Here is a 284,880-nt window from a genome sequence, read left to right on the forward strand (position 1 = left end):
AGATCAACCACTTTTAATTCTGTTATTTCTCCTTGTATTTATCTTTATACTTCTATTGCTACTTCTTTAATTTTTCTATGTCTAAATGTTATCTGTAGGTTTCCTGCTATGGAATTAAAGATTTCACTTTCCTACCATCCTCCTCCGCACATATATTCAAGTACACAAACACAGTCTTTCCATCTTCCTGAAGAGCTAAGTCACTGAAGTCCATATTCAGTGCTTATATTATGACCATGTAAATACTATTGTTCAACTTTTTGTGTTCCCTGGAGTTAGCAATTTTTTTTTTTAAGATTTTATTTATTTGGGGCAGCCCCGGTGGCCCAGCGGTTTAGCGCTGGCTTCAGCCCAGGGTGTGATTCTGGAGACCCGGGATTGAGTCCCACGTCAGGCTCCCTGCATGGAGCCTGCTTCTTCCTCTATCTCTCTCTCTCTCTCTCTCTCTCTCTCTCTTCCTCTCTCTCTCTCTCACCCTGTCAAAGATTTTATTATTTGTTCATGAGAGACAGAGAGAGAGAGAGAGGCAGAGACACAGGCAAAGGGAGAAGCAGGCTCCACGCAAGGAGCCTGATGTGGGACTCGATCCCAGGGCTCCAGGATCACGACCTGGGCCGAAGGCAAGCACCCAACTGCTGAGCCACCTAGGCGTCCCTGGAGTTAGCAATTACTTTGTTTTAGCATTTGCTTGGTTTTCTACACATCAATTACTAATTTAATCCCAAAGCAACCAACAGAACTGAACATTTATTTTGAACATATCTAAAAACTGCAGACAATCTCATTTTCTTCTGGAGACATCCCTCCTGGAGCATCTTGCTTTTGATTCCACTTTAGGTTGTTTTCTTTCTTCACTTGGAAGCACAGCTGACATCTTGAGCCTTTCTCATCATTGCTTTCCTGTGTTTAGCCTCATTTCTTTTTTTCTTTTTTTTTTTTTTAAGATTTTATTTATTCATGAGAGACACACACAGAGAGAGAGGCAGAGTCACAGGCAGAGGGAGAAGCAGGCTCCTCACAGGGAGCCTGACATGGGACTCCATCCTAGGTCTCCAGGATCAGGCCCTGGGCTAAAGGCGGCGCTAAACCGCTGAGCCACCTGGGCTGCCCTAGCCTCATTTCTTGACTCCCATATTGTCCTCTTAGTTTAATGCCTTGTTTTGCTGAAGCACATCCTCCAGTAGCTTTCTAGGAAAGAGTGTATGTGAGGTCAAATTTTTAAGAACTTGCATGGCTTAAAATGTCTTTCTTCTACTTTCATACTTGATCATCATGTGGACAAATACATGTTCTTAGGTTGGAAATAATTTTCTCAGAATTCTGCAGGCATTGCTTTTTACTCTGGCAAGAGCCAGAGCAAAAGTGATCAATGAATGATCCCAAGGGCCAGGGGTATGGGTTCTATGCCAGTGATGTCAAGTCCACCAGCCTTGAGTCTTTGGACAGTGCCTACTAGAGACAGATATGCTGCCTAATTCTTGCTGTCTCTTCTCCTTGGGGCTGTATGACCACAGTTCCCTTCCCCCACCCCCATTAGTTTTCTTCAATGTATGATAAGTGGACAAGGACTCTGTTGTTAGTTATGATCCATTTCCATTCTTGCCTCTCAAGTCACTAAAGTGAGATGTGCTGGAACCTCCGTAGGTTCAGATTACCATGGAGATAGGTTTCCTTTTCAGATGATCAATCCCTTCCTTTTATGTTCATTTTCCTTACTTTCATCATCAGAGTTACTTTAACTTCCAGATTGTGAGTTACTATGTCACCGCCCTTCATATTCACATTATATATGCCATTTCTGTAATTCCAGTATCTGGAACACTTCCCACAAACCACAGGGCTTAGAAACAGCCCCCTCCTGCCCCACCCTGTAGCAGTCCCCTGGGAGCCCAGCTCCAGAAAGTCTCAGGGTGCTTCCTGGCAGAGCCTGTCTCTGCATTTCAGGGCTGCAGTCCTGAAAATTCCCCCCCAAGGCATCATCCAGCTCTCAGGGGAGAGACAGCTGCCGACAGGAAGATTGAATAATTGTTCCTGGACACAGAGCTCTGGGAACCCGCAGGAGAAAGAGAGCGGCCCTTCCTCTCTTACCCACGTGGTGATGGGGTTAGAATGCCTTCCTGGTAACTCAGATCCTCTTGGGGGGTCCTGGGGGCAGAGAATTCACCAAGGCAAGAGGATGAGTCTTAGTTCTCAGAAATCATGACTTCCTTCTGGCTAAGCCCCACCTAAGATACCAGCTGCTTAAGAGGTCAAAACCAGCCACAGCTCCCTCTGTACCCCAGAGCCCCACCTGGCAATAGGTCACAATGTCCCAGCTGCCCAGTCCCATAACAGCTGACCGAAGTAGAAGGTGAGGAGGGTGTGGTGAGTGTGTGGGGAGGGGGAGATTCCCACGCAGTTTACTCTCAAGTGTCTGTCAGGGTCCCACACCGTCCCATATACCTACCCACCCCAACTCCCTCCCAGCACTAGTCCTTCCTGTCATCTCCACCTCCCTCTATGACCCAGCTTTGCTTGCCCAGGCCCAAAGGTCCTGCTTATCCTATCCCAGTCCCTCCCAGGGGCCTGAGTGCTGGGGAGGGGTAAAATAGTCCAGTAAGTCCATGTATGTCTCCCTGGGGCCTTAGCCCGGCCCAGCTCTGGGACAGTGTCCTAGGGCTGGGGGCACTGGGGCTGACAGTTCGGGCAGTCTTTTCCACGGCTGTCCCAGTCTTTCTGCTGCTGCTGCTGCTACTGGTCAGCTTCCTGACCTTCGACCTGTTCCATTGGTAAGTGTGCAGCAGCCTGGCAGGTGACAGGAATAAGCAGGCAAACAAATAGTCAATTTCCGGAAGCCCAGCTGTCACCCTGTCTCTCCACAGCCCCGCAGGCCCGGTCCAACCACAGCACATACTTCTCACAGCCAGAGTCAGGGGGCCGGTGAGGGCCCAGGACTGCAGGAGGCTGTACTCCTGCCTCCGGTGGCAGTCACGGGACAACTCAGCCCCCAGAAGGCTCTGCTACTGCTGCTCCTGAGCCTGGGGCTGCTCCTGGGAGCCTGCAGCATGCCCTTGGCCCTGCTTGGCCTGGCTTTCTACCTCCATCCTTGGATCTGAATGCCCTCCAGAAATACACTGGCAGTGTTGCTTCCCCAGATCGCCTTTCCTCTGTTGTGGGTGGAGCAGGCAGGAGGGTACCCCTTTATCTCCAGTCTGAACCACAGGGGACCTTCAGCTCCACAATGTGGACAGTGGATACCTGGGTCTGAGTCTGAGCACAGCAACAGAAGGTGAGCTAAGGGACAGGGGTCCCAGGGCAGGATGTGGCAGCCATCTCCGAGTTTGTGGGTTGGGAGGTGGCCATTCTGGCCTCTTCTGTGGTTCTAGAGTATCAGTGTTCAGAAAGACTCACAGGAGAGCAGAGTAGGACTGGATATCAGTTAGTGGGGTAGGAACCAGGATCCGGAGAGGGCTTCCCACAAGAAAGCATGACAATCTGCATCAGTGGGCTCATCAGCACCCCCTGGCAGCCTGGAGGGTCCGTGGAAAGGGATTCAGGTGAACCTCACATCCTGCAGTGACTCCTCTCTTGGTTGGACCCCACCCCCACCCGGGTCACAATAGGGATCTGGTTGGGGGGAAGGGGGGACAGAGGGACAGCAGGGGCTCCACTCTGGCCACTAGGCCGTCCTAGGTGCTGCAGGAAGCAACATGACTTAGGTGGTTCTGCCCAGAGGTAAGCCCCAGGCCCCAGCTCAAAGCCTCACCCCGCCCGTGCTGGTACCCTCCTGCCCCTGCCTCCTGCCCCCCACCTGCCCTGAGGTCCCAGGCATCTCGGGGCTGCTCCTGCAGCTGGCCTGGCCCTCTCCCCAGGTGTACCAGCCAGGATGCAGCAGCCCCAAGTGGAGACAGGTGCCATCGGGGCCGGCGAGGGGCCGCAGCAGGCAATGCCCTGGTCGGCCTGGGTCATGCGGCAGGCCTGGGTGCGCTGGTGCATGTGCCACATGCCTCGGAGCTGGGCCCAGTGGTGGACCGCATCGGGCTGGCGGCAGCCACTCCAGCGTGTGCTATGGGGGCTGGAGGGGATCCTCTACCTGCTGCTGGCGCTGATGCTATGCCACGCGCTCTTCACCACCGGCTCCTACCTGCTGAGCTCCTTGTGGCCTGTCGTGACTGCAGCGTGGCGCCATCTGCTGCCAGCTGTCCTGCTGCTGGTGCTCAGCGCCCTCCCTGCCCTGCTCTTCACCGCCTCCTTCCTGCTGCTTTTCTCCATGCTGTTGAGCCTCGTGGGCCTCCTCACCTCCATGTCTCACCCAGACTACACTCAGGACTTGGACCAATAGAAGGGCAACCCCATCCCGCTGCCTGTGTCTGTTGAGCCCTGGGGAGGGGGAGGCCCCAGACCTCCCATCCCTAGCACTGCTCGGGCCATGTGTGATGTTGCTAAAGCTGGCAGGGTAGACTGGCCTGACCTCTGGGCACCTTCCCCAAGCCAATGCTACAGGTACTTGGTGTGGGGCATTGGAGGCTTTGAGAAGGGACAGGGCAGAAGGGTTAGCCAGGGGCAGAGCTCGGCCAAGCCACTGAGAGTTCCCACAAGGCTGTAGTGACACCACTAGGGCTCCCTTAGCAACTGGCAGCAGCTTTTTCTTGCAGCTGCTCAGCTGTCTCAGCTACGGACTCAGTTGAGAATTTCTAGTTCGGTAGCCCTGACTGGCCATTCCTTTCACTAACCCCCCAACCCCCGCTCTTTCCCCAGGCTCTAGAAAGAGCCCACTGACAGAAACCTACCTGGGAGAAGGCCGTCCAGAAGTCCCATGAGACCTCAACTAACACCTCTCGCTCCTTTCTGCTCAGGCATCCCCCACTCCCTAGACTTCTTCCCTTCTGCCTTGGTGAGCATCCCTGAGTCTGGGAGGTGGGCCACTACTAGGGTAGTGAGGATCCCAGAAGAGACCTACTCTAAGTTTCCTAAGGTCTGTTATGGAAAAATGAACAAGAAGTCCCATTTCCTCACTTAAACAATGTGCGGCCATGGCCAACCAATTCTTTTGAATCTCCATGATAAGTGAGTCTCAACCCTGTCATGGGGTCATTGTGAGTCAAAGGCAATACCTATGAGTGAAGTACTTCGTAAAGACCAGAGAGCTGTAAGATATGATACTGAAGCCTAAGAATTAATGTGTAGGCTCAAAAGGCCTTTTGACCCTGAAGGTGGTTGGAAGAGCAGGAAGCTTCCCCAGGCCTTCAGAGAAATGCTCTGTCATGCACAGTTTCAGCCCTCCGATGGCAAACAGGGGCCAGTGGGTGTGGACGAGATGTAAGAGGTCATGTGACATGAAATCTCAAAACGTGCACATGTTGAGCTCTTCTGATTGTGAAATGCTTGGGGCTGGGGCCTGGCGCCTGGAAACGCTTGGACAGATGTGCATGTGGAGAAAGCAGAGCCCATGGGTTTGTGAATCTGAACTGATTAGCCGCTCACAGCTCAGGAAGGTCTTAGAAGGTGGCATCCCTTCATGTCCAGCATCCTGGCTCTTCACATATCCGCTAACTCTCCAAACAAAACAACGACCTGTTATTACTGAGTAAGGCACATGGTAGATAGCTTTACCCACAGCTGAGACCCACCTAACAGACCCCACCCAGATCCTGACCCCTCTGGATATATCTAACCTTAAAACTTCTGCTCCCGAAGCCCTAGAACCAAAGTTTCTTTTTCCTGCTAAACATTCAGGCCATGAGGACCAACTCCTAGAACCGAAGTTTATTTTTGCTAAAACCTACTTGCTGTGGAGTTGCACAAGTATTCAGGCCACTGGTCAGATGCCTTCAGCATCGGTGCCTGAAAACCCCAGGCCCGGTCCTTCCATCCCGTTTTCTTGTGGTTCTCCCTCAGATGTGGCCTAGTAATAAAGGTAAGGCAGGACGTGGAGATGGTGGAGCCTCATGGTTAGCATGGGCTCTGGGGCATTGGCTGAGGATGGGCTTGAATCCCAGCACTGTTACCTTTTAGCTCCATGGCCTTGGTCTTGAACTTCATTTTCCTCAAGGATAAAACCAAGGCAAGAACACCTGTTTATTTTATTTTTTTTAATTTTTATTTATTTATGATAGTCACAGAGAGAGAAAGAGAGAGAGGCAGAGACACAGGCAGAGGGAATAGCAGGCTCCATGCACCGGGAGCCCGACATGGGACTCGATCCCGGGTCTCCGGGATCGCGCCCTGGGCCAAAGGCAGGCGCCAAACCGCTGCACCACCCAGGGATCCCCCAAGAACACCTGTTTAAAGCCAGGATGCCAATCTTGGGTCTCTCATTGACTTGGCTGGGCATTGCGAGCCAGGGACATCACTTCAGAGCCTTGGGGCCACTCTGATTAAGGGAAACAGGAGGTTTGGCCCAGACCAGGCACACCGCAGGGGTCAGGGGAGGAAGCAAGGAGAAGGCCTTCTTCCCATCCCCAGATAAATACAGGCCTTCCAACCTCCTGATCTGCTGGTAGAGGTTGTACAGCCAGACTGGAGAGGTGAGGGCAATATTTATCTAATTAGATCAGTGCATACCCTATGACCCAGCAATCCAGAATGAATTCTCATAGAAGCCCATAAGGGCCTTGTTCCCCAGAGTGGTTCCACCAGGACCAGAAGTATAGGTATCACCTGGGAGCTGGCTAGAAATGCAGTCTCAGGCCCCACCCAGGCCTGTTGAATCAGAGCCCACATTTTAACAAGATCCCAGGTAATACACATGCACACAAATGTTTGAGAAGCACTGCATAAAGGGATATATTCGAGAGTGATGATTGTACTCTTGGTGGTGGCAGGAGATGGGAAAGGTAAAATAAGGTGGATGAGCACAGCAGTTAGAAGGAGAGGAAGATATTAATATTGATTTCGAAATCCTAGCACTGAGTGAAAAGAAACTTGAATGGGAAATAATCCAATTCCTTTTACACAAATTTAAAATGCATGCCAGCAAAACATTTTTTAGTTTTGTTTTTCCAATAACACGTGAAAACAAAAGATAAACAATGGAATGACCAACTCTAGGGGCAAGGCAAGAAGGAGTGGAGTGTGCAGATCAAAGGGAAGTGAGGGGCCTTGGTATCAGGAACGGAATTCCTGAAATTCCTTTAAATGTAGATAAAGTCATTCATTCAGAGTTAAAAGTCTTAAAAATGCAAGGCTGGGGCAAATGAACAGGCCGGAATGAAGGAGTTCTAAACCTTTCCGATTTGGGCCTAGAAGGCAGAGCTGCCCCTCCGGCCTGAGTGACCCGGGGGCGGAGTCGTGCCCTTGTCTGGCCTCCCCACCGCTGCGCGGCGCGGCCTGCTCTGCTGGGGTGGGGGAGGGGTGGGGGTGGGGGTGGGACCCAGTTACTCGCGTGACCCGACCAGAAAGATAATCAGATCAGGCGGGACGGGAGGGACAGCAGAGGCGGCGTCACCCGCGAGGGCGGCGGCGGCTGAGAGCATCGAGGGAGCCCCGGGGCCTCCGCACCTGCCGGGGGGCGCCTGGGAGCGGGAGCGCGGGTAGGACTCTCGGCCTCGCGTTCGGAGGGTCCGGGAGGGCGGCGTCCAGGGGGCTCGGAGCAGGGGCAGCACTTGAGCCCGCCCGGGGAAGCTGAGGGGTCCCTGGAAGGAGGTGCGCGGCGCGGGATCCTCTCAGAGCCAGCGGCGCGAAGCCGAGAGGGGGCGCGCGCTCTCGGACTCGCGTGTGCCGGGGAAGCGTGTCCCGCTCCGGCGCGTGGGGAGCGGCTGCCTCCGCGCGAGGCCCCGGAGCGGGAGGGGGGAGGCCCGCTCCTGCCCGGAGGAGTCGTTCGCTCGGGGGCGCGGGGGAGCGGCCAAGGCCACGGCTGGAGGGCATCGGATGGGCGCGTTGACTGTGGCGGCAGAGCGAGGCGGGCTGGGAAGGAAATGATACGCCAAGCCGGGGACCGGAGGGCTGTGGGCACCCACAAAAGGGAGGTGCTAGCCACCCCCGGAAAGGCGACACCCCAGGGAATCGCAGCTGGCTGAGCCGGCGACCGACGAGGCGAGGCGCGCCCCCTGGCGGCGATCTCCCGCCCTGGCAATGAAGAGTCCAGGAGCCGGGTGTGGGGAGGCAGGGAAGGGAGGCTCTCAGCGGCGGGCACGCTAGCCCCGAGGGCGAGGGTAGATCCTGGCGCCACTGCCGTCAGGGTAGGGGCCTCGTTGATGCCTCACCCCCTTCCTTAATCTCCAACCTGGGTCCCCCAACCAGAAACCCAGAGGCATCCAGGGCAGAGCTCGTGGGAAGCCTGGAGAAAGAAGGGTCCAATCTAGCCGTCTTCACTGTGTCACCAACTCCTGGCTCACCCCTCGTCTATGATCCTATTCCTCCTGGGGTAAAAGAGCGGTCTTTGGGCAGCCCTGGTGGCGCAGCGGTTTAGCGCCGCCTGCAGCCTGGGGCGTGATCCTGGAGACCTGGGATGAGTCCCACGTCGGGCTCCCGGCATGGAGCCTGCTTCTCCCTCTGCCTCTCTCTCTCTCTCTCTCTCTCTCTCTCTCTCTCTCTCTCTGTGTGTGTGTGCCTCTCATGAATAAATAAATAAAATCTTAAAAAAAAAGAACTTGGGGCATGGCATCGGGGTGGCTCAGTGTTTGAGCATCTGCCTTTGGCTCAGGTCGTGATAAGGTCCCACATCGGACTCCCCACAGGGAGGGAGCCTGCTTCTTCTTCTGCCTCTCTCTCTGTCTCTCATAAATAAATAAATAAATAAATAAATAAATAAATAAATAAATAAATAAATAAAAGAACTTGATTTAAGACCATATTTTCTGGCTCATTCTTTAAATGCCTGACAAAAAAACCTACAATAGTTAAAATTGATATGTGATACATGCAAAATATTTGTTGTAACATATGAAAGTCATAAAGTTCTCTAAACTGAAGGATGCTACATCCATCTAAAAGCCAGATGTTATCAGGCCTCTCCCTGTGCATTCAACACCTAACTGGATGAGCTGGGACTCCCAGACAATGGCGTATGGAAATGCTATTCATAGGCACCTTTGACTTGATCTTGATTTAAAAGGAACTTTTAAGGTGCCGCCATTAAGAATTGTGTAGATTACTGTAGAATTTTGATAGTTAACCTTTATCCTGTTAAGGAAATTCCTTTCCCTTCCTGATTGTGAGTGGATATTGAATGATAAAATTGTTTTTGTTTTTTTTTCCTGCATCTATTACGAGGACGACTTGGTTATTTTCCCTTATTTTTTATATGGTGAATTAAATTTTTAAGGTGCCTTAATATTAAACTATTCCTAGAAAAAAAAACCCATCCTAGTTCCTCTTTAACTGATATATAATTCACACACACATTTTATGTGCAAGTAAAATGCACAAATCTTGGAGGTATAGCTCAATGAATTTTTACATACTTGTACATGTGTTCATGTAACTACCATCCAGATTAAGATACAGAACTTTTCTATCATCCCAGAAAGTTCCATTACGCCCTTTCCCAATCAATACCTCCCCCCCAAGGTAAGCTGTATTGTGACTTCTACCACAGATTAGCCTATCCTTGAAATCATACAGAACAAAATCATGCAAAATTTGTTGGTGTCTGGATTCTTTCAATGTTACAGCTGTGAGATGCATCCATGTTGTTGCATCTCTCAGTAGTTTGCTCTCCACTGTAAGGGAAGAAACAATTAATCTACTCTTGTTGAAGGACATTTGGCTTGTTTCCAAGTTTTGGCTACTATGAATAAAACATAGGAATATCCTTGTACCAGAGTCATTAAAAAAAAAGATTTTATTTATTTATTCATGAGACACGTACACACACACACACACACACACACACACACAGAGTCACAGACACAGAGGGAGGGGCAGGCTACACGCCTGAACTGATGCGGGGCTCAATTCCGGGTCTCCAGGATCAGGCCCTGGGCTGAAGGTGGCGCTAAACTGCTGAGCCACCCAGGCTGCCCCTTGTACAAGTCTTTTGGTAGTTGGATTGCAGAGTATGTAAACGTTCAACTTTAGTAAATGCTGCCCAATAATTTTCAAAGTGATTTGTACCAAGCAGTGATTCCACTGCTTTTTTTCAGTCTATCCACCTAATTTATTGTGTGGGGTTTTTGTTCCCTCAGATGGTATTTTCATTTGTTTCTCATTTTCACTTTCGCTTGGGTAATTTCTAAGAAGGAAATACCACATTTATTCTATCACTGTCAAACTGCACAACCTCTTTCCTTTTTATTTGTTTCAAAGATTCATTTATTTATTTTAGGGGGGAGGGGCAGGAGAGAGAGAGAGAATCTCAAGCAGACTCCCTACTGAGCAGGGAGCCGGGATGCGGGGCCTGATCCCATGACCTTGAGATTGTGACCTGAGCTGAAGCCAAGAGTCAGACACTCAACTGTGCCACCCAGGTGCCCTGAATTGCTTTCCCTTTTATTTCTAAAGATTTTATTTATTTGTTCACAAGAGACACACACAGAGAGAGGCAGAGACACAGGCAGAGAGACAAGCAGGCTCCATACAGGGAGCCCAACATGGGACTTGATCCCAGGACTTCAGGATCATGCCCTGGGCCAAAGGCAGTACTAACCGCTGAGCCACCTGGGCTGCCCACTGCTTTCCCTCTTATTTTATTTTTAAAGATTTTATTTATTTATTCATGAGAGACACAGAGAGAGGCAGAGACACAGGCAGAGGAAGGAGAAACAGGCTCCATGCAGGAAGCCCGATGTGGGATTTGATCCCAGGACCCTGGGATCATTCCCTGAGCCAAAGGCAGATGCTCACCTGCTGAGCCACCCAGGGATCCCCCCTGCTTTCCCTTTTATTTTAATTAATTTATTTATAAATTTTTAAAAGATTTTATTTATTTATTCATAGAGACAGAGAGAGAGAGAGAGGCAGAGACACAGGCAGAGGGAGAAGCAGGCTCCATGCAGAGAGCCTGACGAGGGACTCGATCCAGGGTCTCCAGGATCACGCCCTGGGCTGCAGGCGGCGCTAAATCGCTGCGCCACCAGGGCTGCCCTGTAAAAAATTTTTAAAAGATCTTATTTATTTATGAGACACACACACACACACACACACACACACAGAGATTGGCAGAGACACAGGCAGAGGAAGAAGCAGGCTCCATGCGGGGAGCCCTATGTGGGACTCCATCCTGGCACCCCAGGACCACGCCCTGGGCTGAAGACAGGTGCCAAACCGCTGAGCCACCCAGGGATCCCCCCTGCTTTCCCTTTTAAATGCAAGGGAGGTTTAACATTAAAACACACACACACATAATAATTAATGTAATTCACCATATTATCAAACTAATAACTAAAAACTATGTGTGATCATTTCAACAGATGCAGAAAAGGCATTTCACAAAATCCAACATTCATTCCCCATTAAAAATAGGACAAAACTCTCAGCAACCTAGAAATAGAAGGAAACTTCCTCAACTGTATAGAGGGCATCTGTGACAAATAGGAGCACCTTGCTGGCTTTGTTAGTGGAGCATACGACTCTTGATCTCAGCGTTGTCAGTTTGAGCCTCACATTGGGTATAGAGATTACTTAAAAATCAGATCTTAGGGGATCCCTGGGTGGCGCAGCGGTTTGGCGCCTGCCTTTGGCCCAGGGCGCGATCCTGGAGACCCGGGATCGATTCCCACGTCGGGCTCCTAGTGCATGGAGCCTGTTTCTCCCTCTGCCTGTGTCTCTGCCTCTCTCTCTAGCTCTCTCTCTGTGTGACTATCGTAAATAAATTAAAAAAAAAAATTTAAAAAAAAAATCAGATCTTAAAAAAGAAAAATAGCTAATCTCACACTTGGTGAAAAAACTGAATATTTTCCCCTTAAGATTAGGAAAAAAGTATGTCTGTTCTTACCACTTCCATTCAACATTGTATTAGATGTCTTAGCCAGTGCAATAAGGCAAGAAATATAAATAGAAAGCATAGAGATTGGAAAGCAAGAAGCAAAGCTATCTTTATTTGTAAACAACAAGACTGCCTATGTAGAGAATCCAATGGAACCTGTAAAAAAGCTACTAGAATAAGAGAATTTAGCAAAGTAACTAATAAGTACGTGATCACCATTATGATACACAATCCATACAAATAAATCAACTGTATTTCTCTGTATTAGCAATGAATGATCAGAAATAGAAATTTTAAAAAGCAGCATCATTTAAAAAAATAGCACTTCGAGGTAAATCTGGCAAAAGATGTGAAAGATTTATACATTGATAACTACAAAATGTTGCTCTTGAGAGATATTAAGAAGACCTAAATAATGGAGAGATATATTTTGTTCATGAGATGGATGACTCAGTATTGCTAAGATGTTAATTTTTCCCAAAATTTAATCTATGTATTCAATACAATCACAATAAAAATCCAAGCATTTCTGTAGAAATAAGCTGATTTAAAAGTTCATACAGAAGGGGTGGCTGGGTGGGACAGTCAGTTAAGTGTCCAGCTCTTGGGATCCCTGGGTGGCTCAGTGGTTTAGCACCTGCCTTCAGCCCAGGGTGTGATCCTGAGTCCCAGGATTGAGTCCCACATTAGGCTCCCTGCATAGAGCCTGCTTCTCCCTCTGCCTGTGTCTTTGCCTCTCTCTCTCTCTCTGTGTCTCTCATGAATAAATAGATAAAATCTTAAAAAAAAAAAAAGTGTCCAGCTCTAGGCTTCAGCTCAGACTGTGATCTCAGGGTAGTAGGATCTAGCCTGTGTCAGGCTCCATGCTCAGGGTGGAGTCGGCTTAAGACTCTCTGCCTGAAAGGAGAAAAAAGGCGGGGAGGGCAGCCCTGGTGGCTCAGCGGTTTAGCGCCACCTTCAGCCCAGGGTGTGATCCTGGAGACCTGGGATTGAGTCCCATGTCCGGCTCCCTGGAGGGAGCCTGCTTCTCCCTCTGCCTGTGTCTGTGCCTCTCTCTGTCTCTCATGAATAAATAAATAAAATATTTTTAAAAAGACTCTCTCCGCCTGTGCCCGCTGCTCATGTGCTCTTTCTCCCAAATAAATAACCTTAAAAAAATACAGAAATGTAAAGGATCTAGAATAGCCAAAATAATTTTGATAAAGAAGAACAAAGAAGACAAACACTACATGATTTCCAGACTTATAAAGCTGTAATAATCAAAGGAGTGATACTGGCAGAAAGATAGACAAATAGCTCAATGGAACAGAATATGGAGACCAGAAATAGATCTATATATATATGTACAAGAGATTTTCAACAAAGGTACAAACACAATTTAGTGAAGAAATGATAGTCTTCAACAAATAGTGTTGGAATCACTGGATGTTCATATGCAAAAAAAAATTAATCACCTTGAACTATATATAAAAATTAATTCAAAATAGATCACAGACCTAAATGTAAAACCCCAAACCATAAACCTTATAGAAGAAAACATACAGGAAAATAGTTGTGACTCTGAGTTAGGCAAAGAGTCCATTAAAGAAAAAGTAAACTACCCCTGATCAAAATTAAATTGTCTATTCTTCAAAAGACACTGCTAAGAAAAAGACAAGCCATGGAAGGCAAAAGTATTGGCAAACTATACACCTCATAAAGTATTTGAGTCCGGAATAAAAAGTTTTCAAAGCCCAATAATAAGGGTTTTTTGTTTTTGTTTTTGTTTTTTTTTAATAAAAGGGATGGGGAGAGAGGAAAAACAAACAATTTGAAAAGAAACAAAACAAAGAAGATAAATAGATCACTAATTAGCACAGAGGAAAAGATGTTCAACTTCATTGGTCATTATGCAAATGCAAAGTAAACTACCCACCTATTGTAATAGCTAGTATTAGAGTAGTATCAAGTGTTGATGAGGACATGGAGGAACAGATCCCTCATACCCTGCTAGCATGAATATAAAATGGGACAACCACTGTGGAAGAATGCTTGTCAGTTTCTTTAAAAGTTAAATATACATCCAACATATGATCTAGCCATTTTTTCTAAATATGGGAAATGAAAACATATGTCCATACAAAGATTTACAAATAAATGTTCGTACCAATTTTATTTGCAATGGGCAAAAACTAAAAATACCTCAAATGTCCATCAACAGGTGGACAAATATTGGTACGGCCACACAACAGACTACTACTTAGCTGTAAAAAAGAACGAGCTATGATACACATAACATGCATTTCCACATTCTAATCCACTAATTCGGCTGAAAAGAAGTCTAATTTTTTAGGCTGTGAAAGAAGCCAGGTTAAAAAAAAAAAAAGTACCTATTGAGGGGCACCTGAGAGGCTCAGTCAGCTAAGCATCAGCCTTTGGCTCATGCATGATCTCAGAGTCCTGAGATCAAGCCCTATGTTGGACTCTCTGCTCAATGGGGAGCCTGCTTCTGCTTCTCCCTCTTGCTCTTCCTCTGTGCTCTCTCTCAAATAAATTAAAAAAAAAAAAGAGGACCTATCAAATGGTTCTACGTAGAATTCTGGAAAATGCAAACTGGTCTATAGTAACAGAAAGCAGACCAGTATCAATGGTTCCTTAATGTTGGAAGCAGACAGATGTGAGGATGTTGTGGGGAGAGAACAAGGGGAGGGTCTACAAGGAGGTAGAAAAATAAGTTTCATTGTCTTGACTGTGATGGTTTCATGAATGTATGTATGTCAACATTTATTAAATTGTACATTTGAAATAGATGCAGTTTATTGAGTTACATCTCAATAAAGCAGGTTGTTGTTTTTTTTTTTTAAAGCATAGGTCCACTTTCTTGTAGTCAGTTTCTTTCACCAACATACATTGTGGAGGTACTTAAACACTAAAATGAACTCAACAGAACCTATGCAAGAAACTGTACAACGTAACAGAAGGCAAGTTATCTGCTTTTGTTGGGAAACTTCCAGTTTGGTTAAAATGTTTTGAAAAATTTTTCCACTAATTTTTCTCTTCTCAAAAGACTTATTTTCCTTGGAAAATAAAGGCTGGCATTACACCTGAAGTGCTCATGCATCTTTTCATACTTTCAGGACTATCTTGGTATGGGAAAGGAAAGGATATGGGACCAAGATTCCAGGGGCTCCTGCGTGGCTCAGCTGATCAAGCATCTGATTTATTTATTTATTCATGAGAGACACAGACTGAGAGAGAGAGGCAGGGACACAGGCAGAGAAAGGGAGGGAGCCTGACGCGGGACCCGATCCTAGGATCATGACCTGAGCTGACAGCAAGCGCCCAACCGCTGAGCCACCCAGGCATCTGACTCTTTTTTTTTTTATTTTTTAAGATTTATTTATTTATTCAGTCAGAGAGAGCGAGAGAGAGGCAGAGACACAGGCAGAGAGAGAAGTAGGCTCCATGCAGGAAGCCCGATGCGGACTCGATCCCGGGTCTCCAGGACCACACCCCTTGCTGCAGGCGGCGCTAAACCGCTGCGCCACCAGGGCTGCCCCCAAGCATCTGGCTCTTGATGTTAGCTTGGGTCATGATCTCAGGGTGGTGGGATCCAGCACTGTTGGGCTCTGCGCTCAGCAGAGATTCTCTCCCTCTCCCTCTGCCCCTCCCCCTGCTCTCTTTCTAAATATATAAAAGCTTTACAAAACAAAACAAAACAAAAAGAATATCCCATAAAAAACACACACCAAGATTCCATGAATGAGAGAGAGAGTCTAGGGGTGCCTGGGTGGCTCAGCTGTTGAGGGTCTGCCTTTGGCTCAGGGCATCATCCTGGATTCCCGGGATTGGGTCCCGCATCGGGCTCCTTGCATGGAGCCTTTTTCTCCTCCTGTGTCTCTGACTCTGTGTCTCTAATAAATAAATAAATAAATAAATAAATAAATAAATAAACAAATAAATAAATAGAGGGAGTCTATGTAGATTGTCTTATTAAACGATTGTCTTATTAACGATCTTAAAAAAAAGAGGGAGTCTATGTAGATTGTCTTATTAAACGATTTGTCACTGGTCAAATATGAACGGTTTTTGAGACAATAAGGTTTGAGTTCTGTCATGCATAACTAGCAAGTAGTGTGCCTTCATACTGGGGAAACGTAAGATTCTTACCATTTTTATTTTTTATTTTATTATTTTTAAAAAAGATTTTATTTATTTATTCATGAGACACACACAGAGAGAGGCAGAGACACAGGCAGAGGGAGAAGCAGGCTCCATGCAGGGAGCCCAATGTGGGACTCGATCCCAGGACTCCAGGATCATGCCCTGAGCTGAAGGCAGGTGCTAAACTGCTGAGCCACCCAGGGATCCCCAATTCTTACCATTTTTACATCTCAAAACAAAGACCAGAGAACAATGTAAATGTATATAACGATAAGTATGGCTATTTATTTTTCCCAGTCATAACCAAATAAAATCTATGAGAGAGAAGTCAAGTGTCTTGTACTATACGCTTATATGACCAAGTGAAAAGAAAATAACTTGGGGTGCTTGGGTGGCTTGGTTGGTTAAGTGTCTGCCTTTGGCTCAGGTCAGGATCCTGGAGTCCCAGGACTGAGCTGCACATTGGGCTCCCCGCTCAGTGGGGAGTCTGCTTCTCCCTCTGCCCCTCACCCCACTCATGCCTGCTCACTCTCTCACTTGTTCTTTCTCTGTCAAATAAACAAAACCTTTTTTAAAAAAAGAAAAAAGAAAATTTATCTCCATTCTGCCCTTGTAATAGATTTCAAATCGATGTTGGGAAACTGGAGAAAAGGTTAGGAAACCCCACATGGGCAATAGGAGCCACATAGCCACATAGTGCTGGCAAGTGCAGAAGTAGAATGATGAGGATACGGAGCACACTCAACAGTCTCAAGGCTTCTTACAGACTGAGAGTTCCAGAACTAGGATGGGTCTTGAAGCGGGTAGAAAAGACTAAGGAAGGGCTGGTAGAGGAGGTAAGAGGAATTTTTACAGAGCATGATGGTCAGCAACGGAGAGGGCTGGGTGAGGTTGGGTAACTCATATTACTTTCTTCTGTCAATCAGTCCAGGTGGACAGTTTTCTCCAGCAACAATGAGAAGCTCCAGAGTCAGAGATGCAAAAGTGTTCAGACAGAAAAGAGTTTTGAGGAAAGGCAGAAAAGAGTGAACAAGGGGTGGGCAAACTGATGCGCTGAAGAGGGCTGGTCCAAGGCTGGGTTTTTGCTAACAAAAAGAAATAATTATTTGCAACAACAAATCTAAAGTCTTAACTCCTTAACAAAAGGCTTTACTTTTTTTCATTTTTGTATGTTCGCTTTCACTTTTTGTCTATATGAAAGAAAACCAAGCTTGTCTCTTGATTTTCAACTACTCTGTCAAGGTTGCTCTCTAAAGGGTTTTATTAACTCACAATGTCTGTACCAGTTTCCCCAGCACTAGTGTGTCAATTTAATAGCTTCCTTTCATTTACACTTGGTTGATTGCTAGCAACGATCAACACTTTTCTGATCTGCTATTTCACCTCCTTTTGCATGAGACATGATATCCCTTGCCAAGTTAAAATTTTAATAACAATTATGGAAACTCAATACAAGAAATCTGCATCCCTCTTTTCCCTCCAATTCTACTTCAAGATGATTTATTGAGTCTCACGTTCCCCCATTTTTCTGCCCCACACCTACCAGCCTACTGCCATGTTCCATCCCCCACTCCATGCCATGGTCAGGCCCACACTCTACCTGAGGCTAAATAAGTAGAGTCACAAACCTACGGCCAACACCCTTTGCCAAAGCTGAAACCTTGTACTCTCTTAACAGAGTTTGGCACGGCCTCTTACCCGCCCCACCTTAGAATTCTCCCTCAGCTCCCCCTCTACTCCCACCCCACGCCCTAACCAAAGAAGTTGGTCTATGTTCAGTTTGCTCCCATTGCACATTACGTCTGTTAAATAATGGATTTCTAATTAGTCTTCCACTTGAGTTTGGAAGCTTGTTTACTTCCAACCACTTAATGACTGTCCATCACGTGCTAAGAGTTGTGCAAATAACTAAAGTACATGTATATGTCCAGAAATACATGGATGTTGAATGTATACCTACATGCATGGGGCTGGGAAACAGAAATGAGAAATAGCCAGATCCAAAACTCCAAATGAAATACTAACAGTTTCGGGAACCCTGGGTGGCTCAGCGGTTTAGTGCTGCGCCTTCTGCTCAGGGCATGATCCTGGAGTCCTGGGATCGAGTCCTGCATCGGGCTCCCTGCATGGAGCCTGCTTCTCCTTCTGCCTATGTCTCTGCCCCCCCCCCCCGTGTCTCTCATGAATAAATAAATCTTTTTTTAAAAAATTTTTATTTATTTATGATAGTCACACAGAGAGAGAGAGAGAAAGAGAGAGAGAGAGGGGGAGAGAGAGAGAGAGAGAGAGAGAGAGAGAGAGAGAGAGGCAGAGACACAGGCAGAGGGAGAAGCAGGCTCCATGCACCGGGAGCCCGACGTGGGATTCGATCCCGGGTCTCCAGGATCGCGCCCTGGGCCAAAGGCAGGCGCCAAACCGCTGCGCCACCCAGGGATCCCTGAATAAATAAATCTTAAAAAAAAAAAAATACTAACAGTTTCAACTCAGCCCCTGCTATTTTCCAATCCCAAAGAGCAGTAGACAACATGGGACACACCTGTGTTCTGGTAAGGGTGGAAATGAGGGTGTGAGACAGCAAAAGGACAAATTCAGTGATTTTTAAATAGTGTGACGTGAAAGGGTCAAGGCTGGAGAGGGCCCAGAGGCAACTCCCCAGCTCTTCAGATCATGGTTTGGGAGACCCATCCCCGCACACAGGAAGATGCCACTCTGTTCTTCCATGCCTTTATTAGTGACAGCAATGGACAAGAACAATGCCAGGCATAACAGACACCCTGACCCAGTGCTGAGGGTGACAAGCAGGCCCTGTAGGGCCAATGGCACATCTAGCCCCAGTCCAAGATCCAGTCTACCCAGGCCAGGTCCCCGAATGGGCAGGAGGCTGTCTGTCCAGTTTGTTTGTGTGGATCAGTCTGTCTGAGTGTCTAAGCCGCTGCCTGCAGGGCCCCCCCATCCTCGGCACGTGGTACGGGCTGTTGGGAGCACAGCGTGGCATCCCCCGGTGGACCACTGGGCCCCGGTGCTGACCGTGGGGGATAGGGCCAGGGACTGGAGGTGGCAGGGGGCCAGGCACAAAGTTCACTCCAGGGCCACATCCTACAAAAGAACCAGCCATTATCAGAAAGTGGGCTTGTGGACAGGTGGGCCCAGCTCTGTTTCTGGGCAGCTTTAGTCTTCCAGGGTGAGCTTTTCTGGGCTTGATTTCCCATCTACAAAATGGCAATACCACCTCCCCTGCCTCCAAACCAGCAGACTGGGACAGTGAGTTGACTAACAAGTCTCAGATGCTGTTCTACATCCAGTGGCAAGTGAACCCAATCATGAGGGCACAGGGAGCTATCCAACTCCTCTCAGTTCACCTGGGCACAGGAGGGTAGGCTGGGAGAGGTGGGAGAGGAGGCTGCGGAGGCACCTACCTAAGTGAGATGACATCGAGAAGTCTTCTGTTGAATTATAATTGAAGAATTCGTGGGGTGGGAAGGGCTGGCCTGGGAAAAAAGGGGTGTCCTGGGGCAGGGGTGGAAACAGGGGAGGTGGCGAGGGCTGAGGAATCGGGTAGGGGAAAGGCATGGGAGGGGGCAAAGGAGAGGGCTGGGGTGGGGGCAAGGCCAGCGGCTCCCCGAAGTCTGGGGGCTGCCCATGGTTCCCCTGGAACGGATGATCCAGCTCTGGCCAGTCCTCAATCCAGGGGTCTAAGAATGGGATGGTTGGTTGTTTTAGGACTGAGAGCCAGGCTGCCCATAATCCTGGTTGTCCAACTCCTAAACCTCTCTTCCCTCCTCTCAGAGAAGAGGGCCACTGGGCAGGGGCACCCTCTGTTTCCTACCGTCTTCCTCATTCGCTCATTGCAGGCCAAGCCCAGGGTACATTCCTTCTTCCTTGCCTTTCTCAAAGTCACAGATTTGTCTTTGCTCTGACCTCATTCTCCCCTCTAGAGTCTTCTTCCTTTGTATGCCCAGCTCCTGTATCTGTAGCTTTTTTCCTCTCCCTGCTCCTCCCCACCGACCAACAAATGAGCCTAAGAAGTCTTCTCTGGACAACATGAGACCCTGCCACTCTCTTCTCCCAGCAGTTCATGCCTTCTAAGCTTCCACAAGAAATAGTTCTCATTCCCTCATCAACTGCTCCTGCCTCTAAACCCTAATCCGATTCTTCAGTACTTTTCCGATTAAATGTAACCACTTCCTCTCTTCCGGACAGTCTCATGAAATGGCCAATAACCTCTGCCCTCCCTGAAAGTGCCTCTGCCCTAAAGTCCTTTTGTTTCCTCCATCAGCCCCTCTTCCCTTCCAGCTCCACCACACAGCCCGGGTTCTGCTCTCTCCTTCACAGTTCACACTCCTACCTTCAGCGGGGCCCTGCGGACTCCAAATCCATTGCACATTTCCACACCTTAGAGGTCTGCTTGGACCTAATTCACCAGTCACATCCTCCTACCCAACTCTTCCTTTTCACATTCCTATTTCTGGACCTCCAAACTAGGTTCAGAAGACCTAAGCTATCCTTATAACCATTAACCCACAACCTATCCTTATAACCATTAGAGCATCCCTCCCTTTGCTGGGGACTGGTTCTCAACTAAAAAACAAGGAAACTGAATCATTACATAATCAAAGCCCTAAAGCACCTTCCCAATGCTCCAACTCTTGGCTACCAAATCCTAGTTTACCTCTATAGCATTCCTGGTCTTTCTGTGCCCTCATACCCTCTACTGCTGTTACAAACAGCCTTCTAATACGACTTGTGTCCCCAACTCAACAAACACTATCCTGGAGGTACGATGGACACGGCAATTGTGCTAGACACCAGGGCCAAAAGAGATGAGCTGGGAACAAGGTAAGAACCTTGCCCAATGAGGACATGATCCAGGGGGAAAGCAGACATGGAGACAATCAGCTACCATGCTCCTTTTGAGAGCAGGCAGAAACTGAGAGGCTTGATAGCACCAGCTGAGGAGCTTCTTTGCTTCTGCAACATGCATGATTGTCCTCCATTTGTCTTTCCACCCCCCACCTCCATCCCTAGCTAGAAGTCCCCCTATTTCTTTCCTATTCATCTGTGGGATAGGGATCTTTTGACACACTGCCTATGTGCTCAAAACTTACATAAATTCATTCACATACAAGAACAACCACATGCTAGACCATACAGAACCAGAACCTGGATAAAAATGTTGCTCCTATGATCTCACTCTCCCCAGGCGATGAGAAAGGCACACTCAGGGGTCACAGGCATCCTTCAAGAGGCCTCTACTCCCCGAGTACCTCTGTCCCATTCTGAGCCCTATGCTCTAAGAACCCCCTCTGCATCATTAGCCTACACCCTTGTGGGAGGGCTCACCAGAGGGACAGTCACGCTTGGGCAACTCCACGCCCCAGGCATCAGCCACATGAGTCAGAAGCAAGTGTGAGAGGTGGCGGTGGGCATGCTGGTCCCAGTGGACACCGTCCCGGTGACGGTGCTGTACCGCATGCCGAAAATGAAAGTGGAGGTCCAGGACATCGAAGCAGTGGTCTCCGGCCAGCGTTGCACTGTAGAAGTTCCCTTCAACCACATCCCGGCGCAGAGACCCTGCCAGGGGCTGGAGCTGAGTTAAGAAAGTGCAGCATCTAAGAGCCACAAAATGAAGCACGGCCCGGAGGGAAGGCCCTCTATCTACCAGTCAGCTGCCTCCTCCCCCATCCTCAACCATCTCAGTCACTTGCCTCTGGCAGAAGGAAACCCCCAGTGACGCGCTCCCCCAAGGGCATGGCCATGTTCCACACCAGCAGGCAAGAGTCTGGCAACACCTGGTCCATGCGCACAAACACCCGCTCCAGGTTCTCTCGGTAACTCTCCATTGAGCAACGGCCATACCTATTGGATGGTACACAAGGTGGGCAAAAGCACAGGGCGGATAGCCTCTGAGCCACACCTCCACCCCCAACCAGTATTTCCCTCTCCCCCCGCCCCAACCTGGAGAGATCCCAGAGGCAGGAGTTGATGATCACCAGGTCCGGGGCAGGCCCATATGTCAGCTCCTCCAGGACGCCCTCGAGGTACTCGGAGTAAACGCGGGTGAGGAAGTAGAAGCGCACAAGGTGGTGGCCAGAACCCGAGCAGAACTGCCGGACCTCCCGGTACTGCGTCCCGTTGTGTAGCTCGCCCAGCTGACCCCCAGCCACCAGCTGGTCCTGTTCAAAGCTCAGCTCCCCCTGCCCCCCCCCCAGCTGGTCAGACCCATGCCAGGGAGGAAGACCCTGCCAGGACAGGGTCTTTGCCCCACCCACCACTGGCATGACTACCAAACTTCCCTCACCTTGGCTTTCAGCTGGGCAGCCGTGAGCAGTGAGTCCCTTTGGAGCAAGAGCACCAGGTCCTTGTACACAGCCCGCTGGACTGCAGGGAGATAGAGATCCTGAGGCTAAAACAGACCTCAACCCCCTCCCCCCCAGCTCCTCCCAAGTCCAGGCCTCCCATCTTCCCAAAGCTAGGGCTGCTCAACACCACCTCTGTGGAGCTCATCACAGAGGCTGGAAAAAAAGGTGAGCTAAAAAATACCCCAGGACTACCTCTGCTTCTGGCCCTGCACCATCCCCAACTGGTACCAAAGGGGCCCAAGATCACCTGGCAGAATAAGTCGCCCAAGTCACCCAGGAGACAGAGAACAGAATCCATTGCTCCCATGAAGGAAAGCATGGGAAACTGTCAGGGAGAAAAATGCTGAGCAAGGATGGGGTGAAAAATGTGACAGACTACATCTGTCAAGACACCTGTGGAAGGCGCATGGGGAAATAAACAGAAAACCTACTGGACTGGAACAGACTAGGGGTGAGAAAGGAGATTTGGGATGGTGAAAACAGACTGAAGGTGGTGCGGGGCCAGGTGCTGTGATCCTAGAGGAGCACTCACTTGAGTCCCCTAAGATGACCACGAACTTGTTGTGTAGCAGCTGCTGGACTTCCGAGGCCTGGAAGTGGACCATGGCGCTTCGCAGGCGGAGGCGCGGCTCCTCTTTCTCCAGACAGAAGACCATGCCTCCGCCGCCAAAGACAGGCTGCGGGAAAAGGCTACTAAGCCGCGCGCGGGCGGGGACTCAGGACAGGTCGGCCCCAGGGCCCGCCCCGGGATAAATGAGAGGTGCACCGGCCCCTCCGTGGCTGCTCAGGGCTACGGAGGCGAGGTGGCGGCGGCACAGTACGACCCATGGTGGCGCCTGCCTCGGTCCCATTTGGTGCCGGAGGCGGGGGGTCGCCGGCCCCGAGGCACTTCCCGCGCGGCACCGCCCTGCGTCCCGCCACGTGCCGGCCGCCGCCCCGCGCATGCGCGCCCGCCCGCTCGCGCCAATTACCGAGTCCCGGGGCTCCGCGCGGTTCACTCGTGCCCGGGGCAGGCCCGCGCAACGCGCGCCTCGCCCGCGGAGGGCTTCAGGCCTAGCCTCATGTTCCCGCGCCCCGGGAGGCCAGTCGGTTCTGCGCAGCCCGCGCCCAGCAGAACCCGTGCGTCCCGGTTAGCCGTCGGTGCGCAGCCCAGAGCCCAACGCTCTCCATGCGTGCGTCGCAGCGGCCCCGACGGCGCCTCGAGCCTCGGCGCCCCGGGCGGCGACGCTCACAGCTTCCACTTCCGGTCACCCATGTCCCGCCCTGCGCGACCCCCGGCGCCGGAGGCGACAGGAAGGCGGCGGGGGAGGCCGCGGCGGGGTACCGGAGCCGGAGCCGGGGCCCGGCCCACCCCGGCGGGCACCGGGCCCGGGTGTGGGCGGGGGGGCGGCGACGGCCGAGTACAGTTGCCCACAGTGGTGATGGCCGTGGCGGCAGCCTCGCCACGTGACCCGGACGGGCGGAAGCGGAAGTGCCGGCCCGGAGCCCGTGCTAGGCGGGTGTCCCCTCGGCGCTGCTCAGCCGCCGCCTGCACCAGCCATGGACTGCTACACGGCAAACTGGAACCCGCTCGGGGACTCTGCCTTTTACCGGTGAGCTGTCCCCGCCTCCCGCCCACGGCCCGTCTTACCTCTCTGGCCCACCGGCTCGAGTCTCCGGGCGGAGCCGGCGGCGCGCGCCCCCGACACTGTGGGCGCTGGGGTCCGCCCCTCGCCGGCTCTTCCCCGGCGTCTACCACTTAACGTACAGCCGCCTAATGCCCAGGGGCCGGGCCTTCCCCGGCTCCAGGAAGGAAACTGAGGCAAGCACCGGGGTCACACGAGTAGGGGCAGAGCCCGAGACTGAAACCCAGATCTGTCAGCCTCCGAAAGGATGCTCAGATCACGTTGAGGGAGAAGGCCTGCGGGTGACAGCGAGTGTCCAGTCTTCTGTGGGGAAGTGCTGCCAAAGTCGGACTACAGGGGCGCTCCGCGGGGGGCGGGATCGCGCGGCGGGCGGGGTAACAGCAAACCAAGGCTGAGAGAAGGGGGGCGAATCCAGGGGCAGCGCAAGTGAGGACCCTCAGCCAGGGGTAGGCCTCTCACGGGAGTCGTAGGGTCTATTGATCCGAAGTGTAAACCGATCACGTCATTATCCTGATAAGGATTTTTCAGTGGCGTCGCTTCTTTGTAGGATAAAATACAAATTCCTTCTGTTGGAACACCTGTAAAGGGGCACCTGGGTGGCTCAGTGGTTGAGCGTCTGCCTTTGGCCCAGGGCATGATCCTGGAGTCCTGGGATCGAGTCCCACATCAGGCTCCCTGCATGGAGCCTGCTTCTCCCTCTGCCTGTGTCTCTGCCTCTCTGTCTCTCATGAATAAATAAATAAAATCTTTTAAAAAAAAAAAAAAAGGAACACCTGTAAGTCAGCCTCTGTTTGCACCTCCGTCTGCCCCTCTCCTACCGAAGTCTTATATTCCAGTTGCACAGAATTACAGGACCCCAGTCAATACACCATGGTATTTAATGGCTCCTCATGTTTGCAGCCAGTCTTGCCCACTTTTTCTCACTGGAGAATTTTTTGTTCCTCTTTCAGGGCTTAGTTCAAGAGTTCTTTCTGAAACCTTCCCTGATTCAATCACAGTAAAGTCGGCTGGCTTTGGGCCTCACATGGCCCAGTATTACCGTCTGTTATGAATGGCACAGTAGATCAGTATTTGCATAGGTTTCTTCTGCTAAATTAAGTTCCTCGAGGGCCAAGATTGTGTTTATCTCTCTATGTCCAATGCATCTTTAGAACAGTGCCTGTTCCATAGTAGTTGCCCAGTAAAGTTTGGACATACTAGGTACTTTAGAAACATCCCTTATAAAAAAAAAAAGAAAAAAGAAAAAAAAATCCCTTATAAGAGAAAGGAGACAAGATATATTATGTATTTCTGAAACTCTTCTTAGAAAAGAGATTCACTTTTTTTTTTAAAGATTTTTATTTATTCATGAGAGACACAGAGAGCGAGGCAGAGACACAGGCAGAAGGAGAAGCAGGCCCCATGCAGGGAGCCTGATGTGGGACTTGATCCTGGGACTCTGGGATCATGCCTTGGGCTGAAGGCAGATGCTCAACTGCTGAGCCACCCAGGCATTCTGAGATTGACTATTTTAGTAGGGGTTGGGCCAGGTAACATATAAACACAAACATTTTTTTAAGATTTATTTTTAAGTAATTTTTAAAAAAGATTTTATTTATTTATTCATGAGAAACATAGAGAGAGAGAGAGAGAGAGAGGCAGAGACACAGACAGAGGGAGAAGCAGGCCCCATGCAGGGAGGCTGATGTGGGACTCAATCCCGGGACTCCAGGATCATGCCCTGGGCCGTAGGCAGGTGCTCAACCACTGAATCACTGAGCCATTCCTTTTTAAGTAGTTTCTGTACTCAATGTGGAGCTTGAACTTAACACCCTTGAAGGCAAGAGTTGCGTGTTCTACCAACTGAGCCAGTCAGGTGTCCCTAAACATGAGCATTTTATTATTATTATTATTATTATTATTATTATTATTTTATTTATCATGAACATTTTTTATTTTTTTATTTTTTAAAGATTTATTTATTTATTTATTCATTCATTCATTCATTCATTCATTCATTCATTCAGAGAGAGCGAAAGAGAGGCAGAGACACAGGCAGAGAGAGAAGCAGGCTCCATGCAGGGAGCCCGACGTGGGACTCCATCCCGGGTCTCCAGGATCACACCCCGGGCTGCAGGGGGCGCTAAACCGCTCGGCGCCACCGGGGCTGCCCTATCATGAACATTTTAAAATATTGTGATGAGAGGCGCCTGGATGGCTCAGTCCGTTGGGCATCTGACTTTTGATTTCAGCTCAGGTCGTGACCTTAGGGTTGTGAGGCCAAGCCCTGAGTTGGGCTCCCCACTCAGTGGGACGTCTGCCTGAGATTCTCTCCCTCTGCCCCTCTCCCCCTAAAATAAAAACTAAAAATACATCCTTAAAAAATTGTGGTTGAAAAAAATTGTGGTTAAATATATGTAACATAAAATTTACTACCTTAATCATTCTAACAGTTCAGTAGTGTTAAGTATATTCATGTTGTGCAATGAAATCTCCAGAATTTTTTCATCTCACAAAATTGAAACTCTATATCCATTAAATAATAGGCTCCCCACTTTCCCCCCTCCTCTAGCCCTGGTAGCTACCATCCTGTTTTCTGTTTGTATGAGTCTGACTACTATAGATAGCCCATGTAAGTGGAATCATTCAGTATTTGCCTTTTTGTGACTGGCTTATTTAACTTAGCATACTGTCCTCAAGGCTTGTCCATATTGTAGCCTGTGTCAAAATTTCATACCTTCTTAAGGCTGAATAATATTTTATTGTATGTATATAACACTATTTATGCATTCATCTATCAATGGATACTTGGGTTACTTTTACTTCATGACTGTTGTGAATAATGCTGCTTTGAACATGGGTGTACAAATGTCCCTTTGAGAACATTTTCAGTCCTTTTGGATATATACCCTGAATAGAATTGCTGGATCACATGTAATTCTGTGTTTATTTTTTCGAAGAACCGTCAGGCTATTTTCCATGGCAGCTACACCATTTTACATTTCTAGCAACAAGGTACAGAAGTTCGTCAGTAGTACTTATTTTTATTTTTTAAAGATTTTATTTTTAAGTAATGTCTACATCCAACGTGGGGCTCAAACTCACGACTCTGAGATCAAGAGTTGCATGTTTCGGGCAGCCCAGGTGGCTCAGCAGTTTAGCGCTGCCTTCAGCCCAGGGCCGGATCCTGGAGATTCAGGATCGAGTCCCACGTCGGGCTTCCTGCGTGGAGCCTGCTTCTCCCTCAGCCTGTGTCTCTGCCTCTCTCTCTCCCTCTCTGTGTATATGTCATGAATAAATAAATAAAACCTTTAAAAAAAAAAAGAGTTGCATGTTTCACCAGCTGAGCCAGCAGGAGCCCCAGGAGTATTTATTTTTGAGGCAAATTGGGAGTCAATTTCAGGGGTGAATTGATTTCAGGGGATTTCAGGGGTGACCATGGGCTTTCCTGGGCCTGAGGATATTGGAATAGATTATTTCCCAAGGCTAGATCTGATGTGCCTCTTCCTCCCCAGTGGTCCAGTAGTTCAGCCTGGACCATAGAGGCAAAGGCTGGAGATCAATTTTCACACAGGTGTTCTGACACTGTGGTGGGGCATACTGTTCCACAAGCTGAGCTGCATAGCCACAGGGATTTCTTTATTGTTTCCTGGAGGGGGCTGGAACTGAGGCTATGAGAGGTGCAAGGTTTAGTTGCAAGTGGTTTCCTGGTATTAGAATCCAGGGTCCTGTTTACTGCTGCTGAGATTTCCACTTCTCAGACCTGGGTGTAGAGGAGATAGGTGTGACTGGCCTTCTCATTGAAGGTATGACTGTTCTTACAAAAGTCCAGACCCCTAGGCTCTTCTGAGAAGCTTCCCTCCCTGCTGCCCTTCACTCTGCCTATCTGTATGCCACGCCACCCTCTAGGCACAGCTTGAGTCCCCCAACTGTCCCTGAGACACTTTCTTTACTTCAAAGGCCTGGGGAGGCAATCTGTGTTTTGTTGCTCTTCACTCCCTGACCCTTACTCCTATCCCCCTTAGAGGGGCTCTGCTTCCTTCCCAGCCAGGTCTGTGTTGCTGCCAACCTCCTCAACCACATCCCTCACTGGCTATTTGATTGGACAGCCTTCTGGGCATCCCAGCTCTTTCCGCTTTCCATACTGACTTAAGTGGCAACCTGGTTTCATGGTTCTATGAGCTCTCTTCAAGTGATTTTATCTACATCAGCCACCCTTCTTCACTCTGCACTTGTGCTCTTTCAGAACTGCTTTGCCTCTGAAAAATTGAATTCAGGCAGCCCCCTATCTGACCATAAGCTACTGTCCTCACTGATACTCTGATACCTCTGGATATACCTGTCCTTCAACCTCGGTGGGATCCCCACCCCTGGAATGCTTTGTTCTCTCATATATGTGTGCAGAGTCCCCTTCTATTTTTTTTTTTTTTTTTAGAGTCCCCTTCTATAAATGTGTCCTTTCCTGTCCAGCTTGGAATACAGGCATAGTCATTTCAGTTTTTTGCCTTTTCCCTGACAACCTTGTTCCTTTGTCTTTGGTTTCCCTGCCTGGCACAGAGCCACCTCCCAGTGTACCAACCACTCACAATCTCTACCTGTGCCTAGGCTACTGCTAAGTGCTGCCAGGCAGGTTGGGACTGCAGCAAATCGATGCCCACCAGACTCAACTGGGCCCTCCTAGTCCTTTTATGGCGGGGTCGGGGGGTCAGCCTACATGTATCACAAGGACTCTTCCTTTTAAAAGATTACACAAAGAAACAATTAAAATAATCATAATATCCTTGGCTCCTCCTCCCAACAGCTGACATCATCTTGTGCTCCTGTGAGAACTGGAAGTCTTTGAGGGCCTAGGCTCCCCCCTACCAAACCTGGTCCGATGAGAGATATCCCCCCGTTTCCCTGTCCTCCATAGAAGCTATATGCCACCCACCCATATCCTTCCTCAGCCAGTGTTTCTCCAGCTGCTGTTCAGGACCCCTTGCATCAGGATCACCTGAGATGCTGGCTAAGTCATGGTCGTCCTGGTCTTAGCATCCTGCTGGAGCGCCGATGGTCAGACCTGCCACTGCATTATCTCTGGGATGGGTCCTAGAAATTTGATCTGTATCTCCCCATCCTAACAAAAAATAAACTTCCCTCATTCCACAGGTCCCTCCTTCTCACCATATCTTTCTCCACTGCACTCTAGCCAAAGGTCCAAAGGCCACCATCTATATTTGCTTCTGTTTTCTCTCTTCCTGAAGACCATTCACTCTGGTCTGACAACCCTATTTTTCATGACAATCTGACACTTCAGTGGACAGATCTTAGGCCTCATCTGAGGCCTTCCTAGAACACTTGATAGAGATGAGTCCTCACTTCTTTCTTGAGAATTGAATTTAACCTTTTACCAGGAACATTTTCAGGTATACAACAAAGTAGAAGAGTAGAATGAATACACAGCATCATCACTTGGGCTTAAAAATTGTTGTTATATTGGAATATTTGCTTCAACACTCTGGAAGTTAAAATATTTTATTAAGAAAAAGTTCAAATATACATAAACAGTAAGAGCAATTTAGTGGACACCCGTGTACTCCTCGCCTAGTTGAATAAAGAGCAACACTAATTTTCTTTTCATCTTTCTCTTCCCTCTGTTATACACGCTTTTTTGGGACTATTTAATTTTTATTTATTTATGATAGTCACACAGTGAGAGAGAGAGAGAGAGGCAGAGACACAGGCAGAGGGAGAAGCAGGTTCCATGCACCGGGAGCCTGACGTGGGATTCGATCCCGGGTCTCCAGGATCGCGCCCTGGGCCAAAGGCAAGCGCCAAACCGCTGTGCCACCAAGGGATCCCCTTTTTGGGACTATTTAAAAACTGACTCCGGACACATCTTTTTATTTATTTTTTTCGGACACATCTTTTGAATCAAATACTTTTTCCGTTGTATTTTGCTTTTTTAAAAGATTTTATTTATTTGAGAGAGAGCCAGGGGTGGGGTGGGGGGCAGGCAAAAGAGGAAGGAGAGAGACAAGCAGACTCTGCATTGACTACGACACGGGGATCCCGAGACTGAGATCGTGACCTGAGCCAAAACCAAAAGTTGGACGCCCAAGAGAGCCACCCAGGCGTCCCTTTCTGTTGTATTTTAAAGTAAATTATAGGGGTGCCTGGCTGGCTCAAGTCTATAGAGCATGCAGCTCTTGATCTCAGGGTCCTAAGTTCCAGCCCCATGTTGCGTGTGGAGATTACTTAAAAGAAAAAGGTATGTTACAGGTATAATGTCAATATGTATCACTTTTAAAAAATGACATTTTTTCCTATAAAAAGGTAGTCTTGGGTAGCCCGGGTGGCTCAATGGTTTAGCACCGCCTTCAGCCCAGGACATGATCCTGGAGACCCGGGATCGAGTCCCACATCAGGCTCCCTACATGGAGCCTGTTTCTCCCTCTGCCTGTGTCTCTGCCTCTCTCTCTCTCTCTCTCTCTCTCTCTCTCTCTCTGTCGCTTATGAATAAATAAAATCTTTTAAAAAATAAAATGAATAAAAAGGTAGTCTTTCCTATAAAACTACAATACTATTTCTTTCTTTCTTTTTTTTTTTACAGTACTATTTCATACCTAACAAAATTAACATTTAAAATCGTCTAACAACCAGTCCTTATTCAGGCTTCTCCAGTTGTCTTCAAAGGGTCTTTTTATAACCAGTTTGTTCAAATCAAGACCCAAACTAGAATTACTCGTTTGCTTACCTCTCTTAAGTCTTTTGTAAACTTTTTTTTTTTAAGATTTTTATTTATTTGTTCATGAGAGACAGAGAGAGATGCAGAGACCTAGGCAGAGGAAGAAGCAGGTTTCCACAGAGAGCCCGCATGTGGGACTCAATCTCAGGACCCTGGGAATACAACCTGAGCCAAAGACAGATGGCCAATCACTGAGCCACCCAGGTGCCGAGTGTTTTGTAAATTTGAATATTATTATCCCCACTCCCACCCTTACCTTTTATTTTCATGACATTGACTTGTGTGGTTTTTTGTGTTGTTTTTTGTTTTGATTTCTGTGGGTTTTTTTAGATTTTATTCATTTATTCGTTTTTTTTTTTTTTTAAAGATTTTATTTATTTATTCATGAAAGACACAGGCAGAGGGAGAAGCAGGCTCCATGCCAGGAGCCTGACGTGGGACTCGATCCTGGGTCTCCAGGATTACGCCCTGGACCGAAGGCATGAGCCAAACCACTGAGCCACCCAGGGATTCCCTTATTTATTTATTCGTGAGAGACACAGAGAGAGGCAGAGACTTAGGCAGAGGGATAGGCAGGCTCCATGCAGGGAGCCCGATACAGGACTTGATCCCAGGACCCCGGGATCATACCCTGAGCCACCCAGGCGTTCCAACATTGACTTGTTTAAGACACCAAATCACTTTCTGGATTTGTCCCATTGTTTCCCTGTGATGCCTTTGAACTTTATTCTCTGTCATATCCTGTATTTCCTGAAACTGTGTTTTAGATCTAGAGGCTTGAATAGATTCAGGGTTGAACTTTTTGGCAGAACCATTTCATAGGTGATGCTGTGGTATTTATGCAGCATCACATCTTGAAGCATCTTTTAAAAAAAAAAGATTTTATTTATGCATGAGATACACAGAGAGAGAGGCAGAGACACAGACAGAGGGAGAAGCAGGCTTCCTGTGGGGAGTCCAATGCGGGACTCGATCCCAGGACCCCAGGATCATGACCTGAGCCCAAGGCAGACGCTCAACCACTGAGACACCCAGGTGCCCACATCATGAAGCATCTTATATCAGATTGTCCACTATGAGCAAAGTTGAGATTGACCAGTGGGTTAGAATGCTAATGGCCACATCCTTCCTTGTCAAGTTATATGTAATCAGCTTGCAGGCTGGTACCCCCAGGAATGGTGCCATATTGGGACCAGATACTAGTCTTTACTGTTGCCAGATTAGCTATTCAGCAGTAGTGTTAGCCAGGCCAGCCTCCCCAGAAGGGAGGCTCCCAAGACATGAGATTATCACAGGGTTTTCAAGCAGCGGAAGGCTAGTTTCCGTGGACACAGCAAGGCAAGCTACTTCCACTGTTGCCAATTTTCAGGTTCCAGTTCTTTTCCTGATCAATGCTGTTAACTTTCACATGAAAAATCGTGTGTTGGTGAATTCAACTATTATAATTTAACAACCCATGCAATTACTTTTGTGTTTGATTTTTAGCAGTAGCAGCTGTGTGGCTATAAGAACTAAGAGATTCTCTTAGGGCTGTTATGGAAGCTTTCTACTTCTTAGAGCCATGTCTTGAGCTGAAAGTTAATGGACCCAAGCTTGTCATTTTCTCTTTGTAAATGTCCAAGTGCACTCACAATAACCAAGCCCATCCCCCAGCCCTTATAATCATCATTACTACCATATGGTCAGGCACAGAAGTCACTCCAAAGGTGCATGTTTGACTTGGCATTTCACCACAGTAAACTGCAGGCTTGATTAACTGTGATGCCATTGCATGCAGTAGGTGACTAGCATTAGTTTCTCATGACAGGGAGCTCAGTACTGCACTCAGGCCCAAACACACAATCAAACCAATCCCCGAATCACATCTTTAGGGGGCTGTCTTCTGGACCATTCCCTGCCCCCAATTTATATCAGTTTGGGTTCAGTTGGGAGACTTAACCTGAGAAAGTTTGGTAAATATAAAGAATTATTAAATTGTGATAAGAGAATAGCTAGGGATGCCTGGGTGGCTCAGTGGTGGAATGTCTGCCTTTGGCTCAGGTTGGGATCCTGGGATCCTGGGATTGAGTCCCACATCAGGCTCCTCACAGGGAACCTGCTACTCCCTTTGCCTATTCTCTGCCCCTCTCTCTGTGTCTCTCATGAATAAATAAATAAATATTTTTAAAAGAGTAAGACATATGAAAATTTTGTATAATCACCTAGGGCTGAGGGAGTGTGCCCAAGGAATGACAAACTTGGAAGGGAAGCCCCCTTCCCACATTGGGGTTCAGATCTTGATGGAGAAAATAAAATTGTAGCTCACTAGAAAGCAAGTTTTGTGCCAGAGCTGTCCATAGTTGCTGGGCAAGCAAGAAGCAACTCTCTCTAGTTCAGAGGTAGGGGGGACACAGGTGAGCTGCAGCTGGTGGCCAAGCATATGGGCAAAGGACGGAATGGGGCCGCTGGTGCAGACAGGCAGCCTAGAGCATGTGGTGTCTGTAGCCTGAGCCCCACAGACAAAAACTGGATGCCCAAGTGTGCCAGGGGGGTCAGTGGAAATGCAAGGGCTCAGGCAGGGTGGCCAGCGGACAGGCATCTTGGCAGCCCAAGAAGTAGTGTGGGCAGGAGACTAGGAGTGTGGTGTCTGTCCAGGGAGCGGTGGGAAGGTGATCTCCATTCCGGGCGAACCTCTGAGGTTGCTGCTGCTGCGTAACTGAGGTGGAGCACCATGAGATGTCCTCATACCCTGGCTACTGGCCAGCTCTGCCTGGACTGGAAGCAGTCAGAGAGCTCCTTCCTCGGGCAGGATTCCTCCAAGTGCCCTCTACTGAGGAAGATTAAGATCACACGGTGAAGGAGAAAGGCCTAAAGAAATGCTGTCTGCTATCACGGAAAGGTCAAAAACTACATATGTGTTATCAAAAATTCAAGTAATGCAAAAATCTGAAAATTGACAGTCTTCCAACATCCCTGCATTCACCACTTTCCCCACAGGTAACCACTGTCTCTGGCTCAGTGCAGCTTCCTGTCTCTGTTTTTCTATGTATGTACACACATACATGTAGTTATATGTAAATATGCTGGTCAAAAATACGTGCTCAGTTTTTGTATAAAATAAATGCGTTCATATGGTTCCTACTGAGCTGCAGCTTACTTTTTTTTTTTTTTTCTTACTTAACAGGACATCTAGAGATCATTTCATGTCAGTACACAGGCTCACCTTACTAGTGGCCACATAATATTCCCCAGAACGGGCATCCCATAGTTTATTTAACCAGCCCCACTTTTTTTTTCCTAAGATTTTATTTATTTATTCATGAGAGACACAGAGAGGGAGAGGCAGAGACATAGGCAGAGGGAGAAGCAGGCTTCATGCAGGGAGTCCAATGTGGGAATCAATCCCGGGACTCCAGGATCATGCCGTGAGTCACAGGCAGACACCAACCGCTGAGCCACCCAGGCATCCCTAACTAGCCCCATTTTGAAGGAAGCTTTTCTATGATTTGGGGGAGAACTTCTAAAATTCTAAATAGTGCTACAGTCAGTTCATATGTTTGTATGCTTGTGCAAGTACTTTTGTAAGTTAGAATCTTAGAAGGAAGTTGCTAAGTCAGAGGGTGTGCACATTTAAAATTTGGAGAGATAGCCCTTCATTTTTCTTCCATAAGGCCTGAACCAGTTTATATACCCACTTAATATGTGGGAAAGTGTTCATTTTTCCACATCTTCAGCAATATTGGATGCTCCTATCCCCTTATTTTTTTTTGGCATTCAGATGGCCAAATCATAAAAAATAATTTTTAAAAAGAGATATTTATTTATTTGAAAGAGAGAGTGAGCAAGAGAAAGAGAGAGGAGCAGGAGGTGAGGCAAAGGGAGAGGGAGAAGCAGTGCCCCGCTGAGCAGGGAACCTGATGCAGGGCTTAATTCCAGGACCTTGAGATCATGACCTAAGCCAAAGGTAGACGCCTAACCAACTAAGCCACCCAGGCACCCCATAAAAAATAATTTTAAATTCATATTTACATAGTCTGTAGATATATCTTCATATTCTTTGACTACTTTTCCATTGTGTTGTTTCCATTGGTGTGTAAAGGAGCTCTTTACATGGTCTTCATATTAATCCTTTGTTAGAAACGTTATAAATATCTGATCACAAAGGTTGGTTGACTCTTGTGTATTCATTTTTAATGTACAGAGTTTTAATTTTTATGTAATAAAATCTTTCATTTGATAATTTTGTGTCTTGCTCTGAAAGACTTTCCTAGTTTATATTATAAAAACATTAGCTTATATTTTCTCAAGGGCTTTCTGTTTTTTGTTTTTTAAAGATTTTATTTATTAATTTTTTAAAAAGATTTTATTTATTTATTCATGAGAGACACAGAGAGAGAGAGAGAGGCAGAGACACAGACAGAGGGAGAAGCAGGCTCCACGCAAGGAACCCGACACGGGACTCGATCCCAGGTCTCCAGGATCACACCCCAGGCTGCAGGCAGCGCCAAACTGCTGCGCCACCAGGGCTGCCCTTATTTATTTATTCATGAGACACACACACACACACACACACACACACACACACACACACACACACACACGCAGAGGCAGAGACACAGAGAGAGAAGCAGGCTCCATGCAGGGAGCCTGATGCGGGACTCGATCCTGGGACCCCGAAGGCAGACGTTCAACTGCTGAGCCACCCAGGGATCCCTTGCTGTTGTTGTTGTGGTTGTTGTGCCACCCAGGGATCCCTTGTTGTTTTTGTTGTTGTTTTAAAGATCTTATTTATTTGAGATCCAGCGAGCAAGAGAGAGAACATGAGCAGGGGCAGAGGGAGAGGGAGAGGCAGACTCCCTATCTAATAAGGGGCTTTATCCCCATACCGCAGGATCATGACCCCAGCAGAAGGCAGACGGTTAACCAACTGAGCCACCCAGGTGCCCCTGTTTAGTTCTTAAATATTTTAATGTAAAATAATATGATTATAGACTTTGACCATTTTTCTTTTGGTTTTATATTTATTTTCAAAAATTAATTAGAGTTGGAGCACCTGGGTGGCTCAGTTGGTTAAACATCTACCTTCAGCTCAGGTTATGATTTCAGGGTCCTGGGATCGAGCCCTGAGTCTGGCTCCCTGTTCAGTGGGGAGTCTGCTTCTCCCTCTGCTTCTCCTCCCTGCTCTTGCTCTCTCTCAAATGAATAAATAAAATCTTAAAAAAAAAAATTAGAGCCTTTTGGGTTTTTAAGAAAAGTACCTTTTCTCCATATATATCACAAACATTTTTTCCCTTTTTATTTGTCTTCCTAGTTTGTTTTCCATGAATTTTTTTAATGTATAAGAGTTTTTTTAACATTACTCATTCTAATAATCATTAATGTGATTTAAAAACTCAAAGTCTTATTCCTGTCCATCCCTGTCTTTATTCAGCTGATTCCACCCCTCACCTACCAATAACCAGTTACTAGATTCTTAGAAATCTTTTCAGAATTTCTTGTTTTTCAAATAGAGGCAAATATAAAACATGTATTGTTTTTGCCCTTTTATATAGAGAAGTATACAGAAGTCCTTTTTATTTAGACTTGTTCTTTTTCTGTGACTTCTGGGTTATATATTGTGCTTACAAATTGTTTCTATTTTGAGAGTGTAAAAATAGCCAAGATTTCTTCTGAGATGGCTTTATATGTTTCTTTAACACTTAAATCTTAAATTCCATCTGGAAAATATTTTATTGTAGAGATTAAGTAATGAATTAGTGTTTATTGCAATTCTTCCCATATGGCCCATTGTCTCATTTCAAGGATCAATTTGCAACAATTTGAAATGCCATCTTTATTACATGCTCAGTTCCCAGTTCTTTTTCTGGACTCTTTTTCTCTTCCATCAATCTATTTGCTTCTTCCTGTGCCAAGACAACAGTTTTAAATGGCTTTATTTTTACATAGTGTATTTGATATCTGATATAGATCTGTTTACTTATTTTCAAAATATTTAAAAATATTTTCCAGCATTTTATGTTTAAGATGATACTTGTTTTTTCTGCAAGTGAGTTTTATTTATTTATTTATTTGAAAATTATTTATTTATTTATTCATGAGAGACACACAGAGAGAGAGAGAGAGGCAGAGACACAGATAGAGGGAGAAGCAAGCTCCATGCAGGGAGCCTGATGTGGGACTCAATCCCGATCCCAGGTCTCCAGGATCACACCCTAGGCTGAAGGCGGCGCTGAACCACTGAACCACCTGGGCTGCCCTGCAAGTGAGTTTTAGAATCAGTCTGTGCTGGGGCGCCTGGGTGGTTCAGTCAGTTAAGCCTCTGACTCTTGATCTCAGCTCAGGTCTCTCGATCTCAGGGTCATGACTTCAAGCCCTTCCTTGGGCCCATGCTGGGTATGGAGCCTACTTAAAAAGAAAAGAATCAATTTGTGCTTCCACCCCCCTAAAAAATGTTATTGGAATTCTTATGCATTCATAGATCATTTTGGGATGTTTCTCCATGTCTTTCATATCCTTGAGTAAACTTTGATTTGATTTGATTTTTTAAATTTTTTTTAACTATATTTATTTTTCTTTCACTTTTTTTTAAAGAGTTTATTAAAAAAAAAAAAGTTTATTCATTTGAAAGAGAGAGAGGGATGCCTCCGTGACTCAGTGGTTGAGCATTGTCTGCCTTTGGCTCAGAGCGTGATCCCGGGATTCGGGATCGAGTCCCGCATCAGGCTCCCTGCAAGGAGCCTGCTTCTCTCTCTGGCTTTGTCTCTGCCTCTCTCTCTGTGTATCTCTCATGAATAAATAAATAAAATGTTTTGTTTTTTTTTTAAAAAGAGAGAGCAGGGGGGAAGGGCAGAAGCAGAGGGAAAAGCAGACTTCCCGCTGAGCCGGGAGCCCAACACAGGGCTTGATTCTAGAACCCTGGGATGAGGATCTGAGCCAAAGGCAGACACCCAACTGGTTGAGCCACTCAGGTGCCCCTTCTTTCAAGTTTTTTTTTTAAATTTTATTTATTTATTCATGAGAGACACAGTGAGAGAGAGACAGAGACACAGGCAGAGGGTGAAGCAGGCTCCTTGCAGGGAGCCCAGTGTGGGACTCGATCCTGGAACTCTGGAGTCATGCCCTGAGCCAAAGGCAGATAGATGCTCAACTGCTGAGCCACCCAGGCATCCCTCAAGTTTTTATTTAAATTCCAGTTCATTGACATAGAGTGTAATGTTAGTTTCTTTCTTTTTTTTTTTTCTTTTTTTTTTTTAAGTAATGTTAGTTTCAAGTGTAGAGTTTACACCTGGTATCCATTATAGCAGTGTACTCCTTAATCCCCATCACCTATTTAACCCATTCTCCTCACCTGCTCCCCTCTAGTCATCCTTAGTTTATTCTCTATAGTTAAGTTTCCTGGTTCACCTCTCTTTTCTCCCCCCCATGAATTTATTTTTTAAAAAGATTTTATTTAATATAAGGGAAGGGAGAAGAAATGTGTGGGAAATATCAGAAAGGGAGACAGAACATAAAGACTCCTAACTCTGGGAAACGAACTAGGGGTGGTGGAAGGGGAGGAGGGCGGGGGGTGGGGGTGAATGGGTGACGGGCACTGAGGGGGACACTTGACGGGATGAGCACTGGGTGTTATTCTATATGTTGGTAAATTGAACACCAATAAAAATTAATTTATAAAAAAAAAGATTTTATTTATTTATTCATAGAGACAGAGAGAAGCAGAGACACAGGCACAGGGAGAAGCAGGCTCCTTGAGGGGAGCCCGATGTGGGATTTGATCCTGGGATCTTGGGATCACGACCTGAGCTGAAGGCAGACACTCAACCCCTGAGCCACCCAGGCATCCCCCACCCATGATTTTGTTTTGTAAAAAATTTTTGTTAGGTTTGTTCTTACATATCATAATTTTATTGCTATCATGATTAGGATCTTTTAAAGTTATATTCTAATTGATTTTTGTTATGATATAGAAAATTTATCGTTATAGAAAAGATATAGGTTTTTGTTGACTACCTTCCTGAGCTCTCTTGTTCATTACTCATCACCTGCCTTGGATTTTCTAAGTAGACAATCACGTTATTTGTGAATAGCAGCAAACTCCAAAATATAAACCTTATTTTTTTTTCTTAAATTATTTTGCTAGAACCCTAAGAAGAATGTCAATAGAAGGTAATGGTAAGCATCTGTCTGACTTTTTTTTTTTTATCAGGAAGGCTTCCGAAATGATACTAGAGGAAACACTCCCCTTACCCTTAAATACTGTTTTCTCTTGGCTTCCTGGGATAATGCCCACTCCTTTTCCATCCCCTTTTCCCTACCTCCAGCCATCAAATGATGGCATGCCTCAGGCCTCCTACTTCATCTTCATGATGCACACACTCTTGGTGACCCAAGGCCATCTCAGATTGCAGTCATCTCATGCCAGCTTGTGATTTCTGTTACTTCACATAAGCTGAACATTCAGATATTGACATTCCAGCCCAGGACTCTGTCCCCCCAGCTCTGGACTCACTGACGAGCTCCTCTGGGATTTCTTTCAAGCACTGCTAACTCAGTACCTCTAAAACTGAGTTCAGGGGATCCCTGGGTGGCTCAGCGGTTTGGCGCCTGCCTTTGGCCAAGGGTGCGATCCTGGAGTCCTGGAATCGAGTCCCACGTCAGGCTCCTGGCATGGAGCCTGCTTCTCCCTCTGCCTGTGTCTCTGGCTCTCTCTCTCTCTCTACGTCTATCGTGAACAAATAAATAAAATTTAGGAAAATAAAAAATAAATCAATAAAACTGAGTTCATTATCAGCAAGTGTTGAGGTCTATAATACATTTTTTTAAATTTTTCTTTATTTATGATAGTCACAGAGAGAGAGAGAGTGAGAGGCAGAGACACAGGCAGAGGGAGAAGCAGGCTCTATGCACCGGGAGCCTGACGTGGGATTCGATCCCGGGTCTCCAGGATCGCGCCCTGGGCCAAAGGCAGGCGCCAAACCGCTGCGCCACCCAGGGATCCCTGTTGAGGTCTATAAAGCCTACAACCTGCTTTGGTGTTAAGAACCAGAAATAGAAGAAAAGCTGACTGCCCTGAGAGACCCTGAATGGAGGCCCAAGCCAGCACCCAACCCTAGTCCTACCTTAGTTTGTGCCCTGGATATTGGCCACACAGCCTATCTTTTGTGCCAGAAGCTCCTGCCATCCATGAACCCTTGCCCTAAGAACCACAGCCTGGCCTGCCAACACCCTCTGCTCTGTTGTCTGCCATTCCTAAGCATGCATGTGGTCCATTGCCCGAGCTGTTTCCAGTCATCACCCTCTCCCACCTGTGGGAGGCCTGTTTCACAGACTGTTCTGTGAAGGACAAATAGAGGCTGTAGGGGTTCCTCTGGGCTCACTCCCATTTGGATGCAGGGTCATTTGAAGGCTAATTTCTGCTTGCCTCTATATGGGCAGGAAATATGAGTTGTACAGCATGGACTGGGACCTGAAGGAGGAACTCAGGGACTGCTTGGTAGCTGCTGCACCCTATGGAGGCCCTATTGGTATGTCACCCCTCTACCACAGTGTGTTCTGGGACAATGGGGTGAACTCAATGTCCGTGATTCCTGGGGGCCTTGCTATTGGGTTGTTCTTGCTAATGTATGCCAGCCCTCTTTCCTTCCCACCTCTCACCCCCTGCCAAGATGATTTAAATTTTGGTTCTCATGAAGCTTGCTTCCTTTGGGGTGGACCTGGGGAGCTAGACAGAAAATCTCTGCTTAAATTACAGCTCTATTGAGGAACCCATGGCGGAAGGAGAAGGCTGCCAGCATACGGCCAGTGCTTGAGATCTACTCTGCTTCTGGCCTGCCTCTGGCCAGTCTGCTGGTGAGCACTCCTGACCCATCTTGGGGCTGGGCTGCATCTATGTCCTAAGGACAGCCTCAGGAACCTCCCTTTCCTCTACAGTGGAAGAGTGGGCCCGTGGTGTCCCTCGGCTGGTCAGCTGAGGAGGAGCTGCTCTGCGTGCAGGAAGATGGTGTAGTACTGGTTTATGGACTTCATGGTGACTTCCGGAGACACTTCAGCATGGGCAATGTAGGGGCCTCAGGGGGCTGGGGAAAGGGGTGGAATTTGTGACTCTGGCTCCCTCAACCCACAGCCCCTCTTCCCAGGAGGTGCTCCAGAACCGAGTTCTAGATGCCCGGATCTTCCATACTGAGTTTGGTTCAGGGTTGGCTATCCTCACTGGGGCCCACCGCTTCACCCTCAGTGCCAACGTGGGAGATCTTAAGCTTCGCCGGATGCCAGAGGTGCCAGGTAAGCCCTGACATCCCTAAGATAGCCATTCAGTGCCCACAGAAGGGCATCCAGTCTGTGGGGCCAACAGAGGCAGAAGCTGTGGGCTCTGGTCATTTGGAAGTTGTCCGCCTCCCTGGCCACAGGTCTGCAGAGTGCACCCTCATGCTGGACCACACTGTGCCAGGACCGAGTTGCACACATTCTTCTGGCTGTGGGGCCTGATCTCTACCTCCTCGACCACGCAGCCTGCTCCGCAGTGGTGAGGGCCCTGAGTGGGAGTGAAATGGAAGGGTTGGGGGAGGCGATGGGGGAAGCTCTGAAAAAAGATCTTGTGTCCTCCCTGGCCTGTCTCAGACGCTCCCTGGCCTGGCCCCAGGAGTGAGCAGCTTCCTGCAGATGGCTATCTCCTTCACCTACCGACACCTGGCACTCTTCACAGACACAGGCTACATCTGGATGGGGACAGCATCACTCAAGGTGTGATCCTTGGACAACATGGGGCACCCTGCCTTGTCCAGGAAAGATCTGTTAGTGGTGGCGGAAGGGCTTTTTAACTAGATTGGTGACTCCTGGGACAGGGCCGTGATATTCCCTGCACTCTTTCAGGAGAAGCTGTGTGAGTTCAACTGCAACATTCGGGCCCCCCCGAAGCAGATGGTCTGGTGAGCATGGGGGTCATGCTGGGAGTGAGTGCAGCCTTGTTTCCTAAAACACTTTGATTCAGCCTGTCTACTGGCCAAGCCAGGTGGAGCTTGCATCTTATCATCTCTGCCAGGGCTTACTTGAGGGAAACCCTGGCCCCTCTGTGGGCCCCAGATGCCCCTGGGAGCTGACAGCACAGGGGGAGAAGGAAGCCAATGTCAGAGGAACGGGTTAGGGAGCAGCATGCATTTGCAGGGCTATCTCAAGGTAAAGCAACATAAGCAGTGAAAGGGGACAGCAGGAGACGTGGGTATGGGCCCAATGTCCTGTGTGTGTCATAGATGTGTGTGTGATGCTGTCCACAGGTGCAGCCGTCCTCGCAGCAAAGAGAGGGCTGTCGTGGTGGCGTGGGAGAGGCGTCTAATGGTGGTGGGTGATGCACCCGAGAGCATCCAATATCCTTGGAGGGCTCCTGTGGGGGTGGGAGGGGAAAGGAGAGGAAGGGTCACCTGCCCTGCCCCGTTTCTGCGTGCTCTTGGGAACCTTGACCAAGCTCAGATTTGTGCTGGATGAAGACTCCTACCTGGTGCCTGAGCTGGATGGGGTCCGCATCTTCTCTCGTAGCACCCACGAGTTCCTGCATGAGGTTCCAGGTGAGGCCCTCCCAGAACACAGTGTGACTTGGGGCGGGATCAGGGCCTTGAGGCAGTGCTGAGGTTTCCCTGCCCTCCCGACACTCACCAACTCCCTCCCCTAGTGGCCAGCGAGGAGATCTTCAAAATTGCCTCAATGGCCCCCGGGGCACTGTTGTTGGAGGCCCAGAAAGAGTATGAGGTAAAGCCCTGGTCTTCTTCCTTGGCCCCAGGATGTTCTCCTTTCCCTTCCTAATTGGCTCGCCCCGTGCCTCTGCCTGGGCATGGTAGACTCAGCCAGGAGCTGCTTGTCAAAAGAGGACTCCAGGCAGGACACTGGGCTGGGGAAAGCCAGCTCAGGTAGACTGGAGTGATATGGTGTCCTCCATGTGATAATGGGGACATGCAGGGAACCCCTGCTATTCCCAACCCAGGCACCATTCAGGGCTCCTGTCAAGGTCCCTTCCTGCAATTGTGGGCTGATATGGGTTGGGAGTATATGGGTACCTCGGGTGGACTGTGGGCTGAGGGCTTTGAGCTTTGGCCTCTGCAGTCCCTCCATACCAGCCCATTTGAACCACAGTCAAGGATGGGGGAACCAAACATGGGGGTGTTTTCTATCATGGCACCCCATCCCTGGCACACTTTCTCTGTCCCCCAGAAAGAGAGCCAGAAGGCAGATGAGTACCTACGGGAGATCCAGGAGCTGGGCCAGCTGACCCAGGCCGTGCAGCAGTGCATTGAGGCTGCGGGACATGAGCACCGGCCAGACATGCAGAAGAGTCTGCTCAGGGTTGGCCTGGACAGCAGGGCTGGGGGGAGGGGCTGCTGGGCAGGGAGTGTGCTGGTAGGAGGGATGGGACGGTGGGGGGTGGTGGTAAAGATCTCCTCTGTCATCCTCTGACTCATCTTAGGCGGCCTCCTTTGGAAAGTGTTTCCTCGACAAATTTCCACCTGACAGCTTCGTGCGCATGTGTCAGGACCTGCGTGTGCTCAATGCCATTCGGGACTATCACATCGGAATCCCCCTCACTTATAGCCAGTATCCTCAAGCAAGCTTCAAGGATGTTTATAGCCAGTGGTGGCCGGGGAAGAGGCAGGGATGGGGGCTGAAAATGCTGCCTTTAAGTCCTGGGCAAATAGGGTTCACCCCTCAGCTGGATCCTTAACCAAGTAAAATGCAGATATAAGCAGCTCACCATCCAGGTGCTGCTGGACAGGTACAGCAAGCCCCAGGGTTCTGAGAGGAGGGCTATGTGTGGGTAGGCATTACAGCCTCTGGTGGTTTCTTGTGGTCACTGCTCCTCATCCATTTCTTTGGGGGCTGGGAGGCCTGAGGGCAGGCTGGGGCCACTCTGCCCTCTCCTATCCCACCTCATCCCTGTACCCTTCATCCCCTTGCCTGTCAGACTTGTGTTGCGGAGGCTTTACCCCCTGGCGATTCAGATTTGCGAGTACCTGCGCCTTCCTGAAGTGCAGGGTGTCAGCAGGATCCTGGCCCACTGGGCCTGCTATAAGGTGAGGACGTGGGGGTTCAAGGCATTTAGAGGATTCCAGGCTCTGATGAGATGTAGGAAACACGAAGTGCAGAGCTGAAGGGGGAGGGTGAACGGTGAGATCCAGGTGTGTGTGACAACCCCCCTCCATCTGCAGGTGCAACAGAAAGACGTGTCTGACGAGGATGTTGCTCGGGCCATTAACCAGAAACTGGGGGACACGCCAGGCGTCTCTTACTCTGACATTGCTGCACGGGCCTATGGATGTGGCCGCACAGAGCTGGCCATCAAGGTGTGGGTGCCCAGCCTTCCCCAGATGTTCTGACATTGGTATGGGGCCCCCCGGGCCAGCTCCTTCTCTCTGTGCCTTTCTCCCTGCCCACAGCTGCTGGAGTATGAGCCACGCTCTGGGGAGCAGGTACCCCTTCTCCTAAAGATGAAGAGGAGCAAACTGGCACTGAGCAAGGCTATTGAGAGTGGAGACACTGATCTGGGTGAGCAGGGTTTGGGGGAAACCAAGGCTGGGGCTTCTGAACTAACCAAGGGACCAGGCTGGAGTCTCCACACCACCTATCATTCCTTAGTGTTCACGGTATTGCTGCACCTGAAGAATGAGCTCAACCGAGGAGATTTTTTCATGACTCTTCGGAACCAGCCCATGGCCCTGAGTTTGTACCGACAAGTATGTGCCCTGGGTAGGGGTGGGGATGGAGCCTCACGAGCCCCTGAATTGGCCTTGCTGACTGACTGCCTGTCCATGGCCCCAGTTCTGCAAACATCAGGAGCTAGAGACACTGAAGGACCTTTACAATCAGGATGACAACCACCAGGAGCTGGGCAGCTTCCACATCCGAGCCAGCTATGCTGCAGAGGAGGTCTGAGGTCCACAGAGTGGGTGGGGCCTGTGGACTGAGCTTCGGGTTGGGCTCCTGATCTGGGCCTCCTATTTGGTACACACCCCTATCTGGTCCTCACTGTTGTGGAAGAGTCTAAGAAGATATGTGACCAGGATGGTGGTTGGTCCCAGAGGAGCTAGCCTCCCCACTAGGGGCACTAGAGTGGTACACCCAGTGGGGAAGGCTGGCCCTGGTTCCCGGGGGACCGGGGAGAGCAGTGTAGCCTGAACAGGAAAGGCTAATATCCTTGGTGCCGTGAGCTCAGGCTTCCCTTCTTGCCCCTGTAGCGTATTGAGGGGCGAGTCGCAGCTCTGCAGACAGCAGCCGATGCCTTCTACAAGGCCAAGAACGAGTTTGCAGCCAAGGTTTGCCTCATTCTTTTCTGAGAACCTCCTCTGCGCCTGGTCTTGCCTCCTTGTCCCTGTTGGCCCCATCCAGCCCCATCTGGCCTCATCTCTGCCCCATCTCCGCCCCAGGCCACGGAGGATCAAATGCGGCTCCTGCGGCTGCAGCGGCGCCTGGAAGATGAGCTGGGGGGCCACTTTGTGGACCTGTCTCTGCACGACACAGTCACCACCCTCATCCTGGGCGGCCACAGCAAGCGTGCAGAGCAGCTGGCACGTGACTTCCGCATTCCGGACAAGAGGTAGGTTAGGGCTGGGCCCAGAAGGTATAGTCCTGGGACCACCTGCCTGTCCCACAATCTTGCAAACCCAGCTTCTTTGCAGGCTCTGGTGGCTGAAGCTGACCGCCCTGGCAGATCTGGAAGATTGGGAGGAGCTAGAAAAATTTTCTAAGAGCAAGAAATCGCCCATTGGCTACCTGGTGAGGCAGGGGCCCTGCATCTACCCCACCTCCAGAGAGAGTAGTCCTGGGGAGGGGACCAGGCTCTGGGATAGGCAGATGTCCCATTCCTTCATCTATTCAGCTGTCCCACATAGTTAGCAGGTATTTCCCATGTCCACACATTTATGGGCCAAGTCTGTGGGCAAGTGGGCCCGAGTTAGCCTGCAGATGTTGGCCGGAGAGGGAATGAGCTGCTTTCTCCAAGGAGGCCCATAGCAATACAAGGGAAAAGTCCCTAAGGGAAAGTCTTGTGTGAGTGGTGGGTGGAGGAGCACTGGGAGGGCATGTCCAGGAGGCAGTGGAGACCGAAGGGGTTTGTTTTCTGTGGCAGGTGATTCAGTGGTATGGCAGGTGGGTGGGGTAAGGACAGCTGTGGGAGAAAACACAGGCCCTGAAAAGGCAAGAGACTCCTATTGCGAGAGGGTAGCAGTGTATCATGGAGTGGCCACATGGACATAAACTGGTCTCAAGGCTCTGACAGACCTGTGGTATAGGTGGTTCCTGCCCTGAGACTGTTGAGATCACAATTATCCTACGTGTGTCAGGGCAGGGCTGGAATAGGATTACGGAGGGGTATATGAAATACACAGAGACCATGCATCCATTGGGCTTTTGTTCATAAGAGAGGACAGGAAGGCTCTGCCTTATCTTCTTCTCCACACCTTCTCCTAAGCCCTTTGTCGAGATCTGCATGAAGCAACACAACAAGTATGAGGCCAAGAAGTATGCCTCCCGAGTGGGTCCCGAACAGAAGGTCAAGGCCTTGCTTCTTGTTGGGTGCGTCAGCTGAGAACCCTGTGGGTGCTGGGTGGTCAAGCCAGTGGGCTGATGAGGAGCACAGTTTGTGCCCTCGGGCAGCCTGACACCCTCTCCCGTCCTGCTCAAACCACAGGGATGTGGCTCAGGCTGCAGATGTGGCCATTGAGCATCGGAACGAAGCAGAGCTGAGCCTCGTATTGTCCCACTGCACTGGAGCCACAGATGGGGCTACAGCCGATAAAATTCAGCGGGCTAGGGCACAAGCCCAGAAGAAGTGAGGGACTCCCCCTGCATGTCTCCTTGAGCCCTAGGCTTGGCAGAAGCATCACTGCTCATCCAGCTTCTTCAGAGCCGAGCTGAGCTGAGAAGCTGGGGTGGGGTGGGAGCCAAGGGTCTGGTTGTAAATAAAGTTGGGACATTTTAGAGTCCTTATCTCATGCAGTCCGGCCTAAGCAAAAGTATGCCAGAGGCAGAACCAATCAGATACCTCAGCAGAACTCTGTGTGTTTGATTGTGTTGGGGCTAGAGGGGGAGTTCCTCAGCAATATTTACGGGAGACCTGCTCCTCTCCGCAGTTACCAAAGAAAGCCGCATCAGACTCACAGCCGCTGGGAAGATTACGGGGGAGGTATGCAAAACTCAAGCAGCAGCTCATCAAGAGCCAGTCTGAAAAGCATTACACACGTACACATAAGAACCACGCTAAATGCCTCACCATTGCAATGTCATTTATCCCACAAGACAGTCCTGTGGGATAGGTTACATCACCTCATTTTACAGTAGAGATTGAAGACAGAGGAGATTTGGTAACAGTATATGGCAGAACTGAGATTTGAAACCTGATTGCACTTTTGGGGGTCTTAGAGCTTCTCCTCAGTTGCTGTGGTGAAAAAAGAGGGATGACTGAACTCAGGCCCTCTGAGCAGGGGAGCCTGAGTCAAGGCCCTTGTTCACACTACAGTAAGTAAGGGTTGGAGGAGCGATGCGTACATGGCCAGCATGTTGGAGGGTTAGAGGAGAAGCCTTCACAAACCATGCCCACCTAACCATGGTGAGCAACTCCCATGTGGTCTCGGGGCTGAAGAGGAAAGGAGGATGGAACATCTCAATTCTGCTAAGGAAGAACTACAAGCTAGAGAACCCTGGTTCAACCTTACCCCGAACAGAGGCTCCATACCCCATCAGGAGTAGTGCCTTCTTGGCCCTGCAGACCCCATCTCTGGCCTTCAGTATACACTCCTGTTATGTGAGCTTCATGCCCCAGTGCCCCCACCTACCCTGAGGACATTTCCTTTTCCTCTTATTGAGCCCTTAGTCTAGAAAGAAGATGGGAGGAAACCAAAGCCAGAGGGTGCCAGGCCTCCCTGGAGCTTCTGGCTTGCCCCCTTGATGCCTCTAGAGTTGACTTGAAGAGTGAGTGCTTGAAGAGTGAGAGATTCAGGGCCTGGTAAGGTGTTTCTTTTTCTTCTTCCACCTGGTTTGTAACTGTGACTTTGAATATCTTCCAAGGGGATATACATCACATTAAAAAAACAGCTATTTATTATGCTCACCTCTTACTACATGGGTCAAGAATCTGACAGGACAAAATGGTGGTTTGTTTCTGCTCCACAATATTTGGCACATCAGCTAGAAGACTCAAAGGTGAGGGGTGGACTTGACAGCTGGGGGCCAAAGTCATCTGAAGGAGTGGCAACTCACAAGTCTGGCCGCTGAAGCTTGTTGACTGGAATCTTAGCTGGGGCTGTTGGTCAGGATACCTGCAACCCAGTAGTGTCACAACGTGGTGGCTAGGTTCCAAGGACAGCATCCCAAGAGAGCTGGGCAGAGCTGTACTGCCTTTCCCTAACCTGGCTTTGGAAGTCGCACAGGGCCTCTCAATATCTGCCACATTCTGTTGGTCAGGGCAGTCCCACCCCATTTCAAGGGGAGATTGACTCCATCTCCCCTTTGAAAGGGGAGAGGCAAGGCTCTGGCAGAGTGTGTAGAACTGGTGGTGTGGCCAGTTTTTGGAATCACCGATAAGCACGGCCTATCAGCCTTCTATCTCCGAATCAGCAGACCTCCAGGGAGAGGAAGAGAGATCCTAATACTAGGCTCATGATTTGGGGCTCTTTTCCTCCCCAGCCTTGGCTTCACAATTCCTCATTGCCCTGACAGCTCTGATGCCTTTTAAGAACATTTTCTCCAGTTTTTCCTAGTTGTTCTCAGTGAAAAAGTGTTGGGATTATCCAATCCAATGTGCCCTCTCTGGAAAGGGAGCCCTGAGCCCTGTTTTGAGAATGTACACAATAAAAAGCCTACACCCCCAAAGTCACATGAGTCATATATCCTGCAATGTGCAAATGTTAAGCACTGTACATAGGAAGTTTTAGAAATAATGAGAAATAACAATGATGACATACAAATAGAATGATCCCAACTTCCTAAAAAGTGTGTATGCAGGTGGAGAAACACCAGAATTGTCCAAAGAGAGAGTTGTCTGAAAATGAACGGCAGCTTGGTGTACGTTTTGGTTAAGTGAAAACCTGATTTCACATTTTATTATGAAAACGTTCATACATACAGCTAAATCGAAAGCATTTAACAGTGAACACCTATACATCTACCACCTGGATTTTGCTATTAGAATTTTACTATACTTACTTTATCATAACATCTCTCTGTCCATCTTACCTACCTTATTTTTGATGCACTTCTAAGTTGCAGTCCTTAGGACACTTCCCTCTAAATATTTCAGAATTTCAGTAGAGTTCATTATTTGTTTGCTTTTTTTTCCTTTTTAGATAGAATTTATTTATAATGCTCAGATCTTACGTTTACATTTGTGGGGTTTTGACAAATGCATACACTCACAGTGATATTTTTTAAATAGGTTTTTTTGGGGTATCCCTGGGTGGCTCAGCGGTTTAGCACCTGCCTTTGGCCCAGGGAGCGATCCTGGAGTTCCGGGATCAAGTCCCACATCAGGCTCCCTGCATGGAGCCTGCTTCTCCCTCTGCCTGTGTCTCTACCTCTCTCTCCCCCTATGTCTATCATGAATAAATAAATAAATAATCTTAAAAAAAAGAATATATAAATAGGTTTTTTTTTTCTCCCAAGTCCTCAGTTGCCCAATTAAAATTAATGTAAAAAGCCTACTCTGAATGGTTTGCACAGCCACCCTGGGTCTACTGTCATAGATGGGGCCAAGGCTTGGCCAATGGATGAAGCTAGGCTCATACCTAGGACAAGGATTTTGGGATTGGGGCAGCGGTGGAAGCAGAAAATTTGGGAATCTTTCTTCTAGTTTAGGATATCAACAGCAGCCCTGGAGTGAGAGTCAGTCAAAAGCCTCAAGACAAGGGGGCTATGATCTCTTAGGTACAAAGCTGCAGTAAATAGACCCTTGGAAATAGAACAATGGCCTGGAAAGGCACTTGGCTCTCCTCTACTCCAACCTTCTGTCTTATTGCCTTGCTTTTTTTTAAAAAAAATTTTTTTATTTATTTATGAGAGTCACACAGAGAGAGAGAGAGAGAGAGAGAGGCAGAGACATAGGCAGAGGGAGAAGCAGGCTCCATGCACCGGGAGCCGGACATGGGATTCGATCCTGGGTCTCCAGGATCGCGCCCTGGGCCAAAGGCAGGCGCTAAACTGTTGCGCCACCCAGGGATCCCTGCCTTGCTTTATTTTCATTAGAGCACTTAGGAAATTTTATTTTTACTTGTTTGTTTATTGTCTGTCTCCCTATCCAGAATGTAAATTCCTGAGAGCAGAGACCTTTTCTGTCTTATTCCTGCTGGGCCCAGCACATGGTTTGCACTCAGTATGTGTTGCATGAATGATTTCATCGTTCCATTTATTAGATGGTGAAAGAAGGCCCAGGGAGGGGAAGTGGTTTACCCTAAACGGGAGTCTTTTACCCCCATCCTCCAGCTTTTCTTCAGTCCAGTCCTCTTGTCATGAGCCCTGTGACTCCTTGGGGGCGCCTGTGGTGTGGCCCTCAAGTGCCTATCTGGGGGTGTATGCTCCAATAAGCTGGGCCAAAAGGAGAACTGGGAGCAGGACTTCAGCCTCCCAAGCTGGTGGGCCTGAGTACAGGAAGCCTGCCTCCGCTCCCTCTCTAAGCCTCCTTTATGCTGTCCTCTTCAAAGACAGCCCTTTGTCCTGTGGTGATGGGGCAAAAATGTGGAAACCCTGGGCATCAGATGGGGTGGGGAGGCTGGGCAGCTATCCACACATGACCAGATGGGAATGGGAATGGGACTCTGTCCTTTCCCACTGGAAATGGTCTTTGTGGTTACGGACCTGAACTCTCCTTCCCAGGGTGTCCAGAATGGGGTGCCTAAGCCCCTGCCTCTCCCAGGTCTAAGGTTGTCTCATTCCTTAGGCACCACAAATGCCTTGACCACAGTGCTGCTGTCTCATAAAGAGAGGAACTGCATTTCCTGAGAATGGGTTATCTTCCAAGCTGTATGTGTTTATCAGAGGCTGGGAGGTTCCAGGAAGAGTAGCAGAGGAAGATTCAGGTCATCCAGACAATGCAGAGGGTTGAGCCCCAGGGCTCTCTGACTCCCACACCCACCCTGTGTTTTCCCAAGTGTGGCCACGTGGGGTGTGTGTGTGTGTGTGTGTGTGTGTGTGTGTGTGTATGTGTGTGTGTGAGGGGAGGTCCTATAGATGATGTTGAGGATGAACACTTTTTATTTTATTATTATTTCTTAAGTAAACTCTACCCCCAACAAGGATCTTAAACTCACCACCCTGCGATCAAGTGTCCTATGCTCTACCCACTCAGCAGCCAGATGCCTCAACGCTTTTTATTTTAATAGATACTTTAATATTTGTTAGAACATATAAGTAGCATGTCAAACCTTTTTATGGTAAGATAAGTAAAACTATAAAGAAATACACCAACCAAAAGAAGCATACTAGAAGATAATAGGGTAGATGTATATAAAGCAAAACTAAGCTGGTGGGGTTTGTTCTTAAGGTGCCACTGCTACCCTAGATACCCAGGTACCTCCTGCACATATGGTCTTTATTTTTCAGGCTTCCAAATGCTTTGAGTTCTGGCTTTTCCGTTTTCCTTTTGGTGTGTGGATGGATTGAGTTGGGACTTCCTGGGAAAGGTATGGAAGAACCTGCCCTCATTGGCTGCCCCTGGGGTCTAAGAGACTGGGCATGTGGTCTCTGGGCCTTCCCGCCACTGTGTTTATTGGGCAGAAGCGCCTAGGGTTTGGCCATTTCGTGACCCCTCTGGCCCTGCTGAGAGCAAGAGACAGTTGTAGCTGGAGAAGGAACTTCCCTGCCTGGGAGGGCCTGAGGGCGGCCCACCGCTGCCTGTATTCCCAGGCCTTGGCTCCGGTCAGCATATAGTCACTTATCCCACAAATGAGGAGAGGGGAGTGTAAACAGTCCTAAATTGGCGTCTCAACCTTAGGCAGTGGTGGGGACTGGAGGTGATAGGGGCACCAACCCGAGGAAATAGTTGCCGATATGTGGGCTCCTTCTGCACCAAAATGTACCCCCAGGCACCTCTTGTCAGAAGAGTTGCCGCTGGCCACAGATTCTTCCCCTGGGGCGCTCCTCCACCCACCACCGCAGGCGGCGCGGACTTGGGGTCCGGAATTGAGGGTCGCCCAGCAAGCTCTGCTTGCACACTACTGTGCAATCTGTCTCCAGCCTGCAGATGCCCAACCACTCGCTGTGGAGCGGAGCCCGGAGCGTCTGAGGGCCCTTGTGTGGGGGCCACAATCAGCGGTATGTGTCACCCGCCACCCACGTCGACCATGTCCCCTGGCCTTCAGCCGCGTATGCCCAAGTCCCGTAGCCTGGGAACCACAGCTGCGGGACAAGACGTACGCATAGCTTTGGGGCACCACGCGTGCGGTAGGGTCCCCTGGGAAGGGGTCCGCGCGCGCAATCCCGACCCCGACCGCAACAGCGGGACGCATCTCCGGATCCTCTCTCCCTTTGAACCTCCCCCCACCCCCCAACGGCAGAACACCATGTGTCACATTTCTAGTCGGCTCGGTGTCAAAACAGGCCCCGGTACGCGCAACCAGAAGGCGGGAGTGATTTCCCTGGGGCTTGGGTGGGGATGGTGTGAGCTGACTTGATGTAAGACGACATCTAGGGCGCCAGGTCCATTCCAGGCACTTCGCAGGTTCTTCTCCCCGAGAAAGCCTACGTCCTTTGAATACCTTGCAGCAATGGGGAGGGGCGGGGGAGTAGGAATGGAAAACATTTGGAGAGAGGGATGGAAAGATACCTTTTGAGTCGCAGTCCGTCTTGGTTTCTAGACATTGGCACAATTCGTATTTGGCCTCAGTTTCCTCATCTGTAAACTGGAAGGCCCACGTCTAAGGGGCTGGGACTGTAAAGAGGCGGAAGGCGTGGTGCACCGGCTGTCAGTGCTCCCGGGTCTGGGCTCCCACGCCGCGCAGAAGCGGTTGAGACCGTGAGACCGAGCTCAGCGCCCCAGGCGTGCTTGCAAGCGAGCGCTCGGAGGCGCGCAGGGCGGGGCCTACTAGGGCTGGGAGACGCCCGTTCGGTGTGGGCCAATCAGCGCCTGTCTCTGAACCGCCAATCAGGGCCCACCTTACAGCCAAGGCCGGGTCGGGAGCGAGGCTGCGGCGAGCGCGGCGCTGACAGAGACGCGCGCGCGCCAGCCAGTTCGGACCCCGGGCCGCGGCCGCCATCACCGCCGCCCGCCCAGTCGCCCCTCAGCCGCTTCCCCTCGCCATGGAGGCGAGGCCGCCGCCGCCGCCGCGGAGCTCCGAGCCGCGGGCCGGGCGGCGGCCCTGAGGGCGTGTGGCGGGCCGAGACGCCGCCGCGGAGTCGAGGCGGAGCCGCCGTCCTCGTTCCCAGCGGTCCCGCCCAGCGCTGGACTCGGTGAGTGCTCGCGGCCGCCGCCGCCCGGGTGGGCTCCTCGAGGGGGGGCGGCTCCAGGCTGCGTGTGGGAGGGCTCGCCGGCCGGAGCCCTAGGTCCTCTGTTCCCGGCAGAACCCGTCAGGCAGCTCCAGTGGGAACCCGCGTCCTTGCGCTGTCGGTGCGGGGGGGGGGTGTCCCCGGAAACGTGCGGGACAGGGCGCCGACCCCTCTCGACGGCCCGAGAACTTCGCGTGCGTCCTTCTGGGGCCAGGCCAGGGTGCTGCCGTAGTTCATTATGAAGGGAGAAACTTGGAACAGTGAGGACAGAATTTGCTCCGGTCCATGTAATGGGAAGAAAGGCGAAGACTCCTGGCATGAGAAAATTGGCTCTTGCGGAGACTAACTTTTCTTTGCCTTAACCCCCCTGGCCCCTGGCCCAGGCCCCTTTCTTTTCCGCCCACTCCCAACTGTCGAGGCTGCTTAAGAAGGGAAATAGGGGCTCAGAGCTGCCCAGAATTCAAAATGAGCCAGTCGGGAATGCGGATTCCCCTTCCTTTTTTTTTTTTTTTTTTTACTTTTGGTAAATAAAGAATAACGTGTGTTTTAATTTTAAATTAGTTCTTGATTGTATTTCTTGAAGATGAAAATAATAATGGCAGAGCTGAGGGTACACCCTCCCCCCCCCCCCCCCCCGAGATCAGTGATGATGTTTGTAAGATTGGAAAAGAGGAATGTTCAAAACCTCCCTCGGTGGGTAAAATGCCTTCAGAAACCTGTACCCACGGTAGGGATTTGTGCTCTAGAACCAGTCGCATCTCCCAGGAGATGTCTTCATTTGCCACCTGCTTGCTGTTAAGGCAGCCTAGAACCAGAAGATGGTGGGCGAGGAGAGAGCTGAGGGTGGAAGATGGGCGAACATCTTCCTGCCTGGCCACTCCTGCAAAAAACACGGATCTGATGCTGTCACTTGTTTACTTAAAAACTCCTCGCTCTCCTTTTCCCATGGGATGAATGAAGCCCAAAATGTCTTATCAAGTCATACAAGGCCCTGGACGGTCTTGCCTCTATTTACTCATAGCTTAGTTTTTCGATTCTCCTTTCCCTCTTTCCTAGCCCTTTGGAGCTGCTTGACTGCCTCCTCACATGTTTGGATGCCTTTGCTTGTGTGATCCTCTTTCTTCCCTCTTCTTTAATCTGCCAAGCTCTGCCTCTGTCTTTAAAGATCTTCTGATTTGAGAAGCTTCTTGAGGCCAGGAGCTGTGTCATGTTTACCTTTCCATCCCCCATGCCAAGACGATTCTTCTTCTCAATTGTCTTGTAGGTCCCATTCCAGCTCTTTCCCCATATATCTAGTCTCTGTTTACTTCCAGGTACCCACTTGCTGAGAGAATCTTTTCCTGAGTGTTTCCCAAAGGCCTACTTGGAGTGTATGGCACATCTAGGATATTTAGTATCTCAGATTGCCCATCTCTTGTGTCTGTTCTCATCCAGTCGCCATAAGTAGTCAGCGGGCAGGAACTGGCAGATCTCATATCCCACTGGTTTCCAATCTGCTTGACTGTCTCTGAAAGCCTCAAAGCCCCATGATCTCTTTTCACCTCTGCCTGCCCCAGGTGGCCTGGCTACTATGTGTATTCCAAGGTATGTGGGATCCAGGAGGCAATTCACTGGGTGGGTACCTTTTAGTCACTTACTTACCACCTGGATGAAATTCAGAACCAGAAAAGCCAATCAGCTGACCTAAGTAAAGGTGTTCATGTGCCTTCTCTTTGCCAGGTAAAGAGCTTGGAATACAAAATAGAAGCAAAGAAGTCAAATCTTTACTTTTTAGGAGCTCACAGGACAGGTGGATACAAAAACCTCACAAGTGCTATGAGAATGTAGTAATGATAATAACTGTTGTCTTTTATTTGCCTTGTGACTGTGTAATAAATTCATTCCATGAATTATCTTATTTAATCATTTCAGTGGTCAGTTAGGGGCTTATTCCTATTTGGCAGGGTGGAAACTGAGGCCATATAAGGGGCACATGAGGGAATAGTCAGGATTTGAATCTTGGCAGTCTAGTTCCAGAACATCTGCCAGGCTGTATAGAGAGCATTCCTTTCCTGGGAGGGGACCTTTGGGTCACAAAGGATGCGTACTGAGTTTGTGTGTTGTGGACAGATTGTAGAAAAGAAGAAGCATCATGTGAGGGCTTGGAGGTGGAAAGAGTCCACTGTCCTTGGGGAGCAGAGGTTAAAACAACTGAGTTGGGTAGAGGGGAGAAGGATGGGAGATGAGATTAAAGTGAGCTTGCAGGGCTCTCTGTGCTGTTTTTGAGTTTGGGCAGTGGAGAGCCACTGAAGGATTTTTTTTTTTAAAGATTTTATTTATTCATGAGAGACACGGGGGTGGGGGGAGAGGCAGAGACGCAGGGAGCCTGTTGTGGGACTCGATCCCGGGTCTCCAGGATCATGCCCTGGGCTGAAGGTGGTGCTAAACCGCTGAGCCACCCGGGCTGCCTGAGCCACTGAAGGATTTTAAAGATGGTTAGGGACCTCGGCTGACTGGGCTTTGGAAAGGTCATTTAGGGGCAGTGTGGGGCCAGAAGCTGATGCCCCTCAATTTGGAGGCAATGCTCAGGCCCCACAGAGGTGGAGTTACAGCCTCTTAGACCCAGGGAGGGCTAGAGAGAATCCTCAGTTTCAGGAAAAGATAAATAAATGTGATGAAACACTCCAGCAGAAAAGAGAGGAAAAAAAAACAAAAACAAAAACAAAACACCCCAGCAGTATAAAAGGGAATATAGAGGAAAATAAGTCTCCCTCCTATCTTAACCTCTTCAGAGATGACTGGGCTTTCCAGTTTCTATGGCTTTACATAGACACTGTACTTTTATAAACGTCTGTACCTATCCGTATTCTTCCCCTCATGGTACATACCAGTCACACCTTTTTCCTTAATGTATTTAGGAAATCATTCCATATTGGTAGGTATAAAGCTGTTCATTCTTTCTGTTGACATTTTTTGCTCTTCATTGTGTGGCTGCATCATAATCTGTAACTAGTCTTTAAGTTAAACAACATTTAATTTTCCAGATTTTTCTATTACAGTGTTACAATGAATGTTTTTGTACATAGTAGTTTGTAAGGAGCTCATATGTACGGTTATCTGAACAATGTATTTCTAGAAATGGAATTACTGGGTCAGAGGATATATGCCCATTTAAAATTTTTATTTTTTATTTATTTATTTTTTTCCATTTTTTTTCCATTTAAAATTTTTAGACCTATATCCAAATCACCACTGCTTCAAGGTGTTTGTACTAAATCATTCTCCTCCCAAAATGTGAACGAGACTTAGTAGATCTTCATCAGAGTGTACATCAGGATCCCCTGGGATGCTTTTTCATATATCTGTACCTACTTTTCCCTCAACTAATCTCCCCCCATGTGATTTTAACTGATCTCTTTCAGTTTACAGAGGGAGACATTGAGGTTCAGGAGGATAAATGACTTTTGTGACTTGTCAGTGTGGGTGGTGGTGGTTTTTCAAGCAGTTCTGATATTTGTATTTGCTCAGTTCCTTTCATTGGAGGCACTCAGTTGATTTGTAAACATTGTTGCATTATTTTTCTTCATGGTCATGTGGAAAAAGTGAGATGCAGGTGAAGTTTGAATTTGAGTTATAAGCAGGAAGCTGGCCAAATACAGAATCTTGTCTTTTTACTTCTAGTGCAATAACTAATGTTCCTAAATACCAAAGCTGAAGAAATGACTTTTTAGTGAGCTTGAGTACAACAAAAATAGACTGTATAACACTTATTAAACTGAATAGCAGGGACACCTGTGTGGCTCAGCCGTTGAGCATCTGCCTTTGGCTCAGGGCATGATCCCAGGTCTTGGGATCGAGTCCTGCATCCGGCTCTCTGTGAGGAGCCTGCATCTCCCTCTGCCTATGTCTCTGCCTCTCTCTCTGTTTCTCATGAATACATAAAATCTTAAAAAAAAACCAAAAACAAACTGAACAGCAAATCCATAAATAACCCAATAATAAGATGTGTTTTTACTTATTTATTAAAAAGATTTACTTATTTATCTTAGAGTGAGAGCTTGAGAGAATGTGAACGAGCAGGGGTGCCTGAGCAGGAGAGGGAGGGGAAGAGAGGGAAAGAGAGAATCTCAGGGAGACTCCATGCTGAGAGTAGAGCCTGATGTGGGCCTCGATCTCCCAACCCTGAGATCATGACCTGAGCTGAAACCAAGAGTTGGACACCTAACTGGGTGGAACCACTTGGGTGTGCCAAAATTTGTTTTAATATATTCTTTATAGGGACACCTGGCTGGCTCACTCAGTAGAGCATGCAACTCTTGATCTTGGGGTCCTGAGGTCAAGCCCCACATTGTGTGTTGAGTTCACTTAAAAAAAAATATATATATATATATGTTTGTATATATATGCTCTATAGAAAAGAGATTTTGTTAAGTGTGAAACTGTATTTGCTTTATTTTTTGTTTTAATTTTAATTTCAGTTAATTTATAGTGTTATATTAGTTTTAAGCATACGATATAGTGATTCAACATTTCCATACATCACTTGGTGCTCCTCATGACAAGCACACTCTTTAATCCCCATCACCTATTTAGCCAGCCTGTCCCCCTGGCCAAATTGTATGTATATACGTATTTATTTTTAAGTAGGTTCCACACCCAACATGGGCTTGAACTCGCAGACCTTAAGATTGAGAGTCACATGTTCTACCAACTAAGCCAGCCAGGTGCCCCTATATTGACTTTAAGTTCACATTCATTTGGGTCATTATTTAGGCATGGCTTTTTTTTTTTATACTTGTCAGTGCATACAGAATATGATTGTTGTATTTTTGAATGTCATAAAATATTTCATACTTATCTATGTATCTAATTTATTTTTTTTAATTTTTTTAAGGTTTATTTTATTCAGAGAAAGAGAGAGAGACTGAGAGGCAGAGACACAGGCAGAGGGAGAAGCAGGCTCCATGCAGGGAGCCCGACATGGGACTCGATCCCGGGTCTCCAGGATCACACCCCAGGCTGCAGGCAGCGCCAAACCGCTGTGCCACTGGGGCTGCCCTATGTATCTAATTTAAGTCACAGAATAGTAAACTATGCATTGATAACTAGTGTGTGCAATCTTTTAAATTTTTTCCTTTATCCTTTTTACAATTATACTTTTTAAAAAGATTTGAGAGTGTAAGTGTACTGGTGTGAGCAGGCGGAGTGGTGGGTAGGGAGAAGGGGAGAGAATCTTAAGCAGGCTCCACCTCCCAACTCATGAGATTACCACCTGAGCCAAAACCAAGAGTAGGGCACTTAACCCACTGAGCCTTTCGGATGCCCCCCCCCCCCCCATGAAATCTTAAAATAATCTTGGTTTTGGGTTAGGTCATGATTCTGTGGGTCAGGGGATTGAGCTCCTTGTCAGGCTCACACACTGAGCCTGGAAGCTGCTTGATTCTCTTCCTCTCTCTCTGTACCCGCCTCACCTTGAAAGAAATAATAATTAAATTAAAAAAGGCTTTAAAAAAAAGATTTTATTTTTAAGTGATTTCTGCAATCAGCGTGGGGGTCGAATTCACAACCCCAAGATCAAGAGTTGCACGCTCTGACTGAGCCAGCTAGGCACCCAACAAATGGTACTTTTGAACACCTTTGCTTAAATACTACTTCTGGATTATTTTCTTGGAGTCTTGCTCCTAAAATGGGTTCACTTGAGTCGGGTTACAGTTTCAGTGCCAAATTGCTATCTGGAAAGGTTGAACTAAATTATAACACCATAAAAATTTATGTGGCCCTGTTTCCTGCCAGTCCAGCCAATACTATTACAAACAAAACCTAATATTTGATTTTATTAATTCACTCAAAATGTAATGGTACTTTGAATTAGGCTTAATTTACATTTCTCTAGAAAAAGAGACCAGTAGTTTATTTAGAATTTGAAATAGAGTGCTATGATATGTATCCAAGAGTTATGTACCTAAAGGCAACTTGTTTTTTGAGGAAAAACATGATTAATAGGTCAGAAATATTGTGGAAATTTAGGATAAGATCATACTGGTATGAAATATAAGACTAGATGCTGTTCAACTGAAAATACTAGACATTGTGCCTGGAGTTGATGTCTGTCCTTTCCCACTTGTGGGCTAATGTCAGAGAAGTTCAGTGTTAGTACTTATGAAAAGGCCCTGAGCTGGGAAGGGGTTTGGTACCTTAGGGCATTGCTTCTCTAACTTGAATGTTCACATAACCATCTGGGGACCTTGTTGTAATGCCAAGTCCTGATTCATTATGTCTAGGGTGGGACTTGGGATTCTGCATTACTAACCAGCTCCCTAATGAGGCAGATGCTGCTGGTGGGTGGATCACACTTGGAGTAACAAGGTCTTTTATTTATTAATTTTTATTTATGAGAGAGAGAGAGAGAGAGAGAGAGAGACAGGCAGAGGGAGAAGCAGGCTCCATGCACCGGGAGCCCGACGTGGGATTCGATCCCGGGTCTCCAGGATCGCGCCCTGGGCCAAAGGCAGGCGCTAAACCGCTGCGCCACCCAGGGATCCCAACAAGGTCTAATTGAAACTTTGGTAAGAGGGGTAGCTCTTCACACTGGCTGTACTTTAGATTCACCTGGGGAACTTAAAAAATCAGGGATGCAAATACCCTACCCCCAGGTATTTTGATTTAATTGGTCTAGGGTGGGACCTGAGAATGTATAAATATTTTTAAGTTCCCAGGTGATACCCATATGCAGTGGTTGAGAACCACTTGACTAGAGAGAGGCAGGAGCCAGAGTTGAGGGCCCTATATAACATGCGAGGATTTTGGACTTTATCCTGAAGGCAGAACTAAGCCATTATAGGATGATGAGGAGAGTGAACTGATCTGATTTGCAGTTTTAAAAAGTTCACTGTTGCCTTCAAACTAGTGCAGTAATTTTCAAAGTGATGTAGATAAGATGACTCACTGGGATGCTGGAAGAACATTTTAGAGCTTTTATTATTTTTATCTAAAAAATGGTAAAACATTAAATTCAGGGATTGTTACCGGCATCTTCTTGGGTCTGTAAGTCAGTGTTCCTGTGTTAGCTATAGAACTTTGGGTGTCCTGAAGGAAGAGAAAGGAGTTCTGCGGTGAGCAAGCAGAGCCATAATCATGCATTTCCTTTTAGTGTATTCCAACATTAATAACAGTTTATACATATTTTTTATTAAACCTTCACAAAATGGACAAGTGGCTTAAAACAATTTTTAAAAAAGATTTTATATATTTATTCATGAGAGAGAAAGACAAAGAGGCAAAGACATAGGCAGAGAGAGAAGCAGGCTCCCTGTGGGGAGCCTGATGTGGGACTCGATTCCAGGACCCGGCATCACAAGCTGAGCCAAAGGTAGATGCTCAAGCACTGAGCCACCCAGGGGCCTGCTTAAAACAATTTCTGCAAAGAAACCAGTGATTGAAGAAAATACTAATAATGTAAGCACAAACAATGGCAGAGTTGACCCTTGTTCAACTCCTATTACAAACTGTTGCTGAGCTGTTAAATCAGATTAAATAAGTCAGCTTTTATTACATTAGAAAGTATCAGGAAGTCTTTTTTTCTTTTTTTTTTTTTTAAGATTTTAGGGCAGCCCGGCGTGTCTGCCTCTGTGTGTGTGTGTGTCTCTCATGAATAAATAAATAAAATCTTAAAAAAAAAGATTTTATTTATTTATTTATTGAGAGAGAGCATGAGCTGGAGTGAAGTCAGTGGGAGAGGACAAGCAGACTCCCCTGCTGAGCAAGGAGCCCAATGTAGGGCTCTATCCCAGGACCTTTTTTTTTTTTTTTAAGACTTCCTTCCTTCCTTCCTAACTTCCTTCCTTCCTTCCTTCCTTCCTTCCTTCCTTCCTTCCTTCCTTCCTTCCTTCCTTCCTTCCTTCCGAGATATGAGCTGGAGTGAGGGATGGTGGGAGAGGGACAAGCAGACTCCCCTCCTGAGCAAGAAGCCCAATGTAGGGCTCTATCCCAGGTCCCTGAGATCATAACCTGAGCCGAAGGCAGGCACTTAACTGACTGAGTCACTCATACACCCCTGGAAGCCTCCTTGAAATATGGATTCATATCCTCTGTCATTTTTTTTTTAAGATTTTATTTATTTATTCATAGAGACACACACACAGAGAGAGAGAGAGGCAGAGACACAGTCAGAGGGAGAAGCAGGCTCCATGCAGGGAGCCCGACGTGGGACTCAATCCCGGGTCTCCAGATCACACCCCGGGCTGCAAGCGGCACTAAACCACTAAGCCACCAGGGTTGCCCACATCCTCTGTCATTAATAGGAATCTTGTTTTAAGAGTTTGTAGAATCTTGAGATATAAAATAATAATATACAAGGCTGTCATTAGGACCAAGACCCTTGAAAAACTAAGCATACAGAGCTTAAAGAGAACCTCTGCATTTTTCTCTTCCAATGATGTTTAGTCATAGGCTGTTCTATGCGATTCTTTAACAATTTTACTAACCTAGTGATTAAAGTATATATTTGTTGTTCTTATGAAAGACAAAAAAGCACATAACATTGACAGGTTCTTCCTGTTGTACCCCACCTCCCAAAAAGGCTTGCTTTAAAAAAAGACTGGAAGCTATGTCAAGAAGCCAAAATGCATTCCTTTTTCAGCAAATACTCTTATACAATGAATGGAAAAGGTTGTGAAGATTTGAACAATATTGAGACAAATTTTGCAGTGTGGTAGGTTTGCTATTTATGTAGTTATAAAAGTATAGAAGCTTCTATCATGTCTTAGTATTTGCTAGATTTTCTTTTAATAATTAAATCTCCCCAAAGTCACATCTTTTGTGAGCTATTGGAGGAAAATTGTACTGGAGAAGATGTTTTCTTTTTTTCTTTTTTTTTTTTTTTAAAGATTTTATTTATTTATTCATGATAGAGAGGCAGAGACACAGGCAGAGGGAGAAGCAGGTTCCATGCAGGGGCCGGACGTGGGACTCGATCCCGGGACTCCAGGATCGTGCCCTGAGCCAAAGGCAGGCGCCAAACCACTGAGCCAACCAGGGATCCCTCTTTTTTTCTTTTTAAATTTATTTTATTTATTTTTAAAAGATTTTGTTTATTCATAAGACAGAGAGAGAGAGAGGCACTCAGAGACACAGGCAGAGGGAGAAGCAGGCTCCATGCAGGGAGCCTGATGCGGGACCCCGTCCTGGGACTCCAGGGATCAAGCCCTGGGCCAAAGGCAGACGCTCAACTCCTGAGCCACCCAGGGATCCCGAGAAGATGTATTCTTAGTAGGAAATGACTGCCTTCATAGCATTGCTATATGGAATAATTGTCTAAATGTAAGCTAGTGACAGAACAGTTGTGTTGACTGAATAAAAAGATGAAATTCATTCACTGCCACTTAACGGATTATTGAGGCAGGTTATCCTTTTTTGGCTATTTTGTAGTAGAGTCGATATTTTTTCCTTTTTTTCTTTTTTTGCATTTTTCTTTCCCAAAAACTTGCTGACTTTTCCTGTGTGTGCTACCTGGCAAATACTATTTGAAAAATTAATATCCTTAATCTGTCTTTTCAAGTAAAATTGTTATTTAAACAGTGAAAAGTAATTTTTTTTCTTACAATGAAGTGTGCTATGGAATAGCCTTTCCTAGTAATTAAAAAAAACAGCTTTATTGAAATATAATTTACATACCATAAATTCACCCTTTTAGGGCCACCTGGGTGGCTCAGTCAGTTAAGTGTCTTACTCTTGGTTTCAGCTCAAGTCATGATCTCAGGGTTGTGAGATTGAGTACCGCCCTCCTTGGTGGGGAGTCGGCTTAAATTCTCTCCCTCTGCCCCTCCTCCCACTCATGCATGTGATCTCTTTTCTCTCTCTCTCTTTATTAAGAATAAATTAATCTTAAAAAATAAATTCACCGTTTTAAAACATACAGTTCAGGGACACCTGGGTGGCTCAGTGGTTGAGCATCTGCCTTTGGCTCGGGTGATGATCCTGGGGTCCTGGGATTGAGACTCACATTGGGCTCCCCATGGGGAGGCTGCTTCCCCGTCTGCCTAAGTTTCTGCCTCTCTCCTGTGTCTCTTATAAATAAATAAGTGAAATCTTTTTTTTTAAAATTTTCATTTATTCATGATAATCACACACACAGAGAGAGAGAGAGGCAGAGACACAGGCAGAGGGAGAAGTAGGTTCCATGCACTGGGAGCCCGACGTGGGACCCGATCCCGGATCTCCAGGATCGCGCCCTGAGCCAAAGACAGGCGCTAAACCGCTGTGCCACCCAGGGATCCCAAATAAGTGAAATCTTAAAAAATAAAACATACAAGTTCAGTGGTTTCTAAAGATTTTATTTATTTGAGACAGAGACTGAGAGAGAGAGGCAGAGACACAGGCAGAGGAAGAAGTAGGCTCCATGCAGGAAGCCCGACACGGGACTCGATCCTGGCACTCCGGGATCACTCCCCGAATCAAAGGCAGATGCTCAACTGCTGAGCCACCCAGGCGTCCCAAGTTCAGTGGTTTTTAATATATTCTTGAAGTTGTGCAGTCATCACCACCATCTAATTTCAGAAAGTTTTCATTATTCCAAGAAGAAGTTCTGTACCCACTAGCTTCGTTCCCCATTCAGCCTTTCCCCTAGCTTCTGGCAGTCAAGTTATCTTTCTGTCTCTATGGATGTGCCTGGTCTGGAGGCATCATGTAAATGGAATCATACGGCATGTGGCATAATGTTTTTGGGATTCATCCGTGTTGTAGCATCTATCAGTACTTATTGCTTTTTGTAGCTGAATAATGCATTCCATTCCATTCCACTGTATGAGTATACCACATTTTGTTATCCATTAATCAGTGAACATTTGAGTTGTTTCCATTTTTTGTCTATTATGAATAGACATATGCTGTCATGAACATGTATAAGTCTCTGTGTGAACATGTTTTCATTTCTTTTGGGTATATACCTAGGAGTGGAATTGCTGGATTAAGTGGTAATACTGTTTAACTTTTAGAGGAGCTGCCAAAACTGTTTTCTAAAGCAGCTACACCATTTTACGGTTTCCAGCAGCAATGCACAAGGGTTCCAGTTTCTCCATGTCCTCACCAACACTTATTTTTTTCTTTTCTTTTTTCTCTCTCTCTCTCTCTCTCCTACACCCTAGGATTAAGAATTGCATGCTCCACCGACTAGGCCAGCTAAGCACCCCCTCTGTCATTCATTCATTCATTCATTCATTCATTCATTTATTTATTTATTTATTTATGATAGTCACAGAAAGAGAGGCAGAGACATAGGCAGAGGGAGAAGCAGGCTCCATGCACCGGGAGCCTGATGTGGGATTCGATCCCGGGTCTCCAGGATCGCGCCCTGGGCCAAAGGCAGGCGCCAAACCGCTGCGCCACCCAGGGATCCCTGTCTTTTTGATTATAGCTATCTTAGTGGGTGTGAAGTGGTATCTCGTTGTGGTTTTGACTTGCATTTCCCTGATGACTCATGATCTCATTGTTATTTTGTTACACCTATAAAAACTCTAATAATTTTACAAATGAAAAACTTGGAAACATAAGTTTGTTACCTGATAAAAATCTCCAAATGTGTTTCTAAAAAATTTCCAGGTGATCTAATGAAATAAAAGACCTAGAGATTGATCATCAGTGGTTGTTAAAGCCATTAGGGAATTTTATAATAATAGAAGGATGGGACTGACAATCTTCTGATCAATTATATCATCTTCATAATGGATACCAGTAAACCTTTTGTTCCTCTTGTGTGGTACAATAGGAAAAAATATAATACCATTCATGAAATACTCTCCCTCCTACAAAATTAAACTTGACTTTTTAAAAAATTTTATTTTAAAAATACATTTATTTGAGAGAGCAGAGGAATGGGGAGAAGCAGGCTCCCTGCTAAGCATGGAGCCCAACGTGGGGCTCAATCCCAGGACCTCAGGACCCTGAGATCATGACCTGAGGTGAAGGCAGACACTTAAACTGACTTGAGCCACCCAGGCACCCATCACACCAGACTCTTAACTTCTAGATCTAACTATGAGTTCACAGAATGTGATTAGAATATCATAATATGGGGCAGCCCGGGTGGCTCAGCGGTTGAGCATCTGCCTTCAACCCAGGGCCTGAGCCTGGTGACCTGGGATCGAGTCCCATGTTGGGCTCCCTGCGTGGAGCCTGCTTCTCCCTCTGCCTGTGTCTCTCATGAATACATAAAATCTTAAAAAAAAAAAAAAAGAATATCATAATATGGGAAATTCTGTAGAAGAACCCAGTTACTTCAAATAAATGCAAAAAACCCCAGATAAATTATTACAGATTAGAAAAGACTAGAGACATACTATTTCATTTTTTTAATCCTTTTTTTTAAAAAAATTTATTATTTACGATAGAGAGAGAGAGAGAGGCAGAGACACAGGCAGAGGGAGAAGCAGACTCCATGCCGGGAGCCCGATGTGGGACTCGATCCCAGGTCTCCAGGATAGCGCCCTGGGCCAAAGGCAGGCGCCAAACCGCTGAGCCACCCAGGGATCCCCTAGACATACTATTTCAATATGATTAATGTGTTGACCTTGTTTAGATCCTGTTTCATACAAACCAACAATAAAAATAGATTTATGAGGGGCACCTGGTGGCTCAGTTGGAAAAGTGTCTGAATTTTGATCTTGGGATTGTGAGCTTGAGCCCCACATGGGATGTAGAGATTCCGTAAGTAAAATTTTATTTTATTTTATTTTATTTATTTTATTTTATTAATTTTATTTTACTTTATTTTATTTATTTTTATTTTTTTATTTTTTTTTAAAGTTTTGGGTTTTTTTGTGTGTGTTTTTTTTTAATTTTTTTATTTATTTATGATAGTCACACACAGAGAGAGAGAGAGAGGCAGAGACACAGGCAGAGGGAGAAGCAGGCTCCATGCACCAGGAGCCCGATGTGGGATTCGATCCCGGGTCTCCAGGATCGCGCCCTGGGCCAAAGGCAGGCGCCAAACTGCTGCGCCACCCAGGGATCCCCTATTTTTATTTTTTTTTAAAGATTTTACTTATTTATTAGAAACAGAGAGAGAAAGAGAGAGGCAGAGACACAGGCAGAGAGAGAAGCAGGCTCCATGCAGGGAGCCTGACGTGGGACTTGATTCAGGGCCTCCAGGATCATGCCCTGGGCTGAAGGCGGTGCTAAACCGCTAAGCCATCGAGGCTGCCCCTTAAGTAAAATTTTAAAAAGATGTTTATGAAACCATTGGGAATAATTTGAATATCATTGTATATTAGATGATTTTTAAATAATTGTTTTAGTTATTTTAAAGTATGATAATGGTATTCTATTAAAAGGAAAGATTCTGGGGCAGCCCTGGTGGCCCAGGGCGTCAACCTGGAGACTCAGGATCGAGTCCCACATCGGGCTCCCTGCATGGAGCCTGCTTCTCCCTCTGCCTGTGTCTCTGCCTCTCTGTGTGTCTGTCATGAATAAATAAATAAAACCTTTAAAAAAAATAAAAGGAAAGATTCCTTTCTCTTAGGGATAAATACAGAAGTATCTCTCTCTCCGAAAAAAAATTCATTGTATTTGGACGTTTACCAAACTTTATTTTATTTATTTATTTTTTTAAAAGATTTATTTATTTATGATAGACATAGAGAGAGAGGCAGAGACACAGGCAGAGGGAGAAGCAGGCTCCATGCCGGGAGCCTGATGCGGGACTTGATCCCGGGACTCCAGGATCGCACCCTGGGCCAAAGGCAGGCGTGAAACCGCTGAGCCACCCAGGGATCCCCCTACCAAACTTTAACTTATTACTTTATCATAAGTATTTGAATACTTTACCATTTATTGATAGTTATTGAAGCTGGTTAAAAGACATAAAAGAATTTATTATAGTGGCACCTGGGTGGCTCAGAGGTTGAGCATGTCCCTTTGGCTCTGGTCATGACTCCAGAGTCCTGGGATCAAGTCCTGCAGCAGGCTCCCCAAGGAGAACCTGCTTCTCCCTCTGCCTTGACTCTGCCTGTCTCTCATGAATAAATAAAATCTTAAAAAAAAAAACTTATTATAGAGCTTGCACTTCTTTTGTGTATGTTTTAAATTTCCCATAGTAAAAAGTTAGAAAATACTCCCAATAGTTTTAGTGGGTTTCAAATCCATTTGTTAGAAATGGATTTCTAATCTTCTGATTAGTTTTCAAAAATAATTGCATCAGGGAAGATGGACATTTGCTAGTCAGATTTAAAGGAAAAATGTTTATGAAATGGTTGGGTTTGGAAAATAAATACCATGATTTAGTAAGCACTGCCATAGTGTTTGTTTTCTTTCTTTCTCTTTTCTTTTCTTTTCTTTTCTTTTCTTTTCTTTTCTTTTCTTTTCTTTTCTTTTCTTTTCTTTTCTTTTCTTTTCTTTTCTTTTCTTTTCTTTTTTCTGTTTATTCATGAGAGAGAGAGGCAGAGACATAAGCAGAGGGAGAAGCAGACTACCCCCAGGGAGCCTGATGTGGGACTGGATCCCAAAACCCCAGGATCATGCCCTGAGCCAAAGGCAGACACTCAACCACTGAGCCACCCAGGCATCCAGTATTCTTTTCTTTTTGATCCCATGTTTCTCTTTGGCTATGATAGCCATTAAAACCAAGTATTGACTTGAGACCAACTTTTAGATTGCTCTGTCACAAAGTATTGGAATGAGGTTTTTCAAGCACAGTGAGAAATACGTGATTATATGGTCACACTGATATTTAAAAAATAAGTTTAATACTAATATATTAATAATAGCAATAGTTTTTTATAATTACCATTATACTTACCCATATAAAAACCATTATTGGGATCATTATTTTATTACATTTGAAAATAATGTTTTGTAACATTCACATGTATTAGTACCTTTATCATACTTATGAGTGAACATTTGTTGGGGGTGTGCACATGGGTTGATTGGCTAATGTGTAGTCAGAAGGTTAGTCATTACTGTGGAGAATGAACTGCACAGGACATAAAGACTAATTTGGTGATTGTTAGAGTAGATTTGGTCAGGAATGGTGGTGGTCTGGACTGGTTTGGGGTTGGGGAGTGGGGAGGGAGATAGGTGTATGATTTAAGCAATAAAAATGTTAGTAGGGTTCCAGAACCCAGGCTTTTTAGGAGAGATGTTCGTGAACTGAGCTGCTGTGTGTGGGAAGAACTTGAAATCTGATTGCTGTGAACTGGTGCAAGAAATTCTCAAACACTGATTGACAAGTAACTTAACCAGCAATTAGCTTTCAAACATTGGTTGACCGGTGGCTTAATATAATACTGTAAATACATTAATACTATCCATTAATAAAGATAATGTGTTTCACCACTGATGTATCAGCAGTACTGTTACCAGAGCAATGTGGGATAGTTCCAGGACTTCAACTGTTCTTCTAAAAGGAACTGAGGGAGGGGTGGCAGAGCTTTTACAGGGATGCTTCTGTTCTCCTGGTGGTCCTTTTCGTGTCTCCAGTGATGTGAATGCTTTATTCTCCTTTCAGGGACTGAGGCCAGTTCCTGATTCAGTGCTTCTGCCTGCTTTCTCTGTGAGACCACTGCTCTGCAGTGCTCCTTATTGCCTGCTTAAACCTGCTCATGTTAAGAGGGGCTAAATTCACAGTGACTTTCAGCTGGTGTCTTTCTCTTTTCTCAATCTGAGGTGCTAGCCTGCTCAGGGTTTTGCTATCAGTTGATAGAAGTCATAGAGGATTCTTTTTCTTCTTGTAGTTCATACTCAGCAGTAGTGCTGTTGGCAGCAGTTGTGAACCTCTAAGGCCGTGATTTTCAGTAGTGGCTTGTCTATGGTAGAGAGGAGGCAAGTTTGAAAAAATTTTTTAAAAAGAAAAATTAGTTTTATGTTTTTAAATCAGTGTATTTTTAAAATTAGCTTCATTTAAAATCATGTATGCATTTGAATAATTAATACATGTACCTATTAAAATATTCCAGTATTGGGCAGCCCCTGTGGCACAGTGGTTTAGAGCCGCCTGCAGCCTGGGGTGTGATCATGGAGACCAGGGATCGAGTCACGTCAGGCTCCCTGCATGGAGCCTGCTTCTCCCTCTGCCTGTGTCTCTGCCTCTCTCTCTCACTCTCTCTCTCTCTCTGTGTCTCTATGAATAAATAAGTAAAATCTTTTAAAAAAATAAAATATTCCAGTATTTTTATTGTGTACTAAAAATACAGAATAAAATGTAATTCTCCCCATCTTTTAGGTTCCTCTTTCCAGAGGCATCCCCAGGTACTATGAAACTTGTGCAACTTTCCAGAAATAGTACATGTCCATACGATGTGTATGTTTATTTCTTTTTTAAAATAAGATTTATTTATTTTACAGGGAGGGAGGGGGTGCACCAGCTTGGGGGGCGGTTGTAGTGTGCAGAGGGAGAGAGAATCCTTAAGCAGGCTCCAAGCTCAGACTCTGTGCTGAGCTTGGAGCCTGCGGAGGGTTGGATCCTAGGGCCCCAAGATCATCACCTGAGCCAAATCAAGAGTCAGCTAGCTACTCAACTCACTGAGCTACCCGGATGCCCCTCCTGCTTTTTAAGATTTTATTTATTTGAAAGAGAGTTCATACGCGTGTGTGCCTGAGGAGGGGGGGGGGGGAAAGAACCTTAAGCAGACTCCACACTGAGTGACTACCTGGCATGAGGCCTAATCTTATGACCCTGGGGTCATGACCTGAGCTGAAACCCAGTCCAGTGCCTAACTGACTGAGCCAATCACGTGCTCCACCCCATCCAGTATTTAAGTTTAACATTTCAGCTAACATTAAAGAAGAGTATGAGTGTTTTATGTTTATGAAAAGGGGTGTTAAAAAAAAAAAAGGGGTGTTAAAGCAGATTGATATGTACTGTTCTTCCGTTTGGGCGAGAGGTGGTAGGGGTTATATGGAGTTCAGTTTCTCCAGTGTTAGTGGGAGAGATTGCTTAAACAGTTAATACTTATTCAGTTGTACTTAGTTTTCAAAGATTTTACTTTGAAGAAGGCTCTTGTAGAGCAAGTAGTGGTTAATAGCAGCTAAATTATCTGTGTGTTTTTTAACATCTGAGTGGGGCTTTTGTGCACAGAAAGGACTACTTAAAATTACTTGGGTTTAAATTAATATTCAATTATTTAAGTGCCAAATTAAAAATTTAGTTTTCCTTTAGTCTTGTTATTGTAAGTATTATAATTTTAAGATTTTATTTATTTGAGGGACGCCTAAGTGGCTCAGTGGTTGAGTATCTGCCTTCAGCTCAGGTCATGATGCCGGAGTTCTGGGATCGAGAGAAAGAGGGAGAGAGAGCATGAGTGGAGGGCAGGGCAGGGGGAGAATGACAAACAGACTCCACACTGAGCTGGGAGCTGAGGTGGGGCTCCATCCCAGGACCCCGAGATCATGACCTGACCTGAAATCAGACATTTAACCAGTTGAGCCATCCAGGCGCCCCATAAGCATTGTAATTTTTTTTAAATTTTTTTTATTATTTATTTATGATAGTCATACAGAGAGAGAGAGAGAGGCAGAGACACAGGCAGAGGGAGAAGCAGGCTCCATGCACCGGGAGCCCGACGTGGGACTCGATCCCGGGTCTCCAGGATCGCGCCCTGGGCGAAAGGCAGGCGCCAAACTGCTGCGCCACCCAGGGATCTCAGCATTGTAATTTTTATATGGAAATAAGAGCAATAACTTGTACTCACTCTTTAATTAATGTTAATTCAAGCTTAACAGATTAAATTCCTCCATATTCCTTTGCTAATAAATTAAATTTCCTTAGATGTTTATTTTTATTTATTTTTAAAAATATTTTTTAAAATTTATTTCTTCATGAGAGACAGAGAGGCAGAGACACAGGCAGAGGGAGAAGCAGGCTCCATGCAGGGAGCCCAACGTGGGACTCGATCCCGGGTCCCGAGGATCACGCCCTGGGCTGAAGGCGGCGCTAAACCGCACCACCCGGGCTGCCCAATTTCCTTAGATGTTTAAAAACACTTATATATTTTGTCAACCACAATCAATCCTGATAGTTCAGAGTTTACCACCTTAACAAGCAGAATCTCCTTAAGCACTTGAATAGTACTGAGAAATTAAACTTATACATTTAGTAAAGCACACTCTAAGACTTCCAGTGCTTTTCATTAGCTGAATCTGAATTACTTACATGTAAAAATGACATATCCAAACTTAACCAAAAGTGTTAGTATTGTGTGTTTGATATACCTCTTTGTTGTTCATATCTTTTTCTTCTAGAGTCATAATGTCATTTACCCAACTAAGGAGAAATCAGGGAAATACAGAAGGGATGGGAAAGGGAAGAGCTCCATAAATGTTATAAACTGTACATTTACTCTCTGAACTGTCTTTCTGGGAGTTCTGACACACTGTCCTGGTTTTTCTCTACCTCTGTGGCTCAGTTCCCTTTAGGCCCCTCTTCTCTGATCATTCTTGGACTTAACCAGGTATTTTCATACTCTTCCCTCTTGTGTTTTATCCTACGTAATCTTCCTGGAAGCACATGCCTATGCCCATGGATTCAGCTTCCAGCTCCTTGCTAATTAGAAAATTTGTCCTCAGCACAGACTGGATGATACCCAACAATCTACTGGCTGTCTCTGTTGGACTGTTTCCTAGGCACCAGCAGGCTCAGAATTGCCCTCATCTTCCATTTATCTATCTATCTATCTATCTATCTATCTATCTATCTATTTATTTTTAAAAAGATTTTATTTATTCATGAGAGACACACAGAGAGAGAGGCAGAGACATAAGCAGAGAGAGAAGCAGGCTCCATGTGGGGAGTCTGATGTGGGATGATCCCGGGACTCCAGGATCACGCCCTGGGCAGAAGGCAGGTACTCAACTGCTGAGCCACCTAGGCATCTCTTCATCTTCCCTTTAAATGTGTTATTTTTATTTTCTCTATTTTGATGAATGGCACAACCCAGTAACCCAGACCAGAAACTTGGATGATTATGTTCATCTCATTAGTGATGCATTCCTGTTTTACCTTCAGTTTTTCTCATATTTGCCTAATTTCCTCCATCTCTTCTGTCTCTTAGCTCAGATTTTTTCTCACTTAGATGACTGCTGCAGGTTCCCTAGATGTCTACTCGTTATTGTTTCCTTGTTGCGGGTCATTTATCACATTGCTACCAAGAATACTCTTTTTGACTTCCTTATCTAATCACAGCACTCTCCAGCTTAAAATCCTCTGGGTAAAATCCAAACTCCTTATCAGACTGTGCTTTCATCTGTGTGTTCATCCCCTTTTAGTCTTTTAATCTTACCTTTCTCCTGTGCCCACTGTGCTGTTCTCCTTCAGATCCCTCGTCTTTGGCTTGACTGCCCATTTCCCCTTTATCTGGCATTATAATTTCTTATATGAGGCTCTCCTCTTTTTTTTATTTTTTTTAAAGGCATTTTTTATTTATTTATGATAGTCACAGAGAGAGAGAGAGAGAGAGGCAGAGACATAGGCAGAGGGAGAAGCAGGCTCCATGCACCGGGAGCCCGACGTGGGATTCGATCCTGGGCCTCCAGGATCGCGCCCTGGGCCAAAGGCAGGCGCCAAACCGCTGCGCCACCCAGAGATCCCGAGGCTCTCCTCTTCCAGTCAGCATTATGTGACTGACTGCTCTATGTCTGATCTAGGTATAAATCTTACACTTTTTTTTAAAGATTTTATTTATTTATTTGACAGGGGGAGAGAGAGAGCGCACAAGCAGGGGGAGCAGCAGACAGAGGGAGAGGGAGAAGCAGGCTCCCCACTGAGCAAAGAGCCTGACTGGGGAATCTATCCCAAGATCCTGGGATCATGACCTGAGCCGAAGGCACACTTAACTGACTGAGCCAGCCAAGTGCCCTAAATCCTATGCTTATTTCTGTCAAGTCACTTATATTGTGTGATACATTTATATTGTATAATAATCCACACATTAGCACATGCAGATTAATGATCTTAAAATGATGGTGGTAGTTCAAAATGTGTAGTAATATGTAATTTTGCTGAGGCACAATATCATATAACTTGCACCTTAAATTTGGCAGCAAGTGAGTTTACTTAGCTCTTCAATGAACCTAACCTTGCTCAGGATCTAAAGCTGTCTTTTATTATTTCCTGCTTTTTCCTATTCATCTTTTCTTTTTATAGGTTTCATTTTCTGATTCCAAAACTGGTAAATAGTTTTAAACAAGAAACTTTAAACCCCTAATATGCCCTCAAAACTCAAGGTTTTTGAGGTGCTTTTTTTTCCCTCCTCCCATCCTCATTATCTTTGGCATTTTGTCAGGGGATGCAAACTCAAGTATGTCTTTGAGGGCCATACAGGCAATGTGTATGAGAGAAATAGATCTCCTGGGTCCTGTGCCACACTGGAGGTTCTATGGCCTATCTAAAAGAGTTCACATTCGGGTTGCCTGGGTAGCTCAGTAGGTTAAGCATCTGCCTTTGGCTCAAGTCATGATCTCGGGGTCCTGTGATCAAGCCCTGTGTCAGGCTCCCTGATCAATGAGGAAGTCTGCTTCTCTCTCTGTCCCTGCCCCTCCCCCTTGCTCGTGTGCACGTGCGCGCTCTCTCTCTCTCTCTCTCTCTCTCAAATAAATAAAATCTTTAAAAAAAGTAAGAGTCAAAAAAGTTCACAATTTTTTTAACACACTTTGCTGCTAGTTTGTGACTGTCACTCGAACTGCCAAAGACTGTACATATGTGATTCAATTTATCTTTCTCCTTGAAATTGAATTCATTAAACAAAAACTTAACCAATAATATTACTTACTCTTCTAGGCCCAGTAGTGTATGACCTACTTAGTGAAGTTTCCTGAATTTACCCAGGGATTATATTTTTCTTTTAGGATCAGCGTGACAACTGTAGTGTTGATCACAATGTATTTTTATCCTTGTTTTCATGTCTGATTTCCTGGTAGTTTATTGATGATGATTATTGATGAGCATGTCTTTTTTTTATTTCATTTTATATTTTATTTCTTAAAATACATATTTTTCAATGTATTCATTTGAGGGATGCCAGAGTAGCTCAGCAGGTGAGCGCCTGCCTTTTGCTCAGGGTGTGATCCCAGAGTCCCAGGATCGAGTCCCACATCGGGCTTCCTGCATGGAGCCTGCTTCTCCCTTTGCCTGTGTCTCTGCCTCTCTGTCTCTGTGTCTCTCATGAATAAATAAATAAAATCTTAAAAAAAATGTATTCATTTGAGAGAGAGATAATGCCAGTGAGAGCATGAGCAGGAGAGATAAGGGTCTAAGGGAGAGGGAGAAGCAGACTCCCCACTGAGCAGGGAGCCCCATGTGAGTTGAGGTTCCATCCCAGAACCCTGGAATGATGACCTGAGCTGAAGGCAGATTCTTAACTGACTGAGCCACCCAGGGGCCCTGAGCATGTCTTATTTCTACTAAGAGTTTAGTGCGTTTATGTTGCATTGAGTGAAATGCTAGGCAACAGATACTGATTAAAACCAAAATGCAGAGGTCAAGAATATAATATTTTTTTCTTTTAATGTTTGTAGGGCTATGTCTACACTAAATTTCAGCTTTGTTTCTTGGAAATTACTGAGAATATTAGTGATGATGTATCTCTTGTTGGATTTGAGATCGACAAATCTGTGTTTGTACAGATGGTAACTAAATAACTTACAAATAAACAGTGTTTTGTCTCTCTGAGAAAAGAGCCATTTCAAGGGGGAACTTCCTGCTTCCACTTTCCACTTTTATATGGTTAAGAAAGATTAAACACCTGATGATTATGGAAAATGTGAAGGAATTTGAGTATCCTTGGATGAAGAGGGATTTGGAGTTAGCAGACTTCAACTCTATTTCTGGAGATACTAATTAGCCATCTGACTTAACACAAGTCTCTATGGGTCACAGTTTCTTCATTTGTAAAGTGATAAGAAACTTGATGATTTAAGATCCATCTCTAAAAAAAAAAATCCATCTCTAAAATTACTTAATTCTAAAATACTGTAATTTCTAAAATTTATGGCCAGGGAAGGAAGTACTTATTATGGTCTAGCTTATTCTGAGGAGAATTTGAAGTGATTTGCTGAAGTATATAAAACCAGTGTGTGTGTGTGTGTGTGTGTGTGTGTGTGTGTGTGTGTGTGTGTGTGTAACTCTCTAGAAAGATACCAAAGAAACTGGCAATAATAATAATTACCTCTGGGGGCTGGGGTTGTGGATGGCTGAGGGGAAGGATACCTTCTAGTAAGTGTATTTTCTTTTATATTTTTTGAATTTTATAATGTGTGTCTGACTACTTACTCAATAAGGACAAATAAATTTTAAATATATACACATATACATTAAGAAAGTCAGAGTAAAGGGAAAATAAAGGTCTCATGGTAAGAGAGAGGCAGGCTGGGGATGTTAGTACAGAGAGTACAGTCCATTAGATCCTTAACAATCATTTATTTTTTTAAGGTTTTATTTATTTTAGGGATAGAGTGCATGCACAAAAGCAGGGGGAGGAGCAGAGGGAGATGGACAAGGCGACTCCGTGTTGAGCACAGAGCCTGATACCAATCAAGAGTTGGCTGCTTAATGACTGAACCATCCAGGTGCCCCCTGAGCAGTCATTTGAAAAAGAAGCCTATGTATTGACCTCTCAAGTTAAAATAGTCACGGCAAAGAGGTGCCAAGAGATTGACGGGGCTTCCGTGCTATAAACCATCATCGGTAGTGAAAAATAGTCTTTCCTGGCACTAAGGTTTTGAGGTATTCTCCTCTTAAAAAAGGGCATTGTGTGATATGGTGGAGGATGTTTTCAGTAATACCTCTGCAGTCATACTGTAGTGCAGGATCTCAAATGGGAGTCCTTGGATATATTTTGGAGAGAAGTTTCTCTGAGTAGACTTAGAGTGTTTTAAATTTCAGTATTCAGAAATATTAGAATATGATGATTACCCACCTTGTGACTGAGTATTGCCACACAATGTCAGTACTTGTGTGTTTGTATTTTAGGATCATCGGTTACATCTTTATTTGTAAGTAAGTTATTTGTGGGACCAGTGGAAGGTCAAGTTGTGCTGGGCACATAGGGCAACAACTTCATTGCAGTTGTTTGAGTGAGAAAGTGATGGATTTTTTTTTTTAAAGATTTATTTTAGAGACAAGTAGTGAGAGAGCACAAGCAGGGGGAGCGGCAGGCAGAGGGAGAGGGAGAAGAAGCAGGCGTCCCATAAATAAATCTTTAAAAAACAATAAAGGAGGGACGCCTGGATGGCTCAGCGGTTGAGCGGCTGCCTTCAGCTCGGGGCAGGATACTGGGATCCGAGATTGAGTACCGCATCTAGCTCCTTGCAGGGAGCCTGCTTCTCCCTCTGCCTGTGTCTCTGCCTCTCTCTCTGTGTCTCTCATGAATAAATAAATTTAAGAAAAGATTTATTTATTAGAGGGAGAGTGTGCATGTATGTGCATGCATGGAAGTGACGGTGGGGAGGGGCAGAGGGAGAAGAAGAGAGAGAAAATCCTTGAGCAGACTCCTGATTGAGTGTAGAGACCATCGTGGGGCTTGATCCCAGGACCCTGAGATCATGACCTGAGCTGAAATCAAGAGTCTGCCACCCAACTGAGCTACTCAGATGTTCCTGTTTATAGAGTTTTTTTTTTTTTGAATCATTTGAGAAATAAGTTGCAGATATAATGCTGTTACTTCTAAATCAGTATTTCCTAAAAACAAGTATACTCTCATGTATAACCACAGCATGCTCATTAAAATCAGGAAATATTGATATAATACTGCTATCTAATTCACAGACACCACTCAGATTTCACTTATCTCACAATTATGTTCTTTACAGCAAAAACAACAAAAAAACCCTGAAAGAACAACAAAAAGTCAGGCCTCCCTCCAAAAACAAAAGAAGACAAACCTCTTCCCTTTCTTCTTGTAACTCAGAATCAGAGACCATTTACAGCCATGCCTTTAGTTTTCATCCTCTTTAGCCTCCTTCAATTTTGAATAGTTCCTTGGTCTTGCTTAGTTATCTTGACAGTTTTGAAGAATAGGCCATTTACTTTGTAAAATGTTCCTCAGTTTGGGTTAGTCTGATGTTTCCACATAAATAGGTTTAGGTTTTGCATTTTTGGCAGGAACACCACAGACATGATGTTGTATTCTTTTCACTACATCATGTTAGGAGGCACACATGCCACCTTGTCCTGTTAACTGGTTATGTGCAATTTTATCACTTGGTTAAGATGAGAGGTTTCTATACTGTAAGTTAGTTCAAAGGTATTTTGCATTTACTAATTAATAAGTAAATGATACACATTTTGTAGCATGTTACTTTGAGGCTATATAAGCAGCCCATTTCTCAACAATTTTTTACCCAGTAGTGTTTGACTCCATTGATGATTTGTCCCTGAATCAGTTATTACTAAGTGGTTGGCCAGATGGTGATTTTTAAAAGTTTCATCATTACTTCAGCATTCATAATTTGGCATTTCACTGTAAAGAAAAGCTTTCTCTTCCTGTTTTATTTTTTTTATTTTTAAATTTTTATTTATTCATGACAGTCACACACACAGAGAGAGAGGGAGAGAGAGGCAGAGACACAGGCAGAGGGAGAAGCAGGCTCCACGCACCGGGAGCCCGACGTGGGATTCGATCCCGGGTCTCCAGGATCGCGCCCTGGGCCAAAGGCAGGCGCCAAACCGCTGCGCCACCCAGGGATCCCTCTCTTCCTGTTTTAAAAAAATAATTTAAACATATCAATATAGACTCCTGGATTCCTATTTTATTAATTTTTCATTTGTTTTGATGCTTAAATTACCTCTGATTTGGCCAGTGGAACCCTTTCAAGCTGGCTCCTAAGTCTTTTTTTCATGTCCTCATCATTCTTTGATCACTTCCTTTTCTAACTTTGACACAACAAGGTTTTCCATACCCACTCCTAGAATCAACCATTTCATAAATGAACTCTGGTTTCTTTTGTTAGAGGATATATTTATTTATGTTTGTTTTGCTTTTTAAGATTTTGAGAGAGGATATGTGAGAGAGAGAGAGCACGAGCACTGGGGAGGGGCAGAGGAAGAGGCAAAAGCAGACTCCTTGCTGAATAGGAAGCCCAATGTGGGGTTTGATCCAGGACCCCGAGATCATGACCTGAGCTGAGATCAGATGCTTAACCGACTGAACCACCTAGGCACCCTGAGGATATATTTAGAAAACATGATCAGGACACCAGATGTGTTCCTTGCTACTGGGGTGTCATTGCCCTTAAGCTCTCTTACAGGTCAGAAATAGCATATTGTTTTAAAATGTACCCAGGATTTAATTTATAAGTATGACTGAGTGATGCCATGAAGAGGTCAATGACATTGAAGTTTACTTCTAGTTTCCCAGAAGCAGGAGGGACACCATGCAGGGCTACATGGGGGAAGCACCAGGGTCAGTCAGAAGGCAAAAGGAGCAAGAGGAAAGAAAGCATGGGTGAGAGCCTTTACTATAATGGTGGGAGGTTGTTAGGTGGGAAGTGAAACACAGATGTTGTGTTTGTGATTGGAAGATTTGTAATGTTTTTATACATATACCTATAAAGATATATAAGCATCGGTATCTGCTCAAGAATGTTGAAAGACATGATTTCACTGTGATACCTTCACCGATTCCATTCTAATACCACAGCATTTTTTTTCTAGTCCCCCCCCCCCCTTTTAAAGATATTCTGTTTATTCATGAGAGACAGAGAAAGAGGCAGAGACATAGGCAGAGGGAGAAGCAGGCTCCATGTGCGGATCCTGATACAGGACTTGATCCCAGGACCCTGGGATCACCACCCAAGCTGAAGGCAGATGCTCAACCACTGAGCCACCAGGTACCTCTAGTCTTTCCCCTTTTTGAATTTGTTCCTCCTTTCTCTGACATTGAGAATCTGGGTCTCTGTCCTTTTTGCTCCCTCTTCCTTAGGTAACAACCCCTATGAGGGCCATCTCATTGACCCCAGCCCCATTGAAAGTGCTGGCTGAGTACCCCCATCTAGTTCCATGAGCCATTTTTATATAGAGACAGTTTTCACTTTGCCCTGTTCTCACACATGAATTTCTGTTAACATGGTTTTACATTTTTTTATTTTTAAGTAATCTCTACACCCAGCATGGGACTCAGACTTACAACCCTGAGATCAGGAGTTGCATGCTCCACCAGCTGAGCCAGCCAGATGCCCCTAACATGGTTTAATTAAATGACACTAGTCCACAAATAACTGTTCATGAAATACAAAATATAACCTGTGATCAGGAATAGCTTCTCCAAAGATTTTAAAATTTATTCCAACTCTCTAAGAGCTGATTAATCCTTCCTAGACATCATCCAATTGAAGGTAACCCTCCACCCCCCCCCCCTTTTTTTTAAGGGAAAAAAAAAGTTCTGCTCTCAGCTGAACTTTACACAGCTCTGCATTTCCCTCTGTCAGTTCCTCTTGGAATGGTGGGTGGGTAGCAGAAGAGAGGATATGTACAATAATATATTTTTAGTTCTTTTGAACCGAGGGGTTGCTCCAGCCATTGCTATTGATGACAGGAAGTATATTTATAGCTTCAAGGAAGGATGGCCCTGGTTTAAGAAAACCTGGCAGACTGCTTAATATGTTTCATTAAAGTTCATTTGTACTTCATAGGAAGTTCTTGCCTTAGATGTGTAGTAGTTGAAATGGATGGATTTGTTATGAAGTATAGGTGTTTTTTTTTTTAAGATTTTATTTATTCATGAGAGAGAGAGGCAGAGACATAGGCAGAGGAAGAAGCAGGCTTCCTGCAGGGAGCCTGATGTGGGACTCATCCAGGACTCTGGGATCACACCAAAGCCAAAGGCAGATGCTCAACCACTGAGCCACTCAGGCATTCCAGTATAGGTATTTTCATAAGTATAATTCAGTCTGCTTCTGAATTTGGAAAAATCTTCCATTTTGAAATTTCACTATTCACAGTGCCTAAAACAAAGGATGCTACAGGATGTGTGCAGAGAATCAGATGGTAGCATAGTTGTATAGTAGTAAGGATATTAAGGGAGTACTAAATATTGTCACAAGTAGATATTATTCATAAATCTCTTACTGGTACAGCTTCTGTTATGATTTTCTTCAAAGATTGAAATCAAATATTGTATATGGATCATAAGATAGTCTCTGTAAAATCATTTTGGGGTTCTCCACTGGGCATCACATAACTTTCTTACAAGTTTGATTGGGACAGGGCTTTTGCCCATGAGTATCGTGTGCAATGGGCACGTTAAATACAAGTTGAATTATTCTGAAGCTTTTTCTCTTTTTCCTACTCCTTTCTTAATTGAGGGAAGCAAAGAGTTGGTTTCCAAGGATACATCTTCTCTCTTATGCTGGTTTCAGATTGATGCAGTCATGGAAACCAGGCAGTAAACTCATTCTTGGCAGCTGCTAGCACTGGTCTGATCTTTTCTTTTAAAAGCATGAGATTCTTTAATAATACATTTTGAGAAGGTTGCTATTAAATGATTCTAGGACATCTCAAAGGGAGTGAGAATTGTGTTGAATAGTCTTAAGTGACTCAGTTAAATATTAACAGGTTGCTAAACAAAACTGCAATTATTACCTAAAGATTTTTATGTTTAGTTTAACCAGAAGGATTATACAGAATTATTAATGTTTAGTCATTGTTTATAATACTTTAAAACATTCCTGATTTGAGGATTTTGTTTTCAACTTTATGAATTCAAAATATTAAGAGTTGTAGAGCTGAACTTTATTTAACATAATGAAGGTTTTCATCTGGCCCACTAAAGTCTGTCTGCTGATGACCTGAAAATGTGAAATAATGACTCTTTTAAAGTCTTCTTATTTATTTTTTAAAAAGGATTATTTATTTATTCATGAAAGGCACACAGAGAGATGCAGAGACATAGGCAGAGGGAGAAGCAGGCTCCCTGCAAGGAGCCGGATGTGGGACTTGATCCCAGGACCACAGGATCATGACCTGAGCTGAAAGCAGATGCTCAATCACTCAGCCACTCTGGCGTCCCGAAAAGTCATTTTAAAGGATGCCTGAGAGGCTTAGTCAGTTAAGCGTCCAACAGTTTTGGCTCAGGTTATGATCTCAGGGTTATGAGATTGAGCCCTGTATTAGGCTCCACAGCGAGCAAGGAGTCTGCTTGAAATTCTCTCTCCCTCCACCCCCTGCTCTCAAGCACACATGTGTGCACATACTCTTAAAAACAAAACAAAACAATATTTTGTGGATTCTGAAGCTGACTGCCTTGATTCAAATCCTGTCTCTACTATTTATTAGGTATGTAACATGGACAAGTTACTTAACCTCTCTGTGCCTTAGTTTTTTTTATCTGCAAAATAGAAGATAATAACGTCCACTTCATAGGGTTGTCATGAAGGGTAAATGAGCCAAATTATGTCACATGCCTAATTGGTTGGGAGCATTCAGCAAATGCTGACTATTCCATTTACACATAAGATTTAAAAGAAGGAAGGCATTTTTGACATGTGTGTTATTTTTTAGGTTAACAAGAGTAGTGGCTGATTGAGGAGTCTCTTCCCTGCTGCAAATGACGAAATCATCTGTTTTCAGATCCTTTGTAAAGATTCAGTATTGGGCTTACATAATTTAGCAAGATATTTGTTGATTTGAGAAATATTGATTGTTTGATTGCTGCATGTTAAGTAGGTGCTGAGATTTCAGAGGTGGATGAGAGACATCCTCTTCCCTGGAGAGCTTCCTGTTTTGGAGGAGTATAGATGGAAAAGGGTGAAGAAGTGAAGATGACCTATTATACAACTTAATTCTTTATACATTGTGTTAAGTGCTACACTAGCAGAATTTTAAGTATAAAAAATGATACGGAAATAGAGAGCACAAATTAACTTAAGAAACTTGCAAAGGGTACTTGAGTGGCTCGGTTGAGTGTTGGACTCTTGGTTTGGACTCTGGGTTTTGGCTTAGGTCATGGTCTCAGGGACAAGGGATTCAGTCCTGTGTCAGGCTCCCTGCTCAGCGGGGAGTCTGCTTGTCTCTCTGTCTCTTGGTCCCCCCCACCCCCCCGCCCCGGCTCATGTTATCTCTCTCTTAAAATAAGTGGGTAAATCTTCAAAAAATAAGAAAAAGGAAATACACAAGACTAATATGAAGAAAACTATAGAGTCTTATGGAAGAATTTTTTAAAAGATAAAATTCAGTATTCATGCTATGTTCCTGAATGTGAAAAGACTTAGATATTTTTTTAAAGATTTTATTTATTTATTCATGAGAGAGAGAGGGGGGGGGGGCAGGTCTCTTAGAGACACAAGCAGAGGGAGAAGCAGGCTCCATACAGGGAGCCTGATGCAGGACTCAATTCTGGGACCCCAGGATCACACCCTGGGCTGAAGGCAGATGCTAAACCACTGAGCCACCCAGGGATCCCCAAAGATATATTATAAAGATATCGTACAGATGTGTAGTAGGGGTATTCCCCAAATTATTCTGCAGATTTAATACATATTGTTTTATAAGCCCAGTGGGGTACATAAAAGCTTGACAGATTGCACAGTACAGTTCATTTGGAAGAATAAATTCAGTAGTTGAGAAAAATTTTGAAAAAGAACAATAGTTGGAGAGCCATAGAAGTGGGAGGAAGGTATGTGACAGTTGACTCTCTGGATAGTAAAATATATCACAGGTTAAAGGAATTAAAGTAAGTGCCTGGCTGGCTCAGTCAGTAGAGCATCCTGTGACTCTTGATCTTGGGGTTCTGAGTTTGAGTCCCACATAGGGTATAGAGATTACTTAAAAAATAAAACCTTAAAAAAAGATATTTAAGACAGTTTGGCATTCATGTTAGAATAGACAAACTAAGTATTTAGAGCAGACTAGGATATGTGTTGGAATTTAGGATGTGATAAAAGTAGCATTTAAAAATCAGGGAGCAAAAAATAAAAAAATAAAAAAATAAAAATCAGAGAGCAAGAGTGGAGTTTTCAATAAATGGTCCTGCAACAGTGGTCTGTTTTTGGACAAAAATATATAAAGATCACTAATTTAGACTGTGCTCAAGTAATCGCCAGATTACAGGGTATGCTTAACCGAATTACTGAATTAACCACATTCTTCATTCTTTCTCTGGAGTGTACTGAATGATTCTTAAAATAAGCTCAACACTTATGGCTAGTAAACTACTTGCTTCTTGCTTCTATACCTTGCCTTTTACAATCACAAGTTGAATTTTATACTTTCAGGGGTCAGTATGTTCTAAATCTGCTTATGCCAGTTATGCTTACTGTAATTTTGCAATCTAATATTATATGAGTATAATGAAATATGAGTATAAAAGTAGTTGTTTTTAATAAAGTTAAGTTGAAGGATGCCTGGAGGACTCAGTCAGTTAAGCGTCTGCCTTCTGCTCAGGTTGTGATCCTGGGGTCCTGAGATCAAGCCCCACGTCAGGCTCTCTGCTTAGTCTCTCCCTTTATCCCTCCCCCTCACTGTACTCTTTCACATGTGCTCTCCCTCTCTCTCTCAAATAAATAAAATCTTAAAAAAAAAAAGTTGAAGATCTTGAGATCTTAAGTTAGTGAAATATAAGTAAGTTCCCTTCTCCCCAAAATTACTGTCTTTTTAAAAAAGTTTATTTTTAGTAATCTTTACACCCAACATGGGGCTTGAACTCACTACCCCAAGATATCAAGAGTTGCGTGCTCTTCTGACTGAGCCAGCCAGGCAGTGCTCTCCCCCATTACTATCTTTTTAGTTGTGGAAAAATCATAAAAATCTTGTTAAAGATTCTATACTCAGTTGTCTCACAGTTGTCTGAATTCTTGTTCCATCTTAAATTGAAATTTGAAATCATGGATATGATACATGTAAAACATAAATTAGTAGATCTGTATCACAGAGACGGATTCTTTACCAATATGTTGGCATTCAAATGTGCATATATTTTTTTAAGTAAAAATCAGATATTTACATTATATATATATATATATTTTTTTTTTGATTACCTGATTTACTGCATTTTTTCATGTAACCAACTAACCCCAAGACCTGTTTGTATTTGGTAAAAAAATTTTACCAATCCCTGAAGGAAATAGAGGAGATGCTTTTATATGCTTAGGCTAAAGAAAACCTTTTTCCAAAGCAGGGATCATCAAACATTTTCTGTAAAGAGCCAAAGAGTAAACATTTTATTTTATTTTATTTTATTTATTTTATTTATTTTTTATTTATTTATTTTTAATTAATTAATTTATTTATAGTAAATATTTTAGGATTTGCGAGCCACAAAGCAAAATCATTCTATAATCATACCTATTATATAGGTACTTTAAAAAAATCCACAGATTTCTTATTGATGAAATTAAAATATAATTATTGAATACAGCTTTTTGTAATAAGAGGTATACTAATGAGAAAAGTGGAATTCTTTTTTAAGGTGATACATTTTGCTTAATTGGGTTTCAGAATTGGTGTTTCCTATCATCAAAACTGATTGCAAATGTTAATGATGATCTATAATGAGATTTTATATTTCATCTTTGAAAATGTCTTTACACAGATGGATAGCCAGATATTTTTTTTTAAGTTTTATTTATTTATTTTAAAGAGAGAGAGCACACACTCGTGTCCACAGATGAGGGGAAGGGAAGAGGGAGAGAAAGAATCTCAAGCAGACTCCCTACCCAGCGGGGAGTTGGACATGGGGCTCAGTCCTAGGATCCTGAGATAATGACACGAGCTTGAACCAAGAGTTGGATGCTTAACTGAGTCACCCAGGTACCGTGGCCAAATATTGGTATAGCTCCCAAGCATGTGATCTTAATTGAGCATATTAATCACTTGGCATGCCTTTATAGAATTAGATTTATCTTTTAATATTTGCCTTTTAGTATGTCATTACATAGCAGATTAGTTACTTCCAATTGAAGGTTAGATTGAAGCTCTGTAATTTCACTATGAAATACACTTTGAAATATGGAAATTTTCTTTGTACGAATGTTGAAATCTTAAAAATGCTTCTGGAACTGTAGATTTTGGTTTTGTTGTTTAAATATTTAAATATTTACATATTTATTTATGAATGACACAGAGAGGCAGAGACACAGGTAGTGGGAGAAGCAGGCTTCCTGCTGGGAGCTCAACGCAGGGACTTGAACCCAGGACTCTGGAATCATGCCCTAAGCTGAAGGCAGATGCTCAACCACTGAGCCACCCAGGTGTCCCTGGAACTGTAGTTTTGAGCTAAGAAAATAAATCCACTGCAAATTTGTTTGGGAATGGAGATCTCACTTCTTGTTTATTTATTTTTTAAGATTTTATTTATTCATGAGAGACACAGAGAGAGAGACAGAGACATAGGCAGAGGGAGAAAGCAGGCTCCATGCAGGGAGCCTGATGTGGGACTTGATCCTGGGACCACGGGATCACGCCCTGAGCCAAAGACAGGTGCCCAACTGCTGAGCCACTCAGGAGTTCCTCACTTCTTGTTTTAAATTTGACAGCATGGGAAGTGTATAAAGCAACTTGACATTTGTGATGATTCAAATATTAGTTTTTGTCTGAATGACTTAATTGCAGTTTGTTTCACATGTAAGTGCTAATCTGCCTTGGATATTTATTTAATTTTTGAAGATTTATTTGAGAGAGAGAGTGAGGGAGAAAGAAATCGTGCATACGCGCATGAGCAGGGGGAAGGGCAGAGGGAGAAGCCGACTTCCTGCTGAGCAGGGAGCCTAACTCTGGGATCATGACCTGAGCCTAAGGCAGATGGTTAACCGACTGAACCACCCAGGCAACCCTAATTTTATTTGTTTAAACAAATCTTTTAAGATTTTATTTTTAAGTAATCTCTGTATCCAACATGGGGCTTGAACCCACATCCCTGAGATCAGGAGTCTCATGCTTTACCGACGGATCCAGCCAGGTACCCCTTGCCCTGGTTATTTTAGATTTAATTTATTAAATACTGTAAATCTGCAACAAAAGCTAAGTTTTAGAGCCATTCGTTATTTGATAATAGTATCAGCAAGAGGTTATTGTTCTGAAAACTTTAATTCTCAGCCCCAAGCTTAACAGATTAAAAATCACCAAATTTTAATACAGCAAAATCACCAAACTGCTCTGTGGTCAGGTAAGTCAGGCTATTTAGCTTTTTTTTTTTTTTTTTAAGATTTTATTTATTTATTCATAGAGACACAGAGAGAAAGAGAGAGAGAGATACAGGCAGAGGGAGAAGCAGGCTCCATGCAGAGAGCCTGATGTGGGACTCGATCCAGGGTCTCCAGGATCACGCCCTGGGCTGCAGGCGGTGCTAAACCGCTGCACCACTGGGGTTGCCCGGTTATTTAGCTTTTATTTTGGCAGTAATTAAGTGCATGACAGCAAATGAAGTTCACCATCAACACGTTGTTTAATAACACATCATAAATTAAAATATTTTTCAGAGTACTTGCTGATGAAAAATATAATGAATTAAGTGCCATATGTCTTAACAAACTTTTAGATTATCCAACTAAGCTTTTATTTACTCCACACATAATTTTACCATCATTAGTTATAACACATTTTAGCAGATTCCACTTCAAGTTATACTGAATTAGTATCTTCTCAACTTCTGACCTGTAGTTAAACTACAGGTGTTCAACAGACTTTTTTCGTGGAAGCTAAATCTTCATTCATTTTATTGGTTCTAAAGTTTCTTTCTTTTTTTTTTCAAGATTTATTTATTTATGATAGAGAGAGAGAGAGGCAGAGACACAGGAGGAGGGAGAAGCAGGCTCCATGCCGGGAGCCTGACGTGGGACTCGATCTCGGGACTGCAGGATTGTGCCCTGGGCCAAAGGCAGGCGCTAAACCGCTGAGCAACCCAGGGATTCCCGGTTCTAAAGTTTCTTTTTAAAAATTTTTTTAAAGTAATCTCTATAGTCAATGTGGGGCTTGCACTCAAAACCCTGAGATCAAGAATTGCATGCTCCACCAACTGAGCTCCAGGCACCCTTACTCGTTCATTGACTCTGAGTAAACAACTGAGCAGTATTGGTAACATCTGTCAACCTGCAGAGAAACAGGGAATCTACATGAATTAATTTGCCTTTTTAATATAATAGATTATTAATCTTATTCTTTGTCCTCAGCTTTTAGCAAGTGGTCTTGCTAATAAGCTAATATTTTTATTTTTTTTAAAGATTTTATTTATTTATTCATGACACAGAGAGATGCAGAGAGAGAGAGAGAGAGGCAGAGACACAGGCAGAGGGAGAAGCAGGCTCCATGCAGGGAGCCTGATGTGGGACCCGATCCTGGGCCTCCAGGATCACACCCTGGGCCAAAGGCAGTGCTAAACCGCTGAGCCACCTGGGCTGCCCTAAGCTAGTAATCTTAAGTTTATTATCTCTGAATATATTTCTTCAGTGCCTAGAGCTGAGTGTGGTTTAACCATTTCACCATTGGCAAATTACTTGCTTTGTGCTTGGCTAATAGACCTGCCTCTTGGATTTTTCGGACCATGGCTTTCCTGTGAATTGAGAATATTGGGTAACTACTTACTGTGCTAATATTGGTGTATATTGACTTCTAACATAGCTATAGGGTCATTGCATAATAAACACGAACCCTTCTTGTGTTACTTCATAGCAGAATAATCCACATTCTCCTCTGTGCCTTAAATCATGACACTGTACACTTTCTCTTCTTATTTTGACATGATGGCCTTGCAGTGGTAATACAAAGAAAGAAACTCACAGTGGAGTGTGCCAATATGCATATGTAGCGGTGAAAATGCTGTTGAGTTATAGCTCTCTCACTGTGATTCATAGTGCAGTGAGCAGCAGTGAAAAACTCTGTGAGCATCACATATACAAGTAGCCACTCAATTCTGCCAGTGTAGTGTTGATGCCATCGGTAGGCAAAATGTAAATGAGTGAGTGCAGCTGTGTTTGATGTTATTTTTGGACACTGGAATTTGAATTTCACATAATTTTCATGTCATGAAATAATATTCTTCTGATTTTTTTCAACTATTAAAAAGTGTAAAATCATTCTTAGCTTGCAGTCCTTACTAAAACAGATGGTGTGCTCATCTCCATTTAGCGTAAAGCATTACACCAAGGCCAAAATCAAGAAGGAAAAGATAGCATAAGATTTGACTGCTTAAAAAGATAATATAAGCTGCACATTGGGAAAACATATTTGGAACTGTGTGTCAGGATAAGGTTAATGTCATCCTAGTATGAAACAATACCTGCAAATAAGAAACAGACTGAAACATTATTAGAAAAATGGGCAAAGGGCGCAAAATGACAGTTCACCAACTAGAACTTAATGTTGGTAACTATATCAACTGTTGATCCAGTACTGAACCACAAAAGTAGAAAGAAACCATGGGAGACTTTCACTTTATGCTTTATACGCTTTGGTATTGCCTGAGATTTTTTTAAGCTGCTTATTTAAAAATATTTCCTTTTTTTATTTTTTTAAGTAAACTTATGCCTAATGTGAGGGTTGAACTCAAGACCCTGAAATTGAGAGTCCTGTGCCTGCCAACTGAGCCAGCAAGGTGCCCCATTGTTTGAGATTTTTACAGCAAGCAGATACTGTATTTATTAGTATTTAAAAAGCCAAAAAAGGGATCCCTGGGTGGCGCAGCGGTTTGGCGCCTGCCTTTGGCCCAGGGCGTGATCCTGGAGACCCGGGATCGAATCCCATGTCGGGCTCCCGGTGCAGGGAGCCTGCCTCTCCCTCTGCCTATGTCTCTGCCTCTCTCTCTCTCTCTCTCTCTCTCTCTCTCTCTCTCTCTATCATAAATAAATAAAAAATTAAAAAAAATAAAAAATAAAAAGCCAAAAAAAAGCCTTATAAAATTTTTGAATTGTTGGTTGGCTTCCTGGTCCCTAAATTTTCTATTTTCAAAGGAGGCAGAGAAAAGAGAGTAAGTGGGACGCCTGGGTGGCTCAGTGGTTGGGTTCCTGCCTTTGGCTCAGGTCGTGATCCCGAGGTTCGGGATCGAGACCCACGTTGGGCTTCCTGTGAGGAGCCTGCTTCTCCCTCTGCCTGTGTCTCTGCCTCTCTCTCTGTGTCTCTCATGAATAAATTAATAAAATCTTTAAAAAGAAAAAAAAAGAAATTAAGAGACAGGAATTTTGAAAAATATAGGCCATTAGTCTATCTGCAAGTATATAAAAAGTAACTCAATTTGTTTTAAAATTTAATTAATATTAAAGCTATTTTTTTAGGGATGCCTGGGTAGCTCAGCAGTTGAGCCTGTCCGGTTCAGTGCATGATCCTGGAGTCCCTTTAAAATCTTTAAAAAACAAACAAACAATTTTTTTAATATTTTTTTTAAATTTTATTTATTTGTGATAGGCACACAGTGAGAGAGAGAGAGAGAGAGGCAGAGACACAGGCAGAGGGAGAAGCAGGCTCCATGCACCGAGAGCCCGACGTGGGACTCGATCCCGGGTCTCCAGGATCGCGCCCTGGGCCAAAGGCAGGCGCCAAACCGCTGCGCCACCCAGGGATCCCCCAAACAATTTTTTTTAATGAAAAATTCCTTAATCTTTTATGGGTTTTACTGCTGTTCTCTAGTCCTGTACTTTTTTTAAAAACTATTTTCCTTTTTTTTTTTTAAGATTTTATTTATTTATTCATGACAGAGAGAGAGAGAGAGAGAGAGAGAGAGAGAGGCAGAGACATAGGCAGAGGGAGAAGCAGGCTCCATGCGGGAAGCCTGATGTGGGACCTGATCCCGGATCCCAGGATCATGCTGTGGGCGGAAGGCAGATGCCCAACCACTGAGTGATCCAGGCGTCCTTAGTCCTGTACTTTAAATATGATAGTCCTCAGCGCTGTGTGCTAGTGTATTGGACAGCATGTATGTAGAACATTTCCACCATCACAGAAATTTCTGTTTGGAAGTACTGTGAAAATGAGACATGTTATTAGAAAAGCTAGTAAAAGTAAGTGAGGATAATGGGGTGTTTTTCCATTTATTTATTTGTTTGTTTGTTTATTTTTATTTTTAAAGATTTTATTTATTCATGACACAGAGAGAGGCAGAGACACAGGCAGAGGGAGAAGTGGGCTTCATGCAAGGACCCCGATGTGGGACTCGATCCTGGGACTCCAGGATCACACCCCAGGCCGAAGGCGGCGCTAATCCACTGGGCCACTGGGGCTGCCCCATGGGGTATTTTTTTATCCAGAAATTTTGCTGAAGCAGAATTATGTTTTTATAATCCTGAGACATTAATGTGTGCTTTTTTTGTTAATATTTGCATTTTGTCTTTTATTTTAAAGTAAGTTTACAGAGAAGTTGCAGTAATAATACAAAGAGCCTTTTCCTTCCTTGAGCCATTAGAGTAAGTTGCTCACTTGATGCTCCATTAGCTTTGAATACTTCAGTGTGTATTTCCTACAAACGGGGACATTCTGCCATGGAACCACAATACATCCATTAAAATCCGGAGCTTAGCAGTGATACAGTAGTACCAGCTAATCCTCAGATCCCATTCAAGTTTTACCAGTTGTCCCAATAATAACCTGTAGAGCAGAAGAATTCAGTTGAGAATCGCACATTAAATTTTGTTGTCCTGTCTTTGACTTGATCATCTTGATATTTTTGAAGAGTATAGGCTAATTATTTTGAAGATTGTTTCTCAGTTTGGGTCTGATTAGATTCAGAATATGCATATTGTCCTGAAAACCACATATATTGTGCTGTATTCTTATTTTGTTCTGTCATGAGGTACACAGTTTCTGTTTGTCTCATTTTTATGATGTTAATTGGGATCATGTGATTAAGATAAAGTCTGCTGGTTTTCCTTACTGTAAATTTACGTATTTTTTCCTTGGTGTAATCAGTAAGTATTTTGTGAGGAGGAAGCACTTTGAGACCATGTAAACATCTTATTCTTATCAAGCTTTTCCCCACTGGTTTTAGCATCATTGGTATTTCTTGGTTACCAGTGGTTACCAAATGGTGATTTTTCTATTTTAAACAATTTTTAAAAAATATTTTATTTATTTATTCATGAGAGACAGAGAGAGAGAGGCAGAGACACAGGCAGAGGGAGAAGCAGGCTCCATGCAGGGAGCTGGATGTTAGACTCGATCCTGGGACTCCAGGATCACAACCAGAACTGAGCTGCCCTGATTTTTCTGTTTTTATCATTTCTTTCACATTTATCAATTGACATAAGGAAAAGCCTCTTCTCTCCTTTTATGTATTAACTTATATTAATGTGTATTTATGCATTTCTAGTTTATTCAGTGAGTTATTGTCTATTAATGTTACTTTGATGCTAAATTTGTCCCAGATTTGGCTAGGGTGCTCCTGGCTTCAAGCTGGCTTCTGTATCCTTTTGACACATTCTATCATTCTTTGATAACTTCCCTTCCTGACTTCGTGGTACGAGATGTTCCAGTCTCTTCCTGTACTTTTCCCGCCCCAGCCCTGAAATCAGTCATTTCACCAAGAAGTGAAATGATTCCTTTTATTGAAGAATAGAACGTATTTAGAAACCAAATCTAGATGCTAGATATGATTGTTCTCCTGGGGAATCAGTGCACCTAGGCCCTCTCAGTGGACAGAGCTACTAGCTAATATATGCATATGTATGCATACATAAACATGTATGTATACTTAAACATACATACATCTATATGTATGTGTGCACACATGCATGTACATTAGATAAGCTTTGTTCAATCATAAGTTAAAGTGCTGTTGGCTGTTAGTTCAGTGTTACTGAATCAACAATAAGAAATATCCAGAAAAATGAAGGGAATATTTGCTGGTTTGTACATGAGGTCACTTCAGAAAGAGCTAAGGTAACATATGTAGTACATGAGGAGTCTATGGAAAGGTGAGTAAATTTGTGGATTTGTGAGATGACAAAAAAGGTGTAGTGGACAGTGTTGTGCACTGTGAGTATTGTGAAGCATTTTTGTGATGAAGTGATTTTGTTAAATGCTTTTTCTGCATTGAGATGATCATGTGTTTTGCTTCTTTATTAATGTGATGGATAACACTGATACATGGACTTTTAAATAGCGATTAATTAGCTGTTAGCTTCTGTTTAATTTCATTTTTTTGCCTTGTATTTGAGTTTGTTATGAATGACTGTTGGGTAAGATTGTATTGCAAGCACATCTTCAGGATATCAAATATTGAGATTATCTTTTAAAATCAACTTCATTGAGGTATAATAAATTTTCTTACAATAAAATGTACCCATTTTCCATACACAATTGGATGAGTTTTGCCAAATTTATCAAAGTGACCATCCCACCAAATGAAGATACATAGCATTTCTTTAACCCCAAAATGTTCCCTTCTGCCCTTGACAGTTATTCCTCTCCATCCCTTTCTTGGGCCCCTAGCCTTTAGGGATATGCTCTCTGTCACTATAGACTACATTTACCTTTTCCTTTTTCTTTTTTTAAGAATTTGTGTTTGTTTGCTTTAGAGGGTGTGCGTATGAGCAGGGAGAGGGCCATAGGGAGAGGGAGGGGGAGAGAATCACAAGCAGCTCCATGCTTAGTGCAGGGCCCAACGTGGGGCTTGATGTCATGACCAGAGCTGAAACCGAGAGTTGGACACAACCTACTGAGCCACCCAGGCACCCCTACATTTGTCTTTTCTAGAGTATTATGTATAATATGTACCCTTTTGTCGAGCATGGTATTTTTTTTAATTATTATTAAGATTTTATTTATTCGAGAGAGAGAGGCAGAGACACAGGCAGAGGGAGAAGCAGGCTCCACGCAGGGAGCCTGATGTGGGACTCGATCCCGGGACTCCAGGACCATGCCCTGGGCCAAAGGCAGGCACTAAACTGCTGAGCCATCCAGGGATCCCCCCCCCCCTTTTTTGCTTGTATTTGCATTTATGCAGAATTTACTCTTGCGCCATAAGTTTTTGTTTCTTCAGTCTCTTTTGGAATATCTTTTACTTCTCTGCAGCCTTCTCTGGTTTAAACAAGTCTGCTCTTTTTCAGCAAGGATCATCTCAGTGTGTCAGAGCTCATGAATGGGTCAATCCAACTATGAGCCCTGTAAGTTCTACCCCGCAGCTTGGAGGCTTTATTCACCTCACTGCACTCAGTGACCAGAGAATCAACATCTAAACCCTTCAGTTCAGCATTACTCTCTGCATTTTTAAGCATGTGCAGTAAAAATTCAGCACTCTTTTTGGGCCACTGACCCTGTGTGCAGCCCCACTATTTGGCCTGGGCACATCTACCAACTCCACCAGTGTAGCCATGGAATGGCACACTTGATTTCTGCAGAGTGGTACTTCGTGGCTTTTCGGATATGCATACCCTTGAGGGCCTGGACGAAGATTTGAACTTTTTTTTTTTAAAGATTTTATTTTTGTATTCATGAGACACAGAGAGAGGCTGAGACATAGGCAGAGCAAGGAACAGGCTCCCTGAGGGAGGAGCCGAGCCCGGGGTGGGATTTGATCCCAGGACTCTGGGATCATGACCTGAGCCAAAGACAGACATTCAATCACCGAGCCACTCAGGTGCCCCTCGAACTTCTTGATTGCATGATTTTGTAGGGTTTTCTGGGTCTAGTGAATAGCAAACCGTTTTCAGAGATCACCTCAGGCCACTTAGTGAGCATGATGTTTTTGACATTCATCCATGTTGCTAGGTGTCAGTTTCTTTGTTTCTTTTTTCTGATTAGTATTCCATTGTGTGAATATACTATAGTTTATCTTCCATATGTTAATAAGCATTTAGGGTTTTTTTTAGTTTGATTCCCTTATGCATAAAGCTGCTAGGAGCATATGTGTTCAAGTCTTTGTTTAGATATAGGTCTTTGTTTCTGTTGGGTAAATCTTAGAAGTAGAATTGCTGCTGGGTTTTATGGTTTTAAGTGTGTGTTTAATTTTATAAGAACCTGCCAAACTGTTTTTTTGTTTGTTTGTTTTTTTCCAAACTGTTTTATATCTGTAGTTTTTTTTTTATATCTGTAGTTTTATACTTTACGTTCTCATCAGTGGTGTGCAAGAGTTTCATTTCTTCCACATCCTCACCAACACTTGGTATTGTCAGTCTTTTACTTTTTAGCCATTATGGGTGTCTCATGGTTTTCATTTTCCTAGTGACTAGTGATGTTGGATATCTGTTTATGTCCTTATTGGCCCATTTGTGTATTTACTTTTGTAAAGTGTCACCTTAAATCCTTTGCCCATTTGTTGGATTTTTTTGTTAATAGTATCTTATGCTTGAGTTGTAAGGTTGTTCTTTTGTTTTTTTTTAAGATTTTATTTGAAAGAGCGAGAGAGTGTGCAGGAGTAGGGGGAGAGGAGAGAGAAGCAGTCTCCTTACTGAGCAGGGGACCCTGACGCAGGGCTCAATCCCAGGACTCTGGGATCATGACCTAAGCTGAAGGCTGATGCTTAACCTACTGTGCCACCCGGGTGCCCCCAGGGGTTCTTTGTATATTCTGGATACAGTCATTAATTATGTATATGTATACAGATATTCTCTCCCAGCCTGTGGCTTGTTTTTGTTTTTTATTTAAAAAGTTTTATTTATTTAATCTCTACAGCAATCCTGGGGCTTGAACTCATGATCCCAAGATTGAGTCATATGTTCCTCCAACTGAACCAGCCAGGTACCCTTGGGCTTTTTTTTTTTTTTTTTCCAATAAGAGGCACACACAGAGAGAGGCAGAGACACAGGCAAAGGGAGAAGCAGGCTCCATACAGGGGGCCCGACGTGGGACTCTATCCCGGGTCTCCGGGATCACACCCCAAGCTGAAGGTGGCGCTAAACCGCTGAGCCACTGGGGCTGCCTGGGCTTTTGTTTTTTAATGGTGTCTCCCAAAGAGCAGAAATTTGTAGTTTTGATGAAGTCCAAATTACCACTTTTTTTTTTAAGAGTTTTTTTTTTTTTGTGTGTGTGTGTACAATCTATTGTTCAGTCTATCTGTAATAGACTGAATTCTAATAAGACCTCAGGGGTCTTGGGCAGCCCCGGTGGCTCAGCGGTTTGGTGCCGTCTTCAGCCCAGGGCGTGATCCTGGAGACCCGGGATCAAGTCCCACGTCGGGCTCCCTGCATGGAGCCTGCTCCTCCCTCTGCCTGTGTCTCTGCCTCTCTGTGTGTCTCTCATGAATGAATAAATAGAATCTTTGGGAAAAAAAAAAAAAGGCCTTAGGGGTCTTAAGGACCTGCACACTTCTATTATTTCTTTCCTGTGAGTGTGGGCAGGATCAGTGAATATGATGAGATTTTACTCCAGTGATTATATTACATAACAAAAGATGTTAAATATGTAATTAAGTTAAGCATTTGACTGAGTCATTTAAAGGCAGACTAATCACATGAACCCTTAAAATATGGGTCTAGAAACCAGAGCCAGGAGAAATCAAAAGGTTTGAAACATGAGACTTCAGCAAGAGGGAAATTTTTCCATTGCTGGCTTTGATGATGGAGGTCCTCCTATATGGCGAATATTGCAGATGGTCTCTAACACCGGAGAATGGCTCCTGAGTAAGAAGTAGCAAAGAAACAGCGATCTTAGTTCTACAGCTGTAGGGAGCTGAATTCTGCCCCAACTAGGTGAAATGAGATGAGGATCCTGAACACCATGGGAACACAGCCTGGCAGACACCTTGAGTTTATCATTGTGAGATCCTTCACAGAAAATGCAGCCATGGACTTCTCACCTCCAATTTTTTGGTAATTTGTTACTCTGTAATATCAAATTAATACACTGTCTCGAGATTGTGAAGTTTTTTCTTATTGTTCTTATGCTTTTAGCTGTTATATTTAGGTTTAGATCTAATATCCTTTCCAGTTAATGTTAGTGGCGTGAGAATAAGATGCAAAGTTCATTTTCCCCCTGTATGGGTATCCAGTTGTACTAGCCCTACTTGTGGAAAAGATTCTACTGCCCCTGTTGAATTACCTTTGCATCTTCGTAGAAAATCAGATGGTCAAATATGTGTGGTTCTATTTCTGGACTCTGTGGTCTATTCTTTTGATTTATATGTCCGTATACCCATAGCATTGTTTTGCTTACTGCTAGGTAGTTTTCCAAACTTTTTTTTTCTTTATCAATATTTTTTTGGTTATTATAAGATCTTTGGGTTTTCATGTAAATTTTATTTTATTTTATTATTATTTTTTTAAGATTTATTTATTTATGATAGACACACACAGAGAGAGAATGAGAGGCAGAGACACAGGCAGAGGGAGAAGCAGGCTCCATGCCAGGAGCCTGACATGGGATTCGATCCCGGGACTCCAGGATCGCGCCCTGGGCCAAAGGCAGGCGCCAAACTGCTGAGCCACCCAGGGATCCCTCATGTAAATTTTAGAATCGGCTTGTCAGTTTCCATTAAAAAACCTGAGAATCTGTAAATTAGCTTGGGATGCATTGACATCTTTTACATTGAGTCTTTTCATCCATGAACAGATTATATATGTCTATTTAAGTATTATGTAAGTTCAGTAGGGTTTTGTAGTACAGGTGTTGTACATCTTATGTTAATAGTTATCCCTAAGTAATTAGTGTGTTTTTAAAATCCTGTTATAAATGGTATTTTAAGAAATTTCAATTTCCAACTCTTTATTACTAATATCTAAAGATACAATTGATATTTACATATATATTTATTTTATTTTGACCTTACATTCTGCTACTGTTAAACTTATTGTTTCTACTATTTTGTGGACTTAAAGTTTTCTATCTATAAGATCTCTGTGAATACAGTTTTATTACTACTTTCCTAACATGGCTAGTTTTTAATTTATTTTTCTCACTTTGTTACATTAGCTAGGACCTTCCAATATAATGCTGAATAAAAATGGTAAACTAGGGGATCCCTGGGTGGCTCAGCGGTTGAGCATCTGCCTTCGGCTCAGGGCTTGATCCTGGAGTCCTAGGATTGAGTCCCACATCGAGCTCCCTGTGTGGAGCCTGCTCCTCTCTCTACCTGTGTGTCTGCCTCTCATGAATAAATAAATAAAATCTTTTTAAAAAATGGTAAAATAGGTATTCTTGCCTTGTTACTGATTTTAGGGACACATTAAATGTGTCATTAGCTTTAGTTTTTCATAGAGAGTTTCTATCAAGGTAACAGTTTTCTTATGATTCATAATTTGCTGAAAGAAGTTTGTTGGAATGGCTTGGACCATAGGGAAAAGAGTGCAAAGTGGCCTTGTTTTTTGGACTCAGATATTCTTCTCTCTTTAAATCAACAATTGTTTTGGTTATTTTATGTTCTTTGCATTTCTATGTAAATTTTATTTTGTATATTTTAAAGATTTATTTATTTGACAGTGCACAAGCAGAGGGAGCAGCAGGCAGAGGGAGAAGGAGAAACAGGCTCCCCTCTGAGCAGGGAGCCCCATGCAGGGCTTAGGGATCATGACCTGAGCTGAGGGCAGACCCTTAACTGACTGAGCCACCTAGGACCCCTCTGTGTAAATTTTATCATCAGCTTTACAACTTTTAGCTCTGCAGTTATTTGTCTAGGGCAAGGTATTTTTTTTTAACGATTTTATTTATTCATGAGACACAGAGAGAGGGGCAGAGACATAGGCAGAGGGAGAGGCAGGCTTCTCACAGGGAGTCCGATGTGGGACTTGATCCCCTGACCAGGGATCACACCCCGATCCAAAGGCAGACGCTCAACCACTGAGCCACCCAGGCATCCCTAAGGTGCAGGGTATGTTTATCTCTCTGTGAAGAGAGGCTTTAAAAAGTGAAAAGATTTCAGTGAATATTTTTATTCTGGAAGTTCCATTTGGTTGTTCTGTTTTCTTCTTTTTAAAGTGTTTTATGCCTTCCTTATGGTTTTGATGCTTTTATCTTAACCATTTTTTTAAAAGATTTTTATTTATTAATTCACAAGACATGCAGAGAGAGAAGTAGAGACATAGAGAAGGAGGCTTCTGGCAGGAAGCCCGATGTGGCACTTGATCCCCAGATCCTGGAATCACGCCCTGAACCGAAGGCAGACACTCAACCGCTGAGCCACACAGGCATCCCTATCTTAATCATTGTTAAACTAATTTTATAGTCTTTATGAGACTGTTCTGTTTTCTGAATCCTGTGCATTTTATGTTGAGGGCTTGCCTTTTACTTTTTACTTTTTATTTGTTTTATTTACTTTTTATTTGGTTTTACTTTTATTTGTACTAGAGATGTCTAGTGGCATCATTGGCACAGGCCAGTTTTATTAATTTTCCATGGGGGAAGTGGGTCCTGGATCATAAGATACAGTAAATTTAGACCTCAAATCTGGTTTCATTCTCAAAGGGAGCCTTTCCTCCCCTTACCCACAGCTCAAACTGAGGTAGAAGACAAACTTTCTCATCTTGTTTATGCAGGTAGATTTTTTTTCTTGCAGATTTTCACTGAGAATGTAGTCCTTTTAGGGCTACATTTTTTTTTTAAGATTTTATTTATTTATTCATGAGAGACACGCAGAGAGAGAGGCAGAGACACAGGCAGAGGGAGAAACAGGCTCCACGCAGGGAGCCTGACGTGGGACTCGATCCCTGGTCTCCAGTATCACACCCTAGGCTGAAGGCAGCACTAGACTGCTGAGCCACTGGGCCTGCCCTAGGGCTACAACTTTGCAAGAGGTCTTGGATCCAATTTCTCATCTTTCTCAGGAGCCTGCTTCCTGTCTCCTTTCTTCTACTTGCCTAATTTATTCAGATGTCTTCACCGATGCTTCTGGGGCCACTACAGAAGTCAGCTCATACTTCCAGTTCTGTCTTTGTTTTTTGGGGGGTTTTGTTTTGTCTTTTAGTTTTATTTTAAAGTAATCCCTAAACCCAATGTGGGGCTCGAACTCTCAGCCCTGAGATCAAGTATTGTGCTCTCCACTGACTGAGCTGGCTAGGTGCCCTCCAGCTCTGGCTTTTGGTTCACATTTTGTTTCATGCCACTGGCAGTTTTGTTCAGTTTCTTGAGAACTTAGCTAAGCTTCTCAAAGTATGTTAGTATTTATCCAGCACTTCTAGATTAGAGTAGCTAGAGAGTTTTAGTACATTTTCTAGATTGTTGTGTTGCAAGATAAAAAAAGATGACTGTGCTTTAAAGATTGAGCTTAGGGGAGCCTGGGTGGCTCAGTTGGTTAAGCCTCTGCTTTCAGCTCAGGTCATATGCTAGGATCCTGAGATCAAGCCCTGCATTGGGCTACCTGCTCAGCAGGGAGTCTGCTTTTCCCTCTGCCCCTCCCCTCTATTTGTGCTCTCTCTCTTGTTCTTTCTCAAAAAAATAAATAAATAAATAAATAAATAAATAAATAAATAAATAAATAAATAAATAAATAAATCTTAAAAAAGAAAAGATTGACCTTAATTTAAATCTTTTTTTTTAATTTTTATTTATTTATGATAGTCACAGAGAGAGAGAGAGAGGCGCAGAGGGAGAAGCAGGCTCCATGCACCGGGAGCCCGACGTGAGACTCGATCCCGGGTCTCCAGGATCGCGCCCTGGGCCAAAGGCAGGCGCCAAACCGCTGCGCCACCCAGGGATCCCAAGATTGACCTTAATATACACAGATTGGATATCAGCCAAACCACAAAACTACTTTTTACATGTTCATTTATTAATTTCTATTTTTAAATGGCAGCTCTGCTTTAAAAAAGATCAGGAGCCTGATTTTCCTGTCTACTTCCTGAGGAAGTAAAAAGGCAGAGACTTGGTGAACAGTTAGACCAGTTGTTGCTATAGTAAGCATGAGACTTCCTGGCAATGGCTTTATTAACAGTAGGAAATGAAATCATAGCAGTGTCTCTTTAATTTGCTACAAGGTTTGGTTCTATCTTCAGAGTAGGATGTTCTGCTATATCAAGAATTGGCTCTTCCAGTATATTTTATTCAGTTAGACAGTGATTAGACTGGCTTTGTACATTGCATCATACTTAGAGGGGTTTTCTAATTATATGACAGTTATGATACATTTCAAATGGGGCTTCAGAATTTTCCGTTTAGCTCCTTCCGGAGGGAAGCCCTTCTCCTCAAGTGGCTATTGACGTATATTGGTTATAGGCTCTATTCAACTAGGGAGTGAGAACAGATTTTGGAATCAGATATATCTGGATTTGAGTCTCCTCTTTGTAACTTACCAGTTGTTTGCACTGTTTGTACTGCAGTTTACCAGTTGTTTGTAACTGCAGACAGTTTATTTAATAGTTCTATGTCACAGTGTTTTCATCTGCAAAATGAAGCATTTATTTCCTGTGCTTGTTTCAGAGATAATGTTAAATAATGTAGATTAAAAAAATAAATAATGTAGATTATACAGTTTGACACAATGCCTGGCACATAATAAGCACTTAATAAGTGGTTATTATTGTAATCCTTGTTGAGTTGCTACTTTTTCATGTGCCTGGTTATTTCTAACTGATAATCAGCCAAAGAGCTGGCATCTTCCAAGATTTGACCAAGTTGATTATTTCAACGATGCAGGCAATATTTGTTGGCTTTGAAAAGCAGAAAAGCAACCCAGAAAACAGAAAATAAGCAATTATTAATTAAGTCATTGGATATTAATGATCATTATTATTTGTACTTAATAAGGTATATGATCCATGTTTGCCTGGGCCTTTATTTAATGCTTTTTAAAATTTGCTGATTCTCTTTTCTCTTTAAATCTTACTATTACCAAGTTCAAGAATAAGCTAAACTAAAAAAGAAACTGGAGTCTTAGAATAGGAAAGAGTCAGATTTGTAGGATATACCATTAACTATCATGGTCGTGGAATTTTCTTTGTTTTGAACTAGGGGAAAAATTTGGGAACAAAGAGCCTGGGTTGCCTGGCTGGCTTGGTTGGTAGAACATGCCACTCTTGATCTCAGGGTTGTGTGTTCATGCCCCATGTGGAGTATAGAGATTACTTAAAAAAATAAAATCTTCAGGATGCTTGGGTGGCTCAGTGGTTGAGCGTCTGCCTTTGGCTCAAGGCATAATCCCAGGATTCTGGGATCGAGTCCTACATTGGGCTTCCTGCATGGAGCCTGCTTCTCCCTCTGCCTGTGTCTCTGTCTCTCTCTCTGTCTCTCTGTCTCTCATGAATAAATAAATAAAATCTTTAAAAAAAATCTTCAAAAAAGCCTTTTTTTAAAAAGATTTTATTTACTTACTTGAGAAGAGAGTATGAGCAGGGGGAGAGGCAAGTGGAGAGGCAGAGGGAGAAAGACAAGCAGACTCCCTGCAGAGTGGGGAGCCTGACCCGGGGCTCCATCCCAGGATCCTGAGATCATGACTTGAGCCAAAGTCAGACACTTAACTGACTGAGCCACCCAGGCACCCCCTAAAAAGAGCCTTTTTGTAGATTGCTTAATGTGTGTGTTCTAAGAACTCTGCTAGGCTCTATGAATATTATTATTAATTATTATTTTAGAGAGAGTGAGCAGGGAGGGGCAAAGGGAGAGGGAGAGAGAGAATCTTAAGCAGGCTCTACACCCAGCCTGGAGCCTTGCAGAGCTGGATCTCATGACCCTGAGATCATGATTTAAGTCAAAATCAAGAGTTGGGTGCTTAACTAACTGAGCCACCCAGGCATTCCTCTATGAATATTATTAAGACATAGTTCTTAATTAAGGATCTTAATGCCTGTGGAGGCAGGCCATGAACAGTTGCAGTGGTTTGTGACAAGTACTTTGCTGGAGGTAGTGATGGACTCTGGTGACTAAGAGAAAGGACAAAATTGGGACAACTGGGATTTCTGATTTGGGCAAAGGGATAGTTGGCAAACTGTGACCTGCTGATAGCTTTTGCTATCACTTGCAGTACTTAAAAGCAATCAATCAATCAAAAGTATTTTCAGTCATTGCCACATGTTCCCTAGAGGAACAGTGCAGTAGAAGAGTCCTAGTTTGGGGGACAAGAGAGAAGTACTCCTGCCTTCCCTGGAAAGACCTGATTTCCCATTGAATCAAGTTCTCATGAGCTCTTCAGATGGAGCTCTATGAAACATCTTGTTAAAGTGTATTCCTCTCCCTGAGAACAATCCATGGGTTTAAATTGGGCTGTTTTGTCTTTCTAAAGGTTTTTTCCTTTGCTAGTTGCAGGTGGCACCCCCCCCCCAAAAAAAAGGTATTTAATGGAATTCCAATGAGTGGTGATAGATGTGGTTCAAGTAACTAAGATAAGAGAAATTAGAGCTGCAAGGAGGCTTTGTCACCTGAGTTAGTGTCCTCACAAAATAAAGCTAAAATCAGATTCTCTCCCACTCCAGTTTATTTCTAAGCTGTATGAGTAGGTTATTTTTTGCGTTTCAAAACAATGTAATGATTCTCAAACTGCTCATGAATTTGAATTAAAGAGCTTAAAAAAAAAAAAAAACAAAGTCTATGCTCTGTCACCCTGCCCTTGTTGAATTAAAGTTCTGTGGGTAGAGCACAAGTAATTCTGATCTCCATACTTGTTGAAGAACTGATGCATGGAAACAGTCAAAGAGTGCAATACTCTGCCTTATGTGTAGCATTAAGTAACTTGTATTAATAAAGGAAAAATGGATTTTTATTATTCAAGCTTCCCATTGCTCCAGGTTTTAAAGTAGAAGTGTAAATCGGCACTGCAGCTTTGGAAAACTGTTGGATATTTTCTACAATTCCATTCCTGCATATTTACCATTGGGAAGTGAAAATGTAGGTCTACAAAAGTACTCACATATAAAAGTACACTGAAGCTTTATTTGTAATAGCTAAAAAAAAATAGAAATAATCAAATGTCCAAAAATTGGTGAATAGATAAATATAAATTGTGATATATTCATATAATGGAATTTTTTTCAGCAATAGAAAAGACCAGACTACCAGTACACATAATAGCATGGATGAATCTCAGACGTATAATGTTAAGTGAAAGAAGCCAGACACAGTAAAAGTAAATGTAGTTTAGATACTGGAAGATGAGATGTGATGGTAGTCAGACTAGTGGCTCCTTTAGCAGGAGGTGAGAGGTTGTCACTGGATGGATGCATGAGAGCCTCTGTAGCACTGAAGAGGTTTTATAGGTTAATGTGTTTGTATACATATTTTTTGTTATTCTTATACACACCTAAAACTTTTCATTTTCATCATTTTTAAGTGTACAATTCATTGGCATCATGTATGTTTGCATTGATGTACAGCCGTCACCACCATCCATCTCCAGAACTTTTTCATCTTCCCCACCGAAACCAACTCCTTATAAACTAAATCTCATTCTTCCTTTCCTTCAAACCCTGGCAACCACTGTTCATTATACTTTCTTTCTCTATGAATTCAATTACTGTAGGTACCTCATGTAAGTAGAAGTATACAATATTTATCTTTTTGTGTCTGGCTTATTTCAGTTATCACAGTGTTTTCAAGTTTCATCCATATTGTAGCATGTATCAATTTATATCCTTTTTAGGACTGAATAATATTCTGTTGTATGTATATACCACATTTTATTCATTCCTTTATCCTTTGGTGGACATTTGAGTTGTCTCCACCTTTTGTCTGTTGTGAATAATGCCATAATGAATATTGGTGTACAGATATCTCAAGTCCCTGCTTTCATTTCTTTGAGGTATCTACTTAGAAGTGGAATTGCTAGATCAGATAGTCATTAATTCCATGTTCAGGTTTTTTTTTTTTTAACCACCATACTGTTTTCCACAGTGGCTACACTATTTTACAATCCCATCAGCATTGCACAAGATTTCTGATTTTTCTATATCCTTACCAGCACTTACTTTGTATTTTTTTATTCATTCATTTTTTAAAAATTTTAATTCTAATATAGTTAACATATAGTGTTATTAGTTTCAAGGGTACAATAGAAGTGATTCAACATTTCCATACATCATCCAGTGCTCATCCAGTGATGAGCACTTCCTAATCCCCATCACCTATTTCATCCATCCCCTGCCCACCTCCCCTCTGGTGACCGTCAGTTGTTCTGTATAGTTAGGAGAGTCTGTTTCTTGGTTTCTCTCTCTCTTTTTTCTTTTGTTTGCTCATTTGTTTTGTTTCTTAAATTCCACACATGAGTGAGATCATATGGTATTTATTTGTCTTTCTCTGACTGACTTATTTCTCTGACTTATTTCACTTAGCATAATATTCTCTAGCTCCATCCCATGTCATTCCAAGTGGCAGGATATCATTTTATTTTTTTAATATATTTTTTAAAGATTTCATTTATTCATGAGAGACAGAGAGAGAGAGAGAGAGAGAGAGAGAGAGAGAGAGAGGCAGAAACACAGGCAGAGGGATAAGCAGACTCCATACAGAGAGCTTGATGTGGGACTCGATCCCGGGTCTCCAGGGTCATGCCCTGGGCTGAAGGTGGCGCTAAACCACTGGGCCACCGGGGCTGCCCTTCATTTTATTTTTAATGGCTGAATAATATTCCCGTGTGTGTGTGTATGTTTGTGCATGTGTGCATGTGTGTGTATACGTGTGTGTATACATGTGTGTTTACATGGCAAATCTTCTTTATCCATTCATGTATCAATAGACTCTTGGGGTGCTTCCATAATTTGGCTATTGTCAATAATGCTGCTGTAAACATAGGGGTACACATATCCCTTTGAATTAGTGTATTTGTATGTCTTGGGTAAATACCCAGTTAGTGCAATTACTGGATCATAGGGTAACTTTTTTTTTAATTTTTTTTTAAGATTTTATTTATTTATTTATGAGAGACAGAAGCAGAGACATAGGCAGAGGGAGAGGGAGAAGCAGGCTCTACATAGGGAGCCCAATGCAGAACTCAATCCCAGGACCCTGGAATAATAACCTGAGCCAAAGGCAGACACTCAAGCACTGAGCCACCCAGGCACCCCATAGGATAACTTTTTGAGGAACCTCTATAATGTTTTCAACAGTGCCTGTACCAGTTTGGGTTGCCACCAACAATGCTAGAGGGTTCCTCTTTCTCCACATCCTCTCCAACACTTGTTGTTTCTTGTGTTTTTTATTTTAGCCATTCTGACAGGTGTGAGGTGATGATCTCATTTTTTAATAATAACCATATTAATGGGTGTGAAATGGTATCCTGTTGTGGTTTTGGTTTTTATTTCCCTAGTGATTAGTGATGTTGAGAGCATCTTTTCATCTGCTTATTGGCCATTTGGATATCTTCTTTGGAGAAATGTCTATTGAAGTACTTTACCTGTTTTAAAAATTCAGTTGTCAGGATCCCTGGGTGGCGCAGCGGTTTAGTGCCTGCCTTTGGCCCGGGGCACGATCCTGGAGACCCAGGATCGAATCCCACGTCGGGCTCCCTGCATGGAGCCTGCTTCTCCCTCTGCCTGTGTCTCTGCCTCTCTCTCTCTCTCTCTCTCTCTCTCTGTGACTATCATGAATAAATAAAATAAAATCTTAAAAAAAAATTCAGTTGTCATAATTTTTTTGTAAAGATGAGATTATACTATGCATGTTCTATAACTTTAAAAAGTTTTTAATTCTTACTGTAATATGCACACAAGGTTATAAAGAAGATACTGCAAAAGAGCCTGAAATAAACATGTTCTTCAGCTCCCTATCCTATCGGTTGTGATATGCTATAATTGTTTTCTTTAAGACTGGTTTGTTGTTGTTTTTTTATTAAGATTATATTTATTAGAGAGCACAAGCGAGAGAGCACAAGCAGGAGGAGCGGCAGAGGGAGAGGGAGAAGTAGGCTCCTCACTCACTGATCAGGGAGCTGGACATGGGGCTTGATCCCAGGATCCTGATATCATGACCTGAGTCGAAGGCAGATACTTCACCAACTGAGCCACCCCAGGCACCCCGAGTCTGTTTTATTGATGGCCTCCATTTATAAAGCTAAATTATATACTTATATTGCTGTTTGTTTTTTTAACCTTAAAAAAAATCACCTTACCTGATTTTCTACATCAGTATGAATGATGAAGATTTACCACATGCTGCTCTCCCCTCTCCAAATTGTTGTGTGCATGATTTTTTTCTTCTTTTGTGTATTAGTTTCCTGGGGCTGCCATGACAAAGTACCATAAACTGGGTGGTTCAAACAACGGAAATTTTTTATTTCACAGTTCTGGAGGCTAGAAGTCAAAAATTAAGGTGTCAGCTGCGTCCTTTTGAGGGCTGGAGAAGAGAATCTGTTCTTGCCTCTCTTAACTCTTGGTAGCCTCAGACATTCTTGGCCTTATACATGATGTTCTCCCTGTGACTTCACATCATTTTCCTCTATGCGTGTCTTTCTCTGGGTCCAAATGCCCTGTTTTTACATGTATACCATTCGTATTGGATCAGGGCCCATTTTGATGACCTCATTTTAACTTGATCATTTGCAAAGACCCTGTTTCCAAATAAGATCATATTCACAGGTATTGGGGGATTGGGACTTTAACATCTTTTGAAGAGACAAAATTTTAACCCATTACAAGTCAGTTAACTTTCTAGCTACTAGAAATACTCTTGAGCCTCTATCTTTTGTTGTGTTAATTTTCAGTATTTTTTACCTTTCCCACTTTGTAAGATGATATTAACATCCCTTTCTTTCTGTCAGATGCAGTTTTCAGTTTAACCTGTCAAAATTTTAACCTCTCTATACTGTCCTCAAAACACTGCCAAGCTTTTCATGGTCTATCCATAGGTTATCTCTAAAACTGAAAAAGCCAGGGGTGCCTGGGTGGCTCAGTGGTTGAATGTCTCCCTTTGTCTCCTGGAGTCCCTGGATTGAGTCCCTCATCAGGCTCCCTGCACGGACCTGCTTCTCCCTCTGCCTGTGTCTCTACCATTGTCTCTCTGCATCTCTCATGAATGAATGAATGAATGAATGAATGAATGAATAAACAAATAAATAAATAAATAAAATCTTTAAAGATAAATAAATAAAACTGAAAAAGCCCATAAACAGCATTTACATTACTATAGCTAAGTAAGTATTACTCATTCTCAGGCCAAGTATTGTTTTATGGGTTTATATATTTTTTCCTGTAAGTTTAATGTTGTGGACCCTGGGCTATTCAAAGGAGAAAATGAAGAAAAAAAAATTAATTCTTTTTTGAAAGCATCCATTATTTCCAGTCATATATTTTTTTTTAATAATTTTTTTAAATTTTTATTTATTTATGATAGTCACAGAGAGAGAGAGAGAGAGAGGCAGAGACACAGGCAGAGGGAGAAGCAGGCTCCATGCACCGGGAGCCCGACGTGGGATTCGATCCCGGGTCTCCAGGATCGCGCCCTGGGCCAAAGGCAGGCGCCAAACCGCTGCACCACCCAGGAATCCCCCAGTCATATATTTTTAAAGTATTTTATTTATTTACTTGAGAGAGACTCATACACTTTTAAAATATTTTTAATGTATTCATTTGAGAGAGCATGAAGAGTGGGGGGAGGGTCAGAGGGAGAGGGAGAAACAGACTCCCCACTGAGCAAGGAGCCCCACACGGGGCTGGATCCCAGGACCCTGAGATCATGACCTGAACTGAAGGCAGACACTTAATTACTGAGCCACCCAAGTGCCCCCTCATACAGTTTTTTCTTGTTGATTCTAATTTTCTTTTTTTCTTGTCTGACTTTATTATTATCTCATTTTTTCCCCAAGCTCTCAGTCATACACATTCTAATCTATTAAGACCTTGCTCACATTTATACTGATTGTTTTCGGGCCATCTGCACAACTGCATTCTTGAGATTTACCCTACATTTTTGAGTTGGACCCACTCAACTGATCTTTGATCTCAGTCTTTCCTTTTTTTTTTTCCTTTTAAATTTTATTTATTTATTTATTTTAGAGAGAGAATGAGCAGGGAACGGGAGGAGCAGAGGGAGAGGGAGAGAGAGACTCCCAAGCAGACTCTACACTGAGTGTGGAGCCAGCATGGGGCTCATGACCACAGAGATCAGACCCAAGCTGAAATCAAGAGTTGAACATCCAACTGACTGAACCACTCAGGCACCCCATTTTTTTTTCTTTTTTTCTTTTTTTCTTTTTTTAAGTTTTTTTGGAGTTCATTCTCAGGTAACTTCTTGAGAGAAGGGGTACATGGCAAATAAACTTTGATGCCTTCTAATGTCTGTCCTTCCCTTATGTTTATGTGATGGTTTGATTGAGTATAGAATTCTAAGTTGCAGGTTATTTTCCGTCAGAGCTTCAAAGTCCTTGTTCTGCTTTTTCTGATATCCATTGTTGTTTATGAGATGTAGAAATTTATCCTCATTTTTGTTTCCTGTAGGAAATTAATCTTCCATCTCTGGAAGCTTATCTTTTATATTCTATATTTTCCAGAATTCCATAGTGTGCACTGGATGGGCCCTCTTAATCTGAAGATTAATATTTTTCACCTCTAATGAATTTTCTTTATTCTTTTTTAAAAGATTTATTTATTTTGGAGAGAGGGCAAGTAGGGGAAGAGGGAGAGAGAGAATCTCAAGCCAACTCCCCACTGAGTGCAGAGCCTGAGGTGGGGCTCGCTCTCACAACCCTGAGATCATGACCTGAGCCAAAACCAAGAGTTGGATGCTGAACTGACTGAGCCATCCAGGCACCCCTTGTTTTCTGAATTTTAAAAAGTGCATTAATTTTTTATTTCTGAAGATAGTAATTTTTAAAAGTTTGTTTTTCTGAAATGATCCCTATTTCCTCCAGTCATTTTTTTTTCCTATTTATCTTGGTCTGGTGATCCTTGCCTATTCTTTCTTCTTTAAGAATGAAAGATTAAATGGGACTGCCCCAAAATGAAAAGCTTTGCACAGAAAAACAAACCATCCACAATCAAACAATTGAATGGGAGAATATATTTGCAAATGATATATTCAATAAGGGGTTAATATCCTTAATATCCAAGATACATAAAGAACTTTTACAACTCAACACCAGAACAAACCTGATTTAAAAATAGGCAGCGGAGGGGGTCCCTGGCTGGCTCAGTCAGTAGAGTTTTTAGACTCTTTAGATCAGACTCTTGATCTCAGGATTATGAGTTTCAGCCCCACGTAGGGCATGGAGCCTACTTTAGAAAAAATGGGAGGGGGGTGCTGAATAGAACAGCTGAGTCACCCAGGCTGCCCGAGATGTATAATTTGAATGCCAGTCGTCATTTTGGTCATGGTAAAGGATTAGTGAATACAGAGGAAAATTAGGAACACACTTGGGGGAACACTTGGACAGTACCTGCTGTGTATTAGATTCAATGGTAGAGGTTTTACTGTATTACATATAGATATACTTACACATATATATTTTATAGTACAGCAGTCCGCTGATACTAGTGGGGAGAGATTGTTGTTTTTAAGATGAGGAAATAGGGCAGCCTGGGTGGCTCAGGGGTTTAGCACCTCCTTCAGCCCCGGTCGTGATCTTGGAGGCCCAGGATTGAGTCCCATGTCAGGCTCCCTGCATGGAGCCTGCTTCTCCCTCTGTCTGTGTCTGTCTATCTGTCTGTCTCTCTCTGTCTCTTATAAATAAATAAATAAATAAATAGATAGATAAATAAATAAATAACATCTTTTAAAAAAATAAAGATGAGGAAATGAAAACTCAAAAGTTAGATACCAAGCTAAGTGACAGAGCTAAGATTGAAATGAAAGTTTGTGTGACTCTGCCCTGTTGCCTCTCTAAGGAAATAATCGCTTCCTTAATTTTTCACATATGTCTCTAACCTGTGTTAGTCCTTTGGTCTTCACCTGTATTGGGTATTTGCTGAGGGTAAGCACTTTGGGGGATTCAGAGAAGTAGGCTTGAATTCTGCTCTCAAAGAGTATCTAGTGTATGTTGGGTGTACAAGATGTTTGCCTATGGGCCAGGAGCTCATTGAAGACGGGACAGGTCTTAATTGGCTTTCTAAACCCAGCACGTGGCATAGTGTCTGGCTTTCAGTGAAAATTTGTTGGGTCGGGATCCCTGGGTGGCGTAGCGGTTTGGCGCCTGCCTTTGGCCCAGGGCATGATCCTGGAGACCCGGGATCGAATCCCACGTCGGGCTCCCGGTGCATGGAGCCTGCTTCTCCCTCTGCCTCTCTCTCTCTCTCTCTCTCTCTGACTATCATAAATAAATAAAAGGAAAAAAAACATTAAAAAAAAAAAAGAAAATTTGTTGGGTCAGTGGCTAAACTGGAAAATGAATGCAAGACTTTGCCTTTTTCTTTTCTTGCATTCCTAACATTTAATGCAATGCCTGGCCTATAATGGGACTCAAATAAAATGTTGATGTGTGAGTAGTAGAGGAAAAAAAGCTGTGGGAGCTAAAATTTACTTGTAGTTGTGTCCAGAGAACTGGGAACCTGAGAAACTTTTGAGAAGGGAGATAACTATCACACGTCAAATGCAAGTTCAAGAGAATAAAAACTGGGAAAAAATTGGATTTGATGAGAAGGTTATTTGTAGATTTGAGAGTGAAGGCATTAAGAATACAGTGAGGTCCTTAATGTTAGGTAGATAGTGAGGAACTAAAAGCAAAGCATATCTCTTTAAAGATTTTATTTATTAGAGAGCATGTGTGTGTGCACATAGGAAGGTGGGGGAGAGAGAGGGAGAAGTAGAAGCAGATGCCTTGCTGAGCAGGGAGCTCGACATGGGGCTCCATCCCAGGACCGTGGGTCATGACCTAAGCTGAAGGCAGATGCTTAACTTATTGAGCCACCCAGGCACCCCAAAAGCAAAGTACATCTTACCCTAGTTGGTGGTATGAGGAAAGAAGGGAAATGAGGCTGTAAGGTTAAATGGGGGTAGTTGTTTTGTTTGCACTTTAAAAAATCTGTTTGGAACATCTGTGCCTATTTGTAAGCAGAGGAAAATGAGGGCTGGAGAGGAAAATTTGAAGGTACCAGAAGGAAAGGCATACTGTAGGGGAAAGATCTCAAATGGATCAAGGACACAGATTAAAAGGCTTTGAAAGGATGAGGGAATCTCTTCTTCTAGTCTAAACAGAGAGAACAGAGTCTCTGTAGAGTAGAAGGGAGAGGTGATGTCCTCTTGTCACTAAAGCCATCTGTCCAGAGGGAGCTCTGAGCAGCTACTGTGCTAGAAACTGACAAAGAAAGGATGTTTTCTGCATAGCACTGAGACCCTGAGTGTGATACTTGGGAGCTATGGTTGGCAGCCTGAGACAGGAATGGTGAAACCAGATGGTGTGGAAAATACATAAATCAAGATGGCACTTTTTTGTAGATTAGGGAATTATGGGATGGCAATTGTCTTAGTCCACTAAGGCTGCATAACAAAACACTATAGACTGGGTGGCTTAAACAACCGAAATTTATTTCTCACAGTTCTAGAGACTGGTAGTCCAAGATCAAGATGTCAACAGAATTGGTGTCTGGTTAGAACACACTCCTTGGATTGCAGATACCCGATGACTTAGTATGTCCTCACATGGCCCTTCTGTGGTGCATGGGGGGCAAGGGAGGGGTGAGGGGAGAGAGAGGGAGCTCTCTCTCTTTTCTTATAAGGCCACTAATCCTATCAACAGAGCCTCACCCCCATGATCTAATCTAACTCTAATTACCTCCTAAAGGCCCTATCTCCAAATATCATATTGGGGATTAGAGCTTCAGTATGAGGATTTGGGAAGCAAACAAACATTCAGTCTGTAACAGATATATAGTTTTATTTGCTCCTCTCTTATTTTTTTTTTAAGATTTTTTTTTTTATTCATGAGAGACACAGAGAGAGAGAGGCAGAGACATAGGCGGAGGGAGAAGCAGGCTCCATGCAGGGAGCCTGATGTGGGACTTGATCCCAGGACTCCAGGATCACACCCTGAGCCAAAGGCAGGCGCTAAACTGCTAAGCCTCCCTGGTGTCCCTATTTGTTCCTCTCTTAAATGGTTCAGAGTTTTAAAATAATTTTCAGTAATATCATTAACCAACAGTTTGGATACCTGTTATTTGTAGGTTTTTATTTTAGTGCTGGGAAAAACAACAAAGTAAGAAAATTCCTGTATGGAAGTTTCTGGTCGTATTGAGGAGCTAGATCATATATATATAAAGCTAAATTATCATATAACACACAGCATTATAGACTTAAGTGCAAAATGAGTAGAATAGACACATGTCAGATTATAGCAGTATACTTTGAGATTCATTTCCCTGTAGCTTATGAACATTTAAATGTTATCACTTTTATGAATATTGTGCCAGTTTGAGATGTGAAAAAACACCTAGTTGCTTTAATTTGCTTTTTAAAAAAATTGTTAGTAAAGACCACTTTTTAAAATTTATCATTATTATTTCACATTTTTATAAATTGCCTATTCATGCTTTTTGTCCATTCTTCTATGGATGGATGTGTTTGTACTTACTGATTTGTAAACACTTTAGTAAGATTATTTAGTCCTTTGTAAAATTTTGAAAGTGCTTTTCATTGTTTCTTATTTTGATTTAAATTTTATGATGTTTTGTTAACATACAGGAGTTTAAACATTTTTTGTATTTGAAATTATCCAGTTTCTCTTTATGTTTAGAAAGTGCTAATGTACCTCAAGAACAGACAAATATTTACAAATGTTTTCTTCAAGATATTTTATAGCTTGGGCAGCCCCGGTGGCGCACCGGTTTAGTGCCGCCTGCAACCCAGGGCGTGATCCTGGAGACCCGGGATCAAGTCCCACGTCAGGCTCCCTGCATGGAGCCTGCTTCTGCCTCTGCCTGTGTCTCTGCCTCTCTCTCACTTTGTATCTCTCATGAGGAAATAAAATGAAAATTAAAAAAAAAAAACTGGAAACTTAAAAAAAAGATATTTTATAGCTTATTTATACTACATACATCATATTATTTATTGTTATTTCTTTTTTTTTTTATTTATGATAGTCACAGAGAGAGAGAGAGAGAGGCAGAGACACAGGCAGAGGGAGAAGCAGGCTCCATGCACCGGGAGCCTGACGTGGGATTCGATCCCGGGTCTCCAGGATCGCACCCTGGGCCAAAGGCAGGCGCCAAACCGCTGCGCCACCCAGGGATCCCCCTTTATTGTTATTTCTACTTAAAACTTTAAACCATTTGGAATATGTGTTTTTGGAATATTGCACGAAATAAGCTAATTTTTAATTTGCTTTTTGCTCAATTAATTTAGCAATTTTCCTACCACTGTTTATTAAGTAATCCATTCATTTTTCTCCTGATTGGAAATTCTTTATCATTTATGGAATACTTGGGTATACAGATTTTCTGCTTGTTAATTTGTTTCTGCACCATTACAGAAACAAGCTTGGCTTGTTTTAATGAAGTGAATTATGTAATATCTCATAGTATGAATACCTTTTCATTATTTGTTTTATTTATTTCTTAAAGTATTTTATTTATTTATTCATGAGAGACACACACAGAGAGAGGCAGAGACACAGGCAGAGGGAGAAGCCGGCTCCATGGAGGGAGCCTGATGTGGGACTCGATCCCAGGACCCCAGGATCTCGACCTGAGCCAAAGGCAGATGATCAACTGCTGAGCCACTCAGGCTTCCCTCATTATTTGTTTTATTTTTTTATTTTTTATTTTAAAGATTTTATTCATTTATTCATGAGAGACACACAGAGAGAGGCAGAGACACAAGGCAGAGGGAGAAGTAGGCCCCATGCAGGGAGCCCAACATGGGACTCGATTGCAGGTCTCCAGGATCAGGCCCTTGGCTGAAGGCTGCGCTAAACCGCGGAGCCACCTGGGCTGCCCTCATTATTTGTTTTAAAACAATGCCTAGACAGTGCTTAACTGTATACTTACAACTTTTCTTCCTTTCTTTCTTTCTTTTTTTTTTTTTTAAGATTTATTTATTTGAGAGAGAAAGCAAGAGAGTTAGCATGAATGGGAGAGGCAGAGAGAGGGAGAGAGAATTTCAAGTAGACTCTGCGCGGGGCTCAATCCCAGGACCCTGAGATCTTGACTTCAGCCAAAATCAGGAGTTGGACTCTTAATTGGCTGTGCCACCCAGGCAACCCTTTCTTTTTTTCACTTTTTATTTTTAAAATAAAACTCAAAAGCTGTAAAATAGTACAGGGTTCCCATTTACATGTCATCCAGTATGCTCCAATGATAACATCTTACCACAGTACATTTTCAAAAGCAGAAAATTGATATTGGTATAATACTGTTAACTAAAAAACAGACTGTATTTGGATTTTTTGCTGAATTTTACATTTATGTCTGTATGTATTTATGTTTTTGGTGTATACTGCTGTGAAATTTTATTAGATATTTAGATTTGTATAACCACAATAACAATCAGGATACAGAACTCTTCTGTCACCACAAAGAAAAAAAAATCCCTCATGCTACTCCATTATAATTAGATCCTCTTCCCAATTCTCTTAAACCTTTGTAACTTACTGCTATAATTTTTTCATTTCGTGAGTGTCATTGAAACAGAATTATGCAGTATGTAGCCTTCTAAAATTTTTCACTTAGCATAATGCCTTTGAGATTCATCCAAGTTTTTGTAGTATCAATGGTTGGTTCTTTTTTTTTAAATGTCTTAGTATAGTATTCCATTGTATGGATGTACCACAACTGATCCATCTGCTTGTGAAGGACATTTGTATTGCTTCCAGTTTGGAGCTATTAACAAGACTGTTGTAAACATTAATGTACTTGTTTTTGTCTGGACGTATTTTCTATTTTTCTGGGATAAATGTCCAGAAGTGCCATTCCTGGGTCAAATGGTTAGTATAAATTCAGGTTTTGTTTTGTTTTGTTTTGTTTTAATTCATAAGAGAGAGAGAGAGACAGAGGCAGAGACACAGACAGAGGGAAGAAGCAGGCTCCATGCACGGAGCCCGACGTCAGACTTGATCCTGGGACTCCAGGATCACGCCCCAGGCCGAAGGCAGGCACTAAACCACTGAGCCACCCAGGGATCCCTAAGTTTAGTTTTTTAAAGAAACTGCCAAAATGTTTTCCAGACTGGCTGTATATAACATTTTACATTCCCATAACATCATATGAGAGATTCAATTTCTCTGTATCCTTATTAGCATTTGGTATTGTTCTTTTTTTTTTTTTAAAGATTTTATTTATTCATGAGAGAGAGGGAGAGAGAGTCAGAGACACAGGCAGAGGGAGAAGCAGGCACCATGCAGGGAGCCTGATGTGGGATTTGATCCTGGGATTCCAGGATCATGCCCTGGGCCAAAGGCAGGCTCCAAACTGCTGAGCCACCCAGGGATCCCTTGTTGCCATTTTTTAATTTTAGTTGTTCTAGTAGGTAGTAGTATCTCATCCTGGATTTAATTTGTATTTTCCTGATGGCTAATTATGATGAACATCTTATTATGTCCATATTTACCCTCTGAATATATTTTTCAATGAAATGTCTCTTCATTGTTCTCATTTTCTAAAGAGATTCTTTGTCTTCTTACTATCTAGTTTAGAGAATTAATAATACTTTTTGGATAAAAGTTCTTATTTGGATATGTATTTTACTAATATTTTCTCCCAGTTTGTATCTTGTCTCTTTATGCTCCTTTAGCCTTTCATAGATGTGGTTTTAGTTTTGATGGAGTCCAATTTATGAATTTCTTCTTCTATAGGTCTTGGCTTTTAGTGTCATGTCTAAGAACTCTTTGTCTAACTTTAGGTCTCAGATTTTCTTCAAAAATGTTTATAGTTTTACATTTTATATTTACTTCTGGGATCCATTTTGAGTTGATTTTTATATAAGTTACAATATTTTGGTCAAGGTTTCTTTTTGTCTTTGCCTAAATCCAGTTGTTCCAAGCCATTAAATTCCTTCCTCCATTGAAGTGCTTTTGTATCTTTCCAAAAAAAAAAAAAAATCAGACATACTTGTGAGTCTATTTGTGAACTCTCTCTATCCTGTTTTATTGATCTCTGTTTATTCCTTCTTCAGTACATGCAGTCTTGTTTATTGTAGACAAACAGTCTTAAAATTGGATAGTATGATTCCTCTAAGTTTATTTTTCAAAGAATTGTTTTATTCTAATTCCTTTGCCTTTCCATATAAATTTTAGAATCAAATTGTCAGGATCTACCAAAAAAGAAACTGCTGTGATTTTGATAGGTATTATGTTAAACCTATAGATAGATCATTTTGGAGAGAATTGACAGTTGTACTAATGTTGAGTTTTCTAAAACATGAACACAGTATGTATTTCCATTTATTTAAATCTAATTTGACTTCTTTCAGCAGTGTTTTATAATTTTTAGTGTTAAAATCCAAAACATGTTTTGTTAGATTTATATCTATTTCCTATTTTAAGGAATGATTGTAAATGGTATTATGTTTTTAAGTTTGTTTTTATTTTTTCAAGATTTTATTTATTTATTTGAGATAACACAAGCAGGAGGGACACCAGGCAGAGGGAAAGGGAGTTGCAGACTCTCCACTGAGCAAGAAGCCTGTCGTCGGGCCCATCCCAGGGCTCCAGGATCATGACCTGAGCTGAAGGCAGTTGTTCAACCGAGCCACCCAAGCACCCAAGTTTGTTTTTCAGTTAGTCATTGCTAATATATAGAAATACTATTGATTTTTCTATGTTGACCTTTTATCCTGTGACATTGCTAAACTCACTAGTTTCAAGACTTTCTTTTTGTAGATTCCTTGGTATTTTCTATGTAGATTATCATGCCCTCTACAAATAGGGACAGTTTTGGTTCTTACTTTACTGTCTTTGGAAGTTTTTATTTCCTTTTCTTAATTTATTGCACTGGCTGAGACTTTTACTATTTTGAATAGGAGTGATGAGAGCAGACATCCTGGCCTTGTTCATGTTAGGAGGAGACTATTCAGACTTTAGGTTTTTGTTTCGTTTTGTTTTGTTTGTATTTTTATTTTTTTCCTTTTTTTTTCCACTTTGCTTTTAGATGCCTTTTATCAGGTAGAAGATTCCTTCTCTTTCTACCTTACTAAGGGTTTTTCTCGAACTGAGTGTGGGAGTATGTCAAATGCTTTTTTTTACATCAATTGATAGGATCATGTGGGGTTTTTTTTCTTTTAGACTGTTTAAAATTCACATTGATTATGTTTTTTAATTGAACCAGCCTTACATTCCTGGGATAAACCCCATTTGGTCATGGTAGATTATTCTTTTTTTTTTTTTCAACACTTTATTTTTTTAATTTTTTTTAAAGATTTTATTTATTCATGAGAGTCACACAGAGAGAGAGGCAGAGAGAGACACAGGCAGAGGGAGAAGTACGCTCCCTGCAGGAAGCCTGACATGGGACTCCATCCCAGGTCTCCAGGATCACACCCTGGGCTGAAGGCAGGCGCTAAACCGCTGAGCCACCCAGGGATCCCAGATTATTCTTTTTACATATTGCTGCACTTGATTCTTCGTTGAGAATTTTTGTTCCTATGTTCATGAGGGAAATTGGGCTATGGTTTTCTTTTTGTTTACTTTCTGGTTTTATCAGTATAACGCTGGTAAATAAAAATGAAAGAAAATGTTCCCTCCTATTTTTTGGATGAGATTTGTAGAATTGGTGTTATTTCCTTCTTTAAATATTTGGTGGTTTTGACAGTGAAGACTTCTGGGCCTGAAGATATATTTTTCAGAAATTAAACATTTCTTTAATAGTTACAGGAGTTTTGGGAATGTGTGATTTTCAAAGAATTGGTTTATCTTGTTTAAATTGATAAATTTCTGTATCTTCAGTTTTTCATAGTATTCTCTATCCTTTTAATGTCCATGGTAATGTCCGTGGGGTCTATAGTGCTATTCCTTCTTTTCTTAAAGTCTGGAAGATTTGTTATATGAACCAGGATATGGTCTGTCTTGGAGAATGTTCCATGGGAGTTTGAAAAAAAATACCTATCCTGCTAGTGTAGGATGGAGTGTCCTATAAGCTTTAATTAGAACTTGTTGGTTGATAGTATTGTTCAGTACTGTATCCTTGAGGATTTTCCATCCAGTGGTTTTTGTCAATTTACTGAGAGAGGATTATTGAATTCTCAAACTACAGTTGTTGATTTGTCTGTATCTCCTTTCAGTTCTGTCAGTTTTTGAAGCTCTGTTCCTTAATACATACACATTTAGAATTTTTATGTCTTCTTGGGGTATGGGTATTAGCCTTTTATCATTGTATATTGTTTCTCTTTGTCCCTGATAATTTTTCTTGCTCTGAAGAATACTTTATCTGTTATTAATATCACTGCTTCATCAAAAAATATATATAATTCAGTTTTCTTTTGATCAGTATTTATCTTCATTTAAAAAATTAATAGACAAAAATTTAAGCAGTTTCTGTCTTATAGAAAAATTGAGTAGAAAATACATTTCTCATAGTTCCCTTCCCATGTCCCCACCCCCAGTTTTCCCTATTATTATTTTGCATTAGTGTGATTTGTTATAATTGATAAGCCAGTATTGATACATTATTACTAACTGAAGTCCACAGTTTATATTAGGGTTCATTCTTTGTACATTTTATGGATTTTGACAAATGTATAATGACATGTATCTATTACAGTATCATACAGAATAGGTTCACTACTCTAAGAATTCTCTGTGCTCCCCTTACTTGTCCCTCCCTCCCCCAAAACACTGAATCCATTTATTTCTAACCTACTTATACTATTATATCATATTTGAAGTGAATTTCTTATAAACAGCATAAAATTGTCTTCCTTTTTTTAACCAGTCCTGCCCATCTCTCTCTTCTAGTTGGTATGTTTAAACCATTTCATTTAGTATAATTATTGATATTTTACATTTAAGTTTGCAACTTTATTATTTTGTTTCTTTCCTCTTATTTTTGTTCTGTTTTCCCTTTCTTGTTTTCCTGTGAGTTGCTTGAACATCTTTTTTGTATTCTATCTCCGTTTATCTATAGTGTTTCCACTGTATCTCTTTGTATAATTTTATGTAATTGCTCTACAGATTATATGTATAAAATATCACAGTCCATTAATAACTTTTTTTAACTGCTTTAAGTGGAAGGTAGAAACCTTACCACCTTTTAGATCATTCTACCTTCCCCCCACTTTATGCTACAATTGGCTTAAATATTACCTCTATATACATTGAGAACCACAAGGCAAGGTTATAATTTTTACTTTCAACCATCAAACACATTTTTTAAAACTCAAATATTGTTTAGTACATGTGTGCTTAGGTATGCATATAGATGTATAACATATGTACGTGTGTGTATGTGTATACCCCTTACACTCATATTCATTCTTGATGTTAGAGATTTCCTACTGTTATCATTTACTTCCTTTCTGAAGAAATTCCTTTAGCCATTCTTTTAGAGCTGGTCTACTGGTAGCATTCTTAATTTTCTTCATCTGCCAATGTGATTATTTCATCTCCATTCCTGAAGGATATTTTTACTCTATATAGAATTTTGGCTTGGTCCTTTCTTTCAGAATTTGAAAAATATTGTATACTTCCTTGTGGCTTGCATGGTTCCTGATTTAAAAAATATGCTGTCCTTTATTTTTTATTATTTTTTTATGCTGTCCTTTAAATGATTGTTCTTCTATAAGTAATGTTTTGCTTTTCACTAGCTGCTTTCAGGACTTTGTCTTTAGTTTTCAGCAGTTTGAAAGTAAACATCTTTAAATTTGAAAAGTTTTAAGCTATTATTTCTTCAAATATTTTTTCACATGTGCACTCTTTTCTTGTTCTTGTGACTCTGATGACAGAAATGTTCAATCTTTATTGTTGTCCTGTATTACTCTAAGGCTCTCTTCATTTCTTTTTAGTCTATTCTCTTTGTTGTACAGTTTGGATATTTTCTGTTGATTCATTTTTAAGTTAATTGATTGTTTCCTCTGTCATTTCCATTCTGCTGTTGCGCCTGTCCAGTGAGTTTTTTCAGTTTCATACATTAATTAGTTTTAAAATTTCCATTTGGGACTCTATATATTCTCTTGCTGAGAGTTTAAATTTTCTTGTTGGAGAATTTTGATGATAGCTGCTTTAAAATCCTTTTCAGGGTTTCCTGGGTGGCTCAAACAGTTAATCATCTGCATTGTCTGAGGTCGTGATATCGGTCCTGGGATTGAGCCCCGTGTTGGGCATCCTGTTTCAGTAGGGATTCTGCTTCTCCCTCTCCCTTTGACCTCCCCCCCCCACTCATATTCTCTCTCTCTCTCTCTCTCTCTCTCTCTCTCTCTCTCTCTCAAATGAATAAATAAAAAACCTTAAAAAAAACCTTTTCAAATAATTCTAACATCTATATCATCTTGGTGTTGGGATCTACTGGTTGACTTTTCTTCTCAAGTTGAGACTTTCATAAGGTTCTTGGTATGACAAGTAATTTTGGATTGCATTCTAGACTTTTTTAGTATTCTGGTTCCCATTTAAATTGTTATACTTAACAGGGAACTTTTTTGGTTGTGGTTCAAAGATCAGTTTAGTTTTCAAGTCTTGCTGTGCCATTCTGGTCTGCTCTACTTATATGCTACCAAGAGCCCAACCTAAAACACGAGTATTGTTTTAGACCATTGTTTAGTTCTGAAACTTTTTGCTGTGTTATTTCTGGTCATTTTTACACATGAGTCGGGCTCAGAAATATGTCTAGGATTTTGTACATGTATTTAGAGGATTTGTTTCTCTAGCTCCTTCTTCATTATAATCCTCCCCCTACTACCTAGTTGAGCTGGGGTCAGAAATCTGTTTTATTATTCCAGGGTGGTGCTGGAAGACAGGGCTCCCCGCATGTTCTCCACAGCTGCAGTGTGGGGAGAGAAAAGATATTGCCTCATTAATGCAGGACCTTAACACATGATTAGAAGACGGAACTCAGCCCACGGTTTCTGGGCCACAGTGCCTGGTGAGGAGGGAGAGGAGTACCACTTTTGTCATTGTTTGCCTAGAGTAGGACATGTATGGTCAAAATGTTTTTGTCTTGGCTGAGCTGCCACTTTCCCGGTCCTTTGTCTAGAGAAACCAGAAAGTCTTTTCTTGGCACTTTTTTGATTGTGCTCATTACTGTTTTCAGGTTGTGAGCCTCTCCAGAGCTCAGACCAGGACATACTAGAAGTCACACCAAACCAAATCAAAGAGAAACTAGGAAACTGCTTGCTGGGTTAGTCCTTATGTCCATGGTCCCAGTCCATCTTCTTTATTCCACTTTTCAGAATCTTCTGTTATTTGCTTTATGAATTTTGTCTGGGGTGGTTTTTTGTTGTTGAATTACAGTATGTTTATGCTGAAATATGGATAGAATATTCATATTCCATATTGTCCTGGCCTAGAAGACCTTGTTTCAGTTTTAAATTATGAACATTAGTACATTAGTTTAGGAACATTAGTTTTTTACCTACAGTATTTTTTTCTAAGTGTGCAGTGTTTCCCTGGGAGGATTTTCCCTGATGATTACATCTCATTTTGTTTTCTCATCCCATTAGTTACAGCTTCTAGAGCAGAAGTCAGCAAACTGTGGCCTGCCTCCGATATTCAGCCTTCTGCCTTTTGTGTATGATGTATGAGCTCAAAATGGGTTTTATATTTTTAAATGGTTGGGAAAAACCTCAAAAGAGGAATAATATATGAAAATTATATTAAATACAAGTTATATTAAATTCAAATTTCAGTGTTCATATATAAAGTTTAATTGGAACATGGTCATAGTTATACTTTCCATATTGTCCATGGCTGCTTTCATGGTATAGCAGCAGAGTTGAGTGTTGGAACAGAGAGCCTATGCCAGCGTTTTGAAGATAAGTAAACCATAGTGGTGATAGTCAACGTGTTTTCCTTTAGTGATAATTGATTTCAGTGCATACTGCTTTTCAGTATGTTGTTGCCGATTAGGCTAAGATAATATTTTCACCTGAAAGATTATTTGTTTCTGGTTTCTAAAGATTCTTGAGAACTTTCCCTCACAAATATGGTTTATTTCTTCCATTTCCTGATTTGTTGAATGCTACCTGCTAGGTAAGAGAAAAATCTAAGAGCAGTAGCCCTCGACACCTCTCTCTCTGTCACCTCAAGAGCAAATCCACTATCAAGTCCTGTTCAGTTTACCTCCTAAATAGCTCCCTGCTTGTAATGCTTTTACATCTTTGCAAGTAGTCTAACCTTCTTACTGGGCTGCTCACATTCTACCTAGCCAGAGTGCTCATTCCCTCATGCTTCCATTCTCCAAAGGCTTCTAAATGCTTGTAGAACAAAGAAAAATCCTCTTTATATGGTCCTGTTCTGCATCTTCAACCTTCTCTGGCACCATGCTCTTCATGCTCCAGTTACAGCGGCTTCTTTCAGGCCCTGCTCCCTCTATTTCTGAGACTACTAACTAGAATTGTTCCCTCTCCTCCTTTCCTGTTAACTTACAGGGTCTTTGAGTCCTGTAATTCTTCTCCTATCACTTGTCACTATTGTCCATTTGTTTAATGTCTTTTTTTTTTCTTAGACTGTAAGCTTCATGAAGGTAGGGATTTCGTTAGATTTTGCTTGTTACTATTTCATTTCTAGTACCAAGAGCAGGACCTGACATATAGTAAATCCTAAATTTTTTTTTTCTAATGAATGCATGAAAAAAAATCAGTTTTACAAGTAGCTTTTTTGGCATTCATTAGGATAATTAATTGTGTGTTTTTTATTCTGAATTATTTTAATGGTGATTTTTATTACTATGTTCTTTAATAATAGACCACAGCTAGATTTCTGAAGTAAATCTCTAGCAGGGTGGAGACTCAAGAAAAAGTTGCAGTTCAAAGACAGATCAGGAGAATTTTTTTTGGCTTTGGGGAGGAACAGTCTTCTGTACACACCTTCAACTGATTGGATACAACCTGCCCATATGATGAAGGACAATCTGAATTGCTTGAAATCCATTAGTTTAAATGTAAATCTCGTCCAGAAATACCTTCACAGAAACATCAGACTAATGTTTTACCAACTTGCACCCATATGCATCTCCTTAAACCATACTTAATTTCTGAATAAAGACAATAACAAGGTTATGCTTCTACCTAGCATGATAGAGCTACCCTGCATACAACCAAAAACTCACTAATCTTTTCCCTAGCAGAGGATGCAAAGTCCTTGGATGATGTTTACTTTTCTTCTTGATAACCTGTAACTTAACTACTGTTAACACTTAACTACTATGATGTAGTTAACAGTACTTGAGTACGATGATCAGCTATTTAATCTGATATTTTTCCCTGAAGGAAATATTTATATATCTATCTTCTATTGCTGCCCATTTTTTAAAAAAAGATTTATCTATATATTTTTGAGAAAGAGAAAGTATGCATGCCTTCATGCCAGAGAAGGGCAGAGGGGAAGAATTTTAGGCAAACTCCCTGCTGAGTGCACAGCCTGATGCCAAGCTCAGTCTCCCAACCCATGAGATCATGACCTGAGCTGAAATCATGAGTCAGACACTTAACCTACTGAGCTACCCCAGGTGCCCCATTTGCTGTCTATTTTCTATTGCAAAAGACATTACAACTTATTAGGTAAAGCAACAACCATCTAATTAGCTTACCATTCTTTGAATCAGTAAACTGTACTGGGTTAGGTGTCTGGTTCTTCTCTGGTCTTGACTAGAGTCATTTATGCAGCTGTAGTCAGCTCCTGGTTAATCGGGCTGAGATTGTCTCAAGGACATGTCTGGCAGTTGGTGTTGGCTGTTTGCTGGACTTCTCTGTGTAAAAAAGTTAGGGCTTTTTACATAGCCAGGGCTTCATATTATGGCAGCAGTGTTCCCAGAGAACAAATTGGAAGCTGCAGGTTCTTTTGAGGTGATAACTTGGAAGTTAAATCATCACTTCTGCATTTTATTGGCTTAAGTCACAAGGCCAGCTCAAATTCAAGGGATGGGGGACATAGCTCTTCCTTTTGATAGGAGTACTAGATTCTTACTATAAAAGGTATGTGCAGAATTTTTATAGCCATCTTCACAAATAGTCTACCACATTGCCTTCCCCCCCCCCTTCTGACTACTTAAAAAATGTTTTTTAATTCTTTGGTTTTCAGAAATATTCAGTGGTATATAAAGACAGATTTTTCTTCTTTTATCTGTTTGAAGTTCTTAGGATTTCCTGAGTCTGTGGCTTGATGTCTTTTGTCAGTTTTGGAGAATTTTTAGCCTTTTGTTTATTCCTTTCTTCAGTCCATTGCCTAGGATACTGGTTTTGTGTGGGGCACTTTGCTAATGCTGGGTAGATTTTGTTAGATGAGCAGACATGGTCTTTAATCTACATTGGAACACAGAGTCTTGATTAAATGACAGATAAGGGGCATCTGGGTGGCTCATTGGTTGATAGTCTGCCTTCAGCTTGGGGCGTGATCCCAACGTCTGGGATTGAGTCCCATATCAGGCTCCTTGTAGAAGCTCCTGCTTCTCCCTCTGTCTATGTCTCTGCCTCTCTTTCTCTGTGTCCCTCATGAATAAATAAAATCTTTTTAAAAGATAAAATAAATGACAGATAAATATATATACAATCAAGTTCTGTGAAAACAATGAGAAGGTTGCTATGGTAGTGAATATTTGGATTGGGGAGAGTATGAGAATGGTCCTACCATAACTAACTTATCAGGTTTCAATTAAGCTGAGACCTGGCTGATGGGAGAGAACTGAGACTGGAAGCTTCCAAACAGAAGCAGTTGCCAATATAAATACTGAATGACACCAAAAAAGTAGGGGTAGAGGTAGGGGGAGTAGTGGAGGGAGAATTGAGGTTAATTTGAAGAACTATATTGATGAGTTCTGGGAGATGTCCCCCATCCCCCATCATTTTTCTCCCAATTTCTTCAGAAGATTAGTGAATTAGGAGTTGATGAATCTAGGCGCTAGATCTAGCTCTGTGATCTTGGACTAGTTATTTGATTCTTCATTCAAAGCAAAACTTGGAGGGAAGGGAGGAAAGCGAGGACACTACATGGAAGTGGGATGGAAAGTAATGAAAGGAGTATGTGAGGAGAGAGACGATGTCCAGTTTCTTCATATTCCTCACAAGTGTTCACAGTTTAGCACATACAGTAGGCATTCTGTAAGTGCCTGTTAATTTAACAAAATTAGAACAGATCAGAGAAATTTTTTAATGGGAAATTAATCATAGAAGAGAAGAGTAAGATAAGAATTTTCCATCTTAGTCTTCTGTTTAAAGGAAAGAGAGTAAATGCATCAAAATGAAGAAAAAGAAAGACTGTATTTATCTACCTCCTGGATGATATGAGTTCTGCTGACTAACCTGAACTGTTTTTGGTAACATAAAAAAGGTAGGTAAGAAAACACTTGAGATGTGAGCTTCTTCAGGGCAGGAGTTTCTCTCTCTGCATCCTTGTGTGGCACAAGACAGGGAACTTAGTTGAACAAATGAGTAAATGATTGGTTCCCCCACTTTGAAGATCTTGGGCTTATAGGAGAGATTTACCATCCATTTGCTTTGTATAAGGTCCAGGAAGAGATTAAGATTTTCCCTCATATTACTATTAGCCTGATCTGATCAATGGATCGTGGAACTTAAATTTCCTCAAAACCCAGCAGTCAGAGAACACATTGTTACTCTGAGGTAAACAAGAGCATACCTCTCAGAGCCTTATGAAGTATATTGTTTCTGGTCACAGACTCTAGGTCTTGAGCTGATATTTGAGAGGGAAAGATTGGAACTTAGTGGAGTTATACTCCCTGTATCTTAACTTTCCAACAATTATGTAAGGCTTTCTTTTTCTAGAAAGAGACTAATGTGGAATGAGAATTAATTCTCATCAGTAAATGCAAAGCTTTAAGTAGGTCATCTGACTTTGCTTTTGTGCACCACATTCACCCCAGTTATAAAAGGGCCTTTCATGAGTTTTCTAGGCTTTCATCACTCCCAGACTCTCCACAGGCATTGTGAAAGAATTAAACTACCCTCCCCCTGCAATGACAGTCTCAGGACTCTTTCGTAGAGTACACACTGCTCTGTGTGTAGCTCAGCAGGGACTCTGTGCAGACACTGAGTATATGAACAGCCCTCCTTCCAGATAAGAGATTTTAGTATTGATTAATGTTGCAGCACAGAAGTTAGTGTCTGCCAGTATCTGATATACTGACTTGGCAGTGTAATTTTTGCCAAGTTTGTTAAGCCAAAATTTAAATGTCTGTATTAAAATTATTTTTATATAAAATTTGCCTCTAGATAATTCTGTTTAATCATTTGGCTAGGAGGCTGATGAATGCTTCAGATAACCTTCCCCCTTTTTTTTTGAAGGAGAGAATCAGCACTGCAGGTTTATTTTATTTTATTTTATTTTATTTTATTTTATTTTATTTTATTTTATTTTATTTTATTTTATTTTATTTTATTTTATTTTATTTTATTTTATTTTATTTTATTTTTTTAAAGATTTTATTTATTTATTCATGAGAGAAACAGAAAGAGAGGCAGAGACACAGGTAGAGGGTGAAGCAGGCTCCATGCAGGAAGACCGACATGGGACTCCATCCCAGGTCTCCAGGATCACGCCCTGAACTGAAGGCGGTGCTAAACCGCTGAGCCACCGGGGCTGCCCAGCACTGCAGGTTTAAATAAGTTTTGCCTACAGGAAGAAAGGAAAAAAGTAAACATGGAATTATGGAGGGGTATTTTTTTTTTAAGATTTTATTTATTCATGAGAGACACAAAGAGGCAGAGAGACACAGGCAGAGGGAGAAGCAGACTCCTCGCAGGGAGCCCAATGTGGGACTCCATCTCAGATCCTAGCATCATGACCTGAGCCTAAGGCAATTGCTCAACTGCTGAGCCACCCAGGCATCTCAGTGGAGGGGTATTTAGCAAGCTGCTTATGGTACAATCTGGAGGTAGTAAAGCATTTGTGTTGTACTGGTATTGAGATCTGTACATCTTCAGGAAATTATTTTATAAATAAATAAATAAATAAATAAATAAATAAATAAATAAATAAATATAAATATAAATAAATAAATAAATATATATATATATATATATATATATATATAACTTGATTTTTTCAAGGACTCTAGCTTGTCAGTTATAACAGATACCAAATGATTCTGGTGAAATTAGTCTCTTGGGGCCTTCTAGTTTACCTACCCTGTTTTTGCCCCTGTAAAATATTCTCTGATATCTTCTGAATCTTTAGTCACTTAGGCCCTTTATTTTCTCGAATCGTTTTTTAATATCTACCATCCATTCCTATGAAAGATAGGCTCTGGTTCAGCAATTCTCTTGCTAGTACTCAACCCTGTTGCTTATAGTTCTATTACATTCACCCAGCAAATCTTAATTCTGTGTTTTCCAAACCATTACTGCTTAGAGAATTTTTCCAGAAAAGAATTCTTGAAAAGTGTATCTCATCTCAACTGGGCCCTTTTCTTTTTTTTCCTGCTTTTTTTCTGCAGGAGCACTGTTAGTCTTATCACTTGTTACAACTTAATCCCACAGTCTCTCCCTCTTTTTTATTTAGCCTTTGACTTTGCTACATACTTCACAGGAAATCTCAACGATGACAGATTGACTCTCCTTCACTTTTTCACTCTTTCTCTCATCTCTTCCTACCTTCCTTTTTTCTCACTGAGTCCTTCTCAGCATTTACATTTGATTAATTCTTTCTTAGCCTAACAACTGCCCCTCTCCGCCCCCCCCCATTTAAATCAGTGGCTAGTTTTGCTAGGGTATAAAAATCCTCTCTGTAGTCACCTTGATACCCACCCACCCCCATTGTTTCTTAGGACTTGCCTGGAGGTTGTGAATTTTCTATGTAATCAGTCATATTTTCTACAAAAAAAAAGTCCTATCTTTTTTTTTTTTTTAGGTATTTATTTATTTAGATAGAACATGCACATGAATGGGGGTGGGGGAGGGCAGAAGAGGGGCAGAGGGAGAAAGAGAATCTCAAGTGGACTCCATGAGGTAGGCGCTGGATCTCACAACTCAGAGATCATGACCTGAGCTGAAATCAAGAGTCAGACTAATCAACTGAGCCACCCAGGTGCCCCTATAACCTATCTGATTGTTATGATTCTTTTTTTTTTTAAGATTTTATTTATTCATGAGAGACACACAGAAAGAGAGGCAGAGACATAGGCAGAAGGAGAAGCAGGCTTCCCATGGGGAGCTGAATGTGGGACTCGATCCCAGGAGCATGGGATCACACCTTGAGCCAAAGGCAGATACTTAACTACTGAGTCACCCAGATGTCCTATAGTTCTATTTTTATTGCCAAGGCTAGGACCTCTCATAAGCTTCTTTTAAAGATGCATTTATTTATTTATTTATTTATTTATTTATTTATTTATTTATATTAATGTATTTATGTATTTATAAAAATTTTATTTATTTATTCATGACAGACACAGAGAGAAAAAGAGGTAGAGACATAGGCAGAGGGAGAAGCAGGCTCTCCATGCAGGGAGCCCGATGCAGGACTTGATCCTGGGTCTCCAGGATCAGGCCCTGGGCTGAAGGCAGCGCTAAACCACTGAGCCACCCGGGCTGCTCTTATTTATTTATTTTAGAGAGACAGAGGGCATGAGCAAGAGGGCTGAGGGAAACGGAGGGAGAATCTCAAGCAGACTCTACACTGAGCATGGAGCTGGGGCTTGACCTGAGCCAAAACCAAGAGTTGGACATTTAACCAACTGTGCCACCCAGGTGCCCTTCTCATAAATTATTGAATAGAAGAAGTGATAATGGGTCATCTTGTCTTATTCCTGGTTTTAAAGGGAATACTTCCAGTGTTTCCCTACTGAAGATGATAGCTGCAGTGTTAGGATTGTTGTTTTAAAACAAGAACTGTTGGGACACGTGGATGACTTAGTCGGTTGAATATCTGCCTTAGTGAGCTGAAGCTCACTCCATGATCCCAGGGGCCTGGGATGAAGCCCCATATTGGGCTTCCTGCTCAGTGGGAGCCTGCCTCTCCCTCTGCCCATGCTGCTGCCCATCCCCCTGCTTGTGCTCTCTCTCAAATAAACAAACAAACAAACAAACAAAATCTTTAAAAAAGAAAAACCAGGAACCATTTTATCAGGTGAAGGAAGTCTTCTGTTCCTAATTAGAGGGGTTTTAAAAATCATGAATTCATGTGTTTTTATCCAGTATTTCTTCTATGTCAATTAAAATGATTATATGATCTTTCTTTAATGTAAGTGAACTATATTTATATGTGTCAACACATCTTTGTACACCTTGGGTAAACTCAGATTGATTGTGGTTTGTCTTTTTTATGTACCAGATTCAACTTGTTAATATTTTAAGATTTTTGAATCTATATTATTGATTATTGAGTGGAAGAGCGACTATACTTTCTTGTAATGTTTTTGTTTAATTTTAGTGCCAAGTTTCATTCACCTCTTAGAACAAATTAGAGATTAGTCCCTCTTTTTTTCCTCATCTGTCATCTTGGCATAGTGTTTTCTTTGTGAGGAAAATTTAACTTTTGATTCAACTTCTTTAATAGTTATTAAGAATATTCAGGTTTTGGGGGCGCCTGGCTGGTTCATTTGGTTAAGTGTCTGCATTCGGCTCAGGTAATGACCCTGGAGTCCCAGGATTTAGCCTCATGTCTGGCTCCCTGCTTAACAGAGGGAGTATGCTTCTCCCTCTCCTCCTGCCCCTTCCTGCTTCTGTTCTTTCTCACTCACTGTCTCTCAAATAAAGAAATAAAATCTTTTTTTTTAATATTTTTTTTTGAATTTTTATTTATTTACGATAGGCACACAGTGAGAGAGAGAGGCAGAGACACAGGCAGAGGGAGAATCAGGCTCCACGCACCGGGAGCCCGACGTGGGATTCGATCCCGGGTCTCCAGGATCGCGCCCTGGGCCAAAGGCAGGCGCCAAACCGCTGCGCCACCCAGGGATCCCTAAAGAAATAAAATCTTAAAAAAATAATAATATTCAGGTTTTTTATTTCTTTCTGAGCTAATTTTAAGTTCTGTTTTTGTAGAGATTTGTCCATTTTTTTAAGTTTTCAAAATTTGCCTATAGTTATTGATAATAATCTCTGTGTACATCTGCTATATTTGTGGGTATTTCTGCTTACAATGTTAATTTGTGCCTTCTCTTTTTATCTGTTTTGTTAATTTGTCAAATAACCATCCTTTGGTCTTGTTTAATTTTTATTGTATATTTTATGTATTATTGATTATTCCTGTGTTTTTAAACAGCTTTATAACTGACATACAATAAACTGTATACACATTTAAAGCATAAAGTGGGCAGCCTGGGTGGCTCAGCGATTTGGTGCCTACCTTCAGCCCAGGGCATGATCCTGAAGTCCCAGGATCGAGTCCTATGTCAGGCTCCCTGCATGGAGCCTGCTTCTCCCTCTGCCTGTCTCTCTCTCTCTCTCTCTCTCTCTGTCTCTCTGTCTCTCTCTCTGTCTCTCATAAATAAATAAAATCTTAAAAAGATAAAGCATAAAGTGTATTAAGTTTTGACATAGTATGTGGTGAAACTATCATGCCAATCAGGAGATGACATATCCATCATCTCCCAAATTTTTCTTATGCACCTTTGTAATTCCTCCCTCTTGTGATGCCCATTCCTCTGTCTCCAAGCAACTACTGATCTATTTTCTGTTGCCCTAGATTGGTTTATATTTGCTAGGGTTTTATAGAAATGAAATAAGACATTATTGTAATAACTATACAATGTATATTGTATTGTGTTTCTGATGCTTTGACATCTGGGGCCTTGGATACCCTGGAGAGACTGCCCCTCTCAAGGTTAGCCATTTTCTAGAGATCATAAACAACTTACCTGCTAGTGTGTCTTCATATGCAAACAGCCGATTCAGAGCCCATACCCCAACTACCTCCTTTATGGGGCTTTCACATTCTAGGTCACTATCTGCCCAGTTCAACCCCCCCCCCCCCCCCCGGGCCAGGTACCATGCACTTAGGGATAGCCTCTAAACCCCAGAGCCCACTGTTACTATTCAGATAAGCTAATCATAAACCTGTTTGCCTTGCCTCTACCTATTTCTTACTGCAGAAACCGCAATAACCAAATCATCATTCTCACTCATTTCTCCTCACTCTTCCTGCTTCCTACCTAACCCTAGTGCTTCCCCATGTGGCCCCTGTGTGGCATGGCATGCCGCTTCCTCTTGGGAATTGTGAATAACAAACTGTCTCTTCAGTTGCAATCATCTATTTGTTGGTCTTATCATAACTGAATAATAATAAAACCTATGTTTTAAAACAAGTATGTACTCTCTCTTATTTCGTAGCATAACTATTTTGAGATTCATCCATGTTGTATCAGTAGGTCATTCATTTTTATTGATGAGTAGTATTCTATTATATAGATATAACAAAATTTATCTGTTGATACATTGATGGATTTTGGGGTCGTTTCCAATTTTCAGCTATTACAAGTAAAGCTTCTATGAACATGAATGTACAAGCTTTTGTATGAACATACATTCCTCTTGGATAAATACCCAAGAGTGGAATGGCTGGACTGTATAGCAGGTTTGTGTTTAACTTTTAAAGAAACTGACAAATGGGGGCGCCTGAGTGGCTCAGTTGGTTAAGCGTCTGCCTTCAGTTTGGGTTGTGATCCCAGTTCCTCGAATGGAGTGCTTCCTGCTCAGCAGGGAGCCTGCTTCTCCCTCTCCCAGCTGCTGATGCTCTCTCTCACTATCTCTTTCTCTCAAATAAATAAGATCTTAAAAGAAAAAGAAACGGGCAAATGGTTTTTCAAAGGAGTTATGCCATTTTACATTCCCATGAGCAATGTGTGATGGTTGTGATTTCTCCATATTCTTGGGAATACTTGGTATTACTAGTCTTTTGATTTTAGCCACTTCAGTGCAGTCTTTTCTGTTTTATTCTGCATTTCCATAATGATTAATGATTTGTGATGTCTTTCATGTGCTTGTTTGCCTTACATATGTCGTCTTTGTTGAAAATGTCTGTTCATGGGCAGCCCAGTGGCGCAGCGGTTTAGTGCCGCTTTCAGCCCAGGGCGTGATCCTGAAGTCCCAGGATCGAGTCCCACATCAGGCTCCCTGCATGGAGCCTGCTTCTCCCTCTGCCTGTGTCTCTGCCTGCCTCCCTCCCTCTCTCTCTCTCTCTCTCTCTCTCTCTCTCTGTGTGTCTTTCATGAATAAATGAATAAAATCTTAAAAAAAAAAAAGAAAATGTTCAGGTTTTTTACTTGTTATTTTACTGGGATGATTGTTTTCTTATTGTTGTCTGTATAACATTAAATTAGCATTTGGGGATGCCTGGGTGGCTCAGTGGTTGAGCACTTGCCTTTGGCTAAAGTCGTGATCCCGGAGTCCTGGGATTGAGTCCCAAGTTGGGCTCCCCCCGGGGAGCCTGCTTCTCCCTCTGCCTATGTCTCTGCTTTCTCTCTTTGTCTCTCATAAATAAATAAATAAATAAATAAAATCTTTAAAAATAAATAAATACATTTACCATTTTAACCATTTTTTAAAATTTTTTTTTGTTTTATTTATTTATGATAGGCACACAGTGAGAGAGAGAGAGGCAGAGACACAGGCAGAGGGAGAAGCAGGCTCCATGCACCGGGAGCCGACGTGGGATTCGATCCCGGGTCTCCAGGATCGCGCCCTGGGCCAAAGGCAGGCTCCAAACCGTTGCGCCACCCAGGGATCCCCATTTTAACCATTTTTAAGTGTGTAGTACAGCATTGAGTTTCTTCACATTGTTGGGTAAACATGATCTCTGTCCATCTCTAAAAGTTTTTCATCATGCAAAACTGAAACTGTGTACCTGTTGAGCAGCTCTTATATTCTCTGCCACAACCTCTGGTGACCACTCTTGTACTTTCTGTCTATATGAATTGGACTATGTCCTTAATATAAATGAAATCACACAGTATTTGTCCTTATGCAACTGGCTTGTTGCATTTAGTAGGATGTCTTCAAGTGTCCGGATTTACCTTTTAAGACTGAATAGTACTCCAGTATTGTGTATACCACATCTTTTTTATCCATTCTTCCATCAGTGGATACTTCGGTTGCTTCTACCTTTTGGCTGTTGTGCATAATGCTGCCATAAATATTGGTGTACATAATATCTTTGTGAGTCCCCACTTTCAGGCCTTTTGGATATATACCCAGCAGTAGAATTGCTCTGTCATGTGGTAATTCTGTATTTTTTGAGTAATCACCTGTTTTCCACAGTGACTGCACCAGTTTATATTCCTACTGACAGTGTACAGGTTTTTAATTTTTCCACATCCTTGTCAACACTTGTTATTTTTCCCCTTTCTCTCTCTCCCTCTCTCTAAGTAATAGCCATTCTAATGGGCATTAAGTGTTGTCTCGTAGGATTTTGATTTGCATTTCCCTAGTGATTAGTGATTTGAGCATTTTTTATTACATTTTTAAATTTAAATTCAATTTGTGAACATATGGTATAATACCCAGTGTTCATCCCATCAAATTGAGCATCTTTTTGTATGCTTATTGGCCATTTGTCTTCCCTGGAGAAATAACTGTTCAAGTCCTTTACCCATTTTTAAATCAGATTGGCTTTCTTGGTTGTTGAGTTGAGGAGTTCTTTATATATTGATTTTCAATGCCGTATCAGGTGATTTGCACATTTTCTCCCATCTCTTGGTTTCCTTTTTATTTTGTTAATAGTGACCTTTGATGCAAAGATGTTTTTTTTATTTTGATGAAGTCCACTTACCTATTTTGTTTTATTGAACTCTGCTTCTAGTACCATACTTTAAAAAGCACTGTCAAATCCACTGCCATGGAGCTTCCCCCCATATTTTCTTCTAAGAGTTTTACAGTTTTAGCCCTTATGTTTAGGTCTTTGAACCATTGTTCAAAGGTTAGGTGTTAGGTAAGGAACCAACTTCATTCTTTTGTATGTGGATACAGTATCCAGTTTTCTCAGCACCATTTGTTGAAAAGACTGTCCTTCCTCCATTTTTATATCCTTGTCAAAAATATTTGGGTATATTTCTGTGGATTTGTTTCTGGTTCTGTTTTATTTCATAGGTCTGTATGTTTATCCCTTTGCTAATACCATACTGTCTTAATTATGGTAGCTGTTTTACTAAGCCTTAACATTGGGTAAATGGCTTTCTCCTATTTTATTTTTCCTTTTCAGAATTACCTTTGGTTTGTTTTTGTTTCTTATTTTATGCATGTAACCTGTGCTAGGGTTGTATATATCCAGAAATTTATTCCAAAGTGTGCTTAAACAGAACAAATACTTTTCCACATTCTTCTTTGTCATAATTAATCTGCAATATAAATTTAAACCAAATTTATTTGTTTAATCATTGAAGTAATGTGATTGACTTCTTGCCTCCAGGCTCATCTCTCTCCAGGCCTGAAACTGAATCTTGCCTTAGGTCTAACTTAATTTATTTTATACCTTTGGTGGTCCTGAATTTCATTGTGGAAGTGAGCAATTCATCAGGATCTCAGACTTTTGCTAATTTTAGGGAGGGGGTCCTCTTCCTTTTATTTTAAACCTCTCTACCACATTGCCCTTTTTTTTTTTTTTTAAAGATTTTATTTATTTATCCATGAGAGAGGCAGAGACAGTGGCAGAGAGGGAAAAGCAGTTTCCCTGCAAGGAGCCCAATGTGGGACTTGATTCCGAATCTCGGGACCATACCCTGAGCCAAAGGCAGACACGCTCAACCGCTGAGCCACCCAGGTGTCCCCAACCTTGCCTTTCTTAAGAGAAGACCTAGAGTAATGAAAGTTGATGTCTGGTGTACTAGGCCTTCTTCGGAAGCCTTCAGTTTTTCAAGCTCTTTTCTCTTACTGGCAAGTATTCAGTGTGCTATTCCTACCCCACTCTCCCTTGATCGCGTGTATCAGTTTTCTGCTCATCCACACCCCCCTACTGTTGCCTCCTGTGCCTGTCAGATGTCTCTTGCCTGGCTCTCTCATTGCTGCTTTTGTCACTCTTACAGCTGTCTTCTTCTTTTCTTTGGCTTATTGCCTAACTTCCGTGGCAGCTGCTCTGTTATTGCTTGTCTGCCATTCTGCCCCCTCTCCCATCCTCATATCCTGCACCTCTGCCCCACGTAGGTACGTCATGTGCATTCTCCGTGTTCAGAACTAAGCTTATCACCTTCCCCCATGGTATGTCATCCTCTTGCGTATAGCATTATGATTTACCTAAGTCGGACACCTGGGTCCTCCTTATCTCTAGCATCATATTGTTAAGTCTTCAGTTCTATCCCTGTAAAAGAGTTCCTGGACCCAATTCAACGTGTATGTGTGTCTGTCTGTCTGTTGGCTTTGCCACACCAACAAGCAATTTTTGGACACCAGCAGTGTGTTCAAGAATTCAACTCAATTCTGACACTGTCTACTCAGCGATAGAATCAGATTGCACAGGTAAAGGGTCAGTCCCACAAAGCATCACTCTGGTTCAGACAACTGGCTACAAATGGGTGGTTCCAATGACCCCCTCCAACTCAAGATGCCAGTCACAAGTCCAAGTTGTTACCAATTGGCTGTAAATCAAAGGTTTCCAAGACTGTCTACGTGGGTTCCGTTAATTTGCTGTAATAGTAATAGCTCACAGTACTCAGGAAAACCTGTTTCCTTACTAGGTAATTGATCTGTTACAAAAGATATTAAAAGATACAAATCAACAGCCAGATGAAGAGATACATAAGAGAAGTCCCAAGCAAAGGAGCTTTTTTCCTTGTGGAACTTGGTGCTTGGCACGGTGGGGTGTTCTAGTTTCCCTGTGTGGAAGCTCTCTGAACCCCCTTCTTTTTTGTTTTTTATAGAGACTTCATAACTTGGGCACAGTTGATTAATTCATTGGTCACTGGTGATTGATTTCAACCTCCAGCTGCTCTTCCCAAGAAATCAGGGCGGGACTGAATATTCCAATGTTCTGTTCATGGTTCGTTCCCCTCACAGCCAGTCTCCATTCCTGGGTGCTTTGCAAAAGTCGCCTTTATTAATATAAACCTGGTTATGGTGGAAAGAGTTTGTTATGAATTATAAGACACATCTCACCTTTATGGCTCTGAAGCATTTTTAGGAACTGAGGGCAAGAGACCAAATATAACAAAAGATGCTCCTTGTTCTTATCTCTCAGGACATTTTAAGGGTTTGGTAGCTGTGCATCAGGAACTGTGAATGAAGATCAACTAGATGTGAGAAATATATTTTGGTCATCTAAGTAACCAAATATATATATTTCCTTTTTTTTTTTAATTGAAGTATAGTTGACTTACAATGTTACATTACTTTCAGGTATACAACATTGTGATTCACCAATCTTTACATTTATATATATTTCTTATAAATCACAACATCATGCCCTTTAAACCCTCTTATCAGTCTCTAGATAAGAGATTGTCTTGCTCTGAGGTTTATGGGCTAGATTACTCCTGAAGGCTTCAGTCAGTGGCCCTCCTAACATCAAACCCCATCAGTTAGTTGATCCTCCACCCCGCTGTCATTGTTTTTAAAATTTAAATTGTTCCAGTCAATCTTGTGCTTCAGCCTTTGGTGGTTCCTTAGTGTGTTCAATGCGAGATGAAAACTTTCTATTGTGGGGGCACCTGGCTGGCTCAGTCAGTTGAGCAGCTGCCTCTTGGTTTTGGCTGAGGTCGTGATCTCAGGGTCTTGGGATTGAGCCCCACCTGGGGCTCTGTGCTTGGCCCAGAGTTGGCTTGCTATCCTCCGCTGCTGCCCCCACCCTACTTGTGCGTCTGTACCTTCTCTCTCAAATAAATAAATCTTTAAAAACGTACTATTGTGGCCTATGAGCCCCTCTAGGATCTGATCACTGCTTTTCCTGTCATCTCACCCCCTGCATTACTTCCATGTGGCCCCACAGACCCCAATCGTTCATGTCTGTCATTTTCACATTCATTTAATGCATACTTATTGAGGTCCTGCTTGATGCCCTACCTAGCTCTTTGCCATTCCTGGAACCAGATAGGCTTGTTCACACCTCCAAGTCCTCTCACTTAAAAGACTTTATGACCATTTTCTTAGCTTACTACTCTTTATCCTCCCAAGTTCAGCTCAAGCATTAACTCCCCTGAAAATTCCTTCCCTGGTCTGCAGTTTCACCACCTCACTTCAGTGCTATCAGCTAACATTATTTATGGCAAGTGATAATTCAGAGTTTGAACAAATTATTTGGGCCTCATTACTGGCTATGGAACTACTGGATGATAGTGTCCATATCTAATGTCTGGTGGTATTCCCAGCATTAGTTTAAGCATGAAAACAAAGACATGAGCTTTGGAATTTTTTGAAAGCTTTGTTTTTGAATCCTAGTAGCCACTCATTAGGTGTGTGGCCTTGAGGAAATTCCTTAACCTCTGTGATCTTTAGATTCTTCATCTGTAGAATGGAAAAATGGTATCTAACTCATCATGTGGTTGTGAAGATTAAATGGATTAAAGTATAGAATGCTTGGTACTAGTGCCAAGCACATAGCAGCAACCAAAGATTATAGTTGCAAAAATAGTTTTTGTTTTTAATAATAATATAATGTTGATTGAGTGAACAATTAGCTGAAGAAATTGAATCCTCCTTCTGGGTGCCTTTTTCTCAAATCAAGAGAACCTGAACAGCTCTAGGAGAAGGCCCAGACAGAGCTTAACATTCCTAGCTGGCACTTCTTTATTTTTTCGCACCTGGGAGCCATCCTCAGTAAGGCTGAGATTAGAATACCTATCTTTCTTCCAGAGAGCTTCATTTCCGTGAAAGAGGTGAGTTTACTTGAATCAAGATTAGTACTTGAACAGTTATCTGTATTGAATATCTGAAAACCAGTGATTGGTTAATGTGAGCATATTTAAAACAGTCACTGTTCCTTTGCTTAGAAATCTATAAAATAGAAATAATCTTTAATTAGTTTTAGGTGGCATTAAGAAGATTTATGTTTCTCCCATAGTCTTTTTAGAAGTTTTTTTAAGATTTTATCTATTTATTCATGAGAGACATAGAGGCAGAGACATAGGCAGTGGGAGAAGCAGACTCCCCGAAGGGAGCCTGATGCGGGACTCCATCCTGGACTTGGGGATCACATCCTGAGCCAAAGGCAGATGCTCCAACGCTGAGCCACCCAGGTGTCCCTCCATTACACGAATCTTTTTTTTAAGATGTATTTGTTTTGGAGGGTGGGGGCAGAGGGAGAGAGAGTCTTTTTTTTTTTTTAAAGATTTTATTTATATATTCATAGAGACAGAGGCAGAGACACAGGCAGAGGGAGAAGCAGGCTCCATGCAGAGAGCCCGACATGGGACTCAATCCAGGGTCTCCAGGATCACGCCCTGGGCTGCAGGTGGCGCTAAACCGCTGCGCCACTGGGGCTGCCCAAGGGAGACAGAGTCTTAAGCAGATTCTGCACTGAGCATGGAGCCTGGGTCAGGGCTCGAACTCCTGACCCCTAAAGATCAAGATCTGAGCCGAAACCAAGAGTCGGTTGTCTAAACAGCTGTTCCATCTGGGCACCCTTAGTCTTTGCACTTTAAAAAGATCAAGTGGTGATAAGATTTATGAAGAGAAGTCTGGTAGTCCTGAATTTGAGTTCTACCTACACGACATACCAGCTATGTGATCATCTCTCAATTTCTTTATCTGCAAAGTGGGAGTTAAGAAGAATATGTAACTCGTATAGTTGCTGTGAGATTTAACTGAGATAAAATGCCAAATATTGAGATAATTAGTATCCGACAATTGATCACATTTTATCAGCACTAATGTATTGAATATGGAGTGCTTACCTTGGAGTAGATATTCTCTTAATAGAAGCTATTATAGCCAAAGTCTATACTCTGGGAAATGTGCAGATTGGCTGAGCTTTCCTTTGCTTGTTGGGGCTTCACAATATTTATTTATACCTTCAAACATTTTTTTCATTAGCAAATGAATGCAGCATTGTACTTAACAGCAAGAGGGCTGAGAAAAATACATTCCAGAACACCTTCATCATTCTCATTCCTAGATCATCACAAGTCATAATATTAGGAATTGGTCTTCTTATTCCTTATGACTAGCCTTATTCCTCATAACAATCCTTATTCAGGATTGGAGTTGGTTGATAAGATAGGTTTTTTCCTTTCTCATATATATGAAAACTGAAAATAAGCAGGACTGGTATGGCAGTTGGACAGTATCATCAGAGAACTTGATTTCTTTCTAGCTTTCTATTCTGCTATCCTTAGGTCACTTCAGAGTCTGTAATGGCTGCTAGGGCTCTAATTTTCACATCTAAATTCCAGATTACAGGAGAGAGGAATGAGGGGCAGAGAAGGGAGGGGTTTCCCTTCCTTTCCTTTAAGACTACCTTCCTAGAAATCTCATCATATGCTTTAGGTTATAACTCCTTGGCCAGAATTTAGTCACTTCTCTACAACCAACGCAGGAAGGGACATGTTCTCTCTTCTTAGTATTAGCACCCAGCTTTCTTCCTTCTTCCTCTTAGATAAGGTTGCCATGTCTCCTGGGACAGTGACAGGGAGTGTATGTTTGGGCAAGGAGTGTTTTTCTTTGGCCCGAGCCAAAGGAACCTTTTCTCTAGTAGATATTAAGTATGCCTGTAATGGTACAAGTTGTAAATTTGGAATAATTTACCCCTGAAATGCATGTAAGGATCTATAATTGACTTTATAAAGTTAACATCCAAGATTTTTGTAGTTTAGGAGAAACGCTCCTATCCCCAAAGGTACACAACACAGTAAGTTGTAGTAACACCAGTATCATAGGATTGGGGAGGGTTAACTGAAAGGAGGCATACAAAGCGCTCAGTGCAGATGAGGCTTTGAGACAGGAGGGCAAGAATGAGTGCTTTTATAGCTAGTAGGCACTGCCCACCATACATGTCTCCACCACTGAGTATGGAGCCTCCACATCTATCCCTAAAGAGAATGTCTCAGACCTATGCTGAATTCAAATTTAGGAAATGCTCTTAGATACTCAAATATCAGGAAGTTTTTCAGAACTTCCTTTGTCATATATGCTAGGGCTTTTAAGTATTGTCAGTGGTGTCTTGGTTTTCCTCGTTGTTTGAATGTTAAACTCTCCTGACTGAGCACCCTAATATATATGCAGTGGAACCATTTTCTTTCTTTCTTTTTTTTTACTAAGAAATGCTTTTGTAATGAAATAAGGACTGTATATTGGCCCTTTTTCTGGGTGTGGTAGTATAGGAGAGAAAACACAATGTGTGTGCCATTGTGTCTGATAAATCGGGGAGCTGCCCAGAATTCATGACTCATCTCCCAAAGCCTCCCTGCTCAGTATTCTCTAATTCACAGTTAACCAAAGGATTATGATTCACAAGTGCTTTTTGAAAAATGAACAATGTATAAATTTGAGTTTCTTCCATTATTTTGGCTTTCCTGAAATATGTAATTCTGTCTTTACTCAGGCCAGTCTTGCCTAATCAAACATGATGTATGGGACAGAGGAAGAAATCATATACAATTAACTCTTAACAAAAGCAAACAAAGACTGGTTAAAACAAATGATACATAGACATGATGAAACACTGTAGCCACTGAAAAGAAAGGTAGGTAGATATATTATATTGATATGGGAGATGTCCAGGACTTTTTATTTAAGTAAAAATGCAAGCTGTAGGTAGTACGTATAATATGATCCTATTTATAGATTTTTTTAAAGATTTTATTTATCTATTCATGAGAGACACAGAAAGAGAGAAAGAGGCAGAGACACAGGCAGAGTGAGAAGCAGGCTCCATGCAGGGAGCCCGATGTGGGACTTGATCCCGGGTCTCCAGGATAAGGCCCTGGGCTGAAGGTGGCCCTAAACCGCTGAGCCACCCAGGCTGCCCTAGATTTTTTTTAAAAGATTTTATTTATTTCTTTATTAATGAGAGAGACACAGAGAGACCGAGAGAGGCAGAGACCCAGGCAGAGGGAGAAGCAGGCTCCATGCAGGGAGCCTGACGTGGGACTCAGTCCCAGGTCTCCAGGATCACACCCCGGGCTGAAGGTGGCGCTAAACCACTGAACCACCAGGGCTGCCCCTATTTATAGATTTTTTAAAAAATGTGTAGTTGTATGTTGAAATAGCATAGAAAATTTCTAAAAGGTTATGGAAGAAAATATTTAGTGATTACTTTTGGGAAATGGACTGGCAAGAAGGTGAATGAGACCTACGTTTTACTCTATATTCCCTCTGTATTTTTTTTTTTTTAATGAACAGAGTTTATTATTTTTTGAGTAGTTTCTATTTGCGATGAAAGGGAAGTAGACCAGTGTCCTTCCTATATAACAAAAGTAGTGTTTTAATAAACAACATTAGAAGATTCCATTCATTCAGCTAGAAGATGAATAAGATCTGAGGATTTTTTTCTTAAGACTTCATTTATTCATGAGATACAGAGTCAGAGAGAGAGAGAGGCAGAGACACACGCAGAGGGAGAAGCAGGCTCCACGCAGGGGGAGCACGATGGGGAACTCGATCCTGGGACTCCAGGATCACGCCCTGGGCTGAAGATGGCGCTAAATCACTGAGCCACCCGGGCTGCCTGAGATCTGAGGATCTAATGTGAAACATGGTGACTGTAGTTAATGACACTATGTTGTATAATTTAAATTTGTTGAGAGAGTAGGATTTAAACATTCTCACCCCCAAAAAAGATGTGAGATGATGAATGTGTTAATTAACTGAATAGGGGAGGATCCTTTCACATTGTGCTTGTATATCAAATCTCTATGATGTACACTTTAAATATCTCACAATTTATATGTCATTTATATCTCATAGCTGAAATTAAAACAATGTTTCCATTCATAATACATAATAGAAATAGCATAATAGAAAATAATCAGGAATTAATGCAGGAAGCATAATAGAAAATAATCAGGAATTAATGCAGGAAGAAATGAATAGGATGAAAATTACAATAAATACAGTAACACTTTGAGGAACACCAAAAAAAATAAAATAAAAGTAAATGGAGAAAATGCTAGGTTATAAATCCTAGGGTTATAAAATTCGGTACAATAAAATACCAGTTCTCCCAGAACTAATTATTTTATCTGTCTTTTATTATAAAAATGTTCAAATATAAAGAAAAATTGAATTTTATACCCATCCCCACCACCTAGACTCTATAATTAACATTTTATTTTATTTTTTAAAAGATTTTATTTATTTATTAATGAGAGAGAGAGAGGGTAACAGAGACACAGGCAGAAGGAGAAGCAGGCTCCATGCAGGGACCCCGATGTGGGACTCGATCCCAGGTCTCCAGGATCATGCCCTGGGCCAAAAGCGGCACTAAACTGCTGAGCCACCCGGGCTGCCCATATAATTAGCATTTTATATACTTGTTCTATCATGGATCTATCCATCTCTCCACTGCCCCTTGTTCATCTATTATTCATACTGTTTTTAATGTATTTCAAAGTAAATTGATTATATCAGTATACTTCTTCCCAAATACTTAAGTATGCATATCATTTATGATACTTATTTATGGGTAGAATCATTTTCAGAGATGAAATTTATGTGCAAACGCACAAATGCATTTCTTTGTCAAAATACAGAATATTACTGTTGTCCAGGAAGGTACCCTCAGGTTCTTTTCCAGTAAATCTTCCATCTCTTTTCCAGGCAAGTATTTTTCTGATTTTTTTTCCCACCATAGATTAGTTTTGTAATCGTTTTTAAAATTTGGGGGCGGGGGGGCAGCCTGGGTGACTCAGCGGTTTGGTGCTGCCTTCAGCCCAAGGCCTGATCCTGGAGACCCGGGATCGAGTCCCACGTCAGGCATGGAGCCTGCTTCTCCCTCTGCCTGTGTCTCTGCCTCTCTCCTCCTCTCTGTGTCTCTCATGAATAAATAAATAAAATCTTTAAAAAAAATTTGGGGGGGCACTTGGGTGGCCCAGTTGATTGAAGCATCTGACTCTGGTTTCAGCTCCGGTCATGATCTCAGGTCGTGAGATTGAGCCCTGTGTTGAGTTCAGCATGGAGTCTGCTTGAGATTCATTCTCTCCCTCTTCCTCTGCCTTTCCTGTTCACAAACAGTCTCTTCTCTCTCTAAATAAATAAATACATAAAATCTTAAAAATTAAAAAAAATTTTTTTTAAATTTTTATTTATTTATGAGAGAGAGAGAGAGAGAGAGAGAGAGAGAGAGAGAGAGAGAGAGAGAGAGAGAGAGAGGCAGAGACATAGGCAGAGGGAGAAGCAGGCTCCATGCACCGGGAGCCCGACGTGGGATTCGATCCTGGGTCTCCAGGATCGTGCCCTGGGCCAAAGGCAAGTGCTAAACCGCTGTGCCACCCAGGGATTCCCCCAAAAAAAATTTTTTTAAAGTTGTCTCTCTGCCTAATGTGGGGCTCAGACTCACAACCCTAAGATTAGGAGTCACATGCTCTACTTGACCAAGCCAGCCAGATGCCCCCGCCCCCCACCACAGAGTAGATTTGCTTGTTTCAGAATTTCACAGATGTGGAATCATACATTTATATACTCTTCTGTAAGGTTTTTTTTACTCAGCATGATGTTTTTTTAGATTCGTGTTGTTGTGTGTATCTAATTCTTTCAATTGTTAATGTTCCATTGTGAGAAAATACCATTGTTTATATAATTTCTTATTGATGGTTACTTGTGTTATATTCAGTTTTTTGTTATGAACATTTTTGTAGTAGTCTTTTTGTGGACATATGTTTTAATTTCTCTTGGGTAAATAAATATATAGGAGTGGAATTATTGGATTGTGAAGTAGGTGAATATTTAGTTTTATAAGAAGCTGAGAGACAAACTAATTTTTAAAATAAAATAAAAATATCACAAATAGTAGCTCATCCTAAAAATCATTCTGTGAAAGGCAAAACCATTCCCACTGTTAGAATATATATACAGGGTTTCTGGCATTGTGCAGACTACAGCTGGTAGTGCTAGTTTCCTTCTGACATTTGATAATACATATTTTCCTTGAATTCAAACTACTTAACTATTCATCTGTATCTGTATTCATCTAAGGCTAGATCTTTATCATAGAACCAGCTTTTAAAATCAATTCAGAGAGAGGTGTGGGGAAGAGATGAATTTTGGAGCGTATGTGGTGTCAGTAAATCAGATGTGACAGTGGGAGATTGAGGAATTTAACAACCTAGAAGTGTGTGAGAGAGAAAGAAGGTAGGGCAGGGGAGGGAGAGAGAAATACCAATGGCTTCTCTGCCCCATGAATTTTATTTTTTTAAAGATTTATTTATTTATTTATTTATTTATTTATTTATTCATTCATTCATTCATTCATTCATTCATTCATTCATTCATTCATGGAGATGCAGAGAGAGGGGGTGGGGCAGAGACCCAGGCAGAGGGAGAAGCAGGCTCCATGCAGAGAGCCTGACGTGGGACTCGATCCAGGGTCTTCAGGATCACGCCCTGGGCTGCAGGTGGCACTAAACCGCTGCGCCACGGGGGCTGCCCTGCCCCATGAATTTTAATTTAATATTTTGAAAAGGTTATTTTTAAGATGGTTCAAAATCAAAAGATGTCTGTGTACTGAAATGAAATGATCTTCAAAGAGCCTCCTTTCTGTTTAACAGGCTTCATTCATAGTATTCCATTTTATGAATATGCCATCTTTTATTTATTAATAAATATTTATTCCCCTCTCCTGTTGGTAAACATTCAGGTTATTTCTAATGTTTTTCTGTTGCAAATGGTGTTGCACTGAGTAAGTTTGCACTTTAAAAGTATGGGCATATCTGTAAAATTCTCAAGTGGAATTATGTCAGAGGGTTTGGGCTTTTGTAATTCTACTAAATATTTACAGATCATGAGAGTACCTGTTTATTCAAATCCTTGCTGATGCATTATTGGTAAAGTTTTTTTATATTTGCCTGTCTGATAGGTGGAAACTGGTATCACAGTATAGCCTTAATTTGGGTTACTCTACTCATAAATGAGGTTAGGTGCAGGGTGTGGTTTTTGTTTTTGTTTTTTGTATATTTAAGAGACATTTGCTTTTCTGTACATTGTCAGTTTAATGTCTTTTGCCCATTTTTCTTTTGGATTATTGATTCCTTTTTTATTAATCTGTAGGATTCTCATATATTGGGGAATAAGACCTTGGTGAATGAGTTAGAAATATTTTTGAAGAGCTCATTCTTTAAAAATACAGAAGTAGTTAGTTTTAGTGGAATAGTGGAAAAAAGAAGCCAGATTGCCATGGAGACAACTCTTTCTAGAAAATTGGCTGCAAAGTAGAATACAGAGAATGCTAACTGAAGGATTGATGTAGAGTCACAGGAGTTCTCCTTTTCTTTTAGAAATTCTTGTGTTTAAATGCTGTTACGAAAGGGAGGAAATAGTATTTGGGGATCTACAGGACAGGGTTCCTGATGGACTGAGATTCTTGGAAGGAATTGTAGAGAAGGAGGAAATTTGTAAGTATGTTGATTGGGAGTTATGGATGTCATACAGTCCAGTGGCTTCTATTTTCTCTGAAGTAAAGGCAAGGCCAGCAGCCCAAGGGTATGAGAGGAGAGGGGGTTCCTTGAAATCACTGCTATGGAGAATTGGAGAGAGCTGAGTAAGGAAATACAGAAAGATTGCAGAAATTGTTTGGACTTCTGTCGAGGCAGAAGTGATATCAGCCTTATCAGTAGTTTGATTATCTTAAGCAGCATTTGGCGCAGTTCTAAGTGTAGGGCTAATGGTTGAATTAGTTTAGGGTTGGGCTGTTTTTGGTTTTCCCCATGTAGGTAGAATCGAACAATGTGGCAAAGGAATTAGGATGTTAGCAAGGGAGTGATGAGAAATTGATACCAAGTTTTCTTGGTTAGATAGAGAAGGAAATAGGACAGAGATAATGGATAAAAAAAATAGAGAGGAAGTCAAGGAACTCATAGGCTGACTCAAATGTAAATTGTGGTGGCTGTCATCTATGAGGATGTTGAACTGTCTCTTCAAGGAGAAGTATCAGGACCTGGGGATGGGAAGAAAACTGTGAGCCACATTTCAGTGTCTTCAGTGATGAATGCCCTCAAAAACAGGGACCATTAGAGCAGACTCTAGGAAGAATAGTTTGCATATGAGATCCTTGAAAAGTGAGGAAACTTCAGTTTTCCTTCCTGACATGGATCTTGGGATACTTGTAATAGAAGATTAGAGACTGGAAGAGGAAGGAAACAAGCATAGGTATGGATGCAGTTTAGTCTGGGAGGCAGGAAATTACAGGAATTTGCCTGATGGTCTTTATATCCTTTGAGAAGAATGAGGCCTTGTCTACATTGTTCCTGGTTGTGGTCAATAGATACACCTTTTTAGTTAAATGGATCTTTTTACATTGACATATTTCTCACTGCCCAGTTTACGCATACTCCAGTTTCCATTCACTGTACGCTTGTTATTTTCCCTTGCAGCCTCTCAGGTTGTCTTCTGCAGTTTCCTTTTAGTTTTGATTTGTATATTCATGCTCTGTAGTGAAATCTGTTTTTCTTTTAACTTAATTTTGTGGATTATTTTTATTTATAAAAATACTCTTCTCCATTTTAAATTATTATTATTTTTAAATATTTTATTTATTCATGAGAGACATACAGAGAGAGGCAGAGACATAGGCAGAGGGAGAAGCAGGCTCCTCACAGGAAGTCCGATACGGGACTCTATCCCAGGACAGCAGGATCACGACCTGAGCTGAAGGCAGATGCTCAACTGCTGAGCTACCCAGGCATCCTGTCCCATCCATTTTTTAAATTTAGAGAATGAAGTACAGTGTAAAGAAGAAAATATCATAAAGTGCTATGCTAAATGTTTACCTGTTTTTCCTTCTAGTTTTTCATGCATATACATTCATATATATACATGAATTTATTTGAGATTGTATGGTATATTCAGTTTTGATTTGTTTTTTTTTAAGCTTAAAAAATGAAGGGCTTGTTCCATTTCCTCAAATTTTTTGAAGATAGCATTTTGAATAGTAGCAGTATATCATCTTGAATAGCAGCATAGCACTTACTTCAACTTTTTCCTGTTTTCCTTGCTGCTGGGTATTTGGATTGTTTCTGCTTTTCCACTTAATGAATATTTCTGTATCATTTTAGCCTGAGTTTCAGATTATTTACATTTACTTCAGAATAGAACCTTGGAAATGGGTCACAAAACAATATGGACATGTTTAAGATTCTTGTATAATCTTTCTGGGAAGGAATTTGTTATTACAGGCTAATGGCTGTTCCTACCAGTATTTGATTCCTTCTCATGAGTCTCTTGTCAGCATTGAATATTTCATATGATTGATCTTTTCTGATTTGAAAGGCAAGAATGTTATCTCGTCATTATATTCCTTTGATTAAAGGATGGTCAACACTTTTTCACATATTTTTTTAGCTGTTTATTTTTCTCTTCTGTAAATTATCTATTTAGGTTCTTTAGATTTTTCAAAATTGAAGTCTTACTGTTTTCCATATCAATAGGACTTCTTGTTTTAATCCTTTGTCTTATTTGTAACAAATTCCCTAATTTATTTCCCTCCTTAAAAACATAGACTTTTTTAAGAGCAGTTTTATGCTCATGGTATAATTAAGCACAAATTAGAGTTCCCAAATACTCCCTGCCCCCACACAGCCTCCCAGATTTGTCATCCTGCACCATAGTGGTATGCTTATTATGGTAGATGAATCTGCACTGACCTGTCCTTATCACCCAAAGTCTTATTTACATTCAGGTTCAGTCTTGGTGTTGTATGTTCTATGGTTTTGGACAAATAGATAATGACAGGTGTTTACCCTTGTATTCCCATGCAGAATGGTTTTACTGCCCTTAAAAATCCACTGCCTCTTCATTCCCTCCCACCTTCCTAGCCCTACAATCACTGATCTTTTTACTGTCTCCAGGAGCTTGCCTTTTAAAAAATGTCATATAGTTGCAATCATACAGTATATAGCTTTTCCAGATTGCTTTCTTTCACCTACTAATATGCATTTAGAGTCCCTTTATGTCTCTTCAAGGCTTGATAATTAATTCATATCCTTTTAGTATTGCATGATACTACATTGTCTGGATGTAGTATAGTTTCTTTATCCATTCCTCTACTGAAGGGCATCTTGGTTGTTGCTTCCAAGTCTTGGCAACAAAGAATAAAGTTACTGTAAACATCTGCTTTCAGATTTCTGTGTAGTTTTCAACTTTCTTGGGTAAATAACAAGGAGCACAATTGCTAGATCTTATGCAAAATGTTCAATTTTGTAAGAAACCACTAAACTGTTTTCCAAAGTGGCTGTATCACTTCGCATTCCCACCAGCAATGTATGAGAGTTCTTGTTGCTTCACATGCTCACCAGTATTTGGTGGTGTTAGTATTTTGGATTCTGGCCATTCTGATAGATGTGTTGTGGCATTTCATTGTTTTGATTTGCAATTCCTTACACATGTTGAATATCTTCCATATGTTTCTTTGCAATCTATCTTCTCTAGTATGGTGTCAAGATATTTGGTCTGTATTTTAATTGGTCAGTTTTCTTAATTGTTGATTTTTAAGAGTTCCTTGTAAATTTTGGATAACAGTCCTTTATCAGATGTGCCTTTTGCAAATATTTTATCCCAGGCTGTGTGCTGTCTTCATGTTCTCTTGATACTGTCTTTTGCAAAGTGGAAGTTTTTAATTTGAATGAACTCCAGCTTATTGATTATTTCTTTCATGGATTGAACCTTTACTGTTACATCCAAAAAGTCGTCTCCATACCAGGTTATTTGATATTCTCCTCTGTTATCTTCTAGGTGTTTTATAGTGTTGTGTTTACATTTAGGTCTGTAATATATTTTGAATAAATTTTTGTGAAAATATAAGGTCTGTGTCCAGATTTTTTTGTTGTACACAAATGCCCAGTTCTAGCACCGTTTTTTTTTTTTTAAGTTTTTATTTATTTATGATAGTCACAGAGAGAGAGAGAGGCAGAGACACAGGCAGAGGGAGAAGCAGGCTCCATGCACCGGGAGCCCGACGTGGGATTCGATCCCGGGTCTCCAGGATCGCGCCCTGGGCCAAAGGCAGGCACCAAACCGCTGCGCCACCCAGGGATCCCTCTAGCACCGTTTATTGAAAAAGACTATCTTTAGGGACGCCTGGGTGGCTCAGCGGTTGAGTGCCTGCCTCTGGCCCAGCATGTGATCCTGGAGTCCCAGGATCGAGTCCCACATCGCACTCCCTGCATGGAGCCTGCTTCTCTCTGCCTATGTCTCTGCCCCCCCCCATGTCTCTCATGAATAAATAAATAAAATTTAAAAAAAAAGACTATCTTTACTCTGTTGTATTGCCATTGCTTCTTTGTCAAATACCAGTTGACTGTGTTTATGTGAGTCTGTATCTGGGCTCTCTCATCTGTCATATTGCTCTTTTTTCATTTCTTTTACCAATACCACACAATCTTGATTACTGTAGCTTTATTGTAAGTCTTAAAGTCAGGTAGTGTTAGTCTTCCAACTTTGTTCTTCTTCTGTATTGAGCTGGCTATTCTCTGTCTTTTGCCTCTTACATAATCTTTAGAAACAGTTTTTCAAAATCCACAAAGTAACTTGCTAGGATTGTGATTGAAATTGCATCAGGGCAGCCCCGGTGGCGCGGTGGTTTAGTGCCACCTGCAGCCTGGGGTGTGATCCTGGAGACCCGAGATCGAGTCCCACGTCGGGCTTACTGTAGGGGGCCTGCTTCTCCCTCTGCCTGTTCCTCTGCCTCTCTCTCTCTGTGTCTCTATGAATAAATAAAAACAAAATCTTTAAAAAAAAAAAAAGAAAAAAGAAATTGCATCAAATCTATAGAATGAGCTGGGAAGACTGACATCTTTTTTTTTTTTTCCCCATGAGAGACACAGAGCGAGAGAGGGAGAGACACAGGCAGAGGGAGAAGCAGGCTCCATGCAGGGAGCCCGACGTGGACCTCGATCACCGGTCTCCAGGGTCACGCCCTGGGTCGAAGGCGGCGCTAAACCCCTGAGCCACCCGCGCTGCCCGGAAGACTGACATCTTGATAATATTGAGTCTCCCTGTCCATGAACATTATTTATAATAGATTTCTTTTACATTTAGTAGCTATTATTTTTTTCTATCATCAGATATGCCATTTTTACCTTTGTGATTTCTTACATCAGAAAATCCTCATCCTGAGCTCACATAAATATTCATTTATTTGCTTTTAAAATGCGCTGTTAAACATTTAATTCTTCCCATCTGGATTTTTTTTTTTTTTTTTTGGTATGTGGAATGAGATGGCAGTCTTACTATCTCCTCCTAAACACAGTTATTTTTCCTCAAGCCATTTCCTATCAAGAATAGCTATGTATACAAATAATCAGCCTTCCAGTTTGAGAGACTCTTTTTTTTTTATTTTATTTTATTTTATTTATTTATTCATAGAGAGACAGAGAGGCAGGGACAGAAGCAGGCTCCATGCAGGAACCTGATGTGGGACTCAATCCAGAGTCTCCAGAATCACACCCCGGGCTGCAGGCAGCACTAAACTGCTGTGCCACTGGGGCTGCCCCAGCCTTCCAGTTTGTTTTCTAACCCTTTTGGAGGAAATTGCATGCTTTCCCAATTTTAGATTATGGTCAGGTGGGAAGACTAATAAGGAAGTGGTCAAATCTTGAATGGCTGCACCTTGAGAACGCCACCTATTGAACCCATTTCCCTACTAGGCATGTTTGCTAGTACTAGAGGCACACTCTTGGATTGTGAACCACCTGCATCTCCCTACCCTTCCTCAGAGATTCTCATGTATGCCTTGATGAGGCCTGTCTTGTTTCCCTTGGAGAGTCACTACCATATTCAGTTACCACCAGGGTATGAGTCTTCTGAAGATGAGATGTATGTGTGTATCTCTCCCCAGTTCTTGCCCTAGTACCTAACTCACTGTAGGGCACAGAGATCTGAATGGACAGATGAGCCAGTAAGAGCAGTAGGAATGTTCCACAGCCCTCTGATGTGGTTTGAGATGAAATAAAGATAAGGGAAAGCTGTATGAGGTCTGTTTCAAATAATATTACATTCATGCAGTTACCCTACCTTCTCCATGCTTCTCATGCCAAAGATTCTAAAGCTGCACATGGCAAACACAAGGGGAGCTTTTCATAGGACCCCTACCTAGCTCTCATACCTACAGATGCAGGGGGACTTTTAAAAGTTCTTCGGGTGATTCTAAAGTATAGCCAAAGTTTAGAATAAGGCATTTAAAATTGTGTTCTTGGTAAGTTTTATTTGTATTGATACAAATATTCAAGGAAGTAGTTGGATTTGTGGGCAGATGTGCTAATCAAACTCCCAAAAGATCATTGGTCTTGTGTGTACTTTTAATTGCTGGGAAGATCTTATCCAAAATACTCCTTTTGGTATTTTGGACGTAGTTACAATAATATAGGACCTTGTCTAACATGGCTGTCTCTTTTCTAGGTCAGCATGGATTCCTGGTTCATTCTTGTTCTGCTTGGCAGTAGTCTGACACGTGTAGGTGCCAACAATGCAACCACAGGTAATTTGTCATTTGATAAGGCTGGTGTTCTGAATAGAATTTTGCATTCACCTTTAATGACCTAAATTGGAGACCTAAGTGCTTTTAAAGAACGAAAAAATATTAAAGTTTTACTTAAAAGTGATGGTATAAAATAATTATCTTTGGAACTCTCTGAATCCTATTGACAATACACTACTTTAAATTAATTGATTATATGCTCATCCTTGAAAAGTTAAAAATTGTTTGCTGCATAAGATGCCTATATATTGATTTTGAGCAAATAAGTAATGAGTCCAGTTTTCTTTGTCCCTTAAACAGTAGTCCTTGGAAGGTGGTAGAAAGAGTCCTGTGTTAGATAAAAGTGTGTGTGTGTCTGGTTTTTCGTTGGTCTCCAGGTGTTTGAGAGTTTATATTTAAAATTTATTTATTTGAGAGAGAAAAAGCAAGCAGGCAAAGGGAGAGGGAGAGAGAGTCTCAAGCAGACTCCCTACTAAAGGTAGAGCCTGACGTGGGGCTTGATCCCAGGACCCTGAGATCATGACCTGAGCTGAAATCGAGAGCTGGCCATTTAATTAACTGAGCCACCTGGGCACCCCTGTTTGAGAGTCTATTAAGGCTTGTTGTTTTGTGCCTCACAACTTTTGAACTATTACGTTCTTTATGCGGTGTTTTTTCCCCCCTTGTTTATAGTTTCACCTTCAGTAGGCGTTACAAAATCTGTGAAAACATTGACAGCAGAATCAGTCAAAGAAGAGACCAAAGCTTCAAATCCTACTTCTTCAGTAACTTCTCTTTCTGTGGTACCAACAACATTCAGCTCAAATCTAACTCTAGGAACCACCTATGTAACCACTGTCAATTCTTCAGACTCTGACAATGGGACCACAAGAACAGCAAGTACCAATTCTGTAGTCACTACACTTTCACCAAATGGAACGTGGCTTCCAGATAACCAGTTCACAGATGCCGGCACAGAATCTTGGGAGGGGAATTCTAGCACTGTGGCAACCACTCCAGAAACTTTCCCTCCTTCAGGTACTAGAGATGGTTTCTATTTGCTGTTTCTTTTTCTCTTTGACGTTATTCACCGTTTTAGTACTTTTTTTGCGTGTTTTCTAGCCGTAAAATTTCTTGAAACTATTAAAATTGTAAACTAATGAAACTTAGATATAGAGAATTCTCAGGAATACCTGGTTACCACAGAGTTAAGAGGAAATAAGAAATATTCTAGAGGATATCCTGCTTTGCCTGGCATTCTGGTTAGACTGAGGAGGCTTAAGTGTTAAAGGCAGAGGAAGAAGTTTGAAAATTCAAAAGAACTGGGAACTAATTGATAATGCAAGAGACTGAAGATAAAAGACTGCAGAAGCTGAGTAATAGGATTAACCTTGAAAAGAAGGGACCCATGGAGACCATGGGAAGGAGAGTGGGTCTGGGTATCTGTAACAGGGTGTGGGAAGCCGGTGGCCAGGGGTGGAGTTAGAGGAGCTCAGGGAAATAGTTAAGTTGCGATGTCAGTTTGTTCAGGGCCTCAGCCCTGCCCACTTCTTTCCTTCAGTCCATCAGTGGTTGAATGGGAAGAGGCAGCAAAGATAGAATCGGCCCTGTGTCAAGACTAAGTAGGGCAAAATAAGTTTCTGACCTCTTGGAGCCTCAGGTCCTGGTCTGTAAAAGAGAAGGGGTCCCTCAGAGGGATTCTGTGAGAAGTATGACTTTGTTCCCTGACAGCTGTAACTGTCATTCCTTTTCTAGCAAGAATCCCTTTCCCTCTTCTGTGGTCTCATCCCCATGGCTCATATTTCTTCTCCATTAAATGGTGAGGGCCTCTAGCTTGGAATCACATTGTGCTCATGGGGAGCATTCAGAAAGTATTTGCTGAATTGAATATCATTTGCTTACTACAGAGGACCTCTTTTAGCTAGACTGTACAACCCAGACCCTGCACCTGCCTGCTTTGATCCCATGTTTTCCTCTATAAATGGTGTACAGCATTTGCAGTTAAGGGCACAGTCTGCTGAGCCGCACCACCTGAGTTTGAATCCCATCTTTGCCATACACTGGCTGTGTGACCACAGGCAAATTATTTAAGCTCTGTACTGCAGTTTCTTCATCTGTAAAATAAGAACAAGTGATAGTAATAATACTTATGTCATAGAGGAATTATCAGAATTAAGTGAATTGATATAGGTATGGCATTTACAGTGTATACATGCACGTGGCAAGCACTGTTTTTAAGTGGTAGACATTGTACGGAGAATTTTATTTAGAGTAATCCTATGAAGTATCCTATGAATCCTCTGAAGTAGGTTCTGTTTTATGTTTTGTGGGTGGAGGAATTTTACAGTGATGAAAGCTGTAATTTAGGGGAATGTTTTTTCAAAGTACAGGTCATGACCAATTCATGAAATCAGTTTAGTGGGGCATCATATTTTGTTTTAAGTGGCTGGTCCTGTTCATTTCTATTCTTTTTGTGTTATATGTATTGTCAAACTTTTGTTTCAGTTATACGGAAACACAGAGTAATGGCATAGAATATATTTCTTGCTGTGAGTTATGGCCATTACTTCAGGAAGGAAGACAAAATGACTTGAACAAGCTGAAGTAGTCAGTGGGATAGGTGAGAGGGTAACCCAGGCCTGCTTGACTTTGCAGCCTGTATTCTTTACTTCTGTTCTCTACTGTCTTCATTTAACAGTTCTGTGATGTGAATGTGGAAAATTATTTCCTTTTAATATATGCTTAATGTAAGACTAAGAGGTTAAATGATATGTCTTAGATCTCAGGGTTGTCAAGGCCTATTTCTCACTTTTGTGGTCTGCACTCTGCTGTTAGGGAACTGAGTTTTACATACTCTGCCTTAGGTCCAATTATTCCATAACTAAGAAGCTGGTTATTGTACTCTTATACATTTCATGTCTCAGGGGAGACTGAGACTACATTTCACTGGTGACTTTTTTTTTTCAAGATCAGTAAAACAAGGGGGATCCCTGGGTGGCGCAGCGGTTTGGCGCCTGCCTTTGGCCCAGGGCGCGATCCTGGAGACCCGGGATCGAATCCCACGTCGGGCTCCCGGTGCATGGAGCCTGCTTCTCCCTCTGTCTGTGTCTCTGCCTCTCTCTCTCTCTCTCTGTGTGACTATCATAAAAATAAAAATAAAAAAATCAGTAAAACAAGGAAACCTTTATGTTACATCAGGTTGTCACAGTCTGAACCCCCCACATCTTCATCACTACCGTCTGACCAATCCTCCCATTAATTGTTACATCTTAATTTTTTATTGAATCAGTATTTGATATTTTTTTATTATTATAACTGTAATGTTATTCCCTGCTGAGCTGTAAGTATAATGTGGTGATTTTTCTTTTCTTTGGATAATTTTTTTTCTGGATTTTATAATTGCCTTACAGTTCCTTTTTTAAAGATTTATTTCTTTATTAGAGAGCAAATACAAGCACATGGATACAAGTGAGGGAAGGGGCAGGAGGAGGGAATCTCAAGCAGACTCCCCATTGAGCGTGGAGCCCACCACAGGGCTCAGTCTCACAACCCATGAGATCATGACCTGATCTGAGCCACCCAGGTGCCGCAATTGCCTTATATTTCTGTTTTAGTTTTCTTTTTGCCTATTGCTAGCCAATTCTTCCCATACTTTTCATAGCTTCTCAATATAGTTTTCAGTAAAGTCAGATCTGTAAGGTAATCTACAGATTTATTTCCTAGAGGTCTTCCTCCTGACTCATCTATTGTCTTACTCAAGTCTAGGCTTGATCATCAGGGCTGCTGCTCAGGCGTTGATCTGGGATTTTCCTTCTTTATTATTTGGGAAATATAATAGAGAAGCGCTTCTGGCTTCCTGGCTTCTATATTGACCTCTTTCTTGGATTACCCCATTATTTGATAGACTATATCCTCCAGTAGCTTCCTGAGATATAGAGGTCCATGGGAGATACATTGCATGAGGCCTTAATGTCTAAAAATGTCTCTAGGGCTATGTATAGAATTTGAGGATGTATTTTTTTCTCTAGAATGTTGAAAGCATTGCCCTGACTTCTAATTCCCAGGCTTGGAGGATTCTAATGCTATCCTGATTCTTAATCACACTTTGGTGTGTTTTTGAAAGATCTTTTATCATTCATGTTCTGTAATTTCATGGAAATGTTCTTGATGTGGGTCTTTTTCACTCGTTATGCTGGATACTTGATAGGACCTTTGGAGCCTTGGTTCTTCAAATCTGAAAATTTTTGGTTCTTCAGTTGGGGAAATTTGTCTTATATTTGGAAATTTTTTCCATTGTTCATTTTCTCGGTTTTCTTCTTCTAAGACTCTTACTATTTGGATATTGGACATATCCTAGATTAATTCTTTAATCTTTAAAATTTTTCTCTCCTATTAACCTTTGCTTTGAGTCTCTGTTCTCCTTTTTAAAATAAGCATATATTTTATATATTTTTTCTTTTATTTCTCATACAAATGATAGGCATATATATTGTGTATATTTCTACACATCTCTTTTTTCCGTTAGCCTGTCATACTCGTTCTGTACTACAATAAAGAGCTGCTTCATAGTGTAGACATGCCTTAATGTATTTATCCAGTCTTCCTTATCAGTATATGTTAAAGCTGTTTTCAGAGTACTATTACAAACAATATAATTTGTCATTTCAAGCATATGTGGGAATATTGATAGGATAAATTATTTTTTTAATATTTTATTTACTTATTCATGAGAGACACACAGAGTGAGAGGCAGAGACATAGGCAGAGGGAGCCCAATGTGTGACTTGATCCCGGGACTCTAGGTTCATGCCCTGAGCCAAAAAGGCAAACGCTTAACTGGTGAGCCACCCAGGCATCCTGGATAAATTATTTTTAAGTGTGCATTTATAAACTGGTAAATATTGCCAGATTTTCCTCTGTTGGGAAATTTATTCCTATAAACAGTGTGTCAGAATGCCTGTTTTCCTATGCTGTCTTCAGTGCAGTAAATTACCACACTTCTGGATCTATGCCAGTCTGACAGGTGAAAATTAGCATCTCAGTGTAGCCTTAATTGCGTATCACTGAGTAAGGTTGAGCATCTTTCCATATTTGGAAAGATCACTTGTATTTCTTAAGAACTCTGCTGGTATCCTTTATCTGTTTTTCTTCTTAGAATGTCGGGTTTTTCTGACTTATTTTTAGAAGCTCTTTAATGTTAGGGAAATGAACCTTTGCCTACCTATTAAAAGTTGCAGATATTTCCCCCAGTTGCTCATCTAGCTTTTCTGCATTGCAGAAACTATCATAAGTAATTTAAACTTCTTTTAATTAAAAAAATTGTCAGTTTGTTTTAACTAAATGTTTTCTATGTATTGGATCATATATAGCAAGGCTTTTTTTTTTTTTAAGATTTATTTATTTATTTGAGAGAGAGCAAGAGCACGAGTGGGAGGGATGGAGGGAGAAGCAGAGAAAATCTTAAGCAGACTTGGCACTGAGCAGATCAAGCCTAACGTGGGGCTTGATCCCAGGACCCTGAGATCATGACCTGAACTGAAACCAAGAGTCCAGCGAATAACCGATGGTGCCACCCAGGCTCCCCTAAGAAGGCTTTTCTTACTTCATCATTACGAAGTAACTTTTTTTTATATATATTTTTTATTTATTTATTCATGAGAGACACAGGGAGAGAGAGAGGCAGAGACACAGAGGGAGAAGCAGGCTCCATGCAGGGAGCCTGACGCAGGACTCAACCTCGAGTTTCCAGGATCAGGCCCTGGGCTGAAGGCGGCACTAAACCGCTGAGCCACCCAGGCTGCCCACAAAATAACTTCCTTATGATTTCTTCTAGATACGATTTCCTTTTTCTGTATATATATGTGTGTGTGTGCATGTAGGTGTATGTTTAAATCTTTGATCCATCTGAAATTTATTCTAATGTGAAGTGTGAACTATACATCTGTTTTTTTTTCCAAATGGTTAATGACTTGTCCCATTACCTTTTAATGAATAATCTATTCTTTCCTCACTAATTTGAAATACTACCTTATCATATATTGAATTCTGTATCTATTTAGGTTCCCATGTATATATTTGAGTTCTGTTTCTTAACATTTGTATTTTCTGTTAATCGTTTTCTCTGTCCATGAACAGAACCCCACTACTATAATTTTAACTCTAAAATAGTATTTGATAAGGTTAATCATCCCTTGTTAATCTTATTTTTGTTACCGATTCTTGATTATTTTTCTTTTTGAACAGTAGAATCAACTTATATAGCAGGAGAAAAGTTATGTCACGTTTATAGATTAACAGGGACAATTGACATCTTTAAGTCTATCCAAGAATGCAGTGTATTCCATTTGCTGAAGTCTTTGCATTTCTTGCAACTGTTAAAGTTTTTCCCACTGATGTTGCATATGTTTTATTCAGCTTATTTCTAGATATTTCAGAGGGTTGTTGTTGTTGTTGTTGTTGTTGCTATTTTGGTGTTTTGCTTATTGTTAGTATAAATGGATTATTTTCTTCCACTATGTCTTCTAACTGGCTGCTCTTGAGGCTATGAAGGCTATTGACCGTTTTGTTTTGTTTTGTTTTAAATATTTTATTTATTCATGAGAGACATAGAGGCAGAGGGAGAAGCCGGCTCCATGCAGGGAGCCCGATGTGGACTTGATCCTGGCACGCCAGCATCACACCCTGAGCCGAAGGCAGATGCCCAACCGCTGAGCCACCCAGGCATCCTTTTTTTTTTTTTTTTTTTTTTTAAGATGTAATTAATATAGATCACTTTTTTAGTTTTGGGTATACTACATAAAGCTATTGACTTTTGTAAGCTTATTTTATGCTTATTTTATGTTCATCTTAATAAATTTCCTCAGTGTTTGACATAATTTACTTCAATTATCAGTCTTCAAATCAGTCTTTTTCTCTTTAAATGATTGGTGAATACCTTCAGAATAAAGTTAGGAAGCAAGCAATGGTTAAAGCAGACAGCTTTGTCTTGTACCGGACTCTCAGGAGGATGCTAAGTGGTTTTCCATTAAATATGATGCTGACTCTTGTGTTGAGGTAAACATATTTATCATGTTTAGGTTTTATTAATTTATTTCTGCTTTCAAGAACATATGTGTCAAGAATGGATATTAAATTTTACCAATTGCCTGTTTAGCATCAATGAACAAGATCTTTATGATTTTTTGTCTTTGTATAATATACTGTGGTGAATCATTTTAATAGATTTCTGAACTTTGAACTATTTACTTTTCTGCAAAAACAACCCTACTTGGATTTTCCTTGAATGAACTGTAGCAATTTGTTTGATACTACTGTATTTGGGATTTTTCTAATGACATTCATAAGTTATTTCTAAATTAAATTGGTCTATTTCCTCATATATGTGCTTTTTTTTTTTGGTTTTAATATATGTGTGCTATTTTTGGTAAGTCTTAGTTGTCAGTGTTTTGTTTTGCTTCACAGAAAGAATTGAACTTTACCTAGCTAACTATGCATCTCGTTCATGTGTTCAAAATTACTTGAATAGATCTGAGGAAAAGTCATCTCTTAAGATTCATTTCCTACATAGCTGTTAATATTTGTTATATATTTGTCTATTTTCATGCTTGAGTTGAGTAACCATGTATATGTTTCATAGTTTGTTGCTTTTTTCTTCCAAAGAGCCTCCTATTGTATATTTATTGGTCCTGTCATTTTTCAGTTTTTATTTCATTAATTTCTTTCTTATTCTTACTCTTTCTGCTTTTCTTAGATTTATTTTGTGCTTTTTCTTTCTTCCTAAATTGAATGCTTACCTTGTTTTTATTTTCCTTCTTCCCAGTTATATATTTAATGCTATGAATTTTTATAAGCACAGCTTTAGCCACATTCCATCAGTGTTCTTGTAGGTAATTGAATTAGTTATGGTGCAGTCTAAAGTACTCTGATACAGACAGACCAAAATTCGGTGGCTTAAGTAGACAGAAGCCTTTTCTCCCTTTTCATATTCCAGAGGTAGACCAGAGGGCTTTGCCTAATCAAGGACTGAGTTTCTTTTTTTCTTTTCTTTTTTTTTAAGGGGAAAGGGGCAGAAGAAAAGAGAGAAGTGTTGTTGTTGTTTTAAAGATTTTATTTATTTACTCATTTGGGAGCGGGGAGCAAGAGAGGGATAAGCTGACTCCACACTGAGTGCAGAGGCCAACTTGGGGCTTGATCCCAGGACCCCGAGATCATGACCTGAGCTGAAACCAAGAGTCAGATGCTCAACTGACTGAGCCCCCAGGCACCCCGAAAGAATTTTAAGCAGGCTCCACTGCAGAGTTCGATAAAGGGGCTCAATCTCACAACCTTGATATTCATGACTTGAGCCGAAATCGAGTCAGCCACTTAACCAACTGAGCCAACCAGGTGCACCAAGTTCTTTTTTTCTTCTTGGCTCTGCCATTTCGGCAAGATTGCCCTCATCTGCTTGATCAGAGATGGATGGCTCTCATCATTGGGTTCTGGTTCCAGCCCCTGAGAAAGGGGAACAGAGGAAATGGGGATGATTTCTTTTCTAAAGAATGTGATCCAAAAAAAAAAAAAAAAAAGAATGTGATCCAGAAGTTACCCTCATCACTTTTGCTTACATGTCATTGCCTGGAATTCTTCATATAACTGCATTTGGCACAAAGGAGTCTTAGAAATGCAGTCTGTAGCTGGACAGCTTTGTGCTCGGCTAAAAGAAAACAAAAAACAAAAACAAAACATGGTTTCTGTACCAAATGCAAGAAGAGGAGACAATTACTAGGGGAGAGTTGGTAGATTCTGCCAAAGAATGATTTTATTATTTCTGAGGTATTTTGTAATTTGGCTTTGCTTTTAATTTTCAGCTGTTTTCTTTGTTAATTTCTAGTTTTATTGCATCATGATAAAATAATATTGTCTGTTATTTCTACAATGGGCAATAATTTATAAGGGCTTGTGGATATTCCACAAGCCTTTGAAAAAGTTTTCTCTGTTAGTATATAGAATTTGGTCTACATTGGTAGACTTTTTTTTTTTTACACTAATTAGATTTTATTACCATTTGTCTTTAATATCCTTAATTTTGTCCTGTTGCATTTTATTTTTTTTTAATTTTTTTTAATTTTTTTAAATTTATTTATGATAGTCACACAGAGAGAGAGAGAGACAGAGACACAGGCAGAGGGAGAAGCAGGCTCCATGCACCGGGAGCCTGACGTGGGATTCGATCCTGGATCTCCAGGATCGCGCCCTGGGCCAAAGGCAGGCGCCAAACCGCGGCGCCACCCAGGGATCCCTGTCCTGTTGCATTTTAATGGCCTAAAAGACATAATGACCTCTAATACTATTGTGTTTGTATTTCTTTTTATGTTCTTGTACTTTTTAGGAAGATTGATGCTGTGTTGTTTTTGTACTCAGAAGGACAAACCACTGATTAATGTTTAGTGAGTTTCAGCAATCTCATTACCCATTTATTGGAGGGTACCTCATTCTAGCTCCAACATATATAAACAAGAAAATATCTGTATCCCTAGGGCTTATTTTTTCTTAATTTAGGTTAAATTGTAATGTATTTCTTTAATTTGAGTGAATGTTTCTATTTTTCACTTATTATACAGGTAATTCTGACTCGAAGGACAGAAGAGGTGAGCCACTCACCTATGTCTGTTGTCCCCTTTAATAGTGTACAATATTCATCATGTTTGCTGACAGTCTGTGGTAACCTTGTGCATCTATATGGTTGTGTTTACTTTCCCTTATATTGTGTCCATATTAACCTTGTAGTGAAGAATAATAGAAATAGGTGTTCATTGTGTTTTTAAATATAGATTTTGGAATCTAACAGTTATGTCTTTTAACAAGTAATAAAAGCTGTATCTTTATCATGTCACCTTGCTTATATATAACATCCTTGGTGATACTAGGCCATAATTTCTACACCACAGTTAATTTCTAATGTCTAGTCAATAATTGCCTATAAACATCCTAGCTTTTTGTGTTGTTTTTCCTAGTCTATAAAGTGTTGACCTTTTGTCATTTTATATGGATTTTATGAGTTTTCACCTCTCTAGTGTGACATTCTCTATGGCTGGAGATGCTGTCAGTGATCTAAGCAGGTCTAAGCAGGGCTGCCAAATCCCTGGTCACCAGAGAACAGAATGAGTGTAGGTACTTATGTGTAGTGGCACACTTTGCTTTGGACAGTAGTAGGACTATCATCAGAGAGTGTAAAAGAAAGGGAGATCATCCAAAAGTCTTAAGGAAATGATCATTGCCTTTGAGTTTGGAAAATATCTATCTGTGAACCAATTTTTCTCTTATGATTTCCTATTTTATTAAATGAGCTTTCTGAGGCTTTTTTTCTTATTCTGTTATTTAACCATGCACAGTTTTTCCTGCATAATTAATAGAACATTTGAAGGCTGATGAATTTCCACTAAGTAAGGGAGCATTTGAATCAGAAAAGTAGGTACTATAATCCTTTATGTGTTGTCCATCTGCCACTGTATTTGGTCAGGATTAATGAGGTATTATTTTATGCACAGATTTCTTTTGATTTTCTAGCTCTCAGTTTCTTTAACTCAGGAACTAGATTCTATCAAGTAGTATATTTGCTATTCACATTTGGTTACTAGATTCTCAGTACCAAGTGCAGACTTAAATAGATTAATAATGCAGTAGATAACTTATATTTGCTCCCTAAAACTTCTCTTTTCCCCAGTCTTAAAGTCAAAATGGTATAGGCTTTAAAATTAAACATACAAACTTTGATTTCTTCCTCTACATAGAAGAAGAAATCTTGCCCCAATATTATCCATTTTACATAGCTAACTAACATAGATTTTAATAGTTTCAATATTGTGGTTAAAAAGAAAACTATCTTAATTATCTAGAATATTGCTAATTGTGACATTAATATGTATTGGCACATATCCTTTTTAAGTTAAAAAATAATTTCGTATAATTGGTTTTGACTAAACAGGAAAATGAAGAGGCTTACATATTCTTTGCAATGTTGAAAACCCCAAATGTAATGACATTTTTACCAGAGCAGATCTTCAGAAGTATTTCTGTAAATTTTGATATCACATTCTAATTTTAAAACCAAATGCTTTCTGAGAAATGAGGCCAATTATTTTAAAATATTTGCATCATAATGGGTTTGCTAAGCAAAGTATGTCTTAAGCAGATGAATTAAATTATAAGTTTTTCTGCCTTGGTCTCTGGGATGCTTTTGAACAGCAACGGCTGGTGTTTTAATTGTCAAAACAGAAAGGAATGAAAAGGAAGGTAGACAGGCAACTTTGCTTCCTTTCTTTTGAAGTCTAAGTACCTGGTTATTTTCTCATGTGTATTCTTTTTAAAAAGCATTCCACATTAATTATTGAGTAGAACTAACTTTTTTCCTAATTGTAATAAAATATACATCATATAAATTTTCCCAACTTAACTGTATGGTTCAGTGAAATTAAGACATTATTGAGCTGTCACCACCATCCACCTCTAGAACTCTTTTTTATAATCCCCAACTAAAACTCTAAACATTAAGCAGTAACTCGCCCCCTTCTCCCAGCCCCTGGTAACTCTTTCTGTCTCTATAAATTTGTCTATTCTAGCTACCTAATTTAAGTGGAATCACAATAATACTTTTCCTTATATAACCAGCTTTTCTTTTAAAGCATTTTTACTGCTGTTAATTCGGATGATTTGTGTTACATATACTAAAGCATTAAATCCAGTTCTAGCATTATCTTCTGAGTACCTCTTCCCCATGAAGTCAGTGGTCATGAATACAATTTCTAGTTGTTCTTTAGTTTTTACTAATTTTACATCTTGATTTTATTAGTTTTGATCTAGAGGGAACAGACTCTGAGATAGCAAGTTTACTGGAGAGTACTTTCTCTCTACACAGCACCTTCGAAACACTGAAGGCATTAGTATTGAGGAGAGAGGGGACATGAAATGTCACATGATCAGAGCAAAGGCAGCGAAGGCCTCAGTCAATCCTGCAGGAGGTCTAGAGGTAGAATGAGCATTGCAGAGGCTTTTCCCTTTCCCAGGCTACTCTCTCAGGCCAAGGACAGCTCCTGGGAAAGCACTTGCTGAGAACTATTAGCCACTAACCCTCCCAGCAGCTATAGAAATGGGTTCTTTGGTCTTGAAGAGGAACCTCTGTTTCCGTTCTCATGAAGTTTGAGCAACATAGTGATGCATACTCTCATTCAACTATTTAGAGGTTTTCCTGTGTAAGAAAATGCTACTGAGGGGACCCCTGGGTGGCTCAGCTGTTTAGTGCCTGCCTTGGGCCCAGGGTGTGATCCTGGAGTCCCGGGATTGAGTCTTACATCGGACTCCCTGCATGGAGCCTGCTTCTCCCTCTGCCTATGTCTCTGCCTCTCTCTCTCTCTTTCTTTCTCTCTGTCTCTCTCAGTGTGTGTCTTGAATCAATGAATAAATAAATAAAATCTTTAAAAGAAAATGCTACTGAATGATCTTGAGATTATATATATTAAGGCTGGCGAGTGAGCAGCCTAGTGGAATATTTGGAGAAGGCCTGTATGCAATGGTTAAAAGCCTGTGCTCTGGGGCTAGATCATCTGGGTTTGTGAGTTGGCGCTTAAACTTAGCAGCAGGGGGAGGTACGTGTCTGACTTCTCTGTGTGTCTTTTCACCATTTGCAAAATAGGATAGGAACACAATTTCCTTCATAGGGTTGTTTTGGAGAAAGAAGTAACACAAATGAAGTGCTTGGCCTAGTGCTGGGTCAGCACATAGCAGTCACTCAGCAAGTGCTGGGTATCATATTGCTACTCTTACCATCCCACCATTCTGTTACTATTGATGGGAGACTAAGGAAGTCAAGAATCTTAGCTGGTCAGTCAAGACTCATGTCAAGGCCTCTTGGAGGCTAGGATTTTAGGCAACTCCCAAGGCAGGGTCATCTTGGCAGCAGTACCACTACGACTGCAGACATTTAGCTGTTCTTCTGCCCTCTACCTTTTAAACAAAGTCCTGCATCAACCCATCTCATCCTGTCTTTTATTTCAACAGCTTTTTTTAATAATAGGATTTTCACATAAAGACCTTATCACCAATAATTGTTAAGCAGGAATACAAGGTAAAGCTATTGTAACCATACTTTAAATTATTTCAGATTGGGGCATCCCGGGTGGTTTAGCGGTTTAGCGCCACCTTCAGCCCAGGATGTGGTCCTGTAGACCCAAGATCGAGTCCCACGTCGGACTCCCTACATGAAGCCTGCTTCTCCCTCTGCCTGGGGCTCTGCCCCTCTCTCTCTCTCTCTCTCTCTCTCTCTCTCTCTGTCTCTCTCTGTCTCTCATGAATAAATAAATACAATTTAAAAAAATAAATTATTTCAGATATAATAGTTTATATAACTGTTTTTTTTTTAAATCTGGAAATAGTATCCTCTAAACATTTGTGAAGGAGTCTTTGAACTACAGAATTCTAGAACCAGACACGATAAACATTCTATGGAAGCCCAAAAACTCATTCAAGTTTATCAGTTCTCAAATCAGATCACCTGCTCCCCCCAGCTTTCTCCTTTAATACTTTGCTCAAAGTTGGAATCTATAAAGGAGTTCACATTCTTGTTTAAAGAAGTATTTTTTTTATCATCAAAGCAAGTGACATTATTATTGTGAACTCCATAGCTTTCCCTAAGTATCTTTAATCATAGGTTCATTCAGTACCTGTTAGATGCTAAGGATTCCAGAAAGAAAGAAAAAATATTCTCTGTCTCTTGGAAGAAATGTGTGAACAGCAAGCATCAAGGTCTACTCAGCTACATATTATTTGGCTATATTCCACAGTAAGTGCTGCTTGAGAGTATAAAAGACTCATGCCTGGAGAGTGGTAAGGAGGCATGGGGGTGAGCTCTGAGCAGTTTTAATTAATATAGTGACTAAGGAAAATGAGGATGTGCCAGATAGGGTGAAAGCAAGGAAACGTGAAGGAGCAAGTGAGGTATTTGAGGAACTGTGCATAGTTGAGGTATTTGAGGTAGGGAGTGGCCAGAGCTAGCCTCAGCACAGTGGACCTGCTGGTACAGTGAGCACAAGAGTCAGGGTGTCTCCTGGTGATGGGAAGGAAGGAAATGACATGGTCAGATTTTTGTTTTAGAAAGATAACTCCAGAGGCCTTATGGAAGATAGGTGGGCAGTAGAAAATAGTTTCTGAATGATAATTTGGCCCAAGTCAAGATTGGGCTCAACCTAGTGGTTCAGGCTCTAGAGGCAACCTGATTTTTTTGCTGTTTTTAGAGCCAGTATGAAGCACTTAACATTACAACTCTGCCTTTGAGAACTGATAAATACTTCTATCAGAAAGTGTAGGGACGAGACAAATAAATGGACTTTAGGAATTGAAGATAGAGGAATATGGCTTTTACTTCAGTGATTATTTTTGTAGTTGACCAAGGTGTATCTGAGTCTTTAGGTGACTCACCTGTCTACATGTAAGCTCTTAGAATAACATGACCCTTTGTTTTCATGGGAAAAGGATATAGCAAATAAACACCTGTTGTCCCAGAACACCATTTTAGTATTTTTGAAATGCTATCCCCATAGCCTGAGTCTAGGAAGTGAGATTTTGCAAGAGTGGATAGTGGAGAGGAGGTGGGGGTAGGGCAAAGAATAGACCATTGTGCTTGCCTTGCCAACATCAGCCTGAGTCATGCAAGGCCACCTCCAGAAGACCTCGACCAGGACAAGCCTGAGAGATGAAGTGATGACTCTGTCCATTTAGGGAGGGACCCTAGGAAAGTGATATGATCCCTGAGCCTATCTCCCAAACTGAGATTTTACAGTGGGAACTGGAAGTTCTCTTCTGTTTTCTTTTTCCTTTCCCCTCCCCTCCCTTCCTCTCCCCCCCCTCCTCTCCTCTCCTCTCCTCTCCTCTCCTCTCCTCTCCTCTCCTCTCCTCTCCTCTCCTCTCCTCCCTCCTCTCCCCCTCCCCTCTTCCCCTCTCTTTTCTCCCTTCCCCTCCCTTCTCCTCCCTTCCCCTCCTCTCCTCTCTTCTCCTTCTTGCTTTCTAGATTTTAATCTACTCATGAGAGGCAGAGACATAGGCAGAGGGAGAAGCAGGCTCCCTGAGGGGAGCCTGATGTGGAACTCAATCCCAGGACCCCAGGATCACAACCTGAGCCAAAGGCAGTCTCAACCACTGAGCCACCCAGGTGCCCCTCTCTCTTGTTTTCGTAATAGATCTACGTGTCCTTCCCTTACAGAGGCTTGGGGACATCGTCACTATTTGTATTGTCCTTAACTCTATCAGAAACATGGATGTAATTCAAATGTCAAAAGGTAAAATCTTACTTCCATGCCAGAGAGATGTTCTGGCCTGAAAGTTTGGAAGACTTAAAGTGGTATTGGTCCTGCAGTTTATGAAGAGTCTGGAGAATAGTGCAACTTTGTGGTTTTGCTTTAGCTTTGTAATGCGGACAGGTTAATCTCTGTGCTCAATTTCCTCACCGACACAACAGGGTTAATAATGGTATCTATCTTAGGGTTCTTAGGATAATTGAATGATATAATACATGTATGGCACTGTGCTCTTTGTCTACTATATAAATGCTAAAACATTAACTGTAATCTTTTTTATTAATTTCTAAGTTATCTAGCTAGCTGAGTCTCTTCTTGTCATATTGCTTATAGTTGTCAACTTTACTACTATTGATAATAAACAATACTGTACCGTTCATGCCTCCTGATATTTATTCCATCCATCTATTCATTCAGGACTTGTCCTGATCCCCCCCCCATTTCCTCTTTTACCCTGCCTTATTTTTCTTCATAGCACTCATTATTACCTGTGTGATATATTTCTTTACTTACCTTTTGTTCTTTCTCCTTTGCTAGAATATAAGCTTCTTAAGAGTAAGGAATTTTGATTTATTCACTACTGTACCCTCAAGACCTGCCTGGCACAATAAGTCACTCAGTCGATATTTATTGAATGAAAGAATAAATATTGAGTGCAGGAATATCTGTGTGTGATCTTGAATCCATACCTTCCAGAAATTTGTAATTTAATGGACATATAATGAATGACTTTAATTCAATGTGATTAGTGTTACAGCAGATTAGATATATAGTGTTATGGAAGTACAAGAAATGAGCAATTACCTACAAAAAGTAGTATTTGATCTAGAATTGTGTAAGAGCAGAGGTGGTAATAACATTCTAGATAGGATTCAGTGGACTTTTTCTATCAAGAGCCGCATAATAAAGAATTTCAGTTTTTTGCAATCATACTACTGTGTTACATTTATTCAGCCCTGCCTTTGTAGTGCAAAAGCAGTCAGGGGCAATATGAATACATACAGCTCTACTCCAATAACATTTTATTTATACAAACTGTCAGTGGGCTGCATTTGGGCTATAGTTTCCCTGTTTTAGACAAAGGGACCTGCCTGATCCTAAAATCTGGACTGAGGTTTTCTACTAGTATGTGAGATTCTGGATGCCAAGGCCAAATCTTTTTTCTTGATATATCAAGCATTTTGCAGATGTTGCTTCTTTTAAATCAGTAAGTGTAAGAAATAGAGAGTAGTAATAGACTTACATTTCATAAGGCATTCCACAAAGTTTCCAAGAGATTGTCACACTACGACTAAGTAGGAGAATAAGGTTTTGAACTCTTAGGTTTATCTGACCCCAAAGCCCCACACTTTGGAAATTGCTTTCTTTTGTCCTCATGCTGAAATGAAAATTTGGCTAGATGAGTAATAACTCCAGGTTCAAAGTTCTTCCTAAGAACTTGGTAGACTGTGGCACCATTGACTTTGGTGGTGGTATTTTAGATGTGCAATCCTACATAAATCTGTTTCTTGTTTCTCTGTAGGGAACCTTTTTTCTTCTGCTGAAAGTTTTTAAGAGTGGCTTCTGGTTGGTTGGTTGATTTCGATCCAGAGTTTCAAAAACTTTGTCAGGATGTTTTTAGGTAAAACTAGCTCCTTTTTCAATGTTGTCATTCAAACTTGATGCTCAATTTGGCCTGCTAACTTAGAAAACTTTATCGTATAATTTCTTTCCCTCCTTCCTTACTGTTTTCTTCTTTGGGAACTCCTAGATCTGTCCCACATGTCTCTTTATTGTCACACTTTTCTTCTCACTCTTACTACTCTGTGTTTTGGGAACGTCCATGATTTGGTCTTTCACATTAGTAATGTGTTTTTCTGTTTCGTCTTTTCTTCTGTTCAGCCTTCCTATTTGAGGTTGTTTCTCCCCTAATCGTGTTTTAAGTTTCTAAGAAGTTAATTCCCAAATTACTCCCTTTTTCCCCAATTTTTTTTACTGTGGTAAAAGTCACATAACAAAATTTACTATTTCAACCATCTCTAAGTGTGGTTCACTGGCATTGAGTTTATTGACACTGTTGTGTAGTCATCTCTACCATCCATCTCCATAATTCTTTTCATCTTGTAAAGATGAAAAGCTTGAAGCTCCATACCCATTAAACTGTAACTCCCCATTCCTCCCTCCCTGAGGCCCCTGGCAACCACCATTCTACTTTCTGACTGAATTTCACTACTCTAGGCACTTCATGTAAGTGGACTCATACTGTATTTGTCTTTGGGTGACTGCCTTATTCACCTCACATGAGTCTTTAAGGTTCATCCATTTTGTATGCATGTTAGAAATTCCTCTCTTTTTAAGGCTGAAAATGTTCCATTGTGTCTGTCTACATTTTGCTTGTCTGTTTATCCACAAATGGACATTTGGTTTGCTTCTGCATTTTGGCTATTATGACTAATGCTGCCATGAACATGGGTGTATAGATATTTCTTTGAGACCCTGCTTTCAGTTTGGGGGTATATACCCAGAAGTGGAATTGCTGGATAATATAGTAATTCTCTTCCATTTTACATTTCCACCAAGAGTGCACAAGGGTTCTAGTTTCTCCACATCCTGGCTAACACCTGTTATTTTATGAGGTTTTTTTTTTTTTTTTTTTTTTTTTTGGTAGTAGCAGTCCCTGATAGGTGCAAGATTGCTCCTTACTTTGTAGTGGCTTTTTGCAAGATAGCTTCTTACTTCGTAGTGGCTTTTTGAAAAAAAATCAGATCAATGTAGTGTCCTCTTACACAAATTGCAATTGTATTTTCTTTTAATTTTTAATTATTTATTTTTTTAAAAAGATTTTATTGAGAAAGAATGCTTGAGCACGAGTTGGAGAGAGGGGCAGAGGGAGAGGGAGAAGCATGCCTCCCCACTGCGCAGGGAGCCCAAATTGAGGCTTGCTCTTGAGGCTTGATTCCAGGGTTCTGGGTTCATGACCTGAGCCTGAGGGAGACACTGAACCAACTGAGCCACCTAGGTGCCCTTGCAATATATTTTTAAAGATTTATTCTATTTCTTCTCTTACGTCTGTTTCCCAGGACTACTATTTGATGTCCTTGGTATTTATGAAGGTCACTTGTAAAGCTGTGGTTGAGGTTGCTCTGGAGCATTGAGTGGATTAGCATGTGCTCACAGTAGGTATCCCCCTTCAAGAGGAGAAACAAGAACATATCCTAACCTAGGGGTTCAGTCATGGTTTAGGAAGTTGGATATAATTATCCTCTAGGTGGAGCTGCCTTCCTTTCATTTTTCCCCTTCTTCATATCTTGTGGCCCACTAGAATTATCTCAGGCCCCACCCTTGTCCTTTCTGTCATCAGGGCTGACCCAGGAAACCCTCTGTGGGCTAGTGTACCTAGCAATCACATGCAATGTAAAGACCCTCTCTGGATGCCAAATCTTTTTTTTTTTTTTTTAAGATTTTATTTGTGAGAGACACACAGAGACATAGGCAGAGGGAGAAGCAGGCTCTCCATGGGGAGCCTGATGGTGGGACTTTATCCCAGGATCCTGGGATCACAACCTGAGCCAAAGGCAGTTGCTCAACACAGCCACCCAGGTGCCCCTCTGGATGCCAATTCTAACCAAATCAGAAAAGACATTTATGAAACAGGGATATTTAAATAGTAACCGTATATTAAATTATATTAAGGAATTAGCGTTGCTTTAGGATAATGTGATTATGTTAAGAATTCTCTCTTAGTGCTACATATTGAAGTAATTATAGTTGAAATGATATGTCTCAGCTTTGCTTTAAAATAATCCAGTAGGGAGGAGGGGCAAGATGGCGGAAGAGTAGGGTCCCCAAATCACCTGTCCCCACCAAATTACCTAGATAACCTTCAAATCATCCTGAAAATCTACGAATTCGGCCTGAGATGTAAAGAGAGACCAGCTGGAATGCTACAGCGAGAAGAGTTCGCGCTTCTATCAAGGTAGGAAGACGGGGAAAAAGAAATAAAGAAACAAAAGGCCTCCGAGGGGGAGGGGCCCGCGAGGAGCCGGGCTAAGACCGGGGCGAGTGTCCCCAGGACAGGAGAGCCCCGTCCCGGAGGAGCAGGAGCTGCACCAACCTTCCCGGGCGGCAAGGGTCTCGCAGGGAGTTAGAGCAGGACCCAGGAGGGCGGGGATGCCCTCGGGCTCCCTGGGACACTAACAGACACCTGCGAGCGCAGGAGAGTGCCCCGAGCTCCCTAAGGGCTGCAGCGCACACGGCGGGACCGGGACCGGAGCAGCTCGGAGGGGCTCGGGAGCGGCTCCAGGGAGGGAGCTGCAGGGCAGGAGCGCAGATCCTACAGCGCAGGCCCCGGAGCACAGGGCGCCAGGACACAGCCCAGGATCCGGCCTCCCCCTGGGACAGGCAGAGGCTGGGAGGGCCCAGGACAGCGAGCACGCTCCTGCCCCGAGCTGAGCAGATCAGCGGCCCCGCCCCGGAGCCTCCAGGCCCTGCAGACGGAGAACCGAGAGCCCCGAGCCCGTAGTTCCTGCGGAGGCTGAATCCAGGCTTCCAGAGTTGCCATAGCAACTGCGGCTGTTCCTCCTGGGGCCTCACGGGGTAAACAACCCCCGCTGAGCCCTGCAGCAGGCAGGGGCAGAGCAGCTCCCCCAAGTGCTAACACCTGAAAATCAGCACAGCAGGCCCCTCCCCCAGAAGACCAGCTAGATGGACCAGTGATACTCCCCCGTGTTCCAATACAACTTGTTTTTGGCCACTCTGCACTGAGCAAAATGACTAGAAGGAAAACCTCACCTCAAAAGAAAGAATCAGAAACAGCCCTCTCTCCCACAGAGTTACAAAATCTGGATTACACTTCAATGTCAGAAAGCCAATTCAGAAGCACTATTCTACAGCTACTGGTGGCTCTAGAAAAAAGCATTAAGGACTCACGAGACTTCATGACTGCAGAATTTAGATCCAATCAGGCAGAAATTAAAAATCAATTGAATGAGATGCAATCCAAACTAGAAGTCCTAACGACGAGGGTTAACGAGGTGGAAGAACGAGTGAGTGACATAGAAGACAAGTTAATGGCAAAGAGGGAAACTGAGGAAAAAAGAGACAAACAATTAAGGGACCATGAAGACAGATTAAGGGAAATAAATGACAGCCTAAGGAAGAAAAACCTACGTTTAATTGGGGTTCCCGAGGGCGCCGAAAGGGACAGAGGGCCAGAATATGTATTTGAACAAATCCTAGCTGAAAACTTTCCCAATCTGGGAAGGGAAACAGGCATTCAGATCCAGGAAATAGAGAGATCCCCCCTAAAATCAATAAAAACCGTTCAACACCTCGACATTTAATAGTGAAGCTTGCAAATTCCAAAGATAAAGAGAAGATCCTTAAAGCAGCAAGAGACAAGAAGTCCCTGACTTTCATGGGGAGGAATATTAGGGTAACAGCAGACCTCTCCACAGAGACCTGGCAGGCCAGAAAGGGCTGGCAGGATATATTCAGGGTCCTGAATGAGAAGAACATGCAACCAAGAATACTTTATCCAGCAAGGCTCTCATTCAAAATGGAAGGAGAGATAAAGAGCTTCCAAGACAGGCAGGAACTGAAAGAATATGTGACCTCCAAACCAGCTCTGCAAGAAATTTTAAGGGGGACTCTTAAAATTCACCTTTAAGAAGAAGTTCAGTGGAACAATCCACAAAAACAAGGACTAAATAGATATCATGATGACACTAAACTCATATCTGTCAATAGTAACTCTGAACGTGAATGGGCTTAGTGACCCCATCAAAAGGCGCAGGGTTTCAGACTGGATAAAAAAGCAGGACCCATCTATTTGCTGTCTACAAGAGACTCATTTTAGACAGAAGGACACCTACAACCTGAAAATAAAAGGTTGGAGAACCATTTACCATTCAAATGGTTCTCAAAATATACCCTAAAAACTATAGAACACTTCTGAAAGAAATTGAGGAAGACACAAAGAGATGGAAAAATATTCCATGCTCATGGATTGGCAGAATTAATATTGTGAAAATGTCAATGTTACCCAGGGCAATTTACACATTTAATGCAATCCCTATCAAAATACCATGGACTTTCTTCAGAAACTTAGAACAAATTATTTTAAGATTTGTGTGGAATCAGAAAAGACCCCGAACAGCCAGGGGAATTTTAAAAAAGAAAACCATATCTGGGGGCATCACAATGCCAGATTTCAGGTTGTACTACAAAGCTGTGGTCATCAAGACAGTGTGGTACTGGCACAAAAACAGACATATAGATCAATGGAACAGAATAGAGAACCCAGAAGTGGACCCTGAACTTTATGGTCAACTAATATACGATAAAGGAGGAAAGACGATCCACTGGAAGAAAGACAGTCTCTTCAATAAATGGTGCTGGGAAAATTGGACATCCACATGCAGAAGAATGAAACTGGACCACTCTCTTGCACCATACACAAAGATAAACTCAAAATAGATGAAAGATCTAAATGTGAGACAAGATTCCATCAAAATCCCAGAGGAGAACTCAGGCAACACCCTTTTTGAACTTGGCCACAGTAACCAGAGAAGGACAGTGTATGTTCTCATTCATTTGGGAAATATGAATAATAGTGAAAGGGAATATAAGGGAAGGGAGAAGAAATGTGTGAGAGATATCAGAAAGGGAGACAGAACATAAAGACTTCTAACTCTGTGAAATGAACTAGGGGTGCTGGAGGGGGAGGAGGGCAGGGGGTGGGGGGTGAATGGGTGACGGGCACTGAGGGGGACACTTGACGGGATGAGCACTGGGTGTTATTCTGTATGTTGGTAAATTGAACACCAATAAAAATTAATTTATAAAAAAAAAAAATAATCCAGTAGGGTACCCCAGATGGCTCGGCGGTTTAGCGCCGCCTTCAGCCCAGGGCTGAGACCCGGGATTGAGTCCCACATCCAGCTCCCTGCATGGAGCTTGCTTCTCCCTCTTCCTGTGTCTCTGCCTCTCTCTCTGTGTCTATCATGAATAAATAAATAAAATCTTTTTTAAAAAAAATCCAGTAGAGGGAGCCTACTGGGTGCCTTAGTGGTTGAGCTTCTGCCTTTGGCTCTGGGTGTGATCCCAGAGTTCTGGATCAAGTCCCACTTCTCCCTCTGTGTCTGCTCCTCCCCTTATGCTCATGCTCTCTCACTTTCTCTAAAATAAAGAAATAAAATCTTGAAAAATAATAATCAGTGGAGTGGGTATGGACCACTAGTTCTCAATTCAGCGTGGTTTTCCCCTGCCAGACGACATTTGGCAATGTCTACAGATGACTTTGGTCATTACAGTTGAGGTTTTCTATTGGCACCTAGTAGGTAGAGGTGCTAGGGAATGTTGCAAACATTTTACAGTGCACATGACAGTCCCCTACAACAGAGAATTATCTGGTCCAAACTGTCATTAGCCTGAGGTTGAGAAATCCTGGTAGAGATGAAGAAAACTGGCATATAAGTGAAATGGTGAAGTAAAGTGAAAGTACACAAGGATTCATTGTAGTATTCTCTTTACACATATGTGAGTTTGAAAGTTTTGCATAATATAGAGTTTAAAAATATATTTACAACTTATATTGAAAAACAAAAAAAAAAAGCTAGCAGCACTCTAATCCTGCACCCTGTATGGGGTGCTGTTTTCCCAGCTGAGTTTGGATGGGGCACTATAGCTTGTTACCCAGCCTATGGATGTACTGTCCCTGCATCAACAAACCTTTGGTTAAATTCTATCTCATGGACAGCCTGGGTGGCTTAGCGGTTTGGTGCCGCCTGCAGCCCAGAACATGATCCTGGAGACCCGGGATCAAGTCCCATGTCGGGCTCCCTGCATGGAGCCTGCTTCTCCCTCTATCTGTGTCTCTGCCCCTCTCTCTCTCTCTCTCTCTCTCTCTCTCTCTCTCATGAATAAATAAATAAAATCTTAAAAAAAATAAATACTATCTCACTACCCCAAGGCCCACTCTCATCCCCAGGCCTGGTTGACTCTAAGCTTGCGATATTTCCAGGCCCAGACTGGTTGAACTAGTACTCACCTTTGAACCGAAGGCTCTGTAGCTCTGATTGATCTCTGCAACAGTCTAATCCCTCTGCATGGTCTTCTATAAATCCTTGTTTAGGTCTACTAATGCCACTCTTTTTTGCCTTCCAGATACACTTTTTTTTTTTAAAAGATTTTATTTATTTATTCATGAGAGAGAGAGAGAGAGAGGCAGAGACCCAGGCAGAGGGAAAAGCAGGCTCCATGCAGGGAGCCCAATGTGGAACTCGATCCTGGGTCTCTAGGATCAGGTCCTGGGCTGAAGGCGGTGCTAAACCGCTGAGCTCCCCGGGCCGGCCCAGATATGCTTTTCATTCATTAGTATATCTATATTTTTTCTAGCATTTCAACATACTTTTGGGAAGAAAGAAGTAAAATTATGGATTCAGTTCACTATCTTGAGCCAGATGTCTCTAATTACCTTCTTTTAATGCCTGGTGTGCACTCCTTTGTGATTAGCATTTAACAAAGACATATTTAATGATAAATCATTAATCTAGTATTTGTTTAGTGCCAGATGTGTGAGAAATTCTGGGTTTTAGGTATATGGTGAGAAAGAAAGCAGATATGTAATTCTTGACCTTGTGGAATTTATGGTATAAAGAGGAACACTTATTAATCAACTGTACTCAAATATATAATTACAAAGTGTAGGAGGTATTATCAAGGGCAATAACAGTGCCTCGTTAGAATAACAAGGAAGATAATAGCTGATACTGACTGCAAGTACATAATGTGTGCTGCTTATTGCGCCAAGAATTTTATATGAATGATCTCATTTAATCTTCAGATAACTTATTTTAGCGTTAAGGAAACTAAAATTTAGGATTGTAGTTAGTTTTAGGAAGTTAGGAGAGACCTGTCTGGAAAAAGTAACACTTAAAATGAGAACTGGATGACTAGGAGGTAGCCAAGCAAAGAACGGAGGGAGGCTATGTAAAGCAGAAAGGAGTAACGTATTTGAAGGCCTAAGGAAGGAATGAACTCAGCATGGTGGCCAAAGTGGAGTGAGTGCAGCAGGAGATAGTGGAGGAGATAGGTCAGGAAGATCATTCTCGGCCAGGGTAAGGATATTAGATTTCATTCTAGAACCAAAAGGTTTTGTTTGTTTAGTTTTAAGATTTTATTTATTCATTCATGAGAGACACACACAGAAAGGCAGAGATATAGGATAGGCAGGAGAAGCAGGCTCCCTGCAAGGATCCTGATGCAGGACTTGATTCCAGGACCCCAGGATCACAACCTGAGCCAAAGGCAGATGCTCAGCCACTGAGCCACCCAGGTGCCTCTAAAACCAAAAGGTTTTATGTGAGAGGAACATGATCTGGCTCGCTTTCTTAGAGGCCACTCTGCCTGCTTTGTGGAGAATAGATTGGCATTGGACAGAGGCTTACTGTGATCCAGATAAGAGAGGATAGGGATTGAGACTACAGTGATGGCAACGGAATGGAAAAAGGCAGACAAATTTAAGGCATTGATTTTAGCCCTAAACCACTTGCAACTGGGTTGGATATAGATGATAAGTAAAAGGAGATCGAGGGGGATACCCACATTCCTTACCTGAGCAGCAGGGTGGATGGCAGTCCTTATCACTGAATGGTGAGGGGAAGGCCTTAAACACATGAAGTTTGCATTGCCTGTGAAATTTAAGTGGGATGACACATAGACTCAGAAGAGAGGTCTGAGCAAGCATTGCAAATGTGGGAATTGCTAGTGTATCATTTGCACTTACAGCCATCTGTCTGATCAGATCAGCTAGATAGAGTGCAGAGAAGAGTGCTAGGGATAGAGCCCCGAGGAAGGCAGACTCTTTGAGACTGGTGTTAGAAGAGAAACAGAAAAAAAAAAAAAAAAAAGAAGAAGAAGAAGAGGAACAGCTAGTGAGGTTAAAATGAGATGGAGCAGCCAACAGATAGAAAATCAGAAGCATGTTTGTTGTGGAAGCCAAGAGATGAAAGCTCTTCAAAAAGGAGTTAGCCAGTTTGCTTATTTTCAGATGAGAGCCACATGCCAAGGTGTGTTTGAAAATTGCCATCAACAAAGAAGCATGGTATAATACCTCCTATCTCTTAAAAAAAAAAAAAAAAACTTTCCATTCCACATCTCCCTCCAGTTGCTCTTACTTCTCTCTGCACCTGTTTATAGTAGAAGTCATCACCTCAAATAAAGAGTCTGGTATCTGTCTTCCCTTTCCATCTTTATATCACTGCATTTATGCTTCTTCACCAACTACTCTACTAAGATCACTCTTAAAAAGGTCACCAATAGCTGCTGTCTTGCCAAATCCAGTTTCACTTCTCTGTAAAACTCACCTACTTAATCTGTCAGTAGTATCTGATTGAGTTAATTACCGTCTCCTTGAAAAACTTTTTTTGACTTTTTTTTGACACCATATTCTGCTGGATTACTTCGTACCTCATGACTGCTGCTTATGAGTCAATTTAGTTAGCTGTTCTAAAAGACTGTAAATCCTGTTAAATTTCTGCCCTATTCAGAGCCCTCCAATCACATAGTGCTTCTCATCACATTCAAAATTAAATCTATACTGCTTACCATGGCCTACAAAGGCCCAAGTCTCCTGGCTCCTGCCTACCTCTCCCGTCACGTCCTGTACTAAAACTGGCCTTCGTTCTATTTCTTGAACCTACCAAGCTGCCAAGGGGTATTATGCTTGCTATTCCCTGTGCCTAAAAAGTTCTTTGCCCAGATCTTTGCATGGTTTATTTCTTCATGTTATTTGGACCTTTCCTCAGTATAAGCGCTTCAGACCTTCCCACACTACTCTAAAATAATTCCCTCCAACCCATCCGTCTCTAACCCACTACTCTTCTTTTCTTCATAGCACTTGTCCCTAACTGAAATTGTATGTTCACTTGTTTCTGAGTAGTGTGCTGCTGCTTCCCCTAGAACGTAGGCTCACACATCCCTCATTGGCTTGATCAATGCTCTATTTCCAGAGTCTGGAGCAGTGCCTGGCATAGTTACTGGTCAAAAAGACAAGTCATTGAAGTGACAGTAATGGATGTAATTCAGACATATGTGACAAGATTGACCTTTACATGGGAGGGACATGCCCTCCCTTTAAGCAGAAGGGGAAATGGTGAAGATAGTTACAAACTCACATTGGTTGTTTGGTTTACGGTGGGGATATGGGACTGGGGAGGATGAGTTAGCACCTGGTCAGCTGCCATGAGAAAGGAGGCTAAGTATTGGGTGGATAGAAAGCCAGGCTCTGTGGAATGAAGGGACGAGTTGTTCTGTCTCCAAGCCAGATATCGCTCTAGTTGGACTGTAAAACTAGACTGTAAAACTTTTGCCTGTGGAAAGAGATAGAACAGAGTACCCAGCATTCTTAGATACATAGTACTTGAGGATCTAACAATATCTCATTGCTTTAATCAGGAGCAGTATTTTCCATGCTAGGAAACCATTTGGGTTTACAATAGAGAAACTGTCCTTTTTTCTTCTTCTCCTGTCCTCCTCTAGATGGAGCCCATTGAGGCTGGGACAGAGCACATGGTTGGCCCTGCACACCCAGCTTGCCATTAGGATTGATGTGTTCATACTTTCAAATATATGAGTAATTTTTGTGTACTAAGCACTGTTTCAAGCTCTGTAGCAATGAAGGAAACAAAGTCTCTGCCTTCAGAGGGCTTTTATTCTAATGCAGGGAGACAGAGAGTAAACAATTATACAAGTTAGAGATGGATGGGTGTATCACCCTAGGTCCTCATCCCATCCTTTCCCTTGCCTTCTACCTACAGTGGTCCTGGGGTGGCCATGGGAAATGTTCTGTCTCTCACTCGCTCAAGTTGTCCATACCCTGCCATCTACAGAAGCATTGCATGAGCCCTTCTTTCTTATCTGGTTGTTTCCCTGAGCATCTGACTTGACCCTTCCATTGCACACAATGGTCATGATGTGTTTTCTCTCGATTTCAGATGAGACGCCAATTATTGCAGTGATGGTGGCCCTGTCCTCTCTGCTAGTGATCGTGTTTATTATCATAGTTCTGTACATGTTAAGGTGAGCATGCTAAATGCTAAGGTGAGAATGCTAAAGCTTCTGCATTCTTGTGGACTCTTTTTCAATACCCCAGGGTCTCAGTGAGCCCACACGGTTCAGAAGATAGTAGGATAAGGACAGTGAATGGAATAAAGGGGAATGGTTTATGATACTAAGCTTAAAATTCTACATAGAAATGGTTTAAAAGCTCCACATAGTTTTCCTCAAGACCCAGCCTTACCCTTTGCTTCCATCTGCCCAAATCCAGTTCCCCAACTCTAGTTTGACCTAAAGCCCAGGATGGTGGTTTGAGGTTGAGGGAAGAGCTGTATAGTTTGTGTTATTACTGATAGGTGATTTAAGATCCTCAAATCTAGCTCTATTGAAGAACCCCTAAAGGTACCCAGCTGGAGAGGATGTGATAAATAGAAACCTACTCTATTTCTACTTGGGAGGTTTGGGACAAACCTAGGATCTAGGATCCCTGGCCTTGGTGTGCTAAACTGAACCGTGTGAATTATAGAGTTCCCCTTTCTGACTTTCTTCAGGGTCCTCTAGATATTAGTACTCAAACAGGGAGAAAAAACAAGGAAGGGGGGGAACCCAGGGGAAAGAAAAAGGAGATGCATTTTTCCTCTTTCTGCTGAAGTTACTGCCCTGGCTAATTGGGATTAACTCCACCCTTATCTTTGGCTAAAGCTGCTCTCAGCTCCCTCCGTTCTTTTGCAGGGATAAAGAGATGGGAACCTTATACAGCCCTACAATCTGTCACGTGTCTCTACCATTCTTCAGGAGACTTGTAGCCAGACCTGTGCCCACCCAGTCTGAAGCTCTGGGCTTCTCCCTGATTGCACTGGGGAAATACCAGAATTTTAGTTTGATAGGGATATTCTTATCTCCTCTCCACTGTATTCTACCCACTTACCCCTCTCTACCTGGTTTGGCAGTCCTCTCCAGTGGGTCCTGGAATTAGAGCCATACAGAGGAGCCAGACAAGCCAGAATATACTATATGACACCTGGGTTGAATTCTAGCGTGCTGAGGATGAGCAGGAACATCCAGAGGCACTCGGCCACCATGGAATGGAATTGCCTCAGCATGTACAGGGCTTGTCTCTAAAAGAACATGTTTATTTGGTAAAGGAGATTTAGGAAGCTGAATTGATACGTGGAAATATAACCAGTAGTTGGTCTCTCTTAACTCTGTGCTTACTTTTTCACTGTGAACATTTTCTCATTAGGTTTAAGAAATACAAGCAAGCTGGAAGCCATTCCAATTCTTTCCGTTTATCCAATGGCCGCACTGAGGATGTGGGTAAGGCCCCCCTTAATAACCTGGGGGACCTTCATGGAGAAGAAAATCAAGAAATTAGGGGTGTTCTCATTCTAAAAGGGGTGGGGGGAAGACTTTTGAAGAAAGAGTCCTGGTTCTTGGAGGCCTGATGCATGAGATAGAATCCCCAGTTTGATCTCCAGAGCACCTGACCAACCTCCCTCCTTATATACTGCAGAACCCCAGAGCGTGCCACTTCTGGCCAGGTCCCCAAGCACCAACAGGAAGTATCCACCCCTGCCTGTGGACAAGCTGGAAGAGGAGATTAACCGGAGAATGGCTGATGACAATAAGCTCTTCAGAGAGGAATTCAACGTGAGTTCTTTGCTGAGGCTGGTGTGTCAGCAGGGAGGAAGGCAGACTGAAGGTCAGCCCTTTTGAGTCATGGGGTAGAAAACAAGTTTCTAATGGGTTAAGAGGTGAGAAATTTTCTACCAGGTTCATTTGACTCCTTTCCTGTGTGATCATAGACAGGAAATGAAATAAGATTTCTCACCTCTCTCATCTACCCATTTATCCATTCATCGTCGCATCTGTTACTTTGTTGAATAAATACTTATCAAGCATCTAATATGTGCTAGGTGCCAGGGATTTGCTGGGAAGCAAAAACAGATCCAGTCCCTACACTCCGGGAACTCAACTGGTGGTCTGGTAGGGAAATCCCCATAAACAAGACCAGAAATAACTATTTAAATTCAGACAGCATTACAGGACATGAAAGACTGGTGCATAGTAGTAGGAGGTGGCCTTTTAGAGTCTGGAGCAGGGGTCCCATCATGTCTTAAATAATAGACAGTAGGAGTAAATCAGTATATAAATGAGGACCATGGAAGATCACCAGGCAGAGGCCTCATGTGGGATATATTTGTATTTTTTTTTTCATAACTACCTTAAGGAAGCTGAACATGTTTGTGGATCTACCAGTTTTGATCCAAGTTCAGAACTTCCTTGAAGAAATTATGTTTTAATTGAGACCTCTTAGGCAAGGGCATTGGAAAAGGAGAGCGGGGAATGTTCCAGGCACTAGAAATAGCAGGAGCCAAACATCAGTATTGAGGGTGGGTAAGAGAAGGGCACATTCAAAAAAGAAAGAAGAGCTATGTGTGGCTTAAGGGCAGAGGCTTGTGGAGGCAATGAGAGAAGAAACTGGAAGATGAGGCTAGACTGTATATGTGGATTATCATGAGAGAGGTGTAAAGGCATGGACCAAACAGACCTTATAAAAAGATCTCTGGCTGCTAAATAGAAAAGCTTCCATGGGGAGACCAGAATAGATGCAGGGAGTACAGTTAGGGGCTGCAACAGTGTTTAAGAGTGGAGGTGCTGATGGCGTGAGGTGGTACTGATGGGAGAGGGGGGTGGACATGGAGTAGTTAGTTGTTCCAGGTCTAGCTAGCTCACCAGCTTGGGCGTGAGCCGACTCCGTCTCCTTTACATCTCCCACTCAGTTGCACATCAGCTTGGCCTCTTAGGCTGACTCCCATCCTGTTGCCAAAACTTCCCCAGTTCTGAGTGCCATGTGGAGGTATAACAAGGTCCAACAGGGAAAGGATGACTGTTTCTTCCTGTGTGTCTCTTTTTATCAGCAAGGAAAACTTTCCCAGGAGCTTCTGAAGACTTCCTGTTGCATGCTCCTTAAGTCAGTCACAAGCAAGGAAGAAATAGGCTTACTGCAGCTGATTCAGATAATGCAGATGATTCCTGTGTCATGTAGGGGAGAGGCAGACGACCCCACAGAATGAGAGCCATACTAGCAAGGAGGAAAGGAGGGATAGTTATTGGGTGGGTGAGTCACCACTCTTCTGTCACCGAAGGATTTAGGGGAGTGGAGAGCGATGTGATCTTTGCACTCAGAGAAAATCACTAACAACAGAGTGGAGAATGGATAGGAAGGAGGCAAAAGTTCAAATAGGAGACCGTTTACTAGACAGGAGTTAATGGGATAACTTGGACTCATTTTTTGACTGTTAAAAACATGGCACCTTTTAATGCTCATTATTGATTGAGAACATTCACTTCATCCCCCAAGATAACATCCCAGCCTTAGCACCAGAGTAAGGTCTCCAGTAGACACTCTACTGTTTCATCATCTAAAATGCCCACTGCTTCTGCATAATAGAGTATGTGACCTTGTGGCCAAACTTCTTTGTCTGTGAAGTGAGCTTTTTATTTGGAAGATCTTGCCAGAGGTGAGGCAGTCTGGTAAATTCCTTCATGCAGGTGGTGTTCCTAGAGGCATGGTAGGCAAATTGAGACAAATATTGTGGTCAGAGCCCATTGCCATGCTACCATGGCCACTATATTCATGGGCTCATTGGGCCAGCACTGGGGTAGCCAATGAAAGAGCTGAGCAACATCTCCTGGGTTTTTAACAGTACTGTCTGCTGAGTATACACATGGAGTATGATTATTTCCTGTCTTTCTTGTTCCAGTTATCTACCACCCGGGGATTGGTTTAGATTCTGACCTCCAGTGAGGTAGTGTGATACCTTGCTTGAAGTTCTGTTTCCTGGAAGGATTTCTCTTTTATACTCCTTCAGAGTCATCCCTTAAGTAGATTATCCCATAGCAGTCCACTTCCAGAGTGGGCCAGTCTGTCTCACAGAACCATTTGTGCACTAGGCTGGACTTTTTTTGTTCATTAACTGTTGATATCCTTGGGAAATCACTTGTGTCTGTTGAAGGAGTGGCTATATGGCAAGTGTTATGGACACATCGCTTCCATCTGGTAGTGGAATTCTGTTGGACATGTCCAGATTTATGGCCAATGGAATCCTGTAATAATTAGTTGTTGATGGGCAGCTGAAGCCACTTGGATATCTAGTAACCTGTGGTCAGGCATATAGTCTCTACCAGAGCGTAGTGCTAAGCTAGGAACATGATCTTGCTGATAGGATTATGGTTTTGTCCCCAAATCCTAAAGTTTTTCATATGATTTTCCTGCTCAGCCTTAAGCACAGACACTTAGGGCCTGAGAAGATCAATCAGAACCTATTTCTCTGTGGTGTGGGTTAACTGGACAGGCTTTATTTTTCACATCACTTAGTAAATGAGTCAGAACAGGTCACCAGCATGTGGTATGTGCTGTCTTCAAAATCCAAAAATGGCTCAGCAAGCATGAGTCTTTCCTGAGGGATGGAGGGGAAGGAACAAGGAGCAGCAATATGTCTTTTACACTGGAGGGGATAGCCTGACATGCCACATGCCTTTGACTTTCAGAAAACTTGGCAGAAGTGGCAGGCCACTGTGTTTTCTATTTTTACGTCCAACCAATACATCTAACATACATAAATTCCTGCTCTTCAAGTCCTGTCAGCTTGATGTCATCAGCATAGTTGTCAGGGTGATATCCTATGAAACAGACAAAATCCTGATGAACCAGATCACATCAGAGAGATGTCAAGATGATTTATTACTGAGGCTGCTCCTGCCACACGGATGGAAACTGCTTCTTGTAGTCTTTGTGCACCATAAAGGAAAAAAATACAGCTATTAATCAATAGCCGTATTCCAGGTACCAACGGTTATGCCAATCTATAGAAGAGAGAATGCGTCCTGAAAAGCACCTGCCAATTTGCAGCTCCACATGATTCGATTTGTATGTTATAATCCACTGACATCCTTAAACACCGTTGATTTCTTATGCTAGTCTTCTGTAGCTTGCGTGTGGGGAGGTGGTAATAGGAAGCATCAGAATGGCTAATATTAGTAGTCACTTAGCACTCAGTAAATTCATACATGTAAATGTATTATTTCATACTGCAACTTGTAATCTTCTGTAGCATTGAGGACCTCTCTAATTCATCTTAGCCTTTTGGTAAAGAGATTACTTCTCCAGCTTGCATTTGCTCTTGCTACTTTAATGGTCCTTCTTATCCATTGGGTTAAGAGACCAGTGTGAGTATTCTGCCACTTGCCGTAGAGAGCTATTGCAACCATGCATTGGCAAAATAGGTAGTTTCTGATTTAAGTACAGTTTGGGCCAAAACTCCTTCCATCACCTGGCCAGCAGAGGCTCCATTCTAACTAGCATAAGATAGTGGCATTCTGGGTTCCTAGGAATTAGGTAGCTCAAGGCCAGAACCTAGTAGATCACAAAAGGTTTATCTTCTTTAACCAGTGGAGTTACCATGATAAATGGCTATAGATTCTTAAGGGAAGATGAAGAGGAAGTTCATGGTGCATGAGTGTTGATGTTATGTTCTTCCTTACACATACCTAACATTGAAGGGTTCTGGGTTGTGGACTGACCCACGCTGGGAGTTGGATGTGAAAGGGCCCTTTCTGTAGTTTGGCGGTCTAGTCAGACCTCCTTAATTGATTTGTGCTGGTGGCCTCCCATGTGTATCATTGGGAGCTTCACAGTAACGTAGCCAGAACTAGAGATGTCTGAGCCCTGGTGACTATGGCCTCTGAGGCTCCTTCCATCCCACTAAGATCGAGAATCCCATTTCGAAGCCAGTCCCTTCCACCGGCATCTCACTCTGGTAAAGACAGTCAGGAAAGCACTTCTGAAAGATTTCAGTGCTTTCCTCACATGTGTGCCCTCTCTGGCAAGGCATATGTTGTGGATCCCATCAGGGACATAGTGAAGGTGTCAGTAGGAAGATTGAGCCTCTTGGAACCCCTGTAAGTAACACTGATATCCCCCCACTTTGTGCCAGGGGCTTTCTGGCTTTCCATCATTATCTACCTAAATTTAGTATTCAGTCCAGGTTTCCAATGGCCAACCTAGCCTGCCATTTTGTGGCCAGTTTCCTGAGCTGTTACACTACATGCAGAAATTCGGTTAACCATACCATAGCTAGAAATTTGGCCTTGTCTGAAAATGATCCTCTTCCTTCCATGGTCTAAGATCTCCAATATCTGTATCAATAACTATTCCTATGATTTTTGATGATCCAACTCAATGAATTCCTACAGTTTCCTCTAAGTATTAGCTCTTTGCTTTTCTTTTTATGTGTTTTAACCTCCACATTGTGTTGTGCTTGCATCCTGATTATCCATGAGTGATGAGAGTTGAGTCTTGGGGCAGTTGTCTTCCTCATGAAAGGAGTGCGCGGTAGAGAGCATACTAGAGAGTTTTAGAAGTTGGCTTTCTACACCTCCTCTATTTCAGCACCATTGTTGTTTCACTTAAGGCCCTGGCCTTTCACGTGAGTGGCCCTGGCCTTTCACGTGTGTGGCCCAGGAAACTTGGGAATCCCACTGGCATTAACATTCAGCAGCTGGCAAAATACTGAAATCTTAACATTTGGCTCAGCAAAATACGTGACACAGTCAGGAAGACCCTAAGTTTTTTGCTCTCTTTGGAGATAAGCATTTGATACTAGAGCTTGTCTTTTCCTTATTTCATTATCTATATCCAATATTATCAGAATTACCCTACCTCTTGGTTTCAACATTCCTCATTGTTTGATTGGGATATTCCCTACCTTGTTACCACCAGCTAGAACATAACCCAGGTGACTATAAGTAATAACCTAAGTAACTGTTGTGCAGTTGTTACAGTTGTGAACTAGGAGTGGCTTGCTCTTTTCCCATCCTGAAAACTGGTTGATAGTTCCTTTCCCTTCAGCTGAACCCAGTAACCAGGTTCACATCACCTACATTTCCTCTATCAGTCTCCCAACTACAGTCCCTGCTAACTGCTAACTTAGTTAAGGTTTTGTTTAAAAACAATTTGAGAAGTCAACTCAAGCATATTGAGCAAAAAAAAAAACCCCACAACACCCCAAACATCAATTGGGAAGACTCTGGGGAAGCTTGACAGAATCAAGAGCCAAGGTGGACTACCAAACCTTGGGCAGAACAAATCCTATCCTGGTGGCCCTGGGGCCCTCTAGGGAAATCTGGTTGCTTTTTTGGTTTCACAATCCTGGGAGTCTGGTTTGGCACAGTGCAGCTCAGATGCGACTGTGCCTGCATATCCAGGCCTGGCAGGGAAGGGAAGGAACAATACTTAGGGCAAACATTCCAATCTGTGTCTACTATCAATAATATGCTTATAATCATGAGTTGAGAAGGCCTTTTTAAGCAAAACACAAGATTCAGAAGCCACAGTGGAATAGATTGGAAGGTAATAAATAAAATATGAAATATTCCTATGAAAAATGACACCATAAAAATGTGGCCAGCTGAGAGCCTCAGTGGCTCAGTTGATTAAGTGTGTGCCTTCAGTTCAGGTCATGATCTCAGGGCCCTGGGATCACACCCTGCATCTGACTCCCTGCTCAGTGGGGAGCCTGCTTCTCCATCTCCCTCTGCCTTTCCCACATATCCCCTCCCACACCCCCAGTCATCGGCACTTGCATGCTTTCTCTTTCTCTCTCTCTCTCTCTCTCTCTCTCTCTAAAATAAATAAAATCTTTGAAAAGTGGCCAACTGGGAGAAACTGTTTGCCACAGGTAGAGTTTTTCATAATATATAAAAAGCTGTTACAAACCTGTGAGGCAAAAGTAAACATTGTAATAGAAAAGTTAATAGCTTACAGAAAAAAAGCAAATGGTCTATAAACATATGAAAAGCTCAACTAAATATAGTAATCAAGGAAATCTAGATTAAAACTAACCATTATTATGGGCCTGTTAGAGTTGAAAATTTAAGAATATTGATGTCAAATATGGGCAAATGTATGGGGGTGCAGATATTCTTATGCACAAGTAGGGCAAGTTTAAATTGGTATAGCATTAGAAGGATGATTTGGCAGTATCAATCAAATTTTAAATGTTTACACTATTTGACCTAACTTTTGGGACTCTGACAGAAAACCAAATATGTATTTGTACAAGGTTGTTGATTACAGCATTATTTATAATATCAAAGAAAATAAAATGAGAAGCAAAAATCTGTCAAATAGCAGATTGGCTAAATGATTTCTTGCATCTGTTACAAAATTCTATACTACCATTAAAATAAATGTGTTTCTCTAGGTCTCTAAGTCATTGTTGTGGGAGAAAAGACATTGCAGAGACTATACAATGTATAATCCTCCTTTTAAAACAATACTTTAAAAAAAATAAAAATAAAAAAAAAATAAATAAAACAATACTTTTTTTACATTTCTTTTTTTTAAGTAATCTCTACACCTAACGTGGGGCTCAAACTCACAACTCCAAGATCAAGAGTCGCATGCTCCACCAACTGAGCCACCATGTGTCCCCCAAAATACTTTAAAGTCTGGAAGAATACTGTGAGCTATGAGCAGTGGCTTCTCTACAAGGGGGTAGAGGAATAGAGGACATGAGAGACATGATAGGGAACTTTTGACTTTTTACTGAATTATTTGACATATATTTATTTATTTATTTTACTTTTAATAAGCATATTCTTTTCATAGCATGTTAAAAAGCAAAGTTTTTTAAAATGGGAAATGAAACTAATGGAGCTCATCTTTAACATAATATCCACTGTACTTTAATGTTTAATGGATTTATAGCATGTAGAATAAAGAGTTAATGTCCCCAACGTGAGCTGTGCCAGGAGGCTTGTGATCAAAGAATATCACTAAATGGGAAGTTGTTCTGGAGAAAAATTGGACCATAGAGGTGAACAGCTGAAGGAATAATAAGCATAGGACATGACAGCTGTTTTCAGATATTTAACAGGCTAAAAGGAGAGTGTTTAGCATTTCTGTGAAGTCCCACGATGGTTGAAAGTTGCAGGCGATGGGGATCCCTGGGTGGTGCAGCGGTTTGGCGCCTGCCTTTGGCCCAGGGCGCGATCCTGGAGACCCGGGATCGAGTCCCACGTCGGGTTCCCGGTGCGTGGAGCCTGCTTCTCCCTCTGCCTGTGTCTCTGCCTCTCTCTCTCATTCTGTGTGACTATCATAAATAAATAAAAATTAAAAAAAAAAAAAAAAAGAAAGTTGCAGGCAATGGCCTTCATCCTAGAGTTATAAAATGGAATATTTTTATTGATCAGCTTTTGTCTTAGAAGCATTGAGTTTATCTAAAAGAAACACTTTGAAAAGTCACTTATTGAGGTTCCCTAAAGCATGTTCAAGGTTAAAAAAAAAAAAGCAAAATTCAGTTAGCTCGAGAAGAAGGGGATAGGTGACAGAGAAGAGAGGGAAGAGTGGAGACAGTGAGATGGTCCAAATCTATGCATTGCAAGAGTGACACCCTCCCCCCCTGCAAGTCTGTGTCGTTGTAGAGACAGCTTAGTTCTCGGACTTCCAGGTGGAGAAGCATGTGTGTGTAATTTTTTGACAGAACTGTGTGGCATCTGAGAGAGAGGGAGGTAAAATAGCCTCTACATTGATGAGTTGTCCCTAAATAAATGAATGAGAGCCAAAGGCCTATGGGAATCAGCAGAAACTGTGTCAGGGTCTTTGGAATTCAGTAGTCCAGGAAATTGGAAATTAATTTAATTGGAATTAAATTAAATTCCATGGGACCGAGAAGGCTTCAGCTGACCTCTGGGTTTTCCATCAGTCGGTACAAGGGAAATGTGTTTCTGGGTGTTGGGTCCTTCTAAACAGAACTTTCTAAGATGTAATGAAGTGCCTTAAAAGGGAATAGATTCCAGAGTGCTCAGGCACTGATGACTACCAGGTTAGAGTGTTTGCAGGGGAATTCGGATTTAGAAGAGAATGAAACCCAGCATTGGACTGGAGATCTTAGCACAATGAGGCAAGAAAAGAAAGGTATTAAGGATTAGAGAGGAAGAAATAAAATATACATTTTTTTTTTTACAGAGGATAATATTGTCCTTGGAGAAATCCAAGTACTCATCAGATAAATTATTAGAATTAAAAAGTTACTTTAGCAAGGTTGATAGATTTTTAAAAAAATAGCATAAAAATTAATGCATTTCTATACATGAGCCACAATCAGAAAATCTAATAATTTTTAGAAGATGCCATCTAAAATGTAGAGTACTTAGGAATAAATTTAACAAAATATTTGCGAAATCTTTGGAAAGAAAAAATTATAAAAATGTTTGAAGACATTAAAAAGCCCAAACTCATGAAGAGTAAGATCAGTGGATTAGAAGGCTCAGTATTGTAAAGATGTCAATTCTCCCCAAACTGATATATAGATTCAATGCAATTCCAATAAAAATCCCAACAGGTTTTTTGTGGAACTTGACAAGCTGATTCTAAAATTTATATGGAGGAGAAAAGATTCAAGAATAGCCAAGACATTCCTGAAGAAGAAGAACAAGGTGAGGAGACCTGCCTTACCAGATATAAAGAGTTATTATAAAATTAAGACAGTTTTGTATTGGCACTGGGATAGATGGATTGACCATTGGAACAGAATAGCCCTAAGGCCGATTCATGTGTGAGTGGAAACCAATTTATGGCAGAAATGCTGTGGCAGTTTTGGTGGGGGAAAGGATGGTCTTTACAATGAGTAGTGCTGGGACAGTTGGGTAACCCTATGGGAAGAAATGAAATTAAATTCTTGTTTCATACCAAACAAAAAATTGGTCCCAGTTGGTATAGACACTGAAATTTAAAAAACAAAACAGCGAAACATAAAGACAATAATAGAGGGAAATATACTTATGATCTCACAGCAAAAAAGGATTTAAGATTTAAAATATTGACAAAAGGAAAGATCAATCAACTTGACTCCATAAATAAAATATGATAAAGGAAATGAAATGGCAGGCCACAAACTTAGTAAAATGTATTTGTAACACTTGTACTGACAAAGGATGAGTATATATAAAGAATATATAAAGAACTCCCACAAATTAATAAGAAAATAAGCAATCCAGTTGAAAAATAGGGGAAACACTTGACTAGGTACTTCACAGAAGAGGGAACCCTGTTGACCAGTAAACAATGATGGTGAATCTCATTAGTAATCAGAAATGTAAATTAAACCTACATTTGATATATTGAAAGTCTGAAAGTAGCAAATGTTGGTGAAGATCCAACTGGAATATTTTATATTGCTGATGAAAGTATGAATTTGTACAACTATCACAAAAAACTGTTTGACCTTATCTGGAAAGGTTAGATTCTCATACTTGAAGTGATTGTACATGTGCATGAGGAAACACATGCAAATTAGTGTTCAGAGCAGGATTGTTAACTGTAAACAACCCAAATATTCATCAGTAGTAGAATGGATAAATAAATGTTGGTATGGTCTTAAAACAGAGTGCTACAGAGTAGTCGAAGTAAATGAACTTTGGCTACCTAGTAGAATAGCCTGAATGAACCTTCAGAATATAATGTTGGGCAAGAAAAAAAGTCACACTTGATTACACTTCCACTTTTATAAAAAAAAAAATAGACTGAACAAAGAGTATGTATATTGTTTGAGGATACAAAATGTATGGGATACAAATAAAGTAATGTGATGATAACACAAAATTCTAAGTTTACTTGTGGGAGTTAAAAAAAAAGGATAGGAAGAGGAAGGGCCCAAAGAGAACTTCTAAGTTAAATTGTGTGATGGATATCCTTCTTTTTTTTTTTTTTTTACAAATGTAGACTTTGAAAAACAATTTTTTTTTTGAAAAACAATTTTTTAAAAAAAACCTGACATTAAAAAAAAATGATTTCATACTTAGCTTTGTCCCCAGTAAAGGCTTAAGCAAGGGATGAAATGGTCTTTGATGCCACCTAGTGTTCCTAGAGATTTTAACATCTGGTAGCCTTCTGCGTCAAGCTGCTTGCACCTAGCTCTGTGAGCTAGATTTTTCAGAATAGAAAATAAAAGAGTAGGGTTCACTTTGTTTCTATCCCTGCCATAGGCTCTTCAGTCTGACCCTTTGCATGTACCACCAAGTTCTCTTGGGCAGGCTTCTTTGTTTTCTTTTGCCAAACAGTGGTTCCTGTTTCTTCCTGACTCTCCTTTTAGGGGTCTCAGCCTGGCTGGAGACCCTAGTTTTCCTTCACATTGACTATGGGGAGCTAGGAATGCTGATAGGACTATGAGGTATAGTCATTGTCATAACTGACCCCCGAGGACTATTTTCAAGAGTCTTGCTATCACTACTTCTGCTCTACGTCGTTTTAGACAAGGGTGTACAGGAAAAATAATTCCTCTGGCTTAGTCATGAGAGCTTTAAAAACTTGTGTCTCATCCTGTCCTGTATCAGGGTGGAAACCTGTGGAAATATAGCTTGTCTGGAAGAAGGCAAAGCAAAAGTAAACTGAGAAATTCCAGTCTTAAGTGAGGTCTCTGTTTCATGTGTAAGAGTCCAGCCCAGGAAACTCCCTTTTCCCCTTTATATATTGGCAGCATAGGGTCCAACCAATTGCCTCTCTCAGTAAAATGACATGCAGAACCTGCAGCATTTTAACTCTGAAAAGAAACTCTCCTGAGTAAGTGAAGGCAGATGGACTATGAGACCTTGAGTCCTCTTAGGGTCTTTGACTTTAATTTCTCCTACCATGATCTTGCTCATTCCCAGGAAGTGTATTTGCTCCCTTCTTAAAGTTTTTGCATCTACCTAGAAAAATAAGTTGCTTTTAGGCTAGCATTTCTTTTATTTAATGATACATTTTTTTTATTGTCAAAGCTAGAAACCTGAGAGTCATCCTTTATTTCCTTTATCTCTTTCTCTCCCCAGCCCACTTTCCTTTCATACCATATCTGATTCTTTCTAACTCTAAAATGTATGTCAGATGCATCTTTCCTTATACCATCATCCTTCTGTTCTCCTATTCTTACTCTCCTCCTGGTCCCTTTCCCACATAGCAGCCAGAGTGGTTCTTTAATATGTAAACTGGATAACAGTTGAAAAATTGTGAATGGTTTCCTCATGCACTTAAAATTCAAAGTCCCTGTTCAAGGACCAACATGGAATTGTGTGATCTAACTTTTCTAAGCTCCTCTTGTCCACTTCCTCTTGACATCTCCATACCCACATTGTCTACATAATACCCTCACTGACCTTCCTGTTAGCTCACAAAGCGAGGCCTTCTCCTGCTTCTGGGTCATCACAGATGCTGGTCTGTGCCTAGAATACTGTTTTCCACACTCCTTCCTCATAGAGACCTACCCTTAATCTAAATTTGGGTATTTCTTAGGCATTGTGATACTTTCTGCAATAACATTCTATTCTTTCATTGTATTTATTATGGTATGTAATTTATATTTGTTTTATTTGTTTAATGTCTTTCACTCACAAGTTTGTATTGTCCTTGAGAACAAGAACTATGTATATGATTGATTCATCACTATTTGCTCTATATTTATCCTGGAACCTAATAGGTACCTATCTATATCTGTTGAAAAAAAAAAAAAGGAAAAGTAATACATGAACCATAATTTACTTAACTGTTCCCCTACTGCTGAATACTAAGGTTGTTTTCAGTTTTGGGTCATTCCAAACAGCAATAAAGAAAAGAATGTGAACAAAGAGATTTTTATTTCTTCAGGCTAGATTCTCAGAAGTGGAGTTGCTAGGTCAGAGTATGGATCTTTTTAAGGCTCATAAAACGTACTTCCAAATCACATGTCAGGAAAGTTGTCTAGGTTGGAAATTTGAACAGTTTCCTTTTGTGCTTTCTTAATTTTAAATATATGGAACACATAAGAAAGCAGTTCAAATAATAAAGCTTAGCTTCCCACTCCTATAAAACTAGCTTACTGAATGCTTATCCTGTGCTACACATGAGATTATGGTATTTACTCCTTATATGGCAGATATTATTAACCTAGTTTTACAGATGAGGAAATGTGGTCCTAGAAGTTTAACAGATTTTCTCAACTTGATACAATCCAGAACTATCTCATGTCAAACCATTTATTTTTACCCACACACTTCCCAGTGCTAGCAAATTTACATTTGCTCCCAAACTGCTGCAGATTCAATGTCACCTCACTCAGATCTCTGCTTCTTAACTGCTGCATCCATGTGAATGTCCTCCCATCCACCTGCCCATCCTTGCTTCCTTGCCACATGATACTAGAGGCTGGGTTGTCATTCCCTTCAAGTCTCTAGAAAGGGCCTAACTCAGCTGACCATTCAGACCCCTCCTGTGTGGTTCACTCTGAGATGCTTCTCATCTTTGCATGTTGCTTAACATGGGGATAAATGGCCCATCCCTTCAGTTATGTCCCCATTCCTATTAACAGGGGTGGTCCATTTTGACCCAGCATTTAACATGTTCCTAACTACACAGTAATCAAGCTTGCTGCACTTAGAGTAACAGGAAGGGCATTCTGCCCCCTGGGGATTCTTGGTGTTAACCAGGAAGCTTGCAGGCTATTTAGAAGAGAGCCTCTCTGTGTTAGGCTCAGGTGTTCACCTGGGCCCATTTTTACCCCCAAGTAAGGGTAGAACTTGCTGTTAGATCAAGGGATGGTGGAGCATTTTGCATGTTTGGTGTTTATCCCTGTTAGTAACTTACTCTAATTTCTCTTAACCTTTCAGGCTCTCCCTGCTTGTCCTATCCAAGCCACCTGTGAAGCTGCTTCCAAGGAGGAAAACAAGGAAAAAAACCGATACGTAAACATCTTGCCTTGTGAGTGTTTATAGAGTTTCCTGGCATATGATCTGAAACTGCATCTCTAGCCAGATTTTTTGAGGGTGGAAAAAATTTTGTGGCTGATCATAGAAAGGTTGGTTATGAGAGTAGGGTCAAGCTTTTGGACTAGAAGAGCCTGTATGATCACCCATAGTAACCCAGGTGCTCATAAAGTTCAATCACGTAGCTTGACCAGGTTTTTGTGGCAGGCCTAAAGTTTCTATCTAGGTCAAGAGGAGTAGTTTTACTAGGACCAGATAGGACATGCATGATTGTTACGGTTTTTTTGTGGTACTTAGGGAAAAGAAACCCTAATATAGAGTTGTCTTTGTAACCCCTTCCCAGAGTTAGTCATTGCTAATCAGTTGATTCATAGCCTCATAATAGACATTTGTCTAAATCAGTGGTCTCCAAAATGGGGTATGTGTAATCCAGTGGGATATGTGTAATCCAGTTCAAAATGCTTGAAGTTTTTGTTTTTGTAATTGCCTTTTCAAAAAAAATTTATCCTTTAAAAAAATTTCTGGTGTATTTTTGGGTACATAATATATTAGAGACCACTATACTAGGTTTTTACAGATATTTATGTCTTATTCATGTATGAATATATGGATATTACATATATTTTTAGAATGTAATTAGCATCCTGATTACATTGCTCTGACGTGTTCCTTTTAGCAGTGTATATTGGCAGTTCATCTGTCAAGAAACAGAAGTATTCACTTTCCTTTTTTTCAGCTCCTTACTGTTTCATGTTGCGGATATATCATAATTTATTTAACTAGTCCCTGAATGACGGCTGAGACATGTCCAAATTATTGCTGTCACAAACAGCGCTACAGTGACATCTTAATACATGTGTGTCTCTGGGCACAGAGGCACAGATGTCTCAACTGGTCTGGTTGTATCATTAACTGAAACATTAATGTTTTTTTTCCAGATGATCACTCTAGAGTCCATCTGACACCAGTTGAAGGCGTTCCAGATTCTGATTACATCAATGCTTCATTCATCAATGTAAGGAACTTGATCTCTTCTCATTATTACTTTGAATGACCATTGGCTACCATCTCCTGGCTCCTTTCCAGCTGCACATTAAAATATTTCTCATTTCAGGTTTTCCCCGGGGAGTCTAATCTTTTTAAAGAGACTGAAAAAAATATTTTTTTAGATTAATTTATTGGAGAGAGAGAGCACAAGCAGAGGAGCAGAAGGCAGAGAGAGAGGGAGAAGCAGGTTCCCCACTGAGCAGTGGGGGCTCAGTAATGTAATGCGGGGGTTGATTCTGGGACTCCAAAATCATGACCTCAGCTGAAGACAGAGGCTCAACCGACTGAGCCACCTAGGCGCCCCAAGACTAAAAAAAATTTTTTTTAATTTTTATTTATTGTTTTGTTTTGTTTTGTTCTGTTTTGTTTTGTTTTAAGATTTATATATTCATCAGAGATAGAGAAGCAGAAACAGGCAGTGGGAGAAACAGGCTCCCCAAGGGGAGCCCGATGCGGGACTCGATCCCCGATCCCGGGATCATGCCCTGAGCCAAAGACAGAAGCTCAGCCGCTGAGCCACCCAGGCGTCCCTAAAAAAAAACTTTTTTAAAGATCAGATAGTTTCATATGTATTCTTATGTTTACTCTCTCATCATTCTCAGAGATTTCTCGTGCAAATCTAAATGTGTACTTTTCTGTAAGAGTCAGTGAATCCTTCATTGAGCTTACTCAGATAACTAAGAACAAAAGCAGGTCTTGCCATCTTTAGTAAAAGCAAGAGAGAACAGGATGAGAATATCTGACACCAGGTAAGTCTGGTTATGAACCAAGCCTGAGTAAAGAGCTGAAATTGGGAGGAGATTTTTTTAGTGGTGATTTAGAGAATATTTACAGAAATGGTGCAAGAGACTTAAGTATGTTTTATAAGGCTGTGTGAGGATCCAGTAAAGGAAATTTGAAAAAGATCAGAAGCTAGCAAGAGCAAGCCTGACTACTGAAGAAGAATGTGTGAAGAGAATATCAATAGAATTTGTACACCATGTTCACAGCAGCATTAGTCCCAATAGCCAACAAAAGGTAGAAGCAACACAAATGTCCCTCAGTGGATGAATAGGTAAGTAAAATGTTGTATATACATATAATGGAATATTATTCAGTCTCAAAAAAGAGGAAATTCTGACACATATGTTACAACTTTGAAGACTTGCTAAGTGAAATAAGCTAGTCACAAAACAGCTTTTTTTGAGGTATAATTCACATACCATAATTTTCACTCATTTAAAGTTTACGACTCTAGTTTTTAGTATATTCACAGATATGTACAACCCTCACTAGTCAACTTTAGAATATTTTTATCACCTCAAAGAAACTTGCACCACCTAGCTATGGCCTTTTTTTTTAAGGTTTTATTTATTTATTTGAGAGAGAGAGTGAGAGCATAAGCAGGGAGAAGGACAAGCAGACCCCTCACTGAGCAGGGAGCCTGACTCGGGGGCTCAATCCCAGGACCCCTAGATCATGACCTGAGTCAAAGTCAGATGCTTAACCGAGTCACCCAGGCACCCTGCCTCTTACTTTTTGTTCACCCCGATTAGAACCTTATTGTCCTTTTACTATCGATCCCTTTCTACCCTTGGCAACCCCTTACAAGCCCTTTTCCCCTCAAGATGGGAATCTTGAAGAAAAGTGGTACCCAGCACCATGGAGTGGTAGCAAAAGGCAGAGGAGAGTGAGACCTGTAGTTTGGAGAACACAAAGGTCCAAAAGCAAACCTGACATTGGTCACAGGAGGTGATGAAACAGTGGCAAAGTTGGCAAGTGGGCTTCCAAACTGGAGTCTTAAGAGGGACCAGTGTCTTCACTCCCTCTAAATTTAGGTCTAAGAGTAGGGTCTCTAAAACACTTCTAAAAATGTTTTTATTTTTAACGGATAGGAAGGTAGCTATCACCTGGAGCTGACCTAGGATTTCAGAATCCAAAGACATCTTAGGAACCAGGGTGCCACATGTCATCTTTCCCTTGATCATGACACAAGGAAAAGCAGTAGATTGGTCTCATTCTAGTTAAATGATATTGATTAAGCAATGCTGCCATATCACAATGTCAGCATGCATTCATAGGGTACATATGGCACACTCTTAGTTGGCACAGGAAGCACTTTGGGGCTGGGCCCTCCAACAGTGCTTTTAAACTGTTCATGGCCCACATGCTCCTGTGAGAAATTAGCAGTGCCTTCTCATGGAGCAGGGATATGACATGGCTTACCACATTCCAAGAGCTGCTCAGTTTTAATGACTAGTTACAAAAAATTAAGCTTTTCTCAGTTTCCATCTTCTAATGATTAAAAACATTTGTGGAAACTTAAATTCCCCCTCTCAGTAAAAATTTTAACAAGCTTCTTGTTACTGACTTTTTGCCCAGCTCAGGGCCTAAAGCTTTCTCCTTCTGTGCCAGGAAACAACCCTGCCCCGCTCTTGTTTGAACTAGAATAGGATGTGGCTTCTCAGACTCAAGTCCTTCCTTTATTCTGCCACTGCCTTGCAGACTTGTATTTTGCATCATCATATTGATGTGACATGGTCACATGAAGCTGCCTCCTCCCTCATTGACAATCTTATAGCTGTCTTCAAGCAGCAGAGGGTGATTTATGATCCTTAAATCAGATGATTTTTCTTTTCACTTACCTAGGACTTCTCAAGTGAACACTAAACTACATTTAAACAGTGAGGTTGAAAAGATAAATAACTAAAACAATAAAGACTGAAAAAGAAAGATATGCCAGTTGTTAGTTTCTCTGACGCTCCTTATCAAATGACATTCCCAGGCCCTTTTGCTTCTTGTCTCCCACTACTGTAATGAAGAACCCTGTTGTCTGACACTGGGAACTGTTCCACATACTCACAGGCTCTTTTCCAAAGGTTTTTGCACCTGAGTAAAGCATTATGAAGGAAAGAACCCCTTAAAAGAGAAGAAAAGAACCCCCTTTTCCTTCCTAATGTGGGCCCAGCTTCATTCCTGGATCCAACCACCACATACAGCTTCTGCCTTGGAGGGCTCTTAGCCATTAACACTAAGACCTAGGTTGTCACCTGTTGAGAAAGCATCAGAAGCAGGGTCTAGCCTAGGCCTCTGGGTGTTCTTTTTTTTTTTTTTTTTAATCCAATTAGCCAACATATAGTACATCATTAGTTTCAGATGTAGTTTTCAGTAATTCATCAGTTGAATATGACACACAGTGGTCATCACATCACGTGCCCTCCTTAATGCCTATCACCCAGTTACCCCATCCTCCCACCCACCTCCCCTCCAGTAACCCTCAGTTTGTTTCCTAGAGTTAAGAGTCTCTCATGGTTTGCCTCTCTCTCTGATTTCTTCCCATTCAGCATTCCTCCCTTCCCTCCTTTTATGGTCCTCCACACTATTTCTTATATTCCACATGTGAATGAAACCATATAATAATTGTCTTTCTCCAATTGACTTATTTCAATTAACATAATACTCTCCAGTTCCATCCACATCGACATAAATGGTGGGTATCGATCCTTTCTGATGGCTGAGTAATATTCTATTGTGTGTATATATACACCTTATCTTTTTTTTTTTTTAAGATTTTATTTATTTATTCATGAGAGACACACGGAGAGAGGCAGAGTGAGAAGCAGGCTCCATGCAGGGAGTCCGATGCAGGACTTGATCCCAGGTCTCCAGAATCATGCCTTGGGCTGAAGGCGGCGTTAAACCGCTGAGCCACCCGAGCTACCCTTATCTTTTTTATCCATTCATCTGTTGAAGGACATCTTGGCTCCTTCCACAGTTTGGCTATTGTGGAATTGATGCTATGAACATTGCAGTGCAGGTGCCCCTGCATTTCACTAGATATTTGGATGTTTTTAGACCAATGTTAATTAATAATTCACTTTGACAAGGCTACCTCAACCATGTGATCTTTGAAATCTTTGATTCCTAGTAGTCAAAGCTAATCCTTTGGAAATTTCTAGAATGGAAATCTTTTTAATTGCCTGAACCATTTCACAAGGAAGCCTTTGTTAACTGGTTGGGAGTCTGGAGAATTTCATTCCTATCCATTTTTAGTTCTCACTTTTTCTCCCTCACTTCTCTCCCACCCTGCCCTCAGGGCTACCAAGAAAAGAACAAATTCATTGCTGCACAAGGTAAAGTAATGATAATTTTTTACTTTTGGGCTTAACCATGAGTTCATTAGTGGGTTTGGATTTTTTTTTCTTCCAAATGCTAAATAGATGACTCAGAATGCAGTAACTTTTCTGTAATTACTGTCACTGAAAGAAATACAATCTGCCTTGCACATTTATAACTAAGGGCCTTCATCTTAATGACTTAGTATCTAGGGTTCCTGTTAAGTCCTTTTGTGTAGGTACATAGAAAAGACTAGAGAAGTCTACACATACACACGTAACACAGTCTAATAATGTCCTCTGTCTTGGGGCCAAATGGGAACCTTAGGTTCAAGCCAGGCTTGTCAAAGTTTGAATTTGGATTCAGTCTCCAGAGAGGGTTGGCTACCTCCCAAGTTTCTGGCTGGCTCATCTTAGAGATGAGCCAGCCAGATGATGGGTACCCCCTCATAGCAGGGACCCAGTGCCATTGTGTTATACATACTCTATACACATTTCCATAGACCCACGTTTTAACAAGTGTCCTCTACCTTTGGGATCCTAGCAAAAATGTCATGATGCTTACCGCACTACAAAGTAATTAATGTTATTATAGTCCATTAAAGCCCATTTACTTAGCCATTTAGCAAATGTTTATTGACCATCTGTTATGTGCCAGGCACTGGCCTAGGTGATAGGGATATGTAGAGGAATAAAACAGGAAATGTTTCATGCCTTTTTGGGGTCCTTAGTTGGTAGAGGACAATATTTACCAAAATTAACAGAAGTTCTGGTAAGTAGCTAGCTAGCTGTTCAGTACAATAGCCACTAGCCACAAGTGGCTATTTCAAATTAAAGTTTTAATTAAGTAAAATTTAAAATTCAGTTTCTCAATCATATTAGTCACATTTTAAGGTTTAATAGCTACATGTGGCTAGAGACTATCAGATTAGCGCACATATGAAACATTTTCATTATTGCAGAAAGTTCTATTGGACAAGTACCATTGTAGAGATTAAACAGAGTTAGGTAAAATAAGGTGGCTGAGAAAAACCTTAGATCCTTCTTGCCCTTGCAGTCTCCCACTGGAGCCTAGCCACTGCCTAACCAGGCCCTGCTTTCTCTTACCCTCTGTAGCCATCTGTCAAGTCAGATATACCCTCTGAAACCCAGCTCAGCTGCCAACCTACTTAGTGTTCCTTTTAGCACCAACAGTCATGTACAATCTCTTCCTCTCTGTATTTGCCATGGGGCCTTGTTGATGCTAAAATATTTGTTAAATTAAGGTCACCTATAATTTTCTGATGGACCGTTTCCCAGACTCCCATCCTTTTGAACCTCTCCATAATACTTCACACTCTTTGAAATTTTCCTGTTACTTCCTGACATTCAGTTCTCAGTTTTTCTCACTTTTCTAAATATTCCTTCTCTGGCTCTTATTCTTCTTTCTGCCTTCTTAAATATAGTTTCTCCCCAAATCTGTGGATGACTACTTCCTTGAAACGCCGTTCTTGTCTTTCATGGCACCATTTCTCAGTTCTGCTTCTCCATCTGCTCTTCCTTAGTCTTCCTCTCAGGCTTTTTCTATCTAAACTTGAACAGTGCTGAAGATCTCCACATTCTCTGTTTGACCTCTTCTTTTCTTCTCCCCCTCTGTATTCTCTTTGAGAGACCTCATCTAATATCCACCTCTGTTTGAGTGACTGCTGACTCTTAAACTTTTTTTTTTTTTTGACTCTTAAACTTTTTGAGCCACTTTTTCAAACTAATTTTCTACCCCATCACCTGGATACCTCCACAGATACTTCAGCATCAAAAACTAAAATATGCCTTAGGCGCGCCTGGCAGGCTTATTAGTAGAGTATGAGACTCTTGATCTCAGGGTTGTGGATTTGAGCCCCAGGTTGGGTGTAGAGGTTACTTAAAAATAAAATCTTTGTATTAAAAAAAACTCACTAAAATATGCCTCTTCTTCAGCACCCAAGTTGCTTTTTCTCCTCTATTCTCTGGCTGTCCCTGGCTGTCTCCATGACTGGAAGGCAGTCCATCTAATCAACCACACCAGATTTGGGATCATGCAGATCTCCTACCTGTTCCTTGCCCTGAATATTTGTGGTCCTCTTATTTCTTTCTCCAAAATCTCTTTGACACATGGCTTATTCCCCATTTTTCTTCCAGTTTGTTGTAGTAACCTACTGATGGATCCTCTAGGTCCCAGCCTTATTCCTTGCATTTCTTCCACCAGAATGGCCTTTCCTAATGCAAAACTCTTGTTAGGACTCATGAAAATCTTACAGTGGTTTTCCATTATGCATACATCAAGCCTTTCTTTTTTTTTAAATTTTTTAATTTTTATTTATTTATGATAGTCACGGAGAGAGAGAGAGAGAGAGAGGCAGAGACATAGGCAGAGGGAGAAGCAGGCTCCATGCACCGGGAGCCCGATGTGGGATTCGATCCCGGGTCTCCAGGATCGCGCCCTGGGCCAAAGGCAGGCGCCAAACTGCTGCGCCACCCAGGGATCCCACATCAAGCCTTTCTTAGCCTGATTTCACCCTTTAGATTCTGGTACCTTACCTGTCTTTCCAGCTCCATCACCTACCACTCCATGTACCCTGCACAATAACCTCATTGAATTCCTTACAGTCCCTAGACATCTCATGCTCTTTCTTGCTGCAATCCCCTGCACCTCTTCATGGACCATTTCTTCTCCCTATATCCCCTTTCTAAATTCTGATCCACTTCATTTACCCTAATACATGGCTCAGATGTCACCACCTCCAAGAGATTTTTCCTAACCTTGGCAGGCAGTGGAACATTCTGTCTCTGTTCATATTGTTGGCATGTGCCCATTCTGTCATTATTTGTTTTTCTTATTACTATTTTTTTATTTTTATCAAAGGGAATACAAAGTTTAAGAAAGTCAGAAAGCTATTGTAAGGCATATAAAAAGAAAGTTCTCCCCACTTTCCTCTTCACTTTTTTACTCTAATTCAACCATTTTTATCTGTTGATGACTTCTTATGATAGATGAGAATTTATTTAGTATATGTGTTGCCAAAGCAAGCACTAGATGATCATTTATTTAATCATCTTACAGACTTTCTCACACTCAGGCAGGCATGCATACATGTGTCCCTTTTCCACATTCCCCCAATAGAGTTAAATCACAATTCAGGGTTTAGGTAATATATGTTATTTATATTATTGTTACTGTACTAATATTTACCACTGAAGTATGTAGTTTGTTTTGTACAGTTTTTGGCTTTCTTTTTTTCCAAGAGTTAACAATTGCCTTTTTTTTTCTTATTTACATAGTTTTTTACATACCTAGCACTGAATTTTTCCTCCCAAACTCTCCACTAGAAGTATATATTTCCTCTCAGTACCTTCAGATATATGAGGTTTAATTTCTGTAAGTTTAATTTTTTTATCTTGGGATCCTTCTAGAACCTTCTTCCTTCAGTTCCATTCTGGATTGGTTGCCCTCTAGCCTCCATCAGAGTTATCATCCCTGAGCCTTTCCTTCACCAACACCAGGGCTTTCCATTAGCCTCTATCCTATGTTAGATCCCATTTCTTTATTTGCTCCCTCATTTTAGTTTAAAATCTTTCAGGGTCTTTTTTGGAAAAGGCTGGTTGGGATAAATTTTAAACTCTAGCCTGAGCAAGTCATCTAACATCTCTATAGCTAACAACACTCACCTTACAGTATGATAAGGAATAAATGAGATATAAAGCACTTAGCTCACTGTGTAGCCAATAGCATAGGTATTTAGTGAGCAGTTACGGTTTCCAATTCTCATCTATAAAATCCTTGGGAGACTTATCTGTGTTCTCTTTACATTTTGACAGTCTCCACCCCCCTTCACTAACTAGTGAAGTGCCTGACACAGGGTGGATGGGAAATGTTCATTGTAGGTGGGTAGATGGATAGATGGATTGGATATTTAACTGAACATGTGGGCACAGGCTTCCAAAAGTCAGGAATGAATGTTCCCAATTTCCCAGCAGATTTCTTCCCCTTGGTGTATGTTCTCCTCATCTTTGCTATTGGCTACTTTAGGACCAAAAGAAGAAACAGTGAATGATTTCTGGAGGATGATCTGGGAACAAAACACAGCCACCATTGTCATGGTGACCAATCTGAAGGAGAGAAAGGAGGTGAGTGAAGAAATTAGGTAGGTAGGCATGACCAGCAGAGGAACTCCTGTGTTTGAGCCTGGGCTGTCCATCCTTTGTGGCTCCTGTGCCAGTCATTCGTTCATCCAGGCAGAACCCAAGCCAGTGTGCTTACCAGACTTTCCTAGGGCCTGGAAATCTCAGATGAACCTCAGAGTTGTGCCTAGGGCACATTTCCTGTGTCTGTGAGTCAGACAACTCACCCTGATTTCAAAACAACCTGGAAGAAAGACTTGGGCCATTTTGCAAGGAAAAGCCACAGAGGATCTTTTTTTTCCCCTGGCCTCTCCAATCCCTTATTCTCCTGGTTTCCTCTACCTCCTCTGAGTTAGCAGCGGGAGCTATATAAACTGAGACCCTGTGGAGTACAATGGAATCTGAGGCCCTTGCCTGATCCTTGTGCAAGCAGCTTTCTGACTAGTCCTTTTCTTTTTGTGGCTGGGGCTGCCAAGTCCATGCCTGGCCAGCCCTATCACTGTGTCACAGCCAGAATGAGTCCTGAGCCCTGGATCAAGCCCCAGAGAGGAACTCCCATTCATGACAGTCTTTTCCCAGACTGGCCTTTAAGTTACCTTGATCCCCACCCTGGGGTATTAGATATGTTAATCAGCAGCGCTACAGTGCTTCGGAGGGACAGCACTAGGGCTAGGCTGTAGGTTCGTTTCCTCCGACCTGACCTCTGATTCTTGGAAGCTATTTAAGGCCCAGGCATCAGAGAAGGCATCACTCCACCCTGGTAACCCACTCATAGCAGGTTGCTGGTTCCAGGAGTTCAGACAGTCCTGTCCCTAGATCATTACTGGGGATATTGTAGAAGAGCACCTTACGTAGGTAAAGTAACTTCCAGTTTGCCCTAAACTGAGGAAACAGGTGGGAAAGAATGAGAAGTATAGGGCTGGGGCTATGTAAAAGTCAAGACATACTGCTACCAATATGGAAGCTGAGAAACTTGAAAAAAGAACAGTTAAATAAGTCCGCAGCTGACCAAAGTGAGAGAAGAGGCCTTCTCTGGGGGCTTTCTGGAGACTTCTGTCTGGGCTTTTGTGGCCCTTTCCTTCAGGTCCTTCACATACACTGAGGGCGGGGGTCTGAGGACATCAGGGGATGCATGTCTGTTCCTTTCCAGTGTAAGTGTGCCCAGTACTGGCCAGACCAAGGCTGCTGGACCTACGGGAATATCCGTGTGTCAGTAGAGGATGTGACCGTCCTGGTGGACTACACAGTGCGGAAGTTCTGCATTCAGCAGGTACTGTCTCCTACCTCATTTCTCTGCTCTTGTTTAGGATCTGCTGACACTAAGAGGGTGGAATAGACTGGGTCATCCCCCACTCTGATTTAGGGTGGTCAGGAGTCTCACTGAGTGTGAGGTATGTTTAGACTCTGAAACCAGAGATCTGAACTCCCAGGGAACTTTATCAAAGTTTAAGAAGGAGCATTTTCATGACTAAGAGAAAAAAGTTTTATTGAGATAGAATTTGATCATCATAGGTATAAACCAAGTGCATCAGGAAGTGGTATAATCTTCTGGGTACTTGGCTTACCTCTTCTTACCTCAAAGGCTCCTGACATTAAGGATGTGGTGGCTCCTGCTCTTGGTCCTCTAGAGTGACTCTGGAGGCTTGAGCAAAGGTTGCCTTCAGGCGAGGGGCTGTGTGGTGCTGTGAAAAGAGGGCTTACCAAGAGTCAGGAGACCTGTATTTTAGTTTTGACCTTGCCATGAATTAGTTCTGAGGCCTTGACAGGGTCACTTAACTTCTCTGAACTTCACATTTCATCTCTGTCAGCTGAGAATAATTGTAACAGCCCTGTGTTACCCCATGGAGTTCCTGGGAAGAAGTCCTCTCTCCATGGTTAACACTTCCTTGGATACACTCTCACTTCTCCATTGTCACTGACTACCACAGCTGGCCCGGGCCCCAGCCCCAAAGCCTCCCCTTCCCTCCCCTGGCACTGCCCTACCCCAGGTTATCAGGGCCAACACACAGGATCTCCTCACTCCACAGGTGGGCGATGTGACCAACAGGAAGCCACAGCGCCTCATCACTCAGTTCCACTTTACCAGCTGGCCAGACTTTGGGGTGCCTTTCACCCCTATCGGCATGCTCAAGTTCCTCAAGAAGGTGAAAGCCTGTAACCCTCAGTTTGCAGGGGCCATCGTAGTGCACTGCAGGTCAGTGTGGCTGACCCTTGGCTCCCCGCTTATACCATATTCTGTTCCTATGGTCAGAGCAAGGGAAAGCACAAGGGCCCTGGCTGAGGACAGGACACTAAGAAAGAGCAGCTAAGCTGTTAGGGTCCCAGGGCAACAGCCAAAGAGACTAAGTTTTGGTGCTGGGTATAGAGCATTTGAGGAAAGAGGGAAGGGCAGTCCTCCGAGATTGGGGGTGGGGAAACCACTGCTATGAAGCCAGAAAGCTAGAGTGAGTGCTGCTTTGTGTGCTTGGAGCCTTCACACCTTTCTAAGTGCATGGTCCTGGTCCTGATAACTAAAGATACGGAGTCCAGGGTATGGTGGGGCTGTTGGCTCTATGAGTGTTCCAGCTATTCCCCATTCAGAATTAGAATTTGGTGGCCTGAAGAAAGAGCCCTGGCTTCTGCTGCCCCCTCCCTGTATGCTCTCACAAGGCATGCTGGCCATCCCAGTAACACCCCTGCTCTCTGGCTACAGTGCGGGTGTAGGGCGTACAGGTACCTTTGTTGTCATTGATGCCATGCTGGACATGATGCATACAGAGCGGAAAGTGGACGTGTATGGCTTTGTGAGCCGGATCCGGGCACAGCGCTGCCAGATGGTGCAAACAGATGTGAGTGATTTGTGGGTAAGGTGAGGGTGGGGACATTCCAAGATCAAAACATCATAGCCGTATGGATTACTCAGCCTCCTAGGTTACTGTAAATGATCGTCATGCAGTGTGATGAAGGACTCTTAAGAATTGTGTTAAAGAGACATAGAGCACAGGGGAGGTTACACCTACTGGAGTTGGGAGGCAGGTGTCATTTGCACTAGACTCTAAGGACACGAAACAGGTCCTGAGAGAAGCACACGTGCAGGCAGCTGAGAAAACCAGTGCCCACGAAGGTGTGACTCAGCTCAACCATATCCAAGAGCAGCAGTAGGATCAGCTCTGTGGTTGAGGCATGGGGTACAAAGGGCGCAGCACCGGAGGCTGGCACAGGTTTTGTGTGTCACCAGATTTAGACAGCCCCTTCAGACTATACTGTCAGAATGAGCAGGAATTGGATTTGTCCTTATCTCCAGGCTTCTGCCCTAGGAGGCTGCCAGAGTAGGACCCTCCCTCCCAAGTTAAGCACCCCCAGAGGACTCATGCATTACAGTCCTGCCTCACTAAACTGGCACAACAAAGGTGAATAACTTTATACTTGCTAAGGGCAAAGGAGAAGTGAACTGGAGTGAATTGAGGGTAAGGGGGAATCTGGCACCACAGAGACCATGTAGTGTGTAACTGGGAACTCGGGCATCGTGGCATTTCAGATGCAGTATGTCTTCATATACCAAGCCCTTCTGGAGCATTATCTCTATGGAGATACAGAACTAGAGGTGACCTCTTTAGAAACACATCTGCAGAAAATTTACAACAAAATCCCAGGGACCAGCAACAATGGATTAGAGGAAGAGTTTAAGGTGAGTTGGAGCTGAACTCCCTCTTCCAGACTGAAGAATCCATGTGCTTTGGGCAATATGGGATGCTTGGCTCTCAGAGATTTAGCAACAAAGGGGGAATCCCCTTGTGCATGGTTTAAGAGGTGAGTTTCTGGCCCTTTACTCATAACCTCGTCATTTTCAACCCATCCTGCATGTTAGAATTGCTTGGGTGATTCTGAGGCACCCAACCCACCCTGCACACTCCCCCCCCACACACACACACACATATGCACATACACACACAGGTGATTATAATCTACAGCAACCTAAACTTTTTCTATAAGGACCAGACAGTATATATTTTAGGATAGCAGGCTGTTTGGTCTCTGTTGCAACTGCTTAAAACTTTTAAAGAGTAGCCATAGATGCTACAAAAACCAATTGAGCATGGCTGTGTTTCCATAAAAGTCTGTTTATAGGCAGCAAGCCAGATTTGGTCCGTGGTTGCTGACCTCTGCTGTTGCCATTAGACAGTGGTTCTCAGCACACCTAAGGAACATGTCACACCTCTGTCGATAAAGTGTTCTCCAAAGAGATTCTGGGCAGCAGTGGGAAAGACCAAATCCCTTAAAGCAGTTCTTCTCAAACTATAACATGCACAGGAATAACCACAGAATCTTGTTAAGATGCAGGTTCTGATTTGGCAAGGGGAAACACTTAGGGCCTGAGATTCTGCATTACTAACATAACGAGACTACTGCTGGTTTATGGACTACACTTTAAGTAGCAAGGATCAGAAAGGAGCCTCAGAATCAGGAGAAGGGAGCATATGCATTTGAAAATAAGATTTTCTAAAGAGTCCAAGCTAGCCTCTGGGGTGGAACAGCAGGGAGAGAAGAAAGGCAGACACACTCCTTTCTATGAAGCTAGGATCCTTGTTCCAGGATCATATAATTCCAGTCCCGGGGAATCCCAGAAGGGTCCACAGGAGCCCACAAGGCAGTGTTTCCCAAACACTCTTGGCTTGTTCATTGAGCTTATGACAGAAGAAACAGTGTTCCAGCAAGAACATGTGGAAGTGGAGGTCAGGGCCCCAGTGAGGAACAGTATGCAATCAGAGTAGCTTGAAGATCCGTGTCTGACAGGCATAATCTTGCCAAGTTACAGGATCAGTAATGTTTCCCCTCTCCTTCCCAATTCAGAAGTTAACATCAATCAAAATCCAGAATGATAAGATGCGGACTGGAAACCTTCCAGCCAACATGAAGAAGAACCGGGTTTTACAGATCATTCCATGTAAGAGCCCTCCCCCCTCTCCAAAGCCTTAGTATTCCCTCCTACTTCTGAGGTTACTAATTCATTATCGACTTGGAGACCAGAGTTAGGGCACTGCCTTTTTTTTGCTCTTAGTTCTTTAGTGGCTTCTGGAAATGAGAAAAGCATGAAGGCCAAGAGGTTTCTCTCTCTCGGGCTGGGAACAGGCATGTTATTGCAGCTGGGATTATACCTACCCAGGGCCTGTCGAGAAAGGAAAGATTTAGAGAGGACAGATGATGTTGGGGAGCCACAGCTTCTGTCCTTCCTGCAGATGAATTCAACAGAGTGATCATTCCAGTTAAGAGGGGTGAGGAGAATACGGACTACGTGAATGCATCCTTCATTGACGTAAGTGATGGCTTTGTCCCCAGGACTGCCCCTGCTCCATGAGATTTGGCTGGGCCTTGCAGTGCCAGTGGGTGGGAGTATTGTGTTTGAGTCCATCGTCAAATACAGAACCTTACCCAGCCTGCACATTAGGTCTGTCAGGCTGTAGAAAGCAGAATGTGATGTGGAATACAGAGGGCACACACCAGAGTAATAACTTGGGAAATTTCATAGCACAGACCACGACCAAGGGCTGAAAGCCTTTGGCCTTTCCCATTCTTGTTTTCTTCATCCCAGCCCCAGTCCCCTTTTCCCCCACCCTTGTAGAAGGAGACCAGCATGTCAGACAGGGTTTGGTCCTTGACCAAAAGGGAGGTCTGCCTGGGTTGCGTTTGCCTCCAAGCAGCCCCATCCCATCCTAGTGGTCTGTCTTCTTCGCTAGCCCCTCCCTGATTAAAACACCTTACTCCTACCATTGACCTGGCTTGTACAGGGCTACCGACAGAAGGACTCCTACATCGCCAGCCAGGGCCCTCTTCTCCACACCATTGAGGACTTCTGGCGAATGATCTGGGAGTGGAAATCGTGCTCTATCGTAATGCTGACAGAACTGGAGGAGCGAGGACAGGTGAGCTTAGTCAGGTCCTGGGCTGTGGGAAACAGCACAGGAAAAGGTGAGGGGCTAAGAAGATATGTTTAGCTTAAGATGTCCAAAGAGCCATATTCAAGCAGTTGACCTGAGCAGTCAGGAGTTTCTCTCAGGACTGGAAGAGCAATGCGGTCTGAGCTGCCAGACAGTTCCTGCCTCTTCTCTCCTGAAGATGGTTTTCCCAGTGCCTAGCTTTGTGTACACCTCCTCCTCCCACCTCCCAGGCAGGGCAGAGCTAGTGAAACGAGGGATGCAGAGCCAGACCAAGGCTCTAATGTGGAACTCCTGAGTGTCCCTAAGAAGAGGGTGCCCTGTAGGCCAGAAAAATGAACTGTGGGAAGATGAGTGGCCTCTTTGCAGACTACAGAAAAGAAGACAGAACTTGAGAAATAACTTAGATGTTTCTTCTGTTAAAATTCAATAGCAAGGAAATCTTTTAAAGAAAAAAAAAAGTAGAATTGTCTGAGAATTCAGAATATAAGGAACCCTAGAGGCCCCCTTGGGTCAGCCCCACTCAATGTGGGGTGTCTCCTAACCTGTTCCTGAGTCACAACTATACAGCTTCTGCTGAGCACTTTCCATGTCAGGGGTTTTTCTCTGCCTACCTTCTTGCCCCCACCTCTCACTGTACTGCTGGGTGGCTCAGTCTGTGTTTACACAGTGTTTATGATCTTAAAAACTGTTGTGGCTGCACAGTGCTGTAAATGGGAGCTTCGTTATACCTGGCATGTGACTTCAGAATTGAGAGGAGGACCCTGGAGAAGCCAGCAAGGGCCTGATAAAAGTCTTTCTGAGCCATAGTGAAGATCTGAATTTTATAGAGCAGTGTAAGAGCCCTTAACAATATCAAATTTGTGTTTTTTTGGAAGTCCTTCTGGCTTAGTGAAGAGGACAAATTAGGAATGAGCAACCACAAGCAGAGAGGAGGCTGTGGCAATACTGCTGATGGCCTGGACTCAGCAGGGATGGTGACAAGGGATCTGTCCCAAAAGATAGTGAAGAGGTAGCATGAAGAATTAAGGATGGGGATCCCTGGGTGGCGCAGTGGTTTGGCGCCTGCCTTTGGCCCAGGGCGCAATCCTGGAGACCCGGGATCGAATCCCACGTCGGGCTCCTGGTGCATGGAGCCTGCTTCTCCCTCTGCCTGTGTCTCTGCCTCTCTCTCTCTCTCTCTCTCTCTCTCTCTCTCTCTCTCTCTCTCTCTCTCTGTGTGTGTTTGACTATCATAAATAAATAAAAATTATAAAAAAAAAAGAAAAAAGAAAGAAAAAAAAAGAATTAAGGATGGCACCCACTGATAATTCACTGAATTTACAACCATTTAAAAATAAAAATCATGGGATCCCTGGGTGGCGCAGCGGTTTGGCGCCTGCCTTTGGCCCGGGGCGCGATCCTGGAGACCCGGGATCGAATCCCACGTCGGGCTCCCGGTGCAGGAGCCTGCTTCTCCCTCTGCCTCTCTCTCTCTCTCTCCTCTGTGTGTCTGTGACTATCATAAATAAATTTAAAAAATTAAAAATAAATAAATAAAAATAAATAAAAAAATAAAAATCACTAAGTATATTTTACATTGTTATTAGCTACACCTTTCCCATTCTGTACTTGTATAGTTTAACTTTGATATGGCTTTTTTTTTTTTAAGATTTAATTTATTTATTCATGAGAGACACAGAGAGAGGCAGAGACATAGGCAGAGGGAGAAGCAGAGTCCATGCAGGGAGCCTGATGTGAGACTTGATCCAGGGACTCCAGGATCACACCCTGGGCCAAAGGCAGGCACTAAACTACTGAGCCACCCAGGCGTCCTTTGATATGGCTTTAAACATATTTGCACACCCTGATGTTCTTTATGTCAAGATTTTTTTCAATTTTAATCATTTAACTCACTAGCTATTCTTTCCAATTTCCATCATGTCCCTACATCAACAGACATACTTCTTAAGTCTTCACTCATCATTAATAACAATCCTGATGAGATGAGAGGTTTGGGGCACAGTTCCTGGCTCTGCAATAAGGCAGCCAACTACTGTGTTATCAAGAGCTAGGTGCATGTCTCCCAGCCCTCTCTAATAAGCCAGAATGGAAGGTGCAGATAAACCATGGACCTGCATGAGATTATCCCCACACTCCCTGCCTTCAGGTCTATGATGGGCAGGCCCATACTGCAGGCAGAAGTACTGGGGCAGCAAGCAAAAGTATCTCTCAGTCCACTGCCCTGCAATAAAATGGCCCAGTGAATATCTCAGACTTTGTCCTTCAGCTTATCAGGCTCTTCCATCCTCGAAGAAAACCTAGTGAGAATAATGGGTGGAAATGGGAGAAAGGGCCACATACACACAGTCTCCTGCCACTGACCAAGCCTGCAGTCCCCTCTACCCACCACTGTGCCTTATGCCTCTCTGCAGGGCCAGTGAGACAGGCGGCAGTTCTTGCCCTCAGAAGCTTCTGAAATGAATCAGAACAGGATATTAATGACATCCTTTATAAGGCCTCACTGCCCCTGACAGAATTTCACTTCCTGTTCCATCCTCCATCCATCTTGTCAAGTGTCGCCTCCAGAGATACTAACAGTAAGCCTAAATGATACAGTGAAAGGTGTTTACACGTATACGACTGTGGCACCACCACTCCCCACACCTGGTTTTAAATTCCCAAGGAAGGGATCCCTGGGTGGTGCAGCGGTTTGGCGCCTGCCTTTGGCCCAGGGCGCGATCCTGGAGACCCGGGATCGAATCCCACGTCAGGCTCCCGGTGCATGGAGCCTGCTTCTCCCTCTGCCTGTGTCTCTGCCTCTCTCTCTCTCTCTCTGTATGACTATCGTAAATAAAATAAAATAAAAGAGTTTTTAAAAAATAATAATAATAATAAATAAATTCCCAAGGAAAAGTCTTTTTAAAAAATTTTTAAAGATTTATTTATTTATTCATGAGAGAGACAGAGAAGACAGAGATCTAGGCAGAGGGAGAAGCAGGCTCCTCGCTGGGAGCACAGTGTGGGACTTGATCCCAGAACTCTGGGATCACACCCTGAGCCGGAGGCAGACACTCAACCGCTGAGCCACCCAGGCGTCCCCCAAGGAAAAAGTCTTAATCCCAAATTGTAAATTTTATATATATTAAAATCCCAAAAAGAATTAAAACTTAAAATCCTCTTTTCTCCCTGTTTTTTGTTTTTTTGTTTTTTTCCTACTCCATCTTAACTATGAGGGATCCACCAGCATGCTTGGTAAGGCTTGCGTTCCCTTAGTAGTTTAGGTTGGACTATTCATCCGAGCAGTACCAGCAGTTTCTGCATGGGGTCAGCCCAACCCGAGCTTGTGTTCCACTTATCCAAGAGTCAGTAAAACGAGATTGCATTAGACACCTGCCACAAAGCTGTGTGTCCCCATCATTTTTGTCAGCTTCATACCATGCAAGAAACTAGGTGCTATTTAGGAGGAGGAGGAGGTTAAAAGCAGTTGGAGAAAAGACACAAATGCTTCTACTGTAGCTTTTCAGGATATTAGTATCTAGAGTCCATAACCTGAAAACATAAATCTGAGATTAGGGCAGCCCAGGTGGCTCAGTGGTTTAGCGCCACCTTCAGCCCAGGGCCTGATGCTGGAGACCCGGGATCAAGTCCCACGTCAGGCTCCTTGCATGGAGCCTGCTTCTCCCTCTGCCCGTGTCTCTGTCTCTCTCTCTCTGTGTGTCTCTCATGAATGAATAAATAAAATCTTAAGAAAAAAAAATCTGAGATTAAAGTCCTGTTCCCGAATATTCTGCTACCGGACTTGAGTACTTATTCCCATCTCCCATCCTCAGCTACTGATGATTTTGGCTTACTGCCTCTTGCTGGCCTCTATGCCTACCTCTGGAAGTCGTAAGTATCCATGAGGGTGATCCATTGGTCTTACCATTGGTCTTTGGCCTCTCAGCTCCCCCAGCCACCCACTCAAATCACAGCAATGACAAATTACCCATATCATATCTGTGCTGCCTTTGGGATCTCAACACCAGGCACCCCACATCCTGCCCAGCTTAACATCTGCTGAGAGCACCCCCCCTCACTACTTCCCTCTTATTACGGTAAGTTTTTATTTATTTTTTTTAAGATTTTATTTATTCATTTATGAGAGACACAGAGAGAGAGAGAGGCAGAGACATGGGCAGAGGGAGAAGCAGGCTCCATGCAGAGATCCCGACGCAGGTCTTGATCCCAGGTCTCCAGGATCACACCCTGGGCTAAAGGCGGCACTAAACCGCTGAGCCACCCAGGCTGCCCCTACAGTAAGTTTTTATCTTCCACCACATCTCTAGAGCTGTGACCACGGCCCAAGGGCACAGAGCACCTGGCTCCGGGGCTCCCAAACAGGCCAGATTCGGCCGCTTGCCACCGTCCAAAGGCAGAGATGAGTGGAGATAAAACAGGAATTCATTTCAGTGAGGCCAGCATGGGGAAGATACTGGGTTAATGTCTCAAAGATTGTGTCCAAAGTGCTGAAGACATTTCTAGGTTCACATAAGGGGAGCTGTGAGACAAAGGTCAATGGATGCATGCAGGTGGCAGAAAGGTCAGGTTGATCACTGTCTTGGGGTCAGTCATCTGCAGAGGTCAGGACAGTCATTATTGCTTGAGGGATAATGTCAGTTTCCATCCCTAGATGCTTTCCTGTCAGGTCTTTTGCCTGAGTTAAGAGAGAAGCTGGAAATAAAAACTTAATCAGAAAGTATAGACTGAGGGCAGCCCGGGTGGCTCAGCAGTTTAGCGCTGCCTTCGGCCCAGGTTGTGATCCTGGGGACCCGGAATCGGGTCCCGCGTCAGGCTCCCTGTGTGGGGCCTGCTTCTCCCTCTGCCTGTGTGTTCTCATGGGTAAATAAATAAAATCTTGAAAGAAAGAGAGAGAGAGAGAGAGAGAGAGAGAGAGAGAGAGAGAGAAAGAAAGAAAGAAAGAAAGAAAGAAAGAAAGAAAGAAAGAAAGAAAGAAAGAAAGAAAGAAAGAAAAAGAAAGAAAGAAGAAGAAAAGACTGAGATCAAAATGGAGGTGGTTGAAGTCCTCTTTCAGAGCCATGGACTCCTCCACCTTCTCAGCCCCCAACTCCCCTCATGTTCTCACTTTCTTCCTTAATTCCCTTTAGAGTTTTTATGACATGTCATTATTATAATCCCTCCCTTGCTAACATCCATTATTCCCTCCTGGTCTTTTACTTTCTTGGCACTTTATCTCACAGCCTGGCCCATTCTTCTCTAAGAAATCAGATGAAAATGCACTCACCTTCCCTCCTGCAAGCAACCAGCCTCCTCAGATCTGTACCCATTGTCTCACCTCTCCTATTGCGGTGGGAAAAGGTTCCTTCACCCCTCCATCCACGTGTCCAGTGTGCCTGCATGCTCCCCTCCTGCCGCCTCCGGCATGTTACTGCAGTCCTTCTCCTTCACCTCCATCAGCAGTTCCCTCTCTGCTGCATTACTCTAACCAGCCTGTGCCTTGTTGCATTTCCTGTCTTTACAAAGAAAAAATCTCTCTCGTGTCCCATGGTTTCTTCCTTCTATATCCTATTTCTCTGCACCCCTTCCTTCCTAGCACAACACCTTTAAAGAATAGGCTTCCTCCTTTTGGTTCTCTCTTCATCCTGTTCCTTCTGAGAATACTTCCATCAGCATCACTGATGACTGCCTTCTTGCCATTCCTCCTCCTCTCGTCTTTCTGACCCTTTACAGCAGCATCTAAAATACTCAACGCCTCCCTCCTCCTCAAAACACTTTCTTCCTTTGAATTCCATGATGTCAACCCTCACTGGCCTGGCAGCAACTTTCGTTTTTCTTTGTGACCACCTCCTCCTCTTTGTGTCCTCTAATTGTTGAAGTTGACTTAGGCCTTAACCCTTTGTTGTTTGTTTTAACACACTATCCCTTGAGGGCTTCATATAGTCCTGTGGGTTGAAATGCTATCTGTATGCCAGAGGTCCCCAAATCTGTGTCCCTAATGCAGCCTCTACTTCCCAGTTGTGGACTGGTGTATCCATGTGCCCACTGGATATCTTCGCACGACTGATAAGGATCTCAGGCTCCACCTGGCCCAGATGAAACATGATTTTCCTCCTTCCCCCATACTAGTCCACCCCGCTCTTACCATCTCAGTAAGTAGTCCCACCTTCCGCCCAGTAGTTTACCTTCATTACTGCCCTTTCCTCACTTCCCACATTATCCTCTCTTCCCACATCAGTGAGATCTAACATACACTGAGCATGTCCACTTCTCTCCAGTGCAGCAACAGACCCCTCCTTGAAACCATCATGCACCACTGAAGTAGCCTGACAGCCATCTATCCGATTCCACTCCCACCCACTTTAGTCATGCGAAGAAGCATGGCAGCCAGAGATCATTTTGAAAATAGAATTCTGGGGCAGCCCAGGTGGCTCAGCGATTTAGCACCGCCTTCAGCCTGGGGCGTGATCCTGGAGACCTGGGATCAAGTCCCATGTCCGGCTCACTTCCTGGGATGCCTGGGTGGTACAGTTGTTGAGCGTCTGCCTTTGGTTCAAGGCATGATCGTAGAGTCCAGGGATCGAGTTCCACATCAGACTTCCTGCATGGAGCCTGCTTCTCCCTCTGCCTATGTCTCTGCCTCTCTCTCTGTCTCTTATGAATAAATAAATTCTTTTTTAAAAAAAATAGAATTCTAACTATAGTCACTCCTTAAAATCTTCTCTGAGCTTCCTGAGGTCCTGAGGGAAAATACCCAGCATACAAAATTTAAGAGCCTTTCATGTTGACATCTAGTCCCAAGACTTGAATTGGGCCCTCTTTCCTTATAGTGTCACTTGCTTAATTTAAATCTCCTGCTTTCCATTTTCCCTCATTCCCTTCTGCCATCTAGCTGCTAAGTGGGGCATGGCTTCTGATGGGTCACAGCCTACTACTCCTTGACAGGAGGGTCCCGTATTTGTCACTGCTTTGTGTTCTGCACAGGCCTGGTCTCCACCTCTGTGCTCTCACATGAGTCTCCCCCCTCAGCAAGATCCCCAGGGCTCTGTAGCCATGGGCATCAGTAGGTACAGCCACTGCTGGTCCCTGCTTCGGATTCCCAGGCCCACGTTCTGCCTCCTGAGGAAGGGGGTTCCTCTCCTTTGACCCAGAGGAGGATCACCCCAATAGGTCTCTCTAAACTGAAGCTGCTCTTGTTGAGTATTCCAAAACTTCCCTCAAAACTTTGCCTTCCAGCAGCTTAACTCAGCCTCCTGAACTAGTGCTGCTTCAGGGTCCACTCTCTCTACGGTTATCCTCCCCACAGATGTGAGAGGCGCCTCTGGACTGCTGTTGCCCTCACATGGTGCCTTTTTCCTCTTAAGTAGCTGGCTTTGTTTTTAAGTCCAGTCTGCTTCCTCTGTTTGCGTTGTGCCCACTGGGAGAGCTAAATTAAATAAACCCTGTACTTTCTCCTGGCTGAGGAGAATGAGTTGCTGCCATTTGTCCAATATCTGTAATTGTTTTTTGTGGCTTCTCTTTACATCATCCCTTAAATCCTAACCCCAGAAGTTTACCAGGGTTGTCTCCTCTTGGCACACCTTACTTGCTCACCTATAGAACTGAAACTCACTTTGCGGCCTTGATCTAACCCCTTGGTCGGTCCCAACCACATATAATCACCTTGAGAAATTGTACCCCTTAGACCAGCCACAGTAGACTCCCCATTTGCTTTTACTGTGGACTGACTGCCTGTCCACAGCTCTAATTCCCTAGCTCTGTATCTATGGTGGCCCTCTTCCAGTCTGCCCCTTTTGTCATACCCCACTGCCAAAATTAAGGTCTCAAGCCATAAAGTTTGGGACCACACTTTTTCTAGTCATAGTGTGATTCTGGGTCATATACCCCGTTTCTCTCAAGCCCATTTAAATCTTAGCACTTGTAATGGTTTTAAAGCCCCAGTTGTTAGTCCTGACTGGTAAACTGTGTGAGGGCAGATTTGGGAAGAAAATGGAGTAGCAAAATTTATTCCACCCACCAGTGACCTGAAAACCAACATAATCTTTGTTTAAGAGCCTTAATTAAAATTTTTTTTAAAGCCATTCTGGTTGAGGAGAGGGCCCAGAGCCCCAACCCCCATAGCATCTCCAGGGCTCTGAGTGGGTACATGTAGAAAAGCACTGGTCTGTGACATTTCCCTGATCTACCACTTTGATAATTCTGTGGTTTAAAATGAGCTCAGCATCATTTATAAAGGAGAAAATGAATTATCACACATAGGAAAAGCGAAAAGAGTCACTAAAATGGACTTTTAGTAATGATTTTATTTGGACTAAGAGATTGTTATTTTTATTTTTCTACTCTTCATAATTTTCCTAATGAATGTAACGTATGTTTATGGTTGAAGATTTTAAAAGTGCCAATAGTGAAAATCTAAGATCTTCCCCCAAATGCTCTAAAGAAATGGACAGTTGGCTATATTGTTTTATTTACGTATTTATAGCCTGACTTGTTCTGCAAGCATTGAACAGATTCATTTAGCAGTTACTGAGAGCCTACCACACATACAGGCGTGTGCAGGGTGCTAGAGAGACAAAGATGAAAAGAGGCAGCCCCTGCCCACAAAGAGCTATAGAAGAAACTGAGCCAGGTGCCAGCAAAGACAAGCTGTAAACTCTCCTATTCACTTGCAAGGACAGAAATGCAGGTGCCATTGCAAATTGAAAAATCAAGAGGAAGGAAAGGAGGGGGAGGGGAGGATGCTGTGCCCTGGGCTCTACTGAAGCACCATGGCTGGATGGTAGTTTCAGTGGGGCTCTGTTTTTCTGGGTTAGCAGTCTGACATACGTAAGCTCCTATAAGAGGTGGAAACACCCCAAGGGAGCAAAGGAGAGGGGAAAAGAAACTGGAACAAAAACATTCATTCCTCTTCCTCCACCCTGTTAAGTGTTGAACGCAGCTGAAATGATGGTCAGAGCTCTTCAGAGATCTGTCACGTGTTGCAAATTAAACTGTAAATAAGTAAACCAAAAGGCTAAGTGATTATGTCCAGTAAGGGAATTAAGGGTTTTTTTTTTTTTACATATTTATTTATTTATTCATGACAGACACAGAGAGAGAGAGGCAGGCAGACGCACAGGCAGAGGGAGAAGCAGGCTCCATGCAGGAAGCCGACGTGGGACTCGATCCTGGGTCTCCAGGATCAGGCCCTGGGGCGAAGGCGGCGCTAAACCACTGAGCCACCCGGGCTGCCCCGGGAATTAAGTTTTTAAATATACAATTGACTCTTGAACAACACAGGGGTTAGGTAGGCACTGACTCCCAGCCCCTTCTTTCTACCTTGTGTAGTCGAAAACTTGCATATATCACAGGGATGAAAGCTGCAGCATAGGGAGTCTAGTCAGTGGTCTGGTAATAGTGTTCTTTGGTGATAGATGGTAGCTACACTGGTTTATAGATTTGCCAAATTACTATATTGTACACCTGAAACATATGTAGCATGTGTCAACTATATTTCAATTAAAAAAAATCCGTATATAACTTTTGACTTATCAAAAACATAATAGCCTACTGCTGACCTGAGGACTGATCAGTGACATTAATAGCATATATTTTGTATGTTTTATCTATTATATACTGTATTCTTACAATAAAGTACTAGAGAAAAGAAAATAACATTAAAAAAAATCATAAGGGGAACACCTGGATGGCCCAGCGGTTGAGCGTCTACCTTTGGCTTAGGGTGGGATCCTGGGGCCCTGGGATTGAGGTCTACATCAGGCTCCCTACAGGGAGCCTGCTTCTCCCTCTGCTTGCGTCTCTGTCTCTCTCTCTGTGCCTCTTATGAATAAAATCCTAAAAAAAAAAAAGAAAAGAAAAGAAAAAGTCATAAGGAAGAGAAAATTGGTACTTTATATTACTGTACTGTGTTTATCCAGAAGAATCTGTGTATAAGTGGGCCCATGCAGTTCAACCCTGTGTTGCTCAAGGGTCAGCTGTAGGTGTCCTAGTGAGGATCAGAAGTTAATTGGAGTGATCTTAAGTAACGTAATGACACTGAGTTTTTGACACTTTGGAGATGAAGGACGTCCTATAAGAGGTGGTAATTGGAAGACGGGAGCAGGCAGCTCAAAGGACAGCCATGCTTCTATTCTTGGTATTCCAAGCACCTCACATCTCCCGTTTGTCCCTCCAGGAGAAGTGTGCCCAGTACTGGCCCTCCGATGGAGTGGTGTCCTATGGAGACATCACAGTGGAGCTGAAGAAAGAGGAGGAATGTGAGAGTTACACTGTCAGAGACCTCCTGGTCACCAACACCAGGGTAAGGTGGCTGGGGGGTGCAGCTCCTCCCGCAGGGAAAAGCCAGGGTGCCCTGCCTCTCTGATCCCACTTCTTCCAAAGGAGAACAAGAGCCGGCAGATCCGGCAGTTCCACTTCCACGGCTGGCCTGAAGTGGGCATCCCCAGCGATGGAAAGGGCATGATCAGCATCATTGCGGCCGTACAGAAGCAGCAGCAGCAGTCAGGGAACCACCCCATCACCGTGCACTGCAGGTACCTCTCCCCAGCCCTCAGAGTGGGAGAGAAAGCAATGAGAGGCAGGCAGGGGAAGCGACAGTGAGGAAAGCCAGACAACAGCAGGGTACTGATGAGCACCTGGCAGTTGAGTTTGGTGGCCAGCACAGGGCCAGATAATAAGAGAAGATCATGGTGTTTGAACTTTGCATTAAGTACTACGGAACCAGTGATGTTAAAATATTGGACAGGGAAGCATTTGGGATGGTGATGGGGTGGTACAGGAGAGCAGCAGAGGATACTGACAGTGGAGAGACCATGGGCACTAGTGGGGGTGAGGGTCTGGCCTTCTTAAGAGACACAGGAAAAGAGAAAAGGGTAACTATTTTGAGAATAGTTTGAAGAAAAATGAGCAAGACTGAAAACATAGTTGTAAAAGAGGAGTCAAGTGTGTAGAGTGTATCTCAAGTTTAAACCAGGGTTACTAGTCATGATTGCTGTCACTGACAGAAGAATTATGGTAAGGGGACTCATTTTGGGGGGCAGAGGTGAATTTTGTTTGGGGCATGTTGTTTGAGATTGCACTTTAGGAAAAAAATTTACAATGAGTTTGAATTGCTTTTATAATTGGGGGAAGAAGTCTTAGAGAAGAAAGAATATATTATAAATCACTACAAATTGGTTTTTAAAAAGAGAAAAATGGGGGGGGGGGCCTAAGTGGCTTACAGCTGCCTTCAGCTCAGGTCATGACCCCAGGGTCCTGGAATCAAGCCCCATGTCAGGCTCTCTGTTCAGCAGGGAGTGTTCATGTGCACTCTCTCTCAAAAAAACTTTAGAGAAAGAGAAATGAGCAAAGAAACTTCTAAGAATATATCCAGTCAATATGCTTCAAGTGGCCAAAAGGAAATAATCACTAGGTTTAAAGTGCTGCTTATAATAGTAAAAGATTGTAAATTATCTAAACATATTAATAGGTGGCTGACTCAATAAGCTATGATGGATCTCATGCTACAGAGCTGCAAAAATTAATGAGGAATCTGCTTATATACTGAGTATGGGTTAATCCTCTAGATGTATTGCTTTGTGAGCAAAATAAATGGGACATAGGGAAAGAACATGTGTTTCTGTTGGGGGGCACCTGGCTAGCTCAGTGGGTAGAGCATGCAACTTTTGATCTCGGGTTGTGAGTTTGAGCCCCATATGGGGTATAGAGATCATTTAAATAAATAAACTTTTGAAAACAATATATTTTTCTATTGGTATATGCATAAAAATATCTCTGGAAGGACAGACAGGTGAGGATCTGAGGACATTGGCACTTTCCCAGGAATGCATCCGAAAGCAAAAAAATGGAATATGAAGGAAGCTTTTCATTTTGAGGGGCTGTTTTGAAATTTGAACTATGCTAATTTATTACCTATATAAAAGAAAGTACTTTAAAAATATTTTAAAGAAATAAATGGGCTGTGGACTGTGGGCCGCCGGGGTCAGTGAAGGATCTCAAGGTGACTGGGCAAAAACCATTGACTGGGTAGCTTTTGGGGAGATCATACCCCGAAACCAGAAGACCATTGCCAACTCCCTGAAATCCTGGAATGAGATGCTTACCTCCAGGTTGGCCACTCTTCCTGAGAAACCACCTGCTATCGACTGGGCTTACTACAAGGCCAATGTGGCAAAGGCTGGCTTGGTAGATGACTTTGAGAAGAAGTTTAATGCCCTGAAGGATCCTGTGCCAGAGGATAAATACACTGTCCAGGTGGATGCTGAGGAAAAAGAAGATGTGAAAAGCTGTGCTGAGTTTTTGTCCCTCTCAAAGGCCAGGATTGAAGAATATGAAAAAGAGCTGGAGAAGATGAAGAACATAATTCCGTTTGATCAGATGACCATTGAGGACCTGAATGAAGTCTTCCCAGAAACCAAATTAGACAAGAAGAAGTATCCCTATTGGCCTCACAAGCCAGTTGAAAATTTATAAACTTGAGTTGAGGAGAAAGCCCTGACCTTCATATTATAAATGTTGGACATTAAAAATAATGATATGGAAAAAAAAAAAGAGAAAGAAATGGCAAAGTGCACCAACTAATACAAATGGACAGTACGTGAAAAGATGCTAAACTTCACTAGTAATATTCTGAGAAATGAGAATGAAAACAGTGCAGCATGGCTTTGTGCCCATTGGATTGGCAAAATCATAAAGATTCCTTGGCGGCACGCCTGGCTGGCTCAGTCAGTAGAACATGCAACTCCTGAACTCGAGGTTGTGAGTTTGAGCCCCACCCTGGGGATAGAGAGTACTTTTTTTTTTTATTTTTTTTTTATTTTTTATTTATTTATGATAGAGAGAGAGAGAGAGGCAGAGACATAGGCAGAGGGAGAAGCAGGCTCCATGCACCGGGAGCCCGACGTAGGACTCGATCCCGGGTCTCCAGGATCGTGCCCTGGGCCAAAGGCAGGCACTAAACTGCTGCGCCACCCAGGGATCCCTAGAGATTACTTTTAAAAAATTAAAAACTTAAGAAAAAATAATTCTTTGGCTTGTCCAGATAAATCCTTCCTTCCCTACACTTTTATTGTCTCCCTTGGTCACCCTCTTTCTGCAAACCCCAGATTCTCTAGCTGCCCTGCATCAGCACCATGCAGCTGAATGAGGCTGAAAAAAAGCACCAGGTTGCAGGCTTCGTTTTACCTTCCTGACCACTGACCTTGTAGTAGGCCCTTAGTGCTGCCTTGGTGTCTTTCTGCACCCTCCATTCTTCCAGACCATGGCTGGACATATTAGGGCCTGGTGCCAAATCTGGCCTGCTGCCTGGTTTTGTGTGGATCTGCGAGCCAAGAACTGTTTTCACGTTTTAAAATGTTTTTAAAAAAAAGTCAGAAGACCTATTTAATGATCTGAAGATTGCATGAAATTCAAATTTCATTGTCCATATATAAGGTTTATTGTAACATAGCTCTGCCCTTTTGTTTATGTACTGGCTGCTCTCGTGCTCCAGCAGCAAAGAATCGAGACCATATGTGGTACCCTCCTTGTCTCACACTGCTGCTCAGCATACAAGAAGTCAGAATTGTGCAATTAGAACTTGATCTTTTCTCTTCTTGGCAAAACCGAAGATATTTTCTATCTGGCCCTTTACAGAAAAGCTTGCCAGCCTTTGTCCTAGATGATTAGTTCACACCTCCTCTCAAACCTAGATACTATCACCACCTCTTCTGTCATCATATTTAAGAAAAGACGCTGTTTTCTGTTTGACTAAGAATAGAGAAGCAATCAGAACTTCCATATGCTCCCAGCACACTACTGCCCATCTCCCTGCAGTGGTGCTGTGGACCCTGATTCCCTCCTGTTCAGTGGATGAGGTATCTGACCCCTCTCTGAAGCCAGCTGCATTAATCATTAATTATCTATTGCTATGTAATAATATTATAACTTGGCATCTTAAACTTAGCATCTGAAAACAACACACATTTATCTCACAGTCTCTGTGGTCAGCAATTGAGCACATCTTAGGTTAGTCCTGTGCTTCAGGGTCTCACAAGACTACAACCAAGGTGTTAGCCAGGGCTGTGTTCCCATCTGAGGCTCAATCAGGAAGGATCCATTTCTAAGCTTCCTTGGTTGTTGGTAGCATTCAGTTCCCTTTGGGCTGCTGGACTGAGGGCCTCTGTTGTTTGAAAGTCCAAGTGGAAGTTCCTTGCCACCTGGACCTTCCCAGTGTGGTTGCTTTCTTCTAAGTCAGCAAAAAAGAGAATGTCTCCCTGCAAGACATGCATTATGATCCCATGTAACATAATCACATACATGTAGTCACATGCATCTCATCACACTTGCCATTGACGCTGGTTAGAAGCACCTCACACATCCCGCCTACATTTTTGGGGAAGAGATTGCACAAGGGCATGAACACTAGGGGGTGGGGTTTGGGGGGCCACGATAGGGTTTGTCTGCCATACCCACCGTCCACTTGGATATTGGTTCCATCCCCTTTTGTCCTTTCCTCTGGATAACTACCATCTTCATACAAATATGCTATAATTTCTCTCATTTTAATATTTTAAAAACTCTTTTAAATAGTTTGAGAATTAAGAGTTTTTAAATACCATGAGGGAATACCTCTCATTTCCTTCCAGGTACCATCTATTCCTCTGTTTTCCTTAATAGTAAAGCTTCTCAAAAGATTTGTTCCAACTAACTCCCCACTTCCTTTCTTCTCATTCTCTCTTGAACCCATTCTACCCCCCCCCCACATTCCATTGCAGCTGCCTCTGTGAGGGCTACTTGGTGACCTCCACATTGCCGATCCAGAGATTATTCTGTCTTGTTACCTTTATCAATATCAAACACAGTTGACCACTCACTTCTCTGTGGAATGCTTTCAGTAGAGCTTCTCTCCTGGTTTGTGTCCTCATTGGCTGATCCTCTCCATTTGTGGTCCAGGACCAAGATAGACTTCCTTAGATCTCTTCTTTGTCAACTAACAGCCACTCCCCTAGGTGAGCACATCTTGTCTGCTGGATTTCATACCAACTCCTGTGTCATTATCACCATTTCACCCTCTCCCCTAAACACCAGATTTATATGTCTAGTTACCTACTCAACATTTCCACTAGGGTATCTTCGGTTGAAGGAGTTCAGATCAGGGGCACCTGGGTGGGTCAGTGGTTGAGCATCTGACTTTGGCTTGGGGTGTGATCCCAGGGTCCTGAAGTCAAGTCCCACATCAGGCTCACTGCAGGGAGCCTGCTTCTCCCTCTGCCTATGTCTCTGCCTTTCTGAGTTTCTCATGAATAAATATATAAAATCTCAAAAAAATAAAAAATATATAAAAAAATAAAATAGTTGAGATCAGAACTTCTCATCTTTCCTTCTAAGCCTACTATTTGCTCAGCCTTCCCCCAATCAACAAGTGGCATTTCAGTCCCCCAGCTAACTCAGATGAGAAGCCTTGAAGCCATACTGTTCTTATTTCCTCACACATGTACGTCTAATGTCCAGCCTTGCTCTACATAGAAAATAGTTTGAGAATTAAGTATTTCTCATTCCATCCACCAGCAGCACCCCTCTGTCTAAGCCACCATCCACTCTTCCCAGTAGTTATACTGGCCTCATTCGTTTCCCTGTCCCAACCTTCCCCCTGTTCACAACACAGTAGCTAGAGAACTAGAGAAATCCTTCTAAAATCTTCAGTCAGGCCACATCACTTAGAATCCTGACAGTGGCTCATAAGGCCCAACTTGATCTGAGCTCTTGCCCAGGCCAGGCAGGTGTACCAGGGGGTTGGCAATCTCCCTGAGGGCACTGACCTCACCCTTATCATTCTCCTTCCTTCTTTCTGTCCTTCTGTCTATCAAATCCAGCTACACAGCTCCCGCACCTAGATATCCTGCCTCATGCCTGAGATACTCCTCTCCCAGACAGCTGTTGGGCCTTGTCCTCACCTTCAGGTCTCTGCTCATGTGACACTCAGTTAGAGAGCCTTCCCTGACCACCCCGCCTAGAACTCCTATTCCTCTTTTTCCTTCCCATGCTATATATCTTCTTGTTTGGGCATATTGCTCCCTACCACAACTCCTGCCACACAGCAGGCACTCAGTAAGGGTCTAGTGAATCACCTGATGACACAACATGGTGGATAGTGTCATAGAGTCTGGGTTCCTGGGATTTAGGAAGCAAATGAGAGGCATGGAAAAGAATCAGCATGCGCACACACACACCCTGTAGAGGCTCAGGGTTTATCAGGAAAAGAAAGAGAAGACTAGAATCCCAACAGGAGTGGGCAGCAGGACAACTCAGGCACATTTATAGATAGACAGTGAAGGCTTAGTGCTGGGTGAGAGGGAGTGTGCAAGAGGTTCTTCCACCACTGTCCAGTGGGCGAGTCCCTCAAGCAGACAAAGTGGGGCATCAGGAAAGGCAGCAGGGGTACTCCTTCCTCTCCAGAGCAGTATGAGTATGGGGCTTATGTGGAGAGGAGCAAATCGGCCCCTGTCTCTACCCTACCCCACCATCTCCATTAGATGACAGCCCTTCCCATGAGCACCAGCCTCCACCTTGGCCTTTTTGTGCTCAGTGCCACTGTCTTCACCTGATCAGCACAGTGGACTGTAACAGATGTGGTATGTCTGCTCTATTATAGCGCGGGGGCAGGACGGACGGGGACCTTCTGTGCCCTAAGCACAGTCCTGGAACGGGTGAAAGCAGAGGGGATTTTGGATGTCTTCCAAACCGTCAAGAGCCTGCGGCTACAGAGGCCACACATGGTCCAGACACTGGTAAGCTGCCTGCACTACCACTGCATCTACAGCCCTTCTCTGTGAGGGCTAGCCCAGGGAGGGAGGCTCTTCCAGGGGGCCCATCGTTCCCCCAAGGTTCCCCAGCTAGAATAAGCCTTGGTGACAGAGCAGAGGGACACAGCCCTATCACCAGGAAGAGAATTGAGTGGCCTCTGTGAAGACTAGAAAGAGGTGCTTGGGTACCCCATAGGGCTTGTCTGCACTCTTCCATGGGTCCTGGGATAGGAAGACTCAGGTATGCTGCCTCTACTGCTCAGGCTCCTGACTGTCTCATTAACCAGTAACCACTGAGTATGGGGACAAGCACCCAAAAGGGCCCCTGAACCTCGGAGAGCAAGACATGTATGAGGGGAAAGAAAAATACATTTTAAGAGGTTTCAGAATTGATGAGGCTTTGAGAGCCAGAGCACCTGCAGTCTGGCAACCATGGTGAGGTGCAGGCCACACCCAGCCATCTCCCCACCTGCTTGGTCTGCCAGCCCTGCACACTCATGTCTAACTGCTGCAAACCTAGGACCACATCTTCCTTTCTGGTCACCTCCATCAGGACAAAATTAGCTATACTCAACCCAGAAGGGGAACGCTATCAGAACTTCGCAGGCAGGTCAGGGCTCAGGTGCAAGTCCAAAAACATTCACTTCCCTCAGGTTTCCATCTTTTAAAAAACTGGTCTGTCAGGAATTGCACGTACCTGATTCTCTTCAATAACGGTGGCTTTTCCCCTCCTTTTGCTCTACAGGAACAGTATGAGTTCTGCTACAAGGTGGTGCAGGAATATATTGATGCATTCTCAGATTATGCCAACTTCAAGTAAGAGGTGATGAGATCCAGTGGACAGGAAATTTGCCTTTAATATTTTGTAATATTCTGTTTTGTTAATATACCCAAAATTGTGTATATATCTTATAACTGTTTTAGAAATTGGTACATAGGCTTCTATTACCTATTAGGTGGAGATTTTATATGTAAATGTGTTAGTACTGATAGTCCTTTTTCCAATGTTTTATTGGGGAATTAAATAGTGTGATGTTTGGATTGATATCGTGAAATCCTCTGCCTGGAAATTGGGCTGTATTATTCTTTGGTTTAGACATCTTTTCCTAAAGAAGGAACACAAAATTCATTCCAGGTAGCTCAGCATCAACTAAGAAAAAAAGCACAAAGTTCTCAGAGCTCTTGAGGAAATTGGTTGTCCTGGTGCCCCCACTCCCTCACCCTTTTCAGGTTCTTATTCCCTTCCTGCTCTGTAAATAATCCCTCCCATTCCACCCTCCCTCCCACCACCACCACCACCACAACCTACTGTGGGGAGTAAAGGAACCAGAGCGGTATCTCTGGCACCACACTAGGGATTATCAGGTAATAAAAGCTTTGACTCCCTGAGGAAGCGTCTCCCTTTGTCTGGGGTGGGGCAGCCATACCAGGGCTGGGGCTCTTACCTAGGCCACTCCTGGCCCTGCTTATTAATTAGTGTTCTGTCTCAACTGGTCTCACAAACCGCCATCCTCTCAACTCCTTTCCAATGGCACAGCCTCTCCAGCTCTCAGCTAGTTGCCAGGACTCACCTTTCGTTCCCAACACATCTTTGGTACAGTGATCCCAGCCAGCCTTGCTCCCTAGAAGATGGCCAACATCCTCAGTGTTTCCCTGGCACAGGGGCATGGAAGAAAGAGGAGATAGCTGACTAAGTCCAGTCCAACTTCCCTGGTGCTTTGCTACAAAATTGTCTGGATTGTGTCACTCTATCCAGGATAAGTCTTTATACCCACACTTACTAGATTAAATAGCTTTCATTTCCTTTTATATCTGCCCTCATTTCCAGGACTTTTATATGGAAGTGTCTCAGATCCAGAGGCCAGGATAGTAGGAGTCTTCAATTCCAACTTGATATCAAGCTGACATTATATAAAAATGTCTGGCATTTGTGTTTTAAGTCATGTGGATGTTCATTTATTTCTCATGTAATGGTGTGCTCAGTCCAGAGACCCAGTATTCTCCCATCTTGTCCCAGTGCCCCTTAGAATGTAATTCCTTTTTGTTTTGTTTTGTAAGATTTTATTTTTTGGTTCATGAGAGAAAGGCAGAGACATAGGCAGAGGGAGAAGCAGGCTCCCTGCAGGGAGCCTGATGCAGGTCTTGATCCCAGGACCCCAGGATCACGACTTGAATCAAAAGCAGATGCTCAACTACTGAGCTACTCTGGTGCCCTTAGAATGTTATTCTTGTCCTCACGGCTGAAGCTGGATCACTGTCTTTGCTTATGGACAATCAAAAGGAAAATAGAGAGCAAGCAACTTCATTTTTAAGGACATGAAGAAAAGTTCTTTCCATTTTCACTCCTATCCTATTGGCCAAAACCTAGTCATAAGGCTACACTGTGTGACTATAGGAATGTTGGGAAATGTAGTCTTTAGTTGGCACAGCTGGGAGGGTGGGTCTGTTCATTGCCTCTTACCCTCATGAGCAGCTCATCATGGGAACAGGAATGTGAACTGGTTGCCACAGCTGTCAATACAGGGCTAAGAGAGTCTTACAACCCATGGGGACTTTCTCAAAGAGCAGGGACAGGCCCTGGGCTACTCAGGCTGTCAGGAGTGAGAAGTGGCACCACAGCCCAAGCCATGGGAAGCACAGTCAGAGGTCATTGCTGCTGTACTTGTTGGCAGAGGTGGGACTTGAGCTGGATCCAAGGGATGCCGGAAATGTGGATGAGTGAAAGGAGGCAAAGTCACATGGAGCCACATTACTGAAGGCCTCAGAACCCTACAGAAGGTGAACAGGTGCAGTGGCTCTAAGATGGGAGCCAGGTTCAGCACATACTCAGGATATCTTCAGGAGGCAGGGGCACCATAACAGACAACCTCTGGAAGTTTCTGAGAAGTGAGTGGGTGTCAGAAGTACTTAGTCCTTCTGTAAGAACTAAGGAACTCCAAGTAACAATAAATTCAAAACTCAGTGGTTTTCAAAGAAGCATGGGCAAATTAAGCAATCTGAGAAGGATTTCTGATGAGAGGTGCCATGTTTGAGAAGGAGACCCTGGCTCTATGCAAGCTACATTTTGGTGCCTCTGTGACCAAGTCCTGGCAGGTGGAGGAGGCCGCAGGCCTTGGGTCAGCAAGCTATATAGCAAATCTGTAGGAGAGCCCCTCACGTGTCCTGGGTTGCCTCCTTACCTCCCAGCAGGCTGCCTACCTCCTGTTGCTAGGGCTGGTGTGGAGCAGCTTACTAGTGTGTACATGGGTTCCTACCGAAGGACTGATTACTAGCTCACCAGTGTGGCCTGGCTACTTTCCCTTTCTGTTGAAATCCATGCGGATTTGCTTGGTGGCTGAGGTGTGTGTGTGTGTGTGTGTGTGTGTGTGTGTGTGTGTGTGTGTGTGTGTGTGTGTGTGTGTATTTATTTATTTATTTAAGATTATTATTTGAGAGAGAGAGAAACAAAACATGACCAGGGTGGAGGGCCAGAGGGAGAGGAAGAAGCAGACTCCCCACTGAGCAGGGAGCCCAATGTGGGGCTCCATCCCAGGAACCTAAGATCATGACCTGAGCCAAAGGTAGGTGCTTTACCAACTGAGCCACCTAGGCGCCTCTGGGCCAGTATTTTAAATATCACCTGGCTGCTAAACAGATGTCTTCAAGCAGGACTTGCACTGTTGAAAGAGACATAAACCTGACAGGAACTAGTCAAGGTTAAGGGGTAAGTGTATCAGGGTTCACACCACGCAGTTGTGTGGGCACAGCAGGGTTGACTGCTTCATCCAGTGCCCGCCCCTCAGTTGGTCAGCTGTGCTGCATGGAGTTAAAGCTAGAGCCTGTGAGGACTTCTGAGAACGGGGAGCGAGGCATCCAGTGCCCACTGTGCTCAGACCCCAGTTCATCAAGTCAGCGCCCTCATGGGCGTTCAGTTTCCCTCAGCACTCCACCACCAAAAGCGTAAGTCTTTGGTTTTAATTTTTTTTAAAAAGGGCACCTCCACCAGGCCTGTAGTCCTCTGCCTTTGTGATAGACTCACTCGATCTTCTGTCACACTTAATCCCCCCAGATTCCCTTGTTACCTCTTGCCAAGGATCCACTCTCTGCCCTCCTGCTCCTTCCTCCCTTCTGACTTTATCCTCACTCTGTAGCCTCTGCTCCTCCTCTCTCCATCCTCAGAGCCCAAGCATTCCTGTGATCTGTATGCTGTGGACCTTCAGCCCTACCCCAGCCCTGAGCTACAGGTCAGCATAGCCTGCTTCCTGCCAAGTGACTGCAAAAGGTGACCCACAGGCACCTGTCTCACCCACGGCTGAGGGGTTCACCTGGTCTCTCCAGAGTCTGCCATCCCTTCCTGCAGCCTTCCAGCATTCTCTGCACCTCTCCCTCCACCCCTAGCCCGGGGATCCAGATCCACTGGCAGTTCTTGTGTGGACTCTTCTCCATTTTGTTCTTACGTGGGAGCACCACAGCTACCCTTTGTGCAGACCCTAGCTAACTCATTGTCATCCTTTGCCCAAACCATCTGATCAGGGGTTTGTGTCCCTCTGCTCCAGCAGCACCTGAGCACTCAGCTCTAAGCCTCTGCTTTCCCAACTGACTACACGCAGCTCCCAGACAGATGAAGTCCTGTCCTCTGGGCAAGCATGAGTTGGAGCTCAGTGGTGAACAACCAGCTTTCTGTGCCCTGCTGAGAGGGATACGAGGATGAATTTTAGAGTCTGTAATCTGGAAGAGGACAGAAACATTCTTGAAAAGCTATGTATATTGCCAGAAAGAAAGGAACCAGAGCGTCCCCTGGGAAGCTTAATTCTGATTTGAATTTTTTAGAAAAAACTACAAACAAATTACAGAAAAAATAAAGGCACCCCATTCCTCTTTTAAAATAAACACAGGGGACTTTGAATAAAACATTCTGTAAGCCCAAACCAGAACTAAGCTAGTTTATTGAACTCCATCATTTTTACTAAACCACAAATGTTTCTCTAAAAATTACTTGGTTAACCAACACGTTTAGGAACAAAGTGTATTATTTCTCCAAACCATTTAACTATATAATCCACATATTGTCTCTGGTCTCCATTAAATATAAATCATTTTGGAAATTCATGTCCAGGCACCCATGAATGACTGGTGCCCATTAGGCCATCCCCTCCCCCATCTTTGCCACAAGATTGACACACCTACTCTTTTTTTTTTTTTTAGATTTTATTTATTTATCCATGAGAGAGAGGGAGAGGGGCAGAGACACAGGCAGAGGGGAGAAGCAGGCTCCATGCAGGGAGCCCGAAGTGGGACTCGATCCTGGGTCTCCACGATCAGGCCCTGGGCCAAAGACAGCGCTAAACCGCTGGGCCGCCTGGGCTGCCCACACACCTATTCTAATGACTGGCTACCACAACACCAAGCCTGACCCTGGCTCTTGCATTTGTTTAGCCCAAATGCAGAGATTGGCTATTAAGCCTACAAACAGGCCTCTGCCCTCCTCCTGTCCCCCATGCTAATAGCTGGTGGTGAAAAGCTGGACTGACGCAGATTGATAGGTGGGGGCATGTTTCAAGTGCCCTAGGTTAGCTGTGTCCAAGTCCATGAATAGTCCCTTGGCTGAGCACAGAATGGGGAGGGCTTGGAACCTTGAGAGGCAAAACTATTCCTACCTCCTGCTCATTCATGGTCCTACCAGCTACCAGCCTGCAGATGCTGCTGTACTACCCCCTTAGCAACACCCCCCCCTCCCCATGGGCTGGCTGGGAGGAAAGAGAAGCTGCCTGGGGGTAGGTGTGCCCCACCCAAACCTGCCTCCGTCTGGAGTGATCCATCACTGGTGCCCAGGTGTATGGATGAGGACCGCTCCATCCAGCCTATTTTGCAGTTTGGCAGACAAGCCTTCAGGCCCTCTTAGCCTCCCCCAGACTCTTCACAGGTTGCTGGGCTCCCTACTCAAGCTGCCAGCTGGGTGGGACTCTGGGTCCCCAGGCATTTCCCGCCCCCCAGGCTACTCTTTGTTTCTGAATCAGAGAAGACCGGTTTTTGTAGGCCAAAGGGCAGGAGCTTGAGGATGCAACCTGGGAGAAGGGAAGTGATTCTTCAGGGCCTGGCCAGGCTGGAGCAGGAGTCTTAGTACTTCAGATCCCTGGGAGGGAGAGGGAGCAATTTGGTGACCCCAGGGCCAATGGCTAAAAATACACTAGGAATATACACTGATAAGAGAAGGGTGTTGGGTGGCAGGCTGCGCCCCCTCCCTCTTTGAGACATCACTGAAGTGCGTGGACCAGGAACAGTGTGGTGTCTCCTGGTCAATAAATCCTAGCGCTGGCTGTCTCCGGGGTGGCGGGGGATCCACTGTCACCTGGAGGAGCCACCTCAAGGAGCCAGCTCCTCCATAGCTTTCCCTCAGTGAGTAAAGAGGCTGTTCTCCCCAAAGGCTGGGACTCCTGAATGGAAGTCTGTCCTGCGTGTGTGACACACTGTTGTTCTTCTCCCTCCCAAGTCCCTCTACCCCGAACTATGTCCCAGGAAAAAAAACTTTACCTTTCTCTCTGCACCACTGTCCCTGTGCCTGCTGCTTTTAGCATAGGAAGGATGAGGGGTGGAAGCACTTGCCCAACCCCGGGCAAGTGTCTGCCTGTGTCTCTGCCTCTCTCTCTCTCTCTCTCTCTCTCTCTCTCTCTCTCTCTCTCTCTCCTGAATAAATAAAACCTTAAAAAAAAAAAAAAAAACCACTTGCCCATGTCACCACCACATCCATTCCACACCCCCAAATGCCATGGAAGAGAGATGACAAAAGACAGAGGCAACATGCCATGCACCAAGTGCCCCAAATGCCCCTACACCTTAGGCTAATGCTGCCTTAGCCCTTGGAGAGCTTCCCTTACCAAAACCTCTGTTCCTCTTCCCAACCTTCTCCCACTTCTAGAATCCCTGAAGGAGGGAGGGGTAGGCCTGACAGACAAAGGAAGGCCCTCTGCTGGCAAGGCTGGGACCCTCTGTGTCCCAGGAGGTTCTGGGGAAAGCTAGTTAGTTGCCAGGAGCCTTTGGGGTCCAGATCCCAAGAGTCTTTGGATGAGGGTCAGTGAGTGGCAGAAGAGGGAAGGGCATTAGGAAACACTGAAGCTATCCTTGAAGTGCCAGGTGTCTAAGGAGCCCTGGAAGAAATGGAAAGAGTTATGGATGGAAGCGCCTGTCGTCTTGAGTGCTGTTATCCAGGCTAGGCTTGCTGCTGCTGCTGCTGCTGCTGCTGCTGCTGCTGCTGCTGCTGCTGCTGCTGACTATTCATTTTGGACCCTCGAAGGCTCAGCACTGGTCCCATGGCTGGTATCCTGGAGGAAAGGGAGCTTCCAGCTAAGCCCAGCCACCCCCACATGCCCCCCAGGTGGGTTAAAGGTATCCCCTGCCTGAGTGGGAGGAAGAAGGTATTGGCTGGGGCTCCTTCACCTACTGTGAGCCTAGGGTGGGAGCAGTGGGCAGGCCACAGCCTTGGCTCCTTTCTGAGGAAGGGTCCTGGGTACTGCAGCAAACAGCCCAGACCAGACCGCCCATAACCTCCCAAGCAATGCCCTGGCCCCCCCTGAGAACAGTGTGCCCTGGGAGGGCAGAACTACAGGCTGGTGGCCCCTCTGTAGAAAGCAGCACCTGGTGCAAACACTGCTAGTAAGTACAGGGAGAGACCTGGCATTGGCCAGCAGGGGCCACTGTGGCTAAGGACTTGTTGGGGGATATGTGGACAAAAGAGGGGAGTAATGAGCTAAAACTGAGACGACCCCTGGGCACACAGCAGGATGCCATCTGCTATCCTTCCTATTTCCCAGAATTCTAGACAATTTATGATAAGATACTTATGTTAAAAGAAGTAACTAGTGGAGTGGAGAGAATTCTACTCAAAACCTCCATAAGACAGTGGCTGTACTAGGGTCCTCCAGGCTTCTTGTCAAGAGAAGCCCATGTGTCTGGAGGTGAGCAGCCCCTCAGTGAAAAGAGGTGAGGGGTTGAACTTACACTATTAGGTAAGGGGGTCCCAAGAACCAAGGCTGACGCACTAGAAATGCAGTGATTGCAGAAGACCAGTGTGCAGCGATGGATTATTATTACTATTTTGCATTTATTTTAAAGTGCACGGGAAAGCCATAACTGAAGGAGAAAAAGTAAATTCGTATTAGGCAAAAACATTACGTAATTTAAGTTGGTGTGAGCTCAGGTTTTTACAAACCAGGTTTGTTTGGGGTGGGCAACGCCCAGGGAGCTCCAGAGCCCCCACGCTGGGTTCCCTAGCCGGCAGGCGGGTCCTCAGGACAGAAGAGAGCAAGCTGGCCGCCTGGCGGGCCAGGTCGGGAGGAGTGAGGGCGGGCAAGGTCGCAGGCGGGCAGCCTGGTGACCAGGGCGTCCTCTGAAATGATCACCTCCTCCCCCCACAGACTGGACCTAGAGCACCGCGCCCTGTCGCCCTCCAATAAAGATACGAAGCCCCTGAAGCTGCTGCTTCGAGCTCTCTCCTCTGTCCCGTCCCTCGCCCACCCGCAGAGCCTATCCAGCGCGGGGATTGGAGGGACGTGGGCCCTGCCCGCCGGCGGGAGGGACGCGGGGCGGGGCGGGGCGGGGCAGGCCCTGCAGGGAGAGTGCGGCCAAGGCCCGCGGGCCCGAGGACCACGCGTTGGTGTGCACGCGCGCGCCCGCCCCGCCCTACGGGCTCCCGGGGGTGGGGGGCGGGGCCCGCGGACTACGCGCCCCGTGGTGCCCCGCGGTCGTCTCCGGGCCCCGTGATGCCCTGCGGCGCGCCGGAAGCGGAAAGGCTTCGGCCATGCTTTGCGCGCTGAGAGTTTGGGGCGCGGGTCCCCGGTGGGGGCCTCCGGCCCCGCTGCTGCTCCTCGTGCGCGGCCGCAAGACCCGTCATGACCTTCCGGCCAAGTCCAAGGTCGGGCGCGTGGCGACCCCGCCCACGGTGGATCCCGTAGAGTTTTTCGTGCTGACGGAGCGTTACCGGCAGTACCGCCAGACGGTGCGCGCCCTCAGGTGTGTGTGACGAGGGGAGGCGGCCGCCGGCGCCGTGGGCTGCGAGGCGGAGAGGGCGGGCGGAGAGGGTGCCGACTGCGGGCCTATCTCCGCCCAGGCTGGAGTTCGTGACTGAGGTGCGGAAGAAGGCGCACGAGGCCCGGGCCGGGGTCTTGGCAGAGCGCAAGGCGCTGCAGGATGCCACCGAGCACCGCGACCTGATGGCCTGGAACCAGGCAGAGAACCAGCGGCTCCACGAGCTGCGGTGAGTGGGCCGGGAGGCGGGGCAGGCCGCTGGTGGCGCGGGGCAGACCCAGCCGCGCGCAGTCTCAGCCTCTTGCCCTCGCCCCCACCCCAGGTTAGCTAGGCTGCGGCAGGAGGCGCGGGAGCAGCAGCAGCGGCAGGCGGAGGAAGAAGCCCGGCGGGCCCGAGAGGCCCAGGCCTGGGCGCAGCTCAAGGAGCAGGAAGTGCTGCAGCTGCAGGTGGGTCGCGTCTCCGGGCCTGGAGCTAAGGGCCGGGAACAACTGGGCGGCAGTCCTGGGCGCGGCGCAGTGGGACACTGGCCAGCGCACTGAGGGAGCGAGCAGCCTTGAGTCTCAGTTAGCAGGTGAGGATTTGGGAGAGAAGGAGTGCAAAGAGAGTGACGGGCGCAGACACCCAGAGGTGAGTTGACATTAGAATTGTAAAGTATCCGAGTAGCTAGGTGGTGGTAAGCCCGCCTCTTACCCCGGAAGGGCCCCCAGTTCCACAAGGAGTTTGTATTTTGTTTTGCGGGTATAGTCATTGAGTGTTAATATTTTGGGCTAGGGTGGCAGGTGTGAGACTAAAAAGCAGGGAGACCATTTGGGAGTGATCCAGTAAGAGTGGATGAGGTCTGAATTAAAGTAATGGGGGGTGCGGAGAACAAGTTTGACAGAGATTAACGAGGGACATTGAGGCAACATTCAACCCAGCAGGACTCGAGATTGTCACAACTGGTGTGCTTGGAGTTCTGGCTCAGATGTCCAGTGGATAATTATCTAAGAGGAATATGATAAGGCTCCCTGATACTTTCTGTCTCCCAATAGGAGGAAGCAAAAAATTTCATTACCCGAGAGAACCTGGAGGCACGGGTGGAAGAAGCATTGGACTCGCCGCCGAAGAGCTACAATTGGGCCATCACCAGGGAAGGGCTGGTGGTCAGACCACAGCATAAGGGCTCGTAAGGGTCCAGTAAGGACAGTGCCCACCCAAGGACCATGTGTGTATGGGGTAGGAGGGTTGGGCCTGATCTGGAATAGATCTGTTGATGTTGCTTAGGAAGAAGGAGGCTCAGCCTATTCCAGTGTCCTCCTCACATTCTGCCCTGCACCCACCACCTGGTTGGCAGTTCCCATACATACTGTCCTGTTCTACACCCATGTACGACTCAGCAAAGCAGCAAACCTTAAAGGTTTCCAGCTCACAGTGGCGCAGAATGGACCACAGTCCCCTCGATCAACTAGGTTATTTACTAAGTGTCATCAAGGACATGGACAGAGGTTGGCAAATTACAGTCCTTTGGCCCAATTTGTCCTGCTGCCTGTTTTTGTAAATAAATTTTATTGGAACACAGCTACATTCATTCATTGACTACTTTCACACTATAATGGCAGAAATGAGCTGTGTAACAGAGACTATTTGATTTGCAAAATGTAAAAAATATTTGTTACATGGGTTTGTTTTTTTTTTTTAAGATTTTATTTATTTATTCATGAGAAACAGAAAGAGAGAGGCAGAGACACAGGGAGAGGGAGAAGCAGACTTCATGCAGGGAGCCTAATGTGGAACTCGATACTGGACTCGAGGATCACACCCTGGGCCAAAGGCAGGCACTCAACTACTGAGCCACCCAGGTGTCCCATGTTACATGGGTTTTTAGAGAAGTTTGCCAACTCCTGATCTAGAGCTTTAGGAGTCTAGCCAGAGTATCCAGGTAACAAAGGGGCAGCAGAGACACAAGCTAACCACCGGCCAAAGACCCGCTTCTGCTTGATCCTAAGATTTGCCAGCTGAGGTCTGGTGTGCCCAAGGCACAGAAGTAAGGAAGAAACCCCATTTCTTTATCAGTGGCCCTTTCTACCCAAGGCTTCCATGACCCACATGGCCCTGGCACTACCAGCTTCCTTGGACTACACACCATATTGGTACTGGCAAGGGAGACCTGATTGACCTTTAGAAGATCAATGTGGCTTATCTAGCACTTGGACCAAACGCTATGGGTACCAGAATTACTTGTAATTGAAATTCACAAGGTTCAACAAGTGAACATACAGATTTATGGCCCCTATTCAAGCATAAGTCCTCATGTCTGAGTCAGAGCTGCTGGCCCTTTGTCACTAATTCACCTGAACTTGCCCAGATACCAGCAGAGGAAAATGAACAGAATCCTAGTTTCTTTCTCCAGCTCCCAGGTTGTGGAGACAGTCTGGAAACCCCTAAAACATGAAAACCTTTTAGGGAACATGTGCCATCCTTCAATATTCAAGTGAGGTAGCAGGTATAGAGGTACAAGCAGAGGGCTAATAGTTATACTGCCTTGCACCCAGCATCCATCAGGCCCTGCACCCCTGAAGGCAATAACCTCCCTCCCCAGGCTGATAGTGGGTCATCTTTCCTCTGGTGCTGAGCCCAGGCACAGGACAGTGTAGTCTTTAGTTTCAGATCCTCAGTATAACTTCTGATGTGAAAGCTGATAGGTGCACATTATAGACCATGGATCAAGACAACTGTGCCCATAGCCTTGGGATTTGTTGTGAGAAGCGGACCATTTGGTCCCCTGCAGTGGAAGTGTTTGGTGAGCTTTACACATGGGACACAGCCTGTATCAGAAAGTCCAGTTTCATTCTTGTTAAAGTCCCTGGCTTTCTGCACCAGAATTTGGACACAAGCTATTTCTCTTCAGGTAGAAAAAACTGTGTCATACTTTCTTGAAACTCTGTCTTTGGGCAGCTTTTCCTTTACAGCTGTCCTTTAGTGTCCTTAGCATTCACTGCTGATGTCAGTATATCATGTGGAGCCACCTGTAAACCAAGCTTCAATGTTGTTATCCTTCACTCACAGCCATCTTCTTACTGGTATAGGCACAGATTAGGCAGTTTACTGGTACCTTCAGGGTTAAAGCAAGCCCAATCTCATCTGTATCTGCATCTCATGGATCATAGAGTGCTGTTAGGTGCACAGGTAAGCTCAGATCTTACCTGGTCCAGGTTGCAGAGTTATGTGGTGTCCCACAGAAGAACTTTATCTCCAATAGAACCCTGATGGCCTCAGAAACACCAGGGCCTCTTCTATTTTGTGGGCAATATGCAAACATAAATGCTTTCACCAAGACCTGAGGCCTACCTACCATGATTTATGCATTGTGAGGGTAGATTGAGGGACAAGATTTGTATTTCACTTGGAGAGGTATGCTGACCCCCCAGGAACTTTGCTGGGTGGGTAATTTTTCCCTGGGATTTATCTCGCTTGAGTCAAGCATGGGTGTTTTACACCTGGATTCCTGTCCTTTCCAATTCTCCAAGATAAGCAACGTGACCTCAGTGAAGTGGACGACCATGATGTCCTAGGGTGGGTGGCCAAGGTCTTAAGGATTAGGTTGTACAGGGATCCCTGGGTGGCGCAGCGGTTTGGCGCCTGCCTTTGGCCCAGGGCACGATCCTGGAGACCCGGGATCGAATCCCACGTCAGGCTCCTGGTGCATGGAGCCTGCTTCTCCCTCTGCCTGTGTCTCTGCCCCTCTCTCTCTCTGTATGACTATCAGAAATAAAAAAAAAAAAGGATTAGGTTGTACAAAACTAGAGCTGTTAGGGTGCCTGGCTGGCTCAGTTGGTAGATCTTGGGGTTATAGGCTCAAGCCACACATTGGGTGTAGAGATTACTTAAAATCTTTAAAAATAGGGCAGCCCGGGTGGCTCAGTGGTTTAGCGCCGCCTTCAGCCCAGGGCCTGATCCTGGAGACCCGGGATAGAGAGTCCCATGTCAGGCTCCCTGCATGGAGCCTGCTTCTCCCTCTGCCTGTCTCTGCCTCTCTCTCTCTCTCTCTCTCTCTCTCTCTCTCTCTCTCTCTCTCTCTCTCTGTCTCTCATGAATAAATAAATAAAATCTTTTAAAAAAATCTTTAAAAATAAAAAAATAAAACACTGCAGAGTTGTTCATCTCTTGGGCTGGATGGCAATGGTATACTGCTGCTAGGTAGAAGCAAACTGCTTGTACTAGTCCAAATGGACAGGGAAAAGAAGAATGCATTTGCCACATGAATGGGCACTAGGTACTTCTTAATCTCTTCCATCAAAGAGGCCACGGTAGACCTGAGTAAGCCTTAGGTCATTCCCCATATTTTTCCAATATACTCCAAGTTTTCTGTGTGGAACATAGTTACAGGTGTCAAATATTCCCTGAAATCTTTGGGAGTTTCCCCCTGAACTTAGGCCCCTGATTGTCCTGTCACAAGTACAGTTTCTTCCTGGGAAACAAGTCCCACTGACTGATGAAATCAAGACAATTCTGAATTCTGGCAGGAAGAGTCAGCTTGGAACTCTTGCTTTCCCAAACAGGAAATCAAAAGCAGTGTTTACAACCCCAAGTCCTGAGACCGGCATTTCTCTCATCGGTTGCTTCAACAAATATTTCCTTAGTGCAAGTAAGTGCATAAGCCATATATGTGAACATCCATGTCAAGAAACAGAATACGGTCCCAACTCATTGTTCATTTCCAAGGCCTTGAAATCAGGAATCTGTAAGGAAAAACACTGCTGTCATAAAAGTGCCCAATAAAGACAAGGTCAGAGCTGCATAGGTCGACCCTCACCAGTACTCCACGGTGGCCCTGTGAGTCATAGATCTGATAATCTTCCCCAAATGTTTTGGTATTTCTCCTTGCCAAGGGTAAAAACATGGATAAGTGGTTGGGGCACCTGGGTAGCTCAGTCAAGTAAGCATCTGCCTTTCAGCTCAGGTCATGATTTCAGGATCCTCGGATGGAGCCCTGAGTCACGCTCCCTTCTTGCTCAGTGAGGAGTCTGCTGCTTCCTTCTGCAGTTGCCCTTGCTTGTGTGTGATCTTTCTATCAAATGAATAAATCTTTAAAAAACAAAAACACACAAGTAAGTGGTTGAAAGTCTCTGGGAGGTTGTGTTACATTTTATAGTATTTTTTTAAGATTATTTATGTATTCATGAGAGACACACAGAGAGAAGCAGAGACATAGACGAAGAATCAAGCTTCATGCAGGAAGCGCGATCCAGGATTCAATCCCAGATCCTGGGATCACGCCCTGAGCCAAAGGTAGACACTCAACTGCTGAGCCACCCCAGGTGTCCCTTCTTTTTTCTTTTTAATGCTACCTCCTGGAGGAGAGAGATGGTCCAGGAGTGGGATTTTGAGTTTGACACCTAAATGTCAGTCCTGGCTACTGCACCTTTGCTCACCACTGCCAGACCCCAAGCCCTCAACTGCTGATGCTGGCTTACCTGCTGCTGCTGTCAGAATTGCAGTGCCCAGGCAGAAAGGCAGGAACCACTCAGGGCTTCCAGAGTGCCCCGGAATCTGAGGGAAAACATGGATTCCTCCTTTGGCTGTAAAAACAAATCTTGCTAGAGACTCCTAGGTTACTGTCATAATGAAAACCAGCTGGCAAGGAAAGCCTGAAAATATGGTGTACAAACTTCCAAGCCACCTGTAGAACGGAGTGTTATGGATGAACAACATAGAAGCACTGTTTCTCAGAACTTAAAGTATTTAGGGCAAAATACGCCGAATTGTATTGCAGGGACTTTTTAAAAATAAGGTGACATGAACTGTGGGAGTGTAATACATTCTGACAATTAGGAATTTATGTTTTCTGAATTTCTGTAAAACTTATTGATAGTTACATCACTTGTGTTTTTTGGATTTTTTAAGAGTGGGGAGGGGCAGAGGAAAAGAGAATCTTAAGCAGATTGCACGCCTAGCATGGAGTCCAACAAGGGACTCTATCTCAAGGACCATGGGATCCCTGGGTGGCTCAGCGGTTTAGCACCTGCCTTCAGCCCAGGACCTGATCCTGGAGTCCCGAGATCGAGTCACACATCGGGCTCTCTGCAGGGAGCCTGCTTCTCCCTCTGCCTGTGTCTCTGCCTCTCTCTCTCTGTCTCTCATGAATAAGTAAATAAAATCTTTAAAAAAAAAGGGGGCGGGGGGCCTTGAAATCATTACCTGAGCCAAAATCAAGAGAGAGACGCCTGACTGAGCCTCCCAGTTTCCCCTTTTCTTTTTGATTCTAGCCATTCTGACAGGTGTAAAGTGATCTCTCATTGTAGTTTTGATTTGCATTTCTCTGATAAGTAGTGCTGAGCGTCTTTTCAAGTGTTTGTTGGCCATCTATTGTATGTCTTCTTTTTTTTTATAGAAGATCTTTTTTTTAAGATTTTATTTATTTATTCATGAGAGACACAGAGAGAGAGAGAGACAGAGGCAGAGGCAGAGGGAGAAGCAGGCTCCTTGCAGGGAGCCCTTGGGACTCGATCCCGGGTCTCCAGGATCACGCCCTGGGCTGAAAGCAGCACTAAACCACTGAGCCACCCGGGCTGCCCTACTGTATGTCTTCTTTGGAAAAATGTCTATTCACATTCTCTGCCTATTTTTAAATATGATTATTTGAGTTTTTTTGGTGTTTTTGTTTTTGTTTTGTTTTTTTATTTTTATTTTTTTTAAAGATTTTATTTATTTATTCATGATAGTCACAGAGAGAGAGAGAGAGAGGCAGAGACACAGGCAGAGGGAGAAGCAGGCTCCATGCAGGGAGCCCGACATGGGATTCGATCCTGGGTCTCCAGGATCGTGCCCCGGGCCAAAGGCAGGCACTAAACCGCTGCTCCACCCAGGGATCCCTGTTTTGTTTTTTTAGATTTTATTTATTTATTCATGAGAGACACACACGGAAAGAGAGAGGCAGAGACACAGGCAGAGAGAGAAGCAGGCTCCATGCAGGGAGCCCAATGCAGGATTCGACCCTGGGACTCCAGGATCATGCCCTGGGCCAAAGGCAGGTGCTAAACCGCTGAGACACCCAGGCGTCCCCAGTGTTATTATTTTTTTAATGAAACTACATAATGGCATCAGATCGTACAATGGACCAAGAAGAATTACTTGCTAAATACCGTCAAATTGGGAATGAATTGCTGGAAGAGGCGAAGATCTGACCTGCAGCTCCCCTTATCTCCAGCAGAGGGCAGTCTTATCAAGGTGGTGACAGGGCCCTCAGTAAAATTTGACGGCTGTAATCCCTGATTTAGGATGGCTCAACTTTACAATGGTATTGTGTAGAAATACACCCTCAGTAGAAGCCACAGTTTGAATTTTGAATTTTGATTTTTCATTGGGCCAGCGACATGCGATCTGATACTTTGATTTTGCTGGGCAGCAGCTGCAAGGTTTCCCCTCTCCCAGAGGTTTAGGTGACCATTTGGGTGCCACTGCTGTTACTCTGCTGCCACCTTTGCCACCATTTTGGCTGCAATAGCATCAGGGGGTGGGGAGTAAATGAAAAAGTGGGGGGACTTCCTCACTTTGTCTGACTTTCAGAGACAATTTCCTTACTCCTCAAACCAGAGAGGACTTCTCTTGGAATAATTCCTGTCCACACCTGATGCACACTTTGAGTCCTGGCTGGGCTATACTGGAAGGGAATAAAATGGTCAACTCATCACTAGTGGCCTGGACCTTCAAATTCCACTCTCTCTCCCCACCCACCTGCTACCATTTACATTTCAGAGTCCTCATTTAGCCATTCCATGCATTCTGTGCAAAATTATAGCATACTGGCATTTCAGTGAGAGATGCAGGATGGAGTATACATGTTTCATCTTCTGCAGAACAAGAAACTTCTTTTGTTTTAAACGTTTTAACTAAAACATACATACTTGGGTAGCCCTGGTGGCACAGCGGTTTAGCACCGCCTGCAGCCCGGGTTGTGATCCTGAAGACCCAGGATGGAGTCCCACATCGGACTTCCTGCATGGAGCCTGCTTCTCCCTCTGCCTGTGTCTCTGCCTCTCTCTCGCTCTCTCTGAATGAATAAATAAATAAATCTTTAAAAAAAATAAAAATAAAAATAAAACATACATACTTAAAAGTGCACAACTTCTACAAAGTAAGCATACCGCAAAATAAACACCAGATCAAGAAATCGAAGCCTCTGGGGCACCTGGGTGGCTCAGTCGGTTAGGCATCTGACTCTCCATTTCAGCCCAGGTCATGATCGCAGGGTCTTGGGATCCAGTGTGGTCCTGGGTTCTGCGCTCAGTGAGGAGTCTACTCCCTCTCTTCCTCTGCCCTTCCCCCCCACTCTTTCTCTTTCTCTCTTAAATTAATAAATAATCATTTTTTAATATTTTCTTTATTTATTCATGAGAGAAACAGAGAGAGAGAGAGACAGAGACAGGCAGAGGAAGAAGCAGGCTCCATGCAGGGAGCCCGACGTGGGACTCGATCCCAGGTCTCCAGGATCACATCCTGGGCTGACGGCGGCGCTAAACCGCTGAGCCACCCAGGCTGCCCCGTTTTTTTAAATTTAAGTACCTCTCATGCCTTCTTAAGCAAGACCTCCTAATGAGACTCCTTCTTCTCTCACTTCTAACGCAAATTGAGTGTGTCTCTCTTTGAGCCTCCTATAAATGAAATCACACCTTTCTCTTCATACACATTCTTCCATTTAATACAGTGACCATGGGACGTTTTCACACATAGTAATAGTTTGTTTATTTTCATTGCTTTATGGTGTTCTGTTGCAAAATTTATTTAGTCCACTTTGCTGTTGACGGACACCCAGATTGTTTCCACTTCTGGGTTGGGGCTGTTACAAATAGTACCACCACGATAAGCACTCTCAGACATCTTTTGATGCTCAGGTGTGTTTTTGGAGTGGAATTGCTGGGTCGTGTGGTAAGTACATGTTCAGCTTTAGTAACACTGTCAAAGAGAGTTCCCAAGTGTTGAAATAGTTCACACTCCTGCCAGTAGTGTATGAAGGTTCCTGCTGTTATGCATTCATGTGGTAATGCTAGCCTTTTAAATTTTAGCTATCCTTCTAGTCATGTATCTCCCTATGATTTTATTTTTTTATTTTTTTATTTTTTTAAATTTATGATAGTCTCAGAGAAAGAGAGAGAGTCAGAGACACAGGCAGAGGGAGAAGCAGGCTCCATGCACCAGGAGCCCGATGTGGGATTCGATCCCAGGTCTCCAGGATCGCGCCCTGGGCCAAAGGCAGGCGCTAAACCGCTGCGCCACCCAGGGTTCCCTCTCCCTATGATTTTAATTTTAATTTCCCCAATAACTAATGGGATAAATGCCTTTCTGGGTTTTTTTTTAATTTTATATATTTATTCATGAGAGACATGAATATCCCAAAAGAGAGGCAGAGACATAGGCAGAGAGAGAAGCAGGCTTCATGCAGGGAGCCCAATGTGGGACTTGATCCCAAGTCTCTGGGACCGTGACCTGAGCCAAAGGCAGATGCCCAACCACTGAGCCACCCAGGCATCCCTACCTTTCTGTTTTTATTTTTATTTATTTTTTATTATTTTAAAAGACTATTTATTCATGAGAGACACAGAGAGAGGCAGAGACACAGGCAGAGAGAGAAGGAGGCTCCATGCAGGGAGCCCGACGTGGGATCTGACACCGGGTCTCCAGGATTGCACCCTGGGCCAAAGGCAGTGCTAAGCCACTGAGCCACCCGGGCTGCCCACCTTTCTGTTTTTAATGGACAATTGTATAGCTCCTTTTTTAAAAGGTTTTATTTCTTTATTTGAGAGAGCATGAGCAGAAGGGAGAGGGAGAGAGAATCTGAAGAAGCTACACTGAGCTTAGAGCCTGGCGCGGGGCTCGATCCCACGACCCGAAGATCATGACCTGAGCCAAAACCAAGAGTTGGATGCTCAACCAACTGAGCCACCTAGGTACTTCTGTATATCTTCTTTTTTTAAGTTTCTTTAAGTAATCTCTACACCCAATGTGGGTCTTGAACTCACAACCCCAACATCAAGATCCACCTGCTCTTTCAACTGAGACAGCCAGGCACCCCTGGACAATTGTACAGCTTCTTTTGTGTTTTTTTTTTTTCTTGGCTTATTTGTCTTCTTCAGTTGATTTGTAGGAGTTGATTTTAGATTGTGATTATGAGCCCTTTGCTGAGTACATATACTGTACTGATAATAGTCTGATCCACAAAGATCTTTGGGATGTACTAATTGGTCATGGGTCTCCCAGGACTGAAATAATCAGGAAGCCCACTAAGGTCCCACTTATTCTAAATGACCAAAATACTCTGTCTGTGGGACCTAATGCGTGCCACTGCAATATAGCATCCTAGTCCCTTACCAAACCTGTTTTCATTCATGGACCAGAGCCACTTGGATAAAGGAAAAACCCTGCAATAACATTATATTTGTACTATAAATCTTCTTCCTCATCCTCAGCGGTTGAGCAGACGCTTTCAGTTCAGGACATGATCCTGGGGTCCAGGATTGAATCCCACATCGGGCTCCTTGCGGGGAGCCTGCTTCTCCCTCTGCCTAGTCTCTGCCTCTCTCTGTCTCTCTGTCTCTCTCTCATGAATAAATAAATAAAATCTTAAAAACAAAACAAAAAACCTTCATCCTAGTGTTTGCCAAGGAGACCTGTTACCTATGTAACTGAAGCAGGGAAGGAAAAATATCCAGATCTTCCAGGAATTTCTAATCCCTGGGGACCCAGAGTTCTACTGGGGCCCACTAAGCAAAGCCAGGGCTTGTGGCAGTCAGGAGAGAAGCAGGACCTAGAAAGCAGGAAGTAGCCTCATGCCTTTATAAAATACATATGTGGGAGGGTGAGAGATAAATCCCATGAAAATACAAAGGCTTAAAAAAAAATACAAAGGCTTGCCATGTCAGTGACATTTCGGGGAATCACTGGGCTGGGGCATGCTGGGATATCCTGTCAAAAGTGAGAGAATTCTCACACTGTGCTGACAGGAAAAGATAAACATAAAAAACTATTGAATCTAGCAATTCCACTTGCAGATATATACCCAAGAGAAATGATGCTTATGTCTCAAAAGACATGTAGAAGAATGTTCATAGAAGCTTTATTCATAATATCTAGAAACAGAAAACAACCCAAAAGTCCACCAACAGAGTAATGGATAAACAGATTCTAGTATATTCTTACAACTGAATACTACTCAGCAGTAACAAAGAATTGAGCCACTGCTGTACAATAGCATGCGTGAGTCTCTGTGAGATGGTGTAGAACAGAGAAAGCCAAACACAAAACAGTGCCTACTCTATGATTACATCTAGATAGGTTCAGAAACAGGCAGGATTAATCAATTATAATACTCAATTATGATATTAGGCTGGGGCCATCTCAGGAAGCTCAACGGGAGAGTGCACACACGGTGAATCTTTTAGAGAGTGCTGGTCATTGTGCTGTTTTCATAGTGTAGCAACAGGTAAAAATCCATTGAACTGTACACTTAAGATTTGTACACTTTATGTAAGTATTATTCTGGTTAATAAAAGTGAAGGAAAAATATTTCCCAGCACAAAGACAAGGTGACATAGTGAGAAGTGACTGCATGAATTCGTTGGCCATGAAAGTAGAGAGGGCATCATATGAATGTCTTCTTTATATGTGTGTTGCTTTTCCAGTTAACTACTCCCAAAAATGATGGACAAATTGCTATACCCTGTACCTTTTTTTTTAATTTTTTTTATTTATTTATGATAGGTACACAGTGTGAGAGAGAGAGGCAGAGACACAGGCAGAGGGAGAAGCAGGCTCCATGCACCGGGAGCCTGACGTGGGACTCGATCCCGGGTCTCCAGGATCGCGCCCCGGGCCAAAGGCAGGCGCCAAACCGCTGCGCCACCCAGGGATCCCCACCCTGTACCTTTTTATCCCTGAAAAGGGGATGCTGTGCATGGTGACCCTCTGGATTTTGGAGTCCACCTTGGCCACCCTTGAATGTGCTGCTCTGACCCATTTGCCAGAACAGAATGGCTATGGGCTCTGAGAGTCATCTAGGGCAAGAGGCAACCACAGGCGATCCAGCTGCATGACAGGCGGTTCTGCCTTTTATGCCTATGATGCAGTGTCCCCTCATGCTCAAGATGTCCACAGTTGATCAGAATGCTGGGGAAGCCTGTAACAAGCTCCAATGGGATCTTACATCAGAAGTCCCTAGAGGTTTTATTTTATTTTATTTTATTTTTAGAGAGAGAGAGAGAGAGAGCACATGCATGTACAAAGGATTGGAGGGGCAGAGAGGAAGAGAGAATCTTAAGCAGCCTCCATGCCTAGCATGGAGTTAACACAAGACTGGATCTCATGACCCTGAGATCATGACCTGAACTGAAATCAAGAGTCAGACGCTGAACTGGTCAAGCCAACCAGGGGCCCAGAAGTCCCTAGGGTTTCAGAACAAAGCTATAACTCTTTTTGACAAGTCACTAACTCCTTCTGAAAAACCTAGTCCCCTGCCCTGTTAGAGACTACCTGATGTTGAGCCCCCAGGGATGTTTCAGTTAGCTTATTCTGTTATAACAAACCACCCCAAACCTTTATGGTCTGAAACAATAAATACTTATTACTGTTCAGGAGTCTGTGTCTGCATGTTTCTTCTGCTTTTGGGTGGGCTTTCTCATGCATGTGTGGTCAGTTTTGGGTCAGTTAGCAGCATGTGCAAATGGACTCTTTCCGAACTCATGCTCCATCCTCAACTCCTGTTTGTGATCTCATGGAGAGTCTTAGGTGGCCAATTGATCAAAGAGGGAAAAATGGAGTCCTGTTTTCAGACGGCTCATAATCCAGATGGCAGCTGGCTGTGGTGCTGCTGTCTTGCTCATAAGTGGTCCTGAAGGACAGTAAGGAGATGACTTTCCCCAGCTAACAGTCCTTCAAAGGACTGTTACAGCAGCATCACAACCACTTTACCTGGAACTGGAAAGAGAGCCTTAGGGACAGACAAGTAGCTGCATGATAATGGTTTGGCTGCATGATAAGGGACTTGGCACTTAGCAGCAATAGGATAGGAGGGATGGTAACTTGGAGACCCATGGAAAAGCATGTGGGTGGCTCTGTCAGAATGGACCTGAAGTTGGAGAATATTTATGTGTCTCTTTTTTAAACAAGATTTTATTTGTTTGTTTGTTTGTTTATTTATTTATGAGAAAGTGATAGCAAGAGAGAGAGAGAGCACAAGCAGGGGGGAGGTGAAGAGGAAGAAGCAGACTCCTCACTGAGCAGAGACCTGGGACTCGATCTCAGGATCCTGAGATCATGACATGAGCAGATGCTTAACCGACTGAGCCACCCAGGTGCCCCTATTTGTGTCTCTTTAGGAAGATCCCCAAAAGGACCTACTGCAGAGGTGGCTGTCAGTAAGCAAGTGAACAAGATGACTCCATGCCTGTGCATGTCAGGCATCCTCTATCCCTATCCACCCCACTTCTTGCTCATTGGACCCATGAACAACGTGGTCATGGTGGCAGGGATTGCAGCTGTGTGGGGCTCAACCACATGGACTTCCCTTCACCAAGGCTGACCTGGCTACCATCACTGCTGAGAGCCTAACCCAGCACCAGCAGAGACCACTGCCAGCACTGACCTTCAGAGACGCACTGGATGCCTCATGCAGCATGATGGACATCCCACCAAATTGCTTGTGATCAAGGAACTCCCTTTCTAGGAAAAGAAGGAGGACAATGGATTCTCTGGTCTTAGCATGCACCCATCCACGCCGTGGCCTCAGAGAACAACGGAACAGCCTACTGAAGGCAGACGTACCATGGCAGCCCAAAGACCACACCACAGGGTGGATTATATTCTGAATCTGTAAACAATGTGTGGGGCTGTCTCCCCACAGGAGTGGCATGGAGAGAATGGTTAGCCTCAACAAAGAAAAATCATGAGCAGTCCTGAAAGCCTAGTTGAAACTAGAAGCTGCTCACTAGTGCTGCTGTCATTCTTTGTGGCTGCGTGATTTCCATGAGAACTGCTCAGCCACTCTGGCTCAAGAATCGAGAAGGCAGCTTCAGCCTCTTAGACCAAAGTTGTGCAGGACGCGTGCATGCACCATCTCCGCATCCTCTCAGCCCTACCCCTTCTCCTGCTGCTGCTGGGAGTCCATTCCCGGTAGGCTGGCTCCACACCAGGACCATCAGGCAGCACTTCCACTTAGGTGGAGGTGACACTGCTCACCTTTTTTGTTTGTTTGTTTGTTTGTTTTTTAAGGTTACTGCTCTACAACATTCTGTATTATTTTACCCTTTTTTAAAAAGATTTTATTTTTAAGTAATCTCTGCACCATGGAACTCGAACTGACAGCCCTGAGATCAAGAGTCCCATGCTCCATCAACTGAGTCAGCCTGGCACCCTTATTTTTTTTAAGATTTTATTTATTTATTCATGAGAGACACACAGAGAGAGGCAGAGACATAGGCAAAGGGAGAAGCGGGCACCATGCAGGGAGCCTGAGGTGGGACTCGATCCCTGGACTCCAGGATCATGTCCTGAACCAAAGGCAGACGCTCAACTGCTAAGCCACCCAGGTGTCCCAAGCCTGGAACCCTTATTTTATCTTTATTTGTATTCCTGTTTAGTTAAGATACAGTGTTATATTAGTTTCGGGTGTACAATATAGTGATTCAGCAATTCTATACATTACTGTGCTCATCACTATAACTGTCCTCTTAGTCCCCTTCAGCTATTTCACCCACCCCTCCTCCAACCTCCCCTTGGGTAACCATAAGTTTGTTCTCTGTAGTTAAGAATCTGTTTCTTGGAGGTGACTGGGTGGCTCAGTCAGTTGAGCAACTGCCTTCAGCTCAGGTCGTGATCCCAGGGTCTGGGATTGGGCCCTGCATCGGGTTCCCTGATCAATGAGTAGCCTGCTTCTCCCTCTATAATTCCCTCTGCTTGTGCACTCATTATTTCTCTCTGTCAAATAAATAAATAAAATCTTAAAAAAAAAAAAGAATCTGGGGATCCCTGGGTGGCTCAGTGGTTTGGCGCCTGCCTTTGGCCCAGGGCGTGATCCTGGAGTCCCAGGATCGAGTCCCGCATTGGGCTCCTGGCATGGAGCCTGCTTCTCCCTCTGCCTGTGTCTCTGCCTCTCTCTCTCTCTCTCTGTCTATCATGAATAAATAGATAACATCTTAGAAAAAAAAGAATCTGTTTCTTGGTTTGTCTCTTTTTTTCCCCTTTGCTCATTTGTTTCTTAAATTCCAAATATGAGTGAAATCATACTGTATCTGTCTTTCTCTGACGGACTTATTTGCATTATATTCTCTAGATGCATCCATGTTGTTGCAAATGGCAAGATTTCATTTCTTTTTATGGCTGGTAATATTCTATTGCATATATTCACATTTTCTCTTGGTAAATACCCAGGAATGGAATTACTGGATCATATGGTAATTCTATTTTCAATTTTTTTGAGGAACCCCTTCCTATTTTCTACAGTGGATTACCAGTCTGCATTCCCACCAACAGTGCAGGAAAGTTCCTTTTTCTCCACATCCTCCAACACTTGTTGTTTCTTGGAGGGTTTTTTAGCCATTCTGACAGATGTGAGGTAATAATTCATTGTGGTTTTGATTTTCATTTCCCTGATGATAAGTGATGTTGAGCATCTTTTCATGTGTCTGTTGGCCATCTGTATGTCTTCTTTAGAGAAATGTCTGTTCATCTCTTCTGCCCATTTTTAAAGTGCATTATTTGGTTTTTTGGTGTTGAGTTGTATAAGTTCTTTATATATTTTGGGTACTAACCCCTTTATCAGATGTGTCATTTGCATATCTTCTCCCATTCAGAAAGTTGTCTTAGTTTTGTTGATTGTTTCCTTTGCTGTGGAGAAAATTTTATTTTGAGGTAGTCACAATAGTTTATTTTTGTTTTTGTTTTTGTGTCCCTTGCTTCAGGAGACATATCAAGAAAAATGTTGCTACAGGATACATATTGAGAAAAATGTCAGAGAGATTACTACCTATGCTCTTTTCTAGGATTTTCATTGTCTCAGGTCTCACATTTAGGTCTTTAATTCATTTTGAGTTTATTTTTGTGTATGGTGTAAGAAAATGGTCTGGTTTCATTATTTTGCATGTAGGTGTTCAATTTTTCCAACACCATTTGTTAAAGAGATTATCTTTTTCCCATTGCATAATCTTGCCTCCTTTATCAAAGATCAATTGACCATATAATTGTGGGTTTACTTCTGGGCTCTCTATTCTGTTCTATGTGTCTGTTTTTGTGCCAGTACCATACTGTTTTGATTATAGCTTTGTAGTATACCTTGAAATCTGAGTTTGTGATATTTTCAGTTTTGTTCTTCTTTTCCAAGATTACTTTGACTATTAAGGGTCTTCTGTGGTTCCATACAGATTTTAGGATTATTTGTTCTTGTTCTGTGAAAAATGCTATTGATATTTTGATAAGGAATGCATTAAATCTGTAGATTGCTTTGGGTAGTATGAGCTTTTTTTTTAATTTTTATTTATTTATGATAGTCACACACACAGAGAGAGAGAGGCAGAGACATAGGCAGAGGGAGAAGCAGGCTACATGCACCGGGAGCCCGACGTGGGATTCGATCCCGGGTCTCCAGGATCGCACCCTGGGCCAAAGGCATGCGCCAAACCGCTGCGCCACCCAGGGGTCCCTAGTATGAACTTTTTAACAATATTTCTTCTTCCAATCCATGAACATGGACTATCCTTTCATTTGTTTGTGTCATCTTCACTTTCTTTCATCCTGTTTTATAGTTTTCACAGTACAGGTCTTTCACCTTCCTGGTTAAGTTTATTCCTGTTTGTTTCTTTTTTTTTAAGATTTTATTTATTTATTCATGAGACACACAGAGAAAGAGAGGCAGAGACACAGGCAGAGAGAGAGAAGCAGACTCCACTCAGGGAGCCCAATGTAGGACTTGACCCCAGGAATTCAGGATCACGCCCTGAAACAAAAGCAGGCGCTCAACCACTGAGCTACCCAGGCATCCCAATACCTGGGTATTTTATTATTTTTGGTTCAACTGTAAATGGGATTATTTTCTTAATGTCTCTGTTTCTTCATTACTAGTGTTTAGAAACACAATGGGTTTCTGTACATTGATTTTGTATCCTGCAATCTTACTAGGGTCATTTATCACTGATAGTAGTTTTTTGGTGGAGTCTTTGGGGTTCTGTATATATAGTATCATGTCATCTGCAAATAGTGAAAGTTTTGTTTCTTTACCAATTTGGATGTCTTTTATTTCTTTTCCTTGTCTGAGTGCTATGGCTAGGACTTCTGGTACTATGCTGAATAAAAGTAGTGAGAGTGGACATCCTTGTCTTGTTCCCAGTCCTAAGGGAAAAGCTCCCAGTTTTTAACCTTTGAGTATAATGTTAGCTGTGGGTTTTTCATATATGGCCTTATTTATGTTGAGGTATGTTCCCTCTAAACCTATTTTGTGGAGTGTTTTTATCATAAATGGATATTGTACTTTGTCAAATGGTTTTTTTGTATATATTGAAATTATCATATTGATTTTATTCTTTCTTTTGTTTATGCCATGTATCACATTGATTGATTTGCAAATATTGAAACACCCTTGTGTCCTGACACTGCTCACCTCTTAAAAAGTTATTGGGACAGGGATCCCTGGGTGGCACAGCGGTTTGGCGCCTGCCTTTGGCCCAGGGCGCGATCTGGAGACTCCGGATCGAATCCCACATCAGGCTCCCGGTGCATGGAGCCTGCTTCTCCCTCTGCCTGTGTCTCTGCCTCTCTCTCTCTCTCTCTCTCTCTCTCTCTCTCTCTGTGTGTGTGTGTGTGTGACTATCATAAAATAAATAAAAATTAAAAAAAATTAAAAAAAAAAGTTATTGGGACATATATCATATGACCCAGCAAGTTTACTCTTAGGTAACTGCCCAAAAGAAATGAAAACATGTCCACACAAAGATTCATACAGAAATATTCACAGCAAGATTATTATGATGGTCAAAACAGGAAACAATTAAATGTTCATCAACTGGTGAATAATAGATAAGCAAAATAAGGTACATCCATGGACTACACAGCAATACAAAAGAATGAACTACTGGTACATGCAATCACTTGGATGAACCTCAAAAGCACCATGGCAAATGAAAGAAGCCAGACACAAAAAATTACATACCATATACTTCCATTTATAGGAAATTTCCGTATCAGTGGTTTCCTGGGGCTGGGAATGGGAGCAGGGAGTAATGGTAACCAGGTATGAGAGATCTTTTCAGGGGATGGAAGTGTTCTAAAACTGAATTGTGGTAATGGTTGAACAACTGTTTACTAAAAATCATCAGACTGTGTGCTTACATTGGGTGGGTTTTATGCTACATAAATTATACCTTATTGAAATTGTTTAAATAATGAAGTTAAACCTTCATGTCAGCAGCATTTGGCACAGCTGATCATCTCCTCCTCCTTGAAACCCTGTCTTCCCCACCACACTCTTGTTCTCTCCTATGTTCCATCCATGGTCTATTTAAGAGCATGATTTTTTTTTAAATCTATTTTTTCATGAGAGAAGGAGAGAGAGAGGCAGAGACACAGGCAGAGGGAGAAGCAGGTTCCATGCAGCGAGCCCGACGTGGGACTCGATCCGAGGACTCCAGGATCACGTTCTGGGCTGAAGGTGGCGCTAAACCGCTGAGCCACCCGGGCTGCCCCTAAGAACATGATTCAATCCTTTCTCCATCTCTCCTCCCCCTGGGTGAGCTCACTCAGATCTGCACCTTTAAGTATTGGTCCTGATGATGTCTAGATGTGGATCTTCAGCCTAGCTCTCTCTCCTGAACTCCAGAACTTTATATATCTAAATGCCTGCTTAAAGATTCCTTCCGATGTGTGATGGGCATCTCAAACATCATGTGCCCCACTGAGCTCCTGTCCTTCTGAACACAAAGCTGTGCCACACTCAGGGTCCTCATCCCAGTCGGTGGCAGCTCCATCCTTCCCACTGCTCAGCTCTAGAAGCTTGGAATCATCTTGGACATTTCTTTTTCTCTTTCACCTACATCCAACCCATAAGCAACCCCCAATTGGCACCTCCCTTCTAAATAGGTCTGGAATCTCCCTCCACACCGCCACCACCGTGGTGCAGCCCACTGTCATCCCTTGTGGGGATTGCTACCATAGCCTCCTCACAGCCTCCCTGCTTCCACCTTTGCCCTGCATCTTTTCACAATATAATATCCAATGTTCCAATTACATCATTCCTCTATGCAGAGCTCTCCTGGTTCCGCATTTCATTTGGCCCTATGTGACCCAGCCATGCATTACCATTTTGACCCCAAGATTTTGGTCACTCTGCTTCATCCTGTCTGGCCTCCTTGCTGATACTTGAACATGCCAGACACATTTCCAGCTTAGGACCTTTGCACTTGTGATTTCTCCTGCCTAGAATACTCCCCTCCCATGACAGGGAGAATTCTAAATTGACCCCTGTGATTCTTACTCCTGGTAGCCACATCTTTATGTAATCTCTTGTTGCATATGAATAGGACTACATGTCCAAGCTTTCTCCTCCTCCTCCTCCTCCTCCTTCTTCTTCTTCTTCTTCTCCTCCTCCTCCTCCTTCTCTTCTCCTCCTTCTCCTTCTTCTTCTTCAAGATTTATTTTATTTGGGACGCCTGGTTGGCTCAGCGGTTGAGCGTCTGCCTTCATCCCAGGTTGTGATCTCAGAGTCCCAGGATTGAGGCCCATATCGGGCTCCTTGCATGGAGCCTGCTTCTCCTATCTCTGCCTCTCTCTCAGCCTCTCTCTGTGTCTCTCATGAATAAGTAAATAAAATCTTTTTTAAAAAATATTTATTTTATTTATTTCAGAGAGAGAGAGAGAGAGGACATGTGCATGCATAAGCAGGAGGCAGGGCAGAGGGAGAGAATCTCATGCAGACCCCCCAATGAGAACTGAGCTAGACAGAGGCTCTTTCCCAGGACCCTGAGATCATGACCTGAGCCAAAATCGAATCAGATGCTCAACCAACTGAGCCACCCATGAGTTATATGTCCTTGAGGACATATAACTTCCTTCTAACCAATAGAAGATTATGGCAAAAATGGTGAGATATCACTCCCATGATTATAGTTCATTATATAAGGGTGAAAAACTGCAAAATGCTCCCCCCCCCTTTCTCCATTACACTTACTACCTCCTAACCTACTGAAATATATTTATTGTTTGATGCCTCCCCCTCTCTACCAAAATATAAGCCCCTGAGAACAGGGATTTTTGTTTGGTTCACTGGTGTTTCAGGCGTCTGTACTGGGACCCCATGCATCTTCAGATGAGGAGTCCTGAAACAGCTAAAGAAATGGCAGCACTGTGGGGGCCATTATGCTAAGGTAATTTATGTGCATGTGTTAACTTGGGTGAGGTTATGTGCTCAGAGGACAGGCAGGAGGCCTTTCTGGGGCTGCCTCTAGGGTCAAGCCCTTGACCTTCTAGCCCCAGCAATGCCAATGAGCTGATCTGGCTAAGAAACAAGATTAGCTGCTGACTGGTAATCAGGGCAGCCTGACCAGCTCCTCAGGGCCGGGCAGCTCATATGAGTGGCTCAGGGTCAGCCGGGCCCTGTGACCTGTTCAGCCCCAGCAGCCCCAACCCCCTCTTTGGGGAGGGTCAACAAGAGTGCTAGAGTGGCTGGGGCCATCCCAGCCTCCTCCTCCCTGAAGGCAACACGTAGGGACCAGCTGGGCTGCGCTGAGTCTATTCCTTCTGACATTGGCCTCATTTCTTCTGTGCTACTGCAAGATGGGCTCCCCGAGAGCACTCTGAGATGGAGTTAAACATGCAGGGTGTTTATTACCAGGAGTCCAGGGGACCCACTTTTGTGGAAGGAAAGGGTGGAAACCGGATTAAGTATAAGGAAAACTGCCATGAGAGCCTCAGGTAACCCTATGTGAAGTTCCAGAGCTGAAATAGTCCTTTGTAGTTGCCCACCATTGGGCCAGACCAGGGAAGAATGTGACCTTGGGCCAGGTGGCTCTCTGCAGCCCAACCCCTGGATGGGCTGCCAGCCAAAGGCTGTCTACTGACCGCAGTACCAGCAGCTGGGTGGCAAGTCCCTTCTTTTATTATTTTTTTAAGATTGATAGATTGATAGATTGATTGATGTAATCTCTACACCCAAAATGAGGCTCAAACTCACAACCCTGAGATCCATAACGGGAGCAGAAACCAAGAGTAGGATGGAGCCAATGGCAGGTCCCTTCTTGAAGAATGATCAGTGCTGAGCATCTCCCTGTTTGTGACATTGGCCAACATCCCTTCCATTGAGGCCCTCTCTTTTATTTGTAATTACTTTCATTTTAAGATATATTAAAAATGCAGAGTGCCTAGGTGGTTCAGTCTGTTAAGCATGCCTTTGCTTAGGGCTTAGGTCAGGATCTAAGGGCCCTGAGATCAAGCCCTGCATCAAAGTCCCTGCTCCGTGGGGAGTCTGCAGATCGGCCTCTCCCTCTTCCTCCATCCCTCCCCCTGCCCTACTCCAGCCCTGCTCATGTGCGCACTCTCTCTCTCAAATAAATAAATAAATATTTTTAAAAAGATATATTAAGATGTACCTGGGTGGCTCAGTTGGTTAGACAGAGCTCAGCTCATGATCTCGGGGTCCTGGGATGGAGCCCCCTAATCAGGCTCCCTGCTCAGCAGGGATTCGGCTTCTCCATCTTCCTCTGCCTCTCCCTGCTGGCTTGTGCTCTCCCTCGCTCCCTAGCTCTCTCTCTCAAATAAATAAAATATTTTTTAAAAAGATATATTAAAAAATGCAAAAAAAGCACTCTTTAAAATCCATAAGACAAAAGACACAGAATTACAACAGAAACCAATTGTATGTATGTATGTATGTATGTATGTATGTATGTATGTGTGTATGTATTTTTACCAACTGTATTTATATTCAGGTATTGAAATGTTAAAACAAATTTGTGATATAGTCACAAATATGCATCTTTATTTAAAGCATTAGATATTAACATTTTTAAAAATACATTTAAAAATATAAATAAAGCATTAAGTAAGATTCAGCGGCAGGTCCAATAACTGCCATAATTTCAAAGTGATGATGAATCTAGACAACGTTGTAATGTGATAGGAGAATATCTGTCATTTTGATTTATGACAAAGTCACACGTGTTACAAATCCCTCTGTGGTCTGTTGCCCACCTCAGAGTTGAAGCAAAGGCTAAATGTCAGTTAGAGGTTACAGAAAATAAAGATCTTTCCCTATATCAATTCCAGGTGTAGGAATGTGGGTATTGGTGTGAAGGCGGAGGGTGGGTTCCAGGAAATTTGGGTTGGGGCAGAGGACATCCCTCCCCCCAGCAAGAGAGACCAGGATGCTCCCATCCCAAAACTCGCCAAGAGGGCAGATGGGGAGGCCCGCCCAGCCTCTTCTGACCTGGGGGTCCAAGTGTCTGCCATGCAACCCTTCCCCCAGATGCTGGGAGTCGGGCTCCAGAGTCCCCGGTTGGGCCTCAGGCCCCGGGCTCCCTGTCCCCCCGCAGGCGCCCCGGCCACCCGCCCCCGCACGGCCTCTCTAGCTGCTTCCCCGGCCCCAGGCCGTCAGCCGACGCCGGGACCTGACCCGGCCAGGCCCCTGCAAATGAGGGGGCGCGCCGGGCGCCCGGGGCCTGACCCGCAGCGACCCGCTGTGACCAGCCATGCGGCGGCCCTCTTAGGCAGGCCCCGCCCGCCCGGGCCCCGGCCATAAAAAGGCGGGCCGGGAGCCGCCGCCGCCGCCGCCGCCGCCCGCCGCGACCCCGCGCGCCCGCACCATGGCCGGCCCCGGCCTCGCCTGCTGCCTGCTCGGCCTCCTGGCGCTGACCTCCGCCTGCTACATCCAGAACTGCCCCCTGGGCGGCAAGAGGGCCGCGCTGGACCTCGACGTGCGCCAGGTGAGCCCCGCCCCTACGGGCCCCGCGCCCCCGGCCTCGCGGGGCCCGCGCTCACCCCGCTCCCGCCCTCCCGCCAGTGCCTCCCCTGCGGCCCCGGGGGCCAAGGGCGCTGCTTCGGGCCCAGCATCTGCTGCGGCGACGAGCTGGGCTGCTTCGTGGGCACGGCCGAGGCGCTGCGCTGCCAGGAGGAGAACTACCTGCCGTCGCCCTGCCAGTCGGGCCGCACGCCGTGCGGGAGCGGGGGTCGCTGCGCCGCCGCCGGCATCTGCTGCAGCCCGGGTGAGCTGGGGCCGGGGAGGGCCCGGGAGGGGGCGCCCGGGGTCAGGGCGGGGCCGGGGCCGGGGCCGGGGCCGGGACCCCGCGGGGCGGACCCTGATCCGGCGTCTCTCCTCCCAGACGGCTGCCGCGCCGACCCCGCCTGCGACCCCGACGCCGCCTTCTCCCCGCGCTGAGCGCCTTTCAGAAGAAGTGAACTACAATAAAGCAGTTTCCCCTCCAACTCGACTGGCGTCTTGGTGTCGGAAATGGGAGGGAGGGCGTCGGGGGGCCCCGACGGTCGTGCCTGGGCGCCTGCGTCTCTGGCTCCCGGCGGTTCAGAGCCCCGGTCCGGGCGCCGTTCCCGCCGCCGGAATCCCGCAGGGGCGGCGAGGGCGGGGGCAGCAGGGCGGGCTGCGAGGAGAGTGACCTCCCTTCCAAACAGAGCTGGGAGCGCACCGCAGGTGGACTGAAGAGATTTTTTTTTTTTTAAGATTTTATTTATTTGAAAGAAAGAGAATACAAACGGGGAGGAGCAGAGGGGAAGGGAGAAGCCGACGTAGCCGCTCAGCAGGGAGCCTGATGTGGGGCTCCGTCCCCAGACCCTGGGATCAAGGCCAGAGCCCAAGGCAGCCGCTTAGCGGACTGAGCCACTCAAGTGCCCCAGGAGGAACGTTCAAAAAACCCAAAGGATAAGGTGGGGTGGGCCTGACGGCACCGGAGGAGCGGGAGGCGGCCAGCGGCGCCTGAGTGACTCCCCGGCCTTTGGAAGGAGGCGTGAGCGCCCCTGAGGGCTGGGTGCGGGCCTCGGCAGCTGACGGGCCTTCAGGCTCCACGGAGCTGGACTCCAAAGCCCCGGAGGCCACAGGTGCTCAGACAAGGTGGCCAGGCTGCCGTGCCCCCAGCTGGCCTGCTCTGGCCTGTGCAGGAGAGGAACTTGGCAGTGCTGGGCCTCTTGCAGGACAGGGGTTCAGGAGAGCCCGCAACCACAGAAATGACCACAAGATGCAAAAGCTTCCTACAAACAGAATCCTCAACCGTTTGTCATCTGTTCCTGGACCAAAAACCCTATTGGGAATCAAGAGAGCTCAATTCCTGTTCCCCAAAACATGCTGTCACTTATCCATGCCACTGGGCAAGCAACTTCAGAAGGTGCATGGCCACACTCCTACTCTAAGTAAAACAGGAACAGATCACTCCCTGTTAGTGAGAGAAAAAAAATGTAATTTTTATGGTTTTCTCTCGAACTGGAGAACTACAGAGCACTGCCCCAGTATGTGGGTCTCTCTGTGGGTCTCACAGGATAGAGAGAAAAAAAAACATACTGAAGAGAACTGTTAAGGTTTTCTTTATATAAATTACAAAAACAGGCAAAACTAAGCTATGGTGCTAGAAGTCTTGGGTGGAGTGGTGACTGGAGGGGACCCAAGGGCAGTTCTAGAGTGCTTGTCATATTCTGTTTCCTAGTCTGCGAGCTGGTGAAACAGGAGTGGTTATTTTCTTTTTTTTTTTTTTTTTAATTTTTTTTTTATTTATTTATGATAGTCACAGAGAGAGAGAGAGAGAGAGAGAGGCAGAGACACAGGCAGAGAGAGAAGCAGGCTCCATGCACCGGGAGCCCGACGTGGGATTCGATCCCGGGTCTCCAGGATCGCGCCCCGGGCCAAAGGCAGGCGCCAAACCGCTGCGCCACCCAGGGATCCCCAGGAGTGGTTATTTTCAGAAAACAACTCAGTATGCATGTGATTTGTTGACTTTTATATGTATATTATATTTGAATAAAAGGTTTTAAAAATGAAAAAAGTATCATTACTGCTAAGATGAATGGAGAGAATAGAGATGAAGCTTTTGGGGTTTTTTAAGTGCTTATCATTTTATTTTTTATTAAGTCATCGCTACACCCAAAGTGGGGCTTGAATTCATGACCCTGAGATCAAGAGTCACATGCTCCGCAGACTCAGCCAGCCAAGTGTCCCTGAGATAAGGCTTTTGAAAACTCCAGTGGCCTATTGCAACCTGGTCCGTGGTTCTTTTTGTTCTTTTGGGGTTTTTTTGCTTTTAGTTTATTGATTTTTGTTTTTAGATTTCACATATAAGTGAAACCATATGATGTTTATCTTTTTCTGTTTGGCTTATTTCACTTGGCATAATACCTACCTTCCAGGTCTATCCATGTTGTCACAAATGGCAAGATCTCACCCTTTTTCATGACTGAACAATATTCCCCTGGATAGACTGTGGTTCTTGCTGAGGCCATGAGAGCAGGCCCTCTTTCCACCCCACATCCAGGGGAATTAGTCACTGAAAGGGACACAAGATGACTCAAAGTTCAAACCAACTATGGTGAAGGATGTGATGCACATAAATGGATTTTTAAAAATATTTTATTATTTATTCATAAGAGACACAGAGAGAGAGGCAGAGACATAGGCTTCCTGTGGGGAGCCGGTTGCAGAACTGGATTCCAGGACCCCGGGATCACAACCTGAGCCAAAGGCAGATGCTCAACCACTGAGCCACCCAGGTGGCCCACAATTGGATATTTGAGGATAGTTGCAGAGTTCTGTGTCCTTCAGGAACCACACAGCTGGGAGGGCTAGAGCGAGGGGTGACTGTGCTCCTCACTTACAGACATCGGGTGACGGATTTGTGTTTTCCAAGTTGGAATGTTCACTCACCGCCTTAGCAGGAAGTCTGAGATCTCCCCTCTGAGACCTCTTTCTCTCCCCTGAGAGAGAAACAGGCTCCCTGCAAGGAGCCTGATGTGGGACTCAATCCCAAGACCCCAGGATCACAACCTGAGCCAAAGGCTCAACCACTGAGCCACCCAGGTGCCCTACTTCATGATATTAATATATTGTTGAATTTTGTTTTGCAGCTTGCGTGTGTGTGATAACAGTCTGTGGTCATGGTTTTTGTTGTAGTATTTAAAATTTAATTAATATATTATTATATTATCATATATGATTATTAATATAGTATCAAAATTAATTATTCTTATTTTAATTCCAGTATAGTTAACATACAGTTAACTGTATGTTAACATATTAGTTTTGGTGTACAATACAGTGATTCAACACTTCCATACAATACCCAGTGCTTATCACAAGTGCACTCCCTCATCCAGATCACCTGTTTCATCCATTCCCCCACTCACCTCCCCTCTGGTGACCACCCCTTTGTTCTTTATGGTTAAGAGTCTGTTTCTTGGTTTGTCTCTTTTTTTTGGTCTCCTTTGCTTATTTGTTTTGTTTCTTAAAATTCCACATATGAGTGAAATCATATGGTATTTGTCTTTCTCTGATTTATTTCACTTAGCATTATACTTTCTAGCTCCATCCTAGTTGTTGCAAATGGCAAGATTTCATTCTTTCTTATGGCTGAATAATATTCCATTGTGTATATATACCACATCTTCTTTATCCATCTATCAATAGATGGACATTTAGGTTGCTTCCATAATCTGGCTGTTGTAAATAATGCTATGTGTGGTCATGTTTTTAAAAAGAAATCTTTTGAGATGCACACTGGAACTTTTACAGATGAAATGGTATGACAGCTGGGCTTGACATCAAGATAATTTGGGGGTGGGAGGAGAAGGTGGGGTAGAAGTGACACAGGCAGCCACATGATTGATAATTGTTTAAGGTAAGGGGGGTAGATCTGAGGGATTTTTGTCTTTTGGCTCTACTTTTTCATATATTTGAAATTTCTCATAACAAAAGCTAAAAACCAGAAAGACTGTGGCAAAGGTAAATGTTTTGATATGAAAAGATACCCCAAATTTACTTTGCCAAAAATAATGTAAATTAGGACATATAGATTATGTAAATAATACTAACTTGTAAAACAACAGCTGTGTGAAGCTTTAGGACAAAGGTGTTCCAGTCTGAAAGCTATACTTTATTTCTTTTTTTTTTTCTTTTTTTTTCTTTTTTTAGTGTAAACTCTAAGCCCAATGTGAAGCTGAACTCATGACCCAGAGATTAAAAGTCACATGCTTCACTGACTGAGCCAGTCGGGCCGCCCCAGTCTGAAAATTATAAACAGCAACTTCATCATTGAACATGTATTTCTATGATTTTTTTTTGTATTTCTATGATTGATTTTTCTCCCATACAGTCTTATCAAGGACCTCCAGTACAATTCCTAAGGGCAGTAATTTCAATTTTCTGTAGGGGTCCCTATGCATAGGTTAAGCAAGCTGGCTTCTCTTCCATACCTAAGTTTAGTGCAGTTTAGTCTTTAAATCTGGAGTGGTATGAAAATATACCAAAAGTTTTCCAGCATCATGATTTTCCATGGGGCAGAGTTCAGGGATATTTCTTTCCCATTACTAACATTTCCTTTTTGCATCCCTGAGGTAACACTCCTCCCAGGGGAGAAAGTAGCTGAAGTAGGCTTGCGGAGAAGGAATGATGCATACAGTCCACCCCTTCCTCTCCGGCCTCACTTGGGATCAGGCTGCTAGCCCAGGAAGCAGGTGCTGGCAACAGAGCAAGTGTGTAGAAAAGCAAAGGAGCAGTAAAGCCTTGGTAAGAGGGTCCAGCTCCCTGTGCCTAGGACAGTAAACATCTCCAACCTGTTATTCATCCTTATGGAGCCCACTTGCCAGCAGCAGAAATCACATTCTCTGACATCAGCTCTACCAATAATAGAAGTAGTATTGTGAAATAAAATCTTTAAAAGTGGGGGGGGGCACCTGGGTGTCTTAGCTGTTGAGCACCTGCCTTCAGTTCAGGTCATGATCCAGGGGTCCTGAGATCAAGCTCCACAACAGGCTCCCCCCGTAGGGAGTCTGCTTCTCCCTCTGCCTATGTCTCTGCCTCTCTCTGTGTGTCTCTCATGAATTAATAAATAAAATCTAAAAAAAAATTAGTATTGTAATCTCCATATGTCAGCTTCTTTTGTGTCATTTTTCAGTTGTTGCAGAATTCAGGGCTTAAGGTAAGGTGAGGCTGCTGTAATAAAAACAGTGAAATAATGGGACGCCTGGTGGCTCAGCCTGCCTTTGGCCCAGGTCCAAATCCCACGGTCCCAGGATCGGGCTCCCTGCATGGACCCTGCTTCTCCCTCTGCCTATGTCTCTGTCTCTCTCTCTCTGTGTCTCTCATGAATAAGTAAATAAAATCTTAAAACAAAACAAAACAAAAAACCCCCACCGAAATAGTAAGGAGGCTTCAGGGGCTTCTAGAAGGTAGATGTTTCTCTGTCTCCTATCAGCCTGAGATGAGCATTCCTGGCTTTGTCCCATCCTGTTACTTAAGGATCCAGATTTCTTCTGTCATAGTTCTGGCACCTTCTAGTCCTTGTCATTGTCTGATGCTTGAGGTGAGGATGCTGCAGACTCCACAGGTGGGAAAGGAAAGAGCATGGAGGAGATACACCCACTGTCTTAAGACCTCAAGTTCACTATCCCTTTTGCTCACACTTTATTAACAAAAGCATTGTCATACAGACACACCTCACTGCAAAGAAAGCTGGAAAATGTGGCTATAATTCTGTTGCTATGAATTCCAATCAAACTCCCAGAAACGTTTGTTTGTTCGTTTGCTTGTTTGCTGGGGGGAGGGGCTGTAGAAATCATTAAGTTGATTCCAAAATTTATATGACAGTGGAACTAAAATAGCCAAACCAATTCTGGAAGAGAACAAAGTTGGAAGAGTCACGCTACCTGATTTCCAGACTTACCATAAAGCTACCATATTGAAGACAAGATGGTAGTGGATAAAGGATAGCGCTACAGACCAATAGAATGGACAAAGGAATCCAGAAATAGATCTTCATGTATATGATCAAATGATTTTGAGGAAGTTATTATGATAATTCAAAGGGGGGATGCCTGGGTGGCTCAGTAGTTGAACATCGGCCTTCGGCCCAGGGCATGATCCTGGAGTTCTGGGATCGAGTCCCACATCAGGCTCCCTGCGAGGAGCCTGCTTCTCTCTCTGCCTGTGTCTCTGCCTCTGTCTCTTTCATTAATAAATAAATAAATATTAAAAAAAAAGATAATTCAAAGGGAAAAAAAGTAGTCCTTTCAACAAGCAGTGATGGAACAAATGGATATCCAGATGCAAAAAATGATCTGCTGCAACCCTAACTTGCACCAACACAACTCAGAATGGATCAATGTTCAAATTCTACTCTGTTTAAAACTTACACAGTTTCGGTGATTACCAATACAGCCACTTACGTAAAAGTTATTGTGTGAATATAGGTAGTTATTTCACTTGGATGAGTACTGGGATTTGTTGGGTTGAATGGTAAGGAAAAGCATAACTTTATGAGAAACTATTGAACATTTTTCCAGAGTGGTTGAATGAATTTCCATCCTCACCAGCAATATATGAGAGTCCCAATTACTCCCTATCCTTGTCAGCACCTGATATTGTCAGCATTTTTAAAAGTCTTTGTAATGAATTTCTCATTGTGATTTTAACTTGCATTTCCTTAACAACTAATGATGTTCAACATCTTGACATGTCTTTATTTGCCATCTACAGATCTTATTAGGTGATGTATCTTTTTACATCTTTTGCCCATTTATTTAATTTAATCTCTCTCTACATCCAACATGGGTGGGGCTCAAACTCACAACCACGAGATCAATAATCACATGCTCTACCTACTGAGCCAGCCAAGTGCCCCAACAATCCAACTTTCTTTTTTTAAGATTGTATTTATTTATTCATGAGAGACACAGAGAGAGAGAGGCAGAGACACAGGCAGAGGGAGAAGCAGGCTCCCTGCAGGGAGCCTGATGTGGGACTTGATCCCATCCTGTAACTCCAGGATTACATATGCCCAGAGCTGAAAGAAGACTCTCAACCAACCACTGAGCCACCCTGGCATCCCCAATCCAACTTTTTATTTTATTATTTTATTTTATTTTATTTTATTTTATTTTATTTTATTTTATTTTATTTTATTTTATTTTATATATATATATATTTTTTATGATAGTCACACAGAGAGAAAGAGAGAGGCAGAGACACAGGCAGAGGGAGAAGCCGGCTCCATGCAGGGAGCCCGACGTGGGACTCGATCCCGGGTCTCCAGGATCACGCCCTGGGCCAAAGGCAGGCGCTAAACAGCTGTGCCACCCAGGGATCCCTCAATCCAACTTTTTAAATGGACAAAAGATTTGGGATGCCCAGCAGGCTCAGTTGCTAAAGCATATGACTCTTGATCTCGAGGTTGTGAATTCAAGCCCCATGTCGGGTGTAGAGATTACTTAAAATCTTAAAAATTATAATAAAATTAAAAATTAAAATGTTGAGTTGTTTTCTGAGTATGGAGTTTTGAGAGGTCTTTATATATTCTGTGTGTCAGTCCCTGATAAGCTCCGTGAGTTGTAAATCTTTCTTTCCAGTCTGTGTCTTACCTCTTCATTCTTTTAAAGAGAAGTTCTTAATTTTGGTGAATTCCAAATATATTAAATTTATTCTTTTACGGACCGTCCTTTTGGTGTCAGAGCTAAGAAATCTTTGCATTTTTCAAGTTTGTAAATGATTTCTCACATGATTTCTTCAAGATGCTTTAGAGTTTCAGGTTTTATATTTAGGGTATACGATCCATTTTTACTTAAACCAGCTGCCTCTTTCCATCTCCCTGCGTCCTGGAGGGTTACTAAGATCCTATTAGGTCTGGTCCTGCCCCTGTCCTACCAAGACCTGGGGACAGGTGCCAGATGGGCCACACCAGGAGTCCATGGCAGGGATAGAAGCCCACACGGCTCCTGCCCTCCCTCGACACTTAATCCCGCTGAGCACTGAGCGAGGTCAGGGGTGACAGCAAACTGGAGCTCTAGGACCAGAAAAGAGCCTGACCTTGGGTTGGCACCAGGACCCTGGCCAGATCTGACTGAGGCTGACTCATGACACTCTACCCTAAGGCTGGGTGTTGGTGCCAGGGCTCAGAGTGACTGCTCTCTGCCTGCGCTTCCTCCTGGCCTCTAAATCAGTGGAAGGTTCCAGAGGAGATGCAGCCTCTTGTTGCCCCAAGGCTTGCACCAAGAAATCCCAAGGACAGGATGTAAAGAACAGAGGAGGCAGAGAGAGAGGGAGGGAGGTGAGAGGGCAGGGGGATGTAATGGGACAAGGAGGGAACCAAAAGAGAGCCCAGGAGCTGAGGGATGGGGGAAGACAGCCAAGTGAAGAGCAAAGAGGATAAAGGAATAGAGTGGACAGAGAAGGACAGAAGGACACAGAATTTAACTCATCGGTTAAATGCCAGTGAACATCTGCCCTAAAGCTGCATGTGTCAAAGGGTAGAAGGTCCTAATGTGAGTGTGCTCGGTGTGTGCGTTTGTGTGTGTGTGTGCATGTGTGTGTGTGTGTGTTTGTGCCTGTCCAAGATCAAGTCCGCCGTGTTTCTCTGAGGGTCTGTGGTCCTGAATGTGTATCAGGGTCTTCTTGACCTGTAACTGGTCAAGAATCACCAGGCATGTGGCTAATGATTATTTAGTCCGTGTCTAGGTTAGTGTGTGATTCGTGTGGCTGCATGGAAGGGGGGGCATGTAGCTAGGGTGTCAGTGGGCTCTGCCTCCCACTCTGGCTGAAGGGGGCTCCCTTACCTTCTTCCTGGACAGACACTACCTGCCCTCTCTCTGCTGGGTCTGAGGTGATTTGCTGCCCCCTGCTCACCCCTGAACACACACACATACACGCACAGAGCACAGCCCTGGATGAACTAGAAGACTAGAAATCCGGGGAGTTGGTGGATTCCTGAAGCTGTGCCTCAGTCTCTTGGGAGGTAGATGGGGACCGGAACCTGGTCACCCCGTGGCTCCCCTTTGGCCTTTCTCACTCTTCCTCTGACGCTCTGAACATCTCTCTCTCCATCATTGGGCTTTCTCTGTGTTCTTTTGGAATCTTGTCCACCGTCTTTCCCTCTCCTGGCCTTCCCTTCTGCCCCCCTGCCGGAGCGTTCCCCACCCAGCCCCCTGCCCCTCCGCCATCCCCCCGGTCGCTGGGGCCCGGTTCCCCCTAAGGACTGTGCCCAGCCAAGATCACTTCCCCCGCGGATCCCGGCCTGGCTGGGGCGGGTGAGGGAGGGGTGTCCGCGCCCGCTCCCCACCCCCGGACACCGACACAGACACTCGCGGGTGCATTTTAAAAGGTTTATTTTTGCAGGCTGGGGATGGGCGGGGCGGGGCCGGGCGGGCGGCTCAGTAGACGCCGGGCGGCGCGGGCTCGGCGGGCTCGGGCGCCCCCGCCAGCTGCACCAGCCGCAGCAGCAAGGCTCCGGTCGGCCCGTCCAGCTGGGTCGCGTTGCTCCGGTCGCTGGCGCGGGCGCGGCGGTGCAAGCCGGCTCCCTCCCGGCACTCGGGCTCGGTCACGCAGCTCTCTGCGGGGGCCACGGGCTGAGCGCGGCGCGGGCGGGACCCAGGTCGCCCCCCCCCGCACCCGGGGGCCGCCGCGCCCGCCACCCCCTCGCCCCCGCCCCCGCCCTGACCCCGGGCCACCCACCGTCGTTGCAGCAGATGCCGGCGGCGGCGCAGCGACCCCCGCTCCCGCACGGCGTGCGGCCCGACTGGCAGGGCGACGGCAGGTAGTTCTCCTCCTGGCAGCGCAGCGCCTCGGCCGTGCCCACGAAGCAGCCCAGCTCGTCGCCGCAGCAGATGCTGGGCCCGAAGCAGCGCCCTTGGCCCCCGGGGCCGCAGGGGAGGCACTGGCGGGAGGGCGGGAGCGGGGTGAGCGCGGGCCCCGCGAGGCCGGGGCGCAGGCCGCCCCAGTCCCCGGGATTTCGGGTGACTGAGGACAGGCCTCAGCATGCTCCCCTTTCGTTGAGCGAGGCTCCCTCGGTGGGCCCCAGCCCTTTCTCTCCGCTCTGGGGCCATCAGTGGGGTGCACCGGCACCCAGCTGCCACCCTTGCCCCAAGGCAGGCCTCCTTCCCCTGCCCCCATCACTCAAACTCAGTCTCTAGCACCCACGGCCCCAGCAGAGGGTCCTTCCTCCGGTTTCCTGTCCAGCATCCCAAGCTGCTGGGCCTCTGTGGGTCCAGACCTCAGCTCCCGGCCGCAGTGCCCTAACTGTGGGTGGCATCAGCCCAAGCCCCCAGGTACAGGCATGGGGCACCTCACTGACTCAGGCTTCCAAAGGTGCCAAGCAGAGGGAAGGGTAGTCTGTGGGGGCGGCCCTCGGACCCACTCTAGTTTGTTCCATAGCTCAAAATGAAGCCACCTGTGGCCTGGGCCTGACTGAGCCTGGTCATTGGATTTCCTTTGGCTCTGCTGAAAATGGAATAAAAGGGAATTGACTGGACATGCAGCGCAGGAGAATTGAACTAGGTTCCCAGCAGAACTTCCTGGCAGGAGGTGGCACCCTCACTACCACAAGCTCAGAGCAATGGCCAGCTTCTGTGTGGGGCCCCCAGGGGGCCTGTGGCTAGTAGAGGGGGAAGGCCTCCATACTGGCTAGGACAGAGGCAGTCGCTGCTGCGAGGCCCTCCCTCCCTCACACAGGATGCCTTGCTGTCCAGTTGTCCTGATCTGCCCCAAGCCCCGTTCCTGGAGAAACACCGTCTTGCCTGCAGCCCTTGCCTGGATGGGGATGGTGCCCAGGAAGTCCTGCAGCCCGTCCTCGCCTGCCTGGCAGCCTGGCCCCCTCTGCCCAGCCATGCCAAGCCTCCTTTCTGCGGGGCTCTTCCCCTAAAGCCTGCCTCTCCCACCACTTCCCTCCTTCCCAGGCCCTCACTGTAGTGCCAGCCCAGGAGCTCTGTCCCCTCAGGCAGCCCTGAGATGGGCCACGGTCGTACCTGTCTCAGCTCCAGGTCAGACATGGCCCTCTTGCCACCCCTAGGACAGTTCTGGAAGTAGCAGGCGGAGGTGAAGGCCAGCAGGCCCAGGAAGCAGGCGGGTAGCAGCATGGTGTCCGGCATCCTGGTGCAGGTGGGCACAGTGTGCGAGGCTGCTGTGCCGACTGTGCTGCGCTGCCCTCGCTGGCTGCCTATTTATGTCCGCAGGTATTCCCTTGGAGACGACGTGGTCGCCATCCCCCCTCCCCAGCGACTCCCCAGGAGCCCATGACCGCCAGGTCCCCAGGCGTCAGCAGTGATTCAGGCATCTGGGGATGCACGTGGACCTGTCTGTGGGGGGGCCTGGTGGGGAGGGCTGCGGGCCTCCGTGCTGTCACTGGCAGGCGTGTGGCTGCGGTGTGACAGGAGCTCCTGTGACCTTGACTGTGGCTCTCTGGATCTGGGGAGACAGACGGATGGGAGCAGGGGGTCTTGTGGAGACCATCCCCGACCTTTCTGGCTGCCCAGAAGAGGCTTGGGGTCAGTGGGACCGGCCGCAGACACAACCCCCTGAGGAGGTGGAGGAGGCCTGAGGGGCTAGTGTGCAAGGAGCATGGTCGGCCCCGGCCCAGAAAGGATGGAACAGGGTCAGGTGTGCAAAACCCCATCAGGAGGCTTAGCCTCAGGAGAGGATAAGTGACCAAGGACAGCACACACCCAGGGGGCTTTGTCCCCACTGCATTAGCAAAGGAAATGGCTGTCTGCAGCCTAACATCAGACAGAGCAACTGCAGTCATGGAGCAAGAGACCAACATGGATTCTGGGGAGTGGGCAGGCTTCTGGGGGAAGCTGAGGACACCCCCTCACACACACACACACACACATACACACACACACACACAGAGCAGGATTAAGACCCAGTAAGGTTCAAAGGTGGGGGGAAAGCCACCTGCTGCAATTCCCAGCCCTACAAAGACCCCAGTTTATGCGGCCCCGGGCAGGTGCCATTTCAGGCCTAGGGTGGAAGTAGAGGCACAGGAGCTTTGGTGTTGGGGGACTGGAGGAGCCACTGCCCATTGAGCCTTGCCTGAGAAAACAAACTTTGGTTCATGCCCCCAGGCTGGTGGGATAAAGGTACAGTCTCCATTTCCTGGGCTGCCGGAGTGCCCTGCTGGTCCTTGGAGCCAGGCTGGCCATCCTCCTCCTCTCAGGATCTGTTCCGCCCCCAGCTCTCCCAGCCCGGGGCTCTTTGCCTCCTCTTCGGGGTGCTACAGGAAAGTTCTGGCTGCCTTCTCCCCACCAAGTGCTGTAAGGGGTCTGGCGTCCCAGGGAGGGACCTCCCACGCTCAAGATCTGATGCCAGGCTTTTCAGGAACATCCCCTACAGACTGTGAGGATCCTGGAGCCTGATGGCCTGTCAGATCTGGCCTCTGTTGCTCAAAACTTCATGACTCAGGCAGGTTACCTGACCTCTCTGTGCCTCATCCTCTCCCAGTGTAATGTCAGGAATTTACTAACTAGTAGCCACCTTGTAGGGTTGTGAAGACTGAAATAATGGAATATATAAGAGCTTTAGGAAAGTTCCTGCACCATCATAAAGCTAAGTAATAACAGTGTTGTGTTATTGATGCCATTATTCTTATTAAGAGCTGAAGAGAGTCTTCCAGAGAGAACAGCTTCCTGGGCTAACCCAGGAGGGACATTTTCATTCCAGTTATGGGGCTTAGAGAGAAGCTGGGCCCAAATTATTGCTCCCTTGAAACTCTTGGTTATGGTAGAGGCCACATGCCTCGTTTAGGCCAGCTGTGTGGCTTTGGCCTGGCACCTTACCCTCTCTGCACTTCAGGTCCAAGTTATCATCTGAAAATGAATGGGGCTATACTAACTGAAGGGGTCAGGGCCTGGGACAGGCCAGGACACCCGTGTACCAACTAGCTGTGTCTACCAGGATCATCAGTCTAAGAGGTGCCTCCCACACCAGGCCCCTTGAAGACCCCAAATACCACTGCCATTGAGATGCCAGGGGGCCTGCTTCTTCCAGTACCCACCTTCTTGGAACATGCATGGGCTAGAAAAAGTCTTGTTACAGTGCTGTCATTTCAAATGTATCACCTCACATGTCACATGGACCTTTTGGACACCCCACATTCCTATACTCCCTTCATATTTTCAAATCTACTTTTTCACACCCTCTCTATCCTTACATCTCCTACACTTGAGCTCATGGATCTTTATTCACATGTCATGTCATTTTATTTTGTTTTTTTTTTTTTATTTATTTATGATAGTCACACAGAGAGAGAGAGATAGAGAGGCAGAGACACAGGCAGAGGGAGAAGCAGGCTCCATGTACCGGGAGCCTGACGTGGGATTCGATCCCGGGTCTCCAGGATTGCGCCCTGGGCCAAAGGCAGGCGCCAAACCGCTGCGCCACCCAGGGATCCCTTTGGGTTTTTTTTTAAGATTTTGTTTATTCATGAGAGAGAGAGAAAGAGAGAGAGAGAGAGAGAGGGTCAGAGACATAGGCAGAGGGAGAAGCAGGCTCCATGCAGGGAGCCCAGTGCAGGACTCAATCCTGGGACTGCAGGATCATGCTCTGAGCCAAAGGCAGACGCCCAACCGCTGAGCCACATGTCATTTTAAAAGGGAGGACTTAGCTCTTTTACCAGTCCCTCTCCACCCCACCCCTGGCCACATGCTCTCTCACCCACCATTTTCTGGATATAATGATGTCATGATGGTTAGATCAGTATTATGAGTCAGACTTCAAATATACTCTCTAAGCTAAGTCGTATGGTATATTCTGATAATCTTTTCATCCTTGAACAACTTTCTGTGTTCTCTGAAGTTAGTGATTATCTTGGGTTTTCATTGTGGTCCATCTAATATTTTCATCCAGAAGTCAATATTTACTCTTCAACTCTCTCCATCTAGGCTTCTGCCCAAACCAATGCACTGAAACTCCTAGCATTAAGGTCATACATTCCCTCTATATTGCCAAATTTTGTGGTCATGCCAATGTCCTCATTTAACATAATTCTCTAGCAGCATTTGACATGGTTGAGCACTTGTCTCTTTCTTTCTTTCTTTCTTTCTTTCTTTCTTTCTTTCTTTCTTTCTTTCTTCTTTCTTTCTTTCTTCTTTCTTTCTTTCTTTCTTTCTTTTTCTTCCTTTTCTTTCTTTCTCCTTTCTTTCTTTCTCCGTTCTTCTTTCTTTCTTTCTTTCTTTCTTTCTTTCTTTCTTTCTTTCTTTCTTTTTCTTTCTTTCTTTCTTCTTTCTCTTTCTTATTTATTTCATTTTATTTATTTATTCATGGGAGACATAGAGAGGCAGAGACATAGACGGAGAAGCAGGCTCCTTGCAGGGAGCCCAATACAGGACTGGATCCCCAGATTGGGATCATGCCCTGAGCCAAAGGCAAATGCCCAACAGCTGAGCCACCCAAGCATCCTGAGCACTTGTCCTTTTTATGTATTTATTTTTTAAGATTTTATTTATTTTTTCATGGGAGACACGGAACATGAGAGATAGAGGCAGAGACACAGGCAGAGGGAGCAGCAGGCTCCACACAGGGAGCCTGACTAGAACTCAATCCCGGGTCTCCAGGATCACAACCTGGGCTGAAGGCGGCGCTAAACTGCGGAGTCACCTGGCTACCTTTTTTTTTTTTTTTAAGATTACTTGTCCTTTTTAAAACTATACTTCAGGGGCTCCTGGCTGTCTCAGTCAGTAGAGTGTGCAACTCTTAATCTCAGAGTTGTGAGTTCAAGCCCCACATTGGATGTAGAGATTACCTAGAATAAAATCTTTAAAATAAATAAAACAAAAAATAAAATAAAATAAAATAAATAAAATAAAATAAAATAAAATAAAATAAAATAAAATAAAATAAAAACTACACATCACCTTGGGCAAGCCACACCTGTTCTTGGGTCACCTGCTTGATGTACTAACCTCACTTCCCATCTCACTGAGGACTTAAGGGAATCAGATGAATGTGCTAGAAAGGTTAACATTTCCTGAAAACAAAAAGTTGCAAGTCTCCAGGTTAAACTCAAATCTCAGAACTGTCTTTAAAGTACTTCTTTCCCGTTAAACCATCTTTTCTGAGAGTATGTAACAATTAAATGCCTGGGGTCTGTCCACTCCTGTTCTTTATTCTTTTCTCAGATCAACCTTGTGCCCACATGACGTGCATACTACCTGTCGGAAGGCTGTTGGTCTCATTTTCAAAGGGCCTCTGCTGCCAGCAGTAAGTCCACCTTTCCCTGTCCTCACCTGAAGTCTGGCACTGAAGGTTAAATGGGGAGTTCTGAGAAGAAGCCTGGATGGGTAAGGTGTGAAGGAGCAGGTGGCAAGTGTGTGTGTGTGCACGCACAGGACACACACAGGCTATAGAGCACGTTGACCCACAGACCGCAACAAAGACTCCCATAGCACTGAGCCTGTGCCAGCGCTGGGCCAGACTGTTCACATGCATTTCCTTCTTGAATCTGCATAAAACCCTGAGAAGGAGATAGTATTATTTATTGACATTTGCAGACAGGAAACAGGGACAGAGAGGTTGAGGCACTTGCCCGAGGAGACACAGGTAAAAACCAGCAGGACTGGGCCCCGGCACCTGTGTTCTTCAGCACTCCACTGCCTTGTAGCCAACGGGCACTAAACCACCAGAACATTAATATTTACTGGGATTTAGAGCTGGAGGTCGGTGATCTTGTGGCGGGGTCACGGTTCAGGGGTGTCACCCGGGGCTGCCTAACTCTCTCTGGCACCCTCTACGTGTCTGGGTATCTCTCCTTATGGCAAGGGGGCAGCCCAAGTGGTTCCCTCCTTGGAGCCTTTCCCCTCTCAGGGACTCTCACCCTGGCCCAGGGGCCCCACTCCCAAGGCCCTCCGGGCTGGGCAGGCATCTGGCTGTTAGGTCAGCCAAGGTTCACCCCAGGGCTGGGTGTATCCGCAGGCTCCTTCTAAAATGGGGTTCTGTTAGCGAGGAACAGGAGGGAGTGGCTGCTGGCCCCAGGCTGGGAGGATTTGTAGGATCCTATAGATCACTTAAAGTGGGAGGACCCTGTGGCACAGAGAAGCTCAGTGTCTTGTTCAGGGTCACACAGCTAAGCAGTAACAGGGCTACTGGGTGAGGAACCCTCAGCCCCCAATTCCTACACCTCCCCAGGCTGCAACTGGTCTCAGCCCAGGATCTCACACATCAACTGCCCAGACTGATCACACCACTTCCCTTTCCCACTTCAAGACCCGTCCATGGCTCTCCCTGGCCTACTGGACAATGTCCAAGCATTTTAGCATCACCTTTGTCCATGGCGCCCTCAACCCTAAGGTTATGCTTCTCCCAGCCAGGACTGCAGGGCCTTCCTCTCTTGGTGCCTTTTACTCAGTTTTTCAAAGAATCAACCTTCTGGGGCAGCCCCAGTGGCACAGCGGTTTAGCGCCGCCTGCAGCCCAGGGCATGATCCTGGAGACCCAGGATCGAGTCCCACGACAGGCTCCCCGCATGGAGGCTGCTTCTCCCTTTGCCTGTGTCTCAGCCTCTCTCTCTGTGTGTGTCCCTATGAATCAATAAAATCTTAAAAAAAAGAGAATCAACCTTCTGCTTTTATTGAAGGTCTGATTTGTTTCATTAATTTCTACCTTTATTTTCATTAATTTAATTTTATCTCTTGTCTTTGAGTTAATTCCGTACTTCTTTTCTGACTGAGTTGCATGCTTGGCTTATAAATTGTCTTTTTTTTTCTTTTTTTAAAATTTTATTTTTATTTATTTTTTTGGCTTATAAATTTTCAATCTTTTTCCCTTTAAAAATTTTTTTTTTAAAAAAAGATTTTATTTATTCAAGTAATCCCTACACCCAACATGGTGCTCAGACTCACAACCCTGAGATCAAAAGTCACATGCTCCACCAACTGAGCCAGCCAGGCACCCCTCTTCTTATTAATTTTTAAAAAATATTTTATTTATTTATTTGACACAGAGAGCGCACAAGCAGGAGGAGCAGCAGGCAGAGGGGGAGGGAGAAATAGGCTCTCTGCCAAGCAAGGAGCCTGATGTGGGACTTGATCCTGGGACTCCAAGATCGTGACCCTGAGCTAAAGGCAGACAACTGAGTCACACTTTTAAATATATGTATATATTTAAGAGATTGTATTTATTTATTCATGGGACACACAGAGACAGAGACATAGGCAGAGGAAGAAGCAGGCTCCTTGCAGGGAGCCCAATGCTCAGGATCCTGGGAACATGACCTGAGCCAAAGGCAGCCCCTCAACCACTGAGCCACCCAGGCATCCCTTAACTAATACATTTTAAGGCTATAAAACTTCCTTTGTCCCATGAATTTTGATTTGTAGCTCCCTTACTCTCACTGGGTTCTAAACATTTCATAATATCCACACTGATTTACCCTTTTTCCTTCTAGTTATTTACAAGAGCTCCAGGTTTTGGTTTTATCATTATTTTTTACTGTTTCTGTAGCCAGAAAACGTAGCCTATGTTCTATGGATTCTCTGGAATGTGTTGAGAACCTCGTCATGGCAAAGTGGGTGGTCCTGTTTGATGATCGTGTCTGCTAATGTTACACAAATCCTTGAAAAGCAAGAATCCGGTGGTCAAGACTGATTTGAATGATTGGAACCTTCTCGGCCCTCCTTAGCGGTCCTCTCTCGGAGGGACGGAGAGATCTGCCAATGCCTTTCACTGCAGTTGTACGGTTGTCCTGCTTTGAAGATATGCTGTTCGGTGCAGACAGGTTCTGACTGCTGTGTATTCTTGATGGACTATTTCTGTTATCATTAAATAAAATCTCTTTATCCTTATTAGTATTTTTGCCTTAAATTCTATTTGCCTAATATTACTGCTGCTACATTCTCCTTCCTTACCCTCATCCCTTCACATCCCATCTTTGTGTTTTAGGAATGTCTGTTGAAACTATACGGCAGGATTTGTTTTTGTGTTTTTTTTTTAATTTTTTTAATTTTTATTTATTTATGATAGAGAGAGAGAGGCAGAAACACAGGCAGAGGGAGAAGCAGGCTCCATGCACTGGGAGCCCGATGTGGGATTCGATCCCGGGTCTCCAGGATCGCGCCCTGGGCCAAAGGCAGGCGCCAAACCGCTGCGCCACCCAGGGATCCCTCAAATAAATAAATCTTTTTCAAAAAATATTTTATTTATTTATTTGAGATATAGGGAGAGAGAGCATGAGGTGGCGGGGGTGGGGGGGCAGAGGGAGAGGGAGAATCAGACTTCCCACTGAGCCAGGAGCTCGATGTGGGGCTTTTGAACTCACAACCCTGAGATTAAGACCTGAGCTGAGATCAAGAGTTGGATGTTTAACTGAGCCACCCAATCCCTTAGATTGGTTATCTTTAAATTTTATTTATATTCTTTTAGTACCATACCTAACCAAGGTCTGAGGCTGGTCATCTTCCTCTCCTCCTCCAGAGCAAGATGAATTCCCTAGAATGTTTTTTTTTTTTTTAAGATTTATTTATTTGAGGGAGAGAGAGAGAGAGAAAAAGAGAGAGGGAGAGAGCACACAGAGGGAGAGGCAGAGGGAGAAGCCGACTCCCCAGTGAGCAGGGATCCCAACATGGGGCTCCATCCCAGAACCCTGGGATCATGACCTGAGCCAAAGGCAGATACTTAATCCACTGAGCCACCCAGGTGTCCCTCTAGAATGTCTAACAAGGAATTCCTTCATTCTCGTCATCCATTATATTGTTGCTAATATTTTAGTGTCACCTTGATTTTAAGACTCTTCACTACTCACTATTATTAAAAATGAAATAGATGGAAACTCCACTCAGCGTTCCTCTGAGGACTAGATATTCTTAACCCCCAGAGGAGAGAAGAAAAAAAACTGTTTCCCAGATCGGGAGCTGCATAGAATTTACTCCCCTGGAAAGACTAGTTTCCTGGAGATGTGTCTCGATTAAATTCAGGAAAACTCTCCTCATTTTCCAAGACCTATCCATCTTCTGCACCAAACAGGGCACATGGCATAACGTCAAAAATAGCTAACATTTACCGCATGCTGACAATGAGTTCTCAGCTTATATACTATAAGCCATATGTCCTATGACATGACAAACGTCACCATTTTGTTGGTGTGGAAACTGAGGCACCAAAGGGTTAAGCAAATTTCCTGAAGTGCCATAGCAGGTAGGGAGCAGGAGCAGGACCCCAAGCAGCATTGTGCTTTCAGAGCAGCCCTAAGAGGGCTCGCCATCCATGTCTTTCGAGGCTTTGATGGGTTTGCCCAAGTTCAGATCTGCCATTTTTTTAAACATTTTTTATAGATTTTATTTATTCATGAAAGACACACAGAGAGAGACGCAGAGACACAGGCAGAGGGAGAAGCAGACTCCACGGAGGGAGCCCGACGTGGGACTCGATCCCAGGTCCCCAGGATCATGCCCTGGGCTGAAGGTGGGACCAAACCATTGAGCCACTGAGGCTGCCCTAGATCTGCCGTTTTGATGAGAAGAGGAGACTCTGGGATCTCCCACCATCATGCCCTCAACTTGTTCATCTGGTGCTGCCCTAACTTGCTGCAAAACAACCTGAGAGGGCCGAATCGGGCTGGGGTAAGTATAGAAGAAATTAGACTAGCCATGAGGTGAGTTTTGAAACTGGATCGGAGGCACACAAGAGTTGATTATATTAATCCATCTTTTTGTGTAGGTGTGAAATTTTCCATGGTAAAAAAGCTTTATTTTTTTAAAAGATTTTATTTATTTGAGAAAGAGAGTGAGAGAGAACATGAGAGGGGAGAGGGTCAGAGGGACAAGCAGACTCCCTGTTGAGAGGGGATTCCCCATGTGGGGGGCTCAAGCCTGAGATTCCAGGATCATGACTTTTTAAAAAATATTTTATTTATTTATTCATGAGAGATACAGAGAGAGGCAGAGACACAGGCAGAGGGAGAAGCAGGCTCCATGCAGGGAGCCCGACGTGGGACTCGATCCCGGGACTCCAGGATCATGCCCTGGGCCAAAGGCAGGCGCTAAACCGCCGAGCCACCCAGGAGCCCCGAGGATCATGACTTGAGCCAAAGGCAGACACTTAATCGACTGACCCACCAGGTGCCCCAAAGTTGTGTTTTTCTTTTTTTTAAAGTATTAGCTCCAGCTTTTGTGGGACCTGAGGTAAAATATGATCAAATATTTAAAAGTTGTAAGTCAGGCTAACAAAATGTTAAGTAAAATATGTTCTATCCTTTTTTTTTAATTTTATTTATTTATTCACGAGAGACACAAAGAGGCAGAGACACAGGCAGAGGGAGAAGTAGGCTTCCTGTGAGGAGCCTGATGCGGGACTTGATCCCAGGACCCTGGGATCATGACCTGAACCAAAGACAGATGCTCAACCACTGAGCCACCCAGGTGCTCCTGTTCTATCCTCTTGAAAAATATGTGCTCATAATAACCTGGAAGCCCAGGTTCAAATTTGGAATCTGGTTCTCTTGGGAGTTCTGCAGCAGAGCTCGGCAGCTGGGCGGCTGGTCTCTCCCAACAGCCTTATTCTGTCCCACACCCCAAGCATGCAAGTGGGCGCTCCAGGCTGCAGGCTTGGGTTCTCTCTGTGTGCTTCACAAACTGCCTCCTCTTGACACTATGCAGGCATGTTTGCACACTTCAGGTGGGTCCACCTGGGCACAGAGAAGAGGGCCCCTCCTGCCCTAGAAAAGGTCATGGGAACATTAGGTAGAGTGTTCCAGGCCATAGCCTGCAGGATCCACATTTGAGGAGGGCGTATCCCCTGGTCTCACCCAGAGGAGGGTCAGAGCTGGCCCTCTAAGGGACGAGGCCAGGACCAGGGTCTCTTAGGCAGCACTGGTCCTTGAAGCCCTCAAAGCCTGAAATCCTCCTTCTCCTCTTCCAGGCTGACATGGTACCCTAAAAATGCTTCATTCTCTCTGCCTCGGAGACTATGTTCCTTTCTTCAGTGAGTCCCCAGACCCTGTGGTGGGTCTTGAGTCAATGCCTGAGTTAGTGGCCAGCTCCAGTGAGTGTCACCTTCCTCTCTGTGCTGGCCTTCCCCTCCCGCTCTGTGCTTTGCCTTCCTGGCTCCCCATCCCCCACCCCAGCTCTCTCCTTAGTAGCTGTCCAAGATCTTGTCATTGATCCACTTGCTACCAAAAGCAGTGACACAAAACCACCATCTTATGATCCTGGATTCTGAAGGTCAGGAGTCTAAACAGGGCACAGCAAGGACAGCTTTTCTCTGCTCCAAAGTGACTGGGGGCCTCTTTTGGAAAGTGTGAATGGCTAAGGGCTGGAATCATCTGGACACCTCTCCACTCACATGCCTGGGCACCTGGGCTGGGATAACCCAAAGGCTGGGTTCCACTGGGACTGCCGACCAGGGTACCTGCCTATCTGTGCCCCTTTGTGTGGCTTTTTGCAGCTTGGTGACCTCGGGATAGTTGCACTTCTTGAGTGTTCCAGCTTCCAGAGTGCTTTAGAGTGTTCTAGCAAACAAGGGTTTTAACAGTGTTCCAGCAAATGAGGCAGAAGTGATGTGGCATCTTATGACAGCCTCAGAAATCACATAGGGTCACTGCTGCTACTATACGCAATTGGTCCCAGCAGCTACAAGCCGATCCAGAGTCAAGAGAAGGAACAGAGTGCTCCTTTGGATGAAGGAGAACTTGGCACTCTGATTGGCAACCGGTCATTTAAAATAGTCACTGTGGGGGCGCCTGGCTGGCTTAGTCAGAAGAGCATACGACTCTTGATCTCAGTTGTGAGTTCGAGCCCCACACTGAGGGTAGAGATTACTTAAAAATAAATAAACTTAAAAAAATATAAAACAGTCACAGTGGCATGGAGTCAGGAGGAAAGGATGAAGACTAAGGTTTGAGATCCATTTTCCCAAGGACTCTTGGAAAGGGAGGTGACAGAGCAGCTGCAGAAGTAGTGTGGGAGGTGGACCGGAGGTGGATGGAGGAAGGAGGGGGTTTAGGAAGTGCTGCTGAGTAACACCCGGTGTGAAATGGCATTTCAGTTGCTGAATGTTTCTTTTGCTCTGGACCAAGCTGGGCCAGGTCTAGCCAGCCGCACCCAGCTTGCCCCCAGAAACTTTCAGGGTGGAGGCGCCTACTGTCATTTCCGTCATCTCATTGCCTAGGGTCAATCTGCAGGGCCATCTCATGCATAAATGCGTGCTCCGGCATCTCATTTCCCCTGGTGTTCATGCTCCCCTGCCCCTCCTCGTTCCCAGGGGCCAGATCCCCCCAAGCCTGATCTCATCCTTCGGGTGGGAGGGAGAGGAAGGCAGGAGAGAGGGGTTCTCTCTGGAGGATCCTGGTTCCTGAGACAGGCTAATTACAGGCTTCCTAATTAATGAGCCATCAGGTTGCATTTCATCAGCTGAGTCACGATTGATGTCTGGGCCCTGGACCCAAGGGGAGGTATCAGGAACCATGGGAGGGGAGGCCAGCCTGTGTCTCTGCCTCCCCTGACCCTGATTCTCTACCCCTTCTCTCTCTCTCTTTTTTTTTATGATTTTATTTTTAAGTAATCTCTACATCCAACATGGGGCTCGAACCCATAACCCCAAGATTGAGTCTAATGTTCCACCAGCTGAGCCAGCCAAGCGCCCCCAATCTAGTTCTCTCCACTGGTTTAGAGGGTATCAGACTGCCTGCCTTCCTCCCTATTCCTGCCTCTGCTTCCCAACACCTTTCTGGGATGGCCCCCCAATCTGGCCATCCCTCATGCCTTTGATCCCACCAGGATCACGCAGGGCTCATTTGGTGACTGTTTCCCACTCACTGACTGTTTTCCCACTGTTTCTTTCACACAGCGTCTCCCCCAGCCACACGCATCACACACCTGGGGTTGCTATCTGCAGTGTGGCATGCCCACTCGGGGAAGGCCGGTCCCCACTGCCGTGACTGCAGCCTGCCAAAGACCATTCCGGGGCCACTCTGCACCTGCTCCTTCCCTGTCTGGCTCCTTGCTCCATCCCACATTCTCCTCCTTCAGCAGCCACACAGGTACTTTTCCATTCACATTTCAGCCAGTTTTCTCCACATACACGAAGAGAATTGTGCTGAGTCTTTGCTGGGGGGAGCAACCTTTATTTTTGTGCTGAGAGGTGTAATATTTTTTAATTTTCGAAAGCTATGCTGTAGCTTGGTCGTGAGTTGTTATTCCACAATTAGACTTTTGTATGCCTCAGGTTCTATTTTGCATGGTAGACTTGGGCCTCAGCAGAAAGGTTCATGGGCTCCCACCAGATCAGTCCTAGCAGTGCGTCTGTGCACTGCCTGGGGTCCTAGTTCAATGGAGGCGTCCGTAGGGGCCATGCAGTGACAACATACAGGCCACCCCTATAGAGGGGACTGAGTCTGCTCTTTGGCAGCCTCTGCCACAAATAGAGCATCTCAGGGGTTAGGAGTAGCCTTGGAGTCATCACCTGAGCTTTTCACGGACCTGTTTCCTCCTTTGGGAGTTAAGGATGGGGGCCCTAGCTGGCTCAGTCTGTAGAGTTCGTGACCCTAGTTCTTGGGGTCGTTGATTTCAAGCCCCACGTTGGCTGGAGACCTTACTTTTATTTTTTATTTATTCATGATAGTCACAGAGAGAGAGGCAGAGACACAGGCAGAGGGAGAAGCAGGCTCCATGCAGGAAGCCTGACGTGGGACTCGATTCCGGGTCTCCAGGACCGCGCCCCGGGCCAAAGGCAGGCACTAAACCGCTGGGCCACCCAGGGATCCCAGATTTAGCTTTAAAAAAAGAGCTGCAAGGATTAAATGAGGTCATACACATAAAGCACTCAGCGGGATGTCCCCCGCCCCCACCCTGGGGCAGTGTACTCAATACATAGAAACTTAAAAAAAAATTTTTTTAATGCAAAATTTGTGTTTTTTTAAACACATGAGTGGCCTTCAGAGTCTCCATAACCTCCTTGATGATCATATATGCATGATCATGTGCTTGTAAACCACTTGTTCCTGGGCCCAGCTTCCCGATACAGCTGGCCCCTCCCTCCGCAGGGGGCGACGTAGCTCCTCTGCAGCCCCCCCACCCTCCCAAGGGACCTGCACCCGCTGCTCAGGTCGCTTGCTGCTTCTTCCAGTGAGGCCAAGATTTTTCTCTTTCTAGTTTTGCAGAGAATCTTTGAGCTAGAATCCTGGGAGTGGGACGGCTTGGTCAGAGGGTCCACGAACATGTAACTGCTAGAAACTGTCACGTTGCCCTCCACAGAGCTTGCCACCGGTGCATGACAGCACCTGCCCACCGGCAGACTGTGGCCTGACTCTGAGTGCCGATCTGCTAGACAAGAGATGGTATTTTAGGCTTGCTTTCATTTTACCATATCATGAGCAAGGTTGAGCATCTTTCAACAGGTTTAACACATTATGTGCATTTAATTTTAGAAGCTATATATTAACCATTGTAATACAAATTACAGCAAATTACAAAATACATTTTCCCAGCTTACAATTTTTTACTTTGCTAATGTAGTTTTTTCTATGTACAAAGATTTTTGTTTTTAATTTCAACGTAGTCAAATTTGTCAGTCTTCTCCCTTACTTATCTGAATTTTTATTTATTATTTATTTATTTATTAATTTATATTTATTTATTTATTTATTTATTTATTTAAAGATTTTATTTAGGGGATCCCTGGGTGACGCAGCAGTTTAGCGCCTGCCTTTGGCCCAGGGCGCGATCCTGGAGACCCGGGATCGAGTCCCACGTCGGGCTCCCGGTGCATGGAGCCTGCTTCTCCCTCTGCCTGTGTTCTCTGCCTCTCTCTCTCTCTCTCTCTCTCTGTGTGTGACTATCATAAATAAATAAAAATTAAAAAATTTTTTTAAAAAAGATTTTATTTATTCATGAGAGACACAGAGAAAGAGAGGCAGAGACACAGGCAGAGGGAGAAGCAGGCCCCATGCAGGAAGCGTGGGACTCGATCCCGGGATTCTGGAATCACACCCTGAGCCAAAGGCAGACACTCAACTGCTGAGCCACCCAGGCATCCCTTATCTGAATTTTTAAAATAGATTTATTTATTTATTCCTGAGAGACACACAGAGAGAGGCAGAGGGAGAAGCAGGCTCCCCGAAGGGAGCCCGATGTAGGACTCGATCCTGGATCCCAGGATCATGCCCTCAGCCAAAGGCAGATGCTCAACCACTGAGCCACCCAGGCACCCGACTTATCTGGATTTTGAATGAAGAGGGTTTTCCTCACTCCCAGGTTCCCAGTCATCCCCTTTTCTTTTCTTTTCTTTTCTTTTCTTTTTTTCTTTTTTTCTTTCTTTTCTTTTTTTTTTTAAGATTTAAAAGGGCAAATGTCCATGAAAAAAATGCTAAGGGAATGAGCAGGCAACAGAACCACACAGCATACACATTCACTTTTTATTTTCCCTTTTAGAAAGATATTGTAAAGGGGAGGGTACCCAAATGTTTGTGTGGTCACATCTTGGTAACATGGTTATGAGTAGCATCATCTTGCTATTGGCACAAATCTCAGTGGAGAAAATTTGCCAGCAGCCACCAGGCTGCCTCTCCTTCCTTCATCCTTACTGTGCCACTCTGGAGATCTCGTCACTCCTCTGGACCATGGCACTTCTTTGTAACAGGGAAGGCGTTACCGCGGGGGAGCCTGGGGTACGGCCTCTGCCGCTGGTGGCTGGCAGAGCATCTTTGGCTGACTCCCAACCCAGCCAGCCCCTTTCAGCCTAGAACTGGAAGGAAAGATCCTGCCAGAACAAGTGGGCTGGGGGCCCAGTGGGCCAGTGCAGGCTGAGGGGCGGGGTGGCGGTTGTGGGGAGAGGATGGGGGTGGGGGCACCTCCGAGGGAGGGGACAGCCCTGAGGTGCCCCGCCCAGCCCACAGCCCTCACAATGGCAGCCCCTGCAGGCCAGGCGGGAGGCAAGCAGCGGCAGCTTCCTCCGGGGCAGGTGGCTTTGTCTGCAGACCTACTTACAGCAACCCCTGCGGCAGAGGACTGGTCTCCTGGGGGATGGAAAAGCTCCTGGCGGCTGGCGGCCTCGAGCTGGAGACCCTCGGGAGGCCGCAGCGCGCCCGGGGCTCGGGGACCCAGGTGTTGCGGGGCCCTGCGGCCCGGCTGCCAGGAGATGGAGCACTCCGCGAGCACCGAGCAGATGCTCATCTTCTTCCTAGCCGTCTGGGTCTTCCGCTTCTTCTACCTTCAGGACTTCTGAGTGGCCCTCGCGCCCACTGCTCCCGGGGCTGGCGGGCCACAGCCCTGAGCGAGCTGGCCCAGTCCCCCAGCTGGGCCACAGAGTGGCCAAGGACTGAGGCCTTCGCCCCACAGGGAGGACGGCCGGGATGCCAGGTCGCCCTGCATCTGGGGGATGGAGATTTGGGGCTCAGCACCCTACTCTCGGAGGACCCAGGGCTGCGCACCCCAAATGGGCTTGGTGTTGAGCACACGACGGAGGAACGAGGAAGACGTGTGCCCCACGGGACCTGCAGCGGGCGAGGGGGCGGCAGGCCACATCAAGGCTCCGCGGACCTGAGTCGTCTCAGAGCCCCTGGGGTCCACGCCATGTTCTGGCCAGCTGCCCTGGGCCTGGCTCCGGGGCGCCGCTGAGAAATAAACTGCCCTTTGAGCCTCGTTGGCAGCAAGAGCGCTGTTATTCCCATTTTCTAGGGGAGACAAACAGTGTAGCCCTGCTTAGTGTTGTTTCTGGCAAGGGTGGTAAAGATCACATCCTTTTGGGGGACTCTTTAGAATAAAGATAAAGGGGCACTGGGCCGGCTCAGTCAGTAGAGCATGTGACTCTTGATCTTGAGGTCATGAGTTCAAGCCCCATGTTGGGTGTACAACTTAAAAAAAAAAGTGAGATAAAAAGGGATGTATCTCCAAGGATGTGGTGTGGCTCCCCTTGGTCATAGGACAGAACTGTCTACCCCAGTGGCTCCCAAGCCAGGTTTCTCCCCAGGGCCATCTGGGGAGCAGGAGCCAATTTGAAATGCAGATCACCAGGCCCCTCCATAGAAGGGGAGGCAGCTCTGGTCGTATCTGATTGTGCCTTATGTAGACTCCAGGCTAGAAATAGCTGTCTCTGACTCCCTGGGATGGGGTGGACGGGATGGCCCGAGAGAAGGGTTCCCACCCTCTAAGCTACCCCGAGGCCACGATAGGTTGATGACAGGTACCTTCCCCTGGGCCCCGTGGTGATTTTGCTACAAATGCTAAGGGGAGCATTTCTTACAAGGATGCCATGAGGATAAGGCAAGAGTCTGGACTGGCCCAGACCTTTAAAGCCAAAGAGCACACAGGAGCTAAGAGGAAAGCCCACCAGTGCAGACCCCCAAGTCCCAGGTGATGTTGTGTCAAGGGAAGCGCCACAGAGCGGCAGAAGATGGGAATTTCCTTTGGGGACACACAAATCCCCTAGGAAGCTCTAACCCCACCCGCAGATCTCTAAATTCCTGGGTCTGGACTGGAATCCAAGAATCAGAGGTTTTCCTAAGCTTCCTTCTTTCCCACCAGTCGAAGGACTATAGCTCTGCCTCATTCCCTGGGGTCCCCCTGGAGTGCAGAGGAGGTGGCAGGCCTAGCTCCCCTAGGAGCTAGGGGAGAAGAACAGGTGGCTGGAGGCCCCAGGGCCTGTCC

The 284,880-nt window shown here is 43.8% G+C and overlaps 9 protein-coding genes across 12 annotated transcripts; 7 read left to right on the forward strand and 2 right to left on the reverse strand.

The window, feature by feature from the left end:
- Positions 1 to 2,499: 2,499 nt before the first annotated feature.
- CUNH20orf141 (chromosome unknown C20orf141 homolog) lies at positions 2,500 to 3,095 on the forward strand. Its single transcript, XM_055344720.1, is given in 3 exon segments — positions 2,500 to 2,768; positions 2,862 to 2,899; positions 2,902 to 3,095. Coding segments are annotated over 3 exon segments (501 nt in total).
- Positions 3,096 to 3,702: 607 nt separating this feature from the next.
- TMEM239 (transmembrane protein 239) lies at positions 3,703 to 4,321 on the forward strand. The gene has a single exon (XM_055343724.1). It carries the CDS (start codon positions 3,866 to 3,868, stop codon positions 4,319 to 4,321), a length of 456 nt encoding a protein of 151 aa, XP_055199699.1. The 5' UTR covers positions 3,703 to 3,865.
- A 14,377-nt stretch (positions 4,322 to 18,698) lies between these two features.
- On the reverse strand, positions 18,699 to 23,748 carry PCED1A (PC-esterase domain containing 1A). Of its 2 annotated transcripts, none has more exons than XM_055303283.1 (8): positions 23,319 to 23,748; positions 22,880 to 23,024; positions 22,287 to 22,366; positions 21,944 to 22,182; positions 21,694 to 21,844; positions 21,329 to 21,575; positions 19,405 to 19,476; positions 18,699 to 19,084 (listed from the first exon to the last, which is right to left on the reverse strand). In XM_055303283.1, the coding sequence occupies exons 2-8, from the start codon at positions 23,001 to 23,003 to the stop codon at positions 18,837 to 18,839; spliced, it is 1,161 nt and encodes a 386-aa protein (XP_055159258.1). In that variant the 5' UTR covers positions 23,004 to 23,024; positions 23,319 to 23,748; the 3' UTR covers positions 18,699 to 18,836. The 2 variants fall into 2 exon arrangements, with proteins under 2 accessions (XP_055159258.1, XP_055159254.1); XM_055303279.1 differs by having other exon boundaries at positions 19,405 to 19,680; positions 23,319 to 23,747.
- Positions 23,749 to 23,819: 71 nt separating this feature from the next.
- Positions 23,820 to 46,623, forward strand: VPS16 (VPS16 core subunit of CORVET and HOPS complexes). The gene is made up of 24 exons (XM_055303266.1): positions 23,820 to 23,939; positions 40,093 to 40,181; positions 40,409 to 40,506; positions 40,588 to 40,716; positions 40,794 to 40,938; positions 41,064 to 41,179; positions 41,275 to 41,397; positions 41,527 to 41,582; positions 41,928 to 42,017; positions 42,121 to 42,215; positions 42,320 to 42,396; positions 42,856 to 42,987; positions 43,109 to 43,236; positions 43,379 to 43,414; positions 43,604 to 43,712; positions 43,848 to 43,982; positions 44,076 to 44,184; positions 44,275 to 44,372; positions 44,458 to 44,565; positions 44,874 to 44,951; positions 45,063 to 45,232; positions 45,315 to 45,411; positions 46,106 to 46,209; positions 46,325 to 46,623. The coding sequence occupies exons 1-24, from the start codon at positions 23,887 to 23,889 to the stop codon at positions 46,467 to 46,469; spliced, it is 2,520 nt and encodes an 839-aa protein (XP_055159241.1). The 5' UTR covers positions 23,820 to 23,886; the 3' UTR covers positions 46,470 to 46,623.
- A 6,177-nt stretch (positions 46,624 to 52,800) lies between these two features.
- On the forward strand, positions 52,801 to 226,382 carry PTPRA (protein tyrosine phosphatase receptor type A). Of its 3 annotated transcripts, XM_055346171.1 has the most exons (22): positions 52,801 to 53,070; positions 151,193 to 151,271; positions 151,944 to 152,288; positions 160,853 to 160,879; positions 178,552 to 178,636; positions 179,856 to 179,929; positions 180,126 to 180,262; positions 193,295 to 193,385; positions 194,329 to 194,405; positions 198,513 to 198,549; positions 202,577 to 202,674; positions 203,819 to 203,938; positions 204,696 to 204,862; positions 205,361 to 205,496; positions 206,186 to 206,335; positions 207,499 to 207,592; positions 207,885 to 207,961; positions 208,434 to 208,568; positions 218,731 to 218,856; positions 218,937 to 219,088; positions 225,187 to 225,322; positions 226,083 to 226,382. In XM_055346171.1, the coding sequence occupies exons 2-22, from the start codon at positions 151,199 to 151,201 to the stop codon at positions 226,155 to 226,157; spliced, it is 2,412 nt and encodes an 803-aa protein (XP_055202146.1). In that variant the 5' UTR covers positions 52,801 to 53,070; positions 151,193 to 151,198; the 3' UTR covers positions 226,158 to 226,382. The 3 variants fall into 3 exon arrangements, with proteins under 3 accessions (XP_055202146.1, XP_055202156.1, XP_055202166.1); XM_055346181.1 differs by lacking the exon at positions 160,853 to 160,879; XM_055346191.1 differs by lacking the exons at positions 52,801 to 53,070; positions 151,193 to 151,271; positions 151,944 to 152,288; positions 160,853 to 160,879 and adding an exon at positions 189,022 to 189,115 and having other exon boundaries at positions 178,558 to 178,636.
- A 2,854-nt stretch (positions 226,383 to 229,236) lies between these two features.
- On the forward strand, positions 229,237 to 233,092 carry LOC129522451 (progonadoliberin-2). Its single transcript, XM_055344733.1, is given in 3 exon segments — positions 229,237 to 229,276; positions 232,510 to 232,692; positions 232,809 to 233,092. Coding segments are annotated over 3 exon segments (432 nt in total). The 3' UTR covers positions 233,018 to 233,092.
- A 704-nt stretch (positions 233,093 to 233,796) lies between these two features.
- Positions 233,797 to 235,894, forward strand: MRPS26 (mitochondrial ribosomal protein S26). The gene is made up of 4 exons (XM_055307297.1): positions 233,797 to 234,322; positions 234,420 to 234,566; positions 234,660 to 234,783; positions 235,369 to 235,894. Exons 1-4 carry the CDS (start codon positions 234,111 to 234,113, stop codon positions 235,504 to 235,506), a joined length of 621 nt encoding a protein of 206 aa, XP_055163272.1. The 5' UTR covers positions 233,797 to 234,110; the 3' UTR covers positions 235,507 to 235,894.
- Positions 235,895 to 257,120: 21,226 nt separating this feature from the next.
- OXT (oxytocin/neurophysin I prepropeptide) lies at positions 257,121 to 257,758 on the forward strand. Its single transcript, XM_055305592.1, has 3 exons — positions 257,121 to 257,265; positions 257,343 to 257,544; positions 257,662 to 257,758. The coding sequence occupies exons 1-3, from the start codon at positions 257,146 to 257,148 to the stop codon at positions 257,715 to 257,717; spliced, it is 378 nt and encodes a 125-aa protein (XP_055161567.1). The 5' UTR covers positions 257,121 to 257,145; the 3' UTR covers positions 257,718 to 257,758.
- An 8,931-nt stretch (positions 257,759 to 266,689) lies between these two features.
- Positions 266,690 to 268,402, reverse strand: AVP (arginine vasopressin). Its single transcript, XM_055306584.1, has 3 exons — positions 268,280 to 268,402; positions 266,991 to 267,192; positions 266,690 to 266,868 (listed from the first exon to the last, which is right to left on the reverse strand). The coding sequence occupies exons 1-3, from the start codon at positions 268,400 to 268,402 to the stop codon at positions 266,690 to 266,692; spliced, it is 504 nt and encodes a 167-aa protein (XP_055162559.1).
- Positions 268,403 to 284,880: the final 16,478 nt, after the last annotated feature.

Source organism: Nyctereutes procyonoides, unplaced genomic scaffold (genome assembly GCF_905146905.1).
Source record: "Nyctereutes procyonoides isolate TBG_1078 unplaced genomic scaffold, NYPRO_anot_genome, whole genome shotgun sequence".
In the NCBI taxonomy this organism is placed as follows: domain Eukaryota; kingdom Metazoa; phylum Chordata; class Mammalia; order Carnivora; family Canidae; genus Nyctereutes; species Nyctereutes procyonoides.

Coding starts and splice junctions, on each gene's coding strand:
- TMEM239 (XM_055343724.1), top strand. CDS start 3,866: ATGCAGCAGCCCCAAGTGGAGACAGGTGCCATCGGGGCCGGCGAGGGG.
- PCED1A (XM_055303279.1), bottom strand. CDS start 23,003: ATGGTCTTCTGTCTGGAGAAAGAGGAGCCGCGCCTCCGCCTGCGAAGC. Junction 21,845..21,943: donor TGCCTCTGGGATCTCTCCAG/GTTGGGGCGGGG, acceptor ACCATCCAATAG/GTATGGCCGTTGCTCAATGG. Junction 19,085..19,404: donor CTCGATGTCATCTCACTTAG/GTAGGTGCCTCC, acceptor GTTCTTTTGTAG/GATGTGGCCCTGGAGTGAAC.
- VPS16 (XM_055303266.1), top strand. CDS start 23,887: ATGGACTGCTACACGGCAAACTGGAACCCGCTCGGGGACTCTGCCTTT. Junction 40,182..40,408: donor ACCCTATGGAGGCCCTATTG/GTATGTCACCCC, acceptor CTTAAATTACAG/CTCTATTGAGGAACCCATGG. Junction 45,412..46,105: donor AATCGCCCATTGGCTACCTG/GTGAGGCAGGGG, acceptor CCTTCTCCTAAG/CCCTTTGTCGAGATCTGCAT.
- PTPRA (XM_055346171.1), top strand. CDS start 151,199: ATGGATTCCTGGTTCATTCTTGTTCTGCTTGGCAGTAGTCTGACACGT. Junction 193,386..194,328: donor ATACGTAAACATCTTGCCTT/GTGAGTGTTTAT, acceptor TTTTTTTTCCAG/ATGATCACTCTAGAGTCCAT. Junction 202,675..203,818: donor ATCTGAAGGAGAGAAAGGAG/GTGAGTGAAGAA, acceptor GTTCCTTTCCAG/TGTAAGTGTGCCCAGTACTG.
- MRPS26 (XM_055307297.1), top strand. CDS start 234,111: ATGCTTTGCGCGCTGAGAGTTTGGGGCGCGGGTCCCCGGTGGGGGCCT. Junction 234,323..234,419: donor CAGACGGTGCGCGCCCTCAG/GTGTGTGTGACG, acceptor ATCTCCGCCCAG/GCTGGAGTTCGTGACTGAGG. Junction 234,567..234,659: donor CAGCGGCTCCACGAGCTGCG/GTGAGTGGGCCG, acceptor CCCCCACCCCAG/GTTAGCTAGGCTGCGGCAGG.
- OXT (XM_055305592.1), top strand. CDS start 257,146: ATGGCCGGCCCCGGCCTCGCCTGCTGCCTGCTCGGCCTCCTGGCGCTG. Junction 257,266..257,342: donor TGGACCTCGACGTGCGCCAG/GTGAGCCCCGCC, acceptor CCCTCCCGCCAG/TGCCTCCCCTGCGGCCCCGG. Junction 257,545..257,661: donor CGGCATCTGCTGCAGCCCGG/GTGAGCTGGGGC, acceptor CTCTCCTCCCAG/ACGGCTGCCGCGCCGACCCC.
- AVP (XM_055306584.1), bottom strand. CDS start 268,402: ATGCCGGACACCATGCTGCTACCCGCCTGCTTCCTGGGCCTGCTGGCC. Junction 267,193..268,279: donor CTGACCTGGAGCTGAGACAG/GTACGACCGTGG, acceptor CCCTCCCGCCAG/TGCCTCCCCTGCGGCCCCGG. Junction 266,869..266,990: donor CGGCATCTGCTGCAACGACG/GTGGGTGGCCCG, acceptor TGGCCCCCGCAG/AGAGCTGCGTGACCGAGCCC.